This window comes from Scyliorhinus torazame, chromosome 4 (genome assembly GCF_047496885.1).
Source record: "Scyliorhinus torazame isolate Kashiwa2021f chromosome 4, sScyTor2.1, whole genome shotgun sequence".
NCBI lineage: Eukaryota > Metazoa > Chordata > Chondrichthyes > Carcharhiniformes > Scyliorhinidae > Scyliorhinus > Scyliorhinus torazame.
The window spans coordinates 196099741-196388098 of record NC_092710.1 but is presented as its reverse complement, the minus strand read 5'-3'; the positions used below and the strand labels follow the sequence as shown (position 1 = coordinate 196388098).

At 49.4% G+C, this 288358-nt stretch overlaps 1 protein-coding gene across 2 annotated transcripts; it reads left to right on the top strand.

Moving 5' to 3' along the window:
- Nucleotides 1-106467: 106467 nt before the first annotated feature.
- On the top strand, nucleotides 106468-285562 carry LOC140410676 (macoilin-like). Of its 2 annotated transcripts, XM_072499062.1 has the most exons (13): nucleotides 106468-106672; nucleotides 106829-106912; nucleotides 107670-107761; nucleotides 187729-187870; nucleotides 201007-201133; nucleotides 230816-230939; nucleotides 259330-259508; nucleotides 263087-263549; nucleotides 264945-265103; nucleotides 265231-265413; nucleotides 271312-271432; nucleotides 273044-273218; nucleotides 275360-285562. In XM_072499062.1, exons 1-13 carry the CDS (start codon nucleotides 106577-106579, stop codon nucleotides 275557-275559), a joined length of 2145 nt encoding a protein of 714 aa, XP_072355163.1. In that variant the 5' UTR covers nucleotides 106468-106576; the 3' UTR covers nucleotides 275560-285562. The 2 variants fall into 2 exon arrangements, with proteins under 2 accessions (XP_072355163.1, XP_072355162.1); XM_072499061.1 differs by lacking the exons at nucleotides 106468-106672; nucleotides 107670-107761 and having other exon boundaries at nucleotides 106732-106912.
- Nucleotides 285563-288358: the final 2796 nt, after the last annotated feature.

Sequence of the window (288358 nt, the reverse complement as noted above, 5' to 3'; positions counted from 1 at the left end):
CCACCCTCATCCCCACCCTCACCCTCACACCACCCTCACCCCCACACCACCCTCACCCCCACACTACCCTCTTCCCCACCCTCACCCCCACCCTCACCCCCACACCACCCTCATCCCCACACTACCCTCACCCCCACACTACCCTCATCCCCACCCTCACCCCCACCCTCAACCCCACACCACCCTCACCCCCACCCTCACCCCCACCCTCACCCTCACACCACCCTCATCCCCACACTACCCTCACCCCCACACTACCCTCATCCCCACCCTCACCCCCACCCTCACCCCCACACCACCCTCACCCCCACCCTCACCCCCACCCTCACCCCCACCCCCACACCGCCCTCAGCCCCACCCTCACCCCCACCATCACCCCCACACCACCCTCACCCCCACACCACCCTCACCCCCACCCTCACCCCCACCCTCACCCCCACCCCCACACCGCCCTCAGCCCCACCCTCACCCCCACCATCACCCCCACACCACCCTCACCCCCACACCACCCTCACCCCCACACCACCCTCACCCCCACACTACCCTCAACCCCACCCTCACCCCCACCCTCACCCCCACACCACCCTCACCCCCACCCTCACGCCCACACCACCCTCACCCCCACACTACCGTCATCCCCACCCTCACCCCCACACCACCCTCACCCCCACATCACCCACACCCCACTGTCACCCCCACAACACTCTCATCCCCACCCTCACCCCCACCCTCACTCCACACCACCCTCACACCACCCTCACCCCTACAGCACCCTCACCCTCATCCCACACCGCCCTCACCCCCACACCACCCTCACCCCCACACCACACCCACCCTCACCCCTACACCACCCTCACCCTCATCCCACACCGCCCTCATCCCCACATCACCCTCACCCCCACCCTCACCCCCACCCTCACCCCACCCTCACCCTCACCCCACACCACCCTCATCCCCACCCTCACCCTCATCCCACACCACCCTCAACCCCACCCTCACCCCCACCCTCACCCCAACACCACCCTCACCCTCATCCCACACCACCCTCAACCCCACCCTCACCCCCCACCCTCACCCCACACCACCCTCACCCCCACACCATCCTCACCCCCACACCACCCTCACCCCCACACCACCCTCATCCCCACCCTCACCCTTACCCCACCCTCACCCCCACACCACCCTCACCCCCACCCTCACCCTACACCACCCTCACCCCCACACCACCCTCAACCCCACCCTCACCCCCACCCTCACCCCCACACTATCCACACCCCCACAGCACCCTCACCCCCACACCACCCTCACCCCCACCTTCACCCCACACCCCTGCATCACCCCCACCCCCACCCTCACCCCACACCACCCTCACTCCCAGCCTCACCCCACACCACCCTCATCCCCACACCATCCTCATCCCCACCCCCACACTCACCCCCACCCCACCCCCCCAGACCACAGCCTAAACATGTGTCTTGTCTTATGTCTTTCAGGACATGCCGGTGATAGGGTGGGTCCATCTGGCACCCCCCCCACCCCCCAGTGCCACAGCCCCTCCACGTGAGCCGCGGCGATGAGAGCAGCTCGGATAGCTGCCCTCCGCCCGAGACTCAGGAGACCCCGGAGCTCAGGTCGGGGGATGACACCGACTCCCTGTCACAGCTGTCTCCAACACCCTCCACCATCCCAGAGACACTAACCTAGGTTGGACACTAACCCCGTCCAGGCCCGATCACCCCAGAAGACACCCGCCAACGGGACCAAGTTCGCAGGGCGGGAATCACAGCAGGCCACCTCCACTTCTGCTGTACCATCTGGGGAACCACCTAATCATAGCATTAGAGCCCTTAAGGCCAGACAGTTAGACACCAGTTAAGCGGGTGTGGGTGCAGGGTACATTTTAGTTATAGGGGCTAGGGCACAAACCTGTAAATAATTGTTCACATTAAACATCTATTACCACTGTTACAACCTGCCACAGTGCTCTGTCAGATGGGTGTGAGGAGTGGGCTGGCCTGGGCTGGCCAGAGGAGGGGATGGTGGGGGTGGGGGGGTGGGGGGGGGGGGGGATGGGTGGACGTTGTGGGTGGCTCAGGCTCCTCACATCCCATCCCCCTGACCGTCCCCACAACCGCCATGCCAGGGATCCAATGGGACTGTGGTTAGCCCAAATACAGGAATCACCAGGTGGACGGTGGAAAGTGCTACCGTGGGCAGGAGTCAGACATTGTCAAACGATGCGGAGCACCAGAGCTCATGGCAGAGCGGTTGTCATCATCCTCCATCCCATGGACCAAACTGTTACTGCCAGCCCCGTAGTACTGAAGGCATCTATCACGGAGGAGGTTATAAGTGAGGGGGTGGCTGGGGAGGGGGTGCGAGTGAGGGGGTGTGGGTCTGGGATCCGGTGACTGTGCCCCTGGCCAGTAAACCTCCCCCAGTCGGTGAACCTGGAGGCGATCAGAGCATCTTGTGCGCCTTGGTCCTGATGCACATGTCGTACCTGCCTGGGTCCCATATACCGTCCATCCTCGTATTCCTCCGCATCCTCCTTATCGGATGAGGCCGGTATTCCTCCTCCAGCACGTTTCCCCTCTGCTGTGCGATGTTGTGGAGGACGCAACAGGCTGCCACAATGTGGGCGGCCCTTTCAGCGTCGTACCGGAGGCCCCTCCTGAGCTGTCCAGGCATCTGAACCGCATCTTCAGGAGGCCGAAGCACCACTTGTCCGCAGGGGGTGGAAGGGCGACATGTTAGCATGGTGCATACCTCCCATATCCAACCAGGTCCAACGGGTGACATGGTGGCCCCAGATGACACTGCGGGCTGTGCCCCCGCATGTTCCCGCCCCCCCATCTCCACACCCCGGTCCTGTCATTGCCCGGCACTGTGCGGGTCTCTGGCCCTGGAACCTGACCCTGGTGCCATGGAGTTATGCTCCATGGCCCCTGCCCAGCGCCCCCATAGGGGCTACTGTTGGCATTGTCTTGGGTGGGCTGCCAGCGGGTGGCAGCCAGTTTGGGGGTGGGGGCACCCATACGACCGGTGTCACTCTGCAGAACCAAGGGCCAGGTTGGGTGGTCAGTGGGGTGCGGAGCATGATGGCTGCCTTGCAGGCTGGGGTAATGGCAGTCCAAGACTGGGCATTGCCCAGTCCCATGGGGGAGGGGTTACCCCGGCCTAATGGCCTGTTCCCCCATCACCCCCCTCCACCGGCCATGGCCGTGCCCCCCCACCCAGTCAGCCCTGCCAGTGTCCGGCCTGGCAGCCCAAAGTCATGCCTCTCTGTGTCCTACCTGCTCTCTCTCTCCCTCATCAGCCACGACGCCGGTTTCACGATTTTTAAAAGCTCAAGTGAACCGCGCCGTCGGGAACTTGGCCCATCGGAGGAGGAAAATCGCGGAGGCCCCGGCTGAATACCGGGTCAGGCCTGCAAATGATATGCAAACAGTGTCTACTGTATGTGCATTCCAGAACGCATTGACGCACTGTTGAAGTGACGAAGAATTGTAATTTGGTGTCTGATGCGCAATCAATATACTCGAGACGAAGGTATTCAGTAACTGAGGCTTTAATGCACTAGAACTGATCCCCAGCAGCTTTGTTACAGAAGTGAAGGCTGCTGGGACGGCACCATCTCATCAGGGCGGAGCTACTTCACACAGCCAATGGTAGACTCCAGGGTCTCAACCAATGGTGTCGACCTCTCAGGTACAGCAATACCTGGTATTACCACATTCACCCCCTGTTAAGAAGGAGTCCGGCCGGGAGGGGGGGGGGGGGCGGTGAAAAAAAAATAGCCCTTTACATGGTAGGACCAGGTATTGCGGTACCGTACAGTTGAGGATTCGATCAGAATGTTCATTTATTCTGAGAGTCAGGATGAAGCAATACGTCACTCTGGTGGCCTGGTCGTCCTCCTGGAGCGTCGGGGCTTCGGTGGTGATCCTGGTGTAGGTCTCGGTGATTGCGACTCCGGGAGCATAGTTTTGGCCTCCTCGGCAGCTTCGTCACACCTGGGCGGCGCTGTTGGGGCAAGGGGTTGGCCTGGGGGGGGGGGGAACCTGTAGGGGACGCTCATGAGTGGCCGGGCCAGGGCCAGAGTGGCGGGAGTACTGAACCCTCCCACTGCTGCGGGTGTGGTGGAGGTGGGGGTAATGGGTCGGGAGCGCGTGGGGTTCCGGTGGGCGCTAGGTCCCGAAGGGAGACTGTGTCTTGTCTGCCGTCGGGGAACGCCACGTAGGCGTACTGCGGGTTAGCGTGCAGCAGGTGGACCATCTCGACCAACAGGTCCGACTTGTGCACTCGCATGTGCTTCTGAAGCAGGATGGGTCCGGTTGTCACTAGCCAGGTTGGGAGCGAGGTCCCGGAGGAGGACTTCCTGGGGAAGACAAGAAGACGCTCGTGAGGAGTCTGATTGGTGGCTGTGCAGAGCAGTGACCGGATGGCATGAAGGGCCACCGGGAGGACGTCTTGCCAGCGGGAGACTGGGAGATCCCTAGACCGGAGGGCCAGTAAGACGGTCTTCCAGACCGGACTTCCGTTCTCCCTCTCTACCTGCCCGTTTCCCCTGGGGTTGTAACTGGTCGTCCTGCTCGAGGCGATGCCTTTGCTGAGCAGGAATTGACGCAGTTCGCCGCTCATAAAGGAGGATCCCCGATCGCTGTGGATGTACGCGGGGAACCCGAACAGTGTAAAGATACCCTGGAGGGCCTTGATGACGGTGGTTGTGGTCATGTCTGGGCAGGGGATGGCGAAGGGGAACCGGGAGTTTTCGTCTATCACGTTCAGGAAGTACGTGTTGCGGTTGGTGGAGGGGAGGGGGCCTTTGAAATCCATGCTGAGGCGTTCAAAGGGACGGGAAGCCTTTATCAGTTGCGCCCTCTCTGGCCGGTAGAAGTGCGGTTTGCGCTCCGCGCAGATTTGGCAGTCCCTGGTGACTGTCCTTACCTCCTCGATGGAGTAGGGCAGGTTGCGGGTCTTGATGAAGTGGAAGAAACGAGTGACCCCCGGGTGGCAGAGGTCCTCGTGGAGGGTGCGGGGACCATCCACTTGTGCGGTGGCACAAGTGCCGCAGGACAGGGCATCAGGAGGCTCATTGAGCTTCCCCGGACGGTACAAGATCTCTTAATTGTAGGTGGAGAGTTCGATCCTCCACCGCAAGATCTTGTCGTTCTTAATCGTGCCCCGCTGCGCATTATCGAACATGAAGGCAACTGACCGTTGGTCTGTGAGGAGAGTGAATCTCCTGCCGGCCAGGTAATGCCTCCAATGTCTCACAGCCTCTACTATGGCTTGGGCTTCCTTTTCGACCGAGGAATGGCGAATTTCTGAAGCATGGAGGGTTCGGGAGAAGAAAGCCACGGGCCTGCCCGCTTGGTTGAGGGTGGCCGCCAGAGCTACGTCGGACGCATCGCTCTCGACCTGGAAGGGGAGGGACTCGTCGACAGCGCGCATCGTGGCCCTTGCAATGTCTGCTTTGATGCGGCTGAAAGCATGGTGGGCCTCGGTCGACAGAGGAAAGGTCGTGGACTGGATTAGGCGTCGGGCTTTGTCTGTGTAGTTCGGGACCCACTGAGCGTAATAGCTGAAGAACCCGAGGCAGCGCTTCAGGGCCTTGGGGCAGTGAGGGAGGGAGAACTCCATAAGTGGGCGCATGCGTTCGGGGTCAGGGCCTATAACTCCGTTCCACACTACTTAGCCAAGGATGGCTAGGCGGTCGGTGCGGAACACGCATTTATCCTTATTGTACGTGAGGTTAAGGATTTTTGCGGTCTGGAGCAATTTGCGGAGGTTGGCGTCGTGGTCCTGCTGATCATGGCCGCAGATGGTGACGTTATCCAGATACGGGAACGTTGCGCGTAAGCCGTACTGGTCAACCATTCGGTCCATCTCTCGCTGGAAGACCGAGACCCCATTAGTGACACCGAAGGGAACCCTTAAGAATTGGTAGAGCTGCCCATCTGCTTCGAAGGCAGTGTACTATTACGGAGGGATAGCTGGTGGTAGGCGGACTTGAGATCCACTGTGGAGAAGACCTTGTATTGCGCGATCCTGTTTACCATGTCGGCTACACGGGGGAGAGGGTACGCTTCCAGCTGCGTAAACCTGTTGATGGTCTGACTGTAGTCAATGACCATCCTATGTTTCGCCCCGGTCTTTACCACCACTACTTGAGCTCTCCAGGGACTTTTGCTCGCTTCGATGACTCCTTCCCTCAGCAGCCTTTGGACTTCTGACCTGATGAAGGTCCGGTCCTGGGCACTGTACCGTCTGCTCCTGGTGGCGACGGGTTTGCAATCCGGGGTGAGGTTTGCAAACAGGGAAGGCGGGTCGACCTTAAAGGTCGCGAGGCCGCAGACAGTAAGGGGAGGTAGAGGGCCGCCGAATTTAAAGGTCAGGCTTTGCAGGTGGCATTGGAAGTCCAGCCCCAGGAGGGTAACCGCCCAGAGTTGCGGCAGGACATACAGGTGGAAATTATCGAATTTCCGACCTTGGACAGTGTAGTTCGCCAGGCAGTACCCCTTTATTTCCACCGAATGTGACCCGGAGGCTAGGGAGATCCTTTGGCTTACAGGGTGGATCACGAGTGAACAGCGCCTTACCGCGTCAGAGTGGACAAAGCTTTCCGTGCTCACGGAGTCAATCAAGCAGGGCGTCTTGCGGCCGTTGATGAGGACCGTCGTTGTAGCCTTCGCGAGTGTCCGGGGGCGACTTTGGTCCAACGTCACCGATGCCAGATGAAGCAGATGCGAGATCTGGTCAGGCAGCGTGTAGTCAGCCGAGTTGGGGGCCTGGGCACCATCCAAGATGGCGTCACCCACGGTTCGCACATAATGTCCGGGGAACCCCAAGATGGCAGCGGGGTTGGACAAAATGCGCGGTGTCCGGGGCGCAAGATGGCCGCGCCTTTGGGTCGCACGTGGCCCTAGAGAAGGAGCGCTGGTAGGTCGGGGCCTGGTGGGGGGTTTTGCCCCGGCGGGCCGGAGCCGCCTGACAGACCCCTACGTAGTGGCCCTTCTTGCTGCACCCTTTGCAGGTGGCGGTGCGGGCCGGGCAGCGCGCGCGCGGGGATGACCTGCCTGCCTGCAGAAAAAGCAGCGGGCTCCGAAGGCGTTAGCAGGCCATCCGGTAGCGCAGGCCAGCGGAGTCAAGGGGAAGATCTGGGGGGCTGCCGCAGCGGGGTGCCATGCGGGCCAGGGGGCGGACGCGCGGTCGGGCGCGTAGGCTTGCGCGTTTAGCTATGCGATGTCCATGGACCCAGCCAGGGCCCGTGCCTCTCTGAGCCCAAGTGTGTCCTTCTCCAGGAGCCTCCTGTGTATATCAGTGGAGCTCATACCTGCCACGAAAGCAACTCTTATTCAAAGTTCAGTGTGCTTGCTCCCCGAAACTGGTGGGCAGCCGCAGCTTTGGCCCAGCACCAGTAGCGCCCGGTAGAAGTCTGACCCTTGATCGCAGGAGATGCATTTTCTGGCCTTCAGTGGGCTCACCTCCGGCCGTCTCCAGGTAACCCTTAAAACACGCCAGCCAGTGTTTAAATATAGCGGCCGAGTTCTCCGCGTGGGGGCTGAGTTGGAGGCACTCCGGCTTGATACGGAGATCCATCCTTCCGGCTTAGCTGTAGTGCATTAAATTGATGTGCAATCAATATACTCGAGACAAAGGTATTCAGTAACTGAGGCTTTAATGCACTAGAACTGATCCCCAGCAGCTTCGTTACAGAAGTGAAGGCTGCTGGGACGGCACCATCTCTTATACCCCGCCTTCAGGGCGGAGCTACTTCACACAGCCAATGGTAGACTCCAGGGTCTCAACCAATGGCGTTGGCCTCTGAGGTACCGCAATACCTGGTATTACCACAGTGTCAAATCAGCGCCCGCCGCGATTTTAGCATTGGAACCTATTTTTCGCCCAATTGATTTTGATGTCGGCCAACAGAAAATCCCACCCTGGAAAACTGGAAGTTTAAGTAAATTGCTGCCTCACAAAGACGGAATGTTTGGGATATGGATCTCTTGCAAAGGTGCTGGGGAAAGAAACCAGGTGTTATGGGTGATGGAAGGATGGGTTAAGGAATGCCGGAAGGGGATGGGAGGCAAAATGTAGTTTGGTGGTGAGATCATGTTTGAGATGGTTGAAATTGATGTGGAAACAGGTATGAACAAAGGACACCCTATCACAGTTGTTGGGTGGAGAAGGTTGGCTGCAGAAGCAATGGAAATTGGATAACTATTGTGAGAAGTCTTGACTATCAGAATGGAGGGGAATACTGGGAAATGGGTGGACATTTTTGGAAACTCTATTCTGGAAGGTGGCATCATCCAGTCTCCAAAGATAAAGGGCTGGATTCTTCGTTTCAGAGACTAAATACTGACGCCAGGAACAAATCAGGTGAGTTCTACAGCCCGAAAGTGGCGCCGTACCAAGAGTGATTCAGGACATCCTAACGGGCTAGCACAGACGCCATGTGGAACTAGTGCAATTCCAACACGCGCCAGTGTGTGATTCACTGGGGCCGGGATTGGCACGCAAAAACCTGACAAGCTGGAGTTGCATATAAGCACTACACTCCCCACACATTCTCATTCCAGTCAAGAAGATGCCACCCCGAAGAATGGCATCAATGTTCGCTGATGCCAAGCTGGGGGCACGACTGGATGCCATGGAGGGAGGCTGGACACCCTGTTGCCCGGGATAGAGAGGAGGCTGCCACACGTGGATGTCACCTGGCCTGGGCGCAGGCCGTGAGCACATGGGCCCCACCCCTAGGACCTGCAAGAAGTGCAGGAAGAAGCTGCATGACCTCCTAAGAGTTGCCAGGGTGAGTCACGACCACCAGGCCCCTGGAACCGACCCCCCCCCCCCCCCCCCCCCCCCCCACCACCACCATCAGCTTTGGCCCTCACTAGCGCTGGGTGAGGTTGAACAATCCACCAGGCCAGTCAGGGTTTGTCACCTCCACCACCGTGCTCCTGAAACCATTCCCCATCCCACACTCCTGTATCCCCCCACCCCTCAGGGCGATTGAACCCCACCTGCCAGCAATCTGCGCGTACCCCACCCTGAACCACATGCCAACACCCATGCCACCTGCCATGGCCGTGTGTCCAGCACACACAATCCACCAGCTGGATGGAGAACTCTGCTCAAAGTGTGGGGTGCCCTTGAAGGGAAGGGAAGGGTGTGGGTTAAACTACGTAAGGATAAGACATGAATTAAATTTTCAAGAATAGTTGTGTTTTTCTCTCGATTAGGGCAAGAGCTGGAAGCAGCGATGAAACATTATTCATGGAAAGGAAAATAAAGCGGTCAGAGAACGGACCTGTGCCAAACTGGAACAGAAAGTGGTCAAACCCATCTGGGTTCCCATTGCGCTATGTGGAGAAGTGAAAAGATTTAAACGTAAAGTTGAATGTCAGAACTAGTTCAGCCAGGCAGAGGCGGTTTACGAGGAGGGTGGGGATTGATTGTTTTTTAAAGGAAAAGGATGAGGGCCTGCATGTTCTCTAGCTAAAGGATGGAGGTACGGATAGAATACAGAGTTTAAATTCCTGATCATTGTACCCATTCTTATGGAGTAAAACAGGAGAAATAATAATCAATGCCGAATTGATCCTCAGGTTTTTTTAATAACCTGCTAGCTACCTGGAAGGAACAGAGCATTGATTAAAATACTAAAATGCAAATCATGCACCCGAATAATACCTGTTTGCTGAAACAGTGCATGGAACATCCTGATTCATTGGGTCTTTTTTAAAAATAAAGTACCTAATTCATTTTTTCCAATTAAGGGGCAATTTAGCGTGGCCAATCCACCTAGCCTGCACATCTTTGGGTTGTGGGGGTGAAACCCACGCAAACATGGGGAGAATGTGCAAACTCCACACAGACAGTGACCCAGAGCTGGGATCGAACCTGGGACCTCGGTGCCATGAGGCAGCAGGGCTAACCCACTGCGCCACCGTGCTGCCCTGATTCATTGGGTCTTAACCTTGTCAAGGAAGTCATGGACCCCAAACAGGGAAGCAGCATGCTACAGAATAGACCAAGCTATTTCTGCAGCCAATGGATCAACTCAAAGCTCTGAGCATTCAGTTGTGAATGATACTGGATACTTAAACAACTGATGGAAGGAGAAAGCTTCAAGCATATCCCCATCTTCAACAACGGCAGAACCCATCACATGAATGCAAATCCCAGGGCTGAGAAAAGCAACTGCTTTTAGCCAGAATTGACTTCAGACAATTCAATTTACTCTGCATGATATCAAGAAATGGTTGAGTGCATTGGTACAACTAAGGCTATGGGCAATTGTAGTGCTGAAAACCTGTGCTCCAGGACTAACCATACCCCTTGCAAGGCTGTTCCAGTACAGTTACAACATTGGCATCTGCCTGACAAAGTAAAAAACTGTATAGATATGCCCTGAACAAAGAACAAAGAAATGCACAGCACAGGAACAGGCCCTTCGGCCCTCCAAGCCCGTGCCGACCATGCTACCCGTCTAAACTAAAATCTTCGACACTTCCTGGGTCCGTAGCACTCTATTCCCATCCTATTCATGTATTTGTCAAGATGCCCTTTAAATGTCACTACCGTCCCTGCTTCCACCACCTCCTCCGGCAGAGAGTTCCAGGCACCCACTACCCTCTGTGTAAAAAAACTTGCCTCGTACATCTACTCTAAACCTTGCCCCTCGCACATTAAACCTATGCCCCCTAGTAATTGACCCCTCTATCCCGGGGAAAAGCCTCTGACTATCCACTCTGTCTATGCCCCTCATAATTTTGTAGACCTCTATCAGGTCTCCCCTCAACCTCCGTCGTTCCAGTGAGAACAAACCGAGTTTATTCAACCGCCCTGCCCACAAAAAGCAGCACAAATCCAATCCATCCAATTACTGCCGCAGCAGATTACTCTCGATCATTAGCAAAGTGATGAAAGAAGTTGTTGGCAGTTACTTAGTGAAGAAATGGCGACATAATTCCAAGTCAGGATGGTGCGTGACTTGGAGAGGAATTTGGATATTAGGTGTTCCCATGCTGCCTTTGTTCTTCTAAACAAGATGCTGTCAAAGAAATTTGGCAAGTTGCTGCAGTGCATCTTGCAGATGGTACACACTACAGCCACTGTCCTTTGATGGTGCAGAGAGTAAATTGCAAATTACACATACTCAGGACAGTCAGCTTTAGAGTTCATTACAACCTTGCTCCAAACAGGTAGAAAAGAGCTAAATTCAAGAGGTGAAGTGAGAATGACTGCTCTTGGCTGTGGCATCAATGAGCCAAGGCAAAATTACAGCCAATGGGAATCAGGAGGGAAAATTCTACACTGACTGGAGTCATACTTAGCACAAAAGAAGATGGTTGCGATTTTTGGAAGCCAATCATCTCAGTCACAGGTTATTGCTGCAGGAGTTCCACCAGGCAGTGTTCCATCCAAATTATTTTCAGCGGCTTCAGCAAAGACCTTTCCTCCTTTGCAAGTTCAGAAATGGGAATGAATTGTACTCAGTTCCATTTGCAAGTACTCAAATAATAAAGCTTTCTGTGTCTGCATGAGGTAAGACCCTGACAACTTTCAGGCTTGGGCTAATAAGTGGCAAGTAATATTTGCACCACATATTTCCAACAAGACAACATCTAACCATCTCTCCTAGATATTCAATATTATCCACGCCAAAATCCACCCACTCCCCCCGCCCATCTATATCCTGAGGGTCACCATTGACCTGAAATCTAAAGACTAATCATGCAATGCTGTAGCTTCAAGAGCAGGTCAGAGGCCTGGTATTCTGGTGAGTGATACACCCGCTGATTCTGAGTCTGAAAGCCAGTCTACCATCCACAAGGCCCGAGTCAGGTGGGTGATGGAATACTCTACATTTGCCTGGATAAGTGCAGTTTCAATAACACTCAAGAAGCCAGACACCATCCAGGACAAAGCAGCCTGCTTGATTTGCATACCATCCACCACCATCAACATTTACTCCTCCCACCATCAATTGACTGTGGCTGCATAGCGTGCCAGCTTCAAGATGCACGGCAGCAACTTACCAATGCTTCTTAAGTATAGACATTATGTCAGGCTTCTTAATTGACACCACCTTCAAACCATACTTCCAAAGATAAGGGGCGCGATTCTCCACTCCCACGCCGGTTGGGAGAATCGCCTGGGCCGCCAAAATTTCTGGGGACGCCAGTCCGACGCCCCCCCCGTGATTCTCCCAAGCGGCGGGAACGGCCCGGTCGAGTTTCACGGGCCGCAGGCCGGAGAATCGCCGGAGACACCGAAAATGGCGATTCTCCGGCACCCCCGCTATTCTGAGGCCCGGATGGGCCGAGCGCCCAGGTCAAAACGGCTGGTTCCCCCCGGCGCTGTCCACACCTGGTCACTGCAGTCGTGGATGGTGCGTGAACACTGGGGGGGCGGCCTGTGGGGGGTCGAGGGGGGATCCTGCACCGGGCTTCACTTGGAATGTGGGGTGGCCCGCGATCGGTGCCCACCGATCGTCAGGCCGTCCTCTCTGAAGGAGGACCTCCTTCCTTCCGCGGCCCCGCAAGATCCGTCCCCCATCTTCTTGCGGGGTGGACTTAGAGAGGACGGCAACCACGCATGCGCGGATGACGTCCGTTATGCGGCGTCGGCCGCGTCATCTATGCGGCGCCGCTTTTACGCAGGCGACAAGGCCTGGCGTGTGTAGATGACGCGGCCCCGATCCTGGCCCATTCTCAGGGCCTGAATTGGTCGGGACCGGGGCCGTTCCACGCCGTCACGAACCTCGACGGCGTTCACGACGCGTGGCCACTTCGGCGTGGGAGTGGAGAATCCCGCCCAAGGGCAGCAGACACAAGGGAACACCTTAATCATTAATACCCCTCCAAGTCACACCTGTCTTGGACCTTTTTCGGTGTTCCTTCACTGTCACTTGAATCCTGAAACTCCTAACAACAGACTGTAGTTCAATGAGGCAGCACACTACACCTTCTCAAGGGCAGTTAAGGATGGATAGTATATATTGGCCTTGCCAGTGACACCAATATCCCACGATTGAATGAAAAATGTGAAGGATCCCTGCAGCATCATACTTTGGGGGTTGATCACAGTATTTTCCTATTATATCTTTTCTCTGCAGTGTTTTTCCCAGGGGTACTTGCAATTTGAGATTACACAGAAGAAAATACAGAATGTGATAGATAACACATTTTTGGAAAATTAATGAAATGCAAATGAAACTGCTGACGAATATTGCAACTGTTTATGTTGAGATATGCATAGGACGAGAAATCATGCTGAGACATATTAGTAACAAACTCCTTTAATAGCTTAACGGTTCATTGGCTGTTTTTTTTAAACAGTTATGAACTCATTTTAAAAAATATGTTTCCACCGGCAGTATGGTGATGTGTGAATCTTGGAGCCCATTTGTTCTACTTCCTAAAAAACTGCCAAGCCTATGTTCTGCTCCTCAAAAGTCATTCTAACCATCCATTGTTCCTTGAGGATTTTAACTTCAAATGTACATTATATTGGATGAAAGTTTAAAGATGTGAGGGAAGTCAATTCTTATTAATCCTTTGATTATCGAGGTGAATTTGTGGACTTGGGGCGGAATTCTCCCAAAGGTTTTGAAGTATGGGGCGGGATTCTCTCAGCCCAGGGCCAGGCCGAAGAATCCCCCCTACCGGCATGAATCGCGCCACGCAGCCCCGACGCCGGGACGCCATTCTCCGCAGAGCGGAGAATCGGCGCAATTGGCGCCAGTCGGGGGCCGCTCTACGTGGCCGGCCTGCCGATACTCGGTCCGGGATGGGCCGAGCGGCCGTCGCAAAAAAACGGACTCCCGCCGGCGCCGTTCTAACCTGCTCTCAGCCGGCGGGACCTCGGAGTGGAAGCGTCTGGGGGCGGCCTGTGGGAGGTGGGGGGGGAGGGGGGAATCGACCCCGGCGGGGCCTCCGTTGTGGCCTGGCCCGCGATCGGGGCCCACCGATCAGCGGGCTGGCCTCTCGGGCTGGGGGCCTCCTTTCTTCCGCGCCGGCCCCTTCAGCCCTACGCCATTTGGCGTTGGGGCCGGCGCGGAGAAGGGAGCCACTGCACATGTGCGCGTTGCTATCGGTGCCACTGGGCATGCGCGGACCCCGTGGTGCCCAGTTGACGCCAGGATCAGCAGCTGGAGCGGTTTGGCCACTCCAGTGCCGTGCTGGCCCCCTGTAGGGGCCAGAATTGCTAATCCTGAGGACATGTTGACGCCGTCGAGAAATGCGACGGTGTTTCCGACAGCGCCAACAATTAGACTCAGGATCAGAGAATCCCGCCCAAGGTCTCCAGCGGAAAGTAAGGGGTGGGATCTACCAGTCGCATTGTACCCGAAAACCATGGTGCAGCTCAAGTGCCTGGTAGATTCCCTGAGATCCCATTTCCAGGATCTACCTGGCTCGTCATGCCTCGTGAGACCTGACGTGACGTAGAGATGTGAATTCCACCCATTGTGGGCGGGATCATTTTCTGGCAAATCTGCAAATTAGAGTGAGACAGCTAATCTCACTCTAATATGCGTTCCCGAGATCTACCCAAGGTGTGGGATCTAACCCCTTTGCCTTGTAATGGTGAGTGGCATTCACTGCTGGTCTCCATAAAAGGGGACCAGAGGAAGTGGCACTCGTGGGGATCTCCCAGGGGAATGGAAGCCCCCAGGTGCATGCCCTCTGGACAGGGTGGTACCTTTGCACTTCTGGTGCCATCTGGAAGTGGCATTGCAAGGGGGCCAGGCTGGCCCTACCAAGGCGCCAAGTTGGCATTTTGTACGTAGCTGTGATTGGGCCGCGGACACCTGTGTGGGGCGTGGGTGGCCCGGGGACTCCTTATAGTGAGTTGGGGGTAGGGTTTTGGGGGTCTCTATTGGAGGCTCGAGAAATTGGGACGCCATTTCCTCGCTGCACTGAAGAGTTCCTGCGAGCGGAACCCTTCAGTGACGAAAATAGGGCTAAGTGCGGCCTCGTTAGGAATTCCCCACTGAGAACCCAATCTACGCAGATGGGCAACAGGGGTGTTTCTTGATACTCTGAGCGCCATGAAACACCTGACTAATCTCCCATGCTTCGGGACTCTGTCCCCATTCAGGTAGATCGCACCAAAGTGTGACTCCGACCAGGTGGTTTGACATGATCCAGATCATTTGTTTTTGGAGCCAGGGGAGATTTGCTCAGCGGCACCCAAAGAAACCAGCCTGATCCTCAGACTAACCCTACAGCGCCCCACCCAAGAGCTGGCGAGGCACCCTCCCCCCAGTCACTGTTAAGGCCCACCCCCTCAAGTGAGCGACACCCCATTATGGTCTTGCCAATGGCCCCCCCTTCAGGGGCTCCGCTTCAGGCTCTTCCCTCCTTCAGGCACCCCTCCTCTCCCACCTCTTGGCAAAGCCAACCTGGAGCTTCCCTGGCACCCTGGCATTGGCATGTTTGCACTGCTAGGGTGCCCAGGGCATTGCCAAGTTGGCACTGCTAGGGTGCCGGGGAAGTACTCATACATTGCACCTGCTCTTTCTGGGAAACTCTTCAGAACAAAAAAAACAGCCTATTTTTAAAAACTGCAATTAGATACATCTCGTTGTATTTCTAGGAAGTTCTTCATAACAAAAAAAAAGCCTCTATGGAAAAACTGCAATTGAATACAACACTACTTCAGCGTTAATAATAATCTTCATTCATAATAACAATCTTTATTAGTGTCACAAGTAGGCTTACACTAACACTGCAATGAAGCTACTGTGAAAATCCCCTAGTTGCCACACTCCAGCGCCTGTTCGGGTACACTGAGGGAAAATTTAGAGTGTCCAATTCACCTAACAAGCACATCTTTTGGGACTGGTGGGATGAAACCGGAGCACCCGGATGAACCCCAGGCAGACACGAGGAGAACGTGCAGACTCCGCACAGACAGTGACCCAAGTTGGGAATTGGATCCAGGTCCCTGACGCTGTGAAGCAACAGTGCGAACCACGGGGCTACTGTGCCATGAAGAGCTATTAAAAAAAAGGCTACCCCTCCTCTGAAATAGCTTGGGCCTGTCAATCAACAAGTATGTAGAGGCAATGTACAATGAAATATAATACAACCAATGCAGCTCAAAGCTTTTAGACTTCTCAGCAAGCCCAGAAGCTGTAAAGAGTTAAAGGAGCCTGAAAATGAATGTGAAAAATGTGTTGCAAAAGTTTCCAACACATCAAAGAGAAGAATTTTTACCTTCATCTGTTAGTTTGTTGGAATTAAGATGCCGGAAGAAGGTTTAAATGTATGAAGACTAGCAAGGGAAGACTTTTACCTTCATCTGACAATTCATTGATACTAACATGCTGGAATAAACATCAAGGGCCGGATTCTCTGCTGACCGATGCCGGAATCATGGAGAATCAGTTCCGACGGTAAAATCGCGGTGGGCACCGATTTGACGGCAAATCACAATTCTCCGTCGCCGCGGCAGCGTCGTCAATGCGTACCGGAATGCACATACAGTAAACACCGTTTGCATATCATTAGGGGGCCTGACCTGGCATTCACCAGGGCGTCCGCGATTCTCCTCCTCCGATGGGCCGAGTTCCCGATGGCGCGGTTCACTTGTGCTTTTAAAAATCATGAAATCGGCGTCATGCCTGCTGAGGGAGAGAGAGGGGAAACGGAAAGTGTCCAACATCGCCATGTTTGCTGACAGTTGTGCCACTGGCCGGGTGCCTTCTGCCAGGGCCGGGGGGAGTAACGGGGGGGGCGGGGGGGGGGGGGACGGGGGGGGGGGATAGGTGGGCTGTGGGGTAGGTGTGGACAGACATGGAACACATTGCCACAGCTGGTAAGGGAGCCTTGCAGCTGCGCACTGAGTGCCCACTGTGAACTTAGTGCCACGGGTCGGATCGGTGTCCTCCCAGACCACGGCCTGGATGCCCTCTGGCCCCAGCCGACCCATCAAATGTATGGGCACACAACAGCACATCCAGTGGCTTGGAATGGGATGAGTGTGTGTGGGGAGTGTAATGCGTATATGCGGCTGCAGCTTGTCAGCCTCCTGAGTGTCAATCACGGACCCGGTGAATCCCGCACAGTTTTTCATTGGAATTGCTTGTGTTCCACGTGTCGCCGGTGCTAACCCCTTAACAGTAGTGGAATCGGTCCAGGTGCGGTGGCAGTTTTGCTGTCACGAAAGTCAACAAATTCTGCGTCGGCGTCAACACTTATAGTCTCATAAACAGAGAATTCCGCCTAAGGTTTGAAAGCTACAGGAGAAGACGTTTGCCTTCACCTGACAGATCTTTGAACTTGACATGCTAGGCGAGAGTTTAAATGTTTTCAAGGCTATAGCTGGGAGACTGGCACATGATCCCCATCCCGTGAAAACCCCCCGCCTGAGTGTACAGGTTCTCGATCTTGCAAACTTAAAGATAATAAAGATATGTTTTTGTCTCCTTAAAAAGGGGCTACAGGCAATCCAATTCCAATTTTCTTCCCACACCTAGTGGTGGACTAAGGTACCTTGGGCGGGACTCTCCGACCCCCCACCGGGTCGGAGAAACACAGGGGGCGGCGTGAATCCCACCCCCACTGGCTGCCGAATTCTCCGGCGCTGGGGTTTTGGCGGGGGCGGGAATCGCGGCGCGCCGGTCGGCGGCTGCTGGCAGCGGCCCCCCAGCGATTCTCCGGCCAGCAATGTGCCGAGTGGATGCCCATTTTCGGCAGGTAATGCTGGCGTAAATCACAACAGATCCTTACCGGTGGGACCTGCCTCCACGGGCGGCCTGCAGAGTCCACGAGGGGTCGCGGGGGGATCTGGCCCTGGGGGGTGCCCCCACGGTGGCCTGGCCTGCGATTGGGGCCCACTGATTCGCGGGCGGGCCTGTGCCGTGGGGGCACTCTTTCCCTCTGCACCGGCCTCTGTCAACCTCCGCCATGGCTGGTGCGGAGAAGAACCCCCCTGCGCATGCGCTGGGATGACGCCAGCACAAGCTGGCGCTCCCACACATGCGCTAACTCGCGCCGGCCGGTGGCGGCCCTCTGCCGCCGGTTGGCGTGGCACCAAGCCCTTCCGCGTCGGCTGGCGCAGCGCCAAACACTCCGGCGCCGGCCAAGCCCCTGAAGGTGCGGAGGATTCCGGACCTTTGGGGCGGCCCGACGCCGGAGTGGTTCACGCCACTCCTCGGCGCCGGAGTGGGCCGCCTCGCCAGTTCGTGGAGAATCCCGCCCCTTTTGTCTGTTTCCTCAGCTGGTAATTCCCGGAACAGGTCACTCGTCTGTCGCCAGAGGCAAGCATGACTGACCAGGAGTCTCTCCCGCTCTTACCGCCAGCCAGTGGCTGGTTTGGAAGGATTTGCAGGTTGATACACTCAGCCTGGGCTAACAGGCATGCTGGGAACCTATTTCCGAGGGATGGTAGAGGGCCAGTGGTGCAATGTAGGGCTGGAGTCAATGCCATGGAAAATCAGGCAGAATGGATTCTGCATTTGCTACCATCTGTTTTTCACCCCACTTGATGTTGAATTTCACTCCCATTGTGCACAGTTCTTATTTTAGCCCTGTAGGCATTCACTTTTAGAACATGGATGAGGAAATGGGGAAGAGGCCCCGAACACAGAACCTGTGCATTACGTGCAGTTCTGGTCGGAAGGGGAATTTCCTGTTTAAAGCTAGAGGGAAGTGGATTGTAATGTTAAATTATGTTGGATCACATGCTGACACCTGTTGTCTTTTCCCAGTTTTAACATTGGGCACACAGTAATTTAAATCACTTGTACACAACCGGCAGGGTCATCAGGTGCTCAACAGTCGATGGAATGAATCAAAAAGCAGATTCCTTCTGCACTTTTTAAGGTCATTAGCGTTCAATTTTTCATCGTTATTTTGTTTATTTTTTCCTTACCTCCGAGTATTTAGGTTCTGATGAAGTGTGTGTTATCTTTGCAGCCATCATTAAGTTTCAGGATAAGAACTTCCCTGATGTTGAGTACAACAAAGGACACCAACTGACGTGTCACCAAGCGGGCCGAGATGCACAAAATAAGACTTGAAGGGTAGTTGTGGCAGATGCTGTGAAACACTAATCACAATATGAGAGTAATAGTCTGGATTTTTAAAAATTGGTTCTGAGTTTGCATTCGGTTTCCAGAATCTTACATTCAATGTACCAGAAAGCATATCCAACAATCAAACAAGAAATCATTCAGATGAAAGCAAATTACTGCGGATGCTGGAATCTGAAACAAAATCATTGAAATCATATGAAATCATTCATATTGGCTTAGAGTTTGCATTCGGAATAATGGTGAGATGAACAGCACTCACTATTATTATTGAGTAAACGAGCAACTATTTGTGGAGTATCCAGGGGCGAAATTCTCCCCAAACGGCGCGATGTCCGCCGACTGGCGCCCAAAACGGCGCCAATCAGACGGGCATCGCGCCGCCCCAAAGGTGCGGAATGCTCCGCATCTTTGGGGGCCGAGCCCCAACATTGAGGGGCTAGGCCGACGCCGGAGGGATTTCCGCCCCGCCAGCTGGCGGAAACGGCCTATGTTGCCCCGCCAGCTGGCGCGGAAATGACATCTCGGTGCGGCGCATGCGCGGGAGCGTCAGCGGCCGCTGACAGTTTCCCACGCATGCGCAGTGCAGGGAGTCTCTTCCGCCTCTGCCATGGTGGAGACCGCTGCGGAGGCGGAAGGGAAAGAGTGCCCCCACGGCACAGGCCCGCCCGCGGATCGGTGGGCCCCGATCGCGGTCCAGGCCACCGTGGGGGCACCCCCGGGGTCAGATCGCCCTGCGCCCACCACCAGGACCCCGGAGCCCTCCCGCGCCGCCTTGTCCCGCCGGTAAATAGGTACTTTAATTTACGCTGGCTGGACAGGCAATTTATCGGCGGGACTTTGGCCCATTCGGGCCGGAGAATCGAGCGGGGGGGCCCGCCAACCGGTGCGGCCCGATTCCCGCCCCCGCCGAATATCCGGTACCTGAGACTTCGGTAACCGGCAGGGGCGGGATTCACGGCGGCCAACGGCCATTTTCCGACCCGCTGGGGGGGGTCGGAGAATGACGCCCCAGATGTGGTGTTAAACACGGAAACTTGGAAGCTACAGTCCAAAGTAACCTGCTCCTCCCCAGGCTGGGTGAAAACAGAGCTTCACAGCAGACTTGGCTTTGAAATGTTTGGAACAGTTCGGTTGTGGTGTTTACCCAATAGTTATACAGTAAACAAGACAACATTGAGGTTGGTATGTTCAATGTATGTAAGTGTATTTTAAATGGTACAACAATCATAATTATTACATTAACTTCCGGTTGCGGCTATGCGGAGCTAAGTCATACATTTGGCAGCTCCCGCAAAAAACGGACTTTTGGACTCTATTCAGGGCCCCCAACGGAATTTTTTCGACGTTTCCCGCCGTGGGAAGGAGAGTACAATAGTTCCCCGACAGTATATGGCTTTTACCAGGACCGGGGCGACTAAAAAAGTGGTGGTGGACCCGAAGAAGGTGCGAGGGAAGAAGAACAAAATGGCGGCGGGCGGGGACCAGGCAGCGTGGATGCAGTGGGCACAGGAGCAACAGGAGGTTATCCAGCGCTGCTGCAGGGAGATTAAAGCGGACCTGCTGGAGCCGATGAAGGCTTCAATCGATAAGCTGCTGGAGACACAGACGGCCCAGGGGGTGACGATCCGCGAGGCCCGACAAAAGATCTCTGACAACGAGGACGAGATCTTAGGCCTGGCGGTAAAGGTGGAGGTGCACGAGGCGCTCCACAAGAAATGGCAGGAGCGGTTTGAGGAGATGGAGAATCGGTAGAGGCGGAAGAACTTGTGGATTCTGGGCCTCCCGGAGGGGCCAGACGTGGGGGCCTATGTGGTCACCATGTTGAACTCGCTGATGGGAGCGGGGTCCTTCCAGGGGTCCCTGGAGCTGGAAGGGGCCCATGGAGTGCTGGCGAGGAGGCCCAAGGCTAACGAGCCTCCGCGGGCGGTGCTGGTGCGGTTTCATCGGTTCGCTGATCGGGAGTGTGTGCTCAGGTGGGCCAAGAAGGAGAGGAGCAGCAGCTGGGAGAACGCGGAGGTTCGAATATACCAGGACTGGAGTGCGGAGGTGGTGAAGAGGAGGGCCGGGTACAATCGAGCGAAGGCGGTGCTCCACAGGAAGGGGGTGAAGTTTGGCATGTTGCAGCTGGTGTGACTGTGGGTCACCTCCAAGGACCGGCACCATTATTTTGAGTCTCCGGAGGAGGCGTGGGCCTTTGTTCAGGCCGAGAAGTTGGACACAGATTGAGGGTCGGGATGGGAGTTTGGGGATTGCGGTTGATATGTTACTTTTTGAGGGGGGGTCCTTTGCTCTTGTTTTTTTTTTCTTTCTTTCTGGTTCGGTGAGGATGGTTAGGGCGGGTTGGGCACTGTTTTGGTTTGGTTGGTCGGGGGGGGGGGCTCTTGGAGGGGGGGTAAGCAAACGGAACAGGGGTGGATGGCCGGCAGTGAGATGGGGTCCCGCGGGGGAGGGGGAGGCCCGAGTCGGGGGTGAGGGGACTGGGCCTGTAAAAGGAGCTGCGTCAGAGGTGGCGGGGCCGGGTAGGTGGAAAGCGCGGGCTTTTTCCCGCGGTGAAGACTGGAGGGGGCGGGGCCAGGGCGGGGAAGCGAGGGTTGTTTCCCGAGTTTCTGCTGCTATGGTCAAGGGGGAGCTGGAGCGAGTGGGGGAGGTCGAGACGGGGGTCTGCCGCCGTGGGGAATTGGCCGGGCATGGAGTGCTGGCACGTGGCTGGCCGAGGAGGGGTTATGGCTAGTCGACGGGGGAGGGGGGCGGAAAGCCCCCTGATCCGGCCGATAACCTGGAATGTAAGGGGACTGAACGGGCCTGTCAAGCGGGCCCGCGTGTTCGCGCATCTGAAGGGGCTGAAGGTGGATGTGGTCATGCTCCAGGAGACACACCTGAAGGTGGCAGACCAGGTAAGATTGAGGAAAGGGTCGGTAGGCCAGGTGTTTCATTCGGGGTTGGATGCCAAAAATCGAGGTGTGGCGATCTTGGTGGGAAAGAGGGTGTCGTTCGAGGCGTTGAGCATTGTGACAGACAATGGCGGTAGGTACGTGATGGTTAGTGGTAAGCTGCAAGGGGAGAGGGTGGTACTGGTCAATGTGTACGCCCTGAACTGGGACGATGCGGGTTTTATGCGGCGCATGTTGGGCCGGATCCCAGACTTGGAAGTGGGGGGCCTGATAATGGGGGGGGACTTCAACACGGTGTTGGATCCGGCACTGGATCGCTCCAGGTCTAGGACGGGTAGGAAGCCGGCGGCGGGTAAGGTGTGGAGGGGGTTTATGGACCAGATGGGAGGGGTGGACCCTTGGAGATTTGTACGGCCCGGGGAATTTTCATTCTTCTCACACGTCCATAAGGCTTATTCCCGGATCGACTTTTTTATTTTGAGCAGGGCGCTGATAGCGAGAGTAGAGGATTCTGAGTATTCGGCGATAGCCATTTCAGATCACGCCCCGCATTGGGTGGACTTAGAGCTGGGGGAGGAGAGGGACCAGCGCCCGTTGTGGCGCTTGGAGGTGGGGCTGTTGGCGGATGAGGAGGTGAGTGAGCGGGTCCGAGGAAGCATAGAGAGATACCTGGAGGCCAACGATAATGGGGAGGTCGGAGTGGGGATGGTCTGGGAGGCGCTGAAGGCAGTGGTTAGGGGAGAGCTGATCTCCATTAGGGCCCACAAGGAGAGGAGAGAGCAGAGGGAGAGGGAGAGGCTGGTGGGGGAGATGGTGAGGGTAGACAGGAGGTATGCGGAGGTGCCTGAGGAAGGATTGTTGAGGAAGAGGCGCAGCCTCCAGGCCAAATTCGACCTGGTGACCACCAGGAAGGCGGAGGCGCAGTTGAGGAAGGCCCAGGGGGCGATTTATGAATATGGGGAAAAGGCAAACCGGATGCTGGCGCATCAGCTTCGGAAGCAGGACGCAGCTAGGGAGATCGGGGGAGCTAAGGACAGGGGAGGGAGTGTGGTGCGGAGTGGGGTTGGCATCAATGGGGTCTTCAGGGACTTTTACGAGGAATTGTACGATCCCAGCCCCCACGGGAGGAGGGAGGGATGGGCTGCTTTCTGGACCAATTGAGGTTCCCGAAGGTGGAAGGGGGACTGGTGGCGGGACTGGGGGCCCCGATTGGGCTGGAGGAGCTGATCAAAGGGATAGGAAGAATGCAGGCGGGGAAGGCACCGGGGCCGGACGGTTTCCCGATCGAATTCTATGTAAAATATATGGACCTGCTGGGCCCGTTGCTAGTTAGGACCTTCAATGAGGCAACGGAAGGGGGGGCTTTGCCCCCGACGATGTCCCGGGCACTGATCTCCTTGATCCTGAAGCGGGACAAGGATCCCCTGCAGTGTGGGTCTTACAGGCCGATTTTGTTGCTAAACGTAGATGCCAAGGTGCTGGCGAAGGTCTTAGGCACGAGGATTGAGGATTGTGTGCCACAGGTCATCCACGAAGACCGGACGGGGTTCGTGAAGAGGAGGCAGTTGAACGCGAATGTGCGGAGGCTTCTGAACGTTATCATGATGCCGGCGAGGGAGGGGGACGCGGATATAATGGTGGCGATGGACGCTGAGAAAGCCTTCGAGAGGGTAGAGTGGGGGTACCTGTGGGAGGGGCTGAAGAGGTTTGGGTTTGGGGAGGGGTTTGTCTGTTGTATGAGGTCCCGATGGCGAGTGTGGCCACGAACAGGAGGAGGTCTGAGTACTTTCGGTTGCACCGAGGGACGAGGCAGGGGTGTCCCCTGTCCCCCCTGCTCTTCGCACTGGCGATTGAACCCCTGGCTATGGCACTGAGGGAGTTGAGGAACTGGAGGGGGTTGGTGCGGGGTGGGGAGGAGCATAAGGTGTCGCTCTCTGCGGACGACTTGCTGTTATATGTGGCGGACCCGGTGTGGGGAATACCGGAGATAATGAGGATCCTCAGGGGATTTATCGGGGTACAAACTCAACATGGGGAAGAGCGAGCTGTTTGTGGTTCACCCAGGGGACCAGGAGGGGGATTGGCGAGCTCCCACTAAAAAGGGCGGAGAGGAGCTTCAGGTATTTGGGGGTCCAGGTGGCCAGGGGGCCCTGCATAGCTCAATTTCACAAGGCTGGTGGAGCAAATAGAAGAGGAGTTCAAGAGGTGGGACGCTTTGCCGCTGTCCTTGGCGGGTAGGGTGCAGTCAGTCAAAATGACGGTGCTCCAAGGTTTTTGTTCCTGTTCCAGTGCCTCCCCGTGTTTATCCCGTAGGCCTTTTTTAGGCGGGTCAACAGGAGCATGTAGCGCACAAAGACTCCGTGAGACGAATAGAGTGAAGTCGATGAGGCTTTATTAAGCGTGTCTGTTCCCCCGCAGCTCGATAGTAAACTGGCCTGCGGGGGAAGACTCCGGCTTCTTATACTCCGCCTTCAGGGCGGAGCTTGAGGTTAACGGCCAACCAGGACCCGGGATCTGTCAGCCAATGACATTAGGGCTTCCAGTCCCACATGACCCCCAATACATACTACCACATTCACCCCTTGTCAAAAATGAACCCGGCGGGGTGATGCTTCGTATGGTGGTAAGGGTTTACAGGGCTGGTCCTGGGAGGACAAAACATTCACATGGCAATACAGTATTGGACAATTTCGTCCTGTTGCAACTATTTACAGAGGGTATAGGAAGAAAAGCAAAATGTTCTTGTGAACAGTCCATATTTGTTTTACATCGACGCCACGAGTCGGTCGGGCGGTCTGGTCGTCCGTGTCGATCGCCTCGGCCCCGGCGGTGGTGGTGGTGCTTGTACCAGTGTTGTCGCCTCCAGGAGCCGTACGGTTTCAGCTCGGGCTTGATTCTTGGTCGGTGCTGAGGGGAGGGGAACCGATCCTCCTGGGAAGGGGGCGGTCGCGGGGTGCGGCGGTGGCAGGAAGGGGGGGTGGTTGGGTTGATGGTGTCGGGGGTGTGTGCGTGTTGCCGGCGGGCACCAGATCCCGCAGGGAGACCGTGTCCTGTCGGCCGTCGGGGTACTCCACGTAGGCGTACTGGGGGTTCGCGTGGAGGAGGTGAACCCTTTCGACCAACGGGTCCGCCTTATGTGCCCGCACATGCTTTCGGAGCAGGATGGGTCCTGGGGCCGCCAGCCAGGTCGGCAGCGACATTCCAGAGGAGGACCTCCTAGGGAAGACAAGTAGACGCTCATGAGGCGTTTGATTAGTGCTCGTACATAGTAACGACCAGATGGAATGGAGAGCGTCCGGGAGGACACCCTGCCACCGTGAAACTGGGAGGTCCCTGGACCGTAGGGCCAGTAGGACGGCATTCCAGACCATGCCGTTCTCCCTTTCTACTTGCCCGTTCCCCCGGGGGTTGTAGCTGGTCGTCCTGCTTGAGGCTATGCCCTTGCTGAGCAGGAACTGGCGCAGCTCGTCACTCATGAAAGAGTCGCTGTGGACGTATGCGGGGTAACCGAACAGTGTGAAGATGTTGTTCAGGGCTTTAATGACTGTGGCTGCGGTCATGTCAGAACAGGGAATGGCAAAAGGGAAGCGGGAGTATTCGTCCACTACATTAAGAAAATATGCGTTGCGGTCGGTGGAGGGGAGGGGCCCTTTGAAATCGAGACTGAGGCGTTCAAAGGGGTGGGAAGCCTTGATCAGGTGCACTCCATCTGGCCTGAAAAAATGCGGCTTGCATTCCGCGCAGATGTGGCAGTCCCTTGTGACTGTACGGACCTCCTCTAAAGAGTATGGGAGATTGTGGGACTTGATGAAGTGGTAAAACCGAGTGACCCCTGGGTGGCAGAGGTCCTCGTGGAGGGTTTGGAGACGGTTAATTTGTGCGTTGGCACATGTGCCGCGGGATAGGGCATCGGACGGCTCGTTCAGCTTTCCGGGACGATACAAAATCTCATAGTTGAAGGTGGAGAGCTCGATCCTCCACCTTAAGATCTTGTCGTTTTTTATCTTGCCCCGCTGTGCACTATCGAACATGAAGGCTACCGACCGTTGGTCCGTGAGGAGAGTGAATCTCCTGCCGGCCAGGTAATGCCTCCAATGTCGCACAGCTTCCACTATGGCTTGGGCTTCCTTTTCTACTGAAGAGTGGCGGATTTCTGAGGCGTGGAGGGACCGGGAGAAAAAGGCCACGGGTCTGCCCGCTTGGTTAAGGGTAGCCGCTAGAGCTACGTCGGAGGCGTCGCTCTCGATCTGGAAGGGGAGGGACTCGTCGATGGCGCCATCGTGGCCTTTGCGATATCCGCTTTTATGCGGCTGAAGGCCTGGCAAGCCTCTGTCGACAGAGGGAAGGTCGTGGTCTGTATTAGGGGGCGGGCCTTGTCTGCGTACTGGGGGACCCACTGGGCGTAGTACGAAAAGAACCCCAAGCAGCGTTTCAGGGCTTTTGGGCAGTGCGGGAGGGGAAATTCCATGGGTGCGCGCATACGTTCGGGGTCGGGGCCTATTATCCCATTGCGCACTACGTAGCCCAGAATGGCTAGTCGGTCGGTGCTAAAAACGCACTTGTCCTCGTTGTACGTGAGGTTCAAGGCTTTGGCGGTCTGGAGGAATTTTTGGAGGTTGGCGTCGTGGTCCTGCTGATCGTGGCCGCAGATGGTTACATTGTCGAGATACGGGAACGTGGCCCGCAACCCATGTTGATCAACCATTCGGTCCATCTCCCGTTGGAAGACCGAGACCCCGTTTGTGACGCCAAAAGGGACCCGTAGGAAATGGTATAATCGCCCGTCTGCCTCGAAGGCTGTGTACTTGCGGTCACTTGGGCGGATGGGGAGCTGATGGTAGGCGGACTTGAGGTCCACGGTGGAGAAGACTTTATATTGGGCAATCCGATTGACCATGTCGGATATGCGGGGGAGAGGGTACGCGTCTAGTTGTGTGTACCTGTTGATGGTCTGGCTATAGTCAATGACCATCCTTTGTTTCTCCCCTGTCTTCACTACTACCACCTGCGCTCTCCAGAGACTATTGCTGGCCTGGATTATGCCCTCCTTTAGTAGCCGCTGGACTTCGGACCGAACGAAGGTCCGATCCTGGGCGCTGTACCGTCTGCTCCTAGTGGCGACGGGTTTGCAATCCGGGGTGAGGTTCGCAAACAAGGACGGGGGTTGCACCTTGAGGGTTGCGAGGCCGCAGATAGTGAGTGGGGGTATGGGGCCGCCGAATTTGAACGTAAGGCTCTGTAGATTGCATTGGAAATCTAATCCCAGCAAGGTGGGGGCACAGAGTTGGGGAAGGACGTTTAGTTTGTAGTTTTTGAACTCCCTCCCCTGCACCGTTAGGGTAACTATGCAGAATCCCTGGATCTGTACGGAGTGGGATCCTGCAGCTAGGCAAATCTTTTGTGCGCTGGGATAGGTGGTCAAGGAACAGCGTCTTACCGTGTCGGGGTGTATAAAGCTTTCCGTGCTCCCGGAGTCGACTAGGCATGGCATCTCGTGGCCGTTTATTAGTACCGTTGCCGTCGTCGTCTGGAGTGTCCGGGGCCGAGCTTGATCGAGCGTAATCGAAGCGAGCCGTGGTTGTAGTAGTGGAGTGGGGTCCGTTGTTGCCGTCCAAGATGGCGTCGGGGATGAACAAAATGGCCGCCCCCATACATCGCACGTGGCTGGAGGGTCACAAGATGGCGGCGGGGGTGGACAAAATGGCCGCCCCCATGCGTCGTACAGGTCTGGGGCGGTCCAAGATGGCGGCGCCCCTCCTCCCCTCGTGGTGGCCGGGACCCAAAATGGCGGCGTCTGCGGGTCGCACATCGGCGCCCCTCCTCCCCTCGTGGTGGCCGGGACCCAAAATGGCGGCGTCTGCGGGTCGCACATGGTGTGCTGGGGGGGCTGGGGAGCGCTAGGATCACGAGCGCTAGGACCGCGAGTGCTAGGACCGCGCGGAGCTCCCTCACCGGGGACAGCGGTGGTCGGGGCCCAAGTAGGTGGCGCCGGCGGGTCAGGCGTGGGGCGCGGGGTGGGGGTTAGGGTGGCGTTAGGGACGCGGAAAACTCCCTCCTCTCCATGGAGAGTGTTGGCCGGGACCCAAAGCGGTAGCGCCGGCGGAGGGTCATACTTGGGCTGCGGGGAGGGGGGTTGGGGAGCGTAGGCGGCGTGCAGGGCTCCCAGTTCTCCCGGGACCGCGGTGGTCGGGACCCAGTGCGGCTGCGCCTGTGGGTCGTACATAGCGTGCTGGGGGGGTTGGGGCGCGTAAACTGCTTTCAGGGCTCCCTGTGCTCCCGGGACGGCGGCGACCTCGCGGGACCGGCACACAACCGCATAATGGCCCTTTTTCCCGCAGCTTTTGCAGATAGCTGCGCGGGCCGGGCAGCGCTGTCGGGGGTGTTTCGCCTGGCCGCAGAAATAACAGCGGGCGCCCCCGGTGCGACTCGGCGTTTGGACCGCGCAAGCCTGTGGGGTGTCCGGGGGGGGGTAGGGGGTTTGCCGCGACGGGTACGTACGGGGCCCAATGGGTTGCCGCGCGGTCGGGGCCGTAGGCGCGGGTATTACGCGCGGCCACGTCTAGGGAGGCTGCTAGGGCCCGTGCCTCTGAGAGTCCTAGCGACTCTTTTTCTAGAAGTTTTTGGCGGATTTGGGAGGATTGCATACCTGCCACAAAAGCATCGCGCATTAACATGTCCGTGTGTTCGTTTGCGTTCACCGACGGGCAGCTGCAGGCTCGTCCCAAAATCAGCAGCGCGGCGTAGAACTCGTCCATCGATTCTCCGGGAGCTTGCCGTCTCGTTGCGAGCTGGTAGCGAGCGTAGATTTGGTTAACAGGGCGGACATAGAGACTTTTCAGTGCTGCGAACGCCGTCTGGAAATCGTCCGAGTTTTCGATGAGGGAGAAAATCTCCGTGCTCACCCTCGAGTGCAGGACCTGCAGTTTTTGGTCTTCTGGGACTCGACCGGTGGTCGTTCTGAGGTAGGCCTCGAAGCAAGTCTGCCAATGCTTGAAGGCTGCTGCCGCGTTCACTGCGTGGGGGCTGATCCTCAGGCATTCCGGAATGATCCTGAGCTCCATAGTCCTCTTTTTTTTTTTTAGGCACGCTTAATAAATTGTAGCGCACAAAGACTCCGTGAGACGAATAGAGTGAAGTCGATGAGGCTTTATTAAGCGTGTCTGTTCCCCCGCAGCTCGATAGTAAACTGGCCTGCGGGGGAAGACTCCTGCTTCTTATACTCCGCCTTCAGGGCGGAGCTTGAGGTCAACGGCCAACCTGGACCCGGGATCTGTCAGCCAATGACATTAGGGCTTCCAGTCCCACATGACCCCCAATACATACTACCACAGAGCATAATGGGGTTTGTGTGGGCGCGAGGGACTCCGAGGGTGAGGAGGGTGTTCCTGGAGCGGAGTAGAGATAGGGGGGAGCTGGCGCTGCCCAACCTCTGTGGGTACTACTGGGCCGTCAATGCGACGATGGTGCGCAAGTGGGTGATGGAGTGGGAGGGGGCTGCATGGAAGAGACTGGAGATGGCGTCTTGTGTGGGTACGTGTCTGGGGGCACTGGCAACGGCGCCGCTGCCGCTCCCTCCAAGGAGGTATACCACGAGCCCAGTAGTGCCGTTTATAGGGCAAGAGAGCACCTACCTGAGAATCTGTGGCCTGGAGCACGGGAAGACCATATAATCCAGGTATGGAGCCTGCCAAAGAAATAGCCAGGGTGGGGTGGGATGTGTGCTGGAAGACATGTCGGGGTGGTGGGTGTGCAGGAAGTTACCGGGGGTGCTGAAAGACATGGGACATGGGGGCGAGAGGATCAGAACATGGGGAGAGGATGGGTGACCGGGGGTGGAGGAGGTGGGTGGTTGGAAGGCATGGCGTGCAGGTGGAACCATGGAGCCTTCAAAAGGTGGGAATGTTCAGAGGGAGGGGTCAGTGGTGTGCCAGAATCCTGCAGGGAGGACAAACTGATGGTGGAAGAGCAATGTGACTGTGAGAGGGGGCAGTGGGATACAATGTGAGGGTGAAGGTACAAGTGTATTGGGAGTAGGTCCCGTCTGGAGAGTCATTGGAGAGGATAATAAGTTTAACACGGTATTGAGAGTGAGTCGGATCCAGGTGGGCATGGGCACTGTGACAGGCGTGGGCTCATCAGGGAGGGATGACATTTGAAGGGTGATGGTGATGGGCTCAGGGGTGATGGAAGGCTCAGTGAAGGAGAACTAGAGCTGAGCCTGAGCCTAAATTAGATCTATGAGGCACCCAAGGTGTATGTTTCTGGGTTGGTGGATGGTGAAGGAGAATGCTGTGATGACACAACAGATGCAAAGTCATCTTTGTCCTCTTCCAAGGTCTCCTGTGGGCTGGGGCTGAGTTCAGGTGCGTGGGCTGGCCTCGCCCTCTTCCTGTAGGCACCTGGAATGGAGAGACGAGAGAAAGAGATACAGCCTAGGCTGCCTCCTACAGTGTACGCTGCTTCATCCTCAGGGTCCGTTTTGCAGAGATTAAGTTTACTTCATCACTGGATAGCTGGGGGAGGCTGATCTTGCCCTCAGTGTACGCTCGGTCACAATCCTCCCCTGCCAGCTTGACAGTCCGTTGCTCAAATTGTGTGAGAGAGGATGTCAGGCCTGCCCCCTTTTGTCTTCTCCCTCTCTTGCCTGTTGTGCACTGTGGTAGTACCAGGTATTGCGGTACCTAAGAGGCTGAGGACCATTGGTTAAACCCAGGAAGTTACCATTGGCTGTTGATACGTGGCTCCGCCCTGACAGGCGGAGTATAAGAAACGGTGCCATCCCAGCAGCCTTCACTTTCTGTACCGAAGCTGCTGGGGAACAATTCCTAATAGATTAAAGCCTTCAGTTATGAAATCACTTCGTCTTGAGTGTAATTGATTGCGCATCAATTTAATCTACTAGACTTAAGCTGGAAGGATGGATCTCCGAATCAAACCGGAGTGCCTTCAACTCAGCCCCCACGCACAGAACTCAGCTGCAATATTTAAACACTGGCTGGCGTGCTTTAAAGGCTACCTCGAGACGGCTGGAGGCACCCCCTCAGAAGGACAGAAAATCTTCTGCGCTCAAGGGTCAGTCCTAGGATCTATACCCTTATCGAGGAGGCGGAGAATTATGATGCCGCGATCGAACTGTTAGAAAGACATTATATCTGCCCTGTGAATCATGTCTACGCACATCACCTGATTGCAACTAGACGGCAAAGCCCCGAGGAAATGTTGGAGGATTTCTACCGGGCGCTACTGGTGCTGGGCCAAAACTGTGGCTGCACGCAAGTTTCGGGGAGCGAGCACACGGAACTTTTAATCAGGGATGCTTTCGTAGCAGGTATGAGCTCCTCAGATATCCGCCAAAGACTCCTAGAAAAGGACACCCTGGGACTTAGAGAGGCACGGGGCCTGGCAGGGTCCATGGGCGTTGCCGACAGAAACGTGCAGTCCTATGCGCCCGATCGCGCGGCGGCCCCCTGGGCTGCGTGGCAGCCCACAGCGGCAGCCCCACAGATCTTCCCCCTGACCCCGCAGGCCTGCGCTACGAGATGGCCCGCTAATGCGCCGGGCCCCGCTGTTTCTTCTGCGGGCAGGCGAATCATCCCTGCCCGCGCTGCCCGGCCCGCACCGCCGCCTGCAAAGGGTGCGTCAAGAAGGGCCACTTTGTGGGGGTCTGCCAGGCCCGCGCCGTGGCCGCGGTCTCCAGCGACTCCGGACCGCCTCAGCAACCCACCCTTCAGGCCCCGACAGGCCAGCACTTACCGCCACCCCCCTATCCTAGGGCCATGTGCGACCCACGGGAGCGGCCATCTTGCCCCCCGGACACCACGCTGGACGGGTGGGCGCCGCCGTTTTGTCTATTGCCGCCGCCATCTTGTTCATCCCCGGACACCATGTGCGACCCATGGGTGATGCCATCTTGGATGGGGCCCCAGGCCACCAGCACGGCCGACTACACGCTGCCCGATCAGAACTCGCAACTGCTTCATCTGGCCTCGGTGATACTGGACCAAAGTCAACCCTGGACACTCGCAACAGCTACAACGACGGTCTTCATCAACGGCCACGAGACGTCTTGCCTGATTGACTCTGGGAGCACGGAAAGCTTTGTTCACCCCGACACGGTAAGGCGCTGTTCACTTGTAACCCACCCTGTAAACCAAAGGATCTCCCTGGCCTCCGGGTCACACTCGGTGGAGATAGAGGGGTTCTGCCTAGCGAACCTCACTGTCCGGGCAGGAAATTCGACAATTTCCGCCTGTATGTTCTGCCGCACCTCTGCGCGGCTACCGTCCTGGGGCTGGACTTCCAATGCCATTTGCAAAGCCTGACCTTTAAATTCGGCGGCCCTATACCTCCCCTTACTGTCTGCGGACTCGCGACCCTTAAGGTCGACCCGCCTTCCCTGTTTGCGAACTTCACCCCAGATTGCAAACCCATCGCCACCAGGAGCAGGCGGTACAGTGCCCAGGACCGGACCTTCATCAGGTCAGAGGTCCAAAGGCTGCTGGGGGAAGGGGTCATCGAAGCGAGCAACAGTCCCTGGAGAGCTCAAGTAGTGGTGGTAAAGACCGGGGAGAAACATAGGATGGTCATTGACTACAGCCAGACCATCAACAGGTTTACGCAGCTGGACGCGTACCCTCTCCCCCGTACAGCCGACCTGGTAAACAGGATCGCGCAATACAAGGTTTTCTCCACGGTGGATCTCAAGTCCGCCTACCACCAGCTACCCCTCCGTAATAGTGATCGCAAGCACACTGCCTTCGAAGCAGATGGGCGGCTCTATCAATTTTTAAGCGTTCCCTTTGGTGTCACTAATGGGGTCTCGGTCTTCCAGCGAGAGATGGACCGAATGGTTGACCGGTACGGCTTATGTGCAATGTTCCCGTATCTGGATAACGTCACCATCTGCGGCCATGGCCAGCAGGACCACGACACCAACCTCCGCAAATTTCTCCAGACCGCGAAAATCCTTAACCTGACATACAATAAGGATAAATGCGCGTTCAGCACCGACCGTCTAGCCATTCTAGGCTAAGTAGTGCGAAATGGAGTTATAGGCCCCGACCCTGAACGCATGCGCCCCCTCATGGAGTTCCCCCTCCCTCACTGCCCCAAGGCCCTGAAGCGCTGCCTCGGGTTTTTCAGCTATTACGCAGTGGGTCCCTAACTGCGCAGACAAAGCCCGACCCCTAATCCAGTCCACAACCTTCCCCCTGTCGACGGAGGCCCGCCAGGCCTTCAGCCGCATCAAAGCAGACATTGCAAAGGCCACGATGCGCGCCATCGACGAGTCCCTCCCGTTCCAGCTCGAGAGCGATGCGTCCGACGTAGCTCTGGCGGCCACCCTCAACCAAGCGGGCAGGCCCGTGGCTTTCTTCTCCCGTACCCTCCATGCTTCCGAAATTCGCCATTCCTCGGTCGAAAAAGAGGCACAAGCCATAGTAGAAGCTGTGAGACATTGGAGGCATTACCTGGCCGGCAGGAGATTCACTCTCCTCACGGACCAACGGTCGGTTGCCTTCATGTTCGATAATGCACAGCGGGGCAAGATAAAAAACGACAAGATCTTGCGGTGGAGGATCGAACTCTCCACCTACAACTACGAGATCGTGTATCGTCCGGGGAAGCTAAACGAGCCTCCTGATGCCCTGTCCCGCGGCACTTGTGCCACTGCACAAGTGGACCGCCTCCGATCCCTCCACGAGGACCTCTGCCACCCGGGGGTCACTCGTTTCTTCCACTTCATCAAGACTCGCAACCTGCCCTACTCCATCGAGGAGGTAAGGACAGCCACCAGGGACTGCCAAAGCTGCGCGGAGTGCAAACCACACTTCTACCGGCCAGAGAGGGCACACCTGATAAAGGCTTCCCATCCCTTTGAGCGCCTCAGCATGGATTTCAAAGGCCCCCTCCCCTCCACCGACTGCACCATGTATTTCCTGAACGTGATTGACGAGTACTCCCGGTTCCCATTCGCCATCCCCTGCCCGGACGTGACCACAACCACCGTCATCAAGGCCCTCCAGGATATCTTTACGCTGTTCGGTTTCCCCGCGTACATTCACAGTGATAGGGGTTCTCCTTTGTGAGCGACGAACTGCGTCAATTCCTGCTCAGCAAGGGCATCGCCTCGAGCAGGACGACCAGTTACAACCCCCGGGGAAACGGACAGGTGGAGAGAGAGAACGGAACGGTCTGGAAGACTGTTCTACTGGCCCTACGGTCCAGGAATCTCCCAGTCTCCTGCTGGCAAGAAGTCCTCCCGGAGGCCCTCCACTCCATCTGGTCGCTGCTCTGTACAACCACAAATCAGACACCTCATGAACGGCTCCTTGTTTTCCCCAGGAAGTCCTCCTCCGAGACCTCGCTCCCAACCTGGCTAGCGACACCCGGACCCATCCTGCTTTGGAAGCATGTGCGGGCGCTCAAGTCGGACCCGTTGGTAGAGAGGATCCACCTGCTGCACGCTAACCCTCAGTACGCCTACGTGGCGTTCCCTGACGGCCGGCAAGATACAGTGTCCCTTCAGGACCTGGCGCTCGCCGGAACCCCACGCGCACCCGAACCATTACCTCCACCCCCAACCCCCCACAGCACCTCACTGGAGGGTCAGTACTCCCGCCACTCCTGCCTAGGCTTGCCCACCCACCGACGCCCCCTACAGCGCCCCCCCCCTCCCCCGTGTCAGCCTTTTGCCCCAACAGCGCCGCCTAGGGGTGACGAAGCTGCCAGGGAGGCCGAAACCACGCTCCGGGAGTCGCAACCATCTGGACCCCCACCAGAATCACCACCGAAGCCCAGATGCTCCAGAAGGATGACCAGGCCACCCGATCAACTGATTGCTTCGCTGTGACTTTAACCGTGAACAAACACTTTGTAAATATTCTCGACAGCACGGCACCTCCATACCTGATCATACCACATTAAAGGCGACTGTTACCACTGGCCACCACTCCCGCCGGACTCTTTTTTAACAGGGGGTGAATGTGGTATTATCAGGTATTGCGGTACCTAAGAGGCTGATGACCATTGGTCAAACCCAGGAGGTTACCATTAATGGGCTGTTGATACGTAGCTCCGCCCTGACAGGTGGAATATAAGAAACGGTGCCGTCCCAGCAGCCTTCACTTTCTGTACCGAAGCTGCTGGGGAACAAGTTCTAGTAGATTAAAGCCTTCAGTTATGAAATCACTTCGTCTTGAGTGTGATTGATTGCGCATCATGCACTATCTTTATGCAAATTGGAACAGACTGTGAGCCGTTCTGATGCATGAGCAGGTCACATGCTGCTAGTTCTGTGGCTGAAATGTGACATTGCGATTCCCAAATGCCTGTCCACTATGTACAAGGCACATGTATGATGTTTGAGGGAATACTGTCCACTTACCTGGATAGCTGTAGTTCCACAGCACGTCAGGAAGATGGAGGTCATCCAGGATGAAGCAGGCTGCTTGGCCGGCACCCCATCCAGCACCATCAACATTGAGTCCCTCCACAACCCATCCATTGGCAATTGTGTGTGTTATGTGAAAGATGCATTGTTGTTCGTCCCCAGGGTTACTTTGGCAGCTGCTTCTAGACCCGTGAGATCTAGCAGCGAGAAGGACAAGGGTAGTAGAGGGGTGGGGATCAGCAGCATCAGCAAACTGCCTTCTACTCCAATCCTCCCCACCCCCTGTGTGAGTGTGGTTGGGTCAGCAACCAATAGTTGCCTCCCTACTAGCAGACCACATGGTTTGCTGAGGGACAATAAGACAGCATGGCAACGCTTTCTGAAGAACTTTTAGGGAAGGAGAATACTAATGATGCCTTTGCCATTGATGTCCAAGTCCCATGACTGATTTAGAAAATTTAGAGGTGAGTATAGAGAATAGAGGGTTCACTTCCCTGGTGGAGCGGATTAAATCGTCCATGCACTTCCTGATTTTCTGTCCTCCAGAGCACTCCTTCTCTGCACCCCTGTGCAACTGGCTACCTTGGCAACCTCCTCCCAGGCCATTGTGGTGTGCCAAGTGGGCCTCCTTCTCCCATCCCTCGGGCATCCTTCCTGCCCTCTATGACTGAGAGGAGATTTTCTAAGGAGGCATCGCTGAACTGTGGGACCAGTGCTTTCAGAAGGCCAGCTCGGTGCTCAATTGTCCTGCCACACGGAATCACTGGCTGTCGTGGTGCCTTTTAAATGTGGCGCTCTGACATGATGGTGGAGTGCCCGACTTCCTGCCTGTCCTGCCACGGGATGCAACATTATCCTCCCGGCAGCATAATTAATCAGGTGAGCAGTGTGGTTGGACGTGCTCATCTGTCCCACTCCCCAGCAGAAGTCACTCCGACTTCCTACTCCCTCCAACGGGCTTAGTCCTGGAGTGGAAAATTATGCTGAACATTGTTGAATATATCACTAAAGAAATTGTAAAAATCAGCACCGGGATTCTCCAAAATCGCGGCAAAGTGTTGACACCGACGTAAACACCAGGCTGTTTCACGGCAGCGTCAACAGACCTCTTGGCCCAGCGATTCTGCAACCTACAGGATGCCAGCATGGCGCCGGAGTTCTTCACACAGCTCTGGCTGCCGATACGGCCCCCAGCAATTCCGGTTGCGATCCGCGCACGCGTGTGGCGGGCAGCCGCGGTTTCGCGCATGCGCGTAACCGCCGTTTTCGCACCAACGCTCGCGCAACACGGCGGAGCCCTACAGCGGCCCGTCGCGGGAGAAGATAGGCCCCACCCGGAATGCATGCACCTGCCAATTGGTTGCCCCCGATCGCGGGCCTGGCCATCGTGGAGGCCCCCCGGAGTCTGATCCCCCCGCGACCCCAACAGGACGGCCCCCGCAGCTGCGACGTCGAGCTCTCGCCGGGTGATACCATACGGGCACTCCGGTATGACCATGCCGGCGGGATTCGGCGGGAACTCGGCCGGTTGACCACGGAGAATCAACGCGGGGGCCTCTTTCAACAGGCCCAGACCTGCACCGCGTCTATCGCGCGTGCGCGACTGCCGCCGATTCTCCGGTCGGTGGTGAATCGCGTCTCACCGTCGGACCCGATCGTGGGCATTCTCCGCCCCTGCGCCAATCGCGATTTCGGCGCAGAGGCGGAGAATCCCGTCCCAGATTTCAGTGTTGCAGTTTTTTGCCATATTTGACTTTCCTCGTATCAGATTAAGCCATGGGTCATTTTGAGGCCATCTGCAATCCTATCTTTGGACTTCATTTAAACAGAGATTTCTATCAACAGATATTCTCCAAGGGCAATGATTATCTCCAACATTTTTTGGCAGTGTCCTGCACTGATAATTTACCTGACAACATTTTTTTATTTCAATTTTTTAATATAGACGAGAAATAAAGGGCTGAATTTTCCCAGCCCTATGTGACTCAGCTAGGAAGTGGGGTGGAGAGGCTTGGAAAATAGGAGGCAGCTGCATTTTTGGGATGGTTCCCCGACCCATTCACGCTGCTGGGGATGTTTCCCAGGGGTGATCAGTGAAGCGGGATGGCTACTCACTTAGTGGAGGCAGGCAGCCAATTAACATGGTTAAGGACATAATTAGGGGTGATTTGTGAAGTCTCACCAGCATTTTATGTAAGCAGAGCGGCCCTTGCAAGCTCAATGGATGTGGGTGGGATCAGAGGTGAATGCTCCATGTTGCAAGGAGTGGGCTATTACAGCTGAGATCCATCCATTGGAAGTGTTTTCCATCCATCCATATGCACCTACTGGCCTGGATTCATTTTATTTGTTCGCCTCTATGCAGTCTACTGAGGATGTCTCTGTATCGTGGTGTCCTATTGGTCCCTGACCCACCGAAGGAGTGTCTACCTCTCTCGTGGGCCTGTTAAGTGTCCAGCGCTGCAGGCCCTCTAAATAGGCGAGTGGCAAGAAGAGCCCACCTTAATTAAACAATGAGTGCACAGTTGGCCAATTGAAAAGCTGCCTCTGGGAAGATTGGTCCACCATTCTCATGCCCAGGGAGTGCAGGCCCAGGGTCCCCATTTGATCCCAACACTGGGATCCCAAAGCTTGCAGTGAAAGTAAGCCCATTAGATCATTTTAACTTGATATATCCACTGCCTCCAATTTGCTAAGCGGCACGGTAGCACAGTGGTTAGCACTGTTGCCTCACAGTGCCAGGATCCCAGGTTTGATTCCCGACTTGGGTCACTGGCTACGCAGAGTCTGCACGTTCTCCCCATGTCTGCGTGGGTTTCCTCCCACAAGTCCTGAAAGACATGCTTGTTAGGTGAATTGGACATTCTGAATTCTCCCTCAGTGTTCCCGAACAGGCGCCGGAGTGTGGGGACTAGGGGATTTTCACAATAGCTTCATTGCAGTGTTAATGTAAGCCTACTTGTGGCAATAATAAAGATTATCATTATTACTTCTCTGGCCTCCAGTATTGGATGAGCAGAAATTTCCTCCAATTAAATATTCAGACGACCAATGTCATATTCTTTGGGAAACGGAGTTAATGGGCTGGATTCAATGGGGCTATGGCCCCCATGCCGGCCTAAAAACGCAGGTGTTGCACTCCCATGTTTCCCAGAACGCAATTCACTAACCTTCAGGTAAACTTTGATTCTCGCTCCCCGCCCAAACGCGATTTTGGCACGGGGCTGCGGAGAATCCAACCTAATGTTTCAGTTTGATGACCTTTCACCACCAAGATTTCTGCTTGTACTCCAGATTTCCATTATCAGGAGTATTTTGTTTCTATTGCATTATCTTCAGCCTGCTCCACAAAGGAGGTTCCAAGGTGATTGACTCCCCCCTCTCTCTGGCCACTTTCTGAGGCTGATCCAGATTATTGGCAATTTTGCCTTCCTACTAGAATACTAACGGAGCTGCCTCCATCACTAAGGCACTTTCACCTCAGAAATAACACTGGTCTCTGCTCCCGCCACACCCCATCTGCTGCTGAGGTCCTCGCCCATGCCTTTGTCACCTCCAGACTCATCTTTTGCAATGTCTGCCTGACGTCCCTCTTGTCTCCCACTTTAAATTTAAAATTCTCACCCATGTATTCAAATCTCTCCCTGGCCTCACCCATCCCCTTGTCTCGTGTTTCCTCCTGCCCCTGTCCGCTGAGAATTCTGCATTCCTCCGATTGTGACATGACCAATTTCTTTCACCCCATGTTAAGAGCTGTGCTATCAGATGCCCAAGCCCTAGGCTCTGCCATTTCCTTTCTAAACCTCTCATTACATCTTTCTCCTTAAGATGTTCCTTAAAATCTAGCCGAATAGCCTAATATGTTCTTATGCATCTCAGTGTCAACGTTTGTCTGAGAGTGGTTCTGGGAGATACTTTGCTACATTAAAGGGTTATGTTAATGCAATTTGTTTAATTAACGTCTCTCTAACAGTTCCTCAAAGCGAGGAGGATGCTTGCCAAAGAGCTTGTGCGTGCAAGGTTTTTTAATGTGGAGAGGCTATTGTACTGCAGGTACCACATGGTTCTAGTTGACTAGGAAATCCTCCTGCTCCTCCCACGTCACATACTGTGGCCATCGAGTCCTGGTGCTGGATTTAAATCTAGAGCTTAGAATTTCTTTCAGCTTCTGGCTCAGAGGAAGGGATGCTACTCACTGGACCACAGTGGGTGGCACGGTGGCACAGTGGCTAACACTGCTGCCTCATAGCACCAGAGACCCGGGTTCATTTCCAGCCTTGGGTGACTGTCTCTGTGGAGTTTGTGCATTCTCCCTGTGTCTGTGTGGGTTTCTTGCAGACGGTCCACAGTCCCAAAGTTGTGCAGGTTAGGTGAATTGACCAATGCAAATTCCGCCTCAATATCCAAAGGTGGTGGGGCTACGGGAATGGGGTGGGGAACTGGGCATAAATAGGGTGCTCTTTCAGAGGGCCGGGGCAGCTTTGATGGGCCGAAAGGCCACCTTCTGCACTGTAGGGATCCTATGCAAGACCGTTTTGCATTAATCAACATAATTTCTGCTTGGCTTGAAATCTTGAAACAAATGCAAGGCTACATAGATATTGGGTGGGATTCTCTGAGCCCGCGCCAGGTCGGAGAATCGCCGGGGACGCGGGAAATTCCCGCCAGGCCGCTCCGATGCCGGGCCGCAATTCTCCGGCGACTGCAGAATCGCCGCCAATCGTGCCCACGCGGTCACCATGGTGCCGTTCAGGGGCCGCTGAAAGAGGCCCCAGCGGCGATTCTCCGTGGGCGACCGGCCGAACCCCCACCGAGTCCCGCCGGCGTGGTTCCAACTTGGTACCACCCGGCGGGAGCTCGGACCCACGGCCGGGGTGGACGTCCTGGTGGGGGAACAGGGGGATCTGACTCCGGGGGGGAGCTCCACGGGGTCCAGGCCCACGATTGGGGGCTTCCGATCGGTGGGGGCCCGCGATCTGGAGGGGGCCTATCTCCTTCCGCGTGGGCCTGCTGTCAGGTCTCCGACATGGTGCTCTGTGCCGGCACGGGGTCGGCAACCACGCGCATGCACCGGTGCGAAGACGGCGATCGCATGTATGTGCCGACCCGCGTTGGCCGTGCAAGGCTGCCTTTCCGCGCTAGAGCAGCGTGCAGAACACCAGCGCCATGCTAGCCCCCTGAAGACCGGTGAATTGCTGGGCCAGGAGGCCCGTTGAAGCCGGCGTACACCACTCCGGTGTTTACGCCGGCATCAACACTTGGCCGGGATTTCGGAGAATCCTGGCCAAAATCGATATAGCCTTGTGTTTGTTTCAAGATTTCAAGCCAATCAGAAATAATACAACTTGGTTTTCTGCACTTTGGATGACAAATAACATTTCTGCCTCTATTTTGAAACATGTTAAAACAATAGAAATGTTTTTAAAATGCCAATGACTTAAAAACTTGACAGAATTTTTGTCTGTGGGCAAAATATTTTGGGGAATAAAAACTCAAACTAAATGACAAAGAAAATGAGTGCTCATGGTCTTATTGACACAACGATTCATCAGAAGAAGAGGACAACCGTGAATCTACAGCAAGTGTTCACAATTTATTTGCAATGAGAGTGGTCTGATTTAGAAGGTCCAAAAAATGAATGAACATTCCCATGCTACCAATGATGTTGGCCGCTTGATGCAAATTCTCTCTCTGGCTGGTGATTTTGTGTGATGTTTAATTGAACCTTACTGCAGCATTAATGTAACAGAATGTTCATATGTGAATAGATCCTTCCCTGTAACGTCAACACAAAAATAAATATTGGAGAATCAAATTATTTTTTTAAAAATTATATTTTTATATAAGGGTTTTTGCAATTTTGATAATAATGATAACAGCGACATAAACATGGTACAATAAACATTTCCACCCCCATCACAATCTCCACGCCACTCAACAATAAAACAACAGTCTGGCCCCCCCCACTTTTTTGGAATTCTGCATCTGCTGACATTTTAAATTTCCCTGAGAAAGTCGACAAACGGCTGCCACCTCCAGGTGAACACTAGCATAGGCCGACTTCCCGCGCACCTCGCACATCTGTCCTTTACCCCAAGAAACTTGCTTATCCGGACCACCGTCATGTGTGCCCGGTGGACTACCTTGAATTGTATCAGGCTAAGCCCGGCACATGATGAGGAGGTATTAACCCTGCTTTGGGCATCCGCCCACAGACCCGCCTCTATCTCTCCCCCAGCTCGTCTTCCCACTTGTCCTTAAGCTCCTCCACCGGAGTTTCCGCCGATTCCATAAATTCTTGGTAGATGTCTGATACCTTCCCCTCTCCCACCCATGTCCTGGAGACTACTCTGTCCTGTATCCACCGTGGCGGCAGCAGTGGGAAGGCCGGGACCTGCCTTCTCAAAAAGTCCCATACCTGCAGATACCTAAACTCATTCCCTGCTGGCAATTCAAATTTATCCTCCAAGGCTTTCAAGCTGGGGAAGATCCCGTCTATAAATAAATCCCCCATCCTCCTAATTCCTGCCCTCTGCCATCTCCGGAACCCACCATCCAGCCTACCCGGTACAAACTGATGGTTATTATAAATCGGGGTCCAAACCGATGCTCCCTCCACTCTCGTATATCTCCTCCACTGCCCCCAGATTCTAGAGCCGCCACCACCACCGGACTTGTGGAGTATCGGGCAAGTGCGAACGGGAGAGGTGCCGTTATCAGTGCTCCCAAACTTGTGTCTTTACATGAGGCTGCCTCCATTCGCTCCCACACGGACCCCTCCCCCACTACCCACTTCCTAATCATGGCTATATTTGCCGCCCAGTTGTAATTACAAAAGTTCAACAGCGCCAACCCACCCTCCCCCTGACTGCGCTCCAGTAACACTTTCTTCGCCCGCGGGGTTTTACCCGCCCACACAAAGCCTAAAATAACCTTATTCACCAGTTTAAAAAAGGCCCTCGGGGTGAAGATGGGGAGGCACTGAAAGACAAACAGAAATCTGGGGAGGACCGTCATTTTCACGGTCTGTACCCTCCCCGCTAGTGATAGCAGGAGCATGTCCCATCTCTTAAAATCCTCTTTCATTTGTTCTACGAGCCGGGATAGGTTTATCTTGTGCAGTGCCTCCCATTCCCGGGCCACCTGGATTCCCAAATATTGAAAGCTCCTTCCTACCATTCTAAGCGGCAGCTCTCCCAGCCTCTTCTCCTGCCCCCTTGTCTGGATCACGAACATCTCGCTTTTCCCCATGTTCAATTTATACCCTGATAAATTATCAAATTCCCCTAAGATCCGCATAACTTCCCCCATCCACTCCAGCGGGTCTGAGATATACAAGAGCAAGTCATCTGCGTAAAGTGAAACCTGGCGCGCCACCCGCGCCCCCCCCGCCCCCTCGCCACCCCCCCGCCACCCCCCGAACTAGCCCTATTGGAGAATCAAATTAAATAAAAATGAACTCATGCCCCTATGTAAGTGTTGTGTAGTAATAAGACAAATGCATCATGCATTGCTCCAAAATTCGTCAAAAACCTGCTTTATTTTCCTTATTGTGAAGGTTAGTAAATCCCTACAACTGTATTACTGACCACAGGCAGTACAAGTGAAATACAAGTTACCAATATGCTCATCCAATATTACTTAGTATATTAGACATAGTGGTGTAGTGGTAATATCGGTAGACTGTGATTCAGTAGCCCAGGCTAATGCTCGGGGGGCATGGGTTCAAATCCACCATGGTAAATTTAAACTCAATGAATAAATCTAGCATTAAAAAGTTACTCTCTGTACTAACAATGGCAGTTTCATCATCAATTGTTGTGAAAACCCATTTTGTTAACTAATGTCCTTTTGGCAAGGAAACCTGCATCCTCACCTGGTCAGGCCTACAAGTGACTCCTGACCCACGGCAATGTACCCTCTGAAATGGCCCAGTGCAACACTCAGTTCAAGGGCAATGAGGGATGGGAACATAGCCTTTCCAGCGATGCCCACACCCCATGAAAGAACAAAAGAAAATTTCCATATTGCTAACACATTCTTATTTGGTATTTGAGTCAACTTGTGCTTTTCTGTTAAGACTCTGTTCGGAACTGATTGGATAATGCGAATCAAATAAATGTTGGATTATTGCCAGTGGTAACTTTTAAACAAAATTGGCAATAATATTACCCCCCATGGGACTAGTTTTTTACATTGCATAACTTGGAAAATATTTGTTAATGTTTTCCTACAGTGAGATGAAAATCAAACCCAAGTTTGTCAATAATATTTGAAACAAAGGAACTAGGAAAACTGCCCTATTTTCAATTGAGTGTGATTAGAAAAGGACAATTAGCAATTGAATGTAATCTCAAGGAAATATAAAAAACAGCTATTCTTTCCCAGAAGCTCTAATGGTTGCAATATTTGTCTTCCATTATGTGCAAAGCGTAATACTGCACTTGCAATTAAAATAAACAATTCCAATCTGCAAAACTCTGGGCGCTATCTATTGGCCTCATTGCACCCAACCTGGGACGAAATAGGGCCGGTAAATCTCACAAGATCCTCTCGCAGGATTTACTGGTCTCATCACGCTCGATTGAAGTCGGGGCCCAGATTTGCATATTCAAGTGAGTAGTTAGTCATACTTGGATATGTCTGTGCTGGATCTACCCAACTCCTGGGGTGTAATTGCCTCACCTCGGTGATTTCGAGCATGCGCCGCTTAGTATTGGCTTCCACAAAGGTGCACCAGGTGTACCGGCATTTGTGGGAGAGGGTCTCCCAGGCGATCGGGGGCCCCTGGGTGGTTGGGCTCTGGGTGTCGTGTTATGTACTCTGGGATAACACAGGCTGCAACTGGATGCAGCTTTAACCAAAAGATACTCCAGACCTTGAAGTTAGTTCAATCTGATTTATTGAACCAGTAGCACAGTTAGCACAGTTCTCTTTGAGCTCGACTCTCTGCTAACCTAAGTGTGGTTACTCAGTCTGACTGAACCAGACTAGCTCTTAGCCACGTGCTGGAGGTGTGATACTGTACATACATCCTGACTCACTCTGTAGATCTTCATCAGTGGAAAGAGGCACAGTCTGAGTGCCTTGTGCCTTTTATAGTGAGATACCACCCCTGAGTGTCCTGCCTGCTCATTGATCATGTCCTGTTCTCTGTGTTCATTAGCTGCCTGTCTGTTTATCATTATCTGCATGTCTGCATATCATGACACTGGGTAGGGTGGCATCCTGGCACTGCTGCCCAGGCCCCTGGCAGGGCCAACCAGGTGTTGCCAGGGTGCCAGGCTGACAGTGCCAAAGTGCCTCGGCTCATGCCTGGGATCGAGACAGGGGTGCCCTGCCTTTATGAGGTGGGGTCCGGAGCTTGATGATCCCCTTATTGGGATGTTGGAGCAGGAATTAGTGCAGGAATTGAGCCGAAGTGCGGCCTCAGTGGGGACATTCCTTGCCGAGGCCCAGAAATGAAGCAAATTCTCATTTAATAGCGGGGTTGTTCTCAGTGCTGCCAGTGCTGGGAAACACATTGCTAAATGCGCCCAAAATGGAACTCTGTTTAATTTCCGTTAAATTGCGCCCCCTTTATTCAATAGAACTGGCTGAATAGAGTTTGTGATTATATAATAGTTCTGCCTTCTTTTTAATAAATTTAGTACCCAATTCTTATTTTTCCAATTAAGTGGCAATTTAGTGTGGCCAATCCACTTACACAGCACATCTTTGGGTTGTGGGGGGTGAGACCCGCGTAGATGCAGGGACAATGTGCAAACTCCACATGGGACCGGGATCGAACCCATGTCCTCGGGGCCATGAGGCAGCAGTGCTAACCACTGTACCACCGTGCTGCCCGTAGCCCTGGCCTTCTGACCCGAGGCATTGACTCTATTTCTCTCTCCACAGATGCTTCCTGCTTCCTGAGCAATGTTCCTTTAAAAATGTAATTATTTTGAATCCTATTTTCTTTCGTGCATAGCCCTTTGCAAAATTGTTGCATGGCTGCACACAGGTAGTGTTTATTCTAGAACAAACCTACACAGTACTTTCCTGTGCACCTATGTAGCTTAGTGGCTAAGTATTTCCAACCTTCTCTGTTTTTCTAGCTAAAATTACCATTTTGGTTTGCTGTTTTGACCATTCCGTCCTTTACCTTGTGAATGAAGGGCCTTTTGTTTTATTGTCTAATTTTGTTGAAATTCATCAACTATGAACAAAATCATACATTTACACTGCCATATCCCTGAGATTGCGGTTTCTTAGATGGGAACAAAGAATGACAACCAATCACGTTGCCTGTCCTATAACACCTTTAACACCACTCAAATAACAAACATTTAAATATTGCAAAACCTGTTTGTCCAAATTTGGAGTGTACAGTAAGATTGGAAAATAGTTCAATAACACAGAATGTGAATCACAATTTAAACCTTCCATAATTGGATTCAATTGTGGAGCAACACACAGATATTTGGGGGGATTTGGGGCCTTTCCCAAGTATGCAGCGAGGGTGAAAGCATTGGAAGATGAATAGAGATGAGGAACTTTATGCCAATCTCAAGAAAGTTCTGAATGCGGAACAAAATGTAAAAAATGAAATAAGAGCACAAATGTAAAGCAGAAACATTCAAGACTGATTTTAGATTGCAGATCCCTGGAGGAAAGCTTCACCTGTTAGTAGATGGAAACTTACATGTTCAAATTACCCATGTAAGAAATAAGAACCGGGTGGCACAGTAGCACAGTGGTTAGCACTATTGCTTCACAGCATCAGGGACCTAGGTTGGATTTCTGGCTTGGGTCACTGTCTGTGCAGAGTCTGCATGTTCTCCCCGTGTCTGCATGGGTTTCCCCCGGGTGCTCCGGTTTCCTCCCACAAGTCCCGAAAGACAGGCTGTTAGGTGAATTGGACATTTTGAATGCTCCCCCCGTGTACTAAAACAGGCGTCGGAATGTGGCGACTAGGGGATTCTCGCAGTGCTAATGGCAGTCCCCAGAGAGAACAAAAGATGTGAAAGGTCAAAAGCAGGGAAACTAACATCAGAGGATGAACTGTAGATGTGGGGGAGGGGAAGGGGAAGCAAAGAGGAGAAAGGTTAAGGAAAGGTGGATAAGATTGCGGGGGGTGGGGGGGAGGGTTAAATATATATTAAGAAAGAAATGGTAAAAGACAGATAAAATGAAATGAAACCAAATGGGTCGAGGTGGGGTAGAGCTGATCATCTGAAGTTGTTGAATTCGATGTTCAGGCCGGAAGGCTATAGCGTGCCTAACCGGAAGATGAGATGTTGTTCCTCCAGTTTGTGTTGCGCTTCACTGGAACATTGCAGCAGGCCAAGAACAGACATGTGGGCATGGGAGCAGGGTCTTTTGTTAAAATGGCAAGCAACAGGAAGTTCGGGGTCCTGAATGCGCACAGACCGAAGATGCTCAGCAAGGCGATCACCCAGTCTGCGTTTGGTCTCTCCGATATAGAGGAGACCACATTAGGAGCAGCGAATGCAGTAGACCAAATTGAAAGAGATGCAAGTGAAACGCTGCTTAACCTGGAATGAGTGTTTTGGGCCTGGGATGTTAAGCATGGAATAGGTAAAGGGGCAGGTGTTACACCTTCTGCGATTGATTATTATTATTATACAAAAGGCCATTTGGCCCTTCAAGCCTGTGCCACCATTCATCAAGATCATGTCTGATCTTCAAACTCAAGTCCACCTTCCTGGCTTATCGCCATATTCCTTAAGTTCCTCTGTACCCAAAGATCTGCCGACTGCTATCTTGGATATATTTAACAACTGAGCATCCACAGTTCTTGGGGTAGAGAATTATAAAGATTCACAATCCTTTGCATGAAAATATCTCTCCCGATGGCTAACCCCTTATTCTGGAACTGTGAACTCCCCAGGCCTGGACTCCCCAGCCAGTGGAAGCATTTCCTCAGCATCCACTGTCAGGTCTCTTAAGAATTTTACACATTTCAATTTGATCATCAGTTGTTCTTCTAAACCTCAGGAGAGACAGGCCTAGTCTATTCACTCTCCCTTCATCGGATGTTCCCCTCATCTGAAGGATCTGCATAATCAACTTTGGGCCAGAATTTAATATTCTAATACGGGCAAAATGTGGTGTTTATGTCAAGGGCAGTCACTCTCATCTTACCTTTGCAGTTCAGCTCTTTATGTTTGATCCAAGGCTGTAATGAGGTCAGGAGTTGAGTGGTTCTGGTGGAATCCAAACTGAGCATCAGCGCGCAGGTTATTGCTAAGCAAGTGCCATTTGACTGCACTGTCAATGACCCCTTCCATCATTTTACTGATAATTGCACAGTGGTTAGCACTGTTGCTTCACAGCGCCAGGGACCCGGGTTCGATTCCAGCTTGGGTCACTGTCTGTGCAGAGTCTGTACGTTCTCCATGTCTCTGCGTGGGTTTCCTCCGGATGCTCTGGTTTTCTCCCACAAGTCCCGAAAATGTGCTTATTAGGTGAATTGGACATTCTGAACTCTCCTTCAGTGTACCAAACAGGCACCAGAGTATGGCGACTAGGGGATTTTTACAGTAACTTCATTGCAGTGTTAATGGAAGCCTACTTGTGACACTAATAAAGATTGTTAGTATTGACCAGTTTGGATTTTTCCTACTTTTACTGCATGGGACATAGCTGGGCAATTTCCCACATTGCTGGATAGGTGCTAGTGTTATAGCTGTACTGGAACAGAAGTCATCAGCACTATTGCCAGAATATTGTCAGAGCCCACACCCTTTGCAGTATTCAGTACATTCAGCCATTATTTAATATCATGTCGAGTGAATCGAATTGGCTGAAGCCAGACATATGTGACGCTGGGGACCTCTGGAGGAGGCTGATGGCCATCTGGTTTCATTCCAGGTGGTCATCTGGTTTCATCCCTTTCAGACTTTGTCGTGGCTTGATATGAACATAGAACATAGAACATTACAGCACAGTACAGGTCCTTCGGCCCTCGATGTTGCGCTGACCTGTGAAACCACTCTAAAGCCCATCTACACTATTCCCTTATCATACATATGTCTATCCAATGACCATTTAAATGCACTTACTGTTGGTGAGTCCACTACTGTTGCTGGCAGGGCATTCCACGCCCTTACTACTCTCTGGGTAAAGAACAGGGGCGAAATTCTCCGGAAACGGCGCGATGTCCGCCGACTGGCGCCCAAAACGGTGCAAATCAGACGGGCATCGCGCCATCCCAAAGGTGCGGAATGCTCCGCATCTTTGGGGGCCGAGCCCCAACCTTCAGGGGCTAGATCGGCGCCGGACGAATTTCCGCCCCGCCAGCTGGCGGAAAAGGCCTTTGGCGCCCCGCCAGCTGGCGCGGAAATGACATCTCCGGGCGGCACATGCGCGGGAGCGTCAGTGGCCGCTGACAGCTTCCCACGCATGCGCAGTGGAGGGAGTCTCTTCTGCCTCCGCCATGGTGGAGACCGTGGCGGAGGCGGAAGGGAAAGAGCGCCCCCAAGGCACAGCCCCGCCCGCCGATCGGTGGGCCCCGATCGCGGGCCAGGCCACCCTGGGGGCACCCCCGGGGCCAGATCGCCCCGCGCCCCCCCCAGGACCCCGGAGCCTGCCCTTGCCGCCTTGTCCTGCCGGTAAGGTAGGTGGTTTAATTTACGCCGGTGGGACAGGCATTTTAGCGGTGGGACTTTGGCCCATCCGGGCCGGAGAATCGCGCGGGGGGGGCCCGCCAACCGGCGCAGCGCGATTCCCGCCCCTGCCGAATCTCCGGTGCCGGAGACTTCGGCAACCGGCGGGGGCGGGGTTCACGCCAGCCCCCGGCGATTCTCCGACCCGGTGGGGGGTCGGAGAATCTCGCCACATATCTCTGACACCTGTCCTATTTCTATCTCCCCTCAATTTAAAGCTATGTCCCCTCGTGCCAGACATCACCATCCGAGGAAAAAGGCTCTCACTATCCACCCTATCCAATCCTCTGATCATCTTGTATGCCTCAATTAAGTCACCTTCTTAACCTTCTTCTCTCTAACGAAAACAGCCTCAAGTCCCTCAGCCTTTCCTCATAAGATCCTCCTTCCATACCAGGCAACATTCTGGTAAATCTCCTCTACACCCTTTCCAATGCTTCCCCATCCTTCCGATAATGCGGCGACCAGAATTGCACGCAATACTCCAAATGCGGCCGCACCAGAGTTTTGTACAGCTGCAACACGACCTCATGGCTCCGAAACTCAATCCCTCTACCAATAAAAGCTAACACACCATACGCCTTCTTAACAACCCTCTCAACCTGGGTGGCAACTTTCAGGGATCTATGTACATGGACACCGAGATCTCTCTGCTCATTCACACTGCCAAGAATCTTACCATTAGCCCAGTACTCTGTCTTCCTGTTATTCCTTCCAAAATGAATCACCTCACACTTTTCTGCATTAAACTCCATTTGCCATCTCTCAGCCCAGCGCTGCAGCTTATCTATGTCCCTCTGTAACTTGTAACATCCTTCCGCACTGTCCACAACTCCACCGACTTTAGTGTCATCTGCAAATTTACTCACCCATCCTTCTACGCCCTCCTCCAGGTCATTTATAAAAATGACAAACAGCAGTGGCCCCAAAACAGATCCTTGTGGTACACCACTAGTAACTGGACTCCAGTCTGAACATTTCCCATCAACCACCACCCTTTGTCTTCTTCCAGCTAGCCAATTTCTGATCCAAACTGCTAAATCACCCTGAATCCCATGCCTCCATATTTTCTGCAGTAGCCTACCGTGGGGAACCTTATCAAACACTTTACTGAAATCCATATACACCACATCAACTGCTTTACACTCATCCACCTGTTTGGTCACCTTCTCAAAGAACTCAATAAGGTTTGTGAGGCACGATCTACCCTTCACAAAACCGTGTTGACTATCTCTAATCAAATTATTCCTTTCCAGATGATTATACATCCTATCTCTTATAAACCTTTCCAAGATTTTGCCCACAACAGAAGTCAGGCTCACTGGTCTATAGTTACCGGGGTTGTCTCTACTTCCCTTCTTGAACAAGGGGACAACATTTGCTATCCTCCAGTCTTCTGGCACTATTCCTGTAGACAAAGATGACTTAAAGATCAAAGCCACAGGCTCAGCAATCACATAGATTACATAGAATTTATAGTGCAGAAGGAGGCCATTCGGCCCATCGAATCTGCACCGGCTCTTGGAAAGAGCACCCTACCCAAGTCCACACCTTCACCCTATCCCCATAACCCAGTAACCCCACCCAGCACTAAGGGCAATTTTGGACACTAAGGGCAATTTAGCATGGCCAATCCACCTAACCTGCACATCTTTGGACTGTGGGAGGAAACCGGAGCACCCGGAGGAAACCCACGCACACACAGGGAGAACGTGCAAACTCCGCACAGACAGTGACCCAAGCCGGAATCGAATCTTGGACCCTGGAGCTGTGAAGCAATTGTGCTAACCACCATGCTACCATGCTGCCCCTCCCTAGCTTCCCAGAGAATCCTAGGATAAATCCCATCCGGCCCAGGGGACTTATCTATTTTTACACTTTCCAGAATTGCTAACACCTCCTCCTTATGAACCTCAAGCCCTTCTAGTCTAGTAGCCTGAATCTCAGTATTCTCCTCGACAACACTATCATTTTCCTGTGTGAATACTGACTTAAAATATTCATTTAGCACCTCTCCTATCTCCTCGGACTCCACGCACAACTTCCCGCTACTGTCCTTGACTGGCCCTACTCTTACCCTAGTCATTCTTTTATTCCTGACATATCTATAGAAAGCTTTAGGGTTATCCTTGATCCTACCTGCCAAAGACTTCTCATGTCCCCTCCTGGCTCTTCTTAGCTCTCTCTTTAGGTCCTTCCTAGCTAACTTGTAACTCTCGAGCGCCCTAACTGAACCTTCATGTCTCATCTTTACATAAGTCTCCTTCTTCCTCTTGACAAGTGTTTCGACTGCTTTAGTAAACCACGGTTCCCTTGCTCAACCACTTCCTCCCTGCCTGACAGGTACATACTTATCAAGGACACGCAGTCGCTGTTCCTTGAACAAGCTCCACATTTCCATTGTGCCCATCCCCTGCAGTTTTTCCTCTCCATCCGATGCATCCTAAGTCTTGTCTCATCGCATCATAATTGCCTTTCCCCAAGATATAACTCTTGCCCTGCGGTATATACCTATCCCTTTCCATCACTAAAGTAAATGTAATCGAATTGTGGCCACTATCATCAAAGTGCTCACCTACCTCCAAATCTAACACCTGTCCTGGTTCATTACCCAGTACCAAAACCAAAATGGCCTCGCCTCTCGTTGGCCTATCTACATACTGTGTCAGGAAACCCTCCTGCACACATTGGACAAAAACGGACCCATCTAAAGTACTCGAACTATAGCGTTTCCAGTCAATATTTGAAAAGTTAAAGTCCCCCATAACAACTACCCTGTTGCTTTCTCTCCTATCCAGAAGCAGCTTTGCAATCCTTTCCTCTACATCTCTGGAACTTTTTGGAGGCCTATAGAAAACCTCTAACAGGGTGACCTCTCCTTTCCTGTTTCTAACCTCAGCCCATACTACCTCAGTAGACGAGTCCTCAGCAAACGTCCTTTCTGCCACCGTAATACTGTCCTTGACTAACAATGCCACCCCTCCCCCTCTTTTACCACCTTCCCTGAGCTTACTGAAATATCTAAACCCTGGCTGTGATTGCTTGTGACTGTGTTGCTTGCTGGTCATTTCAGAAGGCATTTAGGAATCAATCACATTCCACTCTGGGGAAACAGGCCTTTGGGTGGCCTTGAGGAGAATGTCCAGGGAGTCACTGCTAAACTGTGGGGATGAAGGTTGCTTTTGTCTATTCAATAATTTGGACCATGCGGATTCCTGAGATCCTGGCCTACTGTGAGTGCATGGCTGTACGGAAGCCCTTCAAATATAGCATCCGAGCCTTCGACCCCATGAGGTAACAAAGGGCCAAGCGACGTCCTACCTGCCCTGCATTGAGATTGACTGTGCTCCACATGGGTATATAATTAATTAGCTGAATAGCATAAGATCACTTGTGTTTAGTCGTCCCTCTGCCCAGCTGAAATCCCACTTCCTCACCCGCCACTGAACTTAGACTTTAGAGCAGAATATTCTGCCCAACGATTCCAGTTGGTTAAATCTCCACTCATGTGTACATTAGATGAGGGCTTGTCTCTGCTGCACTCCACGGTAGACAGCTTGTGGGCACTCACTGTCAAAGCTCACCTATGAGGTATCAGAGCGCCATGAGTGTTGGAAATTTGAAGGGAACCCGTACCTTCAGGAGAGGAGAGGACAGGAGAAAATCATGGTAAAAATAATTACTGGAAGTAATATTAGTTTTCAGAGGTATTATAAAATGGATGATAATGAATTGACAGTCTATTTTACACCCGCCTAATTTTATTTTTTATTGATGTGTGTAAAGTGGGCTTCCTGTTCTCTATTGACCATTTTATGCCACCACCAATGGTCAAATAATTTCCATTGTGTTTTAGCAATCTTAGGAAATTTCATTTTTACATTTTGCTTCTGGAGGTTGGCATGGGTGAAAATGTGTGAGAACCTTCATGCAGTTTTTCTCCTGTAAAGCTGGAGCGCATAATAGTTTTGTATAAAAATAAGGCCCAGAGTCCAAGGCTCAGCCTCATCTAAGTAATAAATAATAATAATCGCTTATTGTCACAAGTAGGCTTCAATGAAGTTACTGTGAAAAGTCCCTGGTCGCCACATTCGGGCGGGCTGGAACGGGAATTGAACCTGCACTGGTGGCCTTGTTCTGCATTACAAGCCAGCTGTTTAGCCCACTGTGCTAAACCAGCCCTAACAAGTATGATCTGAGCATCCTAATTGATGAACATATAAGTGAAATCTATGACTGTTGAATTTAGAAATGGTTCAGTATTTTCAGAAAGGTTCTTTGCGAAAATTGACTCACTATGTCTTTTTAGCTCTTAAACTTCATGAGCGCATTACTTTGTTGTACCTTTTAGTTGCATAATTAGATTTGATCTGCTGCCCAGCATGAGGGAATTGCAAATGGCATTTCAAGATATGGGTGGGCTGAGACAGGAAATCTTTATCACTGTGAAACAGGGATCTGTTATCCGTTGTCAATTAAAAAGAACAGGAACATCCCTCTTATTTGTAGGGTCAAGTGACACACGAGTGCTTTTCAGACTCTCGTCTGACTAGAGATACGCTGGCTTGTGTTTGCAAGAATTTGGAAACTGTAAATATCCAAGTCACAATCTGACCTTCCTTAGACTAGTTCACCCCTTGAAAATATCAAAACAAATGTCAGTTGCAAAATTCATCATCAGCACTGCTCTTTAAGAAGCATCAGAAAATACGCATGTGATGTAATTAATTGCTTTCCCGTCTGTTTTGACATTTTCTTTTGAACTCATTATACATTTTCAGCATAGTTTCTTACACAATCCAGTTATATTTTTGAAAAAGGTGAACAGGAAAAATAAATCTGTGAAGTAGAATTTGACAGACTGTGCTTTCCCACAATAGGTTGAAGTATTCATGTCAGTGAGCCGAAAGCATTAACTTTGCCTGTTGTTGAACGTTTTTCAAAACTACAAATTATGAATAATTCGGAGGTTATAGCTCTACTTATTTGGAAATTTTTTGCGATTTAACTTGACTTTTGTGTGGTTGGTTAGTTGAGTTGGTTAGTGTATGGTGTTGATAAGGCCAACAATATGTGATCAATCCCCATATCCGTTAACTAGTTCTTTCTACTTGTCGTACTGTGATATAATTGACCCATGGGGCGTCATTCTCCGCCGGCGGGAGTCTCCGTTTTGCCGGCGCCCAGGGGTTTCCCAACGGCGTGGGGCTGCCCCACAATGGGAAACCCCATTGACCGGCCGGTGTTACGGAGTCTCCCGCCGGCCGGTCGGGGCAGAAATGTGGCGGGGCGGGTAGGAGAATTTCGCCCATGATAAGCAACATTTGGACAATGAGGACACTGCATAGAGAGAGAATTAGACTTTTCTTATCATGCAGTGAAAGTGACGGACAAAAATACATTGGTGCATATGATGCTTCACAATGCCAGGGACCCGAGTTTGATTCCAGGTCTGGGTCACTGTCTGTGCAGAGTCTGCATGTTCACCCCCTGTCTGCGTTGGTTTCCTCTGGGGGCTCCGGTTTCGTCCCACAAGTCCCGAAAGACATGCTGTCAGGTGAATTGGTCATTCGGAATTCTCCCTCTGTGTACCCGAACAGGCGCCGAAGTGTGGCGACTGAGGGATTTTCACAGGAACTATCATTGCAGTGTTAATGTAATCCTACTTGTGATACTAATAAAAGATTATTAAGTTCAAGTGTCACAAACCCACATATGGAAATTAAGTAGGTAAAGATATGTGAATTTATGTAATAGGTGCCAGAGAAAAAACGCATAAATTCATGAAACTGGAAAGGACAGTTACAGTTTTTTTTCAGTCACATCTTGAATAACTGGTTTTTTGCTGTTAAATGCCATTACCTATTCACTGGAAAATGCTCACAAAATTTCAAATGGTTTGAAACATTGAAGACTTTTCAGGTCACAGAGAATAGACTGAAAACATTGCATTTTATATTTTTTATGACCAGAGTCTTTAGTTTTTTATTTACTCCTTTTCCTGTATGAACTTTCTCCTCTTTGAGACATTATTTTGCGTCAGATCACAGCTCTCCTGTTATCTGTCAATCTCCTGGAACCTCATTCAAATAGTAACACTTCTTGTGCACATCAATAGACATTGGTACCGATTCTCTGAGCCCTGCGCCGGGCCGGAGAATTGCCGCAACTGACGAATGTGATATAAAATAGTTACTTTCGAGATATTAGTTAATGTAATGTAGAAATAAGCCACTTTGATTCTGGCAAGTAGAGACAAAGGATTTTAGACCGCATGGAAAAAGCAGGAAGAGGTGTGTCTATGAGAGTGATGCTGAATTGATAGGGGCCGGAGAAAGGGATTGGAAGTGAGCCAATCAGAATAGATCAAACAAGTCAGGAGGGACATAGGATGACCTATGGGTGTCGAGTATGTGAAACTTGATGCCATTTGAATGTATCAGTACTGATCTCTTTGTCTGGGACATTCAGTTAGTTCCCAGGCTGCAGAGAGCAACATGTTATCTGTATCACTGTGGACTAGGTAGCTTGCAAGCTGAATAAAATAACTAATGTTATACCTGCAAATCCATCTCGACTTTTATTGAGGCCAGACTGACGGATAAAGAAATTTGGGATTCAACATTTGGTGCCGAAAACCGGGATTTCTCAGGGCGATCCTGGTCCAACTGCGAAATCAGAATTAGACTGATTATGAACAGGAGGATGGGAACAAGGGCCCTCAATGTAGAACTGGCAAATGACCGCGCATTGATTGTTCCCCTCTTCTTATCGTCTGATTAGTCTGGTCACTCGCGGTTGGCACAGAAAGACCGCCTCGACGAAATCACAGGTCAGTCTGGGGATTAGCATTTTAATTGATGGGACTTCATTTGTGAGTTAATTCGGCTGGGGTAGGCTATATTGTTGATGGGACATTTAAAAGTATAAATGGTTCAACTTCATTTGTGAGTTAATTCGGTTGGGTTAGGTTATGGGAGGTCGATGCGACATTTGAAATTGAAAATGGTTCACCTCCATGTGTGTGTGTGTTAAAAATATAGTTGATTAAGCTAAAATTGTCTCCTTGGACTGTAGTGGCGAAAAACGCAGTTCCGAGGACTAGTTGAGATTATGGGGAATTCCTTGGATAGCACAAATGATCCAGGCATGCCACTGCAAATATTACGTGATAAGTATCCGGACAAAGCGAAGGATTTTAGAAAATTGTCAGCACAGTTAAGAACTAAAATGGGAGATGAATGGCCACTAGGGGGCACCAAAGACCTAGAAATGGTTAAGAAAATCCAGGGACAAATTTGGAGAAAAAATCAAAGTATGAAAGCTAAAGAATTAATTGGATTATGGAGGCAATATTGTCAAGAGGAAAGAGATAAGATTATGTTGTCTAGCTGGCAGGACAATGCCCTTAAAATGGGGATTCCAATTAGTGAACTGGGTAACCTAAAAACATTACAGATCTTGAAAAAGGAATGTGCATTTAAAAAAAAGAGCAAGTAGAGACAGGAAAGACGCGGGTCAAACAAGAGATGAGCTACGTAGTTCAATGGCTGGCCTTGAATTGACAGAAAAAGAAAAATTCAATAATTTGGAAAAGTCAGTAAAAGTTCCATCTGCACCCATAGCATGGTCTGCGCTCATTCCAGAACCACCAGAGTACAATAATATATACCCAGTCATTGCTCCCCAGATTCCAAATATGCCAGAAACTCAAGCCCTTTTGGATGATAGTGTGGGTGATAGTGTGGGTCCTGATTTACCAACTTCACGACCAGAAGAGCAAAAGGAACTCTGTCCCACAAGCCCAGTTAGCTCTAGGACAAGATCTCGGACAGCGAGAGAGGGGCTTGACCCTCACCAGAAACAATTAAGCATATCACCTAAGTCTCTCCAAACTAAGGAGAAACCACAAGGTTCCGGAACAAAGGAAGCTGAAACAAGTTCTTTTGAAGAGAAAGAACTCCCCCTAGTGACAGGGAGAGATGTTGAAGTCCTGGAACAACCAGGGCAAATAGCTAGAGTGCCCCCTGGTGACATTCGGAGACAGTTACCGATTAGGAAGATGCGAAACCCTGACGCAGTGACTGCGGGAGCGAACCCCACGATAGACGTTTACTTCCCATGGACACCCAGTGAGATGATGGCTATTATGTCTACAATCCCAGATAGAAAAAAATCTCCTGCTGCCTTCGTGGATTCCTTGAGAACTACCATCTCAATTTACCAAGCTGATTCAAGGGATCTCTGGGCCCTAGTCCAGCAGATTTTAACCCCAGCAGAGTACCGCAATTATCTTAACCACCTGAATTATGCAAGTCATGCCGCACTTCAGCAGGCCTATGCGTTAGACGACGATAGAAGGACACAGATCCTGAATGCGTTGAATAGCACATATCAAAGGCCCATAAATCTTTCTGTTATCTTAGACCTAAAACCTAAGAAGATTGAAGAGCCAGAGGAATTTCTGGAGCGTTTTAATGACATCTACCGTGGGCAATCAGGCGACTTGCTGTATCAAAATGGTCAGAATTCCCCTCAATATTGTGCTATGTTAATGCATTGCCTACCACCTTCTGTGGTTACTGCTGTGAAATGTAATAACATGAATTGGACAGAGAACGACCCTTCCCAGATGGCAAGGGCAGTCAGATTTTATTGGAAGGAGGGTGTAGGCCAAGAAGGAGGCTCAGTTACAAAGGTTAAGACTGAGTATGTAATGAAAAAGGATGATTGGCGATCCCAACAAGCGGCAGAAATGGTAGTTTACCAGCAGGAGCCCCAATATAGTGACTTTGGGTGGGTGGATCAGCGAAGAGGAGGATACCAAACCCACCCAAAGGGACCCTCACCCCCTTTTTATGGCCCACCGAACGAATCAACAGCTCTACAACCGCAGCCCCCTCTGAGGCGCCATTGGTCTACTGGAAGAAGAGGACGGGGCAGAAATAGAGGGAGCAATGCATGTTTTAAATGCGGCCGTGTAGATCACTGGCAACAGGAATGCCCCTTTAAAAGACAGGCAGTAGAAGGAGATTATCCGACCCAAAGGAGCGGGTACCCACCAAGGGGAGGACAGACGAGATACACTGACTTCTCCCAGGAAAACCCTTTCCCAACACAGGATTTACTAGCTAATTTAGCCATAAGGACTCTCCAATCGGACAGGGAACCTATTATCTCTCTGCAGATAGGAGATCAACATCACTCATTTGTAATCGACACCGGGGCAGCCATGTCTTCTGTGCAATCAGCACTTAAATTACCATTATCCGACCACACGCAGCAATTGTCAGGGTTCCAAGGACAGGTGTGTGAGTATCCTATTTCTGGACCTGTGACAGTCACTTACGAGAATAAGTCTGCAGAGCATCAGTTTGCAGTGACTACTGGATTGGACTGTAACTTGTTGGCCCGAGATTTACTGTGTATCTTCCAGCTACAGCTAGAATGCGGAGATGAGGGGGTAACGGTTACATCATGGAGGATGAGACAACAGTGCTATATTTCTATCACCCCCCAGTGGTGGACGTTAGACGTTGAACAGTCACTGCATCACGTTACCCTGGCCTATGACAGAACTGGACGAAACAGGGAGTTGGAGGACAAATACCGGCCATTACTTGAGACCGAATGGCCAGTCAAGGTTACAGCCACAGTCACGGGAAAAGAAGGTACAGCCGATTTTGTTACAATATCACCACATTTATGGCCACAGTCAGCTTCGGTAAGCCCTCATATTACACGTCAGGTCCATGACCAGTACCATGCCAGGGATATGGGGCGAATGGTCAGGAGGGCAGTGGACCATTCGGATCCAACAGACCACGCACTTCAAGTCATGCCGGACGGCACTACCATAAAATATTTTGAGGTCCCTGAAACGATTAACACTCGACTGCAGCATCACAGGGGACATGATGTGTTGGAATATGTCAATCCACAGGTCTGGGCGGAATACCCATCACAAGTGGGAAAGACAAATGTTACACCTATTAAGGTGATGATTAAGGATCATGTAAAGCTACCTTCCATTCGACAATACCCCCTGAAATCTCAAGCTGCTCCATCAATCGATAAATTAATTCAAGAGCTGTTGAAACAGGGTATTTTGGTCCCTTGCCAATCAGAATGGAACACCCCCATACTTGCTGTGCCTAAACCAGCCAAACCAGACCAGTACCGATTAGTACAGGATTTACGTTCAATTAATGCCATCGCACAGCCGTTACATGCTCTCGTCCCTAACCCTGCCCACATACTGGCTCAAATTCCAGCTCAAGCCCGGGTCTTCGCCGTAATTGACCTTCAGCACGCCTTCTTTGCCCTCCCAGTTGCGACTGAAAGTCAATATTTGTTTGCCTTCACTTACAATGGGCAGCAGTATACCTGGACCCGACTGCCACAGGGGTTTGTCAATTCACCTACACTCTTCTCCAGATGTCTGCAGACCCAACCCCAGGCCTTGACATTGGAGCATGGTTCCACTCTGGTGCAGCATGTAGATGACATATTGGTGGCAAGTCCTGACGAGCCCAGTAATAGGGATGATGTGATCCAATTATTGAACCACCTATCCTCGTTGGGTTATGTTGTTTCACAAGCAAAGGTCTTGGTGGCTCAGAGAAAAGTTAAGTTCTTAGGAGTTTTACTTACAGCCACAGAAAGAAGTCTCGAACCCAGTAGGATTGAACCAATATGCCAATTCCCCCTACAATAGCCAAGGAGGTTCGTCATTGGCTGGGTATGATGAATTATTGTCGGCAGTGGATACCAAACATCGATGTCTCTACAAAGCTGCTGACGCCTTACACTAGTAAAGAGGGGAACTTTATTCTCACCACCGAGGCACTCGAGGCCTTCCGTTGCCTGAAGCAGGCCTTGCTACAAGCACCGGCCCTCGGTAGGCCCCTATACGACCGACCATTCCAGATATACTGTACTGTTCTGGAAGGATGTTCAACAGCGGTACTCACCCAGCAACATGGGGACAAGCACCGGCCCGTAGCATATTACTCTTCCAAACTCGACCCAGTGGCGTTGGGCCACCCTGTTTGCACCCAGATCCTGGCAGCGATATACAATAGTTTGCAGGCTGCTGCCAACATCACTCTCCAACAGGATATTACCACTCGCTAATCGCACTATTGGGGCAACTGCAGACTCAGCATCTTACCGCAGCTCGTCAGAATAGGTATGAGATATACCTTTTGAACAATCCACGTCTGACATTTAAATACTGTACCACTATCAATCCAGCCTGTTTTCTTAGCGGTCCCCCTGTCCATGAGGACGCCACGACTGTTTAGCCTTGATTCAGGAAACTACAACAATAAGGGACGATCTGAGTGATATTCCGTTAGAACAACCTGACATGATTATGTATGTTGATGGCAGTGCATTAGTAAGCCCCACTGGCCAGAGACTGTCCGGTTATGCAATCATAGATCAGGATGGTCTGATTCTAGAAGCGGCAGCTTTCCAGACCCCTTACTCAGCACAACAAGCCAAACCTTTTGCCCTCACCCGTGCATGTATACTTGGGGGAGATCGCCGGGTAAATATCTACACTGACTCCCGATATGCTTTCGGGGTAGTTCATGACTTCGGACAACTCTGGAAGAATAGGGGATTCCTTACCTCGGCAGGCACAGAAATATCCAACCGGGGTTTAGTTAATGACCTACTGCAGGCCCTCCTTATACCCGCGCAGATTTCCGTTATTAAATACGCTGCCCACTGTGGTAGTATGTATTGGGGGTCATGTGGGACTGGAAGCCCTAATGTCATTGGCTGACAGATCCCGGGTCCTGGTTGGCCGTTGACCTCATGCTCCGCCCTGAAGGCGAAGTATAAGAAGCCGGTGCCTTCCCCCGCAGGCCAGTTTACTATCGGGCTGCTGGGGAACAGACACGCTTAATAAAGCCTCATCGACTTCACTATATTCGTCTCACGGAGTCTTTGTGCGCTACACCCACACGAATGGTACAACCCCAGTTGACGTTGGTAATGAACGAGCAGATTGTGCAGCGCGAACAGCCGCGCAAATTCAGCAAGTGATGGTGCCTAAGATGTTAAGTCAGACTAAACGATCTACTATAAATATGTCTGCTTCTGACAAGTCAATGCCAACCATCCAAGACGTCATAAGGTTACAGGAGGACGCTCCTGAGAGTGATAAACAAATGTGGAAACGGTTAGGTTGTACATATGATTCTGTTTCCTCTTTATGGACCACGCCAGCACATCAGACTTGTATGTCTGATGTGCTGGCTTTATGGGTCATTGAATGTGTACACTTTGCAACTCATTGTCGGGCTCGAGGGACTAGTGATTTGTTGCTGGACACTTGGTGGCACCCTAAAATGCAGGGGTTGGCCCAAAGTATCAGTAATCGGTGTTTGATTTGTCAGCAATATAACACCGGAAAAGGTATCCCTTGTGGGATGGGGCAAACCCCGTTGCCCAGTGGTCCCTTTGAGATGCTCCAAATGGATTACATTGAGTTGGAAAGGTGTCAATGTTATAAATATGTTTTGGTCATTGTGGATGTGTTCAGCAGATGGGTCGAGGCGTATCCGACTATCGATAATAAAGCTGCTACTGTGGTTAAAGTCTTGATGAGGGAAATCATTCCCCGTTACGGTATACCAGCTCAGTTAAGTTCTGATAATGGGCCTCATTTTATTGGACAAATTAACAAGGAGTTTTGCTCCCAGTTGGGCATACGCCAGCAGTTACACTGTGCTTATAGACCGCAGGCGGCCGGGTTGGTTGAGAGACACAATCAGACCCTCAAAACTAAATTGGCTAAATTAAGAGCAGACACGGGACTGACATGGCTTAAGTTGCTCCCCGTTGCCCTCTTCCAGCTGCGGGTTACACCTGCGGGACCGGCCCGGCTCTCTCCCACCGAGATTCTTTATGACAGGCCTCTTAGAACTCCCTGGAGCCTGCAGGTTCCCAGACTGGTTCAGTTTCATCAGATGACTGAAGAAATGACCACCTATGTTCTAGCCCTCACGCAAGTGCTCAAGGAACTCCATGGCCAGGTCCGCGCGGCTCACCAGCCATCGCCCCCAGTACCTAGCTCACTTTCAGTCCAGCCCGGTAGTTATGTCATGGTCAAAAATTGGACTAGGAAGGGGTCGGAGCCGCGATGGGACGGGCCCTTCCAAGTTCTCCTTACCACCCGCACAGCAGTTAAAGTGGAGGGGCGAAGTGCTTGGGCCCACCTACATCACTGTAAATTGAGTCCATCTCCACTACTGTAAAAGGTCGGATACTAAGCTGCCTCCCTTCTCCAGTGCTATTTTACAGGTGTGGAGCATGATGGAGTGGCTACGCATCGTCTGTATGATATTTGGCCTCACTTCGCTTGGCGTGTTATTGGCGATGGACATGGAAAAGGGGAATATTATGTATCTGTGTAGCCCCAACCAATCTACAAGAATACATCACCTATGCAAAGGTGATGTTCTTCGCTGCCCCCATATACGAGGACATGGTATCGACTCATGGAAGGTCATCAAAGTTAAGGAGAATGCAGGAGTCATGAAGCAGTTGCACCGGTCCCGGCGATGGGAAGGGAACATTATATTGACATTGCCTTGTTTTTGGAATACATGTAAATTTGATTTTGGATGTGTTAAGAGTGGTACAGTAAAGGTAAAATCAGGCTGTCAGAAGAGCGTAGGAAGAGGCTATGAGAAAGTGAAAGGGACTAGAGAGAGGACGGGGCGTATGAGAAGGGAAGTACAGCTAGAACGTAGGTTACCGGGAGATGCACTTAAGTTAATTAAAGGCCAAACTGAGGAAAACCCGGGTAGTATGAATCTCTTCTACCAGATTTACCACCGCTTGTATGGTCAGGGACGGGTTGTCTGCTACCCAAACCCCGCAGCGGTGTCTAGGTTATTTTCTGTTTCACCGCTTTGGGGCACTCCCCAAACGGTGGTTCATTGTCAGCATTCCGAGCCACTGCCCGATCAGGTCAATCTTCCTTACGATCCGGGTTCAGCACCACCGGCGGTTTGCCTTCCCCTTCCTCGGGATAATTCCCATTCACAGTACGATAGGCTGCGACGGTGGAGGGCGTACATACCTAGCCACTTCACTCCCAATAGGGATTCCCGGTCGTACGAGAATTGCTTCAGCAGTGAAGGATACGGCTGTTTGCTGGTAGAGGTGGACACAAATATAACATGTCTGTTTCCCACCTGTACAGACAGGAGGTGCCATATCACCCAGGCGTCTGGCCAATGCGTTTGTTACAACACCACTTGCGTTCCATTGAACGCCGGCCTCCAGCTCCTTTGTGGCTGGGCGAATGTCTCTCATATCACTGTTGGGACTAGGGCTTTCCGCATTGCTGGGTGGCCCGAATGGGCATTTCAAAGTTGGATAAACTGGGCTACTGGGGGGTCCTTACGCAACCGATATGCTGATTGTGATGCTAGCCTGCACGCGGAGCAAGGATACTACTTTTTATTTAATGGTACAGCGACCAACGTTTTGTCACCCCCATTTCCCCGCCGAATTGCTATAGGGACTCTAGTCCCTACCACAGTCCCCTGCCCTTCGGCGTGGAACCTGCATAATCAGTTAGCACGCCGGGCAGTCTCTGCTGAATTTTGCGAGAACTGGAAAAAACCTCAGATTCTTGCACCCAACCGGGGCCACTCAGCCGGGTGGGGCATTCTGAGCGTATTGACACTGGGAGATGTGGGGGGTTCCTTGGCTGTCAGTGATCGGAATTATTTTATTTGCGGCCTTACCATCTTGGGAAATGAAACCTTGGGAGCCCTCGGGGCAATAACCAAGGAGTTGTCTCAGCTACGGTTGTTTGCAATGCAGAACCGGTATGCTCTTGACTATCTTCTGGCCCGTGAGGGTGGGGTATGCGCCATAGTGCAGGGCAAGTGTATCATGGGAGTTCAAGACTTGACCGCTAACATCACTAAATTTATGGATCGCATACGGGATCACTTGGACGGGATGCAGGATCCTGGCTCTTGGGGTAACTGGGGATATGGAGGTTGGAAGGACTGGTTGATAAATATGGCCATGTATCTAGTGGTAGCTATCTGCTGCATCTTTGTGGGCCTGGCCATCCTTAAATGTGTGATGGGTAGAATGCGGGGTGCACTGGATCAGATCACCGCCCAAAAAAATTTAACTGTTAAAATCCATGAGGGTGAAGCAGATGAAGGGGGGCTAAGACAGGAATTGGAAATGCAGCGACGGATCTTTTTAGATGAGGAACCGTAGCTATGGATTGGATAGTTCGGTTATCATGGAATGATAAAAGGAGGGAATGACGAATGTGATATAAAATAGTTACTTTAGAGATATTAGTTAATGTAATGTAGAAATAAGCCACTTTGATTCTGGAAAGTAGAGACAAAGGATTTTAGACCGCATGGAAAAACCAGGAAGAGGTGTGTCTATGAGAGTGATGCTGAATTGATAGGGGCCGGAGAAAGGGATTGGAAGTGAGCCAATCAGAATAGATCAAACAAGTCAGGAGGGACATAGGATGACCTATGGGTGTCGAGTATGTGAAACTTGATGCCATTTGAATGTATCAGTACTGATCTCTTTGTCTGGGACATTCACTTAGTTCCCGGGGCTGCAGAGAGCAACATGTTATCTGTATCACTGTGGACTAGGTAGCTTGCAAGCTGAATAAAATAACTAATGTTATACCTGCAAATCCATCTCGACTTTTATTGAGGCCAGACTGACGGATAAAGAAATTTGGGATTCAACACAACCGCGCCATGACGTCCCGACGCCGGCACGCGATTCTCCGAGGTGTGGAGAATCGCCGCCATTTGTGGCGGCGCTTTTGGCATGGTGCCAGCTGCGGGCCACTGGAATTGGTGGGGCCGCCGATTCTCCAGCCCGGATGGGCTGAGCGGCCGCGCCAATAGGACAGAGTCCCGCCGGCGCCGTTCACCCCTGGTCGCTGCCGGCGGGAAATCTGCGGGAACTGTCGGGGGCCTGTGGGGGTGGAGGGGGGCTCCTTAACCGGTGGGGGGGCCTCCGATGGGGTCTGGCCCGTGATCGGGGCCCACCGATTGGCGGGCCGGCCTCTCATCCCCCCGGGCCCACTTTCTGGCGCGGCCGGCCCCTGAACACTGACTCCATCTTGAGTCGGGGCTGGCGCGCTAAAGAAGCCCCCTGCGCATGCGCAGGATGGCGCAGCCCAACTGCGTATGCGCAGGATTGAGCTGGCCCAACTGCACATGTTCGGGTTGGCGCGGCGCACATTTGGTGCCGCGAAAGGAGGCTGGAGCGGCGTGAACCGCCCCAGCGTCGTGCTGGCCCCCACAATCGTATGTAACCGGGCCCGGTTCACGCCGTTGTGAAACGTGACGGCGTTCATGACGCCGTGAACTCTTGGGCCCAATATTGGAGAATCGCCCCCAATGGGTGTAGGCAGAATAATCCAGTTTATGGGGCATCGGAAGTTGATGCTGTCCTCACCCAACATCCTTCCACAAACACTGCCCTCGAGGCCATTGGACAGCAAGGAATCAGAATTATTGTCAATATTCTCCTCTTAAATGCACGGTTAGTGAAGCCAGCTGTAGCAGCAGTACTCAATCCCAGCTCACGAGCACAAAGCTGCGTTTCCTTGTGTATATGGCTCTTTTGAATCACTGTCTCAACTAGCAAAGTCACAAAGAAACTCTGAGAAACTACTTTCTCTGGAGTACAAAGTCAGCATTTAATAAAAGTTTCAACTATTATTCGATAAATCATTGTTTCATTGATTAATAATGTTTGCCACCAAGATCTTAGCCCTGATTTTATTGCAGTGCAGACTCATTCTGCATGACGGACCTGGGTGAGCAACAAGCTCACAATCAAGGCATGGACTGATTTAAAAAAACGATTTAATTGGATATGCGTGTCTCTGGTTGGCCCAGTATTTGTTGCCCATCCCCAATTGCCCTTGAACTGAGTGGCTTGCCAGACCATTTCCATAGGCAGGTAAGAGTCAACCCAAAGAGTCATGGGCAGTGGCTCCAGAGCCACTTGTAGGCCAGATCAGGCAAGGATGACAGATTTCCTTCCCTAAAAGGCATTAGTGAACCAGATGGGTTTGAACAAACAACAATCATTTATAATAACCACCCTCCCCCCCCCCCCCCCCCCCCCCCCCCCCCGCAATTCTCCGCGCAAACCTGGCCGAGTTCCTGATGACATGGTTCCAACTACATATCGGCCGTTGGGAACCTCGGGTGGCGGCTGCGGCCTCAGTACGCGGCCGCCCTGGTGGGGGTGGGGGGATCGTTGGAGGTGCGGGGCCCCATATCTGCAGCCAGAGCTGTGAGGAGCTCTCCGGGGCCCCGCCAGCCCCCTTCAGGTAGGAGAATCACTCAGGACTTTCTTAAGGAAAGTCCAGAGTGAAACGCCAGCATTTTTATGCTGGCATGGGGACATAGCCCCATTTTTGGAGAATCCACCCCTGGATATATGGAGGGAGATGTGCATTAGGACCTATAGATTTCCTGACCTGTGAACATACCTGGGAAGTTCCAGGGAATGGGCTGATTCCCTCATGCCCAAAATCCTTTGACGCTGGTCTGAGGGTGGAGACCTGGATCTGCGACTTACCCGGATTCAGACCCAAGAAATGTTCAACAGTTTGAAACCTGGTCCAACAGTTAGGTAACTCCACAACTGACCAGACTCCCCTCCCCAATACCTGACTGCCCCAACTACCTGAGTACCCCTCAGACCTGACCTGACTAATCGCTGACCACCCGACTGCATACCACCCCAAGCTATCACTATTAGAGCCTGATGTGCATACTTAAAGAGGGCCCCATTGCTTGCAATTAGTGCAGCCAGATTGGGACACTGAAGGAGCAAGTCTTCCACTCCATTTTAACTGACCCCTGCCTGGATTCTGCAGGTCTATTGGGAGAGGAGTTATATAGGGTCCTATGTTTTTATTGGCAATGAAAGTACTATAGAACAATAAAATGCTCAAGAGGAATAGGGCTGCCGTCAGTACTTCAGTCAAGAATGAGTGGAATGGGTATTGTCTTGTATGGGGAGAAAAACACAGCAAGTTAATAATAATGTGTTTCCTTTTGTTATTATTGTCTTTTTCCTAATTCTAGTGTTAATTTGATGTACTTCTTCCAGAATAACACAACTTGATGTTACTACTTACACTTTCCTTTCCATCAGCTGCGACTCAGTAGGTTGCATCATTCTCTCTGAGTCACAAGGCTTTGGGCTCAAGCCTCACACTAGGACTTGAGCAAAACATGAAAGCTGATGCTCCAGCGCTACACTGAGGGAGTGTTGCACATATGGAGTTGCTGTCTTTTGATGATGTATCAAGTCACGGCCCCTTTTCCCTCCCAGGTGGCCATTAAAGATCCCGTGGCACGATTTTGAAGAAGAGCAAGAGAGTTATCCCCAGGTCCTGGCCAAGGAAGTTAACGTTTCGAGTCTGGTTGTCACATTGGGCATGATCCAGGGAATGATGTCTATTAAATATGCCAAACAGCTGGGTTGAGGCTGCAGACAGAATGGCTACTCTGGGATCCTGGAGGCCTGCGGTTGGTGGGGGGAGAGGACAGGAAAGTGCCCTGCCATTAGGGCACCCCGGCAGTACCAACCTGGCACCCTGGCAGTGCCAACCTAAGCGTAATTGGCTCACAGCAGGAATGACTTTGTCCATTCATTTTGTAATGTGGATCACCTTCCCCTTGGGGAATGTGTGCCTCAGAAGAGATTAGAGGAATTTTATGGAAAGAAATCAGTTAACACAAAACAAATATCATATGTCATGATTTCAATTCTTCTGTTTTTAATGAGTTATCACTTCAAGGAAATAGCTCGAGGTTTGATGCTTGAAGGGATGTTTCAAATCTTTGACTTCAATCCCCCTTAAAGTGCTCATGGATTTTTTGATCCCTCCTTACTGCAGAAATTCCAAAATACATCTGCTCGACTGCTCGCCCAGTGGTCAGTTCAATATTTAAAACACACTAATTGGATACATTTTCCCACAATGTCTCCCTTCTTCTCATCAGGAATGGCCTGGTGCTGAGACATTAGTGAACATTTATTAAAATATATAAACATTACACAGTAATACCATCTGCTGGTGACTTTCATCCACTGCTCGGTATATTTCCTTAGACTGAGCAGGGAGGCATTTATTTTAATTATTTGGATGGCTTGTAAAGGTTCAGAATGGTGCTGGATGACTAAAATTATTTGAATACACATTATCACTTCCCTCTAGCTGCATTTTGTGTACTAAGTGGTTGGTACATTTTGGGATCGAACTTTGGCTTTAGCACACCCGTGATTCTTCCTCTGTTAAAATGAATGGTTGAACAATTATGGGATGGTTTGAAAGCTTGAATTCTGATCTCGAAAGCTCCATGCCATGAATGTATATAACCTCAGCCCCTTCCACACCAATAACGTGTGTCACTCTGGGTGGGATTTTTATTTAAATGATTGGGCAGGAATAGGGGTGGGCGGTTGCTTAAACCCATTGGTTGGCGTGCCAGTTTCCCAACATAAAACTGGCATGTTCAAAGTTGAAAAGGCTGCCGAGGGCCACCTGAGACCAATCCGTGGCCAGTTATGGTATTTAATGAGCTTGTTAGGGCCAGTTTCGAATTTTGTTTTTAAGCCACCAGATCCACATAGTTTCTCAACCAGAACAAGGAGGATCCGGCACAAACACAATGGGAGCAAATAGGAACAACAACATTAAAGAGAAAAGGTTTGTAAATGGTATTAAGCTATTTTGAGACTGATGGGTGTGGTTACCCGGTGCGGCAGTGGGTGATCGGGAGGGGGAATGGGGTTGTCTGACCTGACTGTTTGCCCTTCTTCTGCAGCTACATTCGTGGCTGGGGATGGAGGTGCAGTGTCCACTGGCACTCTTGAGACTTTCCGTGCCCGTTGGGTGCTGCAGGTGCTGGGGTGCATTATTGACCTCTTAATCACATTTTGGTTTGATGTCTTAAGTCTCATTTGTGATTCATTTTTTATTTAAGGCAGTTTCCCTTTAAAGGACTGCCCATTTAATTTGTCCCTTTGTTCATTTGATTTTGTTTACTGGGTTATTTATGTTAGTTTAAAATAGCTGAGGTGAGCAGGATCTGCAGGGTAGAGGCAGAGCCCTGGGCAACAGGGGAGCGGAAATCAGGAGCAAATGACAAGAAGGCAATAAATGTGATGCACATGAACTCCCACAAAAGGAGACGATGAAGTATGAGTGCAAGCTAGCTAGTAATATAAAGGAAGATAGGAAGAGTTTTTTTCAATATATAAAAGGTAACAGACAGGAAAAAATAGACATTGGACCACTGGAAAATGTGGCTGGAGAAGTAATAATAGGAACCAAATGGCAGACGAACTGAATCGTTAATTTGCATCAGTCTTCACGGTGGAAGATGCCAGTGGGATGCTAGAGCTCCAGGAGAACCAGGGGGCAGAGGTGAGTGCAGTGTCCATTACTAAGGAGAAGATTCTGGGGAAACTGAAAGGTCTGAAGGTGGAAAGTCACCTGGACCAGATGGACTACACCCCAGGGTCCTAAAAGAGACAGCTGAGGAAATTGTGGAGGCATTAGTGATGATCTTTCAGGAATCACTGGAAGCAGGAAGTGGCTAATGTAACACCACTGTTTCAGAAGGGAGGGAGGCAGAAGATGGTAAATTATAGGCCGGTTAGACTGGCTTCGGTCATTAGTAAGATTTTATAGTCTGTTATTAAAGATGAGATCGCGAAGTACTTGGAAGTGCATGATAAAATAGGACTGAGTCAGCACGGCTTTGTCAAAGGGAGGTCGTGTCTGACAAATCTGTTAGAGTTCTTTGAGGAGGTAACAAGCAAGTTAGACAAAGGAGATCCAGCAGACATGATTCATTTAGATTTCCAGAAGGCCTTTGACAAGGTGCCGCATAGGAGACTGTTAAATAGTTAAAAGCCCATGGCGTTAAGGGTAAAATCCTGGCATGGATAGAGGATTGGCTGACTGGCAGAAGGCAGAGAGTGGGGATAAAGGGGTCTTTTTCAGGATGGCAGCCGGTGACTCGTGGTGTGGCTCAGGGGTCTATGCTGGCACCACTACCTTTTACAATATACATTAATGATCTGGAAGAAGGAACTGAAGGCACTGTTGCTAAGTTTGCAGATGATACAAAGCTCTGTAGAGGGACAGGTAGTATTGAGGAAGCAAGGGGGCTGCAGAAGGATTTGAACAAGCTAGGAGAGTGGGCAATGAAGTGTCAAATGAAGTACGATGTGGGAAGTGTGAGGTTATGCACTTTGGAAGGAGGAATTTAGGCATAGGCTATTTTCTAAATGGGGAAATGCTTTGGAAATCAGAAGCACAAAGGGACTTGGGAGCCCTTGTTCGTGATGCTCTAAAGGTTACTGTGCAGGTTCAGTCGGCAGTTAGGAAGGCAAATGCAATGTTAGCATTCATATCGAGAGGGCTAGAATACAAGACCAGGGATGCACTTCTGAGGCTGTATAAGGCTCTGGTCAGACCCCATTTGGAGTATTGTGAGCAGTTTTGGGCCCCGTATCTAAGGAAGGATGTGCTGGCCTTGGAAAGAGTCCAGAGGAGGTTCACAAGAATGATCCCAGGAATGAAGAACTTGTCATATGAGGAACGGTTGAGAACTCTGGATCTGTACTCGTTGGAGTTTAGAAGGATGAGGGGGGGATCTTATTGAAACTTACGAGATACTGCGAGGCCTGGATAGAGTGGATGTGGAGAGGATGTTCCCACTTGTAGGAAAAACTGGAACCAGAGGACACAATCTGAGACTAAAGGGACGATTCTTTAAAACAGAGATGAGGAGGAATTTCTTCAGCCAGAGGGTGGTGAATCTGTGGAACTCTTTGCCGCAGAATGCTGTGGAGGCCAAATCACCAAGTGTTTTTAAGACAGAGATAGATAGGTTCTTGATTAATAAGGGGATCAGGGGTTATGGGGAGAAGGCAGGAGAATGGGGATGAGAAAATGTCAGCCATGATTGAATGGCGGAGCAGACTCAATGGGCCGAGTGGCCTAATTCTGCTCCTATGTCTTATGGTCTTATACCCTGCATCCTCCTGCTCTGATGTGATGTAAGCTTCAACCTGTCCCACCCACTCTAATAACGTGTGTGGATCCACGTAAGTATCTGTGCTGGTGGAGGGTTCACAAGGAAGATATGATGGTACATGCCCTGAAATGTCTTTCGCATAACATTTTGACTCCTGTAAGACATGTTGGTATTATTATTCCTCCTCCCAATCTGCAACTGGTTCTGTGGGAGATATAAGTAAAGGTGGTCAGGAGGTATCCAGAGTTTTATTGAATTTGGTTGTCTCACAATATTTACTGCTGCCTAGGTGGGTCGTTGAGAAATCCACGGACTCTGTTTTGGGCCCATCTGCTAATTATTATGCAGTGTGGTGTGTGGTGTGCTCAATCGGAGTTTTCCTGTTTGTTCACATGCACCTCATATTAACCTTGAATTTTAGTGTATGAGGCTGATATTGTGAATTGTTTTATCTTTTTGACCTTTTTATTTGTTCAAAGCCCATGCAATATTGTGCTTTATTCTCTGAACAGACTTCCTGAATCTCAATCTTTGGCTATTTTAAACAAAATATTATTGGTTTCCAACTGAAGATTTGGGGGTCTGGTCCCCCAATACCTATTGCCCTGTAGACAGAAAGAACATGTCTACACATTGCGCTTGATTCAGCTGAACAAAATAAGTGATAGCTGGTTCATTCCACAAGGCAAAGCCTTGACCAATTCAAATCAAGCTGCCTGTTTTAAATTTCAAATAATTTCATAGAATTTACAGTGCAGAAGGAGGCCAATCGGCCCATTGAGCCTGCACCAATCCTTGGAAAGAGCACCCCAGTTAATCCCAAGCCTCCACCTAACCTTTCTTTTTGGACACTATGGGCAATTTAGCATAGCCAATCCATCTAACCTGCATATCTTTGGACTGTGGGAGGAAACCGGAGCACCCGGAGTTAACCCACGCAGACACAGGGAGAACGCGCAGACTCCACACAGACAGTGACCCAAGCAGGGAATCGAACCTGGGACCCTGGAGATGTGCAGCAACTGTGCTAACTACTGTGCTACTGTGCTGCCCAGTTAACTGCCAGTCACCATCAACTGGTAGCTTCTCAATGGCAATACCGATACCAATCAGGGTCCACTTACCAACTAATTACAACTCTCTTCTCATACAGTTTAAAGTTGTTTTTCTCCCTGACATTGCTGTTATTGTGATTTTACTGGCGAGTGCGAGACAAAAGCTTCAACAAATGTCTTTTTTAGCAATAGTAAATTATTAGTTAATGACTGCTGCACACCCTTTGGGCGGGATTCTCCGCCGGCGAGATTCTCCGTTATGCCGGCGCCTGGGGGTTTCCCGACGGTGTGGGGCTGCCCCACAATGGGAAACCCCACTGACTGGCCGGCATAACGGAGCACCCCGCCAGCCAGTCGGGGCAGAAATGTGGCGCGGCGGGGCGGAGAATCCCGCCCAACATATCTGGCCCACTTATTTTTCTGTGTCCCGCCTTTGGCCTCATTGCTGCTCATTGGATATGAACATGACTCTTGGCTAATTAAGGGCTTTCTCAATGATGCGATATGTCGTCAAAACCCATTAATGAACATGACATTGGTGTCCCGGCCCTGAGATAGGTGGTAGAGGCCATGAGCGCCGTGGGCAACACTGCCCAGATTGGCTAACAGTACCGGAAAAAATCCTCAGGGCGGCCAGGGTGAGTAGGCAGCACTGTGCCCCCAGCAGTAACCCACATCCCACACATCTGGAGCCCGACACCCCCCTCTCCACCAGGAGGACAACCAAAACCCATCCTCCACCACATGTTGGTACCCATACCGGCTGCCATGGCTGGGTGCTCTGGCCACTGAGGCCACTGTCGTGTTGGGTGCTCTGCTACACAGACGAACCAACATGGTTGCGGATGGTACAACTCTGTTTTATTACTATCAATAACAACATCTGTAAACTTGTTACTGTGGTTCGTTCATTACCCTTTAACCTATGGACCCAGCCCTAACACTATCTTGTAGAGGCACTCAGCACATGGTGTATGTCTGAGTGGCTTGCTGCGAGCTCTGTGCCCTGAGCTGTCTCCTGCTGGAATAAGCAGGAACTGTGGTGTTCCCCGTTTTATAGTGCATGTGCCCTTGCTTATGATTGATTGTGATGTTGCATGTGTGTTGATTGGTCCGTTGATCTGTCCATCAGTGAGTATTTGTGTTTGCACCATGATGTTTATCTGAATATCATGACAGCCACCAGCTACCCATCCGCTGGGCTGCATGCGCCGGACTGTCTAACACTGTCATTTTCTGTTCCCACCCCCACCCCAGGAGAAGGCCGTGCACAACTGCCGGGAGCAGGAGAAGACAGGAGGGGGGTCGCCGGGACTGCGGCCCCTCACCGTGGCCGCGCAGAGGGCCGTGGACGTGGTCAGCGGCCTGGAAGAACGGGAGGTCGCCGATGTGAAGTTTAGCTGCGGGCGAGGTAGTGAGACCCTGCTGAGTTGCGGTTCCCCATGACACGTGTGCCAACCCCCCCCCCCCCAAGATCCCCATCACCCTCATCCCCAAACCACTCTCACCCCCAAGCTACCCTCATGCCAACATCTCCACCCTCCACCCTCACCCACACACCCACCCCAACTCCCCCCCTGTATGCGGTCTAAGCATGCATCTTGTCTTGTGTCTTGCTGGACCTGTTGGGGTTGAGGCGAGTCCATCGGCGCCCCCCCCCCTGCAGCCTGTGCCACAGCCAGGGCCTGCCCATGAGAATAGCACTGACAAGGAGAGCAGCTTGGACATCAGCCTTCCCCCTGAGACTCAGGACACCCCGGAGCTCAGGTCGGAGGATGAGGCAGCTGTCTCCAAATCCCTCCACCATCCAAGAGACACTCACCTCGGTTGGGCACTTTAGTGAAGAGGCTCCTGGGACACTATCTGGTATGCACCACACAGCTGATCTGGTACAGCATGTGGAGGTAGGAGCACCCGAGGGGGCGGAAGGTTGGAGGGTGGGCTGATCCCAGGAACTAGCTGCCGTCCAGACAGGTTTCGGGCTTCTGGAACGGACAGTCCCATCGTTTGTGGAGATGCATGAGGGGTTGTTGGTGAACATCCAGCACCTACAGTTGCAGTTGGAGGAGCAGGAGGTGGTGCCGACAATGCGCCGCACCCAGGCCTACACTGGTGTCTGTGGTGGAGGCACTGGGGTCGACGGTTTTGCCTATGGATGAGCATGTCCAAGGCCTGAGGTATTCTGTGCGGGCGCTGACCGAGGCCCTGGACTGGGTTGTCGCCTCACAGGCAGCCATGCTCCAGAGCCACCTGGAAATCGCAGCGGCGCTCCGGAGCCTGGCCCAGTCACAGCAGGACATGGCTGGGAACATCAGCGGCATTGTCCAGGCACTGGCCAACATGGCACAGATAGAGAGGGAGGTGGTCCAGTCCTAGAGGGAGTTGGCACAGTCACTGTCTGATGTGACACAAACCCAGAAAGTAGTGGCACAGTCACAGCATGATGTGGTCCACTCCCTATGTTCCATGGCCGCGAGCATGCGGACCCGGTCGAGATCAAAGCAGGCCTCCAGGACTGGCAGCACCAGGTGGCAGGGGAGGCTCAAGGGATAGCTCCCCTCGCACCCTAGTCCCATGGAGTAGCCCGGAGACCATCGGGCACCCCGAGGGAGGAGGAGGTGATGTGCCGGTGACTCCTGCAGGGGAGGTGCCGGAACACCGCAACAACTTCCATGGGGCAGGAGATACAGAAGTCTGAGAACACGCACGAAGAGACTCAAAAACAGCTTCTTCCCCACTGTCACCAGACTCCTAAATGACCCTCTTATGGACTGACTTCATTAACACTACACCCTGTGTGCTTCATCCGATGCCAGTGCTTTTGTAGTTACATTGTATATGTTGTGTTGCCCTATTATGTATTTTCTTTTATTCCCTTTTCTTCTCATGTACTTAATGATCTGTTGAGCTGCTCGCAGAAAATTACTTTTCACTGTACCTCGGTACACGTGACAATAAACAAATCCAATCCAATCCAATCCAACTCAGACTCCCCCTCTCCTGTCTCAGGTGCATCTGGTGGGCAGCGGGAAGAACGGGGGCAGCCCGCCAGCCGGGACACCCGAACAGCAGCAGGGCCCATTCAGGCTCGGTCACCCCAGAAGACATCTGCCAACGGGGACCCAGGTCACAGGTCGAGAAACACAGCAGGCCACCTCCACTCCTGCTATACCGTCTGGGGATCCACCTAGATGTAGCATTAGGGTCTGTAAGGCCAGGAAGTTAGTCACCAGTTAAGTTGGCACGGGTGCAGGGCACATTTTAATTATGGATGCTTGGGCACAAATCTGTATATATTCGTTCCACTGAACACCCGTTGCTACCGTTACAACCTGCCTCGGTGCTTTGTCTGATGGGTGGTCTCGGCTCGCCACGGGGGGAGAATATTGGAAATGGGCGGCTGTTGTGAGGGGGTGGGGGGAATGGGTGGACCCTGTGGGAGGCCCAGGCTCAACACCCCGCATCCCCCCCTCCACCGGCCGTCCCCACCACTGCCATACCAGCGCAGGGATTCGATGGGACAGTGCGATGGAATAGCCAGCTTGCATGCAGGGATCACCCAGGTGGAAGTGCTACTGTGGGCAGGAGTCAGGCATTGTCAAACGATGCGGAGCACCAGAGCGCATCGCAGAGCGGGTTGTCACCATCCTCCATCCCATGGACCAGACCCGGTGTTACAGCCAACCCAGAGCCCAGATCCTGCAGTGCAGCAGGTATATTTCATAGAGGGAGTTGCAGGCGAGGGGTAGCCGGGCGGGGGGAGTGAGGGAGTGTGGGGTTAGGATGTGGTGTCACTGCCCCTGGCCCATCCTCCCCCCCCCCCTCCCCCACCACCCCTCTAGTCGGTGAACCTGGAGGCGATCAGAGCCTCCCATGCGCGTTGGCCCTGCCGCTCACGTCATGAGGCCTCCCGTGCCTGCCTGGGCCCCATGTCCTGCCCACCTTCACCCTCCCCCGCATCCTCCTCGTTGGACGAGGCCTGCCGTTCCTCCTCCTCCTCCAACACATTGCCCCTCTGCTCTGCGATGTTGTGAAGGACACGGCAAGCCGCCTCAATTCGGGCGTCCCTCTCAGCATCATACTGAAGGGGCCCTCCAGAGCACTCCAGGCACCTGAACCGCATCTTCAGGAGGCCGAAGCACCGCTCAATCATGCTCCTGGTCGCTGCATGGGCTTCATTGCAGTGGGTCTTACCGTCGGTCTGTGGCCTCCGGATAGTTTCATCAGCCACGGCCACAGTGGATAACCCCTGTCGTCCAGGAGCCTGGGGGGGCGGGGTCTCGAACATGTCAGGAATCGTCGAGTGTGCCAGGATGAAGGCATCGTGCACACTGCCCGGGTACATCTATGATGCAAAACAAACAAAGAACAAAGAAATGTACAGCACAGGAACAGGCCCTTCGGCCCTCCAAGCCCGTGCCGACCATGCTGCCCGACTAAACTACAATCTTCTACACTTCCTGGGTCCGTATCCCTCTATTCCCATCCTATTCATGTATTTGTCAAGATGCGCAGCTGATGGTCACAGATCAGCTGCATGTTCAGCGAGTGGAACCCCTTTCGGTTTGTGTCGAGCGGCATGCTATCCTCACGTACCCATAGGGAGACATGCATCCCCTTGATCACCTCCTGGACCTGGGGCATCCCATTGATGGCAGTGAACCCCACTGCCCGGGCATCCTGGTGGGCTCGGACCACATTGAGGTGGATTTATTGAGCCGCCTGGGCATATAGGGCCTCTGTGACGGCTCAGGTGCATCTGTGCACCGAGGTCTGTGAGATCCTGGACAGGTCGCCACTCAGCACCTGGAAGGGCCCTGTTAGGTAAATGTTCAGGACGACCGTCACCTTGATGGACTCCAGGAGCTGGTGTCCTCCCCCCATACCCCTGCGGTGCCAAGTATGCCATCAACCAGATATACCACACTGTCTCTCTGCTCAGCCGGAGTCTTCGACGGTATGCCCGATCCGGCAAGTTCTCGAATGACAGGCGGTGCCGGCACACACGAGGCCTCATGCAGCACCTACTTGCCACCTCTTCCTCCTTGGCCTGTTGAGCAGCCGGCTCTCCAACCTGGGTGGCTGCCTCCTGTTCCTCTGGAGCACGCTCCGCTGCTACATGCTCCGCTGCTGCAGCTTCCTCCTCGTCCTTGAGCAGCTCCAGCTCGTACAGCTGCTGAGCATCCCCCAGGGCTGCAGGGTCTAGCAGGAAGGCCACCATTGCTGGTTGAATTCCAATATTCATTGTCTGCAGGGGATGAAAGGTTGACATGTTAGCATGGTGCGTAGCCCCGTGGCCAACAAGATCCACCAGGCTACGTGGTGGCCCCGATTGCACTGCGGGCTCCGCCCCCACATGTCCCTCCCCCTCCCCATCGCCGCACCCCTGGCCCCATCGGTGGCCGGCACTGTGGGGGCCTCAGGCCCTGGTGCCCGACCCTGATGCAAGGGGTACCGTTGGCTGCAACTGCCCCACCAGGGTTAGGCACCGCGGCCCCCGTAGGGTGGCTGTCGGCGGGTGGCGGCCGGGCGTGGAGGTGGGGGGGGTGTATATGTATATGTATATAATGAGATGCAGACAGACAGTGATTGACACACAGGATAACCAATGAACACACACGACACATAACAACCAATCACCAGACAGGACACCACCACTATAAAGCACACAGGGCATTAAGACTTCCCTCTCTACAGGACACAGCTACTGAGATAGTAAGGGTGCACAAGCCAGTGAGCACCATCTCCATGTGGTAGAGAACTAGTCTGGTCAAGCCAGAGGGAGGTTATCAGTTAGACTGATAGAGTGTCAACTCACAGCAGACTATGTACAGCAATCAGGAAGTTCAATAAAACAGTGTTGGACCATCTCCTGTGTCAGAAGCCTGTTTCTAGTTTCACTGCGTCCAGTTGCAGTCAACGTTGAACCAACTTACTTAACACATCATGGTACCAGGGAGCTATTAATCCTAACCGAATCTAACTGGAGTGCATCTGCAACGACCAGCAAGCAGCCATCCAGCGGCATGGAGAAGATCCAGCCTCCTTCGCAACTCCAGATCTCTGGAAACCTCAGCGCCAACTGGAAAGTCTTCAAACAAAAGTTCCTCCTGCACATCGAGGCCTCCGACCTCGAGGCAGCATCGGATGCCAGAAAGATCGCGCTGTTCCTGTCGACTGCGGGGGATCACGCCATCCACATCTATAACTCGCTTATGTTTGCCAATGGCGAAGACAAGACAAAGTTCAAGACAGTTCTGCTGAAATTCGACAGCCACTGCTACATTGAGGTGAATGAGAGCTTTGAACGGTACATCTTCCAGCAGAGGCTTCAGGGTAAGGATGAACCTTTTCAGTCCTTCTTGACCCATCTCCGCATCCTAGCGCAGTAATGTAATTATGACTCGACGACTGATTCCATGATCCGGGATCAGATCGTTTTCGGGGTCCAGTCCGACTCCCTGAGGGAGCAGCTCCTCAAAATCAATCAGTTGACCCTCTCCATCGCCATCGAAACGTGGGTTGTCCGTGAGCATGCCAGAAATCGCTACTCCCGCATCAGGGCGGCAGAAACTGCAAAACTGGCCTCCCACGAGGCAGAAAGTGTGCAGGCCATAGCGAAAATGCAAGGCCTGAGCATCGAGGAGAGTGGCCGCTTCAGGCGCTTTTCCTGGGTCCCCACGCACGCGCGCCATGGCCGGGTGGACGATGAGGCCGAAGACCCTGAGGCGCATGCACGAACGTCGGTCGACCGCACTGCGCATGCGCGATGGAGCACAGAACGTGCTGACGTCAGCGTCATGACATGTCCGAATGGTGGCTCCGCCCACTTAAAGCAGCAATGTCCAGCCAAAGGCAGGCGATGTCTACAGTGTGGAAAGCCTGGCCACTACGCGGCTTTCTACAGGTCCGTTCCACCGAACAACAGCCAGCGATCCCAGCTGCAGCGCAGACGTGTCTGCTGCGTACAACAAGGCATGCCGGATTCTGATGCAGCCAGCCCAACGGACCCCGATACTGACTGCCTCGAGTCTCCATATCGGGTGGGCATCATCACCACACGCGAGTGGGTCTCTACCGTGCCTGCCAACCGCCTTTCGATCCTCAGTGTGGATCCTGACGATGAGTGGTGTGCCGCCATCACGGTCAACCAGTCTCGCATCCGATTTAAATTGGACACTGGCGCGTCTGCGAACCTCATATCACAGTCGGACCTCGACAGCATCCGACACCAACCTAGCATTCTTCCACCAGCCTGCCAGCTCCTTGACTACAAGGGTAATGCCATAGCAGCCAGTGGGTCGTGTCAGCTAGGTGTCTCTCACAAGGAAATCAAGGCGACGTTGAGATTCAAGATCGTCCGGCCTGACAAGGCATCCCTGCTCGGTGCTAGTGCATGCAAACTCCTAAATCTGGTACAGCGAGTTCATGCCATGTCCTCGACACCGGCGACGGTCTCGCCCAAAGCGTATCTCCAGGCTGAGATAGACGACATTCTCACACAATACCACAGTGTGTTTGGTGGGATGGGCACGCTCCCATATCGCTACAAGATATTGCTCAAGCCGAATGCCAACCCAGTCATCCATGCACCACACGGGTGCCGGCTCCTCTCAAGGATCGTCTGAAAACGCAGCTACGAGAGCTCCAAGGCCAGGGCATCATCTCAAAAGTCACGAAACCCACAGACTGGGTCAACTCCATGGTCTGCGTCAAGAAACCCTCTGGCGAACTCCGCATTTGCATTGATCCCAAAGACCTGAATCGCAACATCATGCGAGAGCATTACCCGATCCCGAAGAAGTGAAGAATTGACCTGTGAGATGGCTCACGCCAAATTCTTTACCAAGCTGGGCGCCTCCCGTGGTTTCTGGCAAATTCAGCTGGACGAGTCCAGTTGGAAGCTGTGCACTTTTAACATTCCGTTCGGCAGGTATTGCTACAACCACATGCCTTTTGGTATCATATCAGCTTCCGAAGTATTTCATTGCATAATGGAGCAAATGATGGAGAGCATCAAGAGGGTGCGAGTCTATGGGGTCCACGACACCCGAGGATCACATTGCTCGCCTCAAACAGGTTTTCCAGAGGATTCATGAAAATGGCCTCCAGCTCAACAGGGCCAAATGCTCGTTTGGGCGGTCCGCTATCAAGTTTTTAGGTGTCCACATTTCACAGCAAGATGTGCAACATGACACCGACAAGGTGCTGGCCATCAATGCCATGAAGACACCAGAGGACAAAAAGGTGGTCCTCCGCTTCCTCGGGATGGTAAATTTTCTCGGAAAATTCATTCCCAACATGGCATCCCACACCACGGCCCTCCGGCATCTCGTTAAAAAGTCGACAGTGTTCCAGTGGCTTCCTGCACATCAAGCGTAGTGGCTTGAGCTGAAGGCAAAGCTCACCACAGCCCCAGTACTGGCGTTCTTTTACCCAACCAAAGATACCAAGATATCCACAGATGCAAGCCAGGACGGCATTGGGGCGGTGCTCCTCCAGCGAGACGATTCCTCGTCCTGGGCTCCAGTGGCATATGCCTCCCGGGCCATGACTCCGACCGAACAACGGTATGCCCAGATCGAAAAGGAGTGTCTGGGTTTCCTGACAGGAATAGTCACGTTTCATGACTACATATACGGTCTGCCAAAGTTCACGGTGGAAACAGACCACAGGCCTTTAGTCCACATAATCCAGAAGGATTTAAATGACATGACACTTCGGCTGCAGCGAATTCTTCTTCGTCTCCGCCAATATGACTTTGAACTCCGGGCAAGGAGCTGATCGTCGCGGATGCTCTATCCCGATCCATCACCATGCCGTGTGAATCGGGCGACTTCATTCGCCACATCGAGGCACAGGTGCAGTTGTGTGCCGGCAACCTTCCAGCCACTGATGAACGCGTTGTCCAGATACGTGAAGAAACTGCCAAAGATCCTCTACTGCAGCGCGTGATGCAACACCTTGCCCATGGCTGGCAAAAGGGGCAGTGCCTCCAATTCTTCACCGTTAAGGACGAGTTAGCGGTTGTCGAGGGGATACTTCTTAAACTAGATAGAATCGTCTGTCCAAAGCATACAAGCCATGGTGCTCAGACAGATCCATGAGGGGCACCTCGGGGTTGAAAAATGTCGACGCAGAGCTCGGCAGGCAGTCTACTGGCCTGGCATCAGCCAGGACATTGCCAACACGGTTCTCAACTGCACAACATACCAGAGGTTTCAACCAGCTCAGCCCAAGGAAACACTGCAACAGCACGAGATCGTGACTTCTCTGTGGTCCAAGGTGGGGATAGACCTCTTTCACGCAAATGGGCGTGATTACGTGCTCTTGGTCGACGACTTCTCCAGCTACCCGGAAGTGGTGAAACTGTCGGACCTCACGTCCAGGTCAGTGATAAAGCCTGCAAAGAGACGTTTGCCAGGCACGGGATACCACTCACAGTAATGAGTGACAACGGCCCATGTTTCTACAGCCAAGAGTGGTCCGCCTTTGCACGATCCTACCACTTCAGTCACATCACATCCAGTCCCCATTACCCGCAATCAAACGGGAAGGCCAAAAAAGGGGTCCATATTGTCAAGCGGTTGCTGTGCAAGGCTGCAGACTCAGCCTCGGACTTCAACCTGGCGCTGTTGGCATACAGGGCAACCCCTCTGTCGACTGGTTTGTCTCCGGCGCAGCTGCTCATGAGCGGACGACTGTTCCAGCCATCCATGTTCCAGACCTTGACCGCCTCACGGTGCTGCAGAAAGTGCAGCGATACAGGGACTAGCAGAAGATCACGTATGATGCTCATGCCAAGGATGTACCTGCGCTGGCTCCAGGCGATGTTGTTCCTATCCAGTTGCCTGAGGGACTTTGGTCAGCCCCAGCTGCCCCCAGGTCCTTCATTGTCCAAATGGCTGATGGCTCCATTCTACGCCGCAACAGGAGGGCACTACGTAAAGTTCGCTGCCCACCGCCTGGCCGCACCTCTCCGCATGTCATCATGCCTCCTCCGGACATCTCGCAACACGAGGCCACCGAACTGGCAGCAATCCCGCCTCTCCACGAGGCCACCGAGCTGGCAGCGATCCCGCCTCTCCACGAGGCCACCGACATGGCAGCAATCCCGTCTGTCCAAGTGCCGGCGTCCCCCCCTCCACCTCTGAGGCGATCGACAAGAATTTGTCGCCCGCCACAAAGACTGAATCTATAGACTTAAATCTTGCAAATTTTGTTCAGTTTGCTCTGTATCTGCACAATAGACACCTTCCCATGTACATATGTTCATTCACTCGCCACTTGTATATAATCATGCATGTATATATATCGCCACATTTCAAAATTTACTTCACAAAGGGGAGACGTCATAATATCCACTCATGCATATAATGAGATGCAGACACGCAGTGATTGACACACAGGATAACCAATTCCCGTAACAGCCTCCCCGAACAGGCGCCGGAATGTGGCGACTAGGGGCTTTTCACAGTAACTTCATTTGAAGCCTACTTGTGACAATAATCGATTTTCATTTTTTTTTTCATTAACACACACAACACATAACAACCAATCACCAGGCAGGACACCACCACTATAAAGCACACAGGGCATTAAGACTCTTTCTCTCTCTACAGGACACAGCTACTGAGATAGTAAGAGTGCACAAGCCAGTGAGCACCATCTCCATGAGGTAGAGAGTTAGTCTGGTCGAGCCAGTAGGAGGTTATCAGTTAGATTGATAGAGTGTCAACTCATAGCAGACTATGTACAGCAATCAGGAAGTTCAATAAAACAGTGTTGGACCATCTCCTGTGTCAGAAGGCTGGTTCTAGTTTACACTGCATCCAGTTGCAGTCAACGTTGAACCAACTTACTTAACACATCAGGGAGGGGTGTGTGACATGGGGTGATGTGGGGGGGGGGTCACCCATACGGTTGGTGTCACTCTGCTGAACCAGGGACCAGGTTGGGTGGTTAGTGGGGTGCGCAGCAAGATGGCTGCCTGGCTGGCCGCAGTAATGGCGGTCCGGGACTGGACACCGCCTCAGTCCCGTGGGGGTCATCCCGGCCACTCGGCCTGTTCCCCCATACCCCCTCTCCCCGGCCCTGACAGAGCCCCCCCACCCCAGCCAGTCCAGCCAGTGACTGCTGCCCGCAGCCGCTCCTCTCCGTGTCCTACCTTGTCTCTCTCTCCCTCATTAGCCACCACACCTATTTCCGATTTTCAAAAGCAAGAGTGAACCACGCCGTCGGGAATTCGGCCCATCGGAGGCGGAGAATCGCAGAGGCCCCGGAGAATACCTGGTCAGGCCCGCTAATGATATGCAAATGTGTTTACTGTACGTGCGTTCTGGAATGCATTGGAGCCACTGTTGAGGTGGCGGAGAATCGCGATTTGGCATCAAATTGGCACCCGCCGCGATTTTGCCATTGGAACCTATTCTGTGCCCAATCACCTTTCCCGATTTTGTCATCGGTCAACGGAGAATCTCACCCTTTGGCCGAGATTCATCAATGACTTTGATGAAGTCATTTTGGGCGCGTTTGGCGGGGTGTTTTGCATTGGTGTAATGGTGCAATCGGTACCACTTAGTGCAAAAACCGAGCCCCCAGGTGAAACTATCCAAGCCTGACTCCCTCACCGTCTAATTCTCCCAACTCGCGCCTCAGCTGCTCACTGCTAACAAGAGGGAGCTGCTTTTAAACGCTCCCTCAGCACTCACTCCCAGTCAAGACACGAAGATGGCAGCGCGGAGACCTGTTCCTTACGTTGATGATGCCAACCTGGCCAGGCTTCTGAATGTTGTGAGTGAGATGCAGGACACCCTGCTTCCTTGAGGGGGTCGGAGAACCAGCAGCAGGGTCAGCAATGCTGCCTCGGAGGCAGTGGCAGCTGCAGTGAGTGCGGGCAGCATGACCAGGAGGACCAGTATCCAATGTAGGAAGAAGGTGAACGACCTCCTACGAGCTGCAAGGGTAAATCACCACCTTTCAACATCCGACACCTAAGCTTCTTCTTCAGAACGCCCTGGCACTCATCATCACAACACCTGTCCCATCAACCATGTGGTTCACAATATCCTCTCTTTGTCCCCGCAGGCGAAGATATCCTGTGATAAGAGGGAAAGGCGAAGACGGGAGGTGGAATCCAAAAGATCAGAATCCCCACTTTATAGGAACAGGCCCTGGAGCTCTCAGGGTTGCCCGAGGAGAGAACAATGACCGACAGCTAGGTTGGCCTGCGCCAGAGAAGTGAGGATCCAGTGCCTCGTCGTTCAGGTGACCTGTCCCAAATGAGTTGTTGATGTCCCACAAAATTATCCTTTCCTTTCACTGACCCCATACCCACTTACTTGCAGGATCGCCACCTGATGTGGCCGGACCACCGGAGTAGCTACCCCCCTTCACCGAAGAAAACACCTGAGAGAGGAACTTTGAGGAAAGCATCAGCAACGTGTGGCAGACATCACCCGTACTTTCCACCAGCGCAGAGACACGCACCTCAGTGGGCGACATTAGTGGACAGGCTTTGGGAGCACTACACAGCTGCTGATGCACATCAGGTGGAGGCAGGAACATCCAGGGTTGACAGCAGTTGGAGGTCTGCTGGACCCCAGGACTCAGCTGGGTTCCAGCTAGATGCCTCTGGACAAGGTTCTCCCAGAGCTGATGTACATAATGGGACACAGCTGTGACATTCAGGAGGGGGTGTCAGCAAGATTCCAGTGACCTCAAGGCTGATTGGAGAAGTCCCAGAGCCTGCAGCATAGGAGATGATTCTGGCAATGGGTGGCACCCAGGCCAACAATGCTGCAGTGAGTGTGTGGTAAGTGGAGCGCATCAAAACAGCTGCAGTTTCAGGCTCTTTAGCGCTAACCCCAGCCCCGATGGTTACACCCTCTCCGGGCCGGGAATTGCTCTCAATTCACGTTGGCAGAGTGCTGGCCCATTTTCATGTCCTGACTCACTTACCGAATAGCATCCCCAATGGAAGTGCTTATCACATGCAACAGCCTGGATTCTCCACCGCCCGCCGCTGGTAGTGGGGTCCTGATGTGGGAGAGAATCGAACAATCGGCTTTGGCGTCAGCGTAGGCGAGTGCCGATCTGTCCGTGTGCTCCAACCCCCCCCCCCCCGGCCGGCAGCAGGATCGGGGTTCATGTCGGGGTGGCAGCGGGGGGGGGGATATAAATGAATACAAATGGGTCTTAATGACTCATTTCATCCACTTAACGGGCCCGCCAGCTGATAGTCCGGCCCTCCGTGGTTCTGGGCCAGGGATCACATGGGCGGGAATCTCAATAGGTCTCACCAAATGTGACCCTGACATGGTGGCCCTCGCGGTGGGCCAAGGGGGTATCTCCTTCAGGGAACTGCCCCCAAAGACCATCTGTGGGCCACCCTCCCCCTCCACAATGCATGGCCCACCCCTCCTCCACCAGACCCTCCCCCCTCCCCCCTCCCCCACAGAAATGGCATGTGGTGCATCCAATTAAATGTTACAACTGTCATTTCTTTTATTTTAATTAACATTTTATTGAGGTATTTTTGGTATTATAACAACAACACAATAAACAATGTACATGAAACTATAAACATAGTGCAAAAGCCGTCTCCCTCCCTTACAGGTCCCACCTTTATTAACCCCCGACTCTAATCTAAACTAACCCTCCCCTTCTACTGACGATTAATTTTCCGCGAAGAAGTCGACGAACGGTTGCCACCTCCGGGTGAACCCTAACAGTGACCCTCTCAAGGCAAACTTGATTTTCTCCAAACAGAGAAAGCTAGCCATGTCAGTTAGCCAGGTCTCCGACTTCGGGGGCTTTGAGTCCCTCCATGCTAATAATATCCGTCTCCGGGCTACCTGGGAAGCAAAGGCCAGAACGTCTGCCTCTTTTTCCTCCTGGATTCCCGGGTCTTCAGACACCCCGAAAATCGCCACCTCTGGACTCAGCGCCACCCTTGTTTTTAACACCATGGACATGACATCTGCAAACCCCTGCCAGAATCCCCTGAGCGTCGGACATGCCCAGAACGTGTGGACATGGTTCGCTGGTCCTCCCGCACATTTTGCACACCTGTCTTCCACCCCAAAGAATCTGCTCATCCGGGCCACTGTCACGTGAGCCCGATGGACGACCTTAAATTGCATCAGGCTGAGCCTGGCACATGTTGTGGATGCGGTGACTGTACTCAACGCGTCCGCCCATAGACCATCCTCTGTCTCTTCTCCCAGCTCCTCCTCCCACTTGCGCTTCAGCGCCTCGGTTTGCGTCTCCTCTGACCCCATAAGTTCCTTGTAAATGTCCGAGACGCTCCCTTCTCCTACCCACCCTCTGGAAACTACCCTGTCCTGAATCCCCCTTAGTGGTAGGAGCGGGAAGGTTGACACCTGTTTACGTAGGAAGTCCCGCACCTGCAGATACCTGAATTTGTTTCCCCTTGCCAACCCAAACTTCTCCTCCAGTGCCCTCACACTTGGAAAGCTCCCCTCTATAAACCTATCTCTTGTCCTCTCAATCCCTGCTCTCTGCCATATCCGGAACCCCCATCCATACTTCCCGGGGCAAACCGGTGATTATTACAGATTGGGGACCAGACCGATGCTCCCTCTGCTCCCACATGTCTCTTCCATTGCCCCCAGACTCTCAGGGCTGCCACCACCACGGGGCTGGTGGAGTACCGTGCCGGCGGGAACGGCAGAGGTGCAGTTACCAATGCCCCCAAACTGGTGCCCTTGCATGAAGCCGCCTCCATACGTTCCCATGCCAACCCTCCCCCACCACCCACTTCCTGATCATGGCTATGTTCGCCGCCCAGTAATAGTTACTAAATGTTGGCAGCGCCAGCCCGCCCTCTCCCTGACTCCACTCAAGCATTACCTTCCTTATCTGCGGGGTCTTGCCCGCCCAAACAAAGCCAGATTGTTGACCCATTTTAAAAATTAAGATGGGGAGATATTGAAACACGAACAGGAATCTCGGGAGGACCGTCATCTTCACCGTCTGCACCCTCCCAGCTAATGACAACGGGAGCGCGTCCCATCTCTGAAAATCATTCTTCATTTGGTCTACTAGCCGGGCCAGATTTAATTTATGCAGCCAGTCCCATTCCCGCGCCACTTGAATGGCTAGGTACCTAAAGCTTCCCTCTACTAATCTAAACGGCAGCTCTCTTTGGGAGTCACCACTAATTGTGGTAGACGTATATTAGATGTAGTACGGTAAGACACCTGTATGAGAGGTACATGGGTAAATCCCTGCCTGCTGGCTCCGCCCAGTAGGCGGCGTATAAATGTGTGTGCTCGCCGGGGCTGCTCCCATTCTGGTAGCAGCTACAGGAGGCCACACATCTTTGCTCAATAAAGCCTCGATTATTTACTACTCTCGTCTTTGTAGTAATTGATAGTGCATCAATTTATTGAGCAAAGATTTTTAAATGATGGATCTCCGCATCAAGCCTGATTGCCTACAGCTGAACCCTCAAGTAGCCAACGCTATGCCCGCTTTTGACCACTGGCTAGCCTGCTTCGAAAGCTACCTCCGAACATCGGCTGAAGAACCCTCGGACACACAGAAGCTCCAGTTCCTTTATTCACGGGTGGGCCCTGACATTTTTCCTCTCATCTGGGATGCGCCCACTTACTCTGAAGTAGTGGAGCTCCTGAAAGGACATTACATTCGGCCGGTCAACAAAGTATACGGCAGGTACCTCCTGTCCACGAGGCAGCAACTCCCCGGTGAGTCCCTAGACGATTTCTGGCGTGCCGTGCACACCCTGGGCAAGGAACTGTGACTGCCAGGCAGTTTCGGCAGTCGAGCATACAGAACTTTTAATCAGAGACGCTTTTATTACGGGCATGGGGTCGGCGTACATCCGCCACGCCTATTGGAGGGGGATACGCTTGATCTTGCAGGAACCAGGCAGCTCGCAAATTCGTTAACAGTGGCCTCCCGTAACGTCCAGTCGTACGCCCCCGACCGCATGGCACCCTCATGGGCACCGTGGGCCCCACCAGCTACCAACCTCAGCCCACCGCAAGCCTGCGCCGCGCGGCCGCCAGCCAGCCCTGGGGGGGGTGCCCAAATGCTACTTCTGCGGGCAGAACAAACACCCCTGGCAGCGCTGCCCGGGTCGGAGCACAACCTGCAGCGGGTACGGAAAGAAGGAACATTTTGCTGCTGTGTGCCAGGCCCGGTCGGTCGCCGCTGTTTCTAGGTCCACTGTTCCTATACCCCCCACGTGCGGCCCATGGGCGCCACCATCTTCTTCTCCGCAGGCCACGTGCGGCCCGTGGGCGCCACCATTTTCTTCCCCGCCCGCCATGTGCGCCCCATGGGCGCCGCCATCTTCGACACCATTTGGACGGTGCCTCAGGACCCCTGCTCGTCGGGCAGCTCATCTGGCCGTTCATCGTCTGCCACCCCCGCTGACCAGCCCGGGGCCTCCCAGCATCAGCCGCAGCTCGCCTCAATCACCCTCGACCCGTCCCGGCCCCACAACCTCGCAACTGCAACGACAACGGTGAAAATCGATGGGCACAAGACTTCCTGCCTTTTTGACTCCGGGAGCACAGAGAGCTTCACCCACCCCACTACGGTAAGGCGCTGCTCCCTTGTGGTACACCCCGTTACCAAGAAAATCTCCCTGGCCTCCGGATCCCATTACGCTAAATTCCGGGGTTACTGCATCGCGACCCCCACCGACCAGGGCGTAGAGTTTAGCAACTTCCGGCTCTACGTCCTCCCCCACCTCTGCGCTGCCCTGTAACTCGGCCTGGACTTCCAGTGCCACCTCCAAAGCTTAACTTTAAAATTTGGCGGACCCCTACCCCCCCTCACTGTATGCGGCCTCATAACCCTTCAGGTCGATCCACCTTCCTTGTTTGCATCCCTCACCCGGACTGTAAGCCCGTCGCCACTAGGAGTAGACAGTACAGCGCCCAGGACAGGACCTTCATCAGGTCGGAGGTCCAACGGCTTCTGCGGGAAGGGGTCATTGAGGCCAGCAATAGCCCCTGGGGAGCTCAAGTGGTAGTAGTAACGACTGGGGAGAAGCACAGGATGGTCATTGACTACAGTCAGACCATCAATCGGTACACGCAGCTTGACGTGTACCCCCTCCCACACATATCTGACATGGTCAATCAGATTGCACAGTATCGGGTCTTTCCCACAGTGGACCTGAAGTCCGCCTACCACCAGCTCCCCATCCGCAAGGAGGACCGTCAATACACTGCGTTCGAAGCAGATGGCCACCTCTATCGCTTCCTCAGGGTTCTCTTCAGCGTCACTAACGCGGTCTCGGTCTTCCAACGTGAGATGGACCGAATGGTTGACCGGTACTGACTGTGGGCCACCTTCCCGTACCTAGACAATGTCACCATCTACATAGCTACATAGAATTTACAGTGCAGAAGGAGGCCATTCAGCCCATCGAGTCTGCACCGGCTCTTGGAAAGAGCACCCTGCCCAAGGTCCACACCTTCACCCTTTCCTAAAACCCAGTAACCCCACCCAACACTAAGGGCAATTTTGGACACTAGGGGCAATTTATCATTGGTCAATCCACCTAACCTGCACATCTTTGGACTGTGGGAGGAAACCGGAGCACCCGGAGGAAACCCACGCACACACGGGGAGAACGTGCAGACTCCGCACAGACAGTGACCCAGTGGGGAATTGAACCTGGGACCCTGTAGCTGTGAAGCAATTGTGCTATCCACAATGCTACCGTGCTGCCCCGATCTGCAGCTCCGATCAGCAGGACCACCACGCTAACCTTCTCAAATTTCTCCACACTGCCAAACTCCTTAATCTCACGTACAATAAGGAGAAGTGCGTGTTCTGCACCAACCACATTGTGGAAAATGGAGTTCTAGGGCCCGACCCCGACCTCATGCGCCCCCTCATGGAACTTCCCCTCCCCCACTGCCCCAAGGCCCTGAAACGTTGCCTGGGGTTCTTCTCCTATTATGCCCAGTGGGTCCCTAACTATGTGGACAAGGCCCACCCACTCATTCAGTCCACAGTCTTTCCCCTGACGGCTGAGGCCCGCCAGGCCTTTAACCGCATCAAGGCAGACATCGCCAAGGCCACGATGCACGCGGTCGACGAGTCCCTCCCCTTTCAGGTCGAGAGCGATGCATCGGACGTAGCTCTGGCCGCCACCCTCAACCAGGCAGGCAGGCCCATGGCATTCTTTTCCCGCACCCTCCATGCCTCTGAAATTCGGCACTCCTCTGTCGAAAAGGAGGCCCAAGCCATTGTGGAAGCTCTGCGGCATTACCTGGCCGGCAGGGGATTCACTCTCCTCACTGACCAACGGTCGGTTCATGTTCAATAATACACAACGGGCAAGATCAAAAATGACAAGATCTTGAGGTGGAGGATCGAGCTCTCCACCTACAATTATGAGATTTTGTATCGCCCCGGGAAGCTCAACAAGCCCCCCGATGCCCTATCCTGAGGTATATGTGCCAGCGCACAAGTGGACCGACTTCGGGCTCTACACGATGGCCTCTGTCACCCGGGGGTTACCCAGGTCTTCCACATCATCAAGGCCTGCAACCTGCCCTACTCCATTGAGGAGGTCAGGACTGTCACCAGAGACTGCCAGGTGTGCGCGGAGTGCAAACCGCACTCCTACCAGCCAGATCGAGCACACCTAGTGAAGGCCTCCCACCCGTTTGAGCGCCTCAGCATGGACTTCAAAGGGCCTCTCCTCTCCACCGACCGAAACACGTACTTCCTGAACGTGGTAGACGAGTACTCCCGGTTTCCCTTCGCCATCCCATGCCCCAATATGACTTCTGCCACGGTCATTAAAGCCCTCCACAGCATTTTCGCCCTGTTCGGTTTCCCCGCTTACATCCACAGCGATCGGGGATCCTCCTTTATGAGCGATGAGCTGCGTCAGTTCCTGCTCAGCAAGGGCATTGCCTCGAGCAGGACGACCAGCTACAACCCCCGGGGAAACGGGCAGGTGGAGAGGGAGAACGGGACGGTTTGGAAGACCGTCCTGCTGGCCCTGCGGTCTAAAAATCTCCCGGTCTGCCGCTGGCAGGAGGTCCTCCCCGACGCACTCCACTCCATCCGATTGCTCCTCTGCACTGCAATGAACGAAATCCCCAATGAACGTCTTTTTGCCTTCCCCAGGAAGTCCACCTCCAGGGTGCGGACCCATAAGTCGGACCGGTTGGTTGAAAGGGTCCTACTGCACGCAAACCCGCAGTACGCCTACGTGGCACACCCTAACGGGTGCCAGGACACAGTCTCCCTCCGGGACCTGGCACCCGCTGGATCCCCACCCACGGCCCACCACCTGACACCCCCCCTCCAGTTGCCCCAGCGCCACTCATCCCCCCCCACTGGTTCCACTCGGGGGCGATGAAGACGAGGACAACATGCTCATTGAGTCACAGGTGACCAAGCCAGCACCCGCATCACCACCAGGACCAAGGCGATCACAGCGGAGGAACAAGGCTCCCGACAGATTGAACTTGTAAATTTTACCACCACCCCCGCCGGACTCTTTTTTTAACAGGGGGTGAATGTGGTAGTCACCACTAATTGTAGTAGATGTATATTAGATGTAGTACGATAAGACTCCTGTATCAGAGATACATGGGCAAATCCCTGCCTGCTGGCTCCGCCCAGTGGGCGGTGTATAAATGTGTTCGCTCGCCGGGGCTGCTCCCATTCTGGTAGCAGCTACAGGAGGCCACACATCTTTGCTCAATAAAGCCTCGATTATTCACTACTCTCGTCTTTGTAGTAATTGATAGTGCATCACTCCCCCTGTCGCCTCTCCTGTCCCCTCGCCTGGACCGCAAACATCTCACTTTTCCCCATATTTAGCTTATACCCCGAAAACCGGCCAAATTCCCCTAGAATCCTCATGATTTCTTCCATCCCCTCTAATAGGTCCGATACATACAGAAGCAAGTTGCCTGCATAGAGCGAGACTCTGTGCTCCACCCCCCCTCCCCCCCCGGACCAGCCCCTTCCAGCCCCTTGAGGCTCTCAGAGCAATTGCCAACGGCTCTATAGCTAGCGCGAACAACAGTGGGGAGAGGGGGCATCCCTGTCTAAAATAGTGCAGTCTAAAATAGTCCGATGTTGTCCTATTCATCCGTACACTTGCCACAGGAGCCTGATACAGCAACCTGACCCAGTCAATAAAGCCCCGTCCAAATCCGAACCATCCCAGTACCTCCCACAGATAGTCCCATTCTACCCGATCACAAGCCTTTTCTGCATCCATTGCGATCACTACCTCCACCTCCCTACCTTCCGGGGGCATCATGATCGCATTTAACAACCGTCTTACATTGGCCACCAACTGCCTACCCTTAACAAACCCCGTCTGGTCCTCCCCAATCACGTCCGGAACACAAACTTCAATCCTGGAGGACCAAATTTTGGCCAGCAGTTTGGCATCCACATTCAACAGGGATATCGGCCTGCAGGACCCACACAGCTCCGGGTTCTTGTCCCACTTCAGAATCAGTGAAATCGTGGCCTGTAACATCATCGGAGGCAGCGCCCCTCTTTCCCTTGCCTCATTGAACATCCTCATCAACACCGGCCCCAATATCACAAAGAACTTTTTATAAAACTCCACTGGGTACCCGTCCGGCCCCGGGGCTTTACCCAACTGCATGGCCTTCAGACCCTCCACTATCTCTTCCAACCCGATCGGGGCCGCCAGCCCTACTACCAGCTCCCCGTCCACCTTTGGGAAATTCAGCCCCCCCAAGAAGTGCCTCATCCCTTGCGGGCCATTACAGCCTACTGTAGAAATCCCTAAACGCCTTATTCACCTCTGCTGAATCTCCAACCAGGTTCCCATTTCCGTCATTTACTTTCCCTATCTCCCTGGCTGCCTCCCTCTTTCTAAGCTACTGTGCAAGCATTCTGCTGGCCTTCTCTCCATGCTCATAGATCGCCCCCCTCGCCTTTCTCAGCTGCTCCACCGCCCTCCCTGTGGTTAACAAGCCGAACTCCGCCTGCAGTCTCCGCCGTTCCCTTAAAAGCCCTGCCTCTGGGGTCTCCGCATACCTCCTATCGATCTGGAGTATCTCCTTTACCAGTCGGTCCGTCTCTGCCCTGTCCACCTTCTTCCTAGGGCCAGGATCGAAATCAGCTCCCCTCTTACCACCGCCTTCAGTGCTTCCCAGACCATCGCTGCTGAAATTTCCCCCATGTCGTTGACCTGCAGGTAGTTCTGCATACATTTCCTCAGCCGCTCGCACACCCCTTCGTCAGCCAAAAGTCCCACATCTAACCTCCAGTGCAGGCGCTGGTTACTGTCTTTACTAACCTGCAGGTCAACCCAGTGCGGGGCATGGTCTGAGATGGTGATCGCCGTACCCCGTGTCCACTACCCCTGCCAGCAAGGCCCTGCTCAAAATAAAGAAATCGATCCGGGAGTACACTTTATGCACGTGTGAGTAGAAGGAGAAGTCCTTCACCCTCGGCTGCCCAAATCTCCATGGATCCACCCTCCCCGCATCAGCTCCATGAACCCTTTGCCATTGCTGGCACCCTGGTCGTTTTCGAGCTTGACCAGTACAAGCCAGGGTCAATAACTGTGTTGAAGTCCGCTCCCATGACCAACCTGTGCGAGTCCAGGGCCGGTATCTTCCCCAACATCCTCTTTATAAACTCCACATCATCCCAATTTGGCGCATACACATTTACTAATACCGCCTGCACCCCCTCCAGTTTCCCACCGACCATAATGTACCGACCTCCCACATCCAAAACTGTTCTACCTGCCTCAAACACCACCTGCTTATTGTTCAGGATCGTGACCCCTCTAGTCTTTGAATCCAGTCCCGAGTGAAAGACCTGACTGACCCAGCCTTTCCTCAATCTAATCTGGTCAGTTATTCTAAGGTGCGTCTCCTGCAACATTACCACGTCCGTCTTCAGTTCCCTAAGATGCGCAAACACACGTGCCCTCTTGACCGGCCCATTTACACCTCGAACATTCCAGGTGATCAGCCTGGTTGGGGGGCTCATTGCTCCCCGCCCACCCTTTGCCGATCAGCCATGCCCTTTCATGGGCCCGCCTCCAACCCATGCTCCGTGCCTATGTTGCTCTTATTAGCCTTAGTTTATTACCTCTAATTCTGTCACCTTTGCTCACGAGTCGCCAGGTATCTTTCTGATACCGCCACGTGGTTCAAGCTCAAGTTATGATTAATAATGCAACACACCGCTTAGTAAGAATTAAATCAACGGTCATTTATTATATACAGCAATTAATACATATACAATCATGCTACTTATAGACTAATACCTATAACTAACAGGCCAATACTTAAGTTTAGGAATAACCCACCAGGTCAGGGAAACGAATGGTCTTTCGTTCTGGTCCTGAGCCCGCGGAATTCAAAGGCTGATACAGGGCGATGGTTAGGAGCGTCTATCGGGTAGCGATCGCTGGAGTCAAACTTACTTGATCTTAATCGAAGGTTCTTGCGAAGGTTGTGAGCAGGAAGAGAAGGGTCGATCTGAACTTGGCCCCTATTTTTATAGTTCCTAGGGGCTTCCCGCCTCTCGGGGCGGACCTTGACCCTGGTTCCAAGTGATTGGACTTGGTCCCAATCACTCGGTTCGATATGCTCCAATAATGGGGCATTCCTTGATTGGGGGGGTGGTTGCCCACCTTTCTTTGTGTTAGCCTCTCTTGGTGCCGAGAGGTCTGGAGTAGCTTTACAAATGCTAATGTATAGCAATTGTTCCCTGGGATGGCTGTTCACTATGCAGATGGCTGGATTGTTGTGATGTTAATGGCTGCATGATTTGATCAGTCTGGCTTCCCCCAGAGGCGAATACACTGTTTTACCTGCAGCCTACCGTTTGAGTCCTGTTGGCTGATTTTCCCATCAGCCTCTGCCGTTCGCCATTTTGGATCGGGATTTGACCAATTTAATCGTGTAGCAGCCATTTTACGTGGCTACATACCCGCCTTGTGATCCTAACGCGAAGCGTGAAGTATCACATAAATTTGTTTCTTCCATTCCCTGACCGGGGGGGACACCTCCTACATGGCCACTGCTCTGACCCTAGCTATGCACAAAATTTTACCTAAAAATTCTAAGGGCGCTATGTCAGGCAGGGAACATGCATTAAAATCTAACCTAGGAACCTCAAATTTTACCTCAATACTCTATACTCACTAAACATTGCATTATCCTATCTTCCTAAAACATACAACAACAATCACAACATTTAATATACTCTTTCCTGGCTTGGCAGGCAAGCTCAGGATCATACATTTTTTTTTCATGAAAAGTTTTATACATCTCTTTATTTACAGTAAAAACGCAAGTGAATGCTCTTTATTATTTTGTTTATCAATCGCAGGGGTCTGGGGTTTGGTCATAACCGAATATAGGGGATCGGATCCGATATACCGGGGTTTGAGCGCGGTACGCTCTCCTTCGCCATTTGCGGAGGCGCATAGTCTGCACTACACAGCAGAGTATCGCCACCACCAACAGTGCTTCGACTACGTAAGACAGGGAGTACCAGGTTATGAACCTGGCACACCAGGATAATGCAGCGTGGCTGGTGACTGAGCTTTGGGTACTGCGGGGCAGTGAAACATTAACGGCAGGGAGGTTTGGAGTAATGGGGTCCGTGTTCCCGCGCAACCAAATGTCCAAATAAAAGATGTTGAGCACGATGAAAGAAGTCCTCATGGCTGTCCTCTTTCTTTTTCTTTCTTTGTGTTCTCTGTTTTCTCCGGTCCTGGAGCTTCTGGAGTTCTGTAAAACAAGCATAGTATCTGTAACTACCTTGGTATAATATCCGGTATGTTAGTGTGTCTGTCCTTCTTGGGGCCAATTAAACCATTATAATTGGTCACTATATGTGACTCCCCCATTTTTTTTCAAAACAAATGTTAGGACACGTCACACTTCCCAATGGTAGACCAGTGCTATGTTTATCATCCAAATGTTCCTGGATGTAAATAGCATGACGCAGCAACCCAAGGGTCGCCTAAATAAATAAAACTGTTTTGAAAGGAAAAGGTCGAATGAGGTGCGTATGGGCCACGACGGGTAAGATTTGGATGGAGTCCCCGGGTAGGACGGCTACCAATACTGTATCTCCCCTACCCGAGCGTGTTTGACCAGCGGGGGGTTCCCAGGCAGGGCGGGTCTCACTCCGTTTCTCCACTGCCTGAGCAACCAAAGAACGGGCACAAATGTATTCATCATGGTGGGGTTGGTGCTGTGCTTCTACCCTCGAATCAGAACGGGCGTCTGGTATCCGAACAGGTATCAGCTAAAGTGTCTACAGACAAGCTAGTTCCACTGAACAAGCATCTGGTCTGTTGACCAGGTATCTGTGGACAAGTTGGTACCGCTGAACAAGTGTCTGGCTGCGGTGGATGTCTGTGGGAAAAAGCTAAAAAGTTTCAGGTGAATGGATGTGTGACAGTGAGACACGTTCTCCTGTCGGACGAACAACACTTAAACAAAACATACGAACAACATAAAACATCCTGCAGGTTCCATCAGAATACGGGACATTGTAAATCACATTTGGGCTGGGGTGTAATTAGCATATGGAGGGAGTGCAGCGTGACCGAAGAAGAAAGGAAGGAGGAGTGAAACAAAAATGAAGTGGCCTTGCTGAGGTAACGCTGCCATGAGAAGTGGTGGGTAAGCGCTCACAGTTTGCATGGGGCAGCTGGGACCTTGTAGCTGCTGTGGGTGGTGTTCTCTTCCATATCTGGGGGCTAGTCTAGCTGGTGGGGGTCTCCTGCAATCTCGGGCGAAGTGTCCTGGCTGCTCACAGTTGTAACATGACCCCTGGGGCACAAAAGGTGGAGGAGGCTCTCTGGTGCATTGTTCCCTTGGTTGTGGTTCCCTGGGTGGGGGGTCGGGGCTGTTGGTTTCTTTGCTGGTTCGGGGGGCATTTGTGGGCTGATTCCGCTGCTGTTTCAGGGGGGCTTGACTTTCTCGTGCGTAATGTCCTAATTGTCAGCAATTATAACATTCCGGTGCTTTCTGGGTGGGGCTGTTGCTTCCTTCGTTTACCCATGCTGGGTTCTGGTGCGTTTTAACTGGATGCATGTCTGCCTGCTCTTCCTCGGGTTCCCTAACTGCGGGTTTGTCTGCTTCTGCCTGCTGTTCTTCAGGATTTTTAACTGTGGGTTTACTTTGTACAGACTGCCCCCAGGCGCAGGACAATCTTTTTAAAACCCATTTCTCATTGTGGGCTTCCTCTGAGGGGTCATAATTTGTACAGGCTTTTTGTCCTGCCTCTGTGGCATGGGAGGTAAGGGTGCGGGTCCATTTGGCCATACCGTCTTGGGACAAATGGGCACATTTTAAATTTCCAAAAACTGCTGTGAAATGAATCCACAGGCGTCCAGCAAACACTGTGGGGTGTTCTGTCTTTTCCTGCCTGCACTTATTGAGGCCTTCTACGGGGTCACCCCGGTTATACCCAATCGCATCCAGGATCACGGTATGCATTTCTGCAAGGGTGCCTCCTCCTACATTCTGTGGATCGGGAAGGGCTGCTGTTACCGACGGATCTAAACTTAAAACCATGAGCTTTACATGCTCTCTCTCGTCCAGGACGTACATGTGCGCCTGGCGTCTAACTGTGGCAAAGAACTGGTGGGGGTCTGAGCTGGGAAGGAACGGTGTGATCTTCTCACACGCGTCCCGTAATTGGGTCACTGTTAAGGGGGTGGAATATAGATATGCCGCATCGTCCGGTGTGGCTGTGCGGAGGGTGGTTACAGGGTTCATTGGAGCCTGAACTACCTGCTGTGTGGGGGGTTGGGGTGCTTTTCTCTATGGGTCTTTTCCTGCGCACATGTTCCCTGAACATATCTCGGTGCTGTTTCTTGTAACTCTTCCCAATCAGGGCCGTCTTCCTGGTCTAACTTTTCCCCAAAGGTTTCCTGAAATCCTTTCTGGACAGAAAGCAGTGATTGCAGCTCTGCAATCTGCTTCCGGCATTTTGCATGATCTATGGTGCTCTGTCTTTGTTCTGTGGTTGCAGCGTGGAGCGCTCTCAAGGCTGCCTTGAGATCACTACATTGTTTCTGGAGCGTCTCTACCTGCTTTTCTCTTCCTTCCTTTACCAGGACTGCACGCTGCGTGTCCTGATAAGCCTTTTCATACTGGGACTGGAAACTACTCAAATGCGCCAGACAAGACTGGTGACCTCGTTTGGCATCAGCCACCTCTTCGTCCTTTGCTGCTAATTTCCTTTTTAATTCCAGGTTCTCTTTCTCAACCTCGCATACATCGATTTTACTCATCCGATGTATGCCTTCTATTTCTTTGCGGAGCGTCCTGACGACCTCCTCTGTGCCTCGCAATTGTGCCAGACAGGACACAATTGCCATCGGCTTGCGCGCTTTTGCTAAGCTCTTTTTATGGATCTCACTCAGGTTCTCCCACCAAGTATGCCCTATACTTCCAGGACCTGAATCGTCATTATTGCAGAAATCATTCCACATGGGCCATCCTTTGCCCTGGAGAAATTTCCGAATTTCCACTTCCCAAATGGGACACTGTCCCACTCTACTGCTGCTGGTCACTGCGACCGCAAATTCCTTGGGGTTCATGAGGCGCTGCATTGACTGCATTGCCTGCATGGCCATCTCTCCTATCCGCTTGCTTCGTTTAAATTTGGAACAGGGGGCTAAGGCGATGTTGTAATTGCGGGTACGGCTTGCGCTAATTTCCGAAAATACAGACTTCCGACAGTTTTGACGCAACAAAAATCTATCAGTTTTACCTTATAGCCCTGTTAGTTACGCATGCATACACACACTTCCGAATTTTGACTATTAATCAGAACCGCTTGAACACTTGTGGTTTTTTTGTTTCCAATTGGATTCTAATTCAAAATTTCTTGGGTTCTCCCGGAGTGGTTTTCCACTTCTAGATCGGGTCCCGGCAGGATGTCGCCAAAATGTTGCTCTTATTAGCCTTAGTTTATTACCTCTAATTCTGTCACCTTTGCTCACGAGTCGCCAGGTATTTTTCTGATACCGCCACGTGGTTCAAGCTCAAGTTATGATTAATAATGCAGCACACCGCTTAGTAAGAATTAAATCAACGGTCATTTATTATATACAGCAATTAATACTTATAGAATAATGCTACTTATAGACTAATACCTATAACTAACAGGCCAATACTTAACTTTAGGAATGGCCCACCAGGTCAGGGAAACGAATGGTCTTCCGTTTTGGTCCTGAGCCCGCGGGATTCAAAGGCTGATACAGGTCGATGGTTAGGAGCGTCTATCGGGTAGCAATCGCTTGAGTCAAACTTACTTGATCTTAATCGAAGGTTCTTGCGAAGGTTGTGAGCAGGAAGAGAAGGGTTGATCTGAACTTGGCCCCTATTTTTATAGTTCCTAGGGGCTTCCCGCCTCTCGGGGCGGACCTTGACCTTGGTTCCAAGTGATTGGACTTGGTCCCAATCATTTGGTTCGATATGCTCCAATAATGGGGCATTCCTTGATCGGGGGGTGGTTGCCCACCTTTCTTTGTGTTAGCCTCTCTTGGTGCCAAGAGGTCTGGAGTAGCTTTACAAATGCTAATGTATAGCAATTGTTCCCGGGGATGGCTGTTCACTATGCAGATGGCTGGATTGTTGTGATGTTAATGGCTGCATGATTTGACCAGTCTGGCTTCCCCCAGAGACGAATACACTGTTTTACCTGCAGCCTTCCGTTTGAGTCCTGTTGGCTGATTTTCCCATCAGCCTCTGCCATTCGCCATTTTGGATTGGGATTTGACCAATTTAATCGGGAAGCAGCCATTTTACGTGGCTACACCTCCACCGGCCTGCCCCTAGGCTGCTTCCGCCCCCCAACCTCCTCTCTGTCCCTTGGCCCAAGTCCCTCCCTCGTCAGCAGAACATTTCCCCCCCTCCACCTCCTTGTAACAACATTCTGTAACCCAGCCCCTTTGATAAACTAAACATGTGCACACCCCCCACTGTGCTTCTGTGAGCTAGCCCACCCAGCTAGCTTGGTGGCCCCATCCCTGGTGCCGGATAGTCTCCCACCTATTGTTCCCTCCCCACCATACCCCCAGCTCATACAAACACACTACAACATCAAACAATCCCCGCACAATTGCCCGACAGAAATACACCAAAATCTAAACAAGCACACCTCCATCCCCGAGCAGTGTAAATGAAAACCTTAACTCACTCAGCTCTGCCATGGTCCCAAATCAATACAGAAGGCATTACAACAGCTTCCATAAAATGAAAAATTAGAAACTTTTTTTTAAAGAACAAAGAAACAAAAAGAAAAAAAAACATGAACGTTGCAGCAAAGTTCAAAAGTTCTCAGTCCACCGCCAGTCCTTTCCTTTTCACGAAGTCCAGCGCGTCCTCAGGCGACTCGAAATAAAAGTACTGTTCCTCGTACGTGACCCAGAGAAGGGGCGGATACAACAGTCCGAACTTCACCTTTTTCTTAAAATGGATTGACCTAATCTGGTTGAAGCCTGCTCTTCTCCTGGCCACCTCCACATTCAGGTCTTGGTAGACCCGCAGGATACTATTGTCCCACTTACAGCTCCGTGTCTGTTTGGCCCACTGTAAAATACGCTCCTTATCCAAATATCTGTGGAATCTCATCACCATTGCCCTCGGGGGGTCTCCCGTTCATGGCTTCCTCGCGAGTGCTCTGTGAGCCCTATCCACCTCCAAGGGTCGGGAGAATGCCCCATCCCCCAGCAGCTTCTCAAACATATCTGCAATGTATGCCCCAACGTCCGCTCCTTCGGACCCCTCCGAGAGACCAACGATTCTCAAGTTCTGCCAGAAGGATCTATTCTTCACCTTCTCCAGGAGCTTCTTCTGCTGGTCTCTCAGCATCCCCACCTCCAACTCAACCGCAGTTTGATGTTCCTCCTGCTCAGCCAGCGCCTTCTCCACCTTCTGGATCGCCCGATCCTGGGCATCCAATCTAAGCTCCAGCTGCTCAATCGACTCTTTTATCGGGTCCAAGCAATCCCGTTTCTGCTTAGCAAAGCCTTCCTGAATAACTTGCATCAGCTGCTCCATTGACCGCTGGGTCGACAAACCAGAGGTCCGGTCCTCCGCCATGCTGTCTCCCACTGTAGCTTCAGCCCAAGCCTTCTCTGTCTTTCTGTTTCCGCCTTTACGAGCACTTCTAGTCCTTCTCTCCAAGCACCGATGTGGGAATTCAGTACACAATTGCCTCTGTCTTCAGTTTTACAGTTCAAGTCCGGTAGAAAATCGGGGGAACAAAGTCCAAAAGTCCGACCCGAGCGGGAGCCACCAAATGTGCGACTTGCTCCTTGATAGCCGCCACCGGAAGTCCACAACTGTCATTTATTTCACTACCCCGGTTTGCACTGCTCTCTAGCTTCCAGACAGTGGTATTTTTTATGGGGGGGGGGGTCTGTGGAGGGTCCCTCTGGTTAGGGGGTCCTTGTAGGGGGTCTCCCTATTTAGGAGGTCCATGGAGAGGGTTCCTTTAGTTAGGGGGACCCTGTTGGGTGTCTCTTCAGTTAGCGGGACCCTGTCAGGGGCCCCTTTAGTTCGAGGGTGTCACTGTGGGGGGTCATTTAGTTAGGGGGTCCCTATGGAGGGTTCTCCCTATTTAGGAGGTCTCTGGGAGGGGATTCCTCTAGTTAGGGGGTCTCTATGGGCAGGGCCCTTTAGTTAGGGGGTCCCTTGTGGGAGTTTCCCTAGTTAAGGGGGTTCCTGGGAGGGGAGTGTCATCCATCTTATGGGGTCGCTGGGGTGGGGGTGTGGTGAGGGGATCTGGTAGGGTCGGGGTGGGCAGGGCATGCATTGTGGAGGGGGGATTTTGGGGGTAACTGCCTTAAATAATTACCTTCTTAGCACATCGCGAGGACCACCATGCCAGGTTCATGCTTGGTGATACCTGTTGCAATCTGTGCCCACGTAATGTTTCAAATCAAGTAATGGGTAGAGGTTCTGGGCAGTGAACCAGGAGGAAGGGCATCAACTTGTGGCAAGACGATGTCCAGGAATGACTCCAGGCACCTTCAGGTTAAGTGTTTATGCTTGCTTTCTGCATGACTATAATTCATATCATGGATTATGGAGTTTACATCCTGTAATACCCACCCATTGTTGAAGGCAACATTTGACCAGTGAAGAAATTAGACATGCTTTCAGAGTTCGAGCATTTGTTATTTTTGTTTCAGTTCTCCCTGCCTCTTTCTTTTTAAATTTGCTTCCAGTTTGGAATTACTTTGGATGTTTACTTTCCATTAAATCACTGTCTCACTTAACTATTTCCAAGTTCTTTTGTTCTTTTCAATATCTCACTGAGATATCCCCATCCACTCATTTTCATTTATTTTTAGCTTTGCAAAATCTTGTTAGAAAGTCATAGATGTTTACCACATGGAAACAGGCCCTTCAGCCCAGCTTGTCCATGCCGCTCAGTTTCTATCACTAAGCTAGTCCCACTTGCCCGCATTTGGCCCATATCCCTCCATACCCACCCTGCCCATGTAACTGTCTAGCTGCTTTTTAAAGGATAAAATTGTACCCGCCTCTACCACTGCCTCTGGCAGCCCGTTCCAGATGCTCAACACCCTCTGTGTGAAGAAATTTCCCCTCTGGTCCCTTTTGTATCTCTCACCTTAAACCTATGCCCTCTAGTTCTAGACTCCTCTACCTTTGGGAAAATATGTTGACTATCTACCTTATCTCTGCTCCTCATTATTTTATAGACCTCTTTCAGATCACCCCTAAGCCTCCTACGCTCCAGGGAAAAAAGTCCCAGTCTATCCAGTCTCTCCTTATAACTCAGATCATCATGTCCTAGTAGCATCCTCGTAAATCTCTTCTGCACTCTTTGTAGTTTAACAATATCCTTCCTATAATAGGGTGACCAGAACTGAACACAATATTCCATGTGTGGTCTTGTACAACTTCAACAAGACGTCTCAACTCCTGTATTCAATATTCTGACCAATAAAACCTGGCATGCTGAATGCCTTCTTCACCACCCACTCCACCTGCGACTCCACCTTCAAGGAGCTATGAACCTGTACCCCGCGATCTCTTTGTTCTGTAACTCTCCCCAACTCCCTACCATTAACTGAGTAGGTCCTGCCCTGATTTGATCTATCAAAATGCATCACCTCACATTTATCCAAATTAAACTCCATCTGCCATTCATTGGCCCACTGGCCCAATTGGTCAAGATCCTGTTACAATCTTATATAACCTTCTTCAATATCCACTAACCCACCAATCTTGGTTCATCTGCAAACTTACTAACCGTGCCTCCTATATTCACATCCAAATATTTATATATTAATAAATAACAGTGGACCCAACACCAATCTCTGAGGCACATCGCTGGTCACAGGCCTCCAGTTTGAAAAACAACCCTCCACAACCACCCTTTGGCTTTGGTCGCCAAGCCAATTTTGTATCCAATTGGCTACCTCACCCTGGATTCCGTGAGATTTAATCTTTTGCAACAATCTACCATGCAGTACTTTGTCAAAGGCCTTGCTAAAGTCCATGTAGACAACTTGGCAGCACTGCCCTCATTTACCTTCTTGGTTTCCCCTTCCAAAAGCTCAATCAAATTCGTAAGACATGACTTTCCGCTTACAAAGCCATGTTGACTTTCCCTAATTAGCCCTTGCCTGTCTAAATGCCTGTGTAACATTCAACTCATCACGCTTCTCTTTGACAGGAGAGACCATTCCTATGGCTTGGTTTCTGCTTCTTGCTCTCTTTTCTCACCACACTTCATTTTTTTCACTCTGATTACAAAGCTTTCTTGTTTTTCAGTTTTGCAAAACACCTACTCTCAGGTCATTTACTGTTCTAGATTCTGGAAGCATTGCTGCATATTTCCATCATCTGCTGGTTTTTTTCAGGTTTGAAACAGTCTCCATTTTTTTCCCCCCGCCTTATGAATACTATGCATTGCAGTAAAGAGAAGCAGTGATGATTCCTGTGACTGACAGGGTAATTTAGCATGTGCATGCAGAACTTTGCCACATAGAGCCCTTATTATGCTGAGAATATTGGCTAGTCCTGTAAAGAATATATACCAGCATCTTGTACATTGCAGCCACCCTATCAAGTTGGCTGGACACTGACCATCGATGTCAAGACTGACAACAGAGGTGATGATTGTGTCAGAAATTACAGCAGCAAAGATCGGCACAGTGCTTCACATAGTGTAGCCAATAGACTTAATAGTGTCACACGGTTTTATAAATTGAATGTATTTCAATCATATATAGTTATGCTTGAAAGATTATGACAGAGGACATAAGAATGATGAAAACTAGATTGTAAATTGGGGAAAAGCTGATTCTGAGGGACTGAGAATAGAACTTGGGAAAATAATATGGGTAACAATATTGGCAACAACAAAAAAATAAGGCCGGATGACAATGGAAAACATTTAAACCGGCGTTTAACAGAATGCAGGTAAGATATGCCCCAAGTCACCAAGGAATCAAATAGAGAATTCAGAAGAAATGTCTTCACCCAAAGAACAGCAAAATGTGGAACATCACTACCATAGGGAGTGTTTGAAGCAAATAGTACAGATGCAGTTAAGGGGAAACAAGACAAGCATTTGAGGGAAAAGGTAACACTTGATTATGATGGTATATTTAGATGAGGAAAGATAAGTTGGAGTGGAGCATAAATACTGGCAGGGACTTTTTGTGGTAAGTGACCCATTTTTGTGCCCAATATCCTATTTAATCCTATACAACTCTCTTCAAATTGTTTCTATCCTGAAATATTCCACTGACCACGATGTAGGAATTATCAGAATATAATTATAAGCATAAAATAAATGATATTGAAGTTTGCTTATAACATCAGATTAATAGGAATGGTCAATTATGAGAACACTGCATGAGGATTCAGGACAGCACAGGCAGGCCAACCGAACAGGCAATAGATACAGTTAAATGCAGGGAAATATAAAGTGGTGCAATTTTGGATAATGAACAGTGAAAAAAGGGAAGTGTTTTCAGTGCAGCACGGTGGCACAGTGGTTAGCACTGCTGCCTCACAGCGCCAGGGACCCGGGTTCAATTCCGGCCTTGGGTGACTGTGTGGAGTTTGATAAGAAGTCTTACAACACCAGGCTAAAGTCCAACAGGTTTGTTTGGAATCACTAGCTTTCGGAGCGCTGCTCCTTCCTCAGGTGACTCAGGTGAGTCACTCACCTGATGAAGGTGCTGCGCTCCGAAAGCTAGTGATTCCAAACAAACCTGTTGGACTTTAACCTGGTGTTGTAAGACTTCTTACTGTGCCCACCCCAGTCCAACGCCGGCATCTCAACATCATGTGTGGAGTTTGCACATTCTCCCCGTGGGTTTCCTCCGGGTGCTCCGGTTTCCTCCCACAGCCCAAAGATATGCAGGTTATGTGCATTGGCCAAGCTAAATTGCTCCTTAGTGTCTAAAAGGTTAGGTGGGGATAGGGTGGTGGCATGGCCCTAGGTAAGGTGCTCTTTCGGCGGGTCAGTGGAGACTTGATGGGCTGAATGGCCTCCTTCTGCACTGTCGAGATTCTATGATGCTTTTATGATTCTACCCATGACACAATAGAGGGAAGAAAAGATCGAGATTTGCAATATTAGGTTAGTGAGATTCTAGGTAGAAAGTATGGAGACAAAATTGGTTCTGGATTTGATATAATCTTATAGTCTTACAGAGCTGTGCAAGTATTTGAAAAGGCGTGACAGAAAAGGACTGAGAAATGGGCTTATAACATGACTCTCCTTGTAAAGGCCGAGTACCCGCATGTTCTGTCATTTCTATGATTCTGTGAATCCAAATGAAAGTTGTTTAGTGCCTGGTCTATTCCTCATCCTTAAACATGCCTTTTTGCACACATTTCCTCAGGACCACGTTGCCAGGGTCAAAGTTATTTAGGTTCCCTAATATGATCATTGATGTCACACTTTAGCAGCAATTTAATTTATACATTTCCAGTACAGACTCTTGACGTCCCAAATTGATAAATCCGAATATTCCTTATAGCTATTTAAATTGTAATTTGACAATGCATTTAAGGAAGAAGAAAAAACAGTTTATCTATGAATATATGCACCATCATTTCCACTGCTCGGTCTGGAGATGGCTTAGAACTCATTGCACTAATGCAAACAGCGAAGAGCCCTGACTGGGATATGGTCGATATTTCTCCAAGCCCTTTCAGGATGGAGCGCCCAGTTTGACAGTCCAACAATCATTAATAATTGAAATCCGTGACATGTGGCTTCGCTGCTCTGCATTTTAATAGATAACAGGTCTGTATTTTTACAAAGCAAACATGACCTTGGATTATTTGCGCTTTAAATGCTACCGAAGCCAATGCTACAAGACTGACATCAATGGTGGGGAGGAGAATGAAAGGCTGGAGCATCTTTTGTACAAACATCCCAAGAGCCTGGAAGCTACGTAAATCCATATACACACCACAGGCGAGGGTACCAGGAAGGGGGGGGGGGGGGGGAGTGCGTGTACGTCGGGGGCATTAGGGCGGGTTTTGGCATCCAGATCTTTGCATCTGAATCTCTTGATGTGGTTATGTTTTCATTCTTTGTGGCGCGATATTTATTTCCAAATCTCAGCCGCAGCAGCAGCAGACTGGGCGATTTAAGTGGGCGACTGACGGCGATGATGCCACCCTTAAAAAGCAGCAAGATCGCGGAGGGGGTTTCAGCAAGGTAAGGGCTGCTGTCCATGTTCTTTGTGCTGTGCCTGCCGTCTGTCTCCCCGGTTATTGTTTGCACATCACCCGGTTTACACATTGCCCTCTCTCAGGCAGCCAGCGCCGCACAGACATCTGTGCCAATGAAAGAGACATCCTTTCTCTTCCCCTCTCCATACAGTCAAGTGGGTACCAATTGATGGCGCGTCTTACAAGTGCGAATGTATAATTGTTGCCCCGTTGCAATTGAACTTGCCGAACAGAAGTTCCCTCCACCTGCAGCGGTGAAGGTGGCTCCATGCCAGTGATCATTCAGCACATCATTCAGGAGTGGCGCGGTTTCATTCAGCCAAACCTTTCTTTAAACACCCTCCTCCCTCTTTGTCTGACTGCTTTCTACAGGCGGCCGTCTGGGATGCCTCACGATTGTCCCTCGGGTTTTTATTAAGACATCACAGGCTGTCTCTCCCATCCAGCTGCACATTGGCTGCGAGCGAGGGTCACGGGCCGCTTCCCCCAGTCAACCCGTCAAACCACCGTTAAACCAATACCCAGGTCTCTTAACCCCTTCCCAGTGAACTGGATCTGGACCCGGGCGAAGCGCTCCTCAGTCAGAGCACAGTCACATATTAACATGCAGCTTGCGAGGCATCAACACAGCACCTCGGCCCATCCACCCCCCACCCGAGATATTTTCATCAAAGAGATAAAACGATCATCATCCACCGTGAGAAGGTCCATCAGTAATGTTGCTCATTCTTAAATGATTCTAGATGTTCTGTCCATTGACTATGAACGGTCCATTAATCTACTGTGTGACAGGCAGTGAAAGGGGAATAAATTGGTACAAAGGAAAGATGGAAAGGTAGGAAAAATGCGAACAAAAAGAGAATGACCCACGAATACACTTTAAATTGCTAAAGTTTCCCTCCACTTTGAGATCAAATATACGTTACTCATTTCACACTGAAGCAACGGTCCAGACCGAAATGCCAGCTCGATGAATTAGTGACATTTTATCGAAGTTTTACATTGTGATATATCTGTATTTTAAAGCACGTGATATTGACAATTACACAACAGGAGGACATATTTGCATTGCTTACATGTTAGTTGTCAGGGAAACAGTAAACGCAGTGACTGATGTGAGAAATCGTTTGATGTGATAAGATATGGTTTTTGATCCAGCTATTTCTGGTAAAATTGCATCCCTGTTCCCTCTTGACTGTTGGAATAGTTTCCTGCATCAATCCAACAATATAGAAATTAGAATATACAGTGTAATTAAAGTTTCATTAAGATATTTGTAATATTTAAACGCTACATGTCAGCAATCTTGAAGGATTAGTACTGCAATTAAATGGTTGTCATGAGTAAATAATACGTGCTGATTCTGTGCATCAGAAAATGCAGAGATGTTGCAATTAGTATTGGACGAGCAGAATATTTTGCCTTTAATTCACAAGATAAGAAAAAACAGATGTGTTTGTACATATTCTCTGGAAAGTGCTTTGCAGCCAATGAATTGCTTCTGAAATGTTTTATAGGCAATGGTAACAACAGGTTTGGGCACAGAGAGGCTTCATAAATAGTGTGGGATGAATAACCAGTTCATTAATTTTGATGGTGTTGGTTAAGGAATTGTTTCATGCAGGAGAACTAACTGATGCTGTTCATCGAAAAGTACCATGTCCTTTTGTGTCCATCTGTGTAATATGCAGCCAAGCTTGGCTCAAAATAATTTGCTGATGATAGGGGTTTTTCCATAACTCTGGACCTTTGCCAGGTGGTAGTCCCATGCTCTGTTTAACAAAGGCATTAGGGCGTCTATCTGCTTACAGGATGAAACCTGGTGACTAAGAGATATCAACATAAAATAGAGAAAGCAAACACCTTTGCAAAATGTTAATTTCCTCAGAAAACACTTTTCATTTTAAAGGTGATGTCATGTGAATTTAATCTATCTGTGACTATAATTGATCCTATGTGTGCTTGTTGAGTAATGGGAATTTGCACTCTAGTAGACGTCATGGCTAGAATTTTCTGGGTCCTTTGGGATGGGCTGGGAGGTGGGAAGACTGGCAAAATCAAGGATGCATGATTTCTTCCTGATGCCATCCCATGTTGCCAGCAGTGGAAAGGTTGGTGGCTTGGACACCTCTTGGGAGGTCAATTGAGCTACTTGTGTGGCCAATAACGGGCCACTTCCTGCCTCCTCAGAAACCCTCTCCCCGGTGAGCGAACAGTAATATTGCTGAGGCTGTTGCATTATCAGCCCTCTGACTGGGCTGGCAATCCTTGGGGGTCACAGTGCTTAATTGGATGGCAGGCACGATAATGGCCTCTTAATTGACTGTCACAGGCAATATGCTGCCCCAGGTTCCACTGTTAACTGAAGCAGGGTCACCTTTCACTTCGACCCCAGGGACAGGACATCAATATTTCAAAAAAGTTGAATTGTAACACAAAAGATTACACATCAATCTTTGTTTATTTTAATATAAAATTAGAGTGCCCAATTCATTTTTTCCAATTAAGGGGCAATTAGCGTGGCCAATCCACCTACCTGCACATTTGGGTTGTGAGGGCGAAACCCATGCAAACACAGGGAGAATGTGCAAACTGCACACGGACAGTGACCCAGAGCCAGGATCGAACCTGGGACCTCGGTGCTGTGAGACAGCAGTGCTAACCACTGCGCTACCGCGCTGCCCTTCAATCTTTGTTTTTATGTATATACCAGCTGTCTGTATTTTAGAAAGAGAGTATCTTTGACAATGCAGAAATCCTTTACTACTACACTGGTGTGAAGCATGGTAAACATACTCAAGATTCAGGAGTGGAGTAAAAACCCAAAAGCCTCTGACATAAAGGGAGAGCACCACCACTGGGCCAAGGTTGACAACTTGATATGTGAGTGGGTGCATGTTTGGGGGAAGAGGATGCCCCCACTAGGTTTTGTGCCTCCACTGCTGAATTTTGGATGCTTTGTCAACACTACCCTAAGTCTAGAAGTATGTTCCGTCAAGTAGCGCCTGTAAATGGCAATAACAGGGATAGACCATAGCACATGAGGTGTACTGTGACAGGCAGGTATAGTACACCTCAACATCTTATTTTCTGCTACCCGAGTAGATTTTCTCAGCTGTCTCTGCCATCTCTGCACTGTCACTATGCTCCTCTTCTAATTTCCCTCCCTCTCCCATTTCATTTCTCATTCTTTCCGCTCCTACTTCTCACTACTTCTTCCTCAGCTCCTGTTTCCTTCCTTTTTGCTTCTATCTTTGTTCTTTAATACTTTGGTCTCCCTTATTCTTTTCTTCTTTCAGGTGAGTGATGATTTGTGGTATGGCTTGTGCAGTTAATTGGTGAAAGATTCAGCCGGGACTGTAACTGGTATTTTCTTATGTACTGTGGCTTACAGGTGTTGGTTAGCGGCTGGTGCAGAGAAGCTGCCTTTCCTGGTGGTAGCCTAAGGACACTAATCACGGGAGAGACCTAATGAGGAATGTAGGGTGTGGTGAACGTATTGCAGTAACCATTCACCATGTATGTAACTGTATCACGCTGTTGCCCATGTGGGCTACACCTATGGACCATTGTAAGGTATTACCTGTAATGTATCATGTTGGTGCCTTGTGGGCTCCGCCCCAGGCTCCACCCCTTGAGGGGAGGTATAAAGAGCAGTAGCCCTGTAGGCGGCTCCCAGTAGCAGAGCAGTCGCAGGCAGGCACTATTCTAGTTGATTAAAGCCACAGTTTACTTCTACTCTTGGTTCCGCGTGAATTGATGGTCGCATCAATTTAATCAACTACAACAGCACAATGGAATCGGCCCTCAAACCTGACCGACTGGAACTCGACTCGCAGGCCCTGGAGGCCAAAGGGATTTTTTCGCACTGGCTCCGCTGTTTCAACACCTACCTCGCCGCCTCCTCCTCGCCCTCCGTCTCTGACGATCAGAAGCTGAGCCTCCTCCACACCCGGGTGAGCCATCGAATCTCTGTGCAACTCGAGTGAGCCTCCACTTACGCAGACACCCTCGCGATGCTAGAGCGCCTCTACGTAAGGCCCGTGAACGAGATATATGCGTGGCATCTCTTCATTACTCGCCGCCAACGCCCCGGGGAATCATTGGAAGAGTACCTACGTGACCTCAAAGTCCTTGCACGAAGTTGCAACTACCAGGCCGTTACGGCCACTCAATGTATGGACCTCGCCGTCCGGGAGGCCTACGTGGCTGGAGTCAGGTCCAACTACGTGAGACAGCGCCTACTCGAGAAAGGTGCCCTAGACCTGGAAGAGACGGTTAAGTTAGCCTCCTCTCTAGAAGTAGCGTTCCAAAGCCTCAACGCGTTCCCGTCTGATCACGCGACCCCCTCGGGGACACCCGACCAAAGAGTACCCCAGGCCTGTGCCGCGCAGCTGCCCGCCCACCATGGGGGGCCACCCTGCTATTTCTGCGGCCAGCATCAGAACCCCAGGCAGCACTGACCGGCCCGGAACGTGAACTGCAGCGACTGTGTAAGAAAAGGACATTTCGTTAAGGTTTGCCTGGCCAGGTCCAAACCCTCAAAATCACAGGCCCGACTCTCAGACTCACAGGCCCGCAGATCCCACAGTGTAGCAGCTTGCCTACCGGCTCCGCCCCCTCTGGACGCGTCATCGGCCTCCTGTTGTCTGTGGGGGCAGCCATCTTCCAGCCCGCACAACATGGGCGACTCACGGGGGCCGCCATCTTGTCCATCCTCACCCACACGGCCCACCACGTGCGACTCATGGGGGCCACCATCTTGGATGCCACCTTCCTCACCGCCCGACACGTGCGACCGACGGGGCTGCCATCTTGGCCGCCATCTGCAATGCCGCCCGACACGTGCGACCGATGGGGGCAGCCATCTTGGTACCACCTCAGCACCTCCGACCATGCCGGCAACCCGCAACTCAGCGCGGTCACCCTTGACCAGTCGCGACCCAAAGATCTCCGGAGCTCCATGATGACCGTCCGGGTAAATGGACACGAAACGCCCTGCCTGTTTGACTCCGGGAGCACGGAGAGCTTAATTCATCCAGACATGGTAAGACGCTTCTCGCTCCCAATCTTCCCGGCACATCAAACCATCTCCCTCGTTTCTGGGTCGCAATCGGTGCAGATCCAGGGGTGCATTACCGGAACCCTCGCAATACAGGGCGCCAAGTACGCCAATTTTAAGTTATATGTACTCCCCGACCTCTGCGCTCCTCTCTTGTCGGGACTGGACTTCCAGTGTAACCTCAGGAGCCTAACTCTGAAATTTGGCGGGCCCCTACCCCCACTCACCATATGTAGCCTCGCGACCCTAAAAGTCAGCCCTTCCCCGCTCATTGCAAATCTCACCGTCGACTGTAAACCAGTCGACACCAGAAACATCCAGGATAAGATTTTTATCAGGTCCGAGGTCCAGCGGCTCCTGAGGGAGGGGATCATCAAGGCCAGTAATAGCCCCTGGAGAGCTCAGTGGTGGCCGTCAGGACCGGGGAAAAGAATCGAATGGTTGTAGATTACAGCCAAACCATAAACCGGTACACGCACCTCGATGTGTACCCCCTCCCCGCATAGCGGACATGGTTAATCAGATTGCACACTACCGGGTGTTCTCCACTGTGGATCTGAAGTCTGCGTCCCACCAGCTCCCAATCCGCCCAGAGGACCGCCACTACACGACCTTTGAGGCAGACGACCGCCTCTTCCACTTCCTCCGGGTCCCCTTCGGCGTCACAAACGGGGTCTCGGTCTTCCAAAGAATGATGGACCAAATGATGGACCAGTACGGGCTGCGGGCCACATTTCCGTGCTTGGACAACGTCACCATCTGCGGCCATGATCAGCAGGACCACGATGCCAACCTCCAGAGATTTCTCCTAACCGCCCAAACCCTTAACCTCACTTACAACAAGGAGAAATGCGTTTTCCGCACAACCAGACTAGCCATCCTCAGCTACGTCGTGGAAAACGCTTTCAGGTACATGCAAGTGATGGCGTTTGTGAGGCGGCAGGTGAGGAGATTCCCATTGCTCCCGACACAGGGGATTCAAGACAGGGTGATTTCTGGTGTATGGGTCGGAGAGGGCAAGGTGTCGGCGATATACTAGGAGATGAAAGAAGAGGGGGAGGCTTTGGTAGAGGAGCTGAAGGGTAAATGGGAGGAGAAGTTGGGGGAGGAGATTGAAGAGGGTCTGTGGGCTGATGCCCTGAGTAGTGTTAATTCCTCTTCCTCATGTGCCAGGCTTAGCCTGATACAGTTTAAGGTTATTCACAGAGCGCATATGATGGGAGCGAGGCTGAGTAGATTCTTTGGGGTGGAGGACAGATGTGGGAGGTGCTCAGGAAGCCCGGCGAACCACGCCCATATGTTCTGGTCGTGCCCGGCACTGGATGGGTTCTGGAGGGGTGTTGCGAGAACTATATCTAAGGTGGTGAAAGTCCAGGTCAAGCCAAGTTGGGGGCTAGCACTATTTGGAGTGGCGGACGAGGCGGGAGTGCAGGAGGCGAAAGAGGCCGGCATTCTGGCCTTTGCGTCCCTGGTAGCCCGGCGGAGGATCTTGTTAGTGTGGAAAGATGCGAAGCCCCCCCAGTGTGGAAGCCTGGATAAATGACATGGCAGGGTTTATCAAGTTAGATAGGATAAAGTTTGCCTTGAGAGGGTCTGTGCAGGGGTTCTCCAGGCGGTGGCAACCGTTCCTAGACTATCTCGCGGAGCGTTAGATGAAGGTCGGACAGCAGCAGCAGCAACCCAGGGGGGGAAGGGGTGAGGGGAGGGGGGGCATCTCTTTCGGGGGGAGGGAGGAGAACGGTGGACGGGGAAGGGGTTTTTTCCTGGGGGCACTTGAGCAAGAAAATACATAAACGTTTGGGAAAGTCGATATGTGCGGGAGGAATCCAATGTACAAAGTTCTGTATTATGTTGAATTGATATGTTTATGTCTTGCTATGCAACTTTTCTTTTCTTTTTTGTTACTGGGGGGGGGGCGGGGGGGGGGGGGTTGTATGGTTGAAAGTTTTGTTGAAAAATTCTTAATAAACATATTTTTAAAAAAAATCAAACATCAAACCTTATAAATAATCAATATTATCATACACAGATTGCAATATGGGAATAGGAGTAGACCACTTAGCCTGTGCCTGTTCCATAAGAGATTTAACCCATGCATTAACCTGTTGAATGAGATCATGGCTGATCTGTGACCAAGTTTCATGCACATAATTTAGCCTTTGTTAATACCCTTTAGCTAATATAAATCTATCAAACTCAGTGTCAAAATTAACAATTGGTCTAGTATTAATTGCCATTTGCAGAAAAGAATTTCAAACTTCTATGCCCTTTGCATGAAAAAGTGTTTCCTAACTTTACTCAAAGAGGTCTGACTTGTTCCCTCATCCTGGACTTCCCAAACAAAAGCAATTCTATCTTTGTGTTCTGCTTAACATCTTGAATCCTTCAATTGTTAATCTCTCCACTTGGCATAACTCTCAGTGCCCAGCTATCATTCTAGTAAATCTCCACTATACTCCTTCCAAGACAGCAATAACCTTCCCAAGCTCTGGTGCCCAGAACTTCTCATAATACTGCAAATGTGGTCTAACCAGGTTGTTGTATTGCTGAAGCATGACTTCTACCTCCTTGAATTCTAGACGCCTGGGTTAAACGGCGAAAATTCCATTGCCATTTGCGATTATTTTCTTTTCCTGTGTATGAGGAATTAATGACCTTTATGTCTGTACCCCCCAAGCCTCTTTGGACCTCAGTTATTTCTAGCTTTCTATCATTGTATCCTTTTAAGATCAAATATGGATTACCTCACATTTGCCTACACTGACATCTGCCACATTTTCCCCCATACACTTGGTCAATTAATGTTTCTTTATAATTTTACTCTTCTTTTTACACTAATTACAATACTGCATATGTTGTGTTTACAGCATATTTGGCTATGTTGTTTTCTATGGATCATCTAAGATGTTAATAAGTACAGTGAAAAGTTGAGGCCCAAACAGAGATCTTTGCAGGGCACCACTAGTTACATCCTGCCAATTATTTTACCTGCTAATTATCCCTATTTTCTGTTTCCTTCTGCTCAGCCAATTTGCTAACCAGATCAGCAGTTTTCCTTCAATTCCGTGGATGGCAACTTTAGACAATAGTCTCTTTCAGAAGTCCGGCTATTACCAGACTTCTGAATGACCCTCTTATGGACTGAACTGATCTCTGCACACAGCTTCTCTACTGAATTGCACTACACTCCGTATGCTCACCCGCTGTCTATGTATTGTGCATTTATCGTATGTCCGATGTTTTTTCATGTATGGAATGATCTGTCCGGACTTATGCAGAACAATACTTTTCACTGTACCTCGGTACACGTGACAATAATCCCAAATCCAAATCTTGTGAGGGACTTTATCAAATGCCTTCTGGAAGTCCATCTAAATAACAGCTGCAAATATCCTTATCCTTACTTTACTGGCTACTTCAACAAATCTAATCAGATAACCGTTACAAATCCACGCTGTCTCTTTCTGATAAACTGAACCATTTTGAAGGTATTCAGCCACCTTCTTTAATTATAGACTCTAGCAATTTCCTGGCAGCATACTTTAAGCTAACTGGTCTTTAAATTCCAGGTTTCCCTCAAAAATGATATTCCATAAGACTTATCTTGCACTAAGAACTTAAATAGGCCACAGTCTACTATTCCACACTGAAGTGCTATCATACACATTGTGCTGCTCCACTTTCCCTTGTATTTTAAACTTCAACTCAACATAAAGGATGTTTCCTTTGTTCCCACTTTGTAGTGAAATTATAAACATGTCACTTGCACTTGGATTTTCAATTTTGTTACAGGGATCAGATAAAAATAATTTTTCCTCCAAAGAATATTAACAATGGTATAATTCTTCAACACTTAAGAGTGTAATTTTTCCTTCTTAGTGTCATTTGTCATGAAGATTGATACCTTCAAGCTTTATAATGAAGATTATCTCAAAGATTTGCATATTATGTTTTTGGCACTGGCTTCTGGCTGTGACTGACAGGGATTTAGAGGCAGAGTTGGTGACACAAGTATTCAATATCCACCTACTTAAATCTTCAAAATAGCTAGAATGATTTGCAGTGGAAACACATTTCTTGGCAGATTTCACAGAAAATGCTTTACGGCAGCTGAGGGCAGCAGAGTGAATTTCCTAACTATGACATACAGAATAGATTGAATCTGAACCAAGAATTGATGTGTGACATGAAAATCAGTGGGCTTCACACTGGAATAAGGTATTTCCTGGTGATTATCATAATTTGCACATTTTTCTTCTAATAATCCTTCTCCTTTTTAATTAAGCGTGGAGCCTTTTTAATCATACATGCATGGCAGAATATGTTTATCAGTTTAGGTTTTGTATTCACTTTTGTGAAATACAAAAGTTAAACATTTTGCAGTTAACGTCAAATCATTCACTTGATGCAGTGTCCCTTTACTTGTAGACATAGAAAAAGATTGCTGAAATTAGAGTGGAAAACTGATGGAACCACTGCAGAATTTCAACCCCCCTTGCATATAAAACACCAATACCTTCCCACAAGGCCGTTTTCCTTTGTTCACCATTTGCAGTGAAATCATAAACATTGACCTTATAATTGTGTTTGCAACTTTACCATAAGTAATAATTCAAAAAATCTTCCTCTCCACAAGGAATATTAAGACAGATTGGCTCATAGGACAAGGATTTCTATTGTTATAATTTTTGTTTGTGTATACTATGCCATGCAATGCATCAGGGACCTTTGAATTCTAACAAGGAGCAGCTGTTGCTCAGGTTTAACCTAAACAGAGGTCAGACATAATAACGATCCGACTGGGACAAACAATGTTATGCATCAAGGTTTCCGGCTTACCCTTTTTCAGCTCTTTGATGCGTAGAAAGATCAGAGCATAGCTCTTGAAGAATATAAAATACACACCTTTGTTTCAGTTATTTACTCAGTAACATCATGTGCTTTGAAATGGCAGTGTTGAATCTTCTGCTATTTTAACAGAAGCTTTGATCTATTTCAAATAATTAGAAATAAGTTTATGGATATGATTTTCCCAGTGCATGTGACAGGCTTGGAGGTGGAGAGCGGGAGGTGGGAGGTGGGGGGCGGTGTGTGTGTGTGGGGGGGGGGGGGGGGTGGTAATGGTGAGCCATCCTGCAATGGGGAGGTTTCCCAGCATTTGGATTGGATGTGATTGCCTGCCAAGTGGAGGCAGGCAACCAATTGAAATAATAGGAGGAGTGGCCCTTTGCTGTGTGGTGAAACCACCGGCTTCACCATGGCAGTCTCCTTGCGGCCCCCCAAGGAGACCATAGGAGCTGGGGACTACCTACCCCAGAGAGGGGGGCACAGGCAGGGAAGCTGTCCCTGTGGCCCCCAGTGAGTGCTGTGAAGGTGCTTTTCCTTCCTAGATGCTCTGATTTTAAATTTTGTTTTCCAGCCTCATGAGGGCTGAAAACCTTCACATAGGGGTTAGACCAACTGCACTGAGAATGAACACCCCCAAAATCAAGCAACACTTTGAAGCCAGAGGGCTGAGCTGCATGGAAGTGTAAAGCACTGGTTCTGGAGGTCTGGCTGTCAGGGATTAGTTTCTGCGTAGCTGTCTGTTCAATTTGAAAGGCTTGTTTAATCCACAGCCCTTTTGCGCTGTGAGAATGAGGGTGCCCTCTAAAGATGAAGTTGACATGCTAATTTCAGTCTACACATGCATCACCTGCCATTACGGGAATCCAGTTGCTTAATCAAGTCACTGACCCTTTCTTGATGAGTCAATTATGCAAATGTAGTAAGCACATGCACAATCCATGAGTCTGTCACTAATTGGCGGTCGAATTTTAACCGTCTGAGCAAATCCCCACTGAATGTCACATTGGCCCTAAGCCCCGGCGCCCAAACCCCCACCCTCCCCCCACCCACAGCGTGAGCCTCCTCACGGAAATGCCCTCCTTGTCCTTTCGCACTGTTTCATGTATGGGCTACTACACATCCTTGACTTCTTTGCCCTCACCCATTGCCCGGACATGCCTTGGCATTTCTTGTGCCGCCTGGAGGCGGAGGTCCCCAATGGAGGACCACTGAGGTTTGCAGTGGTCGAAGCGCTTCATGCAGGTGGGTTAATGGGGAAGTGGCTAATTATTGACAGAGGAGTGAGTGAGACTCAGTGGAAAGGTGCTGACTGAGGGTGATGCACATGGCTGGAAGTTTCAGATCCTGAGAGGGATGTTGGTCAGGGCATTGTCAAGCCTCCTTAGCATTCACTTTGATCTTCTCTGGGAATTGAGCTGGCAATTCTTTTGATTGCGATCAAGTAGCAGAAGCGACATCAATGTACCATTATCACTAAGGAGGTAGCGTCAGGCAAGCTAATGGGGCTGAAGGTAGATAAGTCTCCTGGCCCTGGTGGAATGCATCCCAGGGTACTAAAAGTGATGGCGGGGGAAATAGCAAATGTGCTTGTGGTAATTTACCAAAATTCACTGGACTCTGGTGTGGTCCCGGCAGATTGGAAAATGGCAAATGTGACACTGCTGTTTAAGAAAGGAAATAGATAAAAGACGGATATCTAGGCCATTTAGCTTAACGTCTGTAGTGGGGAAAATGCTTGAGTCTATCATCAAGGACGAAATAGCAAGACATCTGGATATAAATTGTCCCATTGGGCAGACGCAGCATGGGTGCATGAAAGGCAGGGCAAGTTTCACTAATTTACTGGAATTCTTTGAGGTCATTATGAGTGCAGTGGACAACGGGGAACCAGTCGGGATGTGGTGTATCTGGATTTCCAGAAGGCATTCAACAAGGTGCCGCACAAAAGGCTGTTGCATAAGATAAGGGCACATGGTGTTACGGGTAGTGTATTAGCATAGGTAGATGATTGGTTAACGAACAGAAATCAAAGAGTGGGGATAAATGGATGTTTTTCTGGTTGCCAATCAGTGGTGTGTCTCAGGGATCAGTGTTGGGTCCGCAATTGTTTACAATTTACATAGATGATTTGGAGTTGGGGACCAAGGGTAATGTGTCAAAGTTCGCAAATGAAACTAAGATGAGTGGTAGAGCAAAATGTGCAGAGGATACAGAAGTCTGGAGAGGGATATAAATAGTTTAAGTGAGTGGACAAGGTTCTGGCGGGTGGAGTACAATGTTGGTAAATGTGAGGTCATCCATTTTGGTAGGAATAACAGCAAAATGGACTATTATTTAAATGGTAAAAAATTGCAGCATGCTGCTGTGCAGAGGGACCAGGGTGTCCTTATGCATAAATCACAAAAAGATTGAGAGACATAGCATTGCCATTCTCACACTGCACAGGGATGAAGCGCCGATTTTGTGCGGGGTTTGTGGAGCCTGACGCCAAGATGTGACAGCATGGAGACTCTTTAAGGGTGATCAAAGTACTTTTTAATGCTAGCTAGTTATTTCAATGGTGCCTTTTCTCTAATAGTGCCGAGGTTTATCTGTGTTCACTAGATGCCTCTTGTTTCATAGTCTGCCTCACCCTCCTACTACATCTGGGTGTATGCCCAGGATCCACAGCTGAGGTTTAGGCAACCTGCTGACTTCCATACCCTGTTGTCTGAGATTACCTTGGTGGGCGTCCCCAGGGGGGGACAGGATATTGAGGGTCCTGGCCTGCTTTCGGGCAGCACAGATGTAGCAGTGCTGTTCTCTTCTGTGTGCCGGGCTGGGGGGGGGGGGGTCACTCACAGGGAGGCGGTGTCATGTGGACTGGACGTCCCCAGGGTCTCCTGGGTGGAAGGCCCCAGGCTGCTGATCCTCTTCCCTTTGGGTGCCTGGGAGCCCCAGGGCTCCTCCATGGGATAAAGAGACAGCTGGAGTGAGATCCAGAAACCCTGTATCTTCTGGCGCTGACACCTGTGCATTCCCACAGCCATGGAGGTCATGAGCTGAACCGCAGAGCGGACATCCCCGCCATGGAGTGCACCTCCTGTGCAAAGGTCTGTGCAATGAACACCACCCTTGCAGTGTTGGCCGTGTTGCATCAGACTGACAGGACCATCTCCTTGAACAGAAGGGGCTCTTCCAGTCCGAGGAGGGATGCTGTCACCACTTCCAACTCTGCCTTTGCAGTTCGAGCAGCTCTTGGATGACCGGACCCAGGGGCATGTCATCAGCCAGGGGCTCAGCAGAGTCCTGGGCTCTGGCATCCCTCTGAGTGCTGGATCCCTGGGACGTCCCTGTCTCCACCCGCTGTGCATCAGCCATGAGGTGTTCACCGTGAGTGACCCTGAAGCCTGCCTACTACTTAATCCCACCGAGGTGTGAGCATCTGTGCTGGCGGAGGGTGTGGGTGAAAGATGCGATGCCACTTCAGTGTTGGTCTCCGAGATGTCTTGCAGCTCCTTGGTCCGTGGTGTCCAGGAGCCACAAGCATTGTCCGGGCTGGTCTGCTGCTTGACCTGCCGAAGTGGGAGGGAGATGGCATTAGTGCAGGAAATGGGAATACTGATATGGAAAGGTCACTCACGTGAGGCTTGCGCCATGGCTGGCTGTGTTGTGGGTTATCATTTGTGTCCTTGGCCTCAACTTTGTCCTCTGCACAGGAGCGATCCTGCTCTTCGCCAGCAAGCTCAGGGGCTCATTCCTTAAATGGGGTTGGGCTCTTGAGCTGTAGCATCACTCCAGCTGGCTGTGCCCGCTCACCCCTGTAGCACTTGAGTTTGTCCTGCGATGAGGCAGATGGGAAGAGTGTAGGTGGGAGTCATGCCATGTCAGTTGGGGATGAAGTGTCGCATAGGTGGGAGGTGAGTGGGAGCAGGCATTTGAGTGGCACTGGAGCTCCCCCCAGATTATGGGGTGGATTGGTAGCGCATGGAAGTGCTGTGCCCCCAGGAGGTGGGTGTGATTGAAATCACTGTGCAGGTGTGATGGTTGTGTTAACGGGAGCTGAGGGAGACCTGAGGAGGCAGACTTTCACTGGAATGACACTGTAGCCCCGTCCGCTGTTGGAGTGAGCTGGTGCTCACAATCATGGCCACAGTCTTCCGGGAGGCGTAGATCACTTTGCTGGATGAATGTCTGTCCGATCATTGGTGGAGGGTTTCCCGTCTCTTCTTGACCTCATTGAGAAGTTTGCTGAGGGCTGGCTCCCTTCGTAATATGTGGTGCTGTCTTCCTGGCAGTCATCGCCCTGACTGGACTTGTGACATGCGCAGGCGAGTGCTGGGGAGGCGTTTAAAAGGAGCGTTCCACTAATTACTGCGAATAAGGTTTCTTGAGGCGAGTGTCTCAGAGACAAGCTGCATGAGCGTACCCTGAATCACATGGAAAAAAAGATTGTCAAAAAGGCTGAACATACGGTGAGTTTTCCCGCCATCGTCACCAGCAGGATTCTCCCTGGTTTTCTCACCAGAGTGGACATTTTGAAAAAACGTGGTTCAAATTCCGCCCTTTGTAAAAACCCACGTTAGGTCACTGTGGGATCACTATGAGTGTTTTTATTGGTTGTCACAGAATTGTAAAGCTGCTGGGTGCCCTTACTCAGAATTGTCGCATTAATTGCATTCTCTGCCCAGTTCTCCATAAAAATTTTGATGCCTGCCATTCTATGTTTAAACTCAATTTGAAACAATGTAGTTCTATCTTGGTTGGACCATTTAAAATATTTATATTTTTAAATGATAATTGATTTTCACTTGCCTATCTGTGAAGAAATGCAGAATTCAATAGCAATAATGATCTCAGGCATATGTCAATGTGATTTCCAGTTGTTACTTGTCTTTGGCTGGACAAGTCTACTCATTAAACATTCATAGCCCTGCCTGCCGGATACCAATGGTTATCAAAATGTTATTTTTGAACGGCCTTGAAGTAATTAGAGAGGACTTTGTGCTCATGACTCAATTGTGATTGACTCTCTGAGTTAACTGGCTTTTTTTTTACAATGTGAGAAGTTATTGTAAGAGCTGTATTCATAAGCAAACTCATAATACTTTGTACTCTGTTATACCTTAATTGTACATTGGAAAAATGCTTTTGAAGCATTTGATAGCAGTGTTTGTTATGATAGTTTTAAAACTTCAATTCAAGCTGTCAAAGATTCAAAACTGAAGTGTTCTGGTAGACCATCCATTTTCACTCTGTAGTAAACCAGGTTCATTGTTGTTTAGTAGAGAGGGTTAAGACGATCATACTACCATCAGACTATTTACATTTCTGAAATTTTATTTGTTGCCCTTTCTGCCATTTTGGAATTTTAATGACCACACACGAATCCGAGGCGAGTGGATAAAGATAAACCAGTTTTATTACAAAGTAATAATATGTACAATACTCTTCAGATCCCAATCGGGTCTGAGGTGTCAATTCCAAACCTGGCCGACTTTTATATCAAAGGCGATGGGCTCCCACCCCTCAGCGGGGCAGCTCGTACTCAACGAGGCTCATGGGGAGACTAGTTGCTTCAATCCTGTAGATCTCGTGCAGGTTATAACATGAATCTATTCTAAACCTTCTTGAAAATGCAAAACAATTTATTTAGAAAGTTTTACAGACATTTATAAAAAAGACTAATTCCAGTTCCTGTTAATTTTTAAATTAAAATCTTTTATTGTATACACTCCTACAGTAATCTCTGTATCAGGCTCACTAATAAACCTGTTTGCATTTCTTAGCAACCCAGAATGTTATGTTCTGGTGCTTGGCCGGTGCGAATCATGCACAAGAGAACATCTAGTTCTTGACTCATTAAATGTTTATTATTAAATACATGCATGATAACTCTGAGAAATATATCAAAAAACTACTAACTATAATAAATTATTGAAGAGCTACCACAAATATAATTATCCACTATGACGACTATCTCCAGACTCCTCAAGGTATCAGAGTCCGGTGGTTGTTCCCTACTGCCACCTGCTGGTTGGAGATCATATATATTAGTATTTACATGATTGCTTATGCATATCATAAAAATAACCATTTATGCAAATCTGACCATCGTGTTCCCATTGCCTGCTGCAGCCTTGCTTTTGGACTAGTGGCCACCCATTTCTCCTTGGCTGCCTTGATCCCTGCTCTTCTGCCCCTGAAATAGCAGTGGTGTAGAGGGGTGACCCCATTCAATACCTGAGCACTGAGTGCCCACTCTCTCTGCCACCTGTACAGGACCACCTTGGCTACCTCCTTGCCAAATGCTGCATCCCCCTTTACAGAAGTGACCCTCTTATGAAGCCGGAGTGATGCTCTGGGGCAGCCATGACTTGTTCCCCTCTCTTTTGCTGCTGCCCTGCAGAGATTTGCAATGAACATCTCCTGAAACCCATGAACCCCCTTTCAAACTTCTACCTTCCTCCTCCAACAAGATCTGAACTTTTAAATACTTTAATCGACAATAGAAAGGACATCCTGTCCTGCCCTCTCTCTGCCCTGGTACCGGGATCAGCTTCTTCAAACTGACATGCCGGCTGGTGCTGTACATTTGTGTCTCCCCCATGTCCCCCTCCCCCCACTTCTAAAATTCAGCACGATGAAAGAATCAGAAACTCAGCTCAGGTATAGGATCACATCCAAACATCAAAGGGACTGAAAATCCACAGTGACCATGTGCGTCACAATCCACTTGTATGAAAGCTCTAATGATGGCCATGCTAAAGTTCAATGGGTCTGAGGGTGATCCTTCAATTTTACCGCAATGGTGGGTTCCCAGCTTCTCCCCCAGTTCACACACTGTGCTGCAGGTTAGCAAATGTGGGAGCGGTTGACTATGGACGTCACAGTGGAAATAAATCATTCATGGCCCCATTATCTCCCTTTAATAATTTGTTAATTCATCAAAGGTCGAGGCACACAACTAATGTGAACCGAAAGAAGGTTCCCACAACTGCAAATAGCCCAATAGGCCTTCCCTCACTTGGTGCATCAACAGCTGAGGCCCTGCTTGTCCATTGATAGGTCAGGGGTGTACCAACATCCTGCCTTGGGAGTAACCAACTGCAGCCCCACTATGTCCAATGGTGATGGCCTTTCTTGGGGCCCTTTTGCTACACACCTAGCAGAATTACAGCAGGTGTGTGCACAAAGGGCCACAATCTGCCATCTCCGCCTTTAAACGCTGATCAACCTGCTGTGCTTTTCAAGCATGATTTTAGTTTTAAAAGCTTTTGGCAACAATCTGAGTCAAACAATTAATTTGATTGCATGACATTGTTTTGTGTGCCATTTTAACATTTAAATGAAAGAGATTTGTGCCTCTGTAACACAGAAAGAAGCATCGCACAAGCAAGTGATTACCCCCAACAGAAATTTGGCCAGTCTTGTTCTTTTGACCCATTTTCATGTCTTTATTTTGTTATGTCAGAAATAAAAGTAATTAATCGTTAACATAAAGTTAAAGCGCACAAAAATATTATTTGCAGAATCAGACAAGGAGAGCTGAACTTTGTGTTTCCAGATGGAGATGATCTGCTGCCTCTGGTTTGTAAAACATAGAAACATAGAAAATAGGAGCAGGAGGAGGCCATTCGGCCCCTTGAGCCTGCTCCACCATTCATTATGATTATGGCTGATCATCCAACTCAATGGTCTATTCCCGCCTTCCCCCATAAACCTTGATCCCCTACGCCCCAAGTGCTATATCTGACTGCTTCTTGAAAATATAATGTTTCAGTCTCAACTACTTTCTGTGGTAGTGAATTCCATAGGCTGACCACTCTCTGGGTGAAGAAATCTCTCCTCATTGCCTCATCTCAGTCCTAACCCCCGTTTCCTCAGACTGTGGCCCCTCGTTCTGGACACCCCCACCATCGGGACTATCCTTCTTGCATCTACCCTGTTTTTTGTTCTCATCAATCGTTACACATCCCCATTGATGCTGTCCTTGCAAATACGGATAGTGTGCACCCTACCATTTGTCTACACGGTAATAAAGGGACCTCCATCGTGTATGCATAAGCAAATTGACAACAAATTCTAAATTATTGAATGAACAGAATGCTGAGGCTCCAACAATAAACAGGCCAATAGTCTGCGTCACAACATACTGCAATAAAATCCTAAATGTTTGGAATCTCACAAATAATTTTTAAGATTCCCTGAAAATCATCACCATTTCAAACCCCATTCCCTTTTTGATTCCAAACTTTGAAAATTCACATTTGCTATGAAAGAGCTAAACATGTAATGCATTGACACTGGGGAATGTCTTCCTCAACTCAAAAGAGGAGTTCAATTCATCTTGTAGAAAATAAACCTTCACTTAAGGCAACAGTCGGACATGCACCATAAAGTTTATTACAGATAATGATAATACTCCATTTAGAGCTTCATTTTAGCAGTGCCCTTGTTACCTATTCTTTTTTTAAATAAATTTAGAGTGCCCAATTCATTTTTTCCAATTAAGTGGTAATTTAGCGTGGCCAATCCACCTACTCTGCACATCTTTGGGTTGTGGGGGCGAAACCCACGCAAACACGGAGAGAATGTGCTAACTCCACATGGACAGTGACCCAGAGCCGAGATTGAACCTGGGACCTCGGCGCCGTGAGGCAGAAGTGCTAACCACTGTGCCACCATGCTGTCCATTGATTCCTATTCTGGGGATTATTAAACATACCTGTAAATGAGCTCATCTAAAGCTTTTCTAACTTAAATTTATCTGCAAACAACACAAAGATAAGAGGCGGGATTCTCTGGTCCGTCGGCCGGGGGTTTCTCAGCTGCGCACTGATCACTGGTGTTGGGATTCTATCTCCCTGCTGATTGTCAATGGGATTTCCCAGTGTAACCACCCCACTCCACCTGCTGGCGGGGGTGCGCTGCCATCAGAAACATTGGGCGTCATTCTCCGACCCCCCGCCGGGTTGGAGAATCGCCGGGGGCTGCCGTGAATCCCGCCCCCGCCGGTTGCCGAAGTCTCCGGTACCGGATATTCGGCGGGGGTGGGAATCGGGCCGCGCCAGTTGGCGGGCCCCCCCGCTCGATTCTCCGGCCCGGATGGGCCGAAGTCCCGCCGATAAATTGCCTGTTCCGCCGGCGTGGATTAAACCACCTTTTGAACAGCGGGACAAGGCGGCGTGAGCGGGCTCCGGGGTCCTGGGGGGGGCGCGGGGCGATCTGGCCCCGGGGGGTGCCCCCACGGTGGCCTGGCCCGCGATCGGGGCCCACCGATCCGCGGGCGGGCCTGTGCCGTGGGGGGCACTCTTTCCCTTCCGCCTCCGCCACGGTCTTCACCATGGCAGAGGTGGAAGAGACTCCCTCCACTGCGCATGCGTGGGAAACTGTCAGCGGCCGCTGACGCTCCCGTGCATGCGCCGCCCGGGGATGTCATTTCCGCGCCAGCTGGCGGGGCAACAAAGGCCGTTTCCGCCAGCTGGCGGGGCGGAAATTCCTCCGGCGTCGGCCTAGCCCCTCAATGTTGGGGCTTGGCCCCCAAAGATGCGGAGCATTCCGCACCTTTGGGGCGGCGCGAAGCCCGTCTGATTGGCGCCGTTTTGGGCGCCAGTCGGCGGACATCGCGCCGTTTCCGGAGAATTTCGCCCAAAGAATCAAAACGACTGATTGTTCATAGAATTTACAGTGCACACGGAGGCTATTTGGCCCATCAATTACAGTCCATCCCCTCGCCACTCTGACAAGTATCAGTCCTGCTCTCCAATGTATCTGATTGAATGATTCTGACAATATCCAATCACAGTGGGAAAAGGTATCTTCCATTGTGAAACACTGAGAAATTGGCTGAAACATATCACCAACTTAAAAATGTGAATGTTTTATGTTACAAATGCAAGATCTTGCAAGGCTGTATGTTTTAAACTGTTTCATTTAATTTAAGGTAAAATAGGATACCCTGGAATGGGGAATGGTATGCAATCATAATAAACATGACCATTTTTTTCATTCTTTCACGGGAATTGGCTCGGCTAGAATTTTTATTACCCATCCCTAATTATCCTTGATAAGGTCCATGTGTTCTAGGTACACCCACAGTGCTGTTAGAAGGGAAGTTCCAGGATTTTGACCCAGTGATAGTGAAGGAATGATGACATAGTTTCAAGTTAGGATGGGAACTTGCAGGTGGTGGTGTTCTCATGCATCTTCTGCCCTTGTTCCTCTAGATGGCTGGGGTCACGGGTTTGGGAGATACCTTTGAAGGAGCCTTGGTGAGTTGCTGCAGTGCATTTTGTAAATGGTGCAAACTGCCTCCACTGTGCATAGTGATGAAGAGCATTAATGTTGAAGGAGTTGGAAGGGATACCAATCTAATGGGCTGTTTTGTTCTGGGTAGTGTTAAGATTCCTGAGTGTTGTTGGAGTTGCACTCATCCAGACATGTGGAGTGTATTCCATCACACTCCTGGCTTGTGCCTTGTAGATGATGGACAAGCTTTGGGGAGTCAAGAGGTGAGTTAATTGCTGAAGAAATCACAGCCGCTGACCTTCTCTTGTAGCCACAGTATTAATATGGCTAATCCGGCTCAGTTTCTGGTTAATGGTAACCCCCAGAATGTTGATAGTGGGAGATGGCAATGCCATTGAATGTCAAGGGGAAATGATTAGAGCCTCTCTTGTTGGAGATGGTAATTGTCTGGTACTTGTGTGAATGTTACTTGTTATTTATCATAGGGATAGGGATATAAGGCAGGAATTCAGGGAGCTAGGATGGAAACTTAGATCTAGGACAAACAGAGTTATTATCTCTGGGTTGTTACCCGTGCCACGTGATAGCGAGACGAGGAATATAGAGAGAGAGGAGTTGAACACGTGGCTACAGGGGTGGTGCAGGACGGAAGGTTTCAGATTTCTGGATAATTGGGGCTCATTCTGGGGTCGGTGGGACCTCTACAAATGGGGTGGTCTACACCTGGACCAGAGGGGTACCAATATCCTGGGGGGGAAATTTGCTAATGCTCTTCGGGAGGGTTTAAACTAGTTCAGCAGGGGCTTGGGAACCTGAATTGTAGCTCCAGTATACAGGAGGTTGAGAGTAGTGAGGTCATGAGTAAGGTTTCAAAGTTACAGGAGTGTACCGGCAGGCAGGAAGGTGGTTTAAAGTGTGTCTTCAATGCCAGGAGCATCCGGAATAAGGTGGGTGAACTTGCGGCATGGGCTGGTACCTGGAACTTTGATGTCGTGGCCATGTCGGAGACATGGATAGAGCAGGGACAGGAATGGTTGTTGCAGGTGCCGGGGTTTAGATATTTCAGTAAGCTCAGGGAAGGTGGTAAAAGAGTGGGAGGGGTGGCATTGTTAGTCAAGGGCAGTATTACGGTGGCAGAAAGGACGTTTGATGAGGACTCATCTACTGAGGTAGTATGGGCTGAGGTTAGAAACAGTAAAGGAGAGGTCACCTTGTTAGGGGTTTTCTATAGGCCTCCGAAAAGTTCCAGAGATGTAGAGGAAAGGATTGCAAAGATAATTCTGGATAGTAGCGAAAGCAACAGGGTAGATGTTATGGGGGACTTTAACTTTCCAAATATTGACTGGAAACGCTATAGTTCGAGTACTTTAGATGGGTCTGTTTTTGTCCAATGTGTGCAGGAGGGTTTCCTGACACAGGATGTAGATAGGCCAACGAGAGGCGAGGCCGTATTGAATTTGGTACTGGGTAATGAACCAGGACAGGTGTTAGATTTGGAGGTAGGTGAGCACTTTGGTGATTGTGACCACAATTCGATTAAGTTTACTTTAGTGATGGAAAAGGATAGGTATATACCGCAGGGCAAGAGTTATATCTGGGGGAAAGGCAATTATGATGCGATGAGGCAAGACTTAGAATGCATCGGATGGAGAGGAAAACTGCAGGGGATGGGCACAATTGATAAGCATGTATCTGTCTTGCAGGGAGGAAGTGGTCGAGCAAGGGAACCGTGGTTTACTAAAGCAGTCGAAACACTTGTCAAGAGGAAGAAGGAGGCTTATGTAAAGATGAGACATGAAGGTTCAGTTAGGGCGCTCAAGAGTTACAAGTTAGCTAGGAAGGGCTTAAAGAGAGAGCTAAGAAGAGCCAGGAGGGGACATGAGAAGTCCTTGGCTGGTAGGATCAAGTATAACCCTAAAGCTTTCTATAGATATGTCAGGAATAAACGAATGACTAGGGTAAGAGTAGGGCCAGTCAAGGACAGTAGCGGGAAGCTGTGCTTGGAGTCCGAGGAGATAGGAGAGGTGCTAAATGAATATTTTTCTTCAGTTTTCACACAGGAAAAAGACAATGATATCGAGGAGAATACTGAGATTCAGGATACTAGACTAGAAGGGCTTGAGGTTCATAAGGAGGAGGTGTTAGCAATTCTGTAAAGTGTGAAAATAGATAAGTCCCCTGGGTCGGATGGGATTTATCCTAGGATTTTCTGGGAAGCTAGGGAAGAACTTGCTGAGCCTTTGACTTTGATCTTTAAGTCATCTTTGTCTACAGGAATAGTGCCAGAAGACTGGAGGATAGCAAATGTTGTCCCCTTGTTCAAGAAGCGGAGTAGAGACAACCCCGGTAACTATAGACCAGTGAGCCTTACTTCTGCTGTGGGCAAAATCTTGGAAAGGTTTATAAGAGATAGGATGTATAATCATCTGGAAAGGAATAATTTGATTAGAGATAGTCAACACGGTTTTGTGAAGGGTAGGTCGTGCCTCACGAACCTTATTGAGTTCTTTGAGAAGGTGACCAAACAGGTGGATGAGGGTAAAGCAGTTGATGCGGTGTAAATGGATTTCACTAAAGCGTTTGATAAGGTTCCCCATGGTAGGCCACTGCAGAAAATACGGAGGCATTGGATTCAGGGTGATTTAGCAGTTTGGATCAGAAATTGGCTAGCTGGAAGAAGACAAAGGGTGGTGGTTGATGGGAAATGTTCAGACTGGAGTCCAGTTACTTGTGGTGTACCACAAGGATCTGTTTTGGGGCCACTGCTGTTTGTCATTTTTATAAATGACCTGGAGGAGGGCGTAGAAGGATGGGTGAGTAAATTTGCAGATGACACTAAAGTCGGTGGAGTTGTGGACAGTGCAGAAGGATGTTACAAGTTACAGAGGGACATAGATAAGCTGCAGAGCTGGCTGAGAGGTGGCAAATATAGTTTAATGCAGAAAAGTGTGAGGTGATTCAATTTGGAAGGAATAACAGGAAGACAGAGTACTGGGCTAATGGTAAGATTCTTGGCAGTGTGGATGAGCAGAGAGATCTGGTATTTGGGGTATTGCGTGCAATTCTGGTCGCCGCATTATGGGACGGACATGGAAGCATTGGAAAGGGTGCAGAGGAGATTTACCAGAATGTTGCCTGGTATGGAGGGAAGATCTTATGAGGAAAGGCTGAGGGACTTGAGGCTGTTTTCGTTAGAGAGAAGAAGGTTAAGAGGTGACTTAATTGAGGCATACAAGATGATCAGAGGATTGGATAGGGTGGACAGTGAGAGCTTTTTTCCTTGGATGGTGATGTCTAGCACGAGGGGACATAGCTTTAAATTGAGGGGAGATAGATATAAAACAGATGTCAGAGGTAGGTTCTTTACTCAGAGAGTAGTAAGGGCGTGGAATGCCCTGCCTGCAACAGTAGTGGACTCGCCAACACTAAGGGCATTCAAATGGTCATTGGATAGACATATGCACGATAAGGGAATAGTGTAGATGGGCTTTAGAGTGGTTTCATAGGTCGGCGCAACATCGAGGGCCGAAGGGCCTGTACTGCGCTGTAATGTTCTATGTTCTATGTTCTATCCCAAGCCTGAACATTGCCCTGGTCTTGCTGCATTAGGGCATGGACTGCGTCAGTATCTGAGGAATCACCAATAGTGTTGAATATTGTGCAATCATCTGCGAACATTCCCACTTCTGACCTTATGATGGAAGGAAGGCCATTGATCAAATAGTTGAAGATGATTGCAACTAGGACACTACCCCAAGGAATTCGAGCAGTGATGTCCTGGGACTGAGATGATTGACTTCCAATGATCACAACCATTTTTCTTTGTACTAGGTATGACTCCAACCAGTGGAGAATTTTCTCCCTGATTCTCATTGACTCTAAGCTAGGGGTCTTTGCTGCCTCACTTGGTCAAAGGCTGCCTTGAATGCAAGGGCACTCAGTCTCACCTCACCAGGCCCATGTTTAAATGTGGTCTGGAGTTTTTGGCTGTGAGAATTAGTTAAACCTTTTCTGTAGTTTAGTGTATTAGTTGGTGTTGATTTTAGTTTGTTCCAGTAAAAGTCTTAAAATCTGAAGCCTTGTGCAATTCTTTCTGCCAGGAAACTCATATCTCTTTACAATTTATCGGTCTCTATGGGGACTCTAACAGTTGGCATGTATGGTTATGCAGACCAGGAGGCTCACAGTAATTCCAATCTGTGTCAAGTCAGCTGATCTCAGTGGGACAGTAAGGATGCAGTTGAATATCCTGACAACATTTGTTATCAAAGTTTATGAAGAATGGCCAATTGGATGAAATGCACCAAGAATGGGATAAAACACCAAAATATTGCAAAGTAAGCAGTTGAAATTTAACATAAAGAATGCTGTGGCTGTATTATATGTGTACTTTTAAAAATACTGCTTACCGTACTCCTTAGGGAAGCTATCTGGTGCTTTGCATCACCACTCAATATTTCTGCCACTCTGGGGAGTGGAGGAAATACCTTAGCATTTTTTTTCCTTGAGTTTGCATCTTTCTTTTGTAGCCTGTATTAATAGGAAATCTGCCGTTGCAGTATTTCCATGACTTCCACTTTCCTTACAAATTGAATTTGCAACATTAACAACACATCACAAATGGTTCGAAAGTAGTAAATATACTTATTTTAAAAAATTCCTCAAATGGAGCTGGTCCATGAATGGTATCATTACCAGATCTCAGCCTTCATTTAAATACAGTGATATGTACAACAAAACATACAAGCATTTCATGCTATTGCACTCATTGAAGCCAAAAGGTTATTCTTCAGTGGCAACATCTGTCATTGTTACTTCCTCCAGAGATGGTACCATCCACTCCAAAAACTAACCTCTACTCCTTACTTGCCAAACGTTGGGGTGGTAACCTCTCAGCCTGGAACAACAAGCACAAATGAAAGGCACACCCATCTACAGGTAGCTCTTATTAGCAGCTCATTTTACAGTGGATTCAGGATAGATAGTGGTGGAATGTAGTTTAGGGAAGCTTTGTGCCAATTTCCCACAAGTAAAACCCTCGCTTACATCTTCACCTCAGCTGACATTTGATTTGTTTTGATTTGATTTGATTTTGATTTGATTTATTGTTGTCACATGTATTAGTATACAGTGAAAAGTATTGTTTCTTGCATGCTGTCCAAACAATGCATACCGTACATGGGGAAGGAAGGAGAGACTGCAGAATATGTTACAGTTATAGCAAGGTGTAGAGAAAAGATCAACTTAATACGAGGTAGGTCCATTCAAAAGTCTGATGGCAGTAGGGAAGAAGCTGTTCTTGAGTCGGCTGGCACGTGACCTCAAACTTTGGTATCTTTTTCCTGACGGAAGAAGGTGGAAGAGAGTATGTCCAGGTGCGTGGGGTCCTTAATTATGCTGGCTGCCTTTCTGAGACACCGAGAATTGTAGAGTCAATGGATGGGAGACTGGTTTGTGTGATGGATTGAGCTACATTCACGACCTTTTGTGGTTTCCTGCGGTCTTGGGCAGAGCAGGCTCCATACCAAGCTGTGATACAACCAGAAATAATGCTTTCAATGGTGCATCTGTAGAAGTTGGTGAGAGTCGTAGCTGACATTCCAAATTTCCTCAGTCTTCTGGGAAAGTAGTCGTTGTTGGGCTTTCTTAACTATTGTGACAGTATGGGGGGACCAGGACAGGTTGTTGGTGATCTGTGCATCTAAACACTTGAAGCTCTCGACCCTTTCTACTTCGTTCCCATTCATGTAGACAGGGGCATATACTCCACTATGCTTCCTGAAGTCGATGACAATCTCCTTAGTTTTGTTGACATTGAGGGAGAGATTATTGTCGTCGCACCAATTCACCAGATTCGCTATCTCATTCCTGTACTCTGTGTCGTCATTGTTTGAAATCCGACACACTACGGTGGTGTCATCAGCAAATTTGAAAATTGAATTGGAGGGGAATTTGGCCACACAGTCATAGGTGTACAAGGAGTATAGTAGGGGGCTGAGGACACAGCCTTGTGGGGCACCGGTGTTGAGGATGATCGTGGAGGAGGTGTTGTTGCCTATCCTCACTGATTGTGGCCTGTGGGTTAGAAAGTTCAGGATCCAGTCGCAGAGCAATTATAATAGATTGACTGCTTCTTTTCGAGCCTGGGAGGCGGTGAGAGTATGCAGTGTTAAGGGAATAGTTGTGTCCAATGAGGTTATTGGACATATGCGTGGCCTGGAGCAATCGCTGCCATCTCTCCGGTCGCATGCAAATATGGGGCTCAAATGTGATACTGATATCCAACAATGGTATTCCACCCATACTACCTGGGGTCCAGCTCAAAGGATTGACACCTATGTGAAAGAAACATTGCTGGGCAACATGAGCCAAGTGGAAGGAATGTTCAAGGGCATCTCATTAGAATAGTATAGGTGGTCATGCTTCGCTGCTGAATATTTGTTTTTGTTGTTGGGGACTTTTTAAAATCTCAATCCAGGAATATCATTAACAAATACAAATGAAAGACATACCCATCATTAAAATAGGCTGCACATCATTCATGTTTATCACAGACCGCACTAAAAAGGGCTGTTCACCCTATTGCACCAGTGCCACCTCTTTGCAAGCACTATCCAAGTAGTCCCATTCCCTTTCCTTTTCCCAGTAGCCTTGCAAATGTTTCCCCTCATCCAGGACCCAGGCAACTGATGAACTGCCACTAATGGTGAACTGATTAAAATTGGGGATGCTCAAAAGACCAGATTTAGCTGTGCGTAGATATCTCAGAGGAATGTGAGGTTGGAGGAGGTTACGGAGGTAGGATGGGGACGAGAACACGGAGGCATTAAAGAATAAGAATTTTAAAATTAAGATGTTGCTTGATCAGGACACTAGAGGTAACAATGAAACACCAGGCAGAGAAACCATTCCAAGTCATACTCTGGCTCCAATTAAGTAGATAAGAATGGAACCAGATGAGAGCAATCCCACCCAGCTGAATGACAGTGGAGAGGCGTCTGCAAATTTGACTGCAAATTTTCAACCCTTTCCCTCCCTATGGCGTTGGTTCCAAAATGGACTGTCATTTCTGATATTAATGTTATGTGGGGAAACATGAATTCACCCATGTGAACTTTCATTTCCTTCTCCATCCTGATGCTGTTAATTTCACAAACCATCAATCTGAAGAAATATACACTTGCCTTGTTGGCTCAATTCGCAGGAACTGGGTTCCGTCACTGTGACGTGATCAACTTGCACTTTCAGCAACCTACTCAACAAAAGTTAAAAAACCTAAATGTGGGAGAATAGGTTTAATTAATGGCAGATGCGTTCGACAGGAAGTTATGGCCCAGTACATTTCCCCATGTTAAGACCTGTGCCGTCTGAGCATGTGCCATTTGCAGGATTTCCCAGCAAGTATTGTTAAGATTCCTGTTGGATTTTGCAAGATAAAGATATTGGCCGGGACTCTCCGACCCCGCGCCGGGACGGAGAATCGTCGAGAATCGCGCCACGGCGCTCTGATGCCGGGCCGGCGATCTCCGGTGACCGGAGAATCGGCGGCAATTGCGCCCGCGTGGTCGCCGCCGCGCTGGTGGGGGGCCGTTGCAAGCGGCGATTCTCCGCGCTCGACGGGCCAAGTGCCTGCCGAGTTCTGCCGAGTCCCGCTGGCGTGGGTTACGTATGGTCCCACCCGGCGGGAGCTCAGAGTTCTGGTTTCGGGGGCCGTCCTGGTGGGGGGGCGGGGGGGATCCGACTGTGGGGCGGGTGGCCTCCACGGTGGCTAGGCCCGCGATCGGGGCCTACCGATCGACGGGTGGGCTAATTCCCGCTAATGTTCCCCTGCGCCGGGTCCCTGTAGGGCTCCGCCAGATTGCCTGGGGGCCGGCGCGGAGACGGAAGCCCACGTGCATGTGCGGACCCGCCCGCGGCCGTGTCTTGCTGTCTTTCGAGCGCATAGCACTCCGGCGCCATGCTAGCCCCCGCAGAAAGGGTGAATGCCTGGGCCTGGAGGCCCGTTGACACCGGCGTCGCTTGCGCCGGTTTTGACGCAGGCATCAACACTTGGCCGGGATTTCGGAGAATCCCAGCCATTGTATGTGAAAGGATATCTGTGTTTTAAAATACTTGAAACCTGTGAAAGTTACATTCAGGTAATCTAGCATATTTAAGCCTTTACACAACATCTACTTACTAGTTGAGAGAGGATGTATTGGGTAGCTAGAGACAAATTATATTCTTGTGAAATATGCATTTGTTTTCTGCTTAATATTACCTTAGCAAGTTGATTGTTGGGATCATTTTTCATTGAGCAAAATAAAAGTGAAACAACATAGATTTTGAAATCTTTTCAGTAAGACACAAAACTAATGACATAAACATGATGATATCAATCTTCTAATTTAACAGAGCTGTGTGAAGAGCTTCTCTGCATACTATAAAGAATGACAGCACAGTTCACACTTTAAACAGATTGTCAGCTGGAAGGGTGTTAAGGTGTCTCAGAATGGCCAAAACTAATGGAAACAAAAATTGAATGGGCTCTATAGTGAAGGGCAATCTGTCTGTTTACCACCAAAGAAGCATCATTAAATTGTTGCTCATGTATATATATATATAATATTACTGTGCATGTTTGCCTTTTGAGCTTATTTTCTTCAAGAGAAATTGGCATAATTTTAATTGTAATAATCTGCACGGCCATACTTTAATAATAATCTTTATTGTCACAAGTAGGCTTACATTAACACTGTAATGAAGTTACTGTGAAAATCTCCTAGTCACCACATTCCGGTGCTTGTTCAGGTACACAGAGGGAGAATTCAGAATGTACCTAACAGCATGTCTTTTGGGACTTGTGTTGCTCTTTTTAACCTTAGTCTATTTACTCTGTTTAGGTCACCTTTGCTCATGAGTCGCCAGGCATCTTTATGATACCGCCACGTGGTTCAAGTTCAGGTTATGATTAATAAGGACTACTCTGACCCTAGCAATGCATAAAAATTTACCTAAACAATTCTTGAGGGCGCTATGTCAGGCAGGGGCATGTGTCTGGAAAAAAATAAACTGGGAACCTCTAATTTTACCTAAACAACTCTTCAAGTATTATACAATCTTATCTCTCTCAACATACAATAACAGTTACAACATTTAATATATTCTTTCCTGGCTTGGCAGTCAAGCTCAGGATCATACATTTCCACACATTCTCTTTTTATTTACAGGAAAAAAAATCAAACCGCCAGTGCATGTTTTATTATTCATATGTTGCGGGGGTCTGGGGTCTGGTCATAGCCGAATATCGGGGATCGGATCCGATAGACTGGGGTTCGAGCGCGGTACACTCTCCTTTTCCACTTGCGGAGGCGCATGGTCTGTACTGCACAACTGAGTATAGCCAATGCCAACAGTGCCCCAATGATGTATGATAGGGAATACCAAGTTATGAGCTTGGCACACCAGGATAATGCAGCGTGGTTGGTGACTGGGCCCTCGGTACTACGGGGCAGTGAAGCATTAACGGCAGGGGGGTTTGGAGTAATGGGGTCCGCGTTCCCGCACAACCAAAGGTCCATAATAAACATGTTGAGCACGAAGAAGGGAGTCCTCATGGCTGTCCTCTTTCTTTTCCTTTTCCTGTTTTTGCTGGTTTTCTCCGGACTTGGAGCTTCTGGAGTTCTGTAAGACAAGCGTAGTGTGTGTAAATACTTCGGTTTAATATCTGGTGTGTTAGTGTGTCTGTCCTTCTTGGGGCCAATTAAACACTTATAATTGGTCACAGTATGTGACTCTCCCCCCATCTTTTTTTCAAAACAAATGTTTGGACACGGCACACTTCCCAATGGTGGACCAGCGCTAAGTTTATCATCCAAATGCTCTAGGATGTAAATAGCATGTGGCAGCAACCCAAAGGTTGCCTAAATAAAATAAAACGGTTTTTGAAAGAAAAGTTCGAATGAGGTGCGTGTGGGCCGCGACGGGTACGATTTGGGTGGAGTCCCCGGGTAGGACGGCTACCAATACCGTATCTTCCCTACCCGAGCGTTTTTGACCAACGGGGGGGTCCCCAGGCAGGGCGGGTCTCACGCCGTTTCTCCACTGCCTGAGCGACCAAAGAACGGACAAAAATGTAGTCATCATGGTGGGGTTACTGTTCTGATTCTACCATCAAATCAGAAGTGTAGCTACGATTGGGTGTCTGAGGCAAGTCCTCAGAGGTTTTGGCCGAATGGGCGTGTGGCCGCGGTGGGGGTCAGTGGGAAAAGTTAAAAGTTCAGGTGAATGGGTGTGGGGCTTAGATAGGGTGGATGTAGGGAAGTTGTTTCCATTAGCAATGGGAGACTAGGACCCAGGGGCACAGCCTTAGAATAAAAGGGAGTCACTTTAGAACAGAGATGAGGAGACATTTCTTCAGCCAGAGAGTGGTGGGTCTGTGGAATTCATTGCCACAGAGGGCGGTGGAGGCCGGGACGTTGAGTGTCTTTAAGACAGAAGTTGATAAATTCTTGATTTCTCAAGGAATTAAGGGCTATGGAGAGAGAGCGGGTAAATGGAGTTGAAATCAGCCATGGTTGAATGGTGGAGTGGACTCGATGGGCCGAATGGCCTTACTTCCACTCCTATGTCTTATGGTCTTATGGTCTTATGGGGCGGTGAGAGAATTCTCCTGTAGGACGAACAACATTTAACAAACAGACAGACAACGAAAAACATTCTGCAGGTTCCATCAGAAAGGACAACACTTTTCACCAAGTGTCTCCTTTAAATCATCATGTGGACACCTCAGTTCTCGGTCGCTACAGGCTCTGCCTTTTTCTTATTGAGAGTGCCTGTCTGTTGGGCACTCTGTGGTTTTTTAGGGCCATTGCATTCTTTAGCAAAATTCCCCAATTTTCCGCAATTGTAGCACTCTTGCGGTTTGACTGGGGGGCTGTTCTTTCCCTCGTTTACCCAGGCGGGGTTGTGAAGAGTGGTTCTTACTGCCTGCACGTCTGCGGCGGCTTGGTTTTCCTCGGGTGTTCTAGTGGCTGATTTGCCGTGAGCCGCTTGTTCCCAAACGCGGAACAATCTCTTGACCACCCACTTCTCATTATGAGCCTCCTCCGAGGGGTCATAATTGCTACAGGCATTCTGTCCTGCTTCCGTGGCATGGGAGATAAGGGTGCGGGTCCACTCGGCCATATTGTTTGGGGACAAATGGGCACGATCTACGTTGCCGAAAACGGCTTCAAAATGAATCCACAAGCGTCCTGCGAACGCTGTGGGGTGTTAAGACTTTTTCTGTCTGCATTTATTCAGACCGTCTACGGGGTCGCCCCGGTTGTACCCGATGCATCCAGGATGGCGGTATGCATTTCTGCAAGGGTGCCTCCTCCTACATTCTGTGGGTCGGGAAGGGCTGCTGCGACCGATGGGTCTAAGCTGAGGACCGTGAGCTTTACCTGCTCTTTCTCATCCAGGCCGTACATGGTCGCCTGGTGTTTGACGGTGGCAAAGAAATGGTGTGGGTCTGAAGCGGGGAGGAACGGTGTGATTTTGGCACACGCGTCCTGTAATTGGGTCACTGTGAGGGGGTGGAATATAAGACTTCCGCCTCGTCTGCTGTGGCGGTGCGGTGGGTTGTTACAGGGTTCATGGGAGCCTGTATTATCTGTTGTGTGGGGGGTGGGGGTGCTTTCCTCCTTTGGGGTTTTCCCTGCGCACATGCTCCCTGAACATAGCTCTGCGCTATCTCTTGCAATTCTTCCCAATCAGGGCCGTCTTCCTGTTCTAAACTTTCCCCAAAGGTTTCTTGAAATCCCTTTTGGACAGAAAGCAGTGCTTTCAAGTCTGCAACCTGCTTTCGGCACTTTGCATGGTCTAAAGTACTCTGCCTTTGTTCCATTGTTGTGGCGTGGAGCGCTCTCAAGGCTGCCTTGAGATCACTGCATTGTTTCTGGAGCTTCTCTAACTGGTTTTCTGTTTCTTTCTTTACCAGGACTGCACGCTGCAGGTCCTGATAAGCCTTTTCATATTGTGACTGGAAACTACTCAAGTGCGCCAGACAAGATTGGTGACCCCGTTTGGCGTCAGCCACCTCTTCGTCTTTTGCTGCTAATTTCCCTTTCAATTCCAGGTTCTCTTTCTCAATTTTGCATATATCGGTTTTACTTATCCGATGTATGCCTTCTATTTCCTTGCGGAGCGTCCTGACGACCTCCTCTGTGCCTCGCAATTGTGCCAGACAGGACACAATTGCCATCGGCTTGTGCACTTTTGCTAAACTCTTTCTGTGGATCTCACTCAGGTTCTCCCACCAAGTATGCCCTATACTTCCAGGACCTGAGTCGTCGTTACTGCAGAAATCCTTCCACACGGGCCATCCTTTGCCCTGCAGAAATTTGCGGATTTCCACTTCCCAAACGGGACAATGTTTCGTTTCCTACGCTGCTGACTGGTGCGACAGCAAAATCTTCGGGGTTCATGAGGCGCTGCATCGCTTGCATTGCTTGCATGGCTCTCTCTTATCTGCTCGTTACGTTCGAATTTGGAACAGGGGGCTAAGGTGGTGTGGTAGATGTGGGTACGGCTTGCGCTAATTTCCGAAATACCAACTACCGACAGTTTTGACGCAACAAAAAATCTATCAGTTTTGCCTTATAACCCTGTTAGTTACGCATGCATATACACACTTCCGAATTGTGAATTATTAACCAGGACCGCTTGAACACTTGTGGTTTTTTTTTGTTTCCGATTGGATTCTAATTCAAAATGTTGGGGTTCTCCCGGAGTGGTTTTCCACTTCTAAGTCGGGTCCCGTCAGGATGTCACCAATTATGTTGCTCTTTTTAACCTTAGTCTATTTGCTCTGTTTAGGTCACCTTTGCTCATGAGTCGCCAGGTAACTTTATGATACCGCCACGTGGTTCAAGTTCAGGTTATGATTAATAATACAGCACACCGCTTAGTAAGGATTAAAACAACGGTCATTTATTATATACAACAAGCAATATTAATACCTTATACTACCCGAGAGGCTGAAGACCATTGGTTAAACCTAGGAGTTTACCATTGGCTGTTTGGTATGTAGCTCCGCCCTGACAGGCGGGGTATAAGAACCGGTGCCGTCCCAGCAGCCCTCATTCTGTACTGAAGCTGCTGGGGAACAGTTCTAGTCTATTAAAGCCTTCAGTTATGTTACTACCTCGTCTTTAATTGTAATTGATCGTGCATCATAGTGCATGACAGGGGACCTGTGAAACAGGAGAGATCACTCACAGTATGGTTGTCTGATGGATCCTCACTTGGGTGTGCACCACTGACTTCATCGTCATCACAGGTACAGTCTACATCCTCTCTGGCCAGCTCTGTGGCTCTGTCTCGTATAACGCTCCGCCAGTATGGGACCTCTCTTTTCTATTGTGTGACAGCTTATCCTGCATGAAGACAGATGGAGAGAGTGTGAGCAAGATGCATACAAGGGCACATGAGAAGCATGCCTAGCTTGGGTGGAGCTATCTTAGGCTGTAGGGGCTGTTTTAGCTCACTTGGTTAGACAGCTGGTTGTGATGCAGAGTAAGGCCAGCAGCGCGGGTTCAGTTCCCGAAGGCCCACCTTCTCAATCTTTCCCCTCGCCTGAGGTGGGTGATCCTCAGGTTAAATCACCACCAGTCAGCTCTCCCCCTCAAAGGGGAAAGCAGCCTCTGGTCATCTGGGACTATGGCGACTTTACCTTACCCTAAGCTGATTTAAATATGACACTCAGAGTCAAAGGGCAGTTGGGCAGGCAAATCAGAGGCTGCCTACCAGCAAAACGGCCTGATTGATCCCCATGGATAAATGTATAATGATGTTTGATGCGAACTCTTCATTGCGGTTGGCAGGTCGATATTGAAAATTGCATTTTACAGGGAAAATTCCGGCCATAACTTTAACGGTCCCGTTGTAAACATCAGTTGAAAGGAAAATTAGGTGGGTTGTAAAACGGTTGGCTAATAGATTCCTGTCCATTTCCCACTGGCTAGAATAATTAAGATCAATTCTATGATCACTCATGAGGATATTTGATAGAGGGGTTAAAGTTAAAGTTAAAGTTAGATTGGGAATGCGGGGCGTCATTCTCCGACCCCCCGCCGGGTCGGAGAATGGCCGTTGGCCGCCGTGAATCCCGCCCCCGCTCCCGCCGAAGTCTCCGGTACCGGAGATTAGGCGGGGGTGGGAATCGGGCTGCGTCGGTTGGCGGGGCCCCCCGCTGGATTCTCCGGCCCGGATGGGCCGAAGTCCCGCCCAGAAATTGCCTGTCCCGCCGGCGTAAATCAAACCTGGTAGTTACCGGCGGGACCAGGTGGCGTGGGCGGGCTCTGGGGTCCTGGGGGGGGCGCGGGGCGATCTGACCCGGCGGGTGCCCCCACGGTGGCCTGGCCCGCGATCGGGGCCCACCGATCCGCGGGCGGGCCTGTGCCGTGGGGGCACTCTTTCCCTTCCACCTCCGCTACGGCCTCCACCATGGCGGAGGCGGAAGAGACTCTCCCCACTGCTCATGCGCGGGAAACTTTCAGCGGCCGCTGACGCTCCCGCGCATTCGCCGGGAAACTGTCAGCGGCCGCTGACGCTCCCGCGCATGCGCCGGGAAACTGTCAGCGGCCGCTGACGCTCCCGCACCGCATTTCCGCGCCAGCTGGCGGGGAAACAAACGCCATTTCCGCCAGCTGGCGGGGCGGAAATCCCTCCGGCGTCGGCCTATCCCCTCAATGTTGGGGCTAGGCCGCCAAAGATGCGGAGCGTTCCGCACCTTTGGGCCGGCGCGATGCCCGACTGATTGGCGCCGTCTTTGGCGCCAGTCGGCGGACATCGCGACGTTGGGGGAGAATTTCGCCCGTGATTCCTACTCCTGTTTGAAAACCTTCCTGCTTACTGGCAGGGAAGGAAAGTACAGCTGCATTTTCTCCATTGTCTTCAAGACACCCGAAAAGGAAAAGGCCTTTTCTCAGTGTTCAAATCTACAATTATTATTGGTGTCAAATGTTTGAGACAACGGGTTGGATTCTCCAATCGGCGATGCCGAAACCGCCTTCGCCGATCGTCCGGAGAATGCGTTTTTACACTGAAATCGGGGACGGCACCATTTTTCCGATGCTCCGCGCCCTCAAAAACGGCGTACTGGAGGAGTACTCACATGCTGTTGGGACGGCTCAGGACGTCACCTGAGGCCTGCCCCATATGCTCCGCCCTCGATGGGCCGAGTCCCCGAAGGCGTCATACACGTGTCCTCACAACTTTTGGGGACCTCACATGACGCCTGCAGCACCGCCACAGTCGGGGGGGGGGGGAGCCGTTCCGCCAGCAGGGGAGGCTTCGGCGGAGGCTGGAGGGATTGGTGGGGGGTGGTCCGGGGTTGTTGAGGGCAGCTTTTGCCAGGCCGGGTCCATGCGCAGCCAGCGCCATGTTGCACGGCGTGGCCGCCGCAGGCTGCTGCTGTGGGCATTCGCGGCCACGGACCCAGCCATTCTGCGGCCATATCCGCAGGTAAAGCCGGGGGCTAGCCCCCCACGGGCGGAGGATCGGTGCGGGGGCGGCGGCGACCTTTTGGTCGGAAGACCAGACAGATCCTGCGGACATAGCCGCAGAATCAGTGAATCCAGCCCAACGTTTTTCAAGATATTGTTGTTTAAAGATGAAGTTAAATCATTTCACAATTGTTTTTGAAACTGATAAGCAGACAAAGGACAGTGACTTCCTCTGCCTTGCTGCCTGGCCTCCTGTCATTGTGCTCCCTCCTGTTGCTGCTGCGGCTGGGCTGACTGCACTAGTTCCTGCAGTGCTGATCCCCTCCAGCCTTCAAGGATGAAGAACTACAAGGTGAATGATTTCCATTGTGCAACATCAACTTCCTTTCATTCATGCTTATGAAATGCTCCCACCCGACCCCTCCCCAGCATCTTTAGGGACTCAAAAATGTCATGCCAGTTTAATGAGTGGCCTCTCTATCCCTGGGGGCCACACAGGCCCCTTTAGTTTTTGGGGACCAACACTTCAGATTTAGTCACTTCCTACCTCAGACTCTATCCCTCAGATTGTCAGGTTTTCAAGTTTGAACACAGAGAGAAAAATGCTCAGAAGACAGTGCAGCTCCCTGTGACGCATGCTACTGCAAGCCAAAAGGCTCAAATAAGCTACATTTAATCGCCAATGTTCAATATGTTATTGAAGGCATGGAAGACTCAGGTCAACTCCATTTAATTGGGGAGACCACGTTAAATCCCACCAAATCACATCCAAATTGCATGTAAGTGGTTCATTTATGCATTTCGCATTGATAACTGGTGAATTTTCCACTTGCTCACCCTCCCGCCGCCGACATAATCAAGAGTCATTTTCCTGCCCCTCGGGTCCGATGAAAGGTTTCTCACATGATTTCCCGAGCCTGCTGCCATCTTGCCCACTCCAGTGAGCTCCACAAAATCCTATTCTGAGATAGCTTTGTATCTGCGCGACCCCCATATAGGGGATTACTGGTGTGCAGCAACAAAGACTTCATCAGGCAGGTTGATTAACCAGTCAGATTGAAGAATTCTCACAGGCAGCAAACCAGGAAGCGAAAAGCACAGATTATAATTCACTTTTTAATCATTTTATAGAAAGCAAAATAAAGATTGGGACAGACACATACGATTAAGGTAACAGCTGAAATGTCATAAACAAACTTTAAAAAATATATATTGGGAAGGATTCGCTGTCTGTTCACGGGAGCAGGATTCTCCATCCGTTCACGACAGCAGAATTCTCCATCCCTTCACGACAGTGGGATTCTCCGTCCGTTCACGACAGTGGGATTCTCCGTCCATTCACGACAGCGGGATTCTCCGTCCGTTCACGACAGCAGGATTCTCCGGTCCCACTGCAGTGAATGGGAGAGTTAGCTGAGCGCCAAATTGTCCAGCGCGCTTGCAGCAGTAGCGGGGCGGAATTGCAACAGAGAATCCCAGCCATTATTTTAAAAATCATAAAATACTTAACATGAAATGGTGGTATCGAGACTCCCAGCTTGTATGTTTAGCTTCTCAGGATCTGAGAAGGTTTTCAGTGCTATGATGCATATGCTGTTTACTATTCAATTACACCTCACTTAAAATGGCTCATCCTAACGTTGCCGGGGGCAGGAGGGGGGGGCCTGCAAACCACGTTAACGTTGCCGGGGGGGTGGGGGGGGGGAAATCACGTTCATATGGTTTGGCCCTGTCCAAAGCTGGAGGATTACTGGAAGGAGGTGTTTAGGGTAATCTCTAAAGTGGTGCACGTGAAACTGGACCCGGGCCCTTGGGAGGCCATATTCGGGATGTCGGACCAGCCGGGTTTGAAACAGGTGCGGAGGCAGATGCTGTAGCCTTCGCCTCGTTTATCGGCAGAAGGCAGATCCTGTTAGGGTGGAGAACAACCTCTCCACCCTGTGTCCTGGCGTGGCGGGGGGACCTGCTGGAATTCTTAACGCTTGAAAAGGTCAAATCTGAACTGAGGGGAAGGATGGAGGGGTTCTACAATTCATGGGCGTTATTCATTATGCACTTTCGAGAATTGGACCACATCGAACATTAGGGGGGTTGGGGGCTGGGAGGGTTGGGGGGGGAGAAGGACTGTATGTGTTAATGGTGACTATGGATGATTTCTGATTCTCGAAAGTGCATAATGAATAAAATTCATGTCAGATCACTGATTCGCTATTAATTGTATCGATAAAAGCTGCAGCAGTATACCCTGAGGAGAAGACCTTTGATTTCCAAATGTGCATATGTGAAACATTGCTGTCAGTTTTACATGACTACAATGCCATGTTTGCCATCATTAGAACTGCAAATTCCAGGTGCTAAAACTGTGTCCGTAACTTAAATTTGATTATTTTCTTATTAAACCCCCAAAAATTGACATCAAAATTTTCATTTCAAATATAGTTTAAGGTACCAGTAAAGTTCAGGGGCGAAATTCTCCCCCAACGGCCCAAAACGGTGCCAATCAGATGGGCATTGTGCCGCCCCAAAGGTGCGGAATGCTCCGCATCTTTGGGGGCGGAGCCCCAACATTGAGAAGCTAGGCCGGCGCCGGAGGGATTTCCGCCCCGCCAGCTGGCGGAAACGGCCTTTGTTGCCCCGCCAGCTGGCGCGGAAATGACATGTCGGGGCGGCGCATGCGCGGGAGCGCCAGCGGCCGCTGACAGTTTCCCGCGCATGCGCAGTGGGGAGAGTCTCTTCCGCCTCCGCCATGGTGGAGACCGTTGCGGAGGCGGAAGGGAAAGAGTGCCCCCACGGCACAGGCCCGCCCGCGGATCGGTGGGCCCCGATCGCGGGCCAGGCCACCGCGGGGCACCCCCCGGGGTCAGATCGCCCCGCGCCCCCCCCCCCCCCCAGGACCCCGGAGCCCGCCCACTCCGCCTTGTCCCGCCGGTAAGGTAGGTGATTTAATTTACGCCGGCGGGACAGGCAATTTATCGGCGGGACGTCGTCCCATCCGGGCCGGAGAATCCAGCGGGGGGGCCCGCCAACTAGCGCGGCCCGATTCCCGCCCCCGCCGAATATCCGGTACCGGAGACTTCGTCAACCGGCGGGGGCGGGATTCACGGCGGCCAACGGCCATTCTCCGACCCGCTGGGGGGTCGGAGAATGACGCCCCATGTTACATCTTAGAATCATAGAATAGTATCATAGAATCCCTAAAATGCAGAAAGAGGCCATTTGGCCCATCGAGTCTGCACCGACCCTCCAAACAAACACCATGTCCAGACCCAATATCTGTAACCCAATCTAACCATTTGGACACTAAGGGGCAATTTAGCATCGCCAATCCACCTAATCTGCACATCATTTGACAGTGGGAGGAAACGCAAACCCACTCAGACACAGGGAGATAGTGCAAATTTCACACAGACAGCCACCCTAGGCTGGAATTGAATCTGGGTCCCTGATGCTGTGAGGCAGCAGTACTAACCACTGTGCCACCGTGCCACCCTATCTTGTTGCATCTCCATTTTACATGAACAGAACCTTTCCTGACATGTAGAAAAAAATGTATTCCCTGACAACTCTTTCCAGCCACAGAACAGAATGTTGCTTCCCCTGCCAGAATTCCATAGGGACTGTTCACTCTGTGACATCCTATCCACTTCTCCATCATCCCCCAACACCGCATCCCCTTTCCACAAACTTTCCTATAAATCGCAGGAAGTGTAACTTCTTTTCCCTTAGTTTCCCCCTCCTCACCTTCCAAAGTACCACACACTCCTTTTAGGTGAATCAGTGATTCAGGTGCACTCCTTTCAATTTGGTCTACTGTACTCACCTCTCACAATATGGTCTCGTCTATATTGAGGAGACTAAATGCAGACTGGGTGACCATTTGCGGAAAATCTTCACTCAGTCCACAAGTGTGACCCTGACTTTCCTGTCTCTTGCCATTTCAATTCACCACCAGCCTGTCAAGGGTTTCTGGCTAGTCCAGGAAATGTAAAGGAAATTGGGTGAAGGGGTAGCAAGCAATGGACAACAGAGGCCCATGATTAAATGTGGAGCCAGTAAGAGCACTTCTGCTGGTTCCACAATAAGGTGCACATTTGGCACGCATGAACACATCTGGCACAGAATGAACACACACACACAAACCATTCATCATATTAGACTTTTAAACACATGTTTCACATGCATAAAACTGGCTATCAGACTTCGAGGTCAAATCTTTTATGTAGTTCAATTGCTTAGAAAAATGTCACATAAATCATGGGGATCTTTCTTTGCATTACATCGTTGGTATGTAGGACGCGAATCCGAGTAAACTTTGATGATTCAAACACTTTTAAGAGATTACAAATTGGACTGTGAAAACAAAACTCTCAATTTAATTTTCTGTAACCGTGGATAAATCCAAGCTTTAATTTTTAAAGTACGAAGTCTTACAACACCAGGTTAAAGTCCAACAGGTTTGTTTCGATGTCACTAGCTTTCGGAGCGCTGCTCCTTCCTCAGGTCATTTTTAAAGATTTGGTTGAGTGTGAATGCGAAAGGATACAGTAAAAATCATAACAATATCTGAATGGCAAATGCTGAAACTCATTTTCACAAACTTTGTGTGCTGCCTTGCTCAATGGAACCAAATTGTGGCAAATCATGCTTTCATGTCACGCTTCATGTAGATTATTATGATTATTTTCTGATAAATGAGCAACATAATTCAACAATATCTGTAAGCACTTTTTATGGTTAATCACTTTGTTCATCAACAGGACTGGGTGCCATTGGCCTGAAGGCTGTCAGGCATGCTAGTGGATTCATTCAGTGAAATATATGCAACTTATTGAGAAAATATTGCTTTGGCCTGCATACCTAGAGTGGTGTCATATTATTCTAAGATGCAAAGCTCTGTAATATCACCAGCTAAAGTGAATGAAAAACTAACACTAAATCGAACTGTTGGAGCATGACCTGTTATGCAGAGGCATGGGCAATTTATCAGTACCACAAAAGTACTTAGAAGTTAGGGAGGATGAAAGCTGCAGAAAGAGAAAATGCAGAGAAATGAGAAGAGTTCTAGTTGTACGTTGTTGACTCTAGCCAATTAAAGCCAATCTTAGCAACTCAACCTAAAGAAAAACCTGAGGAATTCCTGCAATGGCACAGAAAGAGAATGAAAAATTAAAAAACGTTTTTGGAATGGTCATCGAAACCGGGCACAGGCAAACATTTCACATCTCCAATATCTCCACAAAGGGGATTTTCCAGTTCCGCTGAAGTCAATGGACTTTTTGGCTGGCTTGCCACATCCACCATGGCAGACAGGAAAATCCCACCCCATCTAGGAATTTATCTGATAGGATGTTGGACGGGATTCTCCGGTCCGCCAGCCGCCGATTCTTGTGCGGCGCGCCCTCGGCAGCAGCAAGATCCTCTGTTCTGGCAGCCAGCCAGTGGGATTTCCTATTGTAGCCACCCCACGGCGTTGGGAAACCCGCTGGCCTGGGTGCACTGCCAGCGGAGCGGAGGATCCCGCCGACATAGAATTCCACCCCTTGTATCTCAGAACTCTAGGAGGAGCATTTGGATTGTATCTGGGACTTGCATTTCTCTTTCTCCATTCCTAGTGATCATAGAACCCCTGCAGTCTATTTGGCCCATTGAGTCGCCACCGACTCTTCGAATGAGCACTCTGGCCATTTACGAGTGTCCACCCCACCCTATCCCCGTAATCATATAAGCTAAGATGCACATCCTTGGACACTAAATGGCAATTTAGCACGGCTAATTCATCTAACCTACACATCTTTGGACTGTGGGAGGAAACCGGAGCACCCCCCAAGGAAACCCACGCAGACATGGGGAGAAAGTGCAAACTCCACACAGTCACCCGAGGCTGGAATTGAACCCGAGTCCCTGGCGCTGTGAGCCAGCAGTGCTAACCACTGTGCCACCGTCCCGACCGATCTCCAGTAGTTGAATGGAAATAGCTCAATGCTTGAAGTTAGTGACAGGCCTTCTCTCATTCCCAAACTCTGCCTTCATTTGTGACATTAGGGCATTTACTTCCCTATTTATGCTTGTACTTTGGCTACTGCCTTCTAAGTAGAGAACTTTAGATGCATGGCCCAAGTGCCCACCTGTTTCAAGTGGTTGGCCACTTTTATTCTGAGAGATAAAGAATCTCAAATGCAATTTTGAGGGGCAAATAAACAGAGACTGCAATGTTCATACTCTGCCCATTTGCACCAGCCTGAAGAGCTTTGTCAGCAGTATTTAAAAGGAACTATTGGAAGCTATTCAAAAAATGACCCAGAATCATGTTCATTTTTTATTCTAGCGGAATGGTGTAAGAGTCCTTCCAGTTTATTTCCTTTTTTCCCATTTTTAAAATGTTATTGTATTATTTTGATGGCTGGATTAGCACAGTGGGTTAAACAGCTGGCTTGCAATACAGAACAAGGCAGTAGCGCGGGTACAATTCCCGTACCGGCCTCCCCGAACAGGCGCCGGAATGTGGCGACTAGTGGCTTTTCACAGTAACTTCATTGAAGCCTACGTGTGGCAAAAAGTGATTATTATTATTATTTTGGCCCATGGACATATAATCAGAATGTGCCTTTTTGCAGAAGTCTCAAAATTGAAGTGGCTTGTCAGGGCATTGTGTTCCCTGGTTTTGTTTTAGCCAGACTTCTCAGTAGCAAATGGTTCTTAGGAACCAGGTTTAGAGGAAGTCGGATCAATTTGGACAGCATGGTGGCACAGTGTTTAGCACTGCTGCCTCGCAGCACGAGGGACCCGGATTCAATTCTGGCGTCGGATTATTGGCTGTGTGTGCAGTTTGCACATTCTCTTTGTACCTGCATGAGTTTCCTCCTGGTGCTCCAGTTTTCTCCCTGAGTCCAAAGTGCAGGATAGATGAATTGGCCATGCTAAATTATCCCTCAGTGTCCAAAAGGTTAGGTGGGGTAAAGGGGCTAGGGTGCACTTTCCAAGATTCGGTGCAGACTCGATGGACCAAATGGCCTCCTTCCGCACTGAAGGCTTTCTATGATTCTATGATTGGTTGGCTGGCAACCAATAGGTTAGCCAAGGATAGAGTTCTGCCTGACAACGGTCAGCAATTGGTTTCTGTATGATAGATTCTGAAAGAACTGGGCAGAAACATTTAGACCTTGGCAGTGAATTATAATACTGTATATAATAAAAGGTTACATATGTTAAAGTTACAAGCCTGGTGACAGCAGTTTATTGGGCTCAACCATGACCTCAGGCATTTAAATAAAATCTAATTCCACCTGTGTTGCAACTCAGGGTCAAGTGGGGCCAGAATTGACCGCACACTAGCCCAGGGCATTGTTTGGGGACTTGGTCCAGGATTTTTGAAACGGTAGACAGCAACGGTTTGGGGTGCAGTATATATTAAAGAGGCACCTGGGACGAAATTCTCCAGTATCGGCGCGATGTCCGCCCGGCAAAAACGGGCCAAATCAGTCCGGCATCGCGCCGCCCCAAAGGTGCGGAATCCTCCGCATCTTGGGGGGCCGAGCCCTAACGTTGAGGGGCTAGCTGGCGGAAAAGACCTTTGGTGCCCCGCCAGCTGGCGCAGAAATGACATTGCCAGGCGGTGCATGTGCAGGAGCATTAGCAGTCGCTCATGGCATCCCCGCGCATGCGCTGTGGAGGGTGTCTCTTCCGCCTCCGCCATGGTGGAGACTGTGGCGAAGGCGGAAGGAAAAGAGTGACCCCACGGCACAGGCCCGCCCGCGGATCGGTGGGCCCCGATCGCGGGCCAGGCCACCGTGGGGGCACCCCCCGGGGCCAGATCGCCTCTCCAGGACCCCGGAGCCCGCCCGCGCCACCTTGTTCCACCGGTAAGCGAGGTGGTTTAATCCACGCCGGCGGGACAGGCATTCTAGCAGCGGGACTTCGGCCCATCCAGGCCGGAGAATCGTGGGGAGGGGGGGGTCCGCCAAACGGCGCGGCGCGATTCCCGCCCCCGCCGAATCTCCGGTGCCGGAGAATTCGGCAACCGGCGGGTGCGGGATTCACGCCAGCCCCCGGCGATTCTCTGACCCGGCGGGGGGTCGGAGAATCTCGCCCCATTTGTAATAGCATAATAGGATGGCATGGAAGTTGTTAAGGCCTTTCTGCAGGTGGAGGAATTGTCTTTGGTTTATTTACAAGGGCTTCGAAAAGGCAAGTTAATTAATTGGTAAGTGAATTAAAAATAGAGATGCCGACCAAAGCTACGAAAGCAGTGATATAATGATGTATTAGTTGAGGGCTTCAGTCGATTAGAAACATAGGAAAGCCCATGAACAAGTAGTCCAGGTAGTGTAGCATCAGAAGCACTTTCTGGTGGGGAAACTCATCTGGAGAGAATTCATTTGCAGTTCAAGCATGAGAGCAATTTATTTTTAAATGGAACTACAGGAAAAAGATGAAGAAAGAGCTTTTGCAAAGGAAATTTCAATTAGGAAACTTGATGTGGAAATAGAAAGATTAGCAAGGGAAGAAATGGAAAGGTGAGAGAGAGAGAGCATCAACTTAAAAGGTTGGAGTTAAAGTCAGAAGTTGAGGAAAGTCAAGAGGGAGGAGTAACCATTCCCAGTCCAAACCCTAGTGGGAATATATTTAAATATGTACAAGCCCTACCAAAATTTGAGGAAAAGGATGTAGAGGCATTTTTCATGGTATTTGAGAAAATAGCAACTGAAATGGAATGACTGATGGAAAAGTGGACATTACCCATGAAAAGTAAACTGGTGCAACTGATGGGGCGAGAGCAGGAAGTTTATGCTTCCCAATCAGATGGAATGTTTAAGAATTAGGATGAGGTAAAAAGACTATGATGGGTGCATGTGAATTAGGTCCGGAGGCATATAGGAAAAAGTTTTGGTATTTAAGGAAACAGCCGGGACAGGCTTACATTGAATTTGAAAGGGCTAAGCATCACAATTTTAATAGGTAGGTTCTAGGAAGTAGTTAGGGCATTAGGAGTCAAAACTACCTATAGGCTCTGAGAGAAATCATTCTCTTGGAAGAATTTAAGAATTCACTACCTTCTGTGATAAGAATCCATGTTGAAACCGAAGGGCTATGACCGCTAGGCAAGCAGCAATAATGGCTGATGATTATGTGTTGATCCATAGATTTAAACCTTCTAATCTCAAAATGTTAGCTTTCTGTTTTTGTTAGCCAAGCCCCTAACTATTTTAAGGGACACAGGTGCTACATTAGCTCTCTTACTGGAGAGGGATTTGGTTTTTCCTCCAGAGAGTTCAATGAAAGCTAAGGTGTTAATGAATTGGATAAGTGGAGATTATATCCCAGTTCCATTGTATGAAATACAATAGGAGTGTGATTTATTATCAGGTCCAGTGGTTGTCAGAGTGGTTAAGAAGTTACCAGTCAGCGGAGTAGATTTACATTTGGAGAATGATTTGGCAAGAGTGAAGGATGTATCTTTTCCCATGATTACAGAGAGTCTGAGGGAAGATAAGGAGACAGAATAGTTGCAGGAACAGTTTCCAGATACTTTTCCATCATGTGTGGTGACCAGGGCAATGGCTAAAGTCCACCACCAGAGATTAAAGTCACACTGCCATTGGATGGTAGAATAGCTGGAACTATCCTTGAGGATGAGGATAATTCTGAGGAAGTGTTTGATAGGACTTCATTAATTGAGGCCGAGGAGGCAGACCCAGAGTTACATAGATTAGCACAGTGAGCTCTCACAGTCAGCTTCACAGGCTGAAGATGTTCCAGAGTGGTGTTCCATTAAGAACAGAGAACTGGTGAGGAAATGGAGATGTCCTCATAGACCTGCAGATGAGGAATGCGCACCAGATAATGGTACCGCCCAAATATCATTGGGAAATACTGTGGGTGATGCATGAACTTATGGCAGGACATGCAGGAATTCGGAAAACTCAGGCATCGGTCAACAAACATTTTTCCTGGCCAGGACTGCATAAGGATGTAGTGCAATTATGTAGCACCTGCCACACCTTTCAGGTAATAGGAAAACCACAAAATGGGATCAGACCAACACCTTTGATACCCATACATGTGCTTTAATCGGGTATTGGTAGATGGTGTAGGGCCATTTCCTAAAATGAAGGCAGGGCATTAGTAGATTCTTATGGTCGGCTATGACCAACCGATTTCTGGAAGCTATACCTTTAAGAACTATTACTGCTAAGGTAGTAGTTGAAAAGTTGACACAGTTCTTCACCCTCAATGGACTACCCTGAGAAGTGACCAAGGTTATAACTTTATGTCTAAAATTTTCCAGGGCATAATTTGTAGTTTTGGTGTCAAGCAACTAAAGTCGATTGTCTTTCGCCCACCAACTTGGGGAGCTTTGGAGGGATATCATCAGACTTTCAAAACCATGATTAGAGCCTATTGCCATGAATATCCAAGAGATTGGGACAAGGGATTGGATTTTTTTACTATTTTCCACCATAAATTCTCCAAACTAAGTTACTGGGTTTAGTCCATTTGAATTGTCCTATGGCCATAAAATGCGGGAACCATAAAAATTGATGAAAGAGAAGTTTCTAAAGCAAAACGTTGAATCCTCAATGTTGGATTATGCCCATGTTTCTCAAAAGACTCATGGGAACTTATTAGGTAGTTAAAGAGCATTTAAAGGTTTCAGGAGCAAGAATGAAAACGTGGGCAGACAAACATGCAAGGTCCAGAACAGTCCAAGCTGAAGGTGAGGTACTGGTACTGTTACCGCTGCAGGGTGAACCTCTGAAAGTGAAATTCAGTGGCCCCTATAAGGTAGTTAGGAGAGTGAGTATGATGACTTACCTAATAGATACTCCAGACTGTAGATAGATGGACCTAGAATGCCATATGAGCATGTTGAAAAAATATCATCGTAGGAAAAAGATAGAAACGAACGAGTTTGTCAGGTGGTAGCAGGAGTGGAAGAGGACAGATAGTAAGAGTGAGGGAGGGGACGAGGTCGATTGTTGACAGAGCAACCCTGGTATGGTACGCCAACAAATACAAGAGTACTAGAACAGTTGTGTACTGAATTTGCATACTTAGAAAAAGAGCAACAATAAAATCTTGGAAGGATACTGCAAAAACACAAGAAGATGTGTTGGGATACACCAAGGTGCACTATATTAACTGAACACGATGTAGATGGAGGTGCTAGTTTGATTAATGCTTATTACCTGACATGTGTGATATGTATGGCTACATCCTTATGCAGTCCAGGGCAAAAAAATATTTTTCTATTTTTGCTTGAGTTTTCCTTACTCCTAAATGACCCACTACTGGGACCTTGTGTGCTACCCGCAAAGCCTCCTTTCTATAACCCACCGGTAATACCACAATGAACATCTGCCCATTATTCATTTGCTTGAACATGTAATGGTCTCCATTTCATTATTAATACATTACTTCTACACTCTGCTATACACTCCAATTCCATTTCTGTATATTCTTACTTATGCAACTGCTTAATCTCTGAATATTTCTGTTGTAATTCAACTGACTTGCGTGAGCTAAACATATCTGCTTCATCCACCACCTACTCTTGTTCTTAACTAACCATCTGATCAAACATGGGGCGAAATTCTCCTACCCGCCCGCCACATTTCTGCGCCGACCGGCCGGCGGGAGTCTCCGTAACACCGGCCGGTCAATGGGGTTTCCCATTGTGGGGCACCCCCACGCCGTCGGGAAACCCCCGGGCGCCGGCAGAAAGGAGACTCCCGCCGGCGGAGAATGACGCCCATGGTTTCTGACAACTGAACCAAAGTCTCCCTTTCGGCACTCCTCAAGTTCTCTTCCTCCTGTCTCAACCTGTGACTTTGTGATCGGGTTACCACACAATCAGGAAACACCCAGATATACTTCTTGCAACATCTCAGTTGTTTGACTTTCCACTGGCTATTCAACCTCAGTGGGCTGCACTCCCACCAGTGATCCAGCTATACCATTATCTAGGATAAAGTGTACCCTGAAAAAGGTAATTTTTCTATTACTCCTACTATCATATCACCACTTTTCACTGGACTTTCTCACCTTGCCTTACATAGTGGAACACTACTGCTCTCACCACTAATTCCACATATTACCAACTTTTCTGGCAATACACCTTCTGAACTATACATCTCTTTATCTCTCACCATTAATGATTGACTTCCTCTTGTATCCCTTAAGATCTTAATCTCCTTACCGACTTCACCTTGTACACGAGTAAACCTTACACATGAGTTAACAAATAAAATCCAGAACATAGCAGCCCACTTGATTGCTCCCCCTTCCACAAACATTCAAAGCCTCCACCAGCAATGAACAGTGGTAGCCGTGTGTACTATCTACAGGATGTACTGCAGTAACCCGCCAAGATTCCTTAGACAGCTACCATCTAGAAGGACAAGAGCATCAAATACCTGGGAACCCCACCACCTGAAGGCACCCCTCCAAGTCCCTCACCATCCTGACTTTGAAGTATAGCGCCGTTTCTTCACTGTCACTAGGGGAAAATCCTCGATCTCCCCCCCTAACAGCGCTGTGAGTGTACCTCAGGGACTGCAGTGGTTCAAGAAGGCAACTCATCACCATCTTCTGAAGGGCAACTAGGGGTGGGCAATAAATGGTGGTCTAACCAGCAAAGTCCACATCCCATTAATGAATTTTTAAAAAATCCTTAAAAAGTTCTGCTTATCCACCAACTTCTGATCACGCTGTACATCCTGTTACACCTCTTCCATTGGCCAATGGTTTTTCTTTCCACTTAGTAAATCCTGCTTTGCTGAGTCTGTCTTCCAAGTACATTACTTACTGCGACTTCACACGTCCAACTTTATTACAATTAAAACAGTTAACTTTTCTTATCTCTCCACCACTATCCTAGGTTTTCTTCTTATTCTGAGTCACACTCCCCTTAATATCACTAACTAAACCTCCTTTGCATTGACAACTTGTGAATTTCTCAATTCCCAGTTTTTATCTTTCACAGATTAAAATTGATGTTGAAAACCAAACTTTGCTTTATGAATTAATTCAAACTCATTGGCCATTTCTATGGCCTATCCAGCAGTTTTATTTCTTTGTTCTTCCACATGAGTTCTCACTACTGCGGGAAGTGAATCTTTAAATTCCTCCAAATATTTATTTCCCTAAGGGCGTCATATGTTTGATCTATTTTTAATGCTCCTATCCATCTATCAAAATTATTTTGTTTAGTTCTTTAGAATTCTACATTTGTCTGATCTGGGGTGGGATTCTCCGCAATCGGCGCGATGTCTGCCGACCGGCGCCAAAAGCGGCACGAATCAGTCCGGCATCGCGCCGCCACAAAGGTGCAGAATTCTCCGCATCTTGAGCGGCCGAGCCCTCACCTTGAGGGGCTAGGCCCGCGCCGGACTGATTTCCGCCCCGCCAACTGGCGGGAAAGGCCTTTGGTGCCCCACCAGCTGGCGCGGAAATAACTTTGCCATGCGGCGCATGCGTGGGAGCATCAGCGGCCGCTCACGGCATCCCCGCGCATGCGCAGTGGAGGGGGTCTCTTCCGCCTCCACCATAGTGGAGACCTTGGCGAAGGCGGAAGCAAAAGAGTGCCCCCACGGCACAGGCCTGCCCGCGGATCGGTGGGCCCCGATCGCGGGCCAGGCCACCGGGGGGGAAACCCCCCGGGGCCAGATCGCCCCGCGCCCCCCCCAGGACCCCGGAGCCCGCCCGCGCCGCCTTGTCCCGGCGGTAAGAGAGGCGGTTTGATTCTCGCCGGCGGGACAGGCATTCCAGCAGCGGGACTTCGGCCCATCGCAGGCCGGAGAATCGCCGGGGGGGGGCCCCGCCAATTGGCATGGCGCGATTCCCACCCCCGCCGAATATCCGGTGCCGGAGAATTCGGCAACCGGCGGGGACGGGATTCACGCAAGCCCCCGGCGATTCTCCGATCCGGCGGGGGGCCCGCCCCTGGTTCTTTCCTTAGATTTCTAGGGCTGGATTCTCTGCACCCCGACGTCAAAATCACATCCGGCGTGGGGGTGGAGAATCCATTTTCCCGCAAGAAATCATGACCGGTGCCGGTTCTCCGATTCTGTGGGCCCCGAAAAGCGGCGTACTCCGGGAGCATTCTCCGACCCCGACCGGCCGAAGTCCAGACGGCGTGGAACTAATGTGCTCCAGCCAATCGGGATACTCGCATGACGGCTGTGGACTCAGTCCACGGCCGTCGTGGTCAGGGGCAGGCCGATTGGAGAGCGAGGGGGGCCTTATAGGCGGCCAGTAAATGCTTGTACGGGCGTTGAGGGTCGGACGCGCGGCCAATCGGGGGGTTTATTTTTTGTGTCCAGCTCCGCGCTCCGAGTCCGCCATGAAGCATGGAGCGGCCACTGGAGGCCGCCTCTGTGCACAAGCGCGGTCTCTAACCCGGAAGTGCGAGGGCCCGTACCTGCAGCAAAAGCTGCAAGATCTTCTCCGGGTCCCTGCTAGCCCCCTGCAGGGCTAGAAATTCGTGTCCCTTTGATGCTAGATTTTCTGGCGTGAAACTCTGTCGTTTTGACGCCTGCGTGGGGAGATGGTCCCAATAATGGAGAATCCAGCCCCTAAACCTTTGACTGTAGGCTTCTGGCATTAGTCCATATGCACTTAACATGGTTCTGCTCACCTCATCATAATCATAATACCTAGATACCTCCTCCACTGGTGTTGCAAACACATCACTCGCTCTACCTACCAACTTTGCTTGAACCAACACTATCCACATGGACTTTGGCCAATACAATTGTTTAAGCACTTTCTCAAATGAAAAAGACTTCCATACCTTTCACATCAAATCTTGGCAATGCATGAATATATTTAAACATATCCCTACAAAGTTTTTTCCTAGGAAGTATATCTTCTTCCTCCACACCTTCCTCAGTTTCTGCCTTTAACTTCAACCTTTTAAGTTGATGTTTTCCTTGCAGTGCCAGTTCCAAAATTCAAATTCTCTCTCTCTTTCCTTAAACCTTTCTTCCTTTGCTAATCTTTCCATTTCTACATCAATCTTCCTCCTTACCATTTCCTTTTCCTTCCCTTTTTTCTTTTCTGCCCTCTCTTTTTCCTTTTCTTCTGCCATTGGCAATCTCTCCTTTTCCTTTGCTTCCGCCATTGCCAATCTCGCTTGGCTCCACCCAGCAATGACCTCATCTCCCCAAGCTAAAAAGCAAATTATCTCTGCAGGTTACAAAGCACACTAACTCCCCAGGGACTTCCCCAGTCAAGCCACAGTCCATTAGACTAGACTGAAAAGCACATCATTTGTCAATTTCACCTTACAGCTGCTGAAAACAACCAGGTCCTGCAATATGGAGTTTTAAAAAAATGACCACTGCAGTCAAACACACTCAACCCCCAGGCTTTTAACCCTTAAATTGCCCAATACTTAGAATCCAATATTCTTAAAGCCTTTCAGTTGTCATACCTCCCACAGTCCAAAGATGTGCTGGGTAGGTGGATTGGCCATGCTAAATTGCCCCTCAGTGTCCAAATGTTGGGTGGGGTAACGGGGTTGGGGGAATAGGCTGGGGGAATTGGACCTAGGTAGGGTGCTCTTTCGGAGGGTCGGTGCAGACTCGATGTGCTGAGTGGCCTCCTCCTGCACGGTTATGATTCCATGATATCCCAATGTTATCTACTTTGCAGTGCAACAATCCCCTCCAGCTGGTTCCATTTTCAGTTTCTTGTCTCATACGTAATCTTTTACAATCCGCTGTTCTTGCCAGTAATGTAAAATTGCCAAGTAAAGCATTTTGTCACTTCATGGCACTGAGGGAAGAATTAGTTCTTCTGTTTATGGATTATAATGTTGGGCAAGCCCTTGAGAGCAGTTCTCCTTTATTACAGATTTTCAATCTACTGAGATTAATAGTAATAGGCTGCAAAGAAAATAGATATTTCACAATATGCCTATTAGCCGTTCAAATCTAAGCTTAACAATGGGAGTATAGTTCAGTAATGTAATTAGATTAATAGTTCAAAAACCAGAACGTGTTCATTATGTTATGTAGCTAGAGTATCAAGCTAATTTTCCTGATTCTGTGTCCCAGGCAGCACTGGAGAAGAAATGTAATTTCTGCAGTTATGGATGAGACCTTCAGCTCTGTTCCTACTCCAACACGCATCCCTACAAACCTTTTGTCATGAATGCTGGAGACCTTTTTAGCACTGCATCTCCCAGCAGTCTCACTAACGCCATTCAGAAATTTAAATTGTGTGCGTGTCTTCTCCGTGGTTCGCCGCATTGCGATAAGTCTTGTGCAATCTGGCAGTCCGTTGAGCAATGCCATCTGGAATCCCTTGCTCCTGGTGGCACCTTCCACGGCGGCAAGATCGGAGGCTGTTGCCAGGCGAAGTGCGGTCCAAACATTCCTCAGTGACAGAACAGGTGGAGGAAGTCTGCGTGTCTGACCACCTGCGAAGGAGGCAGCAGCAGTAAAGTGGTCTCGGTCATTGTGGTTCGACCTGTCACCGGAATCTGATTACCAATCTGTAGGATTGTGTGGATATTGATGGCGGATCAGATTCCCATGTAAAAGGAGGTAATCTCCAGGCTTCTGCCAGTGTCCATCTGCCTAGTGCTGTGGCGATGGAGGATTGGTGACCGGGACAGGGCTGTGAACTTGGGAGTCCCTCGTCAGTAATCTGTACACAGGTCACAGATGTGTGAAGGTTGTTGGATGCCTGTGGTGGGACTGAGGTGTCTTTGGGCAGTAGTATCTGTGACTGAGCGGTCCACTACAGGATACTCTCTGATCACCACAAAGGATGAGCAGGAGGTATCCTGACAGCAGGGATGTCAATTTAAAGTCTGGATAGCTTGGTGATACAATTGCAGTTCTTTCTGGGAGGGTCTTTTCTTTCTTTGAATGCAAAGTTAGTGATCCCGCAGAGTGTGGTTTCCCAGTCAGGACAAAGTGAGACAGCATTTTTTTGGGGTACCTTTTCTAGCCCCTATCCCCATTCCATTTAACAGTATTTGGGTTGATGCAGAAAGACAAATCCAGAAGATAAAGGACATGTGGTGGGAAGTAAAAGCCCCAGATAACCAACAATATGTGACATGCAAAGCTTTCCTGAAGGACCAGGGTCATCTATAGACCGAGGTCAAATGGAAAAGATCTCCTTAATTCACAAGAAAGCGTTTTCCTTCTTAAGAATGACAACAGCATCTGTAAATGATAGAAAGAACATTTTGAACTACTCCTCAAACATGTATCCACAATGGCAGCTGATACTCTCCAAGCCATCCTCTAGAACCCTGTGGTAGAATTCATGCTCAACTACCATCGATGGAAGAGCTGCAAAAAGCAATCAAACAGATGAAAAACAGCAAAGTCTGTGTTAGCAGTGGTCCAGCTTGTGATGATATGCATAAGCAGTTATGTAAATATTAACAGATACGACCTCCAACCAGCAGGTGGCAGTAAAGAACAACCACGTGACACTGGAACCTCGGGGTGTCTGGAGATAGTCTTTGTAGTGGATAGTCACATTTGCAATAGCTCTTGGATAACTTTATAATAAGAATTTAATAGTGGTTTTAATAGTCTTCATATTGTTATCTAACCCACTTTATTGTTAATCAACAAACATTCACCTCGTCACAAACTAGACGTTCTCTAGTGTACTAATTCCATCCGGCCAAGCACCAAAACGTAACACAGCTGAGGTCTTCAGAGTTGATAGGTGTATGCTCACATCAAGACTTCTAAAAGAAGATAGATCTCCAGGAATATTATGAGGCTGGAAGATGCGTCTCCCCTTTAGGACACTGAATCTGGAAGGCGCACTTGTAGATTCTCTTCCCACCCACTGCTGTGGTGTTCCGGGGTCTAGGGTTATTGGCAGTCTCCATCCTGAATTTTGGAGGTAGCCCCAGGCATAGTTCAGGCATGTCCAATCATCTGCACACCATGTTGTTCCGAAGGTGTTTCGCACTGATATATTTTGCGCTAGTGCCAATGGGAATCGGCCATGAGTGGGTGCGCCTTCATCTGCATCCCATTCGCGGGGTGTAAATGAGGTTCATGCTGGCCTCCAGTGGGTTTCCTGATCCACCATGGCAGGCACCAGAGGAAGATCTTGTGGGAAATTCACACTGACGCAAAACGATCTTTGGGCTTCCGACCAATTATCCCCCACCATCTGGTGTTGAACCTATGGCACACCTCCATCTCCTCCTGGATCAGCTACACTCTCCACGGCAGTGCCAGATTGTGCAGAGAGCAGCAGATCACTACGATGCGGGACATCCTCTGGGGCTGTATCGGAGGGCTTCCCCTGAAACAGGCACCAAAACAGCATCTTGAACAGTCCAATCGTCTGCTTGACCAGCACATGCTTTGACGCATGAGTCTCGTTGCAGCGAGTCCCAGTGGATGTTTGTGGCCTCTGCACTGGTGTCATCAGCGACCTCCTGAGGTGGTATCCTTTGTCCCTGATGAGCCATCCCTCCAACTGCTACATTCCCTCAAAAACAGCTGGGTTTTGCAAGTGTCCCACGATGTAACTGTCATGGATGCTCCCCTGGAAACGGGCGCACACCTACACGATGTGTGGTTGCAGACGGTCTTGGCATTGAGGGAATGCATTCTTTGAGCTTCAAAAATGGCACCCCATGCAACTACGGGGAATGCAGAGGCACATGGGTTGTAAACCGATGAATATTCACGGAGGGGGCGATTCCCAGCGTGAGGGCTCGTTAATGATATTGTAATGTATTTAAATGAGATGCCCGATCTGCCATGGTGTGCTTCTTGGTACATCACCAGCGAAGGGCCTAGAAGATCGGAGAGTGCGATCTCAATTATGTTTCCCCAGTAATAAGTGATTTAGTATAAAATAGTGCTCATGTGACTGCCTATTCCGCTGCCACGGTGCTTCTCACTTAACCATGGTTACCATCGTGGTGTTCTGGCTGCACAGCTACCTATCCTGGTGCTCTATTTAATTGAACTACTGAGAGGTGACCGGGAGCTGTGGCTAACATGGGTTCTGTATCTGTAATTTTGCAGAGAATGCTTGCATTCAAAATACATCTTGATTTTTACAAAAAATATTTTAATGTAAATAAATGTTTCAATTTACAATGTATTTTTATTCCAGTGTTCTGTAAACCTAAGTTCATCCTAAAATCTCATTGCCATTATAGGACCACCATTATTGCTTCATTGACATCATCCATAAATAAAATAATGGTCTAAAAGCAAATTACTGCGGATGCTGGAATCTGAAACGAAAGGGAAAATGCTGGAAAATCTCAGCAAGTCTGGCAGCATCTGTAGGGAGAGAAAAGAGCTAACGTTTCAAGTGCGATGACTCTTTGTCAAAGCTGATTTTTTTTTTAACATCTGTAAGAAACAGGAAAAGATTCTTGTTAAGGCATTGAATGATGCGAAGGATGAAATGAAACTGGGGACAGGGACAGGTTTGAGAGAGAGTAAGACGGTGCTGCTGGAGAGAGATGTTGAGTGTCTTCATGTGGCGGTGCATGGCATTGAGCGTGGCTTTCAGGATGCGGCGAGAGCAGCAGTTGGAAGAATGTTGTATATCCTGGAGGTACCTGTAACCCTGGAGGTTACCTGCAGGGTGGAATTTAAGTTGAAATCCCCGTGGGATAAGTCGTTACGAAGACAGTCACTGAGGAAGGAAATATGGCTGTGAAAGCGAGTCTTGGCAAATACCTTGTCCAACACTAAGCGAGAAATGGAAAGCAGTAAAGTTGGATACTGAGGGAGGGACTTACGGAAATCCTGTCGGAGAGAAGAGCAGTACTTCTTCAGGGTAGGCATTCCTGGAAGAGAGGTGGCAGTGAGTTAAACACTGGATAAAAGCAAATTACTGCGGATGCTGGAATCTGAAACGAAAGAGAAAATGCTGGAAAATCTCAGCAAGTCTGGCAGCATCTGTAGGGAGAGAAAAGAACTAACGTTTCAAGTCCGATGACTCTTTGTCAAAGCTCAGTAAGATAATGGTATGGCTGCCTCATATTTTCGCCTTGTTTAAATGTATTGAACTCGTGCTGTCACAACAGTAACAGCCAAGCTTATGCCTCTCTTAGACATAGAATTTACAGTGCAGAAGGAGGCCATTCGGCCCATCGAGTCTGCACCGGCTCTTGGAAAGAGCACCCTACCCAAGATCCACACCTTCACCCTATCCCCATAACCCAGTAACCCCACCTAATCCCCATAACCCAGTAACCCCACCCAACACTAAGGGCAATTTTGGACACTATGGGCAATTTAGCATGGCCAATCCACCTAACCCACACATCTTTGGACTGTGGGAGGAACGGAGCACCCGGAGGAAACCCATGCACACACGGGGAGAATGTGCAGACTTCGCACAGACAGTGACCCAAGCCGGGAATCAAACCTGGGACCCTGGAGCTGTGAAGCAATTGTGCTATCCACAATGCTACCGTGCTGCCCCTCTTAGATATGACTGTGGCTTTCTTGGGTGCCAGTTTAAGTTAAATTGACCACTTTAATCATAATGCTACAAATGTGGATGATCTCATGTTATAAAGAATATTTTCAATGTCCTGATACCATAATTTGGTGACTGAGGAACATTTAACATGGAAGGATGGAGAGGAACAACATGGAATATGTCATTAATAATGAAAATAGAAAGAAAGTTTAAGTTTGGTTGGCTCTTAGGTGTAAGGAAAGGGATAACTCCCAGGGCGAGTGAACCATTAGCAAATTTAACATGTAGTTTTGAGCTGATTCAGTCTACTGTGATATGACGCAGTAATTCTTTGATTGGATTTTGGATTTCGGCGGCAGCGGTGCGCAGGGGCCTTCTGGGAGGTGAGTAGTTACTTTAAAACCCTTACCTTTGCAGGAGCAGCCCTTTGGATTTCGGCGGCAGCGGTGCGCAGGGGCCTTCTGGGAGGTGAGTAGTTACTTTAAAAACCCTTACCTTTGCAGGAGCAGCCCTTTGGATTTTGGCGGCAGCGGTGCGCAGGGGCCTTCTGGGAGGTGAGTAGTTACTTTAAAAACCCTTACCTGGTCCCGTGTCTGTTCTTCTTTTCTGTTTTATTTTTTTAATATAAGGCGGGAACCGGAAGTTCGATCCGCGGACTTCTGGGAAGGCCCCCCCCCCCCAACCAATAAATTCTGGTGGAGAGGAAACCCAAGACACTACACGTGTAGTGTCTCCCACCCGCCCTCCTCCTCTAACCTAATAATAAGACCCATTGGTGTGAGGTAAGTGCCATATTATATTATTATTATATTATTAGCATTGTGCAGGTCAAGGTTCGGAGGTGGAGGAGCAGTCTCTGTCAGCGAGAGAACCTGAGAACTTCTAAGACACTCAGAAGGTAAGAAGGTAAGTAAGTGATTTTTACTCATTTTTACTTTTATACCTTTTTCAAATTGTGTGTCGGGGGGAAACTGAAGTGACATCACAGAAAAGCTGTGGCCTGAGTGGCTGGTTGGAATTCTACACTAAATTTTAAAAAAATTTGAGCATTGGTAACTAATTAAACATAATAACTTAATTATAATTTAGAGGGATATCTAAGCCAGAGATCGGAGAGTACTATATTTAGCTTTCGCATTTCTATTAGAAATCTAGTGCTAGGAAACAGATAGTTAACAGTAACTTTGAAATTTAAAAAAAAATGTTAAAACATTTTTTTTTAATTTAAATTTTAATTAATTGACGCAATGTCAGTTAGAGGGGTGCTGTGCTCTGACTGTGAGATGTGGCAGGTCCGGGAGGCTTCCAGCCTCCCGGATGGCTTCATCTGCAGAAGGTGCACCCAACTGGATCTCCTCACAGACCGCATGGTTCGGTTGGAGCAGCAATTGGATGCACTTATGAGCATGCAGGTGGCGGAAAGCGTCATAGATCGCAGTTATGTAAATGTGGTCACACCCAAGGTGCAGGCAGAGAAATGGGTGACCACCAGAAAGGGCAGGCAGTCAGTGCAGGAATCCCCTGTGGTTGTCCCCCTCTCGAACAGATATACCCCTTTGGATACTGTCGGGGGGGATAGCCTATCAGGGGAAAACAGCAGCAGCCAGAGCAGTGGCACCACGGCTGGCTCTGATGTTCAGAAGGGAGGGTCAAAGCGCAGAAGAGTAATAGTAATAGGGGACTCTATAGTCAGGGGCACAGATAGGCGCTTCTGTGGACGTGAAAGAGACTCCAGGATGGTATGTTGCCTCCCTGGTGCCAGGGTCCAGGATGTCTCTGAACGGGTAGAGGGCATCCTGAAGGGGGAGGGCAAACAGGCAGAGGTCGTTGTACATATTGGTACTAACGACATAGGCAGGAAGGGGCATGAGGTCCTGCAGCAGGAGTTCAGGGAGCTAGGCAGAAAGTTAAAAGACAGGACCTCGAGGGTTGTAATCTCGGGATTACTCCCTGTGCCACGTGCCAGTAAGGCTAGAAATAGGAAGATAGAGCAGCTAAACACGTGGCTAAACAGCTGGTGTAGGAGGGAGGGTTTCCATTATCTGGACCACTGGGAGCTCTTCCGGGGCAGGTGTGACCTGTATAAGAAGGACGGGTTGCATCTAAACCGGAGAGGCATAAATATCCTGGCCGCGAGGTTTGCTAGTGTCACATGGGAGGGTTTAAACTAGTATGGCAGGGGGGTGGGCACGGGAGCAATAGGTCAGAAGGTGAGAGCATTGAGGGAGAACTAGGGAATAGGGACAGTGTGGCTCTGAGGCAGAGCAGACAGGGAGAAGTTGCTGAACACAGCGGGTCTGGTGGCCTGAAGTGCATATGTTTTAATGCAAGGAGTATTACGGGTAAGGCAGATGAACTTAGAGCTTGGATTAGTACTTGGAACTATGATGTTGTTGCCATTACAGAGACCTGGTTGAGGGAAGGGCAGGATTGGCAGCTAAACGTTCCAGGATTTAGATGTTTCAGGCGGGATAGAGGGGGATGTAAAAGGGGAGGCGGAGTTGCGCTACTTGTTCGGGAGAATATCACAGCTGTACTGCGAGAGGACACCTCAGAGGGCAGTGAGGCTATATGGGTAGAGATCAGGAATAAGAAGGGTGCAGTCACAATGTTGGGGGTATACTACAGGCCTCCCAACAGCCAGCGGGAGATAGAGGAGCAGATAGGTAGACAGATTTTGGAAAAGAGTAAAAACAACAGGGTTGTGGTGATGGGAGACTTCAACTTCCCCAATATTGACTGGGACTCACTTAGTGCCAGGGGCTTAGACGGGGCGGAGTTTGTAAGGAGCATCCAGGAGGGCTTCTTAAAACAATATGTAGACAGTCCAACTAGGGAAGGGGCGGTACTGGACCTGGTATTGGGGAATGAGCCCGGCCAGGTGGTAGATGTTTCAGTAGGGGAGCATTTTGGTAACAGTGACCACAATTCAGTAAGTTTTAAAGTACTGGTGGACAAGGATAAGAGTGGTCCGAGGATGAATGTGCTAAATTGGGGGAAGGCTAATTATAACAATATTAGGCGGGAACTGAAGAACATAGATTGGGGGCGGATGTTTGAGGGCAAATCAACATCTGACATGTGGGAGGCTTTCAAGTGTCAGTTGAAAGGAATACAGGACCGGCATGTTCCTGTGAGGAAGAAAGATAAATACGGCAATTTTGGTGAACCTTGGATGACGAGTGATATTGTAGGCCTCGTCAAAAAGAAAAAGGAGGCATTTGTCAGGGCTAAAAGGCTGGGAACAGACGAAGCCTGCGTGGAATATAAGGAAAGTAGGAAGGAACTTAAGCAAGGAGTCAGGAGGGCTACAAGGGGTCACGAAAAGTAATTGGCAAATAGGGTTAAGGAAAATCCCAAGGCTTTTTACACGTACATAAAAAGCAAGAGGGTAGCCAGGGAAAGGGTTGGCCCACTGAAGGATAGGCAAGGGAATCTATGTGTGGAGCCAGAGGAAATGGGCGAGGTACTAAATGAATACTTTGCATCAGTATTCACCAAAGAGAAGGAATTGGTAGATGTTGAGTCTGGAGAAGGGGGTGTAGATAGCCTGGGTCACATTGTGATCCAAAAAGACGAGGTGTTGGGTGTCTTAAATAATATTAAGGTAGATAAGTCCCCAGGGCCTGATGGGATCTACCCCAGAATACTGAAGGAGGCTGGAGAGGAAATTGCTGAGGCCTTGACAGAAATCTTTGGATCCTCACTGTCTTCAGGGGATGTCCCGGAGGACTGGAGAATAGCCAATGTTGTTCCTCTGTTTAAGAAGGGTAGCAAGGATAATCCCGGGAACTACAGGCCGGTGAGCCTTACTTCAGTGGTAGGGAAATTACTGGAGAGAATTCTTCGAGACAGGATCTACTCCCATTTGGAAGCAAATGGACGTATCAGTGAGAGGCAGCACAGTTTTGTGAAGGGGAGGTCGTGTCTCACTAACTTGATAGAGTTTTTCGAGGAGGTCACTAAGATGATTGATGCAGGTAGGGCAGTGGATGTTGTCTATATGGACTTCAGTAAGGCCTTTGACAAGGTCCCTCATGGTAGACTAGTACAAAAGGTGAAGTCACACGGGATCAGGGGTGAGCTGGCAAGGTGGATACAGAACTGGCTAGGCCATAGAAGGCAGAGAGTAGCAATGGAGGGATGCTTTTCTAATTGGACGGCTGTGACCAGTGGTGTTCCACAGGGATCAGTGCTGGGACCTTTGCTCTTTGTAGTATATATAAATGATTTGGAGGAAAATGTAACTGGTCTGATTAGTAAGTTTGCAGGCGACACAAAGGTTGGTGGAATTGCGGATAGCGATGAGGACTGTCGGAGGATACAGCAGGATTTAGATTGTCTGGAGACTTGGGCGGAGAGATGGCAGATGGAGTTTAATCCGGACAAATGTGAGGTAATGCATTTTGGAAGGTCTAATGCAGGTAGGGAATATACAGTGAATGGTAGAACCCTCAAGAGTATTGAAAGTCAAAGAGATCTAGGAGTACAGGTCCACAGGTCATTGAAAGGGGCAACACAGGTGGAGAAGGTAGTCAAGAAGGCATACGGCATGCTTGCCTTCATTGGCCGGGGCATTGAGTATAAGAATTGGCAAGTCATGTTGCAGCTGTATAGAACCTTAGTTAGGCCACACTTGGAGTATAGTGTTCAATTCTGGTCGCCACACTACCAGAAGGATGTGGAGGCTTTAGAGAAGGTGCAGAAGAGATTTACCAGAATGTTGCCTGGTATGGAGGGCATTAGCTATGAGGAGCGGTTGAATAAACTCGGTTTGTTCTCACTGGAACGAAGGAGGTTGAGGGGAGACCTGATAGAGGTCTACAAAATTATGAGGGGCATAGACAGAGTGGATAGTCAGAGGCTTTTCCCCAGGGTAGAGGGGTCAATTACTAGGGGGCATAGGTTTAAGGTGAGAGGGGCAAGGTTTAGAGTAGATGTACGAGGCAAGTTTTTTACGCAGAGGGTAGTGGGTGCCTGGAACTCGCTACCGGAGGAGGTGGTGGAAGCAGGAACGATAGGGACATTTAAGGGGCATCTTGACAAATACATGAATAGGATGGGAATAGAAGGATACGGACCCAGGAAGTGTAGAAGATTGTAGTTTAGTCGGGCAGCATGGTCGGCACGGGCTTGGAGGGCCGAAGGGCCTGTTCCTGTGCTGTACATTTCTTTGTTCTTTGTCTTTGTACTTCCATTATATAGGTACCAGCTTTCAGCACTGCCCTGGATATCTCCTTACATAAGCAGCAGAAATAAAAATATGAAGAAAGTCCGAAGTGACTCTGAAAACCTGTGCAAATATTTTGTCTTCAAAGTTAGTCTTAATGAAGGCATCAAAGAACACTACACTGGTATCAAAGCCAAACCTAATACTTCCTCAGGCTTGTGCTCCCTGTAAAGGTCATTAGGTAATTTATCCCAGCTGATTGTAACATTCTAATCTCCATTACAGCAGAGACTAGCTCATTTAGTAAACACTGCAGATTGAACCGGAGACTTACAAGAGATTTGTAAATTGTCTATTTTTTTAAACCAAAGCGGGTAACATCTGACAAAATCCATTCATTTTAGTAAATAAATCCCAAATTTGCTATACTTTGTATCAGTGATTAAATAAAAGTACTGAACTGCCTGTAAAACTGAGTCAGTAACATAGATAAAAAGAATTAACCAGAAAAATCTTAAACAAAACCAAAGTTGATGGTAATACACAGCAGACTCATCAACAACTGAAAAGAGATAGACCAATTATCACAGTATGGATATTAATGGACCTACTGTGTTTTTCTGATGTAGCAGCATGTAGAGTTGTCAGCATCAGTCAAATTTCAAAGAGTGATATTCATTATCAGTAAAGGTGACCCAGCTTGAGAAGCCATTTTTATAAATACTTGGATGTTTATTTATGTTTATTTGTCAAAGCAGGATGGAGCAAAATGGGTCACATTTTAAACAAAAATGAATTACTGTCACTTCAAATAAATTACATTTGCCAGGTCTGTTTGTGAGTGTGGTGATCATGAATCTGATAGATGACTCACACTTCACATATACAATGAAATATCATAGCCTCAGTTTCACCCCCTGCATCCCCCATACAGCCCCCGCCTCCATTGAGAATAGGCTATGTTGGAATTATTTGGGAAAGACTGCTTACCTTCCCCCCATGTTGCGACTCATCTTGACTGGTTCTAGAGCTACCAGATAAACCTCGTGGCTAAAAGAAACAGTGGAAGGTAATTTTTTTTAAAGTTTCTAATTTTTTAATGAAAACCATAGACCTGGCAGCCTTCACTCCCATCCCCAACCACAATGTACACCTCAATCCCCTCTCTCACCTTGATTGTTCCCAGGGGACTCATGAGGGAAATTCATCTCCAACTTTGAAATGAGGCCCATAAGACTTCACTGGGATTCATGTGGCATTGTGGTGTGAGCTCGCCACTTGTTCCAGCTCTGCACACTGCACTCACGCCTTGACTCAAAATTGGGGTTCAGAGCTCTTATTCACTTTGTTCATCCCATCCTTCATTTAAAAGGATGACAGCAGCTCCCGGAGGAAATGTTTTAGTATTTAATAATGGCATTTTATTCATGAATAACATTCGCAGCACAAAGGTGGAATTTCAGTGTAGCTTACATCAAAAATATCATGCTGACTAATTTTATTTGGACAATTCTGATATTTCAGTAAGCTAGAAAGAAAAATTGATAATGCTGAAAATCTGAAATTACAACAGAAAATATTGGGATTATATTTCTTTGTTGCTGCAAAGAGAAAAGGTATGGAGGTGCCCACACTCTGGGTTCTTGTAAAACACGATGAGAGGCTTATTAATGTAGCTCCCTCAATCAAGATGGTGAACTGCCCAAAGGCCATGCAAACACTCTGCCGACATCACGTGATGCATAACCAGCAGGGATGTATTCTCTGATACATAACACTCGACTCCCTTTACTTCATTAGTGCAATGACAATGATTAACATTAATACAACAGATCCACTTAAGCGTTATCTCTAAACATATATACAATTCAATAAGACAGTGTCAGTGGTGGACATCTGTTCCTTTTTGGTGCAATTCGGCGTTCTGGAACTTGGTTACTTGAGACCTCGATGTGGAGATGCCGGCGTTGGACTGGACTCCTTGGAAGTGCCCTCAATCCTTTCTGTAGATGGTATATCTTGAGTAGTTATCCAAGTATCTGTCACTCGGTACTGAAAAATCCTCAGAAACAGAATCTGAACTCGTCACTGTATCTGGTCTCTGTTCCGAATTATTGCTCTCTAGACTTTCCAAGGGAAGAATCTCTTAAGAATTTCTACAAACTCACTTTGTGCAGCAAGTAACTGATCCGCATGACATCACCAAACTCTTTCAGCATCCGTCTGTATGGATTGGACCTTTCTTTGCTAGGATCATAGCAGGTATCCATTTCTCTGTGGTGGTGTAACTCCTAGCTAACACTGTCTCCCTGGTTGAATACTCACTTTTTAGAGATTTGCTCCCTCCTAGCAATTTGTGCTTGTTCTTGTCATTTGACAATTTCTGAAGTATCAGGTGAAGTTAACAAACCAAACTGTGTTCGTAGTTTCTTCTTGAACAACAGCATTGCCGGTGAACTCTGCGTTGTAGCATGTGCAGTGTTCTGGTAAGACATGGGAATTTGTTTACTCTTCTTGACGATGTTGCCTGGTCCTTCGGTGCTTTGATAGAATACTTTAATGATTGCACAAAACGTTTGGCCAATCTATTTGTTGCTGGATGATAAAGAGCTGACTTGATATCGTGTATACCATTCCATTTCAACTAGTCCTCAAACTCCTTCAAAGTAAACTCCGGCCCATTATCGCTGACAATTTGCTCTAGTGTTCCAAATTTTACGAATATTTTGTCCAGTTTCTCAGTGGTCTGCTCAATCGTCATTGACTTCAATTGTGTTGTGTTAGACAACGGATGTACATCGACAATATGTGGAACAGAATTTAAGTGACAAAGGTCAGAACAAGGTTGAGGAATTTGAAAGTTCCATGAGTTTCAGATTTAGGGATGATGGTACCCTTAAATTGCTGAAAAGAGTAGTGATACTTTGTAAAATCGCTGGAAGGATTCATTTTATTAGCACGGATGTCATATACAGCAAAATACCTTTTATTATTGATGAAGAAAACACATATGAAACTTGATGTGGAAAACGATAAGGCCATCAAATTTGGCAATAACTGTGGACTTACAATTAAAACAGTCTAGACAGTATTGTATCGAGTTAATGAATCCTAATTTTTCTTGCAAAGAAATTAAGGAAGTACTGTTAGCATTAGAGAACAGGGGCGTCATTCTCTGACCCCCCAGCGGGTCGGAGAATGGCCGTTGGCCGCCGTGAATCCCGCCCCCGCCGGTTGCCGAAGTCTCCGGTACTGGAGATTGGGCGGGGGCGGGAATCGGGCCGCGCCGGTTGGCGGGCCCCCCCGCTCGATTCTCCGGCCCGGATGGGCCGAAGTCCCGCCAATAAATTGCCTGTCCCGCCGGTGTAAATTAGAGTAGCTATTTACCGGCGGGACAAGGCGGCGTGGGCGGGCTCCGGGGTCCTGGGGGGGGGGGGCGCGGGGCGATCTGACCCCGGGGGGTGCCCCCACGGTGGCCTGGCCCACGATCGGGGCCCACCGATCCACGGGCGGGCCTGTGCCATGGGGGCACTCTTTCCCTTCCGCCTCCGCAACGGCCTCCACCATGGCGGAGGTGGAAGGGACACTCCCCACTGCGCATGCGCGGGAAACTGTCAGCGGCCGCTGACACTCCCGCGCATGCGCCGCTCGGAGATGTCATTTCCGCGCCAGCTGCCGGGGCAACAAACGCCGTTTGTTGCATTCCGCATCTTTGGGGCGGCGCGATGCCTGTCTGATTGGTGCCGTTTTGGGCGCCAGTCGGCGGACATCGCGCCGTTTGGGGAGAATTTCGCCCCAGGAGTCTAGAAAACAAGATTCGCCCATCCGCCTTCTCAAAGATTAAAAATTTTGCTCAGAGATGCAGGTATAAGAGATGAAGAATACACCAAACCTACAGAACAGTTAAATGATAGATCTGGGGCGACATTCTCCGACCCCCCAGAGGGTCGGAGAATGGCCGTTGGTCGCCGTGAATTCCGCCCCCGCCGGTTGCCGAAGTCTCCGAAGGGAGAAAAGTCGGTGGGGCGTTAATGGTGCCGCTGACGTCGGAGAATGGCACGGGTGGGCGCAAGGCAGCCGATTTTGGGCCTGCCGATATTCTCCCTTCCGGATGGGCCGAAGTCCCGTCGACGTGAGGACCGTTCACGTCGATGTAAATCAAACCTCCTTTTCATCGGCGTGAACCTGTGCTCCAGCTTCACGCCGACCAGCGTGGAGGTGAGTGACGGTCTGGGGGGTTGGCCGCTGGGCAGGCGATGGCGTGGCCGCAGTCTGAATGTGTGGGGAGAGGTGTGTCTCTGGTTGTGTGTGTGTGTGTGCGGCGGGGGGGGGGGGGTGGTTAGAGTGGGCTGGGCTCCGGGGGAGTGCCGGGAGGGGGGTCCGTGCCGGGGAGGAGGTTGGGGTCCATGCCGGGGAGGGGGATGGGGGGGGATCCGTGCCGGGGAGGGGGATGGGGGGTCCGTGCCGGGGAGAGGGATGGGGGGTCTGTGCCGGGGAGGGGGATGGGGGGGGGGTCCGTGCCGGGTAGGAGGTTGGGGTCTGTGCGGGGAGGGGGATGAGGGGGGGGTCCGTGCCGGGGAGGGGGATGGGGGGTCCGTGCCGGGGAGGGGGATGGGGGGTCCGTGCCGGGGAGGGGGATGGGGGGTCCGTGCCGGGGAGGGGGATGGGGGGGGGGTCCGTGCCGGGGAGGGGGATGGGGGGTCCGTGCCGGGGGGGGGATGGGGGGTCCGTGCCGGGGGGCCCGTGCCGGGGAGGAGGTTGGGGTCCGTGCCGGGGAGGAGAATGCGGGGTCCGTGCCGGGGAGGGGGGTGGGGGGTCCGTGCCGGGGAGGGGGGTGGGGGGGGTCCGTGCCGGGGAGGGGGATGGGGGGTCCGTGCCGGGGAGGGGATGGGGGGGGGGGCTCCGTGCCGGGTAGGAGGTTGGGGTCCGTGCCGGGGAGGAGGATGGGGGGGTCCGTGCCGGGGAGGAGGTTGGGGTCCGTGCGGGGAGGGGGATGAGGGGGGGTCCGTGCCGGGGAGGGGGATGGGGGGTCCGTGCCGGGGAGGGGGGTGGGGGGGGGGTCCGTGCCGGGGAGGGGGATGGGGGGGGGTCCGTGCCGGGGAGGGGGATGGGGGGTCCGTGCCGGGGGGGGGATGGGGGGTCCGTGCCGGGGGGCCCGTGCCGGGGAGGAGGTTGGGTTCCGTGCCGGGGAGGAGAATGGGGGGTCCGTGCCGGGGAGGGGGATGGGGGGTCCGTGCCGGGGAGGGGGGTGGGGGGTCCGTGCCGGGGAGGGGGATGGGGGGGTCCGTGCCGGGGAGGGGGATGGGGGGGGTGTCCGTGCCGGGGAGGGAGGTGGGGGGGGGGTCCGTGCTGGGGAGGAGGTTGGGGTCCGTGCCGGGGAGGGGGATGGGGGGGGGCAAGTGAGTTGGTCCACCTGGCCAGGTGCCAGCCTCCAACAGTTGGACCCATGCGGTCCATGCCACCTGGCTGGGGGAAAGGAGGGGATATGGGCAATGATGACATGTCGTCTTTCCCCCCCCCCAACCAGGCCATCATGTTTTCCGATCACCCAGCGATGTTGGCCGCCGTGGCGGCAGCCGCAAATGTCCATGTTGCCCTGGATGAGGAGGAGGAGCGTGCCAGAGAGGCGGCGCAGGCTGCCGCAGAGGGGCAGGCGGCAGCCGCCCAGGCTGGAGGGACACCTGACCGACAGGACGAGGAGGGGGAGGAGGACGTTGCGGCCCCACGGCAACGGAGGCACCCGAGGGCGCCCCGTGTGTACCGGCCCCGGCAGTCATACCAGGACCTCACGGACCGGGAATGCAGGAGGAGACTCCGGATGAGCCGGGAAACCGTGGCACACATCTGCCACCTGCAGGCACACCTGTCACCGCGTGGCACTGGCGGGGACACCCTCTCCCCGTGTCCGTCAAGGTTACGGTTGCCCTGAACGTTTATGCAACGGGGTCATTCCAGGCACCGAGTGGGGACCTGTCCGGCATATCGCAGACATCGGTGCATCGGTGCATCCGGGCAGTGACAGATGCCCTTTATGCCATGGCGCACCGCTACATCCGCTTCCCTGTGGACCGGGCCAGCCAAGATGCCCGGGCCGTGGGCTTCTCTGCCGTGGCCGGGTTCCCCATGGTCCAGGGCGCGATCGATGGGATGCACGTCGCCGTGCGGCCACCTGCAGATAACAGGGCCGTGTTCACCAATAGGAAGGGGACCTATTCGATGAACATACAGGTGGTCTGCGACCACCGCATGATGATCCTGCAAGTCTGCGCCCGTTACCCAGGCAGTATACACGACTCATACGTGTTGTCGCGATCATCCATACCCGGCATGTACGAGGGACGCCATCCCCGGCTGAGGGGCTGGTTGCTGGGCGACAGGGGCTACCCATTGCGATCGTGGCTGATGACGCCTGTACGGAGGCCACGCAATGAGGCGGAGAACCACTACAATGATGCCCATGTAGCGACAAGGGGAGTGATAGAGAGGTGCTTTGGCGTGCTGAAGATGCGTTTCAGGTGCCTGGACCTCTCTGGGGGCGCCCTCCAGTATCGGTCAGATAGGGTCGGCCACATCATTGTGGTGTGCTGCGTCCTGCACAACATAGCCCAACAGAGGGGCGATGTGCCGCAGGCAGAGGAGGGCGGAGTGGAGGAGCAGCAGGAAGAGGCGCAGTCCTTCCCAGATGAGGGGGATGGCAGCAATGGTCAGGGCAGACGGGCTAGACACAGGCGGGTGGCTGTCCACCGTTACCGGCTGGCCCAGCGGGCACGGGACAGACTGCTAGCCCCCCACTTCACTGACTAGATGGGCGTGGGAATCGGGTAGTATGGCCACAGACCGCACACCATGGCAACAGCCGACCACCCACACCCCCCACCCTTCCACCCACCCAGCACCCTCACCCCCCTCCCCAACCCCACCCACCCCACCCGCATGCACACCACCCCCCCCATTGCCGATCCACCTGCGGCACAACGGCCGGGCTCACACAGTTGTGGGTGGACGCGTGTCTATTGCAGGCCATGGAGGATGATGACAACCCGCCCTGCGGTGAGCTCCTGGCTCCACATCGTTGGACTATGTCTGACCCATGGCCACAGTACCACCATCCACCCGGACCATCCCTGCATGCGGCTGTGACACTGCAGCGCACGGTCCCGTCCTCTGCCGGGGGGGATGTTGATGGCGGGCCAGGGTAAAGGGGGCAGACTCACCTGGGGTTGAGGTAAGACCACCCCTCACACACACACTTGCACTCAACGTACATGACACCCCCGCACGCTTTGGACAGAGCACAAAGGCAGCTTCTGTAGGTGTAACATTGACTTTAATAACCAAAGGAGTTCAAGCATGTGCCCTAGCCCCTAAAACTCATCTGTGCCCTGCACCCGTGCCACCTTACTCAGTCTCTAATTGTTTGGCCTTACAGGCCCTTTGACTACGTCTATGTGGTTCCCCAGACGGTACAGCAGAACTGGAGGTGGACTCCTGTGATTCCTGCCCTCTGACACTGGATCCCTTTGGCGGCCGTTTCCTGTGGCGTCCTGGCCTAGATGGGCCAGACTGCGGCCCGGGCGACTGGGATGGCGAGCTGCCAGCCTGTCCTGCCCGTTGCCCACCCGATGCACCTGGGACGGAAGGGGGGGAGTCCGAGGTGTCGCGGTGTTCCCGGACCTCCCCTACAGGAGGACCCGGGACGGACCACACCACCTCCTCCTCCCTCGGGGTGCCCGATGGCCCCCAGGCCTCTACATGGGTGGGGGATGCGAACGGACTGGCCATCCGACGCCCCCCCGGCATCTGGCGTTGCCAGTCCTGGAGGCCCGTGCTGGTATCGGCAGGGGTCTGCAGGTTTGCAGCCATGGAGCCCAGGGGGTTGGCAAACCCTGTCTGTGACAGTGCGACGCCGGCTCGCACATGGCCACTGGCACCGATGCCCTCAGCGATGGCCTGCAGAGACTGGGCCATGGCCTGCAGAGACTGGGCCATGGCCTGCTGAGACTGGGCCATGACGTTGAGCGCCTCTGCCATCTGGCACTGGCTCATGGCCTCCTGTGAGAGGGAAGCCATGTCCTGGGCCACAGACGCCGCCTGCACGGAAAGCCCCAGGCCTCGCAAACCGTCCCCCATGTCTGACACCGTCGCACCCATTGCCTCCACCGCGGACGCCACCCGTGCGGTGTCGGCCTGGGTGGCACGCATGACCGGCACCACTTCCAGCTCCTGGACGCGGGTGGACTCCTCCACCTGCGACTGCAGCTGCCGCAAGCCGGCCGTCACCCTCTTCGCTCGTCTCCGGGTCGGTGGTTGCATCGGATCTATGTGTGGGTGTGGAAACTCCAGGATCCCGGGATCCATCTGGGCGGCAGATGTTCGCTTGGGCTGGGCTGCCCTGTACCGGGACGGCTGTGTTGTACGCACCAGTGAGTGTACCAGACGCCTCATCACTAAAGTGCCCAACTGAGGTGAGTGTCTCTGCGATGGTGGAGGGTGTTGGTGACAGCAGTGGCGTTGTGTCGTGCTCTTCATCCCACTCTGAGTCCATGGCACTTTGGGGTGGGGGTTCATCTCCACCCATCCACTCTGAGTCACTGTCCAGTATTTCGTCTTCCTGGGTAGTGCTGTCCCAGGTAGGGGTGTCCTGGGTAGTGGTGTCCTGGGTAGTGGTGACCTGGGTAGTGGTGTCCTGGGTAGTGGTGACCTGGGTAGTGGTGTCCTGGGTAGTGGTGTCCTGGGTAGTGGTGTCCTGGGTAGTGCTGTCCCGGGTAGGGGTGTCCTGGGCAGTGCTGTCCCGGGTAGTGGTGTCCTGGGTAGTGGTGTCCTGGGTAGTGGTGTCCTGGCTCGGATGTGACGGGGGCCTGTGGCTGCCCCCCTCGTCGCTGGGTGGCACACGCCTGCGTCATCGCTCCCACATGTGACGGGGTGTCGTCTCCCTGTTGCTCCAGGTCTCTCCGTCTCCCATGGTGTGCGAGGGGCATCCTGCGGGCGTCGCATGCCGGACGGTCCGGGTCTCTCTGTCTCCTGTGGTCTCCGAGGGGCATCCTGCAGGCGGTCTGCATCTGCGGGGATGGGTGCCTCGACGTTTGCTCCTGCGATACTCAATGAAGCATGCATGGTTAGACACGCAGGCAGTGATCAGGTGATATGGGGGAGGGGGGATATGGGGAGGGGGGATATGGGGACGGGCTGTCGGTGGCTCACTTGCTAGTACGCCCCCGACCTCTGCATCAGCAACCATCCGGTCGTCAGGTCCGCCAGCCAGTTCCAGGGCCCTTTCCTCGTGTTCGGTCAGTGGCCTCTCATCAGCGGGGCCTCCTCCAGTCCTCACATGCTCCCTATTGTTGTGTGCGCGCGCTTCTCCTGTGGCGGGGGGGTGGGTGGAGGTGGTGGCAGGGGTAAAAGGCAACAGTGTTAGGCAAGTATATGAATGCACGCCATCGGTTGCGCGTGCATTGCAGAGGTTAAGGTTAGGGCTGGATTCACTTGGTGATATGGGGGATATGGGGGAGGGGGGATATGGGGGAGGGGGGATATGGGGAGGGGGATATGGGGGAGGGGGGATATGAGGGGAGGGGGGATATGGGGAGGGGTGATATGGGGAGGGGGATATGGGGAGGGTGGATATTGGGGGATATGGGGGAGGGGGGATATGGGGGAGGGGGGATATGGGGGAGGGGGCATATGGGGGATATGGGGGAGGGGGGATATGGGGGAGGGGGGTATGGGGGAGGGGGGATATGGCGGAGGGGGGATATGGTGGAGGGGGGATATGGGGAGGGGGATATGGGGGATATGGGGGAGGGGGGATATGGGGGAGGGGGGATGTGGGGGAGGGGGGATATGGGGAGGGGGGATATGGGGGAGGGGGGATATGGGGGAGGGGGATATGGGGGATATGGGGGAGGGGGGATATGGGGAGGGGGATATGGGGAGGGGGGATATGGGGGAGGGGGATATTGGGGGATATGGTGGAGGGGGGATATGGCGGAGGGGGGATATGGGGGATATGGGGAGGGGGGGATTTGGGGGAGGGGGGATATGGGGGATATGGGGAGGGGGGATTTGGGGGAGGGGGGATTTGGGGGAGGGGGATATGGGGGATATGGGGGAGGGGGGGGACATGGGGAGGGGGGATATGGGGAGGCTCACCCTGCCTGCTCTGACGAGGTCGTTCACCTTCTTGTGGCACTGGGTGCCTGTCCGTGGTGTCAGGGCCGCAGCGGTGACGGCCTCTGCCACCTCCCTCCACAGACGCCAGCTGTGGCGTGGGGCAACTCTGCGGCCGTGCCCGGGATACAGGGCGTCGCTCCTCTGCTCCACTGCGTCCAGGAGCGCCTCCACATCCCGTGAACCTTGGGGTTGAGCGGCGGCCAGCCATCCAGTCGGGTGTTCCGGTCGGGTGTTCCGGTCTGGTGGGGGAGAGCAGTGTATGACGCTGCACGGCGTGAACCACATGCGCAAGCGCGGATCCCGTCACGTCGCTGCTAGCCCATTTCGGGCCGGAGACTTTTGAACCATTTTTCCGGCGAGACGCAAGTCAGACTTGCGCCATTTTTTGCGCCGATCGCGGACTTTGCGCCGATAACGGTTAATTTCGCCCCTGATATATGTAAGAAACAAAGAAGAACACCATCACGACCCATAGTGAGTGTGCCCTTAGTGAGAGATTTTAATGAACTTGTGGCTATGGATAAATAAAAGAACATTTTCATTTTATAGCCTTGGCAACTCGGTTTAGTCAGTCGACGATTAACCGTAGTAATGAAAAGAAATTGATTGTAGGACAGATGAGGTCATTGGCTCAGTTCCTCGCTAATAACAGGGGAGGGGGTGGAATTTGCTCACAAGGAGTTTTGGGATGTGTGCGGGAACATGAACATAATAGTTATGAATACAACTGCAGAAAGCCCACTTAGTAATGGGGTGTGTGAGAGAAATCATGCTGTGATCGTTTTGGTAGATCGGACAAATTGTAAATTAGCTTCAGCTTTAGAATGGGACATCCATACAAAGAATCCCCTACAGATGGTACGGGACTACAGTCCATATCAGTTGTTTTTTGGGAGAAATCATAAAATTCCTTCAGTCATAAATGATCATCCTCCAGCTTGGAGGGAACAATGATTACTTCTACCTTTTCTGAGCATTTGAATGCACTGCATGTGAGCAGGAGAGCATTTCTAAAAGTGGAAATCTCAGAAAGAAGTCGGAGAGCTTTGAGGCACAACATACAGTCATCAGAAACTATTTACAAACAGGGATACATGGTATACTATAAAAGAGATGGATTTAACAAGTGGAAAGTCCAGGAAATGAAAATGAAATGAAAATCGCTTATTGTCACAAGCTTCAAATGAAGCTACTGTGAAAAGCCCCTAGTCGCCACATTCCGGCACCTGTTCGGGGAGGCTGGTACAGGAATTGAACCGTGCTGCTGGCCTGCCTTGGTTTGCTTTCAAAGCCAGCGATTTAGCCCTGTGCTAAATATTACAGCTACAGATGGCAAAACAATCATTTTGCAGCATGGAGACCAGACTGTTCGGGTACACTCGTCAAGATTAATGGGCACAGATAACAAGTTTGTAGATTCAAAAGAGGTTATTGAACATGTTGAGGAACCAAGTACTTCTCATACACATATCTTACAGAATTATGTGGACCAGACCGTGGAAATTGACAGCGCATCTGAAGAGGGACATAGAGGGATGAGGCTAATTTTCTCAAAGGACAACTGCCAAAAGTTGGTATTAAAGTGACACACTTGCCAGAAGGGGCCAGTCAGTGGAAAGATGCAACTACCATTGATGGAGAAAGTAAGGCCACCAGTAAATATAAAATCTAGTTGAATGTACGAGATTAAGTCGAGGGGTTTCGGTCCATGGATTAGGAACATGAGATACAAAAATGGAAAGCACAGAAATATAGGGCTGAATTCTCTGCCGTTGTTTTGCTGGCAGCCCAGGGATTTCCTGACGGTGTGGGGCTGCCCCACAATGGGAAACCCCATTGACCAGCCGGTGAAACGGAGAATCCCGACGGCGTGCCGCACCATCAATCTGATGCGGCGGGACAGAGAAATCCACAATAGTGTCAGTTTGGACAGGAGGTCCAGCAGTGAACATGTCCATAGGAAGAAATCAACAAAGAACAACAAAGAACAAAGAAATGTACAGCACAGGAACAGGCCCTTCGGCCCTCCAAGCCCGTGCCGACCATACTGCCCGACTAAACTACAATCTTCTACACTTCCTGGGTCCGTATCCTTCTATTCCCATCCTATTCATATATTTGTCAAGATGCCCCTTAAAGGTCCCTATCGTCCCTGCTTCCACTACCTCCTCCGGTAGCGAGTTCCAGGCACCCACTACCCTCTGCGTAAAAAACTTGCCTCGTACATCTACTCTAAACCTTGCCCCTCTCACCTTAAACCTATGCCCCCTAGTAATTGACCCCTCTACCCTGGGGAAAAGCCTCTGACTATTCACTCTGTCTATGCCCCTCATAATTTTGTATACCTCTATCAGGTCGCCCCTCAACCTCCTTCGTTCCAGTGAGAACAAACCGAGTTTATTCAATCGCTCCTCATAGCTTATGCCCTCCATACCAGGCAACATTCTGGTAAATCTCTTCTGCACCCTCTCTAAAGCCTCCACATCCTTCTGGTAGTGTGGCGACCAGAATTGAACACTATACTCCAAGTGTGGCCTAACTAAGGTTCTATACAGCTGCAACATGACTTGCCAATTCTTATACTCAATGCCCCGGCCAATGAAGGCAAGCATGCCGTATGCCTTCTTGACTACCTTCTCCACCTGTGTTGCCCCTTTCAATGACCTGTGGACCTGTACTCCTAGATCTCTTTGACTTTCAATACTCTTGAGGGTTCTACCATTCACTGTATATTCCCTAACTGCATTAGACCTTCCAAAATGCATTACCTCACATTTGTCCGGATTAAACTCCATCTGCCATCTCTCCGCCCAAGTCTCCAGACAATCTAAATCCTGCTGTATCCTCAGACAGTCCTCATCGCTATCCGCAATTCCACCAACCTTTGTGTCGTCTGCAAACTTACTAATCAGACCAGTTACATTTTCCTCCAAATCATTTATATATACTACAAAGAGCAAAGGTCCCAGCACTGATCCCTGTGGAACACCACTGGTCACAGCCCTCCAATTAGAAAAGCATCCCTCCATTGCTACCCTCTGCCTTCTATGGCCTAGCCAGTTCTGTATCCACCTTGCCAGTTCACCCCTGATCCCGTGTGACTTCACCTTTTGTACTAGTCTACCATGAGGGACCTTGTCAAAGGCCTTACTGAAGTCCATATAGACAACATCTACTGCCCTACCTGCATCAATCATCTTAGTGACCTCCTCGAAAAACTCTATCAAGTTAGTATCAAGAACTGTTGAAAGAATATCTTATCATAGGAGGGGAAGATCAACAGTAGCAGTCCGAAACACGATATACGGCAGGATAGAGGACGCAGTTTAACAAGGTCTAGAAATATGATGCAGACTAGGAATGATACAAGGAGCAGAAGCCCAGGTGACTGAGAAGTCTTAGTGGCTTCCAACAGGCGAGATGATAAACTAATAAAAGATGCAAAACAGCAAGAACTGCAAAGTTGGAAAGAATTTGGGATGTACACAGAGGTCACAGTTAGAGGGCAACGAGTTCTGTCTCATAGATGGATATGCACGGTAAAGGTGCTTCCTGATGGAATTTATAAGGCCAAAGACAGACTGGTGACATGAGGTTTTGAAGAAAACTTGAGTGAACAAGATGTAAGGGTAGATTTACTGACAGCAGGAAAGGTTATTTTGAAGATCTTAGCTCTGTGGTTCTAGCCACAAAGCTCAGGAATCCAAGTTGATAGATATTAACACGGTTTTCTTACAGCGACATCAGCTTCAAAGTGACATTTTCTTTGTCCTCCGAGGGAGGCGCTAAACACAGGAAGGGTACTATGTGTATACAGGTTGATTGATACCTCCAGAGTTTGGTATTTCCCAGTGAGGTTGGTTTTGTTAAAATTTCAACTGTCTTAAATTGAAAGCAGACCTTGCGAGGTTTTATTTGCAGTATGGAGGGAAACCTTCAGGCATCCTCATGAGGATGATTTTTTGTGAGGTGGTAGTGGAGAATTTAAAAATACTGTTCTTAATGGGTTTAGAACAGAGTTCAAGATTGGAAGTCAGGCCTCCAATGCATTCAAATACATTGGGTTAGAAATCGGGCAGAGTGGTTCGCATGTCACTCTACATCAGCAGTCTTACTTGGAGAATATTGACCTCGGAGCAATTACTCGTGGTCGGGCCTCCCGAAAGGATACAATGGCTTCTAAAATGGAAAAAGGAGAATTCTGAAGTTTAATTGGGCAGCTGAATTGGTCAGCTAGACAAACAAACCTCGATGCCAGTTTTGATGTTTTAGAACTAAGCACTAAAATGAACGATCACAAAGTTGAAGAAATTGTTTGAGCAAACAAAACATTTGCAAAATTAAAATTGAAGAATTGTGATTTGAAATTCCCATCTTTAGGTGATATTAGACAACCAAAATGGATGGTTTATAGTGACTCATCGTACGGTAATCTCTGTGATGGCTTTTTAATGTTTCAGCTGGGGTAGAAAGGTAAATATTGCCCTTTGACATGGAAGCTAAAAAGATACGAACGGTGGTAAAAATTACATTGGCAGCAGTGGAGGCAGTAGACATGGCATTTTTTATATCCAGGTTCCTGAGTGAAATTTTAAATGGGGCGGAGTATTCAAGAACAGCATCTATAGAGTGTCCCATGCATTATGGTCTGGGTTCTCGGTTCCCAACCTGTGCGCCGTTTGCTGGCGATATAATTCTGGGGGCGATTCTCCGATATGGAGGCCAAGTGTTCGCGCCATCGTGAACGCCGTCGCGTTTCACGACGGCGCGAACAGGGCCCGGGCACGACCTATTCTGGCCCCCATAGGGGGCCAGCACAGCGCTGGAGCGGTTCACGCCGCTCCAGCGTCCTTACGTGGCGCCAAATGGGTGCCACGTCAACCCGTGCATGCGCAGTTGGGGCAGCCCAATCCTGCGCATGTGCAGTTGGGCCGCACCATCCTGCGCATGCGTGGGGAACGTCTTACGCGCGCCGGCCCCTCACCAACATGGTGCCGGTGTTCTGGGGCCGCGCGCGGAAGGAGGTAGGCCCGGGGGAGGAGAGGCTGGCCCGCCGATTGGTGGGCCCCGATCACGGGCCAGACCCCATCGGAGGCCACCCCGGTGAAGGAGCTCCCCCTCCCACCCCCACAAGCCGCCCCCCCAGTGTTCCTGCAGAGTTCCCACCGGCAGCGACCAGGGGTGGACGGCGCCGGTGGGAACCTGTTGTGTCGTAGCGGCCGCTTGGCCCATCCGGGCCGGAGAATCACTGCTCGCCGGTTCTCCGAGCGGCCCGCTGCGAATCGTGCGCCGCTGGTTTCCGGGGGTTGGGAGAATCACGTGCGGGGGTCTGGGCGGCGTGGCGCGATTCACGCGGCACCCCGGCGATTCTCCCACCCAGCATGGTGGGGGAGAATAGCGCCCTCTATCTTCCTTCCACTCACAATGGGAGTTTTCGTGGGCAGGTGTCAAAGTGAATCGCAACGACTGGTGAATTCTGGCCAATAAGTCCCTTTAAGAGAATGTCCACTCTACAAAATGCGGCAATGAAAAGAGACTACAGATTGACATAGCGAGACTAAAACAGATGCGAGAGAACAAGGAGATTCACAAGATCAAGTGGGTTGATAGAACTTACCAATTAATAATAATAATCTTTATTGGTGTCACAAGTAGGCTTACATTAACAATGCAATGAAGTTACTGTGAAAAGCTTCCAGTCGCCACACTATGGCACCTGTTCGGGTATCCTGAAGGAATATTCAGAATGTCCAATTCACCTAACAAGCACATGTTTTGGGACTTGTGGGAGGAAACCAGAGCACCCGGAGGAAACCCATGCAGTCATGATGAGAATGTGCAGACCCCGCACAGACAGTGACCCAAGCTGGGAATCAAACCCGGGTCCCTGGCACTGTGAAGCAACAGTGCTGACCACTATGCTATCTGACTGTTTGACGAAAAGAGGGGCTAGCTTGAAGAAATTACTGGAAATTAGTAAAGAGAAATTAATCTTTTCCTCTAAGGAAGAAATATGTGAGTGAAAAACAACATTTAGGAAGGGGGAGTAGGTTGCATTTATTGCAGAAAAAATATACATTTGTGGTATGGTATATTGTAATTGATATCAACATTAAAGATTAACTTTTTAAAGAGGGGGAATCTGCTAGGAAAGAATTAACATTCTCTAGTACTTAAGTTGGATTTGGCATTTTAATTGGTTAATAGACTGCACCTATTGTGTAATAGGCTGCACCAAATATAAAGGAGATGCCCGTGGCACTGTGGTGATATTGGAAAAGAGATTGCTGAACACAATAAACTTGAAGTTGAAGAAGTCAGGACCTGCTTTCTAATTCCTATTATAGAGTATCATCAGAACTTAGCATTTAGACGTAGATCATGCACTTCATGGTGGCAGGATTGCAATTTCAACACACATCACAGTTTTACCTCCCCATATGCACCATCCCTCTGCCAAGTCCAACATGACCCCCTGCCTGGCCCTAACAAGATGCCTGATTTCCCTGGAAGTCCGATCCACTGCTGAAAGCTTCCTCAATATTCTCCAAGCTGTACAGGGTGGCCACTGTTACTTGTGGTACTGCCAGAACTGAAGAGCTGCTGACCTTCAATGAGCCGGCAGGCAGTTTTATGAGGCAGGACTTCCACTTGGATGGAAATTATGTCTCGTCCCATAATAATTAAAGGCCCATGAGCCAAAAATGTTAAGTGGGGATGAGCTGCCAAAGGGAGGCAGGCTCATCCCTGACATTCACCCTGGAGTGTGGGGAGCCAGTTGGGAACTGTCTTAAAAAAAGATCTGAGACCATAGTTAGTACACCCAACAAAACATTCGACAAACCATCTGGGCAGACAGCTTTCACACACTCCCCCATTGGTCCAGCAAACCACGGATTTCATCACAATGCACTTGTTTAATCTTTTGGTATTTTGGTTACTGTTTTTTTTATCGCTATTCATATAGACTCTATATTGGTCTTGCATCCTTTTTTTTCTGCTGCCATTTTGATCTCAATAATTACGGTGTCGGAACCATCCCCTTTTCTCTTTCCATCTTTTAAAAATATGCTATGCCCTGCAATATTTAATTCTTGTAACCAGTGAAAGAATGGCAAAGTTTACCCAATATGATGTATGTAGGAATTTCAGATATGAAGTATTATATGTATTTGGTGCAGTAAGGGTTAAAAGCCTGGGTTAGTGTGTATGACTGATGCAGTCATGTTTTTAAAAATCCTGGTTTGAAAGACAGCTAGGCTTTTTGGAGACAGGTGCAACTAAAGCTTTGTAAAAGTGTGGGATAATGACATTTTGATTACATAAAGAGGAGCAGATAATTAGAGACATTTTGTTTAGTTTTAGTACGATGATGTACGTTAATGGGAGGAGCAAGGGGCTGAAGCAGTCAGCTGTTGAGGTTGCAGTTTAAGAAATTCTCAGTTTTAGATTGGGATATGACCAGAGAAGCAGCTGATCTCAATACAGTGAGATTAGAATTGTCTGTGGACAGACCAGCAGTTTGTGGGAAGAACAGTTCAGTTAAAGACTTGACTTCGGGCAGACCAGACATGCAGCTGTTCTCAAGACAGTGAGTTTTGCCCTTGTACAGGACAGGAGCAGTGTCTTAGGCTGGCAGTGTAAATAATAGTTCGAGACTAGTTCAGCTGGTTCCTGAAGGATCTCTCTTTCACAAAGTGATTTATCCAGGACATCTGTTTACATAAAGTATTCATGAGTCTGCTAACTGTATTTAAAAGTTGATTTTGACCTGAGATGGGTGTTGTTTGAGTTGAGAAAAAGAAACCAGTTAAGGGTTATCGTTTCATTGTATTATTATTTCTTGTTCAACTAATAATTGAAAACTATGGCCGGGATTCTCCGCTATCCGGCGGGGCGGACCGTCCGGCGCCGAGGAGTGGCGTGAACCACTCCGGTGTCGGGCCTCCCGGAAGGTGCAGAATCCTCCGCACCTTCAGTGGTTAGGCCGGCGCAGGCAGGGTTAGTGCCATGCCAGCTGGCGGCGGCGAGGTTGGCGCCGAAGGTCCTCCGCCGGCGCGAGTTGGCGCATGCGCGAGAGCGCCAGCATGTTCTGGTGTGGTCCCAGCGCATGCGCAGGGGGTTCTTCTCCGCGCCGGCCATGGCGGACCTTTACAGCAGCCGGCGCGGAGGGAAAGAGTGTCCCCATGGCACAGGCCCGCCCGCAGATCGGTGAGCCCCTATCGTGGGCCAAGGCACTGTGGGGGCCCCCCTGGGACCAGATCCCCCCGCACCCCCCCCGAGGACTCCGTAGGCCGTCCACAGAGCCAGGTCCCACCGGTAAGGACCTTGTTTGATTTATGCCGGAGGAACTGGCCGAAACTGGGCAGCCACTTGGCCCATCGCAGAGCGGAGGATCGCCGGGGGGGGCCACTGCCAACGGCCCCTGACCGGCGCGATGCGATTCTCACCCCCCGCCGAAAAACCTGCACCTGAGAATCCGGCAGCCGGCGTTGGGGCAGCGGGGTGGGATTCATGCCGCCCACCGGCGATTCTCCGGCCCGGCGGGGGGGTTGGAGAATCCCGCCCATTGCCTTCATGATGTTAAAGTTAGTAATACTGTGTTAGTAATAAAGTTTGGTTTAATATATCATATGCCTATTTATTCTTGCAATCACTCCTGGAGCAAAGTACCCTTTCCTCACAAATTAAAATAAAATATCGGGGTTTGTGTCCTAGCACTGCTGGGGCCTGGTCCGGGATGGTAATGTAATGTAAGCCCACTTATGACACTGCTAAAGATTATTATAATATCAGTGCTTTCAATAAATAAAAATTCATTCCTCAAAAGAAATCATTCATACCTGCCTGTTCTCACCACTCCCACACAAAGTCCCTCACCGTGAAAAACATCTGTTAAGCATCTTAAGCCGGTAGCTATATTACCCTTGACATCATAGTTCATCAAATGTTGAGCTCTGCTCAATGTTAATAACTTTCTGTTAGGTTCCAAATTTTGGTAAATTTGTAGATGTAATGGGAATAATTACACTTTTGGTTTATAATTGATGTCAAAGGATAGAGTTCTGAATTCAGTTCAAAACTCAAAGCTCACTACCAAAACTGCTTCCATTTCTGCTTTCCTGCTATAAGTAGGCAGGACTCAGGAACCATCCGTCTCTGTCCTCCACAGGAATTATCAACACTTTGATAACTCGATTTAAAACCAGCTCGAATAGGTCCCTCACAAAATTCACCCACACCAGCCTCAAAAGCAGATAATCTTTAAGGCAGCTATGTCCAGAGCCCAACAGGAAGAAAACAAAAAAAAGGCCCCTATTATTGCCTTGTGCGTTTGTAAATGTTATACAACAGTCGCGATTGTACTTGACATTTTATGACTAATTCATTATTTTGTGATTTTATAGTGTGTTCACGTTTCTGAAGTTCCTTATGGTCTGGATACTGATACTTTTGGCAGATTTCATCCTTGAGCTTCGATTTGAATATTTATGGCCAGGCTGGCTGTTTGTGAAGAGGGTTTATAATTCTTCTCGATATCAGGGCCTTGTAAGTATAATTAATATTTGGACATGTATATATAAAATGATTCTAAATGGATGTATTTCAAAATTGAATGTAACTGTTGAAATTGATGCTAAGAGGTGCAGTTTAGATGCCGTGCTATTATGATACTGGCCAACAAACCATTGCTCATGGTTACAATACTATGTCTCAAAAAATATTTCAATATGAAAACAATTTCATTTCTCTGGTCAGCTGCCCTTCAGTTTGTGACTCAGCTCTGTGCATTAACAATAAACAGGGAGAACAAATGGATGGTGGAGCTGATGTATTAAAAATTGATGCATTGAGTTACGTCCTACTTGTAAAAGATTTTTAGTTCTGACATTTTCCTCGATAGGTTGTTTCCTTTCAGATTTCATTATTGTTATTATTATTATGACATCTGAGCTTCTTCCCAAATATAATCTTTGAAAGTTATCAATTGTTGAATTATTGTCAAAGTTTTACAATTATTTCAGAATTCCTGCACGCCACGAACATGCCCAAGGTCTTCAGAAGGACAAATTAGATATTTGCCCAAGAGCAGGAATCTCATTTAATTATGCAAATAAATTGGGTGGGACTTGGCAGGCCCGTCAGTCACGGATGCAAATCCCTAATAGCCGCTAAATATCACGAGAGGCCAAAAACGGGGACTTGGCCAGGCGAGATTTCAGAACACGATTTTCCTGAGCCCTCCCCGATTACACGTCCAGAAAGGGCGTGAATCTGATTTGCATCAATTTGAATCCATTATGATACACTCAGCAAGGATAATATTACGTCTTCAGACCTCATTGAATCTTTCCACCTACCCGGTGTGATGTCACACGGGCACAAATTACTACTGCCTTTTAAAAAACAGAATCCAGGCCTCTGAGAGGGATGAAGGAGGTGAGTATCACTGTCTCCACTGAGCACCAGGAAGTCTAAGGAGACAGAACCCACTGTCCAGCTCCAGAAATTTGGGGCGGCGTGTGGGGGTGGGGGTTACGGGTTTGTCCTTGTGGGTGTCGGGTCGGGGGGAGTGGTTGGGGTTTCTGGGGTGAGGATTGCGGCTGGTATGGGTGGTCCTGAAACCTGCAGCCTGTGATTAAAATGTTGCCTGTAGCATGGGGTATGAATCGGCTGTGGGTGTGGGCCGCATGGGTGGGGGGGGGGTGAGGTGCAATAAGAGTGAAGGAGGTGGGCCTATTGGGCTGGGTGGCTAAGACACCGAAAGAGAAACCAACAAACAACATGTCCCAGCCTGAGGGGGAGGGGGCAAAAAGTATGCAGTGACTGTCCAGAAATCCTAAGTGTAAAGGCATGACTGCAATGAGAACTCGGTATTGTGCAGCCTGGGTAAGAAGGGCCTATTAATTTTGCCTATCCCTGAAGTAGAAAGAAATTGTGCCATCTAACATCACTGAGACTCATACCCATCAAACTAATTGACAATCAAGAGTTAATCCTTACCAATGTCAGCTGCCTACAGTATCAAAGTCAAAGCATGGGCTGAAATCTCCGGATTCAAGGATAAACGCTTGAGTACTCCAGAGGAACTGTGTTTGCTCACATGCCAGATCCTAGGGCTAACCATTGAGGATCTATTAGCCCCAACAGAGACATCCTCATCCAGTAGACCATGTCCAGGAGGGATGAGCAACCATATAGGCCTCCTCTCAGAATCCCTCGTGATATTGAGAGAAAAGGAGGGAAGAGCCTGATGGGAGGCCAAAGGCAACTCTGACTGAGAGAGGGTATTGACCTTGGCCGGACATGCAATGGAGATGGGATGGCACCTGTGACATGAGTGAGCGTTAAGTGCCAGAGAAGGTGTAGGACCGGCTGCTTCCAGGCCCAGGAGCCAATGGAGAAGGGGAGGTGCTGTTGTTAAGTGGAATCAACACCAACCTGAGTCTCTGTCTGTCTCTCCCTCTCTCTCTAATCCCTCGCAGCTAACTGAGTGATATTGGTATGAGGCCAGTGGAGTTGGCTATTCTTCTTATTACAGTGCTGGAGGAGCATAGTCACCAATAGCAATGAGTGGCAGCATCCATTGATGACCCAGTGCCAGGAGGCCAGTGGTCTGAGGGCAGGTTCAGGGGATGGAGGCCACAACAGCCGAACGGGGGGCATGAAGGTGCAGAAGGAGCCAGAGGATACACAAGAACTGAGTCTCCTTCATGGACCTGTCAGACAGGATGCGCCTTAGGAGACTCCGCCTCACAGGGAGACCGTGTGATACCTGTGCCACATTCTTTCCAACTTGACGCCTCATGGAAGCAGAGGACACCCCCTCCCTGTGGCTCTGATATCTATGGCAACGCTCAATGTTTAAGCAATGGGGTAATTCTAGGCCTAAATGGACCTATGTAATATTTTACAGACAGTCGCCCATGACTGCATCTGTGAGGTGACAGATCCATTCTATGCAAGGGCTTCGGACTTCATTCATTTTGAGCAGGACCACGCCTATCAGGGTGAGAGGGCTACAGGATATGGTACCATAGCTGAGTTGCCACAGGTGCTTGGGGCAATCAATTGCACTCAAGTCTCTCGATGCACCCTATGGCATCAGGTAGTCCCATTCATCAACAGGTAGGGCTCCACTCCCTCAATGTCATCTAAATGAGATGCATGTTTGTGCCCATTTTCCAGGGAGCATGCATGACAGCTTTATACTCGGACAATCTCAAATTTTTGAGGGTGATCCCAGGCTGCAAGCAAGGCTTGTAAGGGACAAAGGATATCCCCTGAGTCCTTGGCTGATGACGACAGTGCTGAGGCCTGAGACCGAAGCAGGGCCCAATACAACGAGTCTCACATTGTCACCCAGTCAGTGCTAGAGTGGTGCATCGGCCTCCTCAAAATGCACTTCCGCTGCCTTGACAGATCAGGTGGAAGCCTTCAATACCGTACTCAGAGTGTCGCCTGCATCGTGATGGTTTGCTATGCCTTACAGAACCAGGTTCTGCAGCAGGGTGATGACCATACTGATGAAGACCCAGAGGAGCATCTGGGGCGAAATTCTCCAACCCCCCGCCGGGTCGGAGAATCGCCGGGGGCTGGCTTGAATCCCGCCCCCGCCGGTTGCCGAAGTCTCCGGCACCGGATATTCGGCGGGGGCGGGAATCGCGCCGCCCCGGTTGGCGGGCCCCCCCGCTCGATTCTCCAGCCCGGATGGGCTGAAGTCCCGCCGCTAAAATGCCTGTCCCGCCGGCGCAAATTAAATCACCTACCTTACCGGCGGGACAAGGCGACGCGGGCGGGTTCCGGGGTCCTGGGGGGGGCGCGGGGCGATCTGGCCCCGGGGGGTGCCCCCACGGTGGCCTGGCCCGCGATCGGGGCCCACCAATCCGCGGGCGGGCCTGTGCCGTGGGGGCACCCTTTCCCTTCCGCCTCCGCCACGGCCTCCACCATGGCGGAGGCAGAAGAGACTCCCTCCACTGCGCATGCGCGGGAATGCTGTCAGCGTCCGCTATTGCTCCCGCGCATGCGCCGCCCGGAGATGTCATTTCCGCGCCAGCTGGCGGGACACCAAAGGCCTATTCCGCCAGCTGGCGGAATTCGTCTGGCGCCAGCCTAGCCCCTCAATGTTGGGGCTCAACCCCCAAAGATGCGGAGCATTCTGCACCTTTGGGGCGGCGCGATGCCCGTCTGATTTGCGCCGTTTTGGGCGCCAGTCGGCGGACATCGCGCCGTTTCCGGAGAATTTCGCCCCATATTTCCTTGGGTGAGAAGGAAGTCCTAGAGGGAGTAGAGGAAGAGGCTGATGAGGTGTCAGAGGATGGAAGCCAGGCGGGGGCGAGGGTTTACATGGGCATGAAGGCTATGGATGCTCTTATTGCTTCCTGCTCCATGCAATAGGAGCAGCATGCTCTTCAACAGCTCAACAAGTACCCCACACCCCCAGTTCGTCATGGGATGAGATGTGCAGAAACCTTTGTCATCGAGTTGCTGGGGGTGAGGAGTCATTGAGTGCCTGCTGACCAGTCAATCTAGGAGGGTGATGATCACTCACACTGTAGAATGGTCTCTGATGCTCCTCAGCTATTGCTTATGTCTGACTCCTGTCTCTGCTGCCAGCATGCTGACCCCCTCCTCCCAGCTCATGAGCGACTGAGGTTTGGCCCTAGGTTCCTCTGTCCCTTAGCACTAGAGGAGTATATGAAGTGAGGGTTAAGGGTTCAATGATACATGCCTGGGTTCTTTTACCGTTCATGAAACATTTGCTATAACAGACTACCTGACATCGACTGTCTGTGAGAAGATCTTTGTCCAGATGGGGAGAAGTGCTATGCCACTGGGAGGAGGGTTAACAAATATGGAGCCTAAAGGTTGTGAAGACCAATAGAATTTAAGACAGTGGCATGTGCACAGTTTACAAGTTACACAGACCCCCAACTATTTTTGCCTAACTTCACCTGTGCCAACGCTGTGCCTCTACAATTCTGTGGTATTTTTAAAGGCTTGCAGACCACAAAGCTACAAACAAGAGCTTTATTGGAAAGGTGTTTACTCTACAGGCTGTAAAGATAGACTGCCCGGTTGCCAGCACAAACGGTCAATGTCATCATCAATACATCACGTGGTTGGACTCTTAAAGTGACCTTGTTCCAACTAGGAACAAACATGAATTCACAGCACTGTTTTTGGCGTATTTTGGACGTTGTCTGTAGTTGTCGATGCTGTGTTTACAGGTTGACTCAGCGTTGACGTGTCCTCAACTGGTTACTGTCTTCCACAGTTGTTTCTGATATTGTCAGTTTCTCAGGAATGTCTACGTCTTCACTTGGCACAGTTTGCTGTGGACGTTTGGTTGACTCTGTCTCTGGCAAACTAGTTCTAGTTGCTCAAAGTTGGCCAGCATGTCTTCTCCACATTACAATGTCCCCAGTTTGAACAGTGTAGGAGATCGGTCCTGTCTGTGCGAAAACGATGGCAGGTATCTACTTCTCACTGGTGGCATCGTTTCTTGCCAATTCTTCCTGGCCTTTCTGAAAAACATGTTCAACCCTATTCTCGTATCGCAAAACCTGACTTTGTTGATTCCTCTCAACAGTTTCTCTTATCTTGGGCAGCTTCAGAAAATCAAATGCTGTGTGTAACTGACTTTTTACCATGAGCAATGCCAGAGATCTTTGGGTTGTCGAATGCATTGAATTCCTGTATGTCATCAGGAATTGGCTTCATCATTTTGACAATGAATTTTTCTCACGAGTTACCTTCAATTAATGCTTCATTGGCTGAACAAACCTTTCAGCCAGCCCATTTGTGGCAGGTGTAGTGTTGGGTGTTCTGATGTACAGATGAACCGACACGGTTGTATTTGGTACAACGCTGTTTTATTTCAACTTGTTATTTACAGTTCTGTCTTTATACTCTGCACGTGGTGACTCCCTGTGTGTGATGTTAATCAGGTCCTGTCCTTGTCCTGGTCTCCAGATCTACTGGCCACCAGGTGTCGTGTTTCTTCTCTTATACTGTCTCTGTCCTTGTCTATGATTGGTTGTCGTGTTGATTTGTCTGTTGGTGTGTCTATCATGATATGTGTGTTTGAATATCATGACATCCCCCCTTTTTTTACAAAATTATGTGCCTACGTGGTTATAAATACGAATGTGTCGTGAGTGCATCTAAAAGTGTGTGTGCGTGATATTTACAGCAGGTGCATGTGGCGTAACTATATACATGGGGCGATGTCGGGTGTGTCATGCTAACGAGGTTGTACCATAACAAAACAGGAAGACGAAAAACTTTGAAGTGTGGTCCGGTCAAACGAGATCTGGAATGATAAAACAGTAACATGTTACAATACAATAGTGTTTCAACTTTAACGTGTGAACAGTCTCATAAGTCCAATCTAGTAGGTGTGCGACAAATTCGGGTTGACCGTCTCAAGGGTGGGTCGAGAACCACCGGCTGAGGTGCGAGCCTGGCCACAGGTGGCGATGGAAGGGGCATGATCTGTAGCAGCTCCACGAAGTCATCCTCGGGAACCAGTGGAGGACCCGGCGTGTGTGCACTGTTCGGTTGCGAGCGTGGAAGTCGGCGAAGGGCTCGCCGATTGCAGCGACGCACTGATCCATCCGGCATGCGTTTCAGGAACGAGCGGGGAGCCACACGTCGGAGAACTTCGGCAGGTGCTGACCAGCCACCATTTGGCAGATGAACGCGGACTTTATCCCCGGAGGACAGGGGGGAAAGATCAGTCGCCCTTGTATCGTATAGACTCTTCTGGCGATCACGCTGCAGTTGCATCTTGTGCAGTACCTTAGCATGGTCCGTTGTTGGTGTCAGGATGGAAGGCACAGTTGTCCTGAGGGTGCGACCCATCAGTAGCTGTGCTGGCGAGAGACCCGTGGCTAGCGGGGCCGATCGATAGGCCAGCAGGGCGAGGTGAAAGTCCGATCCGGCAGCAGCAGCCTTGCAGAGGAGCCGCTTGGCAATGTGAATGCCCTTTTCCGCCTTTCCATTTGTCTGTGGATGTAGAGGGCTGGATGTTACGTGTGTGAAACCATATGATGCGGCAAAGGACGACCATTCACAGCTGGCGAAACAGGGCCCATTGTCCGACATGACAGTCATCGGAATGCCGTGGCGAGCAGGTGTCTTTGCAGGCCCTGATGACTGCAGACGACGTCAGATCGTGTAGGGGTATGACTTCTGGGTAATTGGAGAAGTAGTCTATGATGATAATATAGTCCATGCCAAGCGCGTGAAATAGGTCGACACCCACCTTCGCCCAGGAGGACGTCACCAGTTCATGGGGCAGAAGCGTCTCAGGAGGTTGCGCCGGCTGAAACCTCTGGCAGGTTGTGCAATTGAGTACCATGTTGGCAATATCGTCATTAATGCCCAGCCAATATACCGCCTCTCGGGCCCTCCGTCTGCACTCCCAAGTGGCCTTCGTGTATTTGATTGAGAATCATCTGGCACATACTGTGCGGAATGACGATCCTGTCTAGCTTCATAAGGATCCCATCAATGGTGGTTAGGTCATCTCGCACATTATAGAACTGCGGGCACTGCCCTTTGAGTCAACCTTCCGTCATGTGGCGCATCGCTCGCTGTAGAAGGGGGTCAGCCGCTGTCTCTGCGCGTATGCGGGCCAGACTGGGGTCGTTAGCCGGCAGATTTGCCGCTGTCAAAGCCACGTGTGCCTCAACTTGACATACAAACCCCCCCGCATCAGGTGGTGTACTCACTGCTCGGGATAGGGTATCCGCCACGATGAGGTCCTTCCCTGGAGTGTAGATCAGTTGGAAATCATACCTCCTGAGTTTAAGTAAGATGCGCTGGAGGCGAGGGGTCATGTTGTTCAGGTCCTTGTTTATTATGTTGACCAGGGGGCGGTGGTCAGTTTCGACCGTGAATCGTGGAAGACCATATACATAATCGTGGAACTTGTCCAAACCAGTTAGCAAGCCCAGGCATTCTTTTTCAATTTGCGCGTAGCGCTGTTCCGTAGGGGTCTTGGCCCGTGATGCATAGGCAACCGGGGCCCATGACGACGTGTTATCTTTCTGCAGGAGCACTGCTCCAATACCAGATTGGCTGGCACCAGTTGAGATTTTGGTGGGACGAGACGTGTCGAAGAACGCCAACACTGGTGCCGTGGCCAGTTTGTGTTTGAGCTTCTCCCATTCCAGCTGGTGTGTATGTTGCCACTGGAAATCTGTAGATTTCTTTACGAGATGGCGCAGAGCCGTTGTGAGGGAAGCAAGGTTGGGAATGAATTTCCCGAGGAAGTTCACCATGCCCAGGAAGCGTAGGACAGCTTTCTTGTCGGCCGGCCGCGGCATGGCTGTGATGGCGCTTACCTTGTCCGCATCGGGACCGACCCCTGATCGGGAGATGTGGTCCCCCAGGAACTTCAATTCGGTCTGGCCAAAGGCACACTTGGCCAGGCGCAGGCCATTGTTTCGTATGCGGGCGAAAACGCGTTGGAGACGATGTATGTGCTCCTGCGGAGTGGTGGACCAGATGATGATATCGTCCACATATACGCGTACCCCTTCGATGCCTTCCATCATCTGCTCCATTATTCTGTGGAAGACCTCGGATGCCGAGATGATGCCAAATGGCATCCGGTTGTAGCAGAATCTGCCGAAAGGGGTGTTAAAAGTACATAGCTTTCGGCTGGACGGGCCCAGTTGGATCTGCCAAAATCCTTTGGAAGCATCCAGTTTCGTGAATATTTTGGCTTGGGCCATCTCACTGGTGATTTCCTCTCGTTTAGGTATGGGATAGTGTTCCGCATAATGTTATTATTTAGGTCTTTAGGGTCTATACAGATGCGGAGCTCGCCAGAGGGCTTCTTGACACCATGGAGCTGACCCATGGCGTGGGCTCCGTGACCCTGGATAGGACCCCTTGGTCCTGGAGATCCTGCAGCTGCAACTTGAGGCGGTCTTTAAGTGGCGCAGGAACCCAGCGAGGTGCGTGAACGACCGGGATGGCGTCCGGTTTGAGGCGAATTTTGTATGTGTATGGCAGTGTCCCCATGCCTTCAAATACCTCCTGGTTGTGAGCAAGGAGGGATTGGAGATTTGCGTTGAAGTCAGCATCCAGGAAGTCGGATGTGTCGTCTGGAGAGAGAGACATAATTCGCTGTACAAGGTGAAGAGCCTTGCATGCCTGTGCGCCCAGCAAGGAATCTTTCGATGAGCCAACAATTTCAAAGGGGACTGTGGCCGTGTGCGTTTTGTGTGTCACCTGGAGCTGGCAAGATCCCATGGCCGGGATGATGTTCCCGTTATAGTCAACCATCTTGCACCGGGATGGCTGGATAGGTGGTTTGACCTTCATGGCATGGAATGCTGAATATGCTATGAGGTTGGCGGATGCGCCAGTGTCCAGGCGGAAAGTGATCTGCGATCGGTTGACCGTCAGGGTGACACTCCATTCATCGGCCGGATTGATGGTGTTGACCCTGTTCACATCAATGACTGAAACCCGGAAGGCATCTTGGTCATCTGTGTCATTTGGCTGGATGTCCTGATGTACGGGCTGGACGGTCCTGACGTGTCTGCGAGGCTGTCGGAGATGTGTAGGATCCATCGGTTGAACCGCTCGACAGTAGGCAGCGTAGTGGCCCATCTTGCCACATCGTAGGCATTGTCGGTTTTTAGCAGGACATCGCCCTTTTAAATGTACAGCTCCACAGTTGCCGCACGTCATGACGTCATGGCGTTCGTTACGCCACTGCGCATGCGCAGTTCGGTCTTGCATCAGGCACGCCTGCGCAGTGCGTCCCTCGATGTTGCCGTTGGTTTGGGCGCGCACAAGCGCGGGAGACCGCGAAAAGCGCGGGAAACGGCCGCCCTCGTCCGGGCCGCGGGCCGGGAGATAATCAATTGCCTGGATGCGTTCGGCCTCATGGGCGGCCTGGCTTGCCGATTCGACGGCTAGGGACCCCCTCCGTGCCCACTCGGTCGCCTGAAATTGGGCAAAACGGCTGGTTGCATTTTCATGGAGGACACAAGCTTCCACCGCAGACGCTAAGGTCAGGCCTTTAATTTTAAGAAGCTGCTGGCGTAGGCCACTGGAGGCACCACCAAAAACAATCTGGTCCCGGATCATGGACTCTGAGGTGTTGCCGTAACCGCAGGACTGCGCGAGTATGCGGAGGTGCGTCAGAAAGGGTTGAAAGAGCTCATCCTTACCTTGCAGGCGTTGCTGAAAGATATACCTTTCAAAACTTTAATTCACTTCAACGTTAAAGTGCTGGTCTAGCTTGAGGAGGACCGTGTCATACTTGGATTGGTTCTCGCCTTCCGCGAACACCAGTGAGTTGAATACATCGATGGTGTGCTGACCTGCGGTGGTGAGGAGCATCGCAATCTTTGTTTCGTCCGAGGCACTCTGTTTCTCGTTGGCTCGCATGTACAGTTCAAATCGCTGCTTGAAGAGCTTCCAATTGGTGCCAAGGTTCCCAGCGACTTGCAACGGCTGCGGTTTGTTGGTGATGTCCATATCTCAGGATGGCAGGTGTGCCGGCAGGTATTGATCCACTCCTGTACCATGTAGTGTTGGGTGTTCTGATGTACAGATGAACCAACACGGTTGTATTTGGTACAACGCTGTTTTATTTCAACTTGTTATTTACAGTTCTGTCTTGATACTCTGCACGTGGTGACTCTCTGAGTGTGTTGTTAATCAGGTCCTGTCCTTGTCCTGGTCTCCAGATGGACTGACCACCAGGTGTCGTGTTTCTTCTCTTATACTGTCTCTGTCCTTGTCTATGATTGGTTGTCGTGTTGATTTGTCTGTTGGTGTGTCTATCATGATATGTGTGTTTGAATATCATGACAGCAGGATGATAAGGAGTGGATCAGATGTGTTGGATTCAGTTCTCCTTTAGATATTTGTGAATTCTTGCGGAATGAATTGTGGCTCATTGCCATTAGCATGTTGTTCAAGGTAACAGAATCTTGAAAAAGTTTCAGTCAAGCTTTCTATTGTTCTATCTGAGGGTGTAATCTACATAATGCGACTTCAAGTCATTTTGAGTGCGCTTCTACCACAATGAAAAACATTCCTCTTTTGAATGGCCTGGCATAATCTATATGAACTCTTTGCCATGGGCCCTCTGGCCATTCCCATGGATTTAACGGCATCAGTAGTGTTAGGTTTTGAACCTTTGCACCAGCTGAACACATCCCTGCCTTCTCGATTTCCCTATTGAGCCCTGGTCACCAAAAATAGTTTCTGGCCATCTCCTTCATCCTTACTACCCCACCATGACTACATGAAGTTGGTTTAGGACAAGTTTCCTTGACAATGATGGAATGATGACCCTCATACCCCAGAGGAGATAATGGATAGTTAGAGTTTTCTGGTAACAATTGGCTTCAACTTCAGGTTTGTTTCCTTGCCATAAAGCACCATGTCCATACTTTTTGAAAGTAGGGTTTTTTTTCTGGTATGCTTCTTAACTTGTCCTGCAGTTCCAGGAGTGTTTTTGACTTCTTTGAAATAGAAACAATTACCACTCAAACTATTCATTGATGACTAGTTAGGTAAAGGCAATCTAGATAGTCCATCGGCGGTCTCATGGAGATTTGATTGATGATATTTTATCGTGTATGTATGTACTGACAACAGCAGTGCCCATCTCTGCATTCGGCTCGCTGTTAGAAATGGAATACCAGTGTGCTGCCCAATTATAGTTGTCAGTGGTTGATAATCTGTTAGTAAAGTAAATTTCATTCCAGAGATGTATTGGTAAAAACATTTGATTCCAAAAATGATGCCTCGATCATCCTTCCCCATCTGCGCATAGTTAATTCTGCTTTGTTCAAGGATACAAACTTGGTTTCTCTTCACCATTGGGTATTATGTGAGAGACCACTGCTCCCCCCCATACGGTGATACCTCGCAAGCCAACTGCAATGGCAACTTTACATCAAAGTGTGTCAGGACTTCTGATTTTAGTAATGCCTCTTTCACTTGTACGAAGGCCTTCTCGCACTGTCCTGTTTTGACACAATAAGTTGTGTAAGGCTTGAGAATAGTTAGATTTAGGACAAACTTTCCATTATAGTTTAATAAGCCCAAAAACGATCAAAGTTGATTTATGTTTTGAGGCGCAGGTCTCTCAGTTATGGCTTTTACTTTTCAAGGCGATTTGTGCAGTTCCTTTACATATATGACGTGCTCCAGGTATTCAATAGAACATTTGAAGAATTTACATTGATCCTTCTGTACTCAGAGTCCATACACTTCAAGGCCGGGATTCTCCGAGCCCGCGACGGCTCAGAGAATCGGAGATGACACCGAGATGGCCCGCGACACCATCCAGGCCTTCCCCACCACATCATACAGTGCAAACCTCCTAGGTCCATAATTAATGAGGGTGGGCCTGGAGGATTTGGTGTGTTTTCCTGCTGCCCATTATGTTCCCACTCCTGCTTCGGATGGGAGAATTCCGCCCACTGTGTTGCACAGGCCAGAATTTGGAACCAGTCTTAAAGAGGTACTTTCCTGCACATACTCAGATCATTGATTCCTATAGTTGGATATTCAGCTTCTCGACCCTCAAGAGGTGCATGGTGGGAATCAGCTTGGTGGTTGAAGGTTGAAGGAAGAGGATCAATGGGAGGAGCTATAGGGCAGGGAACCCCAAGCAGCTGCAGTTGGGGCTTTTAGCAGACGACACCGGGGGAGGGTTGCTCACAGGCATCTTTACTAAATCCAGAGGTTTTACAGGCCCTGAGTCAGTTACCTCCAATTTTCCTAGGCGCAGAGCATCTGGAATCTACACTTTTCCAGCTCTGTGCAAGCTCCTGTAATCACATGTGCAACTCACTGACCCAGCTGATTACACATTCTCTGTGCTGGTCAAAGTGATATGTATGGATTCAGTACCTCTGGAACTCAGGTAAGCCATTTTATTCTTTAAGAAAGCCAACAAAGAAGTGACAATGATGAGTAATTTTTGTGCTTCAATCTAATTCCAAGTTTCAACAGGTCATAGCTGCTCCCTTTGCCAGATCCAACTATTAGATTGCATTCCTCATGGCTGCCAGCTGTCAGCAAGAAAGGTCTGTAGTCTTTAGTGCCATTACAAGACTCCCACAGGAACAAGCTGTCACTGAGTGCACCTTAGTAGCAATGAGAGTATGCTCCCCGCACCCCCCTCTCCTCAATCAATCAGCAGTCTTCATGAATAGTATATCATCATGCCAATGTTCAACTGGTGACTGATTATTGCCAAGGTTGTGCGGGTCTGTGCCCAGTTTCCTGGCAGCTGCCATGATGCATATAAACTGTGCCAGTCCACCATTGTTTCATTGTTTGACCTGACACAATAAGATAGAGGCTAGTTGCTTGGAGATGGTGCTATCTTCCGTACACATGGTCCACAGCACTTCTGCTAATCCACACCCACAAAGAGATATAACTAATCCATGGGACCACATGATAGAGCATGTTACTGAGTTGTTCACTCAATGGTCCAGGTACTAATTCAGAGGCAATGAGAGAGTGGGAAAGCTTGTTTGAGGTTAGGCTGAGTTGCATTACAGAGCAGATCTGGCTTCAGTTGTACCAGTGTACTCCTGCCAAAGGTATAGTGGAAGGTATGCAGGAATGGATGTCTATTCTCAGGGCCCGGCTGTTCTGATATAATGTTTATTTTTCCTTCACAGGCTTTTTCCATACTTTTTGTATGTGCAGCATTTACCTCAGATGTGTTCTGTTTTATCTTCGTACCATTGCACTGGCTATTCTTTGCAGCCAGTACATATGTATGGATTCAGTACCTCTGGAACTCAGGTAAGCCAGTTTATTCTTTAAAAAAGTCACCAAAGAAGTGAACAAATGTACTTTTCCCCAAATGACAATAAACACCATTGCTGTCTACAGAAAACTAACTTTATTTCACTCAAATTTATACTACCCTTTTTTGAACTCTGCAAAATTAAATTTTTACATGAACAATTTAGTGTTGTTACAAGGTTCAAATAAAATGAGTATGTTAAAATACAGTATTCAAACTGGATAAATTTAAATTGCACAGAGCTCAGCTGTACTGCAAGATTTTTATTCAGTTAATTCAGGGAAACACAATGGATTTAGGGAGCAATACAATCCTCTTCGACTTTTAAACAACGTATGGAAATCACTAAGATTTCGCTAGTAGGTCTGTCTTGGATGATTACCAGAATAATCACACAAATTGTTTTTTATTTTGTCTTTCAGTAAACAACTTTGATTTAGCATATTAAACGTTTTTGTCCAGGAACCTTTTTAAAAGTTGTGAGAAAGTGTTTTATCTAAAAAAAAAACCTTAATTGAATGTCGAAATGATTTCAAATCCCTTCCATAGAAAAGTGGGTTCAAAAGTCTGTTACTGTGGAAACTATAATGTCAAACTTGCATCTCTGATGAATACTCAACCTGCCGCCGCCATTCTCATCACCTGGAACCTCACACCCGCCTTAATCATTTCTTCTCACTCCAGAAATAGTTCAGAAATACCCACCACAGATATCCACAATTTGAAGTAGGACTGGGAAGCACAGTAAAGGTGGCTATGAGCAAGGGACGTGGCACAGGAAGAGCAGGAAACAGCTGTCCACAGAAGTGGTTCTATTGCTCTGACAAACTTGTGATGTATAGAGATAGAACATAGAACATAGAAAATACAGCACAGAACAGGCCCTTCGGCCCACGATGTTGTGCCGAACCTTTGTCCTAGATTAATCATAGATTATCATTGAATTTACAGTGCAGAAGGAGGCCATTCGGCCCCCCGAGTCCGCACCGGCTCCCGGAAAGAGCACCCCACCCAAACTCAACACCTTCACCCAACACCAAGGTCAATTTGGACATTAAGGGCAATTTATCATTGGCCAATTCACCTAACCTGCACATCTTTGGATTGTGGGAGGAAACCGGAGCACCCGGAGGAAACCCACGCAGACACGGGGAGGACGTGCAGACTCCGCACAGTCAGTGACCCAAGCCGGAATCGAACCTGGGACCCTGGAGCTGTGAAGCAATTGTGCTATCCAGTCTTGTGGTGCAGAGATAGTGTTTAACTGTTTAAGTGCTGTGACTGTAAAAGACACAAGCAAACAGTTTTTCTTGTAGGTTTAGAAATAAAAGAGAATAGCATTTATTGTACTTAATACCTGGGGCGTCATTCTCCGCCGGCGGGAGTCTCCGTTCTGCCGGCGCTCGGGGGTTTCCCGACGGCGTGGGGGTGCCCCACAATGGGAAACCCCATTGACCGGCCGGTGTTACGGAGACTCCCGCCGGCCGGTCGGCGCAGAAATGTGGCGGGGCGGGTAGGCGAATTTCGCCCCTGATCTAAGTAATAATAAAAAAGCTCTGACTTTCACTCAGACATGCATTGAGGGGTACACACACACATGTGCACACATACTGGCTCGCACAAATACACACGCACACACACGCACAAATGAAATTCAATTGTATACGAATCCTGTAGATGGTTTTAGACTGGGCTCAATGATGTTTACGGATTGTGCATCGAGACGATTTAGAAATGTTGATGGATGGTTTCTAGCTTTTCCCCTGGTGTCAGTAGCTATTGGGTTAACATTTAAGATGCTGCATGTGGCATGCGACTGGTCAACAAAAACAGGCAGGGTATAAATTTGCAGAACAGCTGGAGATAGAGAATGTCAACTTACAGTCTGGTTGCACTCTGACTGACTGGCCAGGAAAAAAGCAGTGTCTGAAAACAGTAAGATGGTTAGCTTGCTCTTCACATGATCTCCTGTCATGAACTGGCCAGTTATCCAAACATGGTCATAGCATGCTGATTCCAGCCCATTGTTAAAAATGATTAAATTAGTGAAGTTCTCTTCTCAATAGGAGTCCAAGAGATTGAATTTAATGGTTTGGCCCACACCCAGCTGAATACACAGGCTACGTCTGGATGTTTTGTGAATGGTTCAGGAAATGAGTCATTCACACCTGCTGATTATCTCGAGTGGGCCTCTTCTAGAGAGCCTGACGCCTTTGTAATGTGCAGGGTCCAGCCATGTGAATGATTGGCCATGCTGTTGTTCAGTCTTTTTAAATTGATTCAGTGGTTTCAAACCACTCAATAAAGTCATACGAACAAGGAGCAGGAGTAGGCCATTCAACCCCTCGAGCCTGTTTCGCCATTTAGTAAGATAATGGTTAGTCTGATAGTGACCTTAAATCTGCATCCTGCCTACTCCCGAAAACCAATCACCCCCTTGTTTACCAAGAATCCATCCACCTCTGCTTTAAAAATATTCAAAGATTCTACTTCCACCACCTTTACATGAAGAGAGTTGCAAAGACTCCCGACCTTCTGAGTGAAAACATTTCACCTCATCTCTGTTTCAATGGGTGACCTCTTATATTTAAACAGTGACCCCTAATTCTAGATTCCCCACAAGAGGAAACATCCTCTCCACATCCACCCTGTCAAGACCCCTCAGGATCTTCCAAGCCATTTTCAATACAAAACAATAGTTTTATAACACTCATGAAAAGCCCTGGAATACCTTATTCAACAAGGTGCAACCTATTAAAGGATTTCTACATGAAACCAATATCATGAAAGTGGAAGTTCCCAACAGTTCAGTGATTTCTGCTTGATTACAGTTGGGACAGAATTTCAGCAGCATACCCAATGGAGAAGCATAGAATCATTGAAAGCAATTAAAGGATTTTTGCATTTAACTTCAAAGGTTACATGCTAAAAGCATTTGGTTATCATATTAAATTAATAATCCCAAGGCCCAGATGACGATCCATTCACTGAGTAAAATTCCATAACAGCAAGGATAATTAAATTCAGTTGATAAATAAATCTGGAAAAAAATGCTAGCATCAATAATGGTTACCATGGAACTACTGGATTGTAATAAAAACTTGTTTGGTTCTCTAATGTCCTTCAAGTAAGGAAATTTGTAGGCCTCACAGGCCTGGCCTACATGTGCCCCCAGACCTACAGCAATGGCTGGGACTTTCAGCTCCTGATCACATCAGTCGGGTTCGGGGATAGGAGGGGAAAATATCATGAGAACAGCCAAATTCCGTTTTATGTCGACATAAACATGTGATGCGATTTTCCAGACATTCAATATCGGGAATATCATTTGCATCAATCAACATGTCATTATCAGGCTCCTACACCTGAATCATACCCCCTTCCCCGCCATCAGGAAAACTGTTAATGGTGACGTGATGACAATGGCGTGAAACCTGATTGGTTTCCCAAGGCATGCACCTGGTGAGCAGACTTCCCAGGGGAACTCAGGGGGAGAAAGTCATGCCGGGGTGTTGCCCGGGTAGTGCAAGGGGGCATTTCAAAGACTGCCCCAGCACACCTCCAGGCACTTCTCTGGCATTTCCCCTGACACTGCCAGGACGTGGCCACCTGGCACTACCCTGGCACTGCACAGCATCGTCCCCAGTACTGCCCCAGCACTGCCTTGGCACTACCCCTTGGTACTGCCCATGTAGACCCTTGGTTGTGCCGGGGTGCAGTGTCAGGGGGCAGTGCCAGAGGCAGTGCTGAGATGCATGCAGGGGGAGGTTCCAGGTGAAATCCTTTGTGCTGGGGAGGCCTGTAAAATGACAGCCCAATCCTAAAGATACTAAGTTGCTGGTGGAGTGGGTGAATCAGAGGTCACCCCGCCAGCGATATGCCATAGGATCCGCTCCTTGATTTTTTTTTCCCTGAGTGCTGGACTATCCGGTGGAGAAAGCCGCTGATGTGTTGGGTGTTCTGGATCCGTGGAACACATACAGGCCACCAACACTTAAAATAGTGCAACACTATTTTATTAAGTTAGAAACTGTTGAACATACTTTCACTGTGGGTTAACACGATGTTAGATTAAACTAAAGACATATGCCTGTCCGAACCAGTCTATGCACTTAGCACATGGTGAGGATCTGTGCTGTAAGCTGTAAGCTCTGTCCTTGTAGGAGGCTGCATCTCGAATGAGCGGGAACTCTGATGCCCCCTGTCTTTATAGTGAGTGTGCTCTAACTGGTGATTGGCTGCGGTGTTGTGTGTGTTGATTGGTCTTGCTGTGTGTCTATCAGTGTGTGTTTATCTGCACCATGATATACTGGTGTATATCATGACATCCCCCCTTTTCTAAAAGAATGTATGTGTGTGGCAATAAATAATGTGTGGTGAGAATGTTCCTAACTATGTGTGGGGTGCGAAGACATATTTATAGGACTACGTACATGAGAACTAAGCTATTTACATGGGAAGGTGCCTGGTGCAGAAGAGCAGTATGCAACAAGAAGAACGAGATCAACACTATATACAAACCAGGGAAATGATCAAACAAAGCAACAAAACAATTTAGAGAGTCTATAAGTCCGCAAAGTTCATAAATTAAGTCTCTTGAGGTGGGCGACGAATTCTGGTTGAACGCCTCAAGGGTGGGTCGAGAGCCGCCGGTTCAGGAGCGGGCTGGACTGCGTCAGAGTCAGGGGGAGGCAGAGTGACAGGGAGCTCTGCATAGTCCGTGGCAGGGTCAGCAGGAGGGTGAGGCGACAGTGGAGGATCACGTGGCGAGCGTGGAACGAGACGAAGGGCGTGTCGATTGCGGTGCAGAATAGAGCCATCCGATAGACGAACCAGGAACGGGCGGGGGGGCCACCTGCCGAAGGACAACAGCGGTCGCAGACCAGCCCCTATCCGGAAGATGGACGCGGACGTTGTCATCTGGAGCCAGAGCAGGGAGATCAGCTGCACGGGAGTCATGAGCCGCCTTGTGCTGTGCACGAGACATCTGCATCCGGCGAAGGACCGGAACGTGGTTGAGGTCAGGGACATGGATGGACGGCACCGTCGTCCTCAGGGTACGACTCATGAGTAACTGGGCTGGCGACAGGCCAGTGGACAGCGGGGCGGAGCGATAGGCCAGCAAGACAAGGTGGAAATCGGACCCAGCATTGAAAGCCTTGCATAGGAGCCGTTTGACTATATGCACCTCCTTCTCCGCTTTGCCGTTGGATTGGGGGTACAGCGGACTGGATGTCACATAGGCAAAATTGTACCACCTGGCAAAGTTGGACCATTCCTGGCTGGCGAAGCAGGGGCCATTGTCCGACATAACCGTGAGCGGGATGCCGTGTCGAGCAAATGTTTCTTTACATGCACTAATGACTGCAGACTAGATTATGTCGTGCAACCGTATCACCTCCGGGTAATTTGAAAAGTAGTCCACGATCAGGACATAGTCTCTCCCCAGCGTGTGGAACAGGTCAATGCCCACCTTGGTCCATGGTGGCGTGACCAACTCATGGGGCTGCTGGGTCTCACGTGGTTGGGCCGGCTGGAAGCGCTGACAAGTGGGGCAGTTGAGCACTGTGTTGGCTATGTCCTCATTAATGCCGGACCAGTACACTGCCTCTCGGACCCGTCGGCGGCACTTTTCCACGCCAAGGTGGCCCTTGTGTAGTTGTTCCAGGACAAGTTGGCGCATGCTATGCAGGATGACAATGCGGTCCAGTTTTAGAAGAACCCCGTCTACTACCGCTTGATCATCTCTGATATTATAGAACTGAGGGCATTGGCCCTTGAGCCACCCGTCCGTTAGGTGGCGCATGACACGCTGTAGCAAAGGGTCAGCTGCCATCTCGCGGCGAATTTGGACGAGGCGTTCATCCGTGGCAGGTAGATTGGAGGCCGCGAATGCCACACGGGCGTCAACCTGGCAGACAAATCCCGCTGGGTCACATGGAGTGTTGACTGCCCTGGAGAGAACGTCAGCAATGATGAGGTCTTTGCCTGGGGTGTATACCAGCTAGAAGTCGTATCGACAGAGCTTGAGAAGAATACACTGGAGGCGAGGCGTCATATCGTTCAAGTCTTTCTGTATTATATTGACCAGCAGGCAATGGTCGGTCTCGATGGTGAATTGAGGAAGTCCGTAGACATAATCGTGAAACTTAACCACACCGGTCAGAAGACCCAGGCACTCCTTTTCTATCTGCTTGTAGCGCTGCTCCGTGGGCGTCATCGCATGTGACGCATATGCAACGGGGGCCCATGATGAGGTCTCATCACGTTGAAGGAGCACTGCCCCAATGCCGGATTGACTGGCATCGGTCGAAAGCGGAGCATTGTGGAAGGGCAGAGCATGAAGTGTCCAACCCACTAATCTCATTTGAATGTATACTAACAGCAGTTTTGCATGCCCTTACCTGCGCTGGGAGCAAACCTCGTTATCGTCACCAGCGAGGGATTGCAGCATGGCGCCCGAATTGATGGCAGGCTCGAATCTCGCTTTTCACTTGATTCTCTGTTCGATCGCAATTTACATTTCTGGTGTCAGGAGTTAGAGAATCCACCCCAATGTCTCAGGTTGAATTTCAGCCAGAATTGCAACAATGGGATAGAGGGCAAATTGAAAATGAGGGGCGGGATTCTCCAATAATGGGGCTATGTTCCCAAGCCGGCGTGAAAAGCAGTGCCAACGGCTCTGGCACCAACGGTCCCCGATAATGAGGAATGCTCCCCTTCCTAGGGGGCTTGGTTGGCGCCGGAGTGGTCTGCGCAGCTCCAGCCAGCACGGAACAGCCCGCGCGAATTCGCGCATGCGCGGAAGGGCCGGCATATTTCCGCGCATGCACGCTACGGCCGGCGTATTTCCGCACATTCGCGCCCCGCGCCGGCCCCCGGGCAATATAGTGGAGCCCTACAGAAGCCCGGCGTGGAGTAAAATAGGCCCCCACGGAACCAGCCCGCCCGCCGATTGGAAGGTCCCGATCGTGGGCCAGGCCACCCGGGGTCGGATCCCCCCGCCTCCCTCCAGAAAAGCCCCTGCAGAGACACCTTGCAGGTTCTGCCGTGTGGGACCTGAGTAACCCACGCCGGCGGGACTCGGCCAAATTCGGCTTTGGATCCAGTAATCAAATTGACATGCTTATGACAAAACTAGCAGATTAGAAACCAATGAAATAATCTAAATCAGGGATTGAGAGCAAATGCAGAATTACATTTCACAATAGTCACTGTAATATTAGGGTTGAAAGAATTCATGTGTGGGACTGTGAAAAAAGTACCATCTCTATGATGATCTAACAGATACATGACCAAGCGTCAAGAGAGAGAATGCTTCTAGATATATAGAGAATAGGAGAAGGAGTAGGCCAATCAACCCATCAAACCTAATCCGCCACTCAATACGGTCACGGCTGATCCTCTATGTCAGCAGCATACTCCCACACTCTGCCCATACCCCTCTAGCAATCTATTTCCATCTTAAATATATTTGGTGACTTGGCCTCCACAGCCTTCTGTGGTGGAGAATTCAACAGGCTCACCACACTCTGAGTGAAGAAATTTCTCCTCGTCTCAGTCCTAAAAGGTCTACCTCATATCCTGAGACTGTGACCCCTTGTTCCAGATCCCCCCAGCCAGTGGAAACATCATCCCTGCATCCAGTCTGTCCAACCCCATCAGGATTGTATATGTTTCAATTAGATCCCCTCTCAGTCTTCCAAATTCCAGTGAATACAGACCTAGTCAATTCAATCTCTCCTCATATGACAATCTTGCCATCCCAGGAATCAGTCTGGTGAACCTTTACTGTGGCAACTATATCCTTTATTGGATAAGGAGATCAAATGTCACACAATACTCCAAGGCCCTGTATAGTTGCAGTAAGATATCCTTGCTTCTGTACTCAAGGCGTCTTGCAATGAAGGCCAACATAGGTAGCACAGTGGCTAGCACTGTTGTTTCACAGCGCCAGGGTCCCAGGTTCGAATCTCGGCTTGGGTCACTGTCTATGTGGAGTCTGCATGTTCTTCCCATCTGTGCATGGGTTTCCTCCGGGAGCTCCGGTTTCCTCCCACAAGTCCCGAAAGACGTGCTGTCAGGTAAATTGGACATTCTGAATTCTTCTTCTTTGTACTCGAACAGGCACTAGAATGTGGCGACTAGGGGCTTTTCACAGTAACTACATTGCAGTGTTGATGTAAGCCTACTTGTGTCAATAAAGATTATTACTATTATTTGCCTTCCTAACTGCTTGCTGTATCTGCATGCTTGCTTTCACTGACTAGCATACAAAGACACCCAGGTCCCTTTGTACATCAACATTTCCCAATCTATCACCATTTAAATAATACTCAGCCATTCTGTGTCTTTGTCCAAAGTGAATAACCTCACATTTATCGACATTGTATTACATCTGCCATGTATGTCCATTCATTCAACTTGTCTAAATCACCTTGAAGCCGTTTAACATCCTCCTGACCACTCACATTCCCACCAAGTTTCATGTCCTCAGTGAACTTGGAAATATTACTTTTGGTTCCCTCATCCAAATCTTTGATGTGTATTGTGAATAGCTGGGATTCAAACATTGATCGCTACGGGACCGCAGGAGTCACCATCTGCCACTTTGAAAAAAATCCATTTATTCCTACTCTCTGCTTCCTATTTGCTAACCAATTCTCAATCCTCAATCCCATGTGCTTTAATTTTGCACACTAATCTTTTAATGAGGAACTTTATCAAAAACTTTCTGAAAATCCAAATACATCACATCCACTGATTCACCCTTATCTATTCTACCTGTTATGTCCTCAAAAAACTCCGGTCGGTTTATCAAACATGATTTCTCATTTATAAATCCATATTGACTTTGTCTAATCCAGTTGATATTTTCTTAGTTTTTATTGGACCCTTTATAATGGACTCTAACATTTTCCATAATACTGATGTCAGATTAACCCTATTATTTTCCTCCATTCTTTCTAAAATAGTGAAGTTTCATTTGCCACCCTTCAATCTGCTGGGACTGTTCCAGAATCAACAGAATTTTTTCAAGATGACAACCAAAGAATCCACTATTTCCATGGCCACCTCCTTTAGTACCCTAGGCTGTAGATTGCCAGGTGCTGGGGATTTATCGGCTTTCAGTCCCATTAATTTTTCCAGCACTATTTTTCAAGTAATACTAATTTCCTTCAATTCCTCCTTCTCACTAGATCCTTCATTCCTCAACATTTCTGGGAAGTTATTTGTGTCTTCCTCCATGAAGACAGAAATAAAGTTGTTGCTTTATTGCTCTGCCATTTCCTTGCTCTCTATTATAAATTCTCCTGTTTCAGATGTAAGGGACCCACATTTGTCTTCACTAATCTATTTATTTTTATATACTTATAAAAACTTTTACAGCTCACTTTACTATTACTTGCAAGTTTACTATCACAATATATTTTTCCCCTCTTCATCAATCTCTTTGTCCTTCTTTGCTGAATATTGAACTCCCAATCCTCAGGCTTGCTACTTTTCCTAGCAACTATCTGTGACTCCTCTCTGCAGCTAATACTATCTTTAATTCATTTTGTAAGCTTAGGCAGGGTAACACCGATAGTCATGTATATATGTATATATATCTGTTAAATCCAATAAACCAGTTATTGATTATAAATACCAATATCTCAGCAGTTATTCCTCAGCCAGTCACACCCAGCATGCAAGAGTCTCACAGAACGTTATTTGGGTTTAAACCATGGAAAGGAAAAACAAACTGCACAACGAAACTCAGGTTCCCTCCTATGTGTTAAACTGACTGACTCCAAGAATAATGTCAACCGCCATTGCAATGAATAACAAAGAGCTCCAGCTTTCATTTGCGGAATAAATAATAAATGGAGTACCCTCTCTGGGTCAGTGAAATCAATTAAAAATATGAAATATATGAAAGCTGTATGTTGAATTGCATATACCTATCTTCCTACATATATCATATATATTTAATAGGTATATGTTTGTATACATGCATGTGATTGTTATATAGATCTTGAAATCTGTTTCATCCTTTCTATATATGTATATAAAGGTAATGTAATTTACACACACACTCATATATGTATACACACACTTAGAGCAGGCTAAAAGATCATGGGTGAGATTCTCAGTTGCCCTGTGCCGATACCGTAATCGGCGATCTGGTGGAAAATCCCTGTTTACGACCGATTGGGGGTGGCGCCTGTTTTTGGATGCTCCACCCCCTCCAAAATGCCGTCATTGAGGAGTACGCCACATGCCGTTGGGACGGCCTCGGGACGTTGTCTGAAGGCCCTCCCCCGATGATCCGCCCCCGATAGACCGAGTTCCCGACGGCGTGGGCCACGTGTGCTCTGAGTTTTTGTGAACCCAGCGTGGTGGCTGCAGACTGTGTCCAGCGTGACCACAGTCGGGCGGGAGCCATGCTGCTGGCCAGGAAGGTTCAGGCAAGGGCTAAGGCGATTGGTGGTTGGGGGGGGGGGGGGGGGGGGGAGGGGGGTGGTGGTGAGTGAGTGTCCAGGGGGTCACTATCTGGCAGGTCAGATCCACATGCGGCTGGCGCCATGTTGTACAGAGCGACTGCTGCATGTCATTTCTGTGCGCATGCGTACCGGCAATTCTCCAGGTGTTTATATCGGGAAGGCCATGCATTTTACGTGGCGCAGCAGCTAGCCCCTCACCGGTCAGAGGGTCGGTACTGGAGCCTCACTGTTTTTTTGTCGTAAAACCAGACACTTCCTCCAGACATAACCTTAAAATCGGAGAATCTAGCCCCCTATATGTCTTTGCACTATTACGGGTTCAGGAGAAGGTTCTCACATTGAAGAAGAATTCTGCTGCAATTTACAAAAGTATGATACCCGCTGGACTGACCATGGAAAATTATTAATATGTTTGCTGAAGATGGTGGTATATTCAGGGAGAATTTCCTCAGGCTGTTGGGAGTAGTTTTGAAGGCTGGAGTTCTGGGAAAATTGGAAAGAAAGCCAATGGGGACATTATGCTGATATCTTCACACTTCCTTCTGTCTTTCATTTGTCCTCAACCCATGCAGCAGTAATGGGAAGGCAATTAAAGTATTTAAGGACACAATTGAGATATTTTATGCCTTCAGTGACTATTTGTCAATAGCCGATGCGTTGTACACACCATCTGGATCAGGGTAGTTGATGGGAGGCTCAGTGGGGAGTCATTGTAGCCAACGACTGACAAGCACTCAACATTGTAAAGTGAGAAAGTGGCAAGCCTTCGGCCAACCATACACATGCAATGCCAGGAGCATTGAGGCTGCGAGTAATGAGAGTGTTTTTGGTAAGGAAACTGATGGTAGCTCCTGCAGGAGTTTTTGATAACTCTGTGGGGCTACAGACCTTTCATGTCTCCCTCCCATTTTCTTCAGAAGCAGCTTCTCCAAGTCACCACAGCGCAAGTTTCTATGCAGCCACATGGGAAGAGCTGTCGGTGGCCCTTCAAATCCTGAGTGCTCAATCGTGATCCCGACTCCTCATCCTGCCCGCCATCGCTAATTCAACAGTGGTCCTGGAAGCAGTCTTCCAATTGGGCACCATATGGAAAGTTCAACAGGAAGGCCCATTTTTCACGTGTCCAGGTTTCTGGATCAGAAATCACCCTGTCATTGATGCAAAAGCTAAGGCTGCAAGGTTCCTCTCTTGGGCCTTTGTGTCCTCTCAGTTGAGAACAAACCTTAATTGAGATAAGGCTAAACAAGAAAAGGAAAATAGGGTAGATGGCAATGACAACATCCAAAGAAGTAATTTTGACCTTGATTTCTAAAAAAAACGTATTTATAAAATAAAGAAAATTGCAGTTTTTAATCAAAGCGTCCAAATATAATTTTTGATACAATACAGACACTCCTAAGTTTAGTAGTAGCCTTGATTGGCTTATTTAGTATTTGCCAAAGCTAATAAGGAAACTATTGAAATAACGGAATTGATCAACATTGAACCCTCTTTTATTGGACCAATGTCTCGCTCCCTAAGGACATCTCAGAAACTTCCAATATTGGGTTAGGCTGCATTTTAAGAATTGGGGGACCACATAAAAGAGGTAGTAGGCTCCTCACATACACTATTCCAATTCTCTTCTCGCATCTAGTGGTGCACTAAGGCAGATTTTCATCTGTTTCCATAACTAATTATTCCTGGAACAGTCCACTAGAGGCTTATATAGCTTGAGAAGCACCACTCCATATCAAGCATGGCTGACAGGAGTCTCTTCCTCTCTTACCGCGAACCATTGACACGTTGGAAGGATTTTATAGGTTGACATTCTATCTGTATAGCCACGTTATGAACGCCCTTCCTGGGCCATCAAGTCCTGGGGTGGGACTCAAACTCGGAGCTTTGGGCTCAGGCGCAGAGGAGCTATCCACTGCATCACAAGACCTCCACCTACATTATACAGGGGCCAAATATTTTTTTAGGACTCCTTAGGCTCTGCAATTGGGCTGCCCAAATCAGAGCAGGTGCTGAGCCTACCTGTTCAGGCTTCTAAGCAATTACTGTAGGCCATAAAATGGCTGCTATTGAGCAAATGGCTGTCTTAGAAATGGTTGGGTGTTTTTCTGATTGATGTGGAGTTGGGAGGAGCAGGAATTCAGGTTGATTTGGGTAGGATGCTAGGTCATCACAAAAATGGTCATGAGATCCAGGTTTGGGAGAGGGAATTTCCATGCTGGGACTTACTTTGACCTTTGTAATCTCAGGTGACATTTGTAATATCCCGCACAGGACTTACAAGGTGGGAATACTTGTCTTCTCTGTGCTCTTTGTGGAGTATGCGCTTTCCCACTAGGGAAGGGGTATCTCAATTATCCAGGGTACATAAGGTCAGCCAGTAAGGCACCGATCAAGCTCGGACCTGGTAAGGGTCGACCGGGAAGTGTGTATGTCATTTGTAAATAAAACTTTGCTCCTATTTTTACTGGGTGTGGACTACCCGTGTCCTTATTAAACTGGCGATGAGGAGTAAACTGGTTTGCTGTCGACGCTGTGACCTACGCAGCTGAGCCACACCCTCAATCTTCTGGACCCAGGTTTGGATTTCTTTGATTCGCCATGCTTCTGTTTGGGTGGTTACATGCATTTGATGCCGGTGTTGAAGACTGAAACCAATACGCTGAACGATATCACAGAGAACGAGCACGAGAGATTCATACCATTGACGGCCTGTGCACCACATACGTTTAGGGTGATCCAGAGCCTCATGTACCGACCACGCTGGATACGCAAACATTCAACCAGCTCGTGACACTTGTGGTGCAACAGTCTAACCCAACACCGTTGATAATCATTCAAAGATATCAGTTTAATAAAGTGTCAGTCCATCACCGAGTTTGTGTCTCGGCTACGGAAAATAGATGAGGTTTGTGAGTATGGAACTGTTTTGTCTGATATGCTCCATGATCAGTGATTCAATAATATGGAAACTCAGATAAAGGTTTTGGGTGAAGTCGCCCTAACTTTTCAGCAGGTTCTGCAGGTCTCCCTATCCCCAGAAAGCGTGGAAACGATGTCCAAGAGATACAAGGGATGGAGGTGAACATTTGGGGGTATCAGCTCTCACGTGGTATCCCCATGGTCCGGACTGAACGCCACTGCGACTCTGGCTTCTGGGTGAAAAGCCGGTCACCGAGACATGCAATGTCCCCAGACTCGGCTGAAGGCGATTCCGGCCTGTGTGCTGGATGAGGACGCTGGTCTAGGCATGCCTGCCAGCTGCCGGAGGGCCAGCAGTCCAGGCTCCCCAGTCGAGATAGACATCAGCCCAGAGGCCAGACCTTGTATCTGGATGACCCAGAAGAGACAGAGGATGAGGCTGAGATGCAGCTGACTATTTGGCAGCGCCCCATGTGGCCCCATTCACGTTCTGCTACAAGTGAATGGTTATATACTCCAACTGGAGCTGCATGCGGGAGCGGCCAGTTCTGTAATGGCGTGGAGTAATTTTGATCTTATCAGACAAGGAATTCACACTTTGTCTTTAGCTGATAAGTTGACTCGTTTGGCCACATATACAGACGATTGACTGAATATTGTGGGATCCACCCTCACTCTGGTGGTGTATGGGCACCAGTCTGTGCGCCTTCCCCTCATTGTTATGCAGTGAAACGGCCCTAGCCTGTGGGGCTGCGGTTGGCTACAGCATGTGCGGTTGGATTGGCAGCATATCCTCCAAATGGGGTCTGGCAGTCTGTGTACGGTACTGAGCAAATTCCCGGAGGTATTCCAGCCTGGTCGGATACCATTAAAGTGGCCATTTCTAAAATCTAGGTGAACCCAGAAGCCCAGCCCCATTATCTACGTGCCCACCTGGTTCCCTACGCTTTAGTGGAGAAGGTCGAGACAAAACCTCAGTGCTTGGAAAGTTTGGACATTATTTGGCCTGTGCACTTCACTAACTGGGTGGAGCCGTAATGAAGCCGGATAAGACAGTTCGCCTCTGCAGAGACTATAAATTGACAGTGAACACAGCTTCAAGGTTATGAGACTTTACTTTGCATCAAAGATTTATATGAAACATTGGCCGATGGCTGTACATTCACAAAATTGGACATGAGCAACACTTATCTACAGCTGGAGTTCGATAAATCCTCACGGAAGTACATCATGATTAATATGCACAAGGACTCTATGAGTACACCTGACTTCCGTTCGGAGTCTCCTCAGCGTGTGCAGTCTTGTGCGCGTCATGGAGAACATCCTGCATGGATTGCGGTGCGTTGTGGTTTACTTAGACGACATGTTAGTCACAGGAGCCGCGGAACAAGAACATTTGCAGATCCGCAAGGTGATTTTGAAACGGTTTTCCAAATATGGGATCCGCCTGCACCATACGAAATGCGTGTTTCATGCGAAGGAAGTGATATATTTGGGATATTGGGTGGACTGAGATGGCCTGCACCCGGTCGCCATGAAGGTATCGGCAAACAAAATGGCCCCCGCTGACACGGAACTTCGCTCTTTCCTTGGATTAGTGAATTATTCTGGGTGCTTTATTCGGAGGTTGGCTTCCATCCTCGCCCCCCTCTACTTGCTTTTGAAAAAGTGCCAACCTTGGGCTTGGGGCAAGGCCCAGGATATGGCATTTAACAAGGTGAAGTGGTGGTTGTCTTCTTCAGGTGTGTTGACACATTTAGACTCTTCAAAACCCTTATTCGTCACATGCAATGCTTTGTAGAATGGCATTTGGGTCACAAGGCATTGCTAGGCCTCTTCCGTGAAGACAAGGCGACACCGCCAATAGCATCTGCAAGGATTCAGCGCTGGACTCTGTTATTGGCTGCCAACAAATGCTCGTTCGAGCACCGCCCAGGGACCCAGATTGCGCACGTTGATGCGTTGAGCCATCTTCCCCTGGAGGTCGAATCCGCAAACCTTCCAACGGGGGATGAAGTGATTGCTGACCTGAATTTCATGGACTTCTTGCCAGTCACTGCCTCATGTGTTAACAAAGGAGTTGAAGGGGCGGCACGTGGCACAATGGTTAGCATTGCTGCCTAGGGCGCTGAGGACCGAGTTTGAATCCCAGCCCTGGGTCACTGTCCATGTGGAGTTTGCACATTCGCCCCGTGTCTGCGTGGATTTCACCCCCACAACTCAAAGATGTACAGGTTAGGTGGATTGGCCATGCTAAATTGCCCCTTAATTGGAAAAAAATAATTGGGTACTCTAAATTTATTTTAAAAAAAACAAAGGAGTTGAAGGATTTCTCCTCAAAATTGTAAAAGTTGAACGTAGAGGGCGGCATCCTCCTGTGGGGCACCAGGGTTGTTGTCTCGGCTAAGGGACAGGCTGCTGTGCTGAAAGAACTTCACAATAATAATTTTATTTTTATTAGTGTCACACGTAGACTTACATTAACACTGCAATGGAGTTACAGTGAAAAGCTTCTAATCGTCACATTCCGGCACTTGTTAGGGTACACAGCGGGAGTGTTCGGGTACACAGCGGGAGAATTCAGAATGTCCAAATTACCTAACAGCACATCTTTCGGGACTTGTGGGAGGAAACCGGAGCACCCGGAGGAAACCCACCCAAACACGGGGAGAACATGCATCTCCACACAGACAGTGACCCAAGCAGGGAATAGAACCCAGAACCCGTGGCGTTGTGAATCAGCGGGGGGTCGGAGAATCTCGCCCCAGGGGTCTACAGGGAAGTGTGTATATATTGTTTCTAAATAACACTCCATTCTTACTTTTACTCAGTGTGGACCCCCCGTGTACTTATTCAAACCTTGAGATCGGAATTAACCCAATTTACAATATAGAAGATTGGCCATGCTAAATCTATAGAGCAGATTGATACTTGCTGTACAAATGGACAGATGGGCAAGAATCACGCAATCCAGCTCACCAGTCAATTTGTTAACCCATCCACCTCACCTACCTGAATAATACTGGAAAATAGGCACTAAAGCCAGAGGAAAGTCTTGCTTATCGTTGTTAATATATTAGGATATGCACAAATGTATATGTTACATGTGCAATTATCTATTGTATAGACCAGTTTCATTATTCTTGTGTATCTAGCATGTTTGCTTCTTGCTGATAGAGACCCAAAATAAGCAGATTATTAAAAGTGTAATATTTGTTTCAGAAACGTTCTTAATTTGATAATAATTTAAGAAGTTCTACTGATTCTGTTGAGTTGATTTACAGTGAACTTTTCCTAGATGTTAACATTGAAACTAACATTTAGCTGAAGAAATGTTTCCCCTGTCTGGTTTTGAATCTAGGCTCACTCTGATGAATATCTTAAAGTTGCTTATATTACACGAAAAGGAAAATCTCATTGAAGTAGTTATGTCATTGCAATGAATGGCAGGGAACTTCTGTTGTAGGATTACATGGGGGTATTATATGATTTTGATTTTAAAGTGGAAAGAGGATGCCCTGTATAAAATAACTGGCAAAACCAATGTTTAACCTAATTTTATCTGCAATCCCTAAAGGATAAGAGTACATTAAAATTGTTTATGGGCAGCACTAAGTCTGGGACCAGTGTGAGGGTTATGCAGATTTTGTTTTATCGTGTTGGTTTATTATAAACCGTTATGCACATGTAATTTAAAAAACTTTTGTTTCACTTCCACCAAAGTTTTCCTTTCTCTCTTGAGGACACTGATTCATGCTGGCATACAGTGTCCTGAGCAGCAGCCACCCTCTGTTGCCTTGCTGTTAGAACTTCAGTTCGGAGGACAGATTGGACTGTTCTCCTTGGAAAGAAGGGTTAGAGGAGATTTGATGGAGATGTTCAAAATCATGAGGGGGCTGGACAGAGTTGATAGGGAGAAAATGTTCCCACTTGTAAAAGGATCAAGAAGAATGGGAACGGATTTAAAGTGATTTGCAAAAGAAGAAAATGTGATGTGAGAAAATACTTTTTCAAACGGCAAGTGGTTCGAGTCTGAAATGCACTGCCTGGAATTGTGGGGAGGCGGGATCAGTAGAGGCATTCAAGAGGGCATCAGATGTTTATTTCAATAGAAACAATGCGCAGGGGTACGGGGAAAAGGCAGGGGAGTAGCACTAAACCATGATGCTCGTTTAGAGAGCCGGTGCAGGCAGGATGGGCCAAATGGGCTCTTTTGGCGCTGCAACTATTCTGTGTTAGACATTCTTCTCATAGTCATATCAATAATGAGCAATGGCAGCCTATATGCTTTGATGAAGCTTCACAGCTAAGCACCTCAATGTTTTCACACAGGCCCTCCATAGGTAGCAGGATTCCTTGTGGATTATCTGGGGCACTGAGGGTCATTTTAGCACCACTACCACAACAGGATATTAGTTATTAATTTACAAAATTTTTTTTTAGAGTACCCAATTATTTTTTTCCAATAAGGGCCAATTTAGCATGGCCAGTCCACGTACCCTGCACATCTTTGGGTTGTGGGGGCGAAACCCACGCATGCACAGGGAAAATGGACAGTGACCCAGAGCCAGGATCGAACCTGGGACCTCAGCGCCATGAGGCAGCAGTGCTAACCACTGCACCACCGTGCTCCCCTTCAATAGGACACCATAGTTATATAAAACAAAGAGCAGACATTGAATCTGAAGTTCTCCTGATCTGTGTGGCTAAGTTTCACACAAGGCAAGGCATTTACATTGCAGCCACTGGGGCAGTTACTTACATTTTAATGCGTGATGTATTGTGTCACAGAGCAGATTTATCAAGCAGAAGACTGAATTTACAGAGCCTGAATTTCTGACATGATTTGGCCTTTAAAATGGGTGCCCCAGCATTTCTAAGGTGGCATCCATTTTTGCCAGTTTAACCACCATGATGGCATTGATGTATTTTCCATCATGGTCCAGACCTCCTATTTTATACTTGTGGATCATTAGAATAAATGCATTTGAGTAGAATGGCTTTTTAAAAATAAAACATTTTATTGAGGTATTTGTGATTTTGTAACAATAACAGAAGAAACAGTGTACATACAAATATAACCACAGTGCAAAGGCCGCCTTCCTCCCTCACAGGTCCCACCTTTCTTACACACTAACCTAAACTAAACCGCACCCCCCTCTCTGCTGACAGTTAATTTTCTCTAAAGAAGTCGACAAACGGCTGCCACCTCCGGTCGAACCCTGAAATTGACCCTCTCAGGGCGAACTTGATTTTCTCCAGACAGAGAAAGCCAGCCATGTCAGTAAGCCCGGTCTCTGACTTCGGGGGCGTTGAGTCCCTCCAAGCTAATAGTATCCGTCTCCAGGCTACCAGGGAGGCAAAGGCTAGAACGTCTGCCTCTTTCTCCTCCTGAATTCCCGGACCTTCCGACACTCCGGAAATCGCCACCTCTGGACTCGGCGCCAGCCTTGTTTTCAACGCCTTGGACATGACATCTGCAAACCCCTGCCAAAATCCCCTAAGTTTCGTGCATGCCCAGAACATATGAACATGGTTCGCTGGTCCACCCGCACACCTTGCACACCTGTCTTCTATCCCAAAGAACCTGCTCATCCAGGCCACTGTCATGTATGTACGGTGAATGACCTTTAATTGTATCAGGCTGAATCTGGCACATGATGTGGATGTGTTGACTCTACTCAACGCATCCGCCCAGAGACCATCCTCTAACTCTCCTCCTAACTCCTCTACCCATTTGTGTTTCAGCTCCTCGGTCTGTGTTTCCTCTGACCCCATGATGAGTAGAATGGCTTTTGAGTACAGAAATCCAGTGGCTCCAACAAGGGTCATTAGGGATGGGCAATAAATGATAACCTTGTCAGTGATGCCCATGTCCCATGAGCAAATAGGAAAATTGATAAAATTGGTGTCGGCATCAACTGAGAACTGTTGGAAGTGCCTGAAACATGGAGAAATTGAAGAATTTAAAAAGTTTTTTTTTATTGTCCTTGCATCTGTTTAGAGCGAACCTTAATAGTAAAAGTCTGAGATTTATTTAAAAATGAAAGGATTAGTCAATTACAAGAATACATTATTTAAGTTGGATAGGTTAGAAAGGATCAGGCTACATAGATATTAGGCCTGGATTTTTGCCATGGCGGAAAACCTCTCGTCATGGCGAAAATCCCAGAAATGTCAAAATTCTAATTCCCGTCCCCAAACATGGCATGGTGGGGATGGGCCTGCATTTGTGTGATTTATGGAGGCAGCTGGAGATTTAAATCACCAGCTGCCTCCACTGGTTGGATTTTAGAAGACCAGGAGTGTGGAACTTTGAGTATGCAGTTTAGACCAGGTAAGAGGGTGTCTAAACTTGGTCAAAGTGTTTGGGTAGCCAGGGTACCCCTTGGAGAGGTAAAGTATCTCTTTGGATAAGATCCCAGAGCACCTTTGGAAGAGCCACGGCATTTTTGAGATTGAACATGATTATGCACTTTTTATGTAAAGAATAAGTGCGGGGTCAAGCTGGCAAAGAGCTATTCAGCTGACAAGGAATTATTAAACAGCTGTCCAGCTGGCAAGGAACTGTCAAACTGTTGAGAAGTTTTCAGCTGTCAAGGAAATGTGTGCAGCTGTTAAACCTATCAAAGAAGTGCCAAACCTGTTAAAGCTATCCTCGAAATGACCAAGGATATAAGATGAGTTGACATGGAGAGGTTAAGGAGAAATGGTGGTGGGTGATAGCACGGGTCAGAAATAGTTGACACTAAGCTGGCATGGGGTATAGGTGCAATGGGTGTGGGTAGAGGGATACCAATTTGGCACTAGGGTATGGGGCTGTTGGCTAAGTGGGAGCATAGGTTGGTATGCATGGGCCATAGGGAGTGTGTGAGTGGTGAGGAGAGTAAGGGATAATGGCTGGAGAGATGTTTTTTGTTTTTATTTTGTTTCACTACTGTGCCTGAGCACAGAGGTATGCCTTTCACCTAGCCTTCCTTTGCACCCAGCAGCCTGCTTATTCATTCTGGGGTCTGTAAGGCCCCTTCCTGTTGATTCCCCTATTTCCCCTTTCTTTTACTTTATGATTATCATTTTTGGTCCATGGTTATTTAATGGACATATACCTTTGAGTTGAGCAGAGGAAGTGAGGAACTGAAAAGTTGCAAAATCGTATGTTGTGCTATGAAGATTTATATTTTGAAGTCTGAGTTCACTGGAGAGATTGGAGATATTCAGTTTGATTGGTTGGCTGGTAGCCAACAGATTGACTAAGGACCGTATCCTGCTTGGCGACAGACAATGTTTGGTTCAGCCAGGTGGAGTTTTCAGAGAACCCAGGGAAAATGCTCTTGGATGCTGAGAGAAGCTGTGAGTTGCTCTCTCTCTCTTTCTCCAAAAAGGCTTTCCTGCCTGCTGTTTCTGAGACTGCAGAGAAGTCTTGCAATCCTGATGAATCTACTGTGAAAAGCGCTACAGACTGAAAGCAAGAACATGCAAATGAAGGCCTGGACTAAAGGAATCTAACTGGATGATGTCAATCTGAAACAGAGACTTCAATCTTTTAATGAAACTTTCTTTGTTTCCCTCTTTCCTCTCTGTGTTTGTCGATCTTGTGAGTGTGTAAAGGGTGGGGCGATTTAATAGGGGCCGGGTTAGGAATTAGATAATAGTTAATCAGTGTATTTATTGCCTATTTAATTATAGTTATTGTCATTAATAAAAATTATTTGTGTTTAAATTTGCAAACCTTGTGACTGTAGTTATTAGGCAGCCAAAGACTTCAGGTATTTTCAAAAAATTAATCGTCAATTTCAATTGGTTGCAACTCCGGGTCAAGGGTGGCTGGACTTGACCATGCACCCTCCTAGGGTGTCATAACATAATTTCAGGGCTGGGTTCCGTGATCTTTAGACTGGTAGACAGCAATGTTTGGGGTACAGTACAAATTAAAGAGGCATCAGGTTTGTAATAGTATAACAGCATGGCTCTGGAAGCTGCTAAGGTTTATCTTAGGTGGAGGACCTGCCTTTGGTTTATTTACAATGGCTTCAAAAAGACAAGCTAATTGAATTGGTAAGTGAATTAAACATATATGTGCCAGCTAAAGCTAAGAAGGCTAAGATATAGGATATGATGATTGAGTGCTTGGGCCTGTTAGAAACACAGGAGAGCTCATGAGCAAGTAGCCCAAGTAGTGTATCAGCAAAGACATTATTACGGGGGGGGGGGAAGATTTAAACTGAAAAGAATTTGGTTGCTGCTCGAGCATGAGAGGGAATTTTTAAAATTGGAACAAGAAATGGATATACAACAAAAAGAAAAAGAAATGGAGCTGCAAAAAAGAAAGGAATGGCAATGCAACAAAAATATAAAAAGTTGAGATATGGAAATGGAAATCGAAATGAGGGAGTTCGAATTAGAGGGAGAGTTCCAGCTTAAAACTGGAAAAATGAGCTGCTCGGAGCCAAAGGGGAGCTTAACCCTAGGACGGAACCCAGTGGCGATCTGCTCAAGTTTATACAAATCCTCCCAAAATTTGAAGAAAAGGAAGCAGAGTCATTATTTATGGCATTTGAGAAAACTGACCGAAAATGGAATGGCCGGAGGAAAAGTGGACATTACCCAAGCAAAACACATTTATGGGACAGGCACAGGAAATTTATGCTTCCCTGTCAGAGGGGGTGTTAAGGATTAAGATGCGGTAAAAAAGGCTATTCTGGGCATATTTGAATTGGCCAGGACAGACTTATGCTGCATTTGAAAGTGTTAAGCAGAACAATTATAATAGGTGGGCATGAGCATTGTGAGTTGAAACTACCTATGAGGCTCTGAGAGAGGTCATTCTCTTAGAACAATTTATGAATTCACTACCTTCTATGATAAGAACCCATGTTGAAGACCAAAGGGTGAAAACCACTAAACCAGCAGTGATAATGGCTGACGATTATGAGCTGATCCATAAATGAAATGTTTGTTCCGTCACCCCCATCATTTTGAAAAGGGTAGGAGGTGGGAGAGTGAAAGGAAAGCAGGTAGATAGCCAAGGTAAGGAATGGATAGCTGGGAATGCTCTGAGATCTCCTTCTCAGACTGTGAAGGAAAGTACTGAGGGTGGAGGTGAGACTTGAAGGTCTAGGTAAAGTGGGACACGTTCGTTCAGCATGTTGGATGTTGCGAGAAAAGCCCACAGAATTTGTTGGGGTTCCTCAGGAGGATTCTAAGGAGAAAGGAAACACAGATGGAGAATACTACAGGGCAGACTGTAGCTCTAACTGGACTTTGGAGACCTGAGGTAAACCTGTTGTGGGAGCAGGTGTGATGAATGAGATAAATGAATGATATGCAGAGTTTTTGTTGATAAGGGGAAGATCACCACATTTTCATTGAATATTGGAGCCAGCCCCCAACTATTTTAAGGGACACAGGGGCTACACAAACTCTCTTACTAGAGAGGGAGTTGGTTTTCCCTCCAGAGAATTCAATGAAAGCTAAGGGTATTAGTGCAGGGGATAAGTGGAGAATGAGGACTTTGGAGAACTAGTTCAAGTTTCTCTTAAGGTTAACATACAGGTTCAGTTGGCAGTTAGGAAGGCAAATGCCATGATATCATTCATGTCAAGAGGACTAGAATACAAGAGCAGGAATGTACATTTATGGCTGTATAAGGCTCTGGTCAGACTCCATTTGGAATATTATGAGCAGTTTTCGGCCCGGTATCTAAGGAAGGATGTGATGGCCTTGGAGGAGGTCTAGAGAAGGTTCACATAAGTGCTCCCCGGAATGAAGGACTGGTTATATATGGAGCGGTTGAGGATTCTGGGTCTGTCCCCGATGGCATTAAGAAGGATGAGGAGAGATCTCATTGAAGCTTACAGAATACTGAGAGGCCTCGATAAGGTGAACGTAGGAGATCCTAGAAGTTGAGGACACAGCCTCAGACTGAAGGGCCAATCCTTTAAAACAGAGATGAGGAGGAATTTCTTCAGCAAGAGGCTGGTGAATCTGTGGAACTCTTTGCCGCAGAAGGCAGTGGGGGCCAAGTCACTGAGTGTCTTTAAGACAGAGATAGATATTCTCTTGACTAATAAGGGGATCAGGGGTTATGGGGAGAAGGCAGGAGAATGGACGTGAGAAACATATTAGCCATGATTGAATGGCGGAGCAGACTCGATGGGCTGAATGGCCAAATTCTGCTCCTATGTCTTCTGGTCTTTTGGTCTTATATCCAAGTTCCATTGTATAAAGTAAATTGGAGTTTGATTTTTGTCAGGTCCAGTAGTTGTCGGAGAAGTTAAGAAGTTACTAGTGGACGGAGTAGACTTACCTTTGTGGAATGACTTGGCAGGAATTAAGGTTGTAGCTTCACCCATGATTACAGCAAGTCCGAAGAAAGATAGGGAGACAGAACAGTTACAGGACCAATTTCCAGATATTTTTCCCACATGTGTGGTGACCAGGGCAATGGCTAAACAAAGTTCACCATCAGAGATTAAAGTCACAATCAGATGGCAGGAACTGGCTGAAACTATCCTTGAAAATGAGGATAATTCTGGGAAGTGTTTGGTAGGACTTCATTTATTGAGGCCCAGGAGACAGATCCAGGGATACACAGAGAAACACAGCCAGTTCTTACAGATGAGGGGGCACATGAGGTTGATAGTTCACAGAATGACCATCCTGGGTATGACTAACAAATTCAGACATGCCGGTAGTGTTAGTGCCTAAGGCGGATAGAATAACCCGTCCTGCACAGATTACCAGAAAATGAATGCCTTCAACAAAGTGGATTTGCATCTGATTCCAAGGATTATATCGACAGGATAGACAATGCTTCCTGTTGAAGATTGATTTGTTATATTTTCAGGTTTCGTTAACACCCAGGGCTAAAGAGATATCTGCCTTTGTGATGCCCAGAGGGTTGTATCAATGTAAGGTGATGCCATTCAAACACAAAAATGTATCAACTACATTACAATGACTCATGTACCAAGTAGTGGCTAGTGTGCCTGACCATGTGGTCTATTTGGACGACGTGATAGTGTACAGTGACAGGTGGAATGAGCATGTGGAACAATTGGAGGAGTTATTCAAATAATTGGAGATGGCTGGGTTAGTCATCAATTTCACCAGAAACTGGAGCCTTGTCCTTATACACTTGCAAACTGCTGTTCACAGAGACACAAATTACAGGGGGGATTTTCTGACCATTCCCACCAGCTGGATCTTCTGGTCTTGCTGACTATGATCTCCCACCGCGTGTTCCCCAGTGTTGGAGGGTGTGAACAATTGGAAACCCCATTGATAGCAGTGGGGCTGGAAGATCCTATCATCGGCCAGTGGGGGGGGGGGGGGGGGGGGCAGCACCTATGCTGCTGCAAAGCACAGAGCAGAGGTTGGAAAATCCCACCCTACATGTCATGCACCTCCAATCCAATGACCACAGTTATAGCTTCCACCTATAAATACCCCTTTGTGCAAACAATGAAACAAGTTAACTAATGATCAACTCCTTTAAAAGGGTGTTGGAACAAAAAATAATCAACAGAAATTTATCAAAATAAATTAAAGTATCATTTTGGGGCCACTCTAGCCCTTGATTTGCTCACAGTTCTAGGAAGTCCTCAAGACATAACATGGACCTGCTCCTTCTCCAGGAATACAGAGGTGCAGACGTAACCCAACTCCTATGAGTGCAGGTAAACCCATGATCACTGCTCACTACCTGAATAGAATTAGACACCTCAACTGATAAACAATTGGCACTGCCTATGGTTGAGCAGTTCTTGGAACAATCTTCTTTTCAGATGAATACCTATAAATTGTGGGTTCAATGACACCAAAGCCTAGAGCAGCATTTTTCTCTGCCTCTCCTAAGAAGATTGTACATCTTCACCCACTTTTCACTCCACCTGTTTATTCTGTAAAACACCGAGTAGCAAAATCTTGTTTACACAATCTAATTCCCCTGGAAGACAGTGCCAGAAGTGGAGTGTGAAAGTGAGAAAAAAAGGTAATGCAGGAGATGAGAGTTTGGTGGTGGGGACAGAGAGCCTGCTATTCCTCACTGCTTGGGCAGCATTGTGTCCTCCTACAATTAGACAAACATACAAATTAGGAGCAGGAGTAGGCCATTCAGCCTCTCCACCCTCTCCACCATTTGATCGGGCTGTTTAGCACAGGGCTAAATCGCTGGCTTTTAAAGCAGACCAAGGCAAGCCAGCAGCATGGTTCAATTCCCGTACCAGCCTCCCCGAACAGGTGCCGGAATGTGGCGACTAGGGACTTTTCACAGTAACTTCATTTGAAGCCTACTTGTGACAATAAGCGATTTTCATTTAATTTTTCATTTCATTTCTACCACACATTGAAGAAGAGAGTGCCATAGACCCAAGATTATCTGAGAGAAAAACATTCTCCTAACCTCCTTCTTAAATGGAGACCCCTTATTTTTAAACTGTTTCCCCTAGTTCTTGTCTCTCCCACAAGGAGAAATATTATTTCAGCGTCCACCCTGTCAAGCCCTCTCAGGATTTTATGTTTCAGTAAGATCGCCTCCGATTCTTCTCAGGTAAAATCCAAATGGTTTGCACCTTATAGTGGATGAGCTCCCTGATATCATGAATTTTCTCTCTAGTCCCTTGCTTTTCAAGTGAATTATGTATGAATTTCTCATGTGTTAAGAACTGTGGAAAATTAAGATTGAAAAATTAAATTGAGATTAAAAAATTTAAAATAAATTTAGAGTACCCAATTATTTTTTTCCACAAAAGAACAATTTTAACATGGCCAATCCACCTACACTGCACCATCTTTGGCTTGTGAGGGTGAGACACATGCAGACATGGGGAGTATGTGCAAATTCCACAAGGATAGTGACCCGGGGCTCATATTGAACCCGGGTCCTCAGCACCGTGAGGCAGCGTGCCACCCCAAATTGAGATAAAATAAAATAAAAAAGGGAGCTGATAAGAGCAGCTATTTGAAGGGATTTTGATATGCAAATTAGCACATCAGTGAGAAAAACAAGTGTTTACCTATGTGACATGGGGAAAACAATGGGATATAGAAGAGGTAACTTCCAAGTGGAGAGATAAGAAAATTGACATGTATATGCTAAAAGCCAGATCCATAGGGTGGGTGATATCAGAGGGAAAGAATGATATATCCTCAGCACAATAACTGGTGAAGAGATACAGTAGCAGTTATCCTCATAGCCACACCCAGCTGCAGAGACAGTCTCCTTAAAACAAGTCATTGCTAAATAGGTAACTGGTTAAGATCCAACATGCCTTTGCTGAAATTGAAGACCAATTTCCCAAACATGTCTAAATAACTTGTCCATGGTAATTGTCTGCTGGATTTAGCTGATAGAATTATATAATACTGGATGTCATTTGGGATCAAAGGAGCATCTCAGAGTTCAGGAAACGTAGCTCGTTGGAAACCAAAGGATAACTTCATGGATTTTCACAGTAACTTCATTGAAGTGTCAATGTAAGTCTACTTGTGACACTAATAAAGATTATTATTATTATTATACTGTGTGTGTGTGTAGCCATCAGTATAATTAAGTGTTGTAATGTATTACATGTATTCTTGTTGTGTGTTTTTTTCTTTTAAGTTAATAAATATTCTTTATTAATTGATCACGCACAACTGGGCTATTCCTCTTTACTTGCATAACTTTTCTCACAATACACCAAATTGAAAATATACACCACTAGGAACCAGGCTTCCAAGTTAGCCTTCTGGCGTTTGGAATACCCTCACATTTAACATCAGCGGGTTTCTTAACACATATAACAATATTAATTATTCAAGGTCAAACATAGCATCTGAAGGATGTCTCCCAGGTGGCATCAGATAGTTGGTACAACATATCTGCTGTTATCGCTCTGCTACAATGAAAGAAGAAATTTAAAGAATCTGCACACAAGTAATTCCTGTTATGGGAGATGCAGACACACATTAAGCACATTGAAAAACTTACAGAGTTAATATTAGGCCCACAGAGTTAGTGAATTCCTTAACCACAGTGCAGTTTAGCACACTGGGCTAAATCGCTGGCTTTTAAAGCAGACCAAGGCAGGCCAGCAGCATGGTTCAGTTCCTGTACCAGCCGCACCGGAATGTAGCGACTAGGGGCTTGTCACAGTAACTTCATTGAAGTCTACTCGTGACAATAAGCGATTTTCATTTAATTCATTTTCAGTGTGAAGGGTAACCTGTAGAGCGAATAAATTTAACAAACGAAGTTCTCATCATACGTCAATATTTAAAAAAGGAACAATGGCCAGTGTGCCATCATGCCTTATCTCATTAAGCCTTTGAATTAACTCTGGTATGCAGTTCTAGTGGTGAGGGAAGTGTTACTGGCACATCCCTCTACAGGGCACACGCAACACTTTTCTGAGGCTTCTTCCAATGGGGACAGAGCAGTATTTCTCTCCGTTGCTGTATTTTCTGCAAGAATGTCTGAGATCATCTTAACTAAAATCTGAGGTTCGTCATTTCTGCTTCCTTCCAATCCCACATTCGCTGAGTGCCTCTGCACACTCTGCCATTGGAAGACACTTTTTAAGTTCCAAAATATCTCACAAGAGCCATCTATGGCAGCCACTTGTCAGTTGGCACAGTCCTTCAAACCATTAGATACTTAATCCTCTGATGCCCCTCCCTTCTGTTGCTACTGCATATCTTCGGCCAAAAGCTCTAAAAATGCTGCAATTGTAATTTTCCACTATTACCCCACTCCCCATGATACTCCCCTATTACATGGGACTTGTGTTTAACCAATGCCAATTGGAATTTAAATGACCTGTCCCAGTGATTTATAGCAGGATCAGTGCTGGGGTGGATTGCTGGGTGGAATTCCTGGCTCAGTGGCAACAAGACAAGTGGTTCTTTAAAATTCATACGTACAATATATAGTTAAATTAATTAAGGTCTGATTTCTATTACCACATAATGCTCTCAAGATAGGCATATATTTTTTAAATTTTCAAACACTATCAGTTCATATATTTTTTTAATTTTTCCAATTAAAGAGCAATTTAGCGCTGCCAATCCACCTACCCTGCACATCTGTGGGTTGTGCGGGTGCAACCCACGCAGACACGGGGAAATTGCACAAACTCTACAGGGACAGTGACCCGGGACCAGGATCAAACCCAGGTCCTCGACGCCGTGAGGCAGCAGTGCTAACCACTGCGCCAACGTGCCGCCCGGCTATGAGCTCATATTTGTTCAACTTTTTAATCTTTCTGGCATCGTGGAGTTCAGTAATTATGGAGGAGGAAGACCAGCTGGCCCATTTTAGACCCTAAAATATTTCCATTGCAATTACTTCTCAAATAATTCCTGGATTTTCGCTTCCCCAACTCTGCCCTGAATTTTTACTCCCAAGTCAGGAAAATACCCAACTCCGTAAATCCAAGTTGGAAAAGAATGCCCAGAATCTTCAGATTTTCAGCTTGGGAGTTAGACCCGCTGCCCTTCTTCAAATGTCTAAAGCTCATGAGTCATGTTTAGGACACCCCACTAGTGAAAATTGGATGTTTGAATCTCTGTAAATTGCGGGCATACAAAGTACAACCTGTCACATGGTGAAAATGGTAGAGGGGTATCCAGAATCAGGGCTCCTTCTCCATTTTGGCTGAACTTTCCGTTGGATATTCATTTCAAATTAATTTCAAATACTGTTCACTTCTTGTCCTAGCCTCACAATGTAATTTAAAGTGAGTTCCAGATGTATGTCTCCGCACTGTTTACTATCTTATGTGCCATTACAAGATAGCAAAGCATATGTTTTTCCAGTCTTTCCTTAAATCTCAGACCTTTGCCTATGAAGGCAAGCTGCCAGAACTATTGGCTAAAATGAAGCATTTCTATCCTTTTCCCAAGCCTAATCTACATGAATGTTTCGTCGAGAACCTCACATACAGTCTTCAGCAGTTTCTTCCAATTATTAATTGCTATTGTTTCTGATTGATCAAATCGACAGTGATAAGAGTTTTTATGGTTGCAGTAGAAAAAAAGCAAAATTTGAATCTGCAACAGACTGGAAAAATGCCAGTGAATTATCAATAAAAGTTGTCACTTTCAACAAAATGATTTTAGAAATGAGCTCTGCAATTGGTTCACATGTTGTTCAATGGTGTCACTGGTAATGTTCTGATATACCCTAGTGAAGTATACCACAAGTCCCAAATTTATCTATCAATTCTGTAAACTGTGTCCGATCAGATCTGCTTATTCCTAACTCAAAATCTTTCTGTTTCTTTTCTGCAGATAAAGGTGGTTGCTTGTCTACTTTGTCTCTTTGGATACTTTTTATTTATATAGAAGCCACAATTAGATTTAAGGATTTAAGAAATTTCAATGTAGATCTTTGTCGCCCATTTGCAGCACATTGGTAAGTCAGTGAATCTAAAACGTTTTGGAATTTACCAGACAGTTAGATCTTGAAAGATAAATTTGTTTTTTAAATTTGTGTATTACTTCTGCTGATTTCCTCCTTTGCCATTGAAAATATGTGGCCTGGTGATTTCCCCATGGATTTATCAGATGGCAGGAATTGGGACTTATGCTCCCCTTTGACAAAACAGGCCTGAGGATTTTGATGGCAAACGGACAGTTTTTTCTCATTGCCCCTCTGAATTTAACCACAACTTTGGAAGGCAATGCAAGCACAAATTAAGGGGGAGATCCTGAAGTTGTGCTTAATCATTTATTGATGCACTATAGACTGTTTTGTAGACCTCCCTCCCCTGAATCACAACCTATAAAATTAGTTTATCTGGCAAGATCGTCCCCTTTTCTGCTGTCATATCATAGAATCATAGAATTTACGGTGCAGAAGGAGGCCATTCGGCCCATCGAGTCTGCACAGGCCCTCGGAAAGAGCACCCCACTTAAGTCTGCACTTCGAACCTATCCCCGTTACCCAGTAATCCCACGTAACCTTTTTGGACACCAGGGGCAATTTAGCATATCCAATCCACCTAACCTGCACATCTTTGGACCATGGGAGGAAACTGGAGCACCCGGATGAAACCCACACAGAAACCCAGGGAGAACGTGCAGACTCCACACAGACAGTGACTCAAATCGGGAATCGAACTTGGGACCCTGGGGCTGTGAAGCAACTGCGCTAACCACTGTGCTACTGTGTTGCCCCATATCAGTGTTAGAAACCCTGTAAAAAGTTAAGCCTTGTTCAATGTCATGAGTTTTAATGACAATCTGAGTAATAGGTGAACAACCAATATGACCTTGAAAAATAATATTATATTTTTGGATTGTTGTCAAATTTCTCCATTTTGATTAGTTATCAGATTTAAAAATGTAATTTTTAAATGTTTTGTCATGCGTTTTTCAGTTTCTACCTTATCTCCTCTGTACTAATATTTATTTCATGCTTTGTAAAACTTTGAAAAGGTTGTTTGATTATTCGTGCTTTCCATTTCCTTGTTGGTTGTCTGTGAGAATTCTGAAATGTAATTGACTGCTTGAACAGCTTGACGGCATCACTGCAGCTCCTTGCTGGGAATCGCCAATAAACTGTGCTGAAATCAGTTACACACCAAATGAGTTATATTCTCATCATAGTGACTGCTAAATATATAAGTGCAGCTTTCTTCAAGGTCAACAGCAAGTACCCTTACTTCAGCACTGATGACAAAATCTGGACCATTGTTTTCAGTAGCTGATACTACACAATTCTTTCTTTAACCCGTATTAGTTGATTGCTGTCAATGTTTGTATATTGAAAACAGGCAATTCCAAATGACTATTCACTGAGGATTATGGTATAATTATATAATACGGAGGGTGAGGATGGCCCACCATCTCCTGGAAGCAAAGAAGGCATGGAACCGACCTGCTCCTTGCCGACCCACCCGTAATGTGCTGCAGGCTGGCTAAGTGGGACTTCCAAGTCCCACTGGGGATGAGGTCCTGCATCTGGGGTCTGCTGGCCAATCCAATTAGCTGGCAGCTCCATCAGTCCCAGCAGTGCCAAGAGTGTATTAGCGGACACTGCCAGGACTGCAAGAGGATGAGGAAGAAGGACCATGGGTACTACAAACAGGTGAGTCTTGGGCAGGTTGATGAGGGGCTGTCTGTCAATTGTCAAAAATCATCTCCCTCAGCTAGAAACCCCAGGGGACAATCAGGGGGAGCCTGATCTTCAACACTCATCTAAAGTGTCTGGGACCTCAGATTCCCCAGCCTGCCTCAGCTGCTGGACCCTGTCCGCACTATGCTCACCAGAATGGAGCCATGATTCTAAATTTGTTCCCTCTATGACCCAGGTGGGTGTATCTGAGCTGGTGAAAGGTGCAGGAGAGGAAGATGCATAGTGCATCCTCTGGGTCATTGGTGTCGTCACGCCCAGAGGTGGAGTCTTTGGTAGCCTGGAGTGGCCGAAGCCTGGGGTCTGGATTGGGGGCACCTGTGAAGGAGAACAAAAAGAAACACGTTAAATTTCCATGAGTCTATGAACACAGCACAATGCCCGGTGTGGGCCTGAGTGCCCATGATGGCAGCACCAGGTTGGCCGTATTGCCACTGATACCTTGCCACTCCAACCTCACCATTAGCAATGGATCAGCCTCCCTGCTCCCTCGAAATCTGGAGGGCCTCTTCATCAGCAGGGGTGTAAAACCTTGAGATCGGGCACCCCTCCGCCTGTCCTTTTGTCCTCTTTCCTTTTGATTATGGGTTTGCTTATCCTGCAGCGAGTATGTGGCCTCATTATTCTTCCTACCAAAATGTATGAGCTCACACTGAGCGATATTGAAGTTTGTTTTCTAATTATGTCCCCATTCTGCTATGTCTTCCTTTATTTTGTTGCAGTTCACTGTCTTAACCATACCCCTCAAATCGGTGTCAGTGGCACATTATGAAATGGTACTTCCGATTCACAAATTCACATTGTTTGTGTAAATGGTGAACAACACCAACTCTTGTGGAATACCACTTCCCACCATTTGCCAACCGAAGGATCTCTTCCCGTTTTCTCTTCTGAAGCCAATTTGCTGTCCATTCTGTACCTTATTCCCTGAGACCCCATGTTCTGATCTTCTAAGAAGCCTATGCAGTACCTTCTCAAAGGCTTTTTGGGAATCCAAATATTTTTCTATTATCCTTATCTAACTTTTCTTTTACTTCTTCAAAGAATTCATTATGGTTTATCAAACATGACCTTTCTTTTCGGAATTAGTGCTGACTACTCTTTATTGCATTTTCCATTTCTAACTATGCCTCACAGCACTAGGGACCTGGGTTTAATTCCAACCTTGGGTCCGTGTGGAGTTTGTACATTCTTCCCATGTCTGCGTGAGTTTCCTTCAGGTGCTCCGGTTTCCTCCCACAGTCCAGGTTAAGGCGATTGGCCATGCTAAATTGTCCCGTAGTGTCCAAAGGTGAGGTGGGGTTATGGGGCTACAGGGATAGGGTGGGGGAGTAGGCCTAGGTAGGGTGCTCTCTCAGAGGGTCGGTGCAGACTCAATGGACTGAATAGCCTCCTTCTGCTCTGTAGGGATTCTATGATGTTTTTCTATTGCATCTTTGATCAAGAACCCCATTGTTTCCACTATCACCAAAGTGGGCTATTTGGTGTATTGCTCCATGGCATGTTCTTTCTCCCTTTTTACATAGAAATCACATTAGCTGTCTGATATTACCTCCATTTCTACAGCCACTTCAAACCATTTAAACGGTGAACAGGTTCCCTTTTCTGTGCCTCAAATTAGTCTCTCCCCCTAGTTTTAAGTCAATCACCTCAATGTAACTTTACGCCTGCTCCACCTCCTCTATTAAAGAACTTCAGAACATTGACAAAACTGAAACATCAAGGGGTGGGAAAAAGAAAAAAAGAGACTAACTCCATTCAGCAAGTGTCCTAGTGCTCTATGTGCCCAAGATATCAATAAAAACTTATAAAAATATAAAACTTTCTGTACCGTACCAGTTTTGCTGTTTAACAGCTAAAATTATATGGAACTTCACCGGTGAGTTTTGTAATTGGGACGATTTAACAAATGAATTGACTTAAAATGAAATTAATTACCTGTGACAATTAATGGTCATTTCTGCTACTTTACACTATACATTTTTACTGCTATTAGCTTTATCAATTAAAAATATTTAAATGCTTTTTAATTTGAGCTAAATTAAGCTTAATGTCTACTTTGAAGAGTAGACCTGTTTTAGCACTATCGCTAAGGTAACATTATCATGCTGCAGACAGAATTATTGAAAGCCAACCAGTGAGTTAAATGAGGCATGAAGTGAGCCAATTAAAGGTAATCTTGCAACATTTGCTATTTTTTATTGCTTGCTTCCCTTTGCATCACTTTTGCCATTCAAACCAGCACTCGTCACCACCTGCGGGATCAGAGACAAGCGTGAAAAATGTTAAGAATCGGGAAATGCAGGGTGCCATTCTCCCATGCCGCGCCGTACCGGAGAATCGATGTTTGCGCCATTTTTCCGCAAACATGGGAAGGGGGGGGAGGGGGTGGGTGGGAAGGGGTGGTGGTGGTGGGGGGTGGGAAGGGGGGGTGGGGGTGGGAAAGGGGGGGTGGGAAGGGGGGTGGAGGGAGTGGGGTGGAGGGAGGGGGTGGAAGGAGGAAGGGGGTGGGGGGAATGGAGGGGGAGGGAGTGGGGGGGACTGCGGTCTGGGACGGGCGACGACAAGGCCAACGAGGATGGGTTGTGTGCGGGAGTGCACGGAAGGGGGAAATGGGGTTGGGGACGGTGGCGGTGTTGTAGTCCTGGGAAGGGGAACGGAGGACGGAGCGGGGCAAATTATCCCACCATCCTGCCGGGTTGGGGGGTGGCCCAACTAATGGTTGGCTGCGGGACGGAGAACCCCCGATGGAGTGCGGCGGCAGGAGGGTGGCGAAGACATCGTGCCAAACCGGCGACATGGTGAAGGGGTCTGTCTGTTGCCGAGCGATGCGGAGGCACGGGTTGAGCGGTGCGGGAAACGGATACCGTGGCGGGTGGACGGTGCGTGTCTGATTGAACAGTCTGCAGGCTGCCTGGGCACCCATTCACCCAAAGGGCCCTGGCTGCCGCTTGTCAAAGCGCCCTACTAACAACCGTCCTTGCCTCTCCCTCCCATACCAACCCCCCCTTCAAGTGCATGATGTTTTCGCAGCAGCCGTTGATGTTCGCCGCCGTGGCGGCAGCGGCAGCCATGCAGATGGCAAACCGTCGCGTGTGAGGAGGGAGGCTCATGGAGGGTGTGGCAGAGGGAGTGGCAGCGGAGGGCCCCGTGCCAGGCGCTGCTGCTACAGGCCACCATGCCCGACCAGTTCACGAGGAGGCGGAGGGTGCGGACCACCCCCAGGTCGCCAGCCGGGAACAGGGCTACGACACAGATCCTGAAGTGTCACCTGGGGACGAGGACGATCAGGTGGTCATGCCAAGGCGGTGGAGGCGTGCCATGTGTGACCGAGTGTACCGGGGCCGCATCTCGTACGAGGACATGACGGAGGTGGCATGCAGGAGCAGACTCCGGATGAGCCGTGGGACGGTTGCACATATATGCAACCTGCTGGCACACCTCGAGCCACGTGGAACAGGGGGAGGACATGTCCTCCCAGTGAGGGTGAAGATAACTGTGGCCCTGAATTTTTTTGCAACCGGCTCCTTCCAGTCACCGAGCGGGGACCTGTGCAGATCAGTCAGGCGTCGGTGCACCGGTGCATCCGGGCAGTAACCGATGGCCTCTAAGCAGTCGCGGGACGGTTCATCGACTTCCCATAGGGCGGCGCTCACCAGGCTGCCAGGGCATCGCAATTCGTCAAGATGGCCGACATTCCATGGTAGAGGGCGTTGTGGATGGTGTTCATGTCAACCTGCGTGCACCACCGCGGGACAGGGACATCTTCATGAACAGGAAGGGGGCATACTCGAGCAACGTACAGGTGGTGTGCGACTAGGGGATGAGGATTATGCATGTTTGCGGCCAGTATCCGGGAAGCGTGCATGACGCCTTTATTTTGGCACAGTCGTTCATCCCCACAATTTCCGAGGGTCACCCACCCCGGATGAGGGGCTGGTTGCTGGGCGACAGGGGTTATCCGTTGCGGCCGTTGCTAATGACGCCCATACGGAGGCCACAGACGAACGCGGAGCGCCGGTACAATGGGTCGCACGCAGCAACCAGGGGTGTCATGGAGAGGTGCTTCGGTCTCCTCAAAATGAGGTTCAGGTGCCTGGACCGATCAGGGGGCGCCCTGCAATACGACCCTGACAGGGTCGGACGGATCGTCGCTGCATGCTGCGTTCTGCACAGCATCGCCCAACAGAGGGGCGATGTCTTGGAGGAGGAGGACGCATGTGAGGCCGCCGACGCTGATCATGAGGAGGAGCAGGGTGTGGTGGGGGAAGAGGACGGGGGCAGGGGGGTGGGGGGGGACGCGGGGGGGCGGCGAGGCATAGACACCATCGGGGAGTGGGATGCGGCCGAGAGGCCGCACGACGGAACTGATTGGGGCAGCGGGCACGCGATGCGCTGATCAGCGCACGGTTGGTTCACTAGGGGAAGGGCATCGTTCTTCAGGGCACTGGCACCGTTGAACACACGCGTTGGCACCACGCAGCACCCCCCTCACACACGTCCCGCACCAACGCCCAACCCTATCAGATACGGCACCACCATCACGCCGCACTGCACCTGTGGCACCTCGTCACTGTCGGTAGACTGCTGCCTCCATAAGCGGGTGTGAACACTGCCATGCTGGATGATGACAACCCGCTCTGCGATGAGCTGTAAGCCACAAATCGCTGCTGACCGTCTGACTCATGGCAATTTCTGAACACCACCACCTCGGTGTCCCCTCTATGTGTCAGGGACACTCCATCACATGTCCATGTGGAGCCACGGGCGTTGCCGCACGGAAGACAAGGCGTGTTTGGTGTCTGGGTGGGATCCACTCCCGGCCTCACCTTTGCGCTGATCCTCAGCCAGAACCGTCAGTGGGTGTAGCACTGTCAATATGACGCGAGGCAGGTTGAGGTAATGTCAATTGAAGGCTTTATTAAGCAGAACTTTATCCCCAGCAGCGTGGGTACAGAATGCCGCTGCTGAGGGAAATGGAGGGAAAAGCTGGGTTCTTATACCGGCATTTCTGGGTGGAGTCCAGTAGGTGGCAGATCCTATCAGGACCTGGCATCCCTCCACCAATAGCCTGTCGACAAGTGGTGTACCGTATTACCCCTAATACATACCACCACATTCGCCCCTTGTTGAAAAAGAACCCGGCGGGATGGTGGTTCGCATGGTGGTAGGGGTTTACAGAGTTGGTACTGTGCCGTAACTTTGAACAAAACACAAAATTATCGCTTCAACTGGGCCAACGGGCCAAACAGGGTCGGCATGATGCCATAACTATAACAAGACACAATAACTGAAAACGTTGAGAGTTAAAGTGATTCGATGAGCCGGATGGGAGCCCTGGTCGTCCTTTACGATCGTCTCGGGCGTGGTGGTGATGGCGCTGGCTCGAGTCCCGTCGACTCTGGGAGCGTAGCGCTGTCCCCTGTGTCCTTACTCCTGGGTGGGTCTGGGAGGAGAACCGAACCCCCCGGGAAGTGGGTGGCTGCGGGATGAACCGGCGGCAGTGAGGAGGTGGTGATTGGCGTTGGGGGTGTGTGGGTAGCTCCGGCAGGCGCCAGGTCTCGCAGGGAGACCGTGTCCTGTCGGCCATTGGGGTACTCCACATAGGCGTATTGCGGGTTGGCGTGAAGGAGATGCACCCGTTCCACCAACGGATCTGACTTGTGCGCCCGCACATGTTTCCAGAGCAGAATGGGTCCCGGAGCTGCTAGCCAGGTCGGAAGTGGCGTTCCAGAGGAGGACTTCCTAGGAAAGAGGAGGAGGCGCTCATGAGGCGTTTGATTCGTGGTGGTGCACAGCAGGGACCGGATAGAGTGAAGGGCATCCGGGAGGACTTCCTGCCAGCGGGAAAGGCTCAGCAGCGGCATTCTGTAACCACGCTGCTGGGGATAAAGTTCTGCTTAATAAATTGTAGCACCATCAATATGACGTGAGGCAGGTTGAGGTAATGTCAATTGAAGGCTTTATTAAGCAGAACTTTATCCCCAGCAGCGTCGTTACAGAATGCCGATGCTGAGGGAAATGGAGGGAAAAGCTGGGTTCTTATACTGGCATTTCTGGGTGGAGTCCAGTAGGTGGCAGATCCTATCAGGACCTGGCATCCCTCCACCAATAGCCTGTCGACACCCTCCCTTCCCCCCATAAACCCCCCACACCGCCAACCCCGCTTCCCCCCACCCCCCCACACCGCCACCCCCACTTCCCCCCTAACCCCCCCAAACCCCCCACACCGCCACCCCCACTTCCCCCCCTAACCCCCCCACACCGCCACCCTCCCTTCCCCCCATCCCCCCCACACCGCCAACCCCGCTTCCCACCCCTAACTCCCCACACCGCCACCCTCCCTTCCCCCTAACCCCCCACACCGCCAACCCCACTTCCCCCTAACCACCCCACACCGCCAACCCCACTTCCCCCCTAACCCCCCACACTGCCAACCCCTCTTCCCCCAACACCCCCCACACCGCCAACCCCTCTTCCCCCAACCCCCCCACACCGCCTACCCCTCTTCCCCCCAACACCCCCACACCGCCACCATCCCTTCCCCCCTAAACCCCCCACGCCGCCACCCTCCCTTCCCCCCTAAACCCCCCACACATCGCCACCCCCGCTTCCCACCCCTAACCCCCCCACGCCACCACCCCAGCCCCTAACCCCCCACACCTGCTTCCCACCCCTACGCCTCTACACTGCCACCCCCACTTCCCCCCCAACCTCCCCCACACTCCCACCCCCGCTTCCCGTCCCTAACCCCCCCCACACCTGCTTCTCACCCCTAACCCCCCTACACTGCCACCCTCACTTCCCCCCCCAGCCCCCCTAAACCGCCACTCCCGCTTCCCCCCCTAATCCCCCCACACCCCCACCCCACCCCCAGAAAAAGGGCAGACGCATGGAGGTTTGGAGTAGCAACATTTATTGTGACAATGCAACACACGTGCCCTAGCCCCTATAACTAATCTGTGCCCTGCACCCGTGCCAACTTACTACGTGCCTAACTCTTTTGCCTTACGGACGCGACCACTACGTCTAGGTGTTCCCCCAGACGGTACAGCAGGAGTGGATGCGGACTGCTGAGAGTCCTGCCCTTCGACTTGGCTTCCCGTCGCCGCGTGCTTCCTGGGGCAGCCCGGCCTGGATGGGCCAGGCTGCTCGGCGGGCGTGCATGATGGCGTGGTGACACCCTCCTCTGCCCGCTGCCCACCAGATGCACCAGGGACATGCCAGGGGGAGTGCAAGTGCCCCGGTTCCTCCCTTACTGTGGCTACAGGGACAGGCACCGGGACCTCCTCCTCCCCCGGGGAGCAAATTGGCCCCCCGGGCCTCTCTAAGGGACGGCGGTGCACGGGGAGGCATGCCCCGCTGCCCCACCGACACCTGGCGCTGCCAGTCCTGGAGGCCCGCTGTGGAATCGACCGGGTCTGAACGTTGCCGGCTATGGAGCTGAGGGAGTGCGACATTACTGTCAGGGACATTGCTACATCCCGCTGGGTTTGGGCGACGCCGTCCATCACATGGACAAGGCCGCCGGTGCTCTCAGCGATGGCCTGCTGAGACTGGGCCAGACCCCGGAGCACGGCGGTAATGTCCATGTGGCTCTGGAGCATGGCTACCTGTGAGAGGGCAGTCCTGTCATGGGCCACGGATGACGCTTGCGCACAGGGCCCCACGCCCTGAAGAACCTGACCCATGGCCGAAGACATTTCCCCCATTGCCTCCATCGCGGACGCCACCCGTGCGGTGTTGGCCTGGGTTGCAGCCATGACCGGCAACACTCCCTGCTCCTGGACGCGGATGGACTCCTCCAGCTGTGTCTGCAGTTGCCGGAAGACAGCCGTCATCCCGTCATCTGGTCCCTGGGGTGCCAATTGCATCGGGTCTGTGGGTGGGCCTGGGATCGAGAGGAAAGCGAGAGCCGTCTGGGCAGCAGCTGGGTGCTGGGCCTGGCCTGCCCTCCGACCGTCCAGGCCCTCGGCTTCTCCTACCTCCACCTGCTGTACCGGTTTGACTGTGTGGTGCGCACCAGAATGTGTACCAGATGCCTCGCCACTAACTTGCCCAACCGACGTGAGTGTATCTGTGGTGTTGGGGGGTGTGAGTGACAGCAGTGCCGCTAGGTCTTCGTCTCTCCCCAGCTCTGTCTCCTGTGTGGAGCCGTGGCCCGCTGGGTTTCGACCACGGCCGGTGCGAGGTTCCCTGCCCCCGTGCCTCGAGTGCCGCGACGTCCTCTGTGCGTCACTGTGCGGACTAGCTGTCCCCTCCCCGTCCATCAAACTTTCATATGAGTCGTTATCATCCGTCCCAACGTCTCTGTCTGTCCTCTGTGCGTCAGGCCTCGGCGTGCCAGCCTCAGAGGATGGCTCTCCTGCCCATTGTCGTCCCCGTCTGTCCGGATGGACACTGCGGCCGGAAGAGGTTGGTGCTGCACGACGGCGTGATGAACGGTCGGTCCCACGGCGGTGCTCATGTGGCCCTGGATAACACATTAAGGCAGGTCTCATTGGTCTTGTGTCGTTGTTTATTAGGGGTTGAGGACGTGCGTAGTGAGGGCGTTGACTGTGGGGTGGTGCAGTGTCAGGCGGTGGGGTGGTGAGGGCGTGGACTGTGGGGTGGTGCAGTGTCAGGCGGTGGGGTGGTGAGGGCGTGGTCTGTGGGGTGGTGCAGTGTCAGGCGGTGGGGTGGTGAGGGCGTGGACTGTGGGGTGGTGCAGTGTCAGGCGGTGGGGTGGTGAGGGCGTGGACTGTGGGGTGGTGCAGTGTCAGGCGGTGGGGTGGTGAGGGCGTGGACTGTGGGGTGGTGCAGTGTCAGGCGGTGGGGTGGTGAGGGCGAGGACTGTGGGGTGGTGCAGTGTCAGGCGGTGGGGTGGTGAGGGCGTGGACTGTGGGGTGGTGCAGTGTCAGGCGGTGGGGTGGTGAGGGCGTGGACTGTGGGGTGGTGCAGTGTCAGGCGGTGGGGTGGTGAGAGGACTGTGGGGTGGTGCAGTGTCAGGCAGTGGGGTGGTGAGGGCGTGGACTGTGGGGTGGTGCAGTGTCAGGCGGTGGGGTGGTGAGGGCGTGGACTGTGGGGTGGTGCAGTGTCAGGCGGTGGGGTGGTGAGGGTGTGGACTGTGGGGTGGTGCAGAGTTAGGCGGTGGGGTGGTGCGGGCATGGACTGTGGGGTGGTGCAGTGTTAGGCGGTGGGGTGGTGAGGGCATGGACTGTGGGGTGGTGCAGTGTCAGGCAGTGGGGTGGTGAGGGCGTGGACTGTGGGGTGGTGCAGTGTCAGGCGGTGGGGTGGTGAGGGCGTGGACTGTGGGGTGGTGCAGTGTCAGGCGGTGGGGTGGTGAGAGGACTGTGGGGTGGTGCAGTGTCAGGCGGTGGGGTGGTGAGGGTGTGGACTGTGGGGTGGTGCAGAGTTAGGCGGTGGGGTGGTGCGGGCATGGACTGTGGGGTGGTGCAGTGTCAGGCGGTGGGGTGGTGAGGGCGTGGACTGTGGGGTGGTGCAGTGTCAGGCGGTGGGGTGGTGAGGGTGTGGACTGTGGGGTGGTGCAGAGTTAGGCGGTGGGGTGGTGAGGGCGTGGACTGTGGGGTGGTGCAGTGTCAGGCGGTGGGGTGGTGAGGGCGTGGACTGTGGGGTGGTGCAGTGTTAGGCGGTAGGGCGTGAGGGTGGGGTGGGGACAGAGATGGGATGAGGGACTGTATGTATACAGTGGATTCTCACTTGGAGCTTCGCCTCCGACCTGGCACGGCGCTCCCTCCCGGCTGGCAGCTCATCCGGCAAGGTCCTGTGCCCTCTGCCCATATGGGGTCAGGGGGTGCAGTTGGGGAGATCCACCTCTGGTTCTTGCACGCTCCTGGAAATTGTGCGCTGTCTTGCCCTTGGGGGGTGGGGGGGGGGGCGAGCACATGGTTCGACGCACATTTGCAGGACGCACGTATGAACCCAACTTTATCACATGCAGGGGACACTCCGACCCACGCCATGGCACCTGCCCACGGTGGGGGGGGGGGGATCCACATGTGTCCGGGATGCAATTAGCCCCCCCTCCCCGGCCCCCTGCCCCCCCTGCCCCCAGGCCCCCCGCCCCCTGGCCCCCCCCACCCATTCCACCGCCTGCCCCCCCCCCGCACCCCCCCTAACGTGGGCAATGGGGGGGCATTGCCCAGGGTCAGGGATCTTACCCTCGCTGCCCTCATGAGGTCGTGCAGCTTCTTCCTGCACTGTTCCCCCGTGCGGGGGATGTGCCCCACAGCGCCGACTGCGGCCCCCACTCTCGCCATCCACGCCTCACGGTGCTGCTTGACTGCTGTTGTCCTCGTTGGGGGTAGAGGATGGCCCTGCGCTCCTCCACCGCATCCAACAGTGACTCCAGGTCACTGTCCCTGAAGTGGGGTGCGGCGCGACGGGGGCTCCTCCATGTCGCCCCCGGTGTTTCTGTGCACCCTGCGCACTTCCTTATAGGTGGCGCGGCGTCATGGTGGCGTTGCACGATGACGGCGCCGCTCCAGCGCTCTGCACACCGCGGTCCTCGTGGTGCCGGTGCTGGCCCCCTCTCAGGCAGTGAATTGGCCGCGGCGTAGGCCCGTTCGTGCCGTCGTGGGCACTTGGTCTCCATATCGGAGAATCGCCCCCGCAATTCTCGCCGGAGGAATCGTATTTCCCGATTTTCCCCGCTCCTCGTCGACAACATCATGAGATCCACGGCATTTGAATATATTTTTTAATATTATTAGCGCACCACCCCTACCCCCCGTCAAGTGATCCCCCTTCGCTAAATATTCATACCTCACCGATGTGATGTGACATTGGCGAGGTTTATAACAGGTCTGTCCAGGTGTGAGACAGTTGATTCATGACCAGCATTGCCCCCTCCCTCTATTCTGATCTCTCTCTCCCCCCCCCCCATCCATCAAATATCCAAGCACCACCCGCAATGGGTCTCCCATTATGGTCCGCCCTGGCACTGCCCAGACACAGGTTGGCACTGCTGAACTGCTGCAACCTCAAAAGACTCCATTCCCTCAGTGTCCAACTGATATGTGACCCTGCTCAACGCATCATGCCAGTCATCCTTGGTATCCTGGCAGCAATCATGATGCTGATATTCTGCATCAGTATGCATTTGAATCACCACAAGAGACGAAAGGGTGGCTAGCAGGTGACAAGCAGGTCCACCTGACAATGGCTGTCATACGGAATCTCTGAGTGAGCACTCAGAGCCTGTGCAGATCTGTATTCCCAGATATCTTCACCACCTCACTCCTCGCTCTGAGGTCCCCACCTCCTTCAAGAAGACCACCAGAATACCAGTACCAAAGAAGAACAAGGTAGCCTGTCTCAACAACTACTGGCCGGTGGCTCTGACGTCTATTATCATGAAATGCTTCGAGCGGCTAGTCATGAGATGGATCACTGCCAGCCGCTCAGATGGTCTCGATCCACTGAAGTTTGCCTATCACCGCAACCGGCCCACAGCAAATGCTATCTCCCTGGCTCTACAATCAACACTCGAACACCTTGACAACGACTGCTGTTCATCGACTACAGCTCTGCCTGCAACACCATTATCCCAACAAGACTAATAACCAAACACTGCAATATTGGACTTGACCCCTCCCTGTGCAGCTGGATCCTTGACTTCCTCACCAACAGATCGCAATCTGCCAGGATAGGCAACAGCACCTCCTCCACAATAGTCCTCAGCACCGGGGCCTATACACACATGACCGTGTGGCAAGATTTAATGCCAACTCAATCTAGAAGTTTGGGGATGATACGACTGTGGTGGGCTGTATCTCAAACAACGACGAATCAGACGACAGGAGGGAGATAAATCACTTGGTTGCATGGTGTACTAAAAACAACCTCTCTCTAAATGTCGGAAAGACCAAGGAACTGTTCATCGACTTCAGGAAACGTAGTACGACACACACTCCCGTCTGCACCAATGACTTCGAAGTGGAGATGGTCGATAGCTTTAATTTCCTGGGGGTCACCATCACCAACAGTCTGTCCTGGTCCACTCACATTGATGCAACAGTCAAGAAAGCCCAACAATGTCTCTACTTCCTATGGAAGCTAAAGAAATTCGGCTTGTCTGCATCGACTCTCACAAACTTCTACAGATGTGCGATAGAGAGTATCCTATCCGGCTGCATCACAGCCTGGTATGGCAACTGCTCGGCCCAAGATCACAAGAAGCTGCAGAGTGTGGTGAACTCAGTCCAACGCATCACAGAAACTTGCCACCCCCTCATTGATTCTGTATACATCGCCCACTGCCTCAGGAAGGCAGACAGCATTATCAGAGACCCCTCCCACCCAGGCATTGCCTTCTTCCAGACCCTTCCATCAGGCAGAAGTTACAGACGTCTGAAGACCTGCACATCCAGACATAGGAACAGTTTCTTCCCCACAGCTACAAGACTCCTCAACGACCCCCCCTCGGACTGATCAGTTCCCTGTAAGAACACTATTCACGATGCCCTATGCTGCTTTTGCTCATGTATTTGCTTTGTTTGTCCCCTTGTTCTGCACTGTAACCAATCACTGTTTGTTGATGTACCATTTGTCAATGTTCTCTGTCAATTATTCTTTTGTTTACTATGTACGTTCCCTCGGCCGCAGAAAACTACTTTTCTCTGTACTTCGGTACATGTGAGAATAAATCAAATCAAAATCAAAATACAACACTTATACACATTCGCTGAATGCATAAAATGGGAGCCATGCTGCCACAAGAAATGCCATTGAGTAGACCATTGGTGTTCTTGAGCATTTCTTTCCATTGCACCAGAGGATCCTGCAGAGCCTGAGGACCATCCTTGCCACCAGGTGTCTGGTAAGCAGCTGTAGAGGAGGAGGAGAAAACAAAGAGGTAACACCTCATCATTCCAGGTGGATTGTTCATGAACAGCTCCATGGAATATGGTACCAGTGTAGGCAAACAAAAATCTCAATTCGACAACAATTCTATATCTTATCTTCCCTCTGTTACTGACTATCAGAACATCTCTTTGGTAATAGTGCCGAAATAAAAGCCACCACAAAACAATCATTCGAAACCAACTTTATCGAACAAATCATCTAATAATCCATGCATAGGTCAATGAATCACCTTAGTACCTGTCTTCTGTGTACCTTTTCCTGGGCCAGTGTTCTCTTTCGCAGTACTACCTCAGTGTAGTATACCACATCCATTGGCTCCCCGTTATCTACCGCACTGGTAATGTCTTCAAAAAATTCCACTAAATTCATTAGGCACAACCTGCCCTTTATGGACCCATGCTGCGTTTGCCCAATGGGACAATTTCCATCCAGATGCCTCGCTATTTCTTCCTTGATGATAGATTCCAGCATCTTCCCTACGACCGAAGTTAGGCTAACTGGCTTATAATTACCCGCTTTCTGCCTACCTCCTTTTTTAAACAATGGTGTCACATTTACTAATTTCCAATCCGCCGGGACCACCCCAGAGTCTAGTTAATTTTGGTAAATTATCACTAGTGCATTTGCAATTTCCCTAGCCATGTCTTTTAGCACTCTGGGATGCATTCCATCAGGGTCAGGAGACTTGTCTACCTTTAGCCCCATTAGCTTGCCCATCACTACCTCCTTAGTGATAACAAAATCTCAAGGTCCTCACCTATCATAGCCTCATTTCCATCAGTCACTGGCATGTTATTTGTGTCTTCCACTGTGAAGACTGACCCAAAAAACCTGTTCTGTTCCTCAGCCATTTCCTCATCTCCCATTATTAAATCTCCCTTCTCATCCTCTAAAGGAACAATATTTACCTTAGCCACTCTTTTTTGTTTTATATATTTGTAGAAATTTTTACGATCTATTTTTATATTCTGAGCAAGTTTACTCTCATAATCTATCTTACTCTTCTTTATAGCTTTTTTTTAGCAGCTTTCTGTTGCCCCCTAACGATTTCCCAGTCCACCAGTCTCCCACTAATCTTTGCCACTTTGTATGCTTTTTCCTTCAATTTGATACTCTCCCTTATTTCCTTAGGTATCCACGGTCAATTTTCCCTCTTTCTACCGTCCTTCCTTTTTGTTGGTATAGACCTTTGCTGAGCACTGTGAAAAATCGCTTGGAAGGTTCTCGACTGTTCCTCAACTGTTACACCATAAAATCTTTGCTCCCAGTCTACCTTAGCTAGCTCTTCTCTCATCCCATTGTAATCTCCTTTGTTTAAGCACAAAACACTAGTGTTTGATTTTACCTTCTCACCCTCCATCTGTATTTTAAATTCCACCATATTGTGATCGCTCCTTCCGAGAGGATCCCTAACTATGAGATCATTAATAAATCCTGTCTCATTACACAGGGCTTGGAGGGCCGAAGGGCCTGTTCCTGTGCTGTACATTTCTTTGTTCTTTGTTCTTTGTAGGACCAGTTCTAGACCGCTTATTCCCTCGTAGGTTCCATTACATACTGTTCTAGGAAATTATCGCGGATACATTCTATAAACTCCTCCTCAAGGCTGCCTTGACCAACCTGGTTAAACCAATCGACATGTAGATTAAAATCCCCCATGATAACTGCTGTACCATTTCTACATGCATCCGTTATTTCTTTGTTTATTGCCTGCCCTACCATCCTGTTACTATTTGGTGGCCTATAGACTACTCCTATCAGTGACTTTTTCACCTTACTATTCCTGATATCCACCCAAATCGATTAAATCTTATCCTCCAAAGCACCGATGTCACCCCTCACAGAGCTACACCACCTCCCTTACTATCCACTCTGTTATTCCGTATAGTTTGATACCCTTGGATATTTAACTCCCAGTCGTGACCATCCTTTAACCATGTTTCAGTAATGGCCACTAAATCATAGTCATTCACGATGATTTGCACCATCAACTCATTTACACTGGCAGAGTGGTCGGAGGACAACAACTAAGCAAAGACAACAGGCCCACTATGGAGCCACTGTCACTCCCCTGGGCTAGCTCCTCAGAATTCCGAGTAATCTGTTGGAGGGCGGATTGAAAGATGCAGTGAAACTCTGGAAGACCCTTTGAGCATTGTTATCTGAAGCAATAGTGGCAGCAATCTGAATCTATATAAGTTGGGCTTGCGTGATTTCAGTGTGTTCCCACTATATCAGTCAGAGAGGCAGTGTCTTCTGCCTGTTCATTGTTAAAAGTTAAAGCATAGCCATCAGATGTTGCACCATGGTTGGGTGTGCAGCCACATCTGTTATTATTGCTTTGTCTCAGGATTCTTTAATTTCTTATTCTAGAAGGAATCTTGCTGGATGCAATGGTCTGTGCTCAAAAAATATTTATTTACATGCTACCTATTTACAAAGGTTAAGTGTCATGTGAGAGTACCTTTAAGAAATGGGTGTTTATAAATGGGTATGTATATAAATATAGTGAGAGTACCTTTAAGAAATGGGCGTTTATTACTGCAGCGATGTCAGAGAGTGGGTGGAGCTGGGCTGTCTGTCAGCCTTTTACTTTCGCTTTAGGCTTTTTGCTGCAGGGTGGGGTTGGTTTCGTTTTAGTTTTGGAGAAGCTGCAATCACAGCAGGATGTGTATGAATCTCTGCAAGCTTATGAATGTCCATTTGCTGATTTCAACATGGTAACAGTTCTCAGTAGTGAAGTTACACCTGAGGTGCTTCTGTTAAAGGTTTTGTTTGTAAGTCTTCTGGATGTTAAAAATAAAGCTTAAAGAATTGCTTAGTGTTGTAGTCTTTGGGGGTTGTTTTTGAATTAATGGTTGCTAAGATGTTCACTGTATGTTTAAAAAGGTGAACTTGAGTTCATAGAATAAACATTGTTTTGCTTTAAAAAATACTTTTCCATTTCTGCTGCACCACACCTGTAGAGTGGATTGTGTGCTCCCCATACCACAATCTATTAAAAGCTGTGGGTCAGGTGAACTCCATGATACACTTTGGGGTTCTCTAAACCCTGGCCCATAGCATAAGTAAGACTAACATATATTAAGGGCACCACGGTAGCATAGTGGTTAGCACTGCTATCTCACAGCACCAGGGATTCTGGCCTTAGGTGACTGTCTGTGTGGCATTTGCACATTCTCCCCATGCCTGCGTGGGTTTCCTCCAGGTACTCCGGTTTATCCCACAGTCCAACGATGTGTAGGTTAGATGGGGTTAGGGTGGGGGAGTGGGCCTCGGTAGGGAACTCTTTGAGAGGGTCGGTGCAGACGAGATGGGCCAAATGGCCTCCTTCTGCATCATCGGGATTCTATGGAGCAGAAGACATTCACCCTCAGTGGATGACATCACTGTGATATAGCCTCTTTTGCACATGCTCAGTATGCTCTTAGGGTACACGCTTTCTTTGCTCTTCAGCATTCTTATGGAGTTGGTCACCACTTCTACTCCAGGCTGTGCACAAAGCCCTGTGCAAGTCAATGCCAAATTTCTCCATGCTTCTTGATGGTGACTGCAGGTTTCCTTCAGGCCTGCCAAAGCAGCAAGTCTGTCTGTGTGCATGCCCATCTGGTTTTCTGCATGCCCCCTCTTTAAAATCTTCATCTGAGTCTTCTGTAGCTGAACTGGTGCATGACCTTGCCCTCTGTGGAACTAGAACCTGTTATTCCCTTTCCCCCTACCCTGACTGTTTCCCACTTCTACCTAATGCCTCAGCACTTGCTGATCCTGCCGCTAAGCTGTCCCTTTCAAATACACTATTGTTAGTATCTGAGCTGGTGGCTGCATGTGTGAAATTGTGTGAGAGTGTTTATTCATCACCAGTCTTTTCCTCATCTTCCATTTCTTGTACCTGCACCACTGTCTGGCCAGATTTCAGCTCCTGGATAAATGAGAGGAGAAAGGCATCAGATTCACCTCACCCCCACATATTTTGAATCACTGCAAGCCGCACATACATATTGTACACTGCTAGCTATTCAACCATAGGAGTCGCATCACCCAAACACATTGCATCACTCTCACTGACACGGTCCCTCTCTCCTGCTGAACAAGGTGGTGTATAGCCATAGGCAGCAGGAGCTGACTGGTGAGGTGCTTGCAGGTCTTCACCCTGAGGACAGGGGGATAAACTATCTGAAGCTTGGGAAACAAGAGTTTGTAGGTTGAAGAAGAAGTGGGATGTGAGAAGCTGGATCATCTTCCGTAGTTTCCAGCTCACTGCTGGCCATGACCTCAATGATGAGGAGCACTGTCTCCTCCATCTGGTCCCAACAGTTACCTGCTGCTCCTGTGGTCGTGTGCCATCTTGTCCTGCAAGAAAGAGGTAAGTGTGTCAGTGAGTGTGGTGCAATTGTATTTGGATGACATAGCTGTCATGGTTGAATAGCTGACTATGGGAGGTGTGTGTGTGTGTGTGTGAGACATGCAGGAGTGAGAAATATGTAGGGGTGGTGTGAGTGTCCAGCACCAGCTCCAGACAAAACGCAACGCCCCTTGAAAAGGTGCAGGCTGACTTTTCGTAGTGCAGGCTATTTTGAATTCATGGTAACCTCTCATGATTTTGTTCCCCTTCTTCAGTCAACTAGCCCCTTGGCAGTGTGTGTGTGAGATGCTGGCTGCACGCAGTCATCAGTAAAATGAACAGGCAGCACAGGTTTGAGTGCTGCCTGCATCAGGTGCGTCCGGTTAATTGCTAGATGCAATCGCGGTGTTCATTTTCAGACTTTATCCAATTTTGGGCCCAGCGAATCATTACTGAGAGGTGAGGCAAAACACACCTGTTTTTCCAAAGGTCACTTTATTCCAATGCTCTGTAATTTGAAAGGTCGACGTACTTGGTCCCTTATGCGTAGAATTGCACACAAGGTGCATATGGGTTTTAAGCAAAATGCATTAGATGGCGGGGACGGGCTCTTCTTCTTCCATACTACCCACATTTCGTACAGCCAACGATCCCAGCCGCATAATGGTGGGAGAGCTAGAAAAACATCACCAGAATCTGGCATTAGGGGCGGAATTCTCCCCTCCCCACGCCGGGTGGGAGAATCGCCCGGGAGCCGCGTGAGTCCCGCCACGTCGTCCCGATGCCCGCACGCGATTCTCCCACTCCTCCAAACCGGCGCGGCGCGAATCACGGCTGGCCGCTGGGAGAATCGCCGCTTGCCGTTGGTAATGGGCGAGCGGCGATTCTCTGGCCCGGATGGGCCGAGCGGCCTGCCCAACACGACAGGTTCCCGCCGGTGCCATCCACACCTGGTCGCTGCCGGCGGGAACAGCACTGGAACGCTGGGGGGGGCGGCCTGTGGGGGGGGGGCGAGGGGGGTTCCTGCACCGGTGGGGGTGCTCAAAAGGGGTTGTGGAACTATATACAGTGTTGAACATTATTTATAGTGTCGTAGAAACAACATGGAGAGAGAAAAAAAAATTGTCCATTTTGAAGGTCCAGTTCAAGGTTCAATCTGTCTGGGAGCGGCGTAACGGTGGCGGCGACAGCGGTGCTGGCGGTGCTGGCCTGCTGTTAGATGACTCCGGGAGCGTGCCAAAATCTTCGTCATCCTCTTGCGTGGACAGGGGAAGGAGGGTTGGGCCTGGTGGGGACAATGGTGGAAGCGCCGGGGAAGGGGAGGATGGCGCCGGGGCGGGGGAGTGTGTTCGGTTGGAACCTGATGGTGCCAGGTCCCTGAGGGAGACAGTATCTTGCCGCCCGTCGGGGTACGCAACGTAGGCATACTGGGGGTTGGCGTGGAGCAAGAGGACCCTATCCACCAACGGGTCCGCCTTGTGGAGTCGGACGTGTCTCCAGAGCAGGACCGGTCCTGGAGCTGAGAGCCAAGTCGGGAGCGACACCCCGGATGTGGACTTCCTGGGGAAGGTACAAAGACGTTCATGGGGTGTGTTATTCATAGCGGTGCACAGTAGTGACCAGATGGAATGCAGTGCATCAGGGAGGACCTCCTGCCAGCGAGAGGCTGGAAGGATCCTGGACCGTAGGGCCAGCTGGACGGTCCTCCAAACCGTCCCGTTCTCCCTTTCTACCTGCCCGTTTCCCCGGGGGTTGTAGCTGGTCGTTCTGCTGGAGGCTATACCCCTGCTGAGCAGGAATTGACGCAGCTCATCACTCATCAATGAGGATCCCGTCACTGTGGATGTATGCGGGGAAACCGAACAGAGCGAAGATGGTGCTGAGGGCCTTGATGACGGTGGCGGACGTCATATCCGGGCATGGGATGGCGAAGGGGAACCTGGAGTACTCATCGACCACACTGAGAATATACGTGTTACGGTCGGTGGAGGGGAGGGGCCCTTTGAAATCCGTGCTGAGGTGATGAAAGGGGCGGGAGGCCTTCACCAGGCACGCACGGTCCGGCCGGTAGAAGTGCGGCTTGCGCTCCGCACAGACCTGGCAGTCCCTGGTGACTGTCCGTACTTCCTCGACGGAGTAGGGCAGGTTGCGAGCCTTGATGAGATGGTACAGTCGTGTGACCCCCGGGTGACAAAGGCTGTCATGTAGGGCCCAGAGTTGGTCTACTTGTGCGCTGGCACATGTACCTCAGGAGAGGGTGTCTGGGGGCTTGTTGAGCTTGCCGGGGCGATACAAAATCTCGTAATCATAGGTGGAGAGCTCAATTCTCCACCGCAAGATTTTATCATTTTTGATCTTGCCCCGCTGCGTGTTGTTGAACATGAAGGCTACCGACCGTTGGTCAGTGAGGAGAGTGAATCTCCTGTCGGCCAGGTAATGCCTCCAATGCCACACAGCTTCAACGATAGCCTGGGCCTCTTTTTCGACGGATGAGTGCCGAATTTCAGAGGCATGAAGGGTGCGGGAAAAAAATGCCACGAGTCTGCCTGCCTGGTTTAGAGTGACGGCAAGGGCAACATCTGATGCGTCGCTTTCTACTTGAAAGGGCAGTGTCTTGTCTACTGCGTGCATCCCTGCCTTGGCTATATCAGCTCTGATCCGGGCGAAGGCCTGTTGTGCCTCGGCCGTGAGGGGGAACTGGATGGACTGTATGAGTGGGCGGACCTTGTCCGCATAGTTTGGGACCCACTGAGCGTAGTACGAAAAGAACCCAAGGCAGCGTTTGAGGGCCTTGAGGGGAAGCTCCATGAGGGGGCGCATGCGGTCGGGTCGTGCTGAACACACACTTCTCTTTGTTATAAGTAAAATTGAGGAGTGGCGGTGCGGAGAAATTTAGCAATCGTGGTCCTGCTGATCTTGGCCGCAGATAGTGACATTGTCTAGGTACGGGAACATGGCCCGCAATCCGTACCGGTCGACCATTCGATCCATCTCCCTTTGGAAGACTGAGACCCCATTAGTGACGCCAAAGGGAACCCTAAGAAAATGGTAGAGACGACCGTCCGCCTTGAAGGCCGTGTATGGCAGGTCGGATTTACGGATGGGGAGCTGGTGGTAGGAGGATTTTAGGTCAATCGTTGAGAAGACCCGGTACTGCGCAATCTGATTGACCATATCAGATATGCGTGGGAGGGGGTACGCGTTGAGCTGCGTGTACCGATTGATGGTCTGGCTGTAGTCCACAACCATTCGGTGTTTCTCCCCAGTTTTAACGACTACCACTTGGGCTCTCCAGGGGCTGTTGCTGGCCTCGATGACACCCTCCCGAAGCAGCCGCTGGACCTCGAACCTGATGAAGGTCTTGACGGGCTTGCAATCTGAAGTAAGACTGGCAAAGAGGGAGGGGGAGTCGACCTTTAGGCTGCACACAGTGAGGGGTGGAAGGGGCCCGCTGAATTTGAGGGTGAGGCCTAGCCAGGCCTAGCAATAGTGCAGCGCAGAGGTTAGGAAGGACGTAGAGGCGAAAGCTGTTGAACTCTACACCCTGGACTGTGAGAGTGACTGTGCAGAACCCTCGGATCGGGATAGAGTGGGACCCAGAGGCCAGGGGGATCCGTTGATTGGCGGGGTGGACCGTGAGGGAGCAGTACCTTACCGTATCCGGGTGTATGAAGCTTTCGGTGCTCCCAGAGTCCAGCAGGCAAGAGGTCACGTGGCCATTGATTTTCACCGTTGTCGAAGCGATGGCCAGGTTGTGTGGACGGGACTGGTCCAGAGTCATCGAGGCGAGCTGCGGGTGATCGTCACTGGTATCAGACGAAGAGTGTTGGGAGCCCAGGTCGTGGAAGGTCGCTGGCGACAATGCCCTGTGGGGAAGGCAAGATGGCGGCGGCTGGAGATCCTGTGGGGAACAAAATGGCAGCGCCCATGGGGCGCACGTGCGGGACAAAATGGCGGCGCCCATGGGCCACACGTTGGTGGAGCAGGATAAGATGGCGGCACCCATGGGCCGCACGTGGACTGATGGGGAGAAGATGGTGGCGCCCACTGGCCGCGCATGGCCCCGGGAGGTGAAGATGGCGGCGCCCACTGGCCGCGCGTGGTCCATGGGGGTGAAGAGAGTGGCGCCCATTGTGCGTTTGGCAGGGGGGTAGGGGGCGATAGCGGCGACTGCACGGGCCTGGCACACTGCAGCGAAGTGGCCCTTTTTGCCGCAAGCCTTGCAAATGGCGGCGCGGGCCGGGCAGCTTTGGCGAGGGTGCTTCTGCTGACCGCAAAAATAGTATTGGGGACCCCCGGGGTGCGCGGTTTTGCATGTGGCGCAGGCGTATTGGCTAGGCAGGGCCCCAGCTGAGGCGGTCGTTTGCGGGGTCCAGGAGGGATAGGAGGGGTAGGCCGTGCGGCTGGAGGGGTAGGCCTGAACATTACGGGAGGCGACCGTCATGGTGAGCGCTAATTTTTTTGTCTCCTCTAGATCGAGTGTGGCCCCTTCCAGCAATCGTTGTCGGATGAGGTCCGACCCAATCCCCATTACGAAAGCATCGCGCATGAGGAGATTAGAATGTTCGGCGGCCATAACTGCCTGACAGTCACAGTCCCGGACGAGTGGGATTAGGGCCCGCCAGAAATCTTCGATGGACTCACCAGGGAGTTGAGAGCGAGTGGCGAGTACGTGCCTGGCGAAGAGTGTGTTCGCTTTCTGCGCATAGTTCTCTTTGAAGAGTGCCATGGCTTCCGCGTAAGTTGGGGCATCCTGGATCAGCGGGAATACGCTTGAGCTCACCCTGGAATACAGGACCTGTATCTTCTGAGCCTCCGTCGGTAGGGTGGTCGCAGAGTTAATGTAGGCCTCGAAGCAAGCTAGCCAATGATTAAAGTCTTTTCTGGCGTCGGTCGATTGCGGATCCAGCTGCAGGCAAACTGGTTTGATACGGATATCCATCCTGTAGAAAATCTGTTTGCAATAAATTGATGCACGATCAATTGCACAAAGACTAAGGTTGGGTACCACTGTGGCTTTATTGCAGTCAGATGCGTGGCCTCCCACAGCAGCTGGCAAAATGGCAGCTGAATGAAGGACACGCATATTTATACTCCTACTGGGCAGAGCCAGCCGGCAGGGGCTACCAGCGAACCTGTAGTACAGGTCCTACCTTACATCCCCTAATACAGGTGTACAGTGGTTCACCGCAAGTAAGAAGTCTTACAACACCAGGTTAAAGTCCAACAGGTTTGTTTCAAACACTAGCTTTTGGAGCACCGCTCCTTCCTCAGGTGAATCAGGTGAAGACTTCTTACTGTGCAAAGAAAAGTACAGCACAGGAACAGGACCTTCAGCCTCCAAGCCTGTGCCAATCATGATGCCCGAACTAAAAACAAAACCTTCTGCCCTTGCTCGGTCCATATTATTCTATTTCCTCCCTATTCATGTACCCATCCAGATGCCTCTTAAACGTTGCTAATGTGTCTGCTTCCACCACATCCTCTGGCAGTCCGTTCCAGACACCCACCATTCTCTGCCTGAAAAACTTACCCCGCACATCTCCCTTAAACTTTCCCCCTCTCACCTTGAACCTGTGCCCCCTTGTAATTGACACTTCCACCCTTGGAAAAAGCCTCTAACTATCTACCCTGTCTTTGCCTCTCATAATTTTGTAGACCTCTATCATGTCTCACCTCAGCCTCCGTCTTTCCAGTGAAAACAATCTTAGGTTATTCAACCTCTCTTCATACGTAACACCCTCAAGACCAGGAAACATTCTGTTGAACCTTCTTTGCACTCTCTCCAAAGCTTCCACATCCTCCTGATAATGCGGTGACCAGAACTGCATAAAATATGCCAAATGCGGCTTAACTAACATGATTTTTCATCTCCTGTACTCAATGCCCCGGCTAATGAAGGCAAGCATGCCATATGCCTTCTTAATCACCTTGGTCACCTGTGTTGTCACTTTTATGGAATTGTGGACCTGCATGCCCAGACTCCTCTGTATGTTCCTATGATTCCTGTTCGAAGTGAAATTATAAATGACTGCTGATGGCTTTTAGAAATAATTCCGAGAAAATATCAGCCATGTTTGAATGGCGGAGCAGACTCGATGGGCCGAGTGGCCTAATTCTGCTCCTTGGGCTGTTTAGCACAGGGCTAAATCGCTGGCTTTGAAAGCAGACCAAAGCAAGCCAGCAGCACAGTTCGATTCCCATAACAGCCTTCCCGAGCAGGTGCCGGAATGTGGCGACTAGGGGCTTTTCACAGTAACTTCATTTGAAGCCTACTTGTGACAATAAGCGATTTTCATTTCATTTCATGTCTTATGGTCTTATGGCTGGATTCTCCGATTGCTGACGCCGAAATCGCATTCGGCGATTGGCCAGAGAATCTGTTTTGGCAGCGTTTTCGGATGCTCCGCCCCCTATAAAAACGGCGTCATTGCTGAGTACGCCGCATGCTGTTGGGACGATCTCAGGACGTCACCTGAGGCCCTCCTCCGATGCTCCGCCTCCGATGGGCCACGTGTGCTGGCAGTTTTCGGGACCTCACTTGGCGGCTGCAGGGGAATGTGTGTATGGGTTTCTTGGGGAATGTTAGTCTGTCATCCACATGCATGTCCTCAACCGTCAGTGTCCTTCTATCTCCCCCCATGTCCCAAAAGTAGCTTCCATCCCTGCCGGCGCAAGCCTGTGGTTGTTGCAGATGGGGGCCCCGTGGACATCTCGCCCAGTTCAATGTGGCACCTGAATCGGTTCCACGACTTTAAGTTGGCTATTACCACTAGGCTCCTGGAGGGTGTGTCGGAGAGCTGGGTGGCACAGTGACCAGTGCTCGGAGAGAGGTCCCCATGCAGGTGGCCTCCTCCATTTGAACCCAGTCTACCTCCGGCTCCCTTAGTCACCCCTTCACCCTCTCCAAGTTGGCCACCCAGTGGTAGAACAGACGATTTGTCAGGGTCAGGTCTCCCACGTGCTGCCCTCAATGTAAAATGGATTTCTGTATTCTAGGAACTCTTCCCCCCCCAGACGAAGGCCGTGATTAATTTGTCAACCTTGGTGAAGAAGGATTTGGGAAGAAGATCGGGAGTGATCTGAATACGAAGAGGAATCTAGGCAGCACATTCATTTTGATCGTCTGTACCCTTCCTGCTAGTGAAAGAGGGAGCGAGTCCCATCTTTGCAGGTCCCTCTTCACCTCCTCCACCAGGCTGGAGAGATTCCATTTGTGGAGCCTCTTCCAGGTGTAGGCCACTTGGGTCCCCAGGTACCTGAACTTGGTTTGGGTTACTTTGAATGGTAGTTCCTCCAGCTCCAATCCTCCCTCTCGAGGGATTACCGGGAAGTTTTCGCTCTTTCCCAGGTTGAGGTTGTAACGTGAGAAGGCGCAGAACTCCCTGAGGAGTCCGGTTATATTTCCCATGCTGGCTAGCAGGTCATCCACGTAGAGTGTGACTCTATGTTCTCTGCCCCCTCTTCGAATGCCCATCCACCAATGCGCCGATCTAAGGGGGATGGCCAGCGGCTCAATTGCCAACGTGAACAGGAGCAGGGATAACAGGCACCCCTGCCTCATTCCCCTGTGCAGCCAAAGGTATTCGGAGCTGGTGCCATTGATCCATATGCTTGCTATAGGAGAGCTGTACAGGAACTTTACTCACGTGGTGAATCCCACTCCGAACCCAAACTGCTGGGTACCTCCACTCTACCCGATCAAAGGCTTTCTCAGCATCCAGGAAGACGATCACTTCTATCACTTCTGCTGTCCTCTCCCTGGGTGGGGCCCGTACTACATTCAGCAGGCTTCTGATGTTCGCTGTTAATTGTCTTCCCTTAACAACCCAGTCTGATTTTCCGCGATCCCATCTCCAATCGCCTCGCCAGAACTTTCGCTAAGATTTTCACATCAGTGTTTAAGAGAGAGATGGGTCTGTATGATCAAACTCTTTTGGGTCTAGTCTTTTTTGGGGATCAATGAGATCGAGGCCTGTGTCAGCATCAGCGGCAGGGCCCCCTTAGAAAGTGAGTCATTGAACATCTCCCGCAGGTGCGGGGCCAGCTCTGCTGAGAACCTTTTGTAAAAGTCTGCTGGGAACCCGTCCGGCCCCAGCGCTTTCCCTGATTGCATGGAGCCCCCTCCCCTTTTCACATCGTTACATGGAACGTGATGGGCCTCAACGGGCCGGTGAAGAGATCCAGAGTCCTCGCCCATCTTAAGAATCTGAGGGTGGAAGTAGCCTTCCTACAGGAAATACATCTGAGAGAGAGGGACCGACTGTGGGTAAAGGAAGGGCTGGGTGGGGCAAATGTTTCACTTATGTTTCAGCACCAGGATGAGGGGAATGACTATATTAGTTAGCAGGACAATTTCATTCATGGCGCCCCGGTAGTTCTGGTAAATATATACTTCCTGAACACGGACGATGAGGAGTTTGTCAAGAAAACTATGGCCGAAATTCCGGATATAGGCAACCATCAATTGATCATGGGGGGGTGGGGGTCGAATTTAACTGCGTACAAAACTCGACAGATTCAACCCCAAGACAGGCATGGCACGCAAATTGAAAACTTTCATGGAGCAGATGAGGGCGGGAGGGGGGGTGGGGGGGGTGGGTGGTAGACACATGGAGGTTCCACCACCCCGGGGGAAATGAATTCTCTTTCTTCTCCCACGTACTAAGGTCTACTCAAGGATAGACTTTTTTGTGGTAGGAAAGAGGGTGCTTCCAGGTGTCACAATGCGCAATCGTAATGTCCGACCATGCACCATATTACATGGACGTGCGGCTGGAGAAGGGATGGGCACATCGCCTCCCTTGGAGGTTGGATATAGCTATCCTCGCCATAGGGAATTCAACACTAAAACATCTCAAGCCGTCGACAATTATGTATCCTGCAACCAGAATGGGGAGGTCTCACCCTCTACATTCTGGGAGGCACTGAAGGCAGTGATCAGCGGGGAAATTATATGTTATAGGGCCCTTAGAGACAGGGGCAAGTGGGAAACCAAGCAGTGGCTGAATGACTCCATACTGGAGGTGGATCGGCGGGTACTCCATGACTCCAACCGTGAAACTGCTGGCAGAAAGGAAAAAGCTGCAGATGGAATTTGATCTGCTTTCCACAAGGAGGGCAGTCCACCAGCTCCGTTAAGGCATGGGGCCTTCTATGAACATGGAGACAAAGCCAGTCGCATGCTGGCCCACCAGTTAAGAAAACAGGCTGCCGCAAGAGAGATAGCTCGGATTAGTGACAGCAACGGTAGGATAGCAGCAGATCATTTATTTAATTGCTGTTTATGACACATAGCTCTATGAAAACTGGCTGTTACATTTCCTACATTACACTGACTACACTTCAGAAGTAATTATTTGGCTGTGAAATGCTTCGGATACTTTCTTGTCAAATGTGTTATGTAATGCAAGTTCTTTTTTCTCCTTTCATTAAGTGATATTTCTTTTCTTATTTTAGCATAGGATATCCAGTGGTGTCTTTAGGTTTTGAATTTAAAAGTTACATCTGCTACAAAATTAAATTAAGGAAACAAAAAGAAGTTCGGAAACAGAATGAGTTTTTCGTGCAACTTCTTCGACAGGCCTTACCTTCAGAACAACAATTGCAAACTAGACAGGACCGGAGTTTGGAAGAAGGTATTTACAGATATCCCAATCCTCATTGCTGTTTAACTTTGGTACTATCTTTGTTATTGTTACACATTTATTCACATGAGACTATGGATGGAAATCTCCCATTTTGAGACTAAGTGGGCGGGTCTGGCAGCGACTTTCCCATTGGCCAGAATGACGGGATCCCGCACCAGATCCTGCGCTTGGAACCTCATTAATTATGCACAGGCAAGTTTCCCGCCAAATCTCCTGGCGGGCCAGCAGCTGGTTTGTCCACCTACCATCAGCTGGTGGGTTCGAAAGCCCTGGCATCATATTTAAATACCAGTTCAACACTCAAATCACTCTCCAGCTCACCTGTCTTCACCAGACCACGCAGAATGTCAGAAACCTAGAGGAAAAAGGCTAGCAGCCTCAAGCAGAGGTCTGTTCCTCGATTCAATGACTGTCTGTCTCCCCTTCCCGCCTGCCCCGAGCTCATCTTCTGTGATATGCCCATGCCCCATTTGGACCTCTACCCACCATATCTGGAGTCTTTGTGCATTCCCTTCTAGTAAACAATGTGGTCTCCTTTTGACCTCCTTGTTTGTGAGCTTTTCATGTAACTTTGTTGGTCCAGTTTCCCTCCCCTCGATCTTCCCTCTGACTTCCATTGTTCATCTTCTTCATGCGCCTCTTTGCCCATCTGCCTGCCATCGTGAGTCCATACCCTTCCCCCCTCTTTGCACAGTCCCCCCTCCACGTTGGCCCCTTTGCCTTCTTTAGGCCATCCTCCCCAATACTCCCCTCCTCTCCCAGCCCATGCTAGCACTCCACCCAAGTCGACCTTTACACCTTTGTTGTGGTGGCAGCATGAGTCCCACAGCACAGTGCTGCCCAGATAGACACTGGTGTGTGACACCAGGGACAAGCAGTACTGGTCTGACTTGGTGACATGGAGGGTACATGGCCCAGCAACATTGTCCATGAAGCTTAGCATGAAGACGGAGGGTATCAGGAGAAGCGCTGCACTATGACAATGTAGCACTGATCCCAAAGTCTCTTGCAAACTGAAGACTGCCTTGTGCACGCTACTAGCAAGTGGTATTAGACCATTAATTTTCTGCTGGCATGACACAAGAGCAAAAGACCTGACAGCATGCCAGCGGGCACCAGTTTCAATGGGCATTCATGAGATGCGAATGAATGCAAATGACGTTCACACCACCAACCAGCGGGAAGACTGACGTGATATTAACCTGCCATTGGACAATTGCTACGCGATTTTATGTCGATGATTTCTGACATTAAGGGCAGAATTCTCTGACATTCTCCGGGTCTGAGAATAGCAGGGGGGCGGCGTGAATCCCACCCCCGCTGGCTGCCGAATTCTCCGGCGCTGGGGATTTGGCGGGGCGGGAATCGTGCCGCGCCGGTCGGCGGCCGCTGATTGCGCCCCCCCCCGGCGATTCTCCAACCCGCGATAGGTCGAGTGGCCACCCGTTTATGGCCGGTCCTGCTGGCGTAAATTACAACAGGCACTTACCGGTGGGCCCTGGACCGCGGGCGGCCTCCAGGGTCCTCGGAGGGGAGGGGGGGTCGTGGGGGGATCTGGCCCCGGGGGGTGCCTCCACGGTGGCCTGGCCCACGATCGGAGCCCACCGATCCGCAGGCGGGCCTGTGCCGTGGGGGCACTCATTCCTCCATGTCAGCCGCTGTAACAGTCCGCCATGGCCGACGCAGAGATGAACCCCCCCTGTGCATGCGCTGGGATGACGCTAGCACACGCTGGCGCACCTGCGCATGTGTCAATTTGCGCTGGCCGGCAGAGGCCCTTCAGCACCAGTTGGCGTGGTGCCAAGCCCCTTCCGCGCCGGCTGGCGTGGCGCAAACCACTCCGGCACCGGCCTAGGCCCTGAAGGTGTGGAGGATTCCGCACCTTCCGGCGGCCCGACGCCAGAGTGGTTCACGCCACACCTTCGCGCCGGAGTTGCCCGCCCCGCCGGTTTTCGCAGAATCCCGCCTTTTGGCTCCCTCCAGATTCTCCGTTCCCATCCGCCACCAAACCCGTCACATGCAGGATGGAAGAATTCCACCCTATGTTTTTTCCCCTCCCCACACCTGGCGGCGTGAATCCTGCCCCCACTGGCTGCTGAATGTTCCGGCGCCGGGGATTTGGCAGGGTGTGGGAATCGCGCCGCGCCAGTCGGCGGCCACTAGCAGCGGCCCCCCCCCGGCGATTCTCCGGCCCGCGATGGGCCGAGTGGCCGCCCGTTCACGCCACTCCTTCGCACCGGAGTTGCCCGCCCCGCCGGTTCGCAGAGAATCCCGCCCCTGTTCTTAAACAAATGGAGAATACATGTTGAGTCACCATCGTACACTTTTATTCAACAACTAAACTCAACGTGCTAGAGCTCTTCAATGTTTGCTGCCCATGTCCCATCAAAATCTCTGATAATCCACTATCTACTGACATGGGTTTTTTTTTTGCTCAAATCGATTCTGGCAAAGATGGTATTATTCATGGGTAAAATTATTCATGCTTTATCCATTTACATAGTTAAACTTCCTGACTCATGAAGTTTCCATCTCACTGATCCTCTGTAAATGGGGAACACAAAGTTGAAGGGCTCATGCACCTTTCCCCACAATCCTAAGAGGGATCTACCATGAAGTAACACATTTCCCCACCATAACTGAGTAACCAACTATCAGAAGCCGTTAGAACCACCAGGCAGAAGGCTATTCATCCTTCTCACTAGAATAAAAATAATTTTAAAAGCAAAAATGACAAGAGCAAGAACTGCCATGCATGTCAGTTTGTGTTAAGGGACAATCATCTTCACTTCTACGTTGTTCCAAATTGGATTTTTTTTTTAATTCAAAGAGTTACGGGAAGGTCCTTAGCTGCAGTCCCAGACAGACCATAGACATCTCTCTCAATTGGTTATACAGCTTGAGGGGCACCAATGTACATCAAGACAAGGAGGCAGGCTTCCCTTAACTACCACAACTGGTATGGAGACTATTGGCATCATTCTGCACCAGATTCTAGCAATCTAACCACACAAGCTAAATGTCCCCACCTTGATATAAAAAAGCTTCACATAAGCTTCACCGTGCCGCCTGGCTTCGTATAAACTAGATTAGGCGTGAAATCATCTTAGATATGGATCCTTCATCAAAGCATCTCCTTCTGAAGGGTGAATATTCAAATTATAAATCTGCCTTTTCTCCTGACTGATGGTAATTTTATATGAATAGGATGGGAATAGAAGGATACGGACCCAGGAATTGTAGAAGATTGTAGTTTAGTCGGGCAGCATGGTCGGCACGGGCTTGGAGGGCCGAAGGGCCCGTTCCTGTGCTGTACTTTTCTTTGTTCTTGTTCTTTGTCTGTAATTGACATGAAATGAAAATCGCTTATTGTCACAAGTATGCTTCAATTAAGTTTCTGTGAAAAGCCCCTAGTCGCCACATTCCGGCGCCTGTTCGGGGGGGCTGTTACGGGAATTGAATCGTGCTGCTGGCCTGCCTTGGTCTGCTTTAAAAGCCAGCTATTTAGCCCTGTGCTGTACATTTCCAGTACACCCCTTGTGTAATTAAATCGTTCTTCTTTTTAGCATTTAAAGGGCTTCCGCTGTGCTCCCAATACCAGTATCCAACTAGAGCCATTGCAATTGGGAAGAAATACACTTTAGCCTTACCAGAACTAGAATTTAAAGAAAAAGGCAAGGAGAAAGAGAAGGAAATCACAAAACAAGCTCTTGCAGCAAATAACTGTTTACAAGCAACTGACTCTAGAATGAGTGAAACAGAATGTGTGGAAAATCACTTCAACAAGACTACAGAATATGAACCATTTGGAAGTACAGAAAACCTACCCCATGATGATATATGTGCTGAATCCTTAAAGGTTTGCAAGCACATATCACCAAGGGCACATGGTGCATCTAACGGCAATGTGATCTTTGCCAAGAATGAGAGGAAGCAAAAATGTTCGAGCAAGAACACAAATTCAAGGAAAGCGATCTTTGAGAACGGTTCATTGAATAATCAGAACAGCAAACCAGAGACTGTGTTACGGTAAGATATCCTTATTTCGGCCAGTGTCCTCATGTAGAAATGTGCATAGTTAAGTGTCAGTGGGATTAACGTGACTAAAAATAGCATCTGGTAAATTAGTTAAGAGCCTAATTCAAGAGTTACAAATCAAACCAATCTGTCAACATGTAGGCATAACAAGATTAACAACTCTGTTGCAAATGTTTTTCAATATTTACACCTGTGTGTTTTGAAATACACTAATTAAAAAACTCTCTGTATCTAATTGTTAACCTTTTATATTCACTCATGGAAAGAGGGCGTAACTGGCAAGGTCAGCATTTATTGTCTTTCTTTAATTGCCCTTGAGAATCTGCTGGTGAGCCTCCTACTTGAATACAAATGAATGACTTGCCAGGCCATTTCAAAGGGCAGTCAACAGTCAACCACATTCTCTGGATCAGTCCAGGCATCTAGATTACAAAAATCCTTCATTATCCAGCTGAAACATTGGGTGTAATCGAACGGCCATGCTGCGCCCAAAAAGCAGCTCGCTGCGGAGCAGTGTGGCCGTTGAAAGCTGGCTCGCAGCGCCGCGCGAGATTCAACGCAATCTCACGAGACGTTGCGATGTGAATCCCGCCCACAATGGACAGAATTTTTTTTAGCAAATTTGCATACAAGAGCAAGGCAGTAAGCCTCACTCTAATGTGTAGATTCCCGAGGTACCTGAGGCTTTGGGATTCAACCCCTTTGACTCAGAGACTTTGGGCAAGTGCTGTTCAGCATTGGTGGGCGGGTAACAGTGTAATCTCCCCTCGGTCTGGGTCATTATCACTCCAATGTATAAAAGAAACATGACAATGTAAATGTTTAAGAAGGAATTGTAACATAAAGAGCGATATGTGTGTAATGTCATCAAAATTGAATGGAAGGAAGTCAAGGGAATGTGTAACTCTGATGGAAATGTACAGTCAAGACAATTCGAAATGTTCTGTAATGTTTATGATAGATTTTATGAATAAAGTATATTTAAAAAAATAGAAAATTGGTCCCCACAAATAGTGACCAGACGGAATGACACTCATGGGGATCGAAGGCCTACAGCTGCATGCCCTTTGGGCAGGGTGGTACCCTGGCATTGCTGGTGCCACCTGGATACCCTGATAGTGCCAGCTTGGCACCCTGGCAGTGTCAGCCTGTTACCCTGGCAGTGTCACCTGGGTGCCAGCTTGGCACTGCTAATGTGTGCAGGTAGTGCTGGCAGGGACATTGCCAGGGTACCACCAAGCTGACATTTTCTGTGCGTGTGTGATCAGGCCCTGTGTGGGTGTTGGGAGGGGGCAGGGACCCTCCTATACTGAGTTCAGGCTGTGGGTAGGTCGTGGATCATTGTGGGGGCCTCGGAGGTTAATCACATATATTTTTTTCCACTAGATTGGAGAATGACATAAAGAAACTGAAGGCAGACCTACAAATCTCGAAACAATCTGAACAGGAGCTCCGCAGTCAGGTTAATATGCTGTCCAACAGCAAACAAAAAATACGCTCTGAACTTGTTCAGCTTCGACAAGAAAATGAGCTTCTACAGACAAGGTAGGAGTGGTTTCCCAATGCATAGTGCTAAAAGGCTGGCATTATTTAGTCAGCAATCTTTCTCAGATAAAATAGACAATTGTAAGCATGCTGTAATATTGGTGTAATGGTTGTCTTTCACTTTAAGAATGCATTGTGCTTTGCAAGCAAAACAGAAAGACAAACAGAACATCGCCTACTTAGAGAAAAAGCTTAGAACAGAACTGGAGGGTCGAGCCCTGTTGGAGAAACAGTTAATGGACACAAAGAAGAGGAAAACAGATGAAACCACAGTTATTGCACGAGCCATCTCACTCAATGCATCCATCAGGTATTGTGCATGACTTGTATAATGTACAGGTTAGATATGAGGTGGCTATATAAGTCATGGTCAGCAGTAGTTTTTTTACATCATCTCTTTCTCCCAAATCAATAAGAAGTTGCAGTTTGGATTCATATTTGGTTTAACTTGACAGAGGTTTTTACGTTAAATTATGCATCTATACTTGAGTCAAACTAAGCACAAAATTGGCCTGGGTTGTGTCCCGTAATTAATTAATCACAAGCTGAGAGAGACGTTTGACATTCAAAATGGAAGTTTTATTTTAACTCTGGGCTGGTTTCAGTGAAGAAAGAGAAGTGGGAATTAGAATCTCACCTGCAGCTCAGAAATTAAGGTTATTTTAACTTGCGAGTCTCATTCAAATCCCACCAATTTGCCGCTCCGGCAGGGAATTTGGGGGAGGAAATGGTGGAAAATTAGAATAGATAGAAGGTAGAATTTGCAGCCAGAACCTGCTCGTATCGTCGGGCAGGTAGGGTTAAAATCACAAAGATATTAATTAGGAATAGGAATGGGCCACTCGGCTCCTGGAGCCTGCTCTGCCTTTCAATAAGATCATGGCTGATCTAATTATAACCTACGTCCCTGCTGACCCCCGATAACCTTTCACCCCCTTGTTAATCAAGTATCTTCCTCACGCTGCCTTGAAAAATATTCACAGTTTCTGCTTCCACTGCCTTTTGAGGAATAGAGTTCCAGAGACACACAATCATCTGAGAGAAAATATTTCTGCTCATCTTTGTCTTAAATGAGCGACCCCCTATTTTGAAATGGTGACACTTAGTCCATCTTCTGAGCATCCCTAAATTACTCATTCTCCAACTTTCCGCTCCTTTTGACACTCCTTAAAACTTGCCTCTTGACCAAACTGTTGGTCATCCATCCTCATGTCTTCTTTGGCATGGTGTGATTTTTTTTGTTTTGTTTGTTAACCCTCTTGAGAAGCGCCTTTTGAGGGGCAAGTTGTTGTTTTCCTGCTTTCATTATCAGAGAGGAATCAGGCTAAATTAAAATTACAATTTATCTATTAACTCAATACGATGTAGCAAATAGAAGATAAATATTAGTATCAATTCTAAATTACCTTGTTAATACATAGTTTATTTGTGACATTTTCATTTTTAATGTAGGCTCTATTTTCCTTAATTAGATGGAGAGAGTTGTCTTGTCACCAGCAGATGGGTAGCATGAGTTAATGCTGTTTGGTCTCTGTTTCCTTTTACAACAGTCATGGAGGTGTGAGGACAGGCATTGGCTCATCGCACATTGTAAGATTCAATACAATGCAAATGGGGGTTATAGACACAGCAGATGACATCACAACCTCCCACTTCTCTGAACCTGCCCCCCACCCCAAGGGCCAGGTGGTGTCTGCTCCTGCCCTTGCCGTGCTCTCAGTCGCTCTCTCTCTCCAAGCCGATGAGGAGAATTCTACCTGATGTCAACATTATGAACATGTATTAAGTTTGATTTGCGAGTTGTTGATATTCTGCCCTCCATTTCACTCTTCTCCCACCAAACTTTTCTGCTGGATCTGATCTGCATAATGATGCCTGGACCTTTTTCTTCCCAAAACCATAAAGTTTTGTGCAGGGTACTCAATACATTGGGAGTTCCTGTTGTTTTGGCCCCGATTAGAGAGTGGTGTGTACTAAGGTTCTGAATTATCGATTTATCTGAAAAAGCTAACTGGAGCCTGAGAAGGTGTCAGCTCACACATTAGTGAGTGTGTGGTTGGAGACGGAGGTTCATGGACTAACCTTCCTAATTATGACATGATCCAGTCTGAAAGGATACAATTTCACAGTTTTCCTCCAAGTATCAATTTACTCCAATGGAGAGTGGTTGTGAAATTTACAATAGCAGAATTAAGTTTAAAAATATATTCAGAAAATATGAAATTCTTAACAGTACATTACAGATTTTCATATATATATATTGCTACACTGCCCTGGACAAGTGGGTGGAGTCAATACACAAGTTAATTCACCAATAATTCTGATAAGAAATCCTGAAGTTTTTGACCCTATGCTGCCCAATAATTACAGTCACCAGGTTGAAAGTTGAAACACAATTATATTATTTATACCAAGAACTATCATGAAATATACAGTCAATATAACTGGATAACAACAAACTAACATCTACTACCCCCTTTAACTGTTCCACCCTCTACCCACACACACAAGATAATCAAGCACAGAGGGTGGAAAGGGGTAAAAATACTAAGGATGAAGATCAAATAGTAAGAGCTTTTGCTTCCAATTGTGGTTCTTTAGCACATTTTCCTCACAGCACTCTGGTTGATCGAAGTCTCTGGTTTATAGCTGGTATTGGTCTTTGTTGCAGAGTGATTCATTCAGGGTCCCCGCAGACTAGAAAACACCGGGCGGGATTCTCCCACCCCGCGGCAGAGTGTCCATGCCGTTGTAAACGCCGTCGCGTTTTACGACTGCGTGAACGGGCCGCTCCCACGACTAATTCTGGCCCTTACACAGGGCCAGCACGCGCTGGAGTGGTTCGCGCTGCTCCAGCTGCAGATACCAGCGTGAACTGTGCGCTGTGGGATCCGACGAGGACATGCGCAGTGGCAATGGCGCCAACGGCGCATGCGCTGTGGCCTCCTTCAACGCCCCGACGCAACATGGTGCAGGACTACAGGAGCCTTCGCGTATGAAAGGTGGGCCCCAATCGTGGGCCAGGCCACATCGGAGGTCCCCCCACCCCCCACCCCCGGGGTCGGACCCCCCTCCCCCCCCCCCAAAGACCGACACCCGACCCTTACACGGCGAGGACCCGCCGGCCCAGAGCAGGTTAGAACGGCGGCGGCGGGACTCGGCTCTTTTCTTACGGCCATCCGGGCCAGAGAATCGGCAGGCCGGCCACGTAGAGCGGCGCGCGACGTGCCGGCGTCGGGGCGGCGTGGAGCGAATCGCGCAGCCCGCCACCGATTCTCCGACCCGGCGCGGGGTCGGAGAATCCTGCCCACAGTGCTTACAGGCAGCAGGCTTTATGGAGAGTAGATTTATTTCTTACAAAACTAGGCCTTCAGCTCAATGTTCATTTGCAGGCCTACATCTTTCTGTATAGACACTTTATTTCACATCAAACCTTGCTTTCAGCCCGTGGTTTGACTTTGCAATCTCAAGAGAATGACACCCAGACTTGCTGGAGGGAGAGTCAGCCCTCACAGTGGCCTTCTATACTGGTTAGTTCAATCTTTTTTGGAGAGAGTTAGTCCGATCCCTCCATCCAGGCTGCAAAGTCTAAAGTGAAAGCAAAATGGAACCTCGTGGCTCTGAAAAGGGTGTCATGGAAATTAGCACTGCTGCCTCATAGCACCAGGGACCCCGGTTCAATTCCAGCCTTGGATGACTGTGTGGTGTTTGCACTTTCTCTCTGTATCTGCATGGGTTTGCTCCAGGTGCTCTGATTTCCTCCCGCAGTACAAAGATGTGCAGGTTAGGTAGGTTGGCCAGGCTAAATTGTTCCTTAGTTGCCAAAGGATGCCTAAATTGTCCAAAGGTTACGTGGGGTTATGGAGTTACAGGGATAGGGCGGGAAAGTGGGCCTAGGTAGGGTGCTCTTCAGAGGATCAGTGTAGACGCGATGTGCCAAATGGTCTCCTTCTGCACTGTAGTGATTCTATGATTCTAAAAATATTGCAGTAGGATAATATCCAATCATCCATTACCACGCAGAACACAGCCTTTTGGGTCAATTCATTGGCCATCAGACAAATCAATCAATTCAAGTCATCTCTGATGCTGAACAGTCGGCAATCACCAGTCTAAAACAGCACAGCTCTTTGTTTAAATTAAAGGCACAGGCCACTGCTTCCTTCTGCTTGAATTAAAGATACAGGCTGCCTTAAAGTCACAGGTCCATTAATCATCCACACATCAAAAGCTCAACACCAGAATAAAAGAAGGGGGAAATAAGAGAATAAACAGGTAATAAACAGGAAGGACCTTACAATATTTGTTGATCTATAATATGTGGGCATTGTCACTATACTGCTTTATTTGCTATATTATTTTTGTTGGCATTTGGGGTCATGTTAATTTTTAAGTGCTCAAATGGGGTCATATCAAAAATAGTTTGGGAAACACTGTAGTGCTTGTTTTGGCTGGGCAGCACGGTAGCACAGTGGTTAGCATTGTTGATTCACAGTGCCAGGGACCCAGGATCGATTCCCAACTTGGGTCACTGTCTATGCGGAGTCTGAACGTTATCCCCATGTTTGCGTGAGTTTCCTCTGGGTGCTCCGGTTTCCTGCCACTAGTCCTGAAAGACGTGCTTGTTAGGTGAATTGGACATTCTGAATTCTCCCTTGTGTACCCGAACAGGCGCCGGAGTGTGGCGACCAGGGGATTTTCACAGTAATGTTATGGGCCAGGGTTTAGAGAACCCCAAAGTGTATCATGGAGTTCACCTGATCCACAACTTTTAATAGATTGTGGTATGGGGAGCACACGGCCCACTCTACAGGTGTGGTATAGCAGAAATCGAAAAGTATTTTTTAAAGCAAAACAATGTTTATTCTATGAACGCAAATTAACGTTTTTAAAACATTCAGTGAACATCTTAACAACCATCAATTCAAATACAACTCCCAAAGAATACAACACTAAGTAATCCTTAATAACTTCCCAAACAACATCCAGAAGACAAAAGAAACACCTTTTAACAGAAGCACATCTTGGGTGAGATTCTCCGACCCCCCACCGGGTCGGAGAATCGCCGGGGGCTAGCGTGAATCCCGTCCCCGCCGGTTGCCGAATTCTCCGGCACCGGAGATTCGGCGAAGGGGGGGGGAATCGCGCCGTGCCGGTTGGCGGGCCCCCCCCCCCAGCGATTCTCCGGCCCGGATGGGCCGAAGTCCCACTGCTAGAATGCCTGTCCCGCCGGCGTGGATTAAACCACCTCTCTTACCGGCGGTTCAAGGCGGCGCAGGTGGGCTCCGGGGTCCTGGGGGGGGTGCGGGGCAATCTGGCCCCGGGGGGGGGCCCCCACAGTGGCCTGGCCCGCGATTGGGGCCCACCGTTCCGCGGGCGGGCCTGTGCCGTGGGGGCACTCTTTTCCTTCCGCCTTCGCCATGGTCTCCACCATGGCAGAGGCGGAAGAGACCCCCTCCACTGCGCATGCGCGGGGATGCCATGAGCGGCCGCTGATGCTCCCGCGCATGCGCTGCCCAGCAATGTCATTTCCGCGCCAACTGGCGGGGCACCAAAGGCCTTTCCCGCCAGCTGGCGGGGCGGAAATCAGTCCGGCGCGGGCCTAGCCCCTCAAGGTTAGGGCTCGGCCCCTCAAGATGCGGAGGATTCCGCACCTTTGGGGCGGTGCGATGCCGGACTGATTTGCGCCGTTTTTGGCGCCGGTCGGCGGACATCGCGCTGATTACGGAGAATTTCACCCCTGGTTTACATTCACTACTAAAAACATTTATAATTCTGAATGCACCAAATGATCAAGAGATAGTCTTTTCATGACAGAGGGAACAGCAGTACACCTGCTTTGTCTGGCTTCAGCTCCAACACTGAAAACAAAGCTAAAACACACCCTACAGCAAACAGCCTAAAACAAAAGTAAAAAGCTGACAGACAGCTCAGCTTCACCCACACTGACATCACTGATCAATGCCCATTTCTTAAAGGTACATTTCTTAAACACCCATTTCTTAAAGGTACTCTCACATGACAGTAACTTCATGTGAGTGTAGGCCTACTTGTGTTATTGTAAGCCTACTTGTGACACTAATGAAGATTATTATTATTATTGTTGATCAGAAGATACCAAGATTTGAACCCATGGCATCAGGATGACTCAACCTCTGTGCCTTTTTTATTCTGGTATATCTTCACTCTTATGGTTTACTCCTTCCAGGGGAGACTGTACAGAGACCCTAAAGAACAAAATGAAAGAATTGGATGCAGAATATAAACAGCTGCAAACAGAACTCAAATTGAAGGATGAACACTTAAGAAAAGTAGAGCGGGAGGTACAGGTAAGTAATTCACATTAAACTTTTAAAATTGGAACAAAGGCTGCAGCGTTCATCACCAAGGCTGACATTGCAGATTGCTGCAGCCATTGGTTGAGTGCTGGGGTGGTTTTGAGGTTTTACTGAATGAATATTCTTTGGCTGGGTGTAATAGCATTGATTGGGTACTGGATGGCGCTGTGGTTCTTTGGCTGGTTCAATGCTGGCAGTGGCAGGGTGTTTTCTATTAGGAGAAATAGTGAAAGGTGAGGTTGGATGGGTCAGAGTAAAAGCAAACATTAGATATCTAGACGCTGAATTTATGTGTGATTCTATGGATCTCCTGTGAAAATTATAGCAGTGGGATCAGGAGCATCCCCTAGAAATGATCCTTGGATAAATAACCTATTTAAATGCCCTTCAGAGAATTTCACTTTATAGTCTTCTTGCTGGCAGAAGCACAGTTTTGGTAGTTCTCCACGCTTTTTTTCCTCCATGCTGCTGCAGCATCTGATGTTTACAACAGCTTCTCGCAGATTTATCGGTATCATTCCAGACAGTTTGCTGAATAAGACTATTCAAACGAAGCTAACCTTTCCAGCGTGTCATTTTAATAGTTCCTTTGTTCAATTTTTCTTTTAACTGCACTCAGCTCTTTTCAGCAGCATATTTGTCCTATAACTGGTATTGCAACGTCTCAAGTCCTCACCGTTATTAGTACCGTGACCAGTACAATGTATTTGCATTCCTTGTTAACATTAAATAATAAAACTCTCATAACTGTTTTTTGCTGTAATTGATAGGTTTTCTGAAAATGGAAAATTGGGACAAGATTAGCAGCCATGCAGAATCATTGTGTGTCTGGTCTCAGGAAGGGGAATAATTGGCCATTGTAACCATTTTTAATTAATAGCTAATCATACCTGCTGAAAAGTATATCTGTGCCTTTTGGATAATGGTAGAACCATGCTCAGTTGTGCTGTCTCCCAATGCCAAATAGCTTAACAACACTTATTATTAAATCTGAAACAACAGGAATGTTGTTAGTTGCTTGAAGTACTACAGCTGGTTAGTGCATATAGCACGCTAAGAAGCAGCACCTGTAGAAAGGGAATAAAGAATTTGCTCTCCAGAAATCAACCTTCTCAGTTCTACTGTGTAGGCGTATAAATGATGAAAGCAAGTGAAAGGGTGACTGGAATCCTTAACTATTATTCCAACATTATTTTTATTTCTAGATCATAAAATCATAGAATCTCTGCAGTGCAGAAGGAGGCCATTTGGCCCATCGAGTCTGCACCGACCTCCCAATCAAACACCCCACCCAGGTCCACTCCCCGCCCTATCCCAGCAACCTCGCCTAACCTGCACATCTTTGGACTGTGGGTGTAAACCAGAGCACCCGGAGGAAACCCACACACACACGGGAAGAATGTGCAAACTCCACACAGTCACCCAAGGTCGGATTCAAACCCAGGTCCCTGGCACTGTGAGGCAGCAGTGCTAACCACGGTGCCACCCTGCTGCCCATGACCCTTTGACCAAAGAAGATTTTAATGCTAAATGGAGTAACATTGAATGTTTTTAAACTGGTAGATTTGTTTGACTTTGTCCCTTTGTTTCAATTTTCTGCAGGAGCTTTGTAAATATAAAGGCAATGAACAGGACACTGAAATGTTGATGACAGCTCTTTCAGCCATGCAAGATAAAACGCAACACTTAGAAATTAATCTTAGTGCAGAGACTAGGATTAAACTGGACCTGTTCTCTGCTCTTGGGGATGCCAGGCGACAACTAGAGATTGCACAAGGTTAGCAATGGTATTTACAAATGTAGAATCATAGTACATTATTATCACCAGCATATATAGGATTTAAAGTCGTAAGTCATATCACTCTCAGCATTGTGCGCATGGTTTGATTAAGGTGGCAGCTTTGGCACCTCTTTACCGATACTGACATTCATGTGAGGGGGTCATGCCGTCAAGGACTTATTACCACGATGTGTATTTGCAATAGGATGAGCCCAGCCTTATGATGGTGAGGGTTTCAGCCATATATCTGAGACTGAGTTAAACTCTTGATGTTGATTCTCTCCATTTTGGGAGACAGGCAGACCCCAAGTAATTGTGACTTAAATGTACAAGGTTCTTTAGGTGGAGGTTGCTTGCCTGGGTCTGGCTGATGGCAATTGTGAGATGGGAGGACCTTATAAGAATCTATTTTGCAACGAAACGTCCGGCGATAATCCTCTTCCGCACAGAGTCAGCCCAGGCTACCTGGCCATGCCTCCCAGCTATTCTGCCATTGGTGGCCTCCTCATCCTCATCTAGTTATGAATCATCTTCCATCTCCTCTGAGTTTGGAGCTCTGCCCATGACCTTCTTAACATCAGTTAGTATGTCCCTCAGCTGCGCAATGCTGTGCAGCATACAGCACACCACTACTATTCTTGATGCCCTTGCTGGGGCATATATGCTGAGCTGCACCTGAGTGAACAAGGCACCCGAATTGGATTTTTAAAATGAAAATGATCTGTTTGATTGTGCTCCTTGTGATGTCATGGCTGCTGTTGTAGTTGCACTTGGCCTCAATTTGAGGGCTCCTAAAAAAGGCCATTAGCTAGGTTCTTAAAAGGTAGCCCTTGACTGCTAGTAGCCAATCATGGATCTGCGTTGGTGCTGAAATAATTGAGTGAGTTGGGAACTCCTTAGTATAAAGGCGGCATGGCAGCAGCCAGAAAACGTTACACATACAAAAAGGAAGACTGTGTCGTGGTCACAAACCACCTATACATTGATTGTGTGAAAGGACTTCAGTTGACAAACGTGCCCACATGTTGAGTTGGGGCCTTTATGGCAACATGGGTGCAAGCAATAATTGCCTGCACCTGAGGGAAGTCTGATAATTGGGAAAAGGCAGTGGCTTTCTATGTATGAGATGCCAAATCTAAAAGGAAATTAATGTGCTTCCCTACGTGAGCAAACAAGGCATTAGTTTCTGCCTTAATGCAGCTATGTGGTCCTAACTGGGATATACCAGACAGGTCTCCTGATGAGCCCTGAAAAACACCAGAGGCAAAAATGTGTGTGGGTGCCATACCCATCTTCTATCTTCCATTGCACAAAGCGCAATGACTTCTCAAGCACAAAGATCTTCCTGACAACTGTGTGCATGAATCTCTAGGGGCAAAATAAATTGCACTGCGAGTTCCCCAATCACTCCCTCCTACAACCTTGCGTAAAGGCAAAACAGTTGGCAGTGAGTTTGTTCCAATTCTTGGTCAGTGAAAACAAGTTTAACCTAATTCCACAGGGTTACCTGCAACTCTCCAAAGGGGTATCCTGACTAGCCAATGAAATGCATATAGTTAAGATCTGCTCTTAGCAGGTCCACTCTACGCACTTCAGGTTTCACAGTTGAAAGGCTACCAAAATCTGACTTTTTAAATTAATTAATGGGATGTGGGCATTGCTGGCTGGACCAGCATTTATTGCCCATCCCTAGTAGCCCTTGAGATGGTGGTGGTGAGCTGTCCTCTTGAACCACTGCAGTTCCTGCGGTGTAGGTACACCTGCAGTGCTTTTAGGGAGGGAGTTCCAGAATTTTAACCCAGCGCCAGTGAAGGAACAGGGAGATATTTCCAAGTCAAGGATGGTGAGTGACTTGAAAGGAAATCTCCAGGTGGTGGCATTCCCAGGTATCTGCTGAGTTGGAGGCAGCTGTTGCTTTAAATGGCCAGTCACCTCCGTGAACTGCGTATGCGTTCAACGCGCCCCACCATCATGAAGATGGGATGTGCCGTGTTCAGGGGTGGGACTTGCGATTTCCTGGTGCGTCCACCATTTTGAGGCTCTCCACCATGACGAGAATCCAGGTCGAAGAATTCAGTGCATGAGAGGATATATAACCTGTCACAGATTTAACATCATCTTTTAAAATTATTTTTTAGGACATATAATCCAACAAGATCAGGAAATTGAAGAACTCAAACAGAAGGTTGCAGAAGTTATGGCAGTTATGCCTGGGATCACTTACAATGTTACAAGCACGCTTAGTCCTGCAACTTCACACTACTCTTCTAAATTTGTGGAGACTGGGAATTCTGTACTTGATCCTAACACTTTAATGTACCAGCCACTGAAAAAATAAATGCACTATCCTCCTTAACTTCCCCTCAGTTATTATATTTCCTTTAACCCATGGCTAATGCTGGTGGAGGTGACCTTGTTTTTTTTGTATTCAAAAGTATGGATTTTTACTTTTTATACTATTTTGGGATTTTCAGGTATGATTATATAGCATTAAGGTGCTTTGAATTGTACAATTAGTTAGATTCTTTAGAATACCTGGATGGTTAGAAGCATTTGGCCATCATTGTGTGTTTCAATCGACAAAACACATTGCAAATGGAAATAAATCAAAATACTGCGGATGCTGGAAATCTGAAATAAAAACAGAAATTGCTCCACAGTTCTGGCCGTCTCTGTGGAGCGAGAAACAGAGGTAAAGTTTTGAGCCCAATATGGCCTCTTCTTCCAAAGAAGAAACATTAACATTTCTCTCCCCCCCAGATGCTGCTCACTGGCTGCTGAGCTTTCCCTGCATTTTCTGTTCTTAATTTCACATTGCAAATTCAACCTGATGTCCTCAATGACACACCTTACTGTTTAACTGGCATGGCGAGTACAATGCATGAACAATTCCAACATGATATGAATTTCTTTTAGTGCTTGAATTAATGGTCATAATTAGCATTGGGATGGAAATTCAGCTGGCATTGGCAAGCACCTCATAAAAGCTACAGAGGTGAGAGTTTCACAATAGTGTGGGAGTTTAAAACTAAACTATACTGACAAACACCTTTCCAACAGAGCAGGCCCATGATTTGCACTGTTGCAGGCCTTATTTTAAGATTCACCAAAAGCGTTGAATCACAAGCAAGACAAAAACGGGTAACTCATTCAAATAAAGAAATCTGAGTCATAACCTGCAAGCAAAACCTTGCAGATGTTTCTAACGCATATTGTCTGGCAGTAACAACCTAAATTCTTTACAATTCCATCGTCATAGAGTAATTCATCCTCTCCCCTGATTTGTTACCAGAGGCAGTAAGTAGTATACTGTTGTCAAAAGACCATTTGCAATCTTTTCTTTAGCTTTTATGTATCCATTGTTCCGGGAATTCTTACTATATTTTCCATGTTTGTTGATTATTTTTATCAACTTGTTATGTAATCAAAGTTTCATACATTTCTCTCAGCAGTTAACATTTGAATTGCATTTGGAAACAAGGACATCCTTTGATGTTCAACTTGCTCTGCCCCACTAATTATATGTCTAACCTTAACTAATTGTCCTCAGGCTCATCCCAAACAATGTATTTTGGTGTTTGCCATTTCTACCTTATGTTCTAGATTCTCTTTCGGGACTGATGTCTGGTGCCAATAAATGAACAAGAAACTACTATAAACAGTTAATTTTGGTAAAGGTTGATGGTGATGCCACTTGATAAAAGAGATGCTAATTCTACATTTTAAACTGCATATGCTCCGTGATCTGAGCAATCAAGGTTATTGTAATTTAAAACAAAATTGAAATACAGCAGATGCTAGACATCGGAACTAAAAACAGAAAATGCTGAAAATACTCAACAGTCGGACAGCATCTGTGCAGAGAAACAGAGGGCAAGATCTTCGGCTGTTAAGGCCGGCAGGATCTTCAAGTCCCGCCGACCGCGCATCCCTACCCAGTGGGGTGGGGCGGATTCAATAGGATATCCCATTGAGAGCGGTGGGGCAAGAAAATCTCACCATGTCCAACGGCAGGCCAGCCCCTGCCACCAAGAAACACGCCTCAGGGTGGCCAGAGAACCTCAGCCCGAGTTAACATTTCAGGTTGTGATGACCTTTCATCAGAACAGTTTTTAAATATAGCTTCAAGCCTATTTGCAATGCTGGGGAGAGATTATTATATCATCAAAACTATTTTTTGGATGATCATGGCATCAGTTAAAGTTTGTACATTGCTCAGGTTTCCCTGTTTGTTGTTTTGCATTTTTTACGATAGAAGTGATAGAAATATGCACAACAGTGTCAAGCTTAAAGAGAAACATATTCAAGTGATTAATTCCCCAAGCATAAATATTGTAAAGGAAAATATGTGCACCATTACTGATGGCTTTCAACTGGTCCTTGTCTAGTGTTCTCTACATCTAATTATCATTGCTTAAAGGCAGTCTGGGAGTAAGCATTTGGCATATAACCACTTGTATGAATTTTGATGTGATGTGATGTTCAACTTCAGTGTTGATATAAAAGGAACAGGCTTTGAACAATGCTCTCCATTTGTGACAGCACTGGGGTGGAATGACATGATTTCATTTTATGGTAAACACAAAATGACTCATTAGTTTATATGGATAACAAGAGGCAATTGGAATAGAATAGCAGGTGTACCTTCATGTGATTGGGGGATCCTGGAGAAATTCTAATAAATATTTATTTCCTTTAAAGATTATCATGAGCACCTACAGTTAAACTGTATAATTTTGCTCTGTTTTTCCCATTTTAGGTTTTATATGTAATATGCAAAACTTGATTTTAGTCTGTCCTCTTAGTAGTGTTTTGGTGAAAGTGCAGACATGGTTCATTTTGGACCTATTCAGTTTGGCAACAGTAGGTTTGTGTCTCTCAGTATTTGACCTGATCTTATTTTCCAAGTGGCCTACAATGTTTCATTTTTAAGTTTTAATATTCTTGATCGTAACTTGAGCTACAAAATACATTTGCAGGACTGAGGGAAGGTCCCCTGTCACAGTCCTTGTGTTATATTTAATAAAGGTAACCTTGGTTTGATGCAAGTTTATTTAACTTTTTGTGACAACTGCTTGTGACAAAAATAGTAGGCAACATGATTCATTGCAATATTTAGGCAACATAATGGTCCCTTAGGAAGAAGCACATAGCTAATTTCTATATTTCTGAATTTCTGATGCAAATTTTGAACTAATTTTGTTGGTCAAGGGTTTTCAATTCAATCTTGAAATAGTTTCTAAGCCATCTAAACCAGTTGTACAACTAAATGAAAACAAATTTTGCAAAGTTTCATTCATTTCAATTTGTTTGGCACTGGCATTTCTCCCTGAAGCAGAAAATGTAATGAGTAGAATCCCCTTGCTATTTCTTGTAATTTAATTGTGCATTGTTACATTGTAGATTTTTCAGCCACACCCATCCCAGCGAAAGTTAAAGGCCACTTGGCTGAGCCAACAAATCTCCCGAGGTGGGTCGTACCACAATGGGGCCAGAAAATCCCAGCCTAAGAGTTCCTTCCAAAAATATAGACCGAATTGTTTTTGAAAATAAAGTCTGTTTCCCACAGCTTTGAGCCCATCCAGCAAATTTCATGAACTGAGACATGTAAAAATCTTAATAGCTGAAACTTTTGGACTGAATTGGAACCCCCACATTATTTCTAATTCAGCTGGATTATTGTCCTTCATTTTGAAAAGCCAGCATGGGTGGGAATTCTCAGAACTGTCTCAAATAATGATGTTGTTCAATGGAATTTAACATACGAGTGATGTCCAAGAATGTGTGTACTTTTGGGTTGTTCAAGGGCAAACACTCCTTTCATACCCATCTCATTCCTATTGCTGTTCAGCTTGATCTATATTCATTGTAACTCTGCCAGAAATTGTTTGTTTCCTGTTTTGCTTCATATTTTTGAATGTTTCACATTGCGTCTATTTGCGAACCCCAACTGCTTTGAGTACTTGCTATACCTAAAACCATCCCGCTAATTATTTATTTTTAACTTGAGACATTTTAATTTAAAACTGAGATATCCTGATTGCTAGTAGCTTTAACGTTTCTGATCAAACACCAATACAACTGAGTTTGGCGACAGTATACTATTTTCTCTGGACCTGGTGGCTCCCAATGTAAGCATACCAAACTTTCAGCTGAGAAATACAAACCTGAATCCCAGTGCTTAATAACATTTACAATTAAGTGAGAACGCCTCCTTTAGCAATATTATTTCAGATAGGAGGTGCAAACTATCTAGGGAGGGTATCTTCCTGAATTTGTCAAGTGTTCCTCCAGTCGGTATAGGAGTTGTACTGATTGCCCGAGAAACGTCTGTGGACTGGATGATAGAAAGAGCATTTACATTACAGTTGTGCTTCACATCAATGGTAAATGTGTGTTGCATGAATCCGAAGTTAACACCAGGCCTAACCTACAAGAGCCAAACAGTTAGACTTCCTTCTCCAGTGCTGGTTCAGGCCCTGACTGTGATTCACACTATAGGGATTTTCCACACTTCGACTATGAGCAAGTGGAAAATACAGCCCCACAACAATAGAAACTAGGGCGACAAGGTGGCACAGTGGTTAGCCCCATTGCCTCAAAGCACCAGTGACCCGGGTTCATTCCAGCCTTGGGTCTTTCCTCGCACAGTCCAAAGAATTGTAGTTTAGGTGGATTGACCATGCTAAATTGCCCCTTAGTGTCCAGGGAGGTGCAGGTTAGGTTCTGGGGTTACAATATGAGGGAGTAGGCATGGGTAGAGTACTCATTTGCAGGGTGGGTGCAGAGTCGTCCAGCCGAATTGCCTCCTTCTGCACTGTTGGGATCCTAAAAAACAGTGGCATCAGGGTGAGAAGTAAGTTCTTTGCGCTAATACTACAATTATCATGAAACAGTTTAAGTTTCATGGTGAAAGAGAAGACGTGTTCGTATAAGGGTTAATTTGAATAGTTAACATAGAAATATGTCAAGAACTTAAAAGATAGTTCAAATAATTTCAACTCACTGTGGATTTAAACAATTAAATCCCATATCCACTTCTGCAGGTGTCCTTGTAAAATACGTGGAGCAGTGTAGTAAACTCTGCACAAGCTAACAAGTCAGGAGAAAGATAGTTGGATGATCTGCAATTAGCACTGAAATTCAGTGAACTGAATTGGATAGCTTCACTGCCTCCTTAAATGGATTAGGGTTTAGGGTAGTTTCGCATGGCCGTGTGTACTATTGGCACCTGCAGATCTTCCTGAAATATGAAGTAGCACTTTGTCACTTTCCTGTTTTTTCTTTAGGAATCTCATGTTGCAGGTTTTATATAGTTTTTGAAGGGTCATTGCAAGGCAAAATCAACTGTGGTTGTGGGGGGCGCATGGAATTGGGTGGGAGTCAATCCCAACACCTTCCCACCCACCCCGAGCACACACCCCCATAATATGATCATAGATAGAATTTACAGTGCAGAAGGAGGCCACTTGGCTCATCAAGTACGCACCGGCCCCCGGAAAGATCATCCTATTCAAGCCCGCAGCTCCACCCCACCCCCGCAACCCCACACAACCTTTTTGGACACTAAGGGCAATTTATCATGGTCAATCCGCCTAACCTGCACATCTTTGGACTGTGGGAGGAAACCAGAGCACCTGGAGGAAACTCACGCAGACACGGGGAGAATGTGCAGACACTGACCCAAGCTGGAAATTGAACCCAGGTCCATGGCGCTGTGAAGCAACAGTGCTAACCACTGTCCCACTGTGCTGCCCAGTAAATATGGGCGAGCGGTGGGTGGCAAAATTGGCAGCCCGCCCGCTATATTTAAATAATCAAAGGTTAATTGGGCGTGTTACCAGGCCCATTGACTTCGATGATATGCTGGCCATGCCGTTGAACAGTTAGCTGGGCAGTCAGGTGAGTGTGGCAGCCGATATAGTCTTTTAAATTTCAAAGGGGGGCTGAGGAGGAGGGAGGGGGTCATTCTATCTTTGGGGGCTGCCCTTTGCGGATTGGAGGAGGAGGGACCTTAAGATAGGAACCCCCTTCCGACCCACCTGCTGCATTAAACCAATAATTGGCACCCATCTTATCCCTGCCCAAAACTTTCTTGCACAAAACCGGAATATCTCTGGGATCCATTGAGCCTTCTTTCTATTGCGTCATTGAAGTCCCAGCAGCAGCCGCTAATACACTCTTGGCGATGCTAGAACTGAATGAGCTTCCAGTCATTTGAATTGGTCAACAGCCCCTGAAGGTGGGATTTCCTCCCCAGTGACTTGGAGTGGCTCAGCTCCGGGCTAACTCTGCTTTTGGGAGTGGGGGTAGTCAACCGTTAACCACCCCATAATGTTCTAGTATTTGGCCCAATCTCCCATGTCACAATCAAGTAAGTAGTAGCTGCCAAAAACAGAAATTACACATGGGATGTTAGCATACGGATGCGTAATACGTTTGTCTCCAACCGATATTTTAATGCAAGAGTTTACCTGTACTGCTTGGAAATTAAAGAGGAATTTAGATAAACATATTAAAAACTCTTTCACCAAAATAACAATGAAACAGATTTCAGACAAATGCATTAAGTAAGTTTTAACCCACAGCGTAATTTCAAGGCCATAATTATTAATATACAACTTTGCTTTCCTGCGACAACTCAATCTATTGAAGTTGTGACTTTATCGAATCATTTTTCTGAATATATGTAGCAATTTTTAAAATAACTCAAAGGAATTTGGTGCTTTGAACTCATGAATTAGGGTAGCATTCTTACACGTTTTTAAAATGAAAATTTAGCCATTTTGAAATTTAGAGAAACACTCTGTTTTAATCGTGTTGTGAAGGGTTTAGCATTATTTTGTATCAAATGGAGTGTAAATAATTACATTGTGATCCAAAGTGCATGTTGTCAGGCACACTGGGGTATCTAAATCCATGTGAGGCAGCTGCACAGAACAGGCAACAACAAATCAATTGCTGGGTTGCCCCAATTTTCAGCCTCATTGAAGGTGAGAGGCCCCTTACTGCCCATATGAAAAAGGCCTAACACTTGTTACAGTGGCGGGTAGCGCACAGCCCTCTTTCTGCATTTATCACTATGGTGGATGAGGCACATCTGGTGCATAATGAGTGTGTCTGCTTGGCACACCATGCTGGATGCTTGAAGACATTGTTCCTGCTAAGCTGCCTGGGTGCACAATCGTACTTGTAAAGGTACAGCACAGGCTTTGTTGTGGGATAAATAAGGCATGTGCATGCCTGCACAAAATGTTTAAAGCGACTGCACAGCAACCAAATTTTAAAGTGAAAGCCCATTTTGTACCTGAAAAATTGGAGTTGAATAGGCCACTCGTGTCTGGAAAATAAAATGCCATGGAAAAGGAAACGTAGAGTAGAGTAGTGGAATCCTATCTTTTGTTTCATGACTGGAAATACTACATAAAACTCTAGATTAAGTAAAAGAAATCTGAACTCCTATTTTTATTTGTACATTTGCACCATATCATTTTGTATCTTACTGCTTTTCTAAAACTGAAACAATTAGTTAAAAGAAATAAACCAAAATACAAGATTAACAAAACTATTTTATTCCCATTGTGAAGACATTCCAGATGAGGAAGTATTCTCTGAATCTGTACAGTTTTATGGTTCTATTTTATATTAGCAATCACATCAACTTTACAAGAAAATATTTTTCTGCAGATAGATGTTGGAGAAGATAAGCAATTACTGAGAATTCCAAAGGACATTCAGTACTCTGGGCTTAATTGCAAAACAGTGATTAATATTTTGCAATTCTAAAATTAGTATTTAGATTGTGCGATGTGTTTATTAATTTTTGGCAGTGAATATGGGGATTACTGACTGATTAGCAGAAGGGTTCTCTTTTCACTGTAACCAGTGCATGGATGAACTCTTTCGCTGAAGTGTCTTTTATAATATAATTTTTAGGATCTCCAACTGCCTCGAACATCGCAGAGTTCCACTCTGTTTTCAGCACATCGTATTTCTGTAAATCAGTGAAAATCCAAACAATTAACATTCTATACCTACACCCAGAGATTTAGGCATGGCTGGCAATTTTCTCCAAAGGACCTGGTACTTAGATGTTTTATTTTATTTTAAGTTTATAATTTTGAATCAGTAGTTGCGCTGATTTACCAGAATGGTACTAGGCTTGGCAGAATATGTCATGATACATAGTAATGAATGGTACTCTGCTGTGTATATATTAAATGGACTGTGAGGTATATCAAATTTGAAAGATAGGTTAAATAATATGTTTGAATAGTTCTGCTTATTTTGCATGCCAAGCAATTACTGCTTATATGAGACACAGAGCTATGTTTTGCTCTGTTTGTCCAGTATGATAGAGAGCATAGTATACAAGAATGTGATTGAATTGTTGCTGAGATTTTACCACTTGCCATGTTTGTGCTTAACATTTTCAGTGCTGAGGCGAGGATAAAAATTTAGGTGTGAAATCTGATGGAAAAAGTCAGTTTGAATACAGAACATTGACTTTCACTTAAATGATTGACAGGAGGAATTTTGACCTCAAGCATATAATATCATTTAATTGGTGCCTGCTTATTAATAGGTAATTGATGGGCAACAAGAATAAATTACAACAAAGTCACAGGTTTTGTAAAAGTCTATTCAATCCTCCTGCTGCTCCATGTTTAGTAAAGTGCAAGTTTGTAGTTTAAAAATTTCAAAGAAATATAAAATACGTAATTTTAGCACTGCAGAAGTTTCACACAGGGATGGAATTATGCTGTATGATATTATTTGCTGTCATATTAAATGTATTCATGCAACAATCATTTGGCTTCAGTCTTAACTAAGCTGTTAACACGTAAAATTTAATGAAACCATTACTAATACAGCACAACAGAATTTCAACCCCAAAGGTTTGATGCAGTTTATCAGCACCATAAACAAATCATATAAATATACTTCCTTTGTTCCCCCCACCCACCCAAAAATACCACAACATTTCCTTTAATTTATCTGATTCATGCCAATCATCTTTTGAAAAATGTTCTTAGAAGGATAAGGAGCTGCTTTCTATTCTTGTAAATTCTTTCAGACATTGTTTAATATATTCACATAGAATTTCTTAGGCATCAGAGCATCAGCCCACATGATAGATTTGAGAGCTTGCAAACATGGGAGTTCTGTGATCATCAAAATGCTTTCCACTTTTATCAACTAAGAATGATGGAAGGCAATCTTCATGCAAAACATGGGTTTGTTTTAGACGGTGAACTATTATCAGCTGCATTTCTACTTTTTTACTATCTGTATTGAATCTTGTATTTGATGAAGTTGTTTTTGTTAATGTATTTGTACAGAGAAGATTTGTTATTTACTTGAAAAAAAGACTTTTGCTAATTCATGGAAAAGAGAGTCAAATGTTTGTATGAAGTAGTAAGCACGTATTCATTTTTGTAATCGCTTGTTATAATTTGAAAAAACTGAAAGAATTTGTCATGTTTTAAAAAGTTTACAAAATAGTAATGTATCATTATTAGACAGAAAGACCAAGTTGTGTGTAGTCATTGTACTAGGCTGTAGGGGAATTAATTGTATCTGTGCATATCTAAGTACTGAAATGTTAGTTTTAGAAACACTAGATAATGTAAATTATCTCTACCTGCTACGTAAACAAGTGAAAATTATTTATTTCTTTGTAAGATTTGTTTCTAGTTCAAAGGAAATCGCAATTCTGCAACAGTGCTGTGTGATTTATTTTTGCAAGTTTATTTGTTGTAGACATTGTTTTTATCATTTTTTTTTGGAACATCATCTTTTGCATTTTTGCTTGCCTGTGTGAACATTTACCGCAAAGCTTTTCCCACATTTTGAAAACACATTTTGATTCTGAGATAAGAGAGGCATTGAACCTAATGGAATGAGGTGTTTATCGGGTGGCTATGCTAATAACATACGCTTTACACTATTGTCCAAAGTCAAAATGAGCCCGCATGACTTCAATGCAACAATATCTCATTAGCACATGGCTTCATATGTGACCTACAATTGCAGTAAATGAATCATAGCACTTCTGTTAGGTTTAATACTGAAGACTTTGGCTAGTACTGTCACCTGAAAACAGTCATTTTCTGGAAATGGACAAATGTCACACAGCACAGCCATGAGTTGGAGAATGTACAAAGCTGATGTTTTTTGATTGTTTTTAAATGTGACTCCCGTTGATTTTTAAAAAAAGTATACTTTGCAGCAATGCTGCAATAAGAACAAACAATGCAGACAGACAATTCATGTTTGTAATTTAAGATATAAAAACAAGAGTGGATCATAGTGCCTTGTCAGTGATGGCAGTTTGAGAATAAAGCCATACACTTTTAACTAGTATGGTTCCTTGTCTTATTCATGGTTCAATTTATATTTGTACCAGAATGCATCCTTCCCTTTCTACTTCATTTAAGGAATCTCAAATTTTAGTTTTTGAATATTTTTATCCTATGAAGTGTGGATCCCCAAATTTCTTTCTCTGTCAGTCTGGCCTCAATAAAAGTTGAGATGGATTCGCACGTAAAAAGAAGTTATTTATTTAGCTTGCAAGCTTGATTCATTTCATAGAAATATAAGAGACATCCAGTTTCCTATATCCCAGAAAGCGAATGAACAAAGAAACAAAGGGATCTCTGCAAATCAATTCAAATGGTATCAAGTTTCACATACTCGACGGACATAGGTCAGCCTATGTCCCTCCTGACCTGTTCGATCTATTCTGATTGGCTCACTTCCAATCCCTTTCTCTGGCCCCTATCAATGCAGCATCACTCTCATAGACACACCTCTTCCTGCTTTTTCCATGCGGTCTCAAACCCCTTTGTCCCTAACTGCCAGAATCAAAGTGGCTTATTTCTACATTACATTAACTAGTATCTCTAAAGTAACTATTTTATATCACATTCGTCAGAAGCTGCAGTTTTACAATCTGAAAATTCTGGCTGGAATCTTGTACCCCGGCAGGAAGTGAGGAAGGAGGCCAGTCGGACCTGAAAACTCAGTTGGTTGGTGTAGGGACCAATTGGTTCCTTAATGGGCTTAATTTCCTGCTCATTTGTCCGTGGGAACGCTTGCAACGACTGCATGTGCCTGCCAACCATAATGTTACGCATGAGCGCGATGGCATCGGGAAAGGTGCCCGACATCTTCTCGCACGGATTGACAAGATTCCAGGTCGGGTGCACGCCCACACTTTCAACGTTAAATTTTGGCCATAGAGACAAGGGAGGCATTTTGCTCATCCACCCAGAAGAAAGATAATTTTACCATGCCCTCAACATGAAATCTTATTACAGCTTCAACCCATTAGCACTCAAAGAGAAAGGAACAAGGGCCACCCTAAATTCGCCCTCTCGCCTCACTGGAATAAATCCGGTGAGATGTGAGCACCAAGTGGGTGCCTTGAAACAGATTCCTGTTTCCTGTTCCAGGCTCTTCAAATTTCTGCTCCAGTATTTTGACCAGCCTGTGAACTAGCTTTAAGGAAAAAAAGGAGAGGTAAAAAGTAAGAGAGTAAGGATGATAGCTGCAATCCACAATCTGGTGAAAATATTAAAAAATCCTGAGCAATTCATAAACGTTACAAGACGTTTTGCACTTTGTGTGAAGTATCTCTCTCCATATATAATGTATTAGCATTTCTTTTCTAATTAATATGTTCTTTAGTTTCTTCCTTTTTTGGATTTATGACAAAGGTGGTTTTAGTTCATGGTTGAGATCTGTAATTACAGCAGTGTACCTCTTTGTATTATCTGCCCCTAGCCACTGCTCCAATTTTCCAAATCCTTGCCCGCACCTAGTGATGAACTAAGGCAGACTTTTGTCTGTTTCTGAAAATTACTGGCTATTACAGGAGTTTACAGCTTGAGGCTGACCAGGAGTCTCTTCCATTCTTACTGCCAGCCATTGGCAGGTTCGGAAAGATTTTAAGGTTGATGCTCAACTTGTTTGGCCACATTATGTACACACTTTTCTTGGCCATCAAATCCTGGGGTGGGACTCGGTGCTTCCAGCTTAGAGGCAGGGACACTACCCACTGTGCCACAAGACCTCCTTCCTAGCCACAGTAACATCATTTAAATATTTTTTTAATGAATGCATTGGCCGTGGTTCAGCCACCGCGAGGTGCCCGGCATGGATCTGGGTACACCCGATGTGATGAACGGTTACTGCCTTATCATCATGTAAGGTGATGTCCCCTTTAAAACCGGGCTTGTAACCCTGGGGACTCCGCCTCTGGCTCCGCCCATCTGGGAGCCATACATAAAGGGCTGCCTCATGGTCTGTGTAGCAGTCAGCTCTCGTCTCTAGCTGTAGCATAGTTATTAGTCTAATAAAGCCTTCTTTACAGTTTAATCTCTAAGCGTCATTATTGAGGGTACCTCACCCGATGAATTGCAGGAAAGACCAAAACGAGATTCACATTGGGCTTGAACCATTTGCCGATTCATCTGGCCCGCTCCACATGGTGAGAACCAGATCTCACTCAAAAATGGCAAGAAGATCATTAAGCCTAATTTGCATTCATTACAATCTCATTAGCGAGATTGAAGTTGAATGCTGCGGCCTCCCGGGAAGTAGCCGACTCCCCAGCAAGAAGTCACACGGGCGTTACTCAGTACTCCTTTACAAAAACGGGAAGCTGGCGCAATGGCTGCTGAGGGAAAGTGAGGAGGTGAGTAGCCATTTCCATTTTCCAGCATGCAGCTCAAGGGTACCAGAAATGATGCCTCAGTGCTCAGGAGGGGGTGGGGGTCGGGGGGCGGGGGGGGGGCCTTCAGGGGGTTTGGGGGTTATTCTGGGGTTGGGGCCTTCAGGGGGTGTTGGGGTTATTCAGGGGGCTGAAGGGGCCCTGGGCTGGAGGAGCGTGGAGGGGGGGTTGAGTGAGGGGCTTTGTGTCTGTGAGGTCTTCAAGTCATCTTTAAATATTGCAGAGACCCTCAACAGGGGCAACCACAGCTGCAGCCTGTCTGTCCTACCAAACTCACCCAGGACAGCCCTGCTGTGGTGCTTCTCGTGAATATCAATTTCACCCCCTTTGCCTGTGTGTAACCTTTAGCTTTACAGCTGAAGGCTATTTTAAATGAGGAATTAGCCTTGTTAGTTATGTA

Bases quoted from the DNA above. Each gene is read 5' to 3' on its own strand.
- LOC140410676 (XM_072499062.1), top strand. From the start codon at position 106,577: ATGGTGGGGAGGAGAATGAAAGGCTGGAGCATCTTTTGTACAAACATC. The intron at 106,913-107,669 runs GTAAGGGCTGCT...AAATGATTCTAG, and splicing joins GCGGAGGGGGTTTCAGCAAG to ATGTTCTGTCCATTGACTAT. The intron at 265,104-265,230 runs GTAGGAGTGGTT...TTTCACTTTAAG, and splicing joins AATGAGCTTCTACAGACAAG to AATGCATTGTGCTTTGCAAG.